The sequence below is a fragment of the Tiliqua scincoides genome, chromosome 9, assembly GCF_035046505.1.
Source record: "Tiliqua scincoides isolate rTilSci1 chromosome 9, rTilSci1.hap2, whole genome shotgun sequence".
In the NCBI taxonomy this organism is placed as follows: domain Eukaryota; kingdom Metazoa; phylum Chordata; class Lepidosauria; order Squamata; family Scincidae; genus Tiliqua; species Tiliqua scincoides.
This window is the reverse complement of record NC_089829.1, coordinates 21,822,970-22,105,879: the sequence shown is the minus strand read 5'-3', so window position 1 is coordinate 22,105,879 and position 282,910 is coordinate 21,822,970. Positions and strand designations below refer to the sequence as shown.

General features: G+C 51.7%; 2 protein-coding genes and 1 pseudogene across 3 annotated transcripts; 1 reads left to right on the top strand and 2 right to left on the bottom strand.

Annotated features, from left to right (window-relative positions):
- Positions 1-69,584: 69,584 nt before the first annotated feature.
- Positions 69,585-86,683, bottom strand: LOC136660384 (uncharacterized). Of its 2 annotated transcripts, none has more exons than XM_066637524.1 (3): positions 86,065-86,683; positions 83,814-83,895; positions 69,585-72,121 (listed from the first exon to the last, which is right to left on the bottom strand). In XM_066637524.1, the coding sequence occupies exons 1-3, from the start codon at positions 86,674-86,676 to the stop codon at positions 72,090-72,092; spliced, it is 726 nt and encodes a 241-aa protein (XP_066493621.1). In that variant the 5' UTR covers positions 86,677-86,683; the 3' UTR covers positions 69,585-72,089. The 2 variants fall into 2 exon arrangements, with proteins under 2 accessions (XP_066493621.1, XP_066493622.1); XM_066637525.1 differs by lacking the exon at positions 69,585-72,121 and adding an exon at positions 75,314-77,232.
- A 713-nt stretch (positions 86,684-87,396) lies between these two features.
- ZFHX3 (zinc finger homeobox 3) lies at positions 87,397-214,616 on the top strand. Its single transcript, XM_066636879.1, has 10 exons — positions 87,397-87,481; positions 130,761-133,531; positions 138,685-139,181; positions 155,129-155,360; positions 183,296-183,403; positions 195,908-196,038; positions 196,277-196,477; positions 201,130-201,232; positions 202,301-207,751; positions 209,511-214,616. The coding sequence occupies exons 2-10, from the start codon at positions 130,786-130,788 to the stop codon at positions 211,019-211,021; spliced, it is 10,980 nt and encodes a 3,659-aa protein (XP_066492976.1). The 5' UTR covers positions 87,397-87,481; positions 130,761-130,785; the 3' UTR covers positions 211,022-214,616.
- LOC136660968 (5S ribosomal RNA) lies at positions 117,214-117,330 on the bottom strand (annotated as a pseudogene).
- Positions 214,617-282,910: the final 68,294 nt, after the last annotated feature.

Sequence of the window (282,910 nt, the reverse complement as noted above, 5' to 3'; positions counted from 1 at the left end):
CCTTTTTAATCAACATGCTAGTGTTAGTAGTCCATGAGAGGTCCTCTGTGATGTAAATACCTAGGAATTTGAAACTAGCAACCCTTTCCACCTCCTCACCATTTATGTATAATGGTGTGTGCATGTACCTCTTTTTCCGGAAGTCAATTATGTTCTTTAGTTTTTTTGATGTTAAGTGAGAGATTATTTTCTTTGCACCACAATAACTCCTGTACCTCCTTCCTATAAGCAGACTCATCATTCTCGTTAACAAGCCCCACCACTGTAGTATTGTCTGCAAATTTTATAATTTCATTGGTGTTATGTTATGGGGTACAATCATGTGTATACAGGGAATAGAGGAAGGGGCTCGGCATACAGCCTTGGGGAGCTCCTGTATTTAATATCAGAGTGGAAGAATGATCCCATCCTAACTGACTGTGGCCTATTTGTCAAAAAGTCCTTTATCCACAGACAAATGTCTTGCTGTATGCCCAAACTAGTCATTTTTAAAAACAGCCTGCTAGGTAGAATGGTGTTAAAAGCAGAACTATAATCCACAAATAACAGCCATATATATGTACCCCGTTGTTCCAAATGACACAGGACTGTATGTAAAATAATAGAGATGGCATCATCAATCAACCTATTACTCCTGTATGCAAATTGACAAGGATCCAAGGTGGGTGAAAGACCAGACTTAATATGTTTCAACACCAGCCTCTCAAAACACTTCATAATTACCGAAGTTAGAGTCACAGGTCGATAGTCATTGAGAGAAGCAACTACTGTCTGCTTAGGAACTACACTCTTAGAATGCACTCTTCTCTTGTACTTATTTCTAAATGCTTCTTCTGCTCTGCATCACTTCCCAGAAATTATTTTCCACTTGAGAATATTGACATCTGCCACCATGCATTAGCTCTGCTTTGCAACACTGGACTTTGATCCCTTTCAAAGCCCCCCAGTTGCTAAACTGTTCCAACCTGGTGTTATCCCAATGTAAAATTCTAGTTGATGCCCACCTCCTCCAGCATAGCTCCAGTCCTCTGGCTCTCTGGACAGAGCAGTCTCTGCAGACTGAGCCAGAGGACCAGTGGACACAGATGGGAAGTCATCTCTGCTCCAGGGTGGGAGGGAAATTGAGCCAAGGCTGGCTCCCCAGCCTTGATGCTTCCTGCTCTCCCCACTCTGTGGAGTCACACATACAGCTCAGTGTGCCAGGGTTGGAAGAGCTGCATGCAACGTTGCTGCAATTAATTGATTTCTGCATTAATCTCCCTTTTAAAATGTGGCTTTTGGAAAATGGATTTTAATCAGTGTAATGATGTGGTGAGAGGACTTTTTATTTCAAAGAAGAGTTTTCAAGACAATTTTCCAAGCCCAAAACATAACTATACCAATAAGTATTGGGTTATGATAAAATGAGAAAAATCTTCAAACTCTGCTCTGAAGATCACTTGCACCTGGATTGTGCCAGAATTATTATTTGAGCATTGGAGGTGAACTGAAAGCAGCTGTAATGCGTCATGAAGGACAGTTCTCTTCTGTGTACTACTGATACACAGCTGGTGTGCTGAATTGTCCAATGCTCCCCTTTGCCCCCCTCCTTTGGGGGTGTGTGGCCCATTTCCTTGAACAACCTTTGCTCTTAGACATGCCAAACAATGTTTGTTCCATTTTCTGTTTCTCAGATAATTTTTTTTCAGCTTTATGGCAGAACTGAAGCTAATTGAAATAAATCTGCTAGAGAAAAATGTCTTCCTAAAAGGAAATCCAGGAGGAAATGGGAATACTGTACATGCCACATTTGCCTACTGACTGCCTCTGATAAATTGAGGGTCAAGTGCTACTAAAGCCAAAATGGTGGAATACAGGTGGACCCTCGTTATTTGATCCGAACACAACTGGAGCCTTCCTCCGGTTGTGTCTGGAGCTGTTCTGAGGCCTGTGGAGGCCGTGCACAGCCTTCACAGGCCTCAAAATGGCCTCCAGAGGTCCTAGAAGGGCCAGTTATGGGGCAAAAACTGGAGGTGCACTTCTAGGACCTCCGTTGCATGTGCCTCCACAGGCCTCAGAAAGGCTCCCAAAAGCACAGCTCCAGTCGCCTCTGGAGTACTCAGGTAGGGCCAAGTCTGGCTCCATGCAGGTCCTGGGGACCTGTGTTGAGCCAGATTCGCAGATAGAAATTCCACGAATAAAGAGTCTCCACCTGCATATATATATTTTTCTTGTAGCATAGGAAACAGTATAGCTTCTGGAAGGATCTTTTGAAATTTTGAGAGTCTTGACTAGCAGATAGAAGCAAGTCAGTCAACAGTAAATAATTGGACTTCCAAAAAACTGGGAACCAAGTCATCATCTCTAGGGTGGGGTGGAGGTGAGAAGTGGCACAAAGGCATGTCTGGGGTGCTGCCCATCAGTCATTGAAAACTTCTTGGGCCGCCCCTTCCCTGCAACGGTCATTCAGAGGCAGACTGCCTTGTAACCTGGAGGCTTGATCAATACTGGGTCATTGATTGCAAAGTGCTTGACACAAATGTCCTATTGCACACGTTGCTATGAAAATAACAGTGAGCAGCGATAAAGCAGTGCACATCTAGTACTTGTGCATCATACACGGGGGGTGGGACTTGGCTTGCAGTAGAGGGTTGGGCAGCAGCATAAATAAGAAACTCCACAGGCCTCTGTGCCTCTCTTGCAACGAGAGATGGCTGCTGGGCTTCATGGACTGCAGCTGCCTGGAGAAAGGTCCACCCTGGCAGGCCATGTGGCTGGCATACTGGTGCTGCAGTCCTTGCAAGCCATGTACTTTGCCCTTTTGCCACTCCTGGGTGCTGATGGCCAGTTTTCTATGCTTACTGAGGACAGCAGTGTCACCGTAGTCCATCCTCAGCTGTCTTGGCATATATATTTCTTCCCAACGCCACTGCCGAGGTCCAAGGCCGAACTGGGAGCCAGTTCTGGATGGGCCGGATGTCCCCGGCTCACACTTCTCCAAGATTATCCCATCGTTAAATATTTGTAGGATAACAGGAGAGGCCTAATTTAGTTTTTGTTTCTTTCTCTCTGTGGTTTAATCACAGATGAAAGAGACTAATAGCACTACAGAGCTTTCTGGTGATCAAAGGCCAATCAATCCTCTTTGTGGAGTAATTAACTATTTGCTAAACTTGCAGAATTGATTTCCATTTAGGGCTAAGAGAGAAGATTTTAAATGAAGACCGATTTACCAGGCGTGAGGACGGAATTCCAGCTCCGATGCCAGGAGAGATTCAGGGTGATGAATTGGAGACTGCTAATCGGGGCCTGAGAAATGTCGCAGGGATCTGGCCCTGTGAGATCAGCTCTGGGGGGGATGTCGGGTGGTAGGAAACTAGGCTCAGAGGCCACCTTCATGAAGCTGCTCTCGCCCATGACAGGGGACACACTTCTGGCAGAGTTCGCTGCTCCAGTGGTGGTGGAGGCAGGGCCCAGGGGCAGGGAGGGAGCAAGGCTGCATCTTCTCCACCCTGGATTCCAGCACCTGCCACTCTTGGAATCCTTCACCAAGAGCATGAGAGGGAGCTCTACCCCAGCCAGACCTGTCACTTAGCTGAGACTTTCTGACACTTGGGTAGCACTTGTGGCACCCACAGGCAATAAGGCTCCTCAGTGCACAGCTCTGGAAGTGGGCTGAAGCAGGCGAGATGGCACAGGCAATGCAGACCCTGCTGGCATTCTGCCTTCCTAAAGCCCTAAAGCAGTTGGCTGGCTGAGCAGAGGAGGTGGTCACTAGGGTGAGCCAGCCCATTGCTGCCTGTGGAACAAATGCTTCTCCACTTGCCTGGCTGCAGCCCCCACCCCTCCAGCAAATATCAATCACTGTTTTGCCATGCCTGATGGTCACAATGAAGTAGGTGGATGCCAAAATTGAGCGTTCTTGCCTTCCTCTGGCTCCTTGAGCAGTGACAAGGCAGCTCCCTTCAGTCTCAATGTGACTGTTAGAAAGTGTCAGAGACACAGCACTCATATCATGCCAGCAGAACAGGCACTTTCAGGGGCAACTGCACTTGCCAGCAATGGTTCGGAGTGTTGCTGAGGCTGTGAAGAGGACCCGCTTCTGCCTACAAAGAGGATCCCATTGTCCCCCATCAACCTCCTTGTGCCTTCCCCCCTGATTGGTGTCTCTTCAGGAGGGTATGGGAAGTAGGACCCTTTCAGTTGTACCACCACCACTGCTCGGGAAGTCCTCCTGGTCCGGTCCAGGTCCAGCTCATCAGGTGTTGAGCAGTGAAGGCCTGGTGAGAGCCAAGCTAGAGGCCTGGCAGTGCAGAGCCATCTTGACCAGCAGCCGTGAGTAGATATGAGCCCCCCTTTGTGAAGGTGTCCTCTCCCCTTGGACAGTGGCCGCATTCATTCCCTAAGCAGGGAACACAGCCCCGGGCTGGGGGAGAGCAATTTGGCCACTTTTGAAGCCAGCTGAGGGTGAAGAGGCAAGGCCACGGTTGCGAGAGCCCCCTCTTCTTCTGGCTGACCAGCAGCTTTGAATGCAGGGCCTGCCATGAACTGCCTCACTGCTGGATAATTACGTTAGGGACCGGTGCGGCCTGCTGGAAATCAATTCAGTTGGGCCAGCATGTTTGTTCGGAAATCCACTCAGCCAATTCTGGAGTATATTAGGCTGCAGGCCCATTGCGCTGACCTCTCCAGGATTGGGGTTGACACTTGAATGGAGGCGTTTGTCCAGTTAAAGGACAGGCCGACCAGCAGGCTCTTATCTCCCCTAAATTGGATTACTCAGATCTGCTTGTTCTCTTTAAAGATAGCTACTCCAGGGTGTTCCCCCCTCTCCTCCTATCTGTCGGAGATGGTTACCTAGTGATTACCATTTAGTGTGCTGTTTTTAGCTATTCCTAGACAGTTAGTGCTTCTTCACTCTGCCAGCGGCAATTGCCTCCCTACCCAGCGCTGTGCTGTCTTCTCCAGTCGCCTGCAGTTTGCAGGGCCATTGCTTTTCCTTCTGAGAAGCAGCTGGGTGGGCATGGGTACCACTGCATCTCTGCCAACCCAGTTCGGCAGGCAGCACCTACCCCAAAACAGGCCTTTCTGCTCACTCTCTCAGTTGTGTTGGATCAAGTTGGATTCAGTCCTAGCCCAGAAGGGGCTAGCTCAGGATGGATCCAGTGTTAAGCACAGCAGACCTTTAGGTTGGAGGAGGCCCATTCTTGCATTGCTATTGTAGCCGGTCAGGCCAGGGCTGCTTCCCGCACCACACAGGCTGGACAGCCCTGCCTCCTGAGAGAGAGGAGCGGCCTTTGAGTGGCTCCTGGCTGCTGAGCGCAGACGGCACTGCTGTGAAAGCCCCATGGAATACGAAGGCCTGTGAGTGTTCGGACTCTTAATCTACAAAGCATAATTAATCCTCTCCTAGCTGATGCATGAAGGAGCGTCCTTTGCAAATGAACTCTGGAAGGTTCCGGTGGCTGCAGCTGCAGCTCCTTCTGTCAGCCTCAACGTTCAACAAATATTCCTGCAGAACGAAGGGAAGGCGCAGAAGACAGAGGCACTGAGGAAGCCAGGCTCAGCCTGCAAATGGGGGAACCCGGCAGCCATCGCACTTAAATGCAACTGATAGCTCTGACTTCCTGCTCAGCTGCCTGCCAATATCAATGAGTTTCTCTCTCTGGGAGGCCCAGCACCTGCCTTCTCACCCTCTGAGCCTGTGTTGGATCAAGGAAGCCACGAGACCCTCTGAGCTGCCTGCGCTGCCTTCCCTCAACTGGGCAGGGGTCAGAATTACATGACACGGGCTCTTCCCAAAAACACTCCTCCAGCCAGAACAGGACCTGCTGTGCTGAGTTTAACTTACAACTGGTCTGTCTCACAGCAGTGTGCCCAGAGTGCCTGGAGTGGATCAAGACTCCACCTCCCCATGGGACACAGTCCAGCCATTTGGCAACATAAGAGGCTGTTGTGGCGCCTACTGGAAGCTCATGCCATGGGGACGCCATTCGCAAGAGGCTGGGTTGGTTCTCAGGGGCATGGCAAGAACACAAGTACCCCACCCCCCAACTACAGCCTGACCCCTGGAAGGGGCTATTCAAGGAATTCCTGCTCACAACATGTTTTACAAGCATCCCCAAAATCTGTCCAGGTGGGACAAAGGAGGCCTGGAAACTAGAACCAGGAAGGCTCCCAGAGCAGCAGGAGTTGGAGCAAACTGCATCAGAGGAGGCAGAGTTCAGCTTCAGCGGACCATCCAGTGGGGCCTCTAGAGTGCAAAGCCCCAGGCAAAAAGACTGGCTGGAAAGATGCTGGCTTACGGTCCTCTTCCTGGCAAGCCCCAAGTATGCCCCCTGACTTGCCACTCTTTTGGAGAAGGAGAGCCTGCAGAGCCCAGTGTGCCATCATGCACCATCTTCTTCCCCTGCTCCACCCTGAGGCCTGCTGGAACGCTGACACCCGTACCCCTGCCAGGGCTGCCACCTCCTGCCATGCAGGCCTCCCCCTGACCTCGGCCTTCACCACCACCACCCTTGCAGAAGAGGCCTAATCAGGAGAGCTGCCCCTGGCCCCAGAAGGGCCTGTTTCAGGTTGAATGTGGAAGGGCTGCATTGGTAATAAACAACTTGCGCACTCCAACACACTTGTGCCAAAAATTCATGCTGGCTTTTCCCACAACTTGTCACTTGTGGGTTTTCTTATTGTTCAGTATGTAAACAGGGCAAGGGAAGCCTTTGTGCCGACTTGGACGTGCCCATTAATCCCGGCACTCCCTCCCCCACCTCTTCTCCCCTTTCCCCACCAATGCGTGCAGGATTACACAAAGCAAAAGTCATTAATTTTTATCTGTGACGATCTGTAGGGTTTTTAATGTGGCCTGCTTGCTTATGCACCACCAATTACATGTCATAAGTGCTTGTAGATGCTGGAGCCGTATCCGCGGCTGATGAATCACTGCCTGCTTCCCAATTAGTATGCGAGGTTCCATCCCTCCTGGAGCAGCTGGCCTGACAGCCAGGATCTGGCTCTGCTGGCCAAGGCTCTCAGACTTGAGCGGCCTTCATTAAAGGGCGAAGTACACAAGATGCTGAGCAGTGAGTCCAGCACAGAGAGAAGCTTGACAGGCAGGGGGAAGAGTCAGCCAGCTGGCAGCAAGAGATTGCTAGGGCACCTGTAGCCCTCTCCACACATCCTGCCCATGCGCAGGGCTGCCTGGGGTGCTTAGGGGGCTTTGCTGGTGCTCGGAGCTCACTCCCAGGGCTGTTTCCACACACAATCATGAGACCTCGTTCTCACAGACCCCCCCTCCCACCTGACCACATTCCATGGTGTGCATGTGCTGAAAGGGCAGGTGAGCAGAGTGGGGAGGGGCTGAAGCCCAGAGGCAGAGCCATCCCTGCTGACCGCACAGATGGACCCAGGCTCAGGCCTTGGCAGAGAGAAACGCCTGCCTGAGCACTGGGCAGCCCGCAGCATCATTGGGCGGCTCTCTGTACCCCAGAGTGCAGCTGGCTTTGCAAGGGGACAGGCCTCTGCCTGGGCTTGAGCTGGGCTCTCAGTGTGCCCAAGAGGGAGCCACCCACTGTAACTGCCCTGAAACACAATGACGGCTCCCTCAGTCTCTCTGCCTGGATCTGTTCACCTTCCCTGCAGCCAGCATTTTGCATGTAATGCAGCTTATGCTTTTCTGAAGGGACCTGCCCTACACACTGTCCCTCCCTGCTGCTGCAATGGGTGCATGTCCTCGTGCCACAAATGCTCCTGATTCCTATCACAGAAAGCCCTGGCAAGGTGGTCTGGAAGGGGTCTCCTGTCCTGGAAGCCAGTGCAGGCCAGCGGCAGCACCCCCATGAGGGCTGGGGCCCCCCCACCCCACCTGTCCTCAGGAACACCTGAGCTGCACCTTGCAACAGCAGAATGCATGAACCTTGTCATCAAGTGTGCTCTCCCAATGTACCCTATTACACTCGCACATCATGTTAATGGCAGGCCTAAGGTATGTTGCCATGTGAGCAAGTCATCATGTCTCCATGGCAACTCGCCAGATTGCAGCGCACCAGTCTGGGAAGCGGACTCTTCCTCCCCCCCATACCCAGCCGGGTTTTTTTCTGCTCCTTTGTTAAATGTGCTGAAGGGCTCAGGAGAGGAGGACCCCAGCGGCTTTTCAAGTAGGGTTTCATTTAACCTGTAAGTTGCTGTATAAACAGAGAGGCCAACATGCCACTAGACTCACTTTCAAGGGAGACTCAATGAGGGCTTTGAACTCAGATCCTGGCGTGCCTGGCGCGATGATCAGATTGGAGTCTGCACAACGTGCTGCAGAATCATAAGACTTTCTTTCCAGATGTATAGCTCTTCTTGTGCACTTGCTTTGTGGGGCAGGAGGTGGCAGAGGACACAGCACTTTCCACCTTGGCTTTCAGCATTTGCAGCATTTTTCCTAGGGAGGGTCCTGTGCTTTGGGCTCTTCACCAGGCATTCCCACTGCCACACGTTCTATAGTTGCATGAGTGTCACAGCCCCCTATTGGCAAGTGCCTGTGCCTTCACAAGTAATGAGCAAGAGTACCCTTCCCACTTTATGTTCATGCCATCCTCAGAACTGTAAAGAAGGTTTTTTTTCTTTTTTATCATCTCATCTTTTTTATCATCTTTAGAGGCTGAGGGCTCCCCGTAGCTCCGCTACTGTAAGAGGGATCAGGTAGCTGATGCACTGGGGCAAGGGTGAGGGGCTGAGGCTCTGGCAAGCTTCATCTGAAAGTAGAATATCACTAGCAGCAAAGCAGGATTAGTTAGTAAGAGTAAAATCTGGCTTCTTTCCTAACCAGGCCCCTGGCTCTGAGGCCATTCCCAGACGGCCAGAGCACAGCCAGCAAGAGCCTGAATTGGTGGAAGGCTCCAGGATCACCCTTGGGCTTCTTGGAACACTCTTAATTTATTAGGTTGACATCCACCCTGCTGTTCAAAATGAGTTGGCTACCCAGATAGAACAAAACAGACACAGTAAAGCCACAAGTAGGCCAGCCAGCACTTTAGAACAGGGAATGAAGGATACACCTGCCAAAGGGCCTGGCCCGTGTGCACAGACTGGTCTGCAGCTTGTGATGCTGAAAAGGCAGGGCTGTGCAAGCAGCCCAGATGGGGGGAACTTCCTGTGGTGCCGAAAAGATACTGCCCTGGGTGGCTACCTCAGAGGCCATGCAGGCAGGGGCCCTGGAGGAGGGGCCTCTGATGATCCTGGCATAGGGGCAGGTGGCTGCATGTACCCAATTGGCTGCGTGTGGCTGGACTGGACAGCACATCTCAAGCCTGACTGACCTGTTGTTTTAGCAAGGGGGGCAGCAGGGGCACCAGTGGAGCCCTGATTCAAAATGCCATTGGGTATGGCTGCGGGGATCATCGCACACCCAGTGAAGAGCCTGATGCAAGGGCTCCCAGTCCCAGTGGCAGGGCAGTTAGAGCTGCCCAGAGGAGCAGGTTCAGCTGGCCTGAAACAAAGCAGCCCCATTTGGGCTTGATCGTGGCTCATATGGTGACCCTGGCAAGCACCAAGAGCAGCACGAGGTAGCCCTTGGGCTGGACTTGCCCTGCACCAGTAGTTGACTGCCATGCTGCTCCAACCCAGTCTGGCAACCAAGAGCCTCTGGGCCTCCTCTGCCCCTTCCCTCATTGATTTCTGCAGGAGCTCTGAAAGTTCCATTACCTTTTGTTTAGCTCAGGGGGCCTGACTCTGTGCGATCCATTGCTGAAACTAATTACAAGATATAATTAAACTATGACACTGAGATCTTATACCACTAGTTTACTAATGACACCGCGAAGTTGTCAAGCCAGCACAGGACAGGGATTGCATGTCGCTCATTATTTATCCTTCTGCTAAGTGACATTTTCAAATCTGACTTGGAGGCTCCTGCATTGTTGGCAACAGCAGGCACTGTCTGGAAGGAGCGCCCCCTTCTCCTTGTTCCTTAGGCAGAGCTCAGAAGCCGCTGTAGGAGGAACGTTGTAACCATCCTGCCAGGCCATCTCACAGACCCAGGCAGAAGCATCCTCCTGAGCTGGATGTCCAAGGGATCCACCTAGATCCTCAAGCATGACTTGGTGAGGCTACAAGCCGTGATGGGTATACACAACCTCCAGATTTTAGAGGGACCCTGAGTGCCAGATGCAAGGGAGTGGCAACAGGAGATGGACTCTTGTTGCCTCATGTGCTCCAGTGGCATCTGGTGGGCTGCTGTGAGCTACTGGACCTGATCCAGCAGGGCTCTTCTTATGTTCTGTTCATTTTTCTAAACTCTCCCCACAATCTCTGTACCTCTCACTTGTCTTCAACGGCATCTTGCAGTTGTTTCCTGCCATCTCAAACAGAGGCGTCACTGGGGTTTGCGTCACCCGATGCAAGACTCCCTGGGCCTGGGCCTGAGGTCTGGAAGGATCCAGCTATGTACTGTTGCACCAGCTTTGTGCACTGACCTTTCTTCATGCATCCCGTTCACAGCACAACAAACATTCATTTGCTGGTTGCCATTTGATCAGTTTTAGTATTTTATCTCTAATTTATATACATAGTTTTTTCTTTTCTTCCTTTTTTTAATCTCAATTTTTTTTAAATTTTCTCTCTTATTGTGTTTTTCCTTTTCATTTGATCAGTTTTTGAAGCTGCTCTTCTGCCCCCACCCAACCCCATCTGTTCCCTGGCTCATTGGGGTCAGAGACGCCACAAGGTGCGCACAGCCCTCTCTAGCCGCTAACCTCTCTGTAACCTCCTGGGTAATGGAACCTTCTTGTTTTCATCAGAGACGCTGCTGGACGGCTTAAGACAAGGCTTAATTTCTCTGCAGTGTAATGGCATCCCAGCAACTATAATTATGCTGTTTTCTCTCCTGTGTTGATTAAATATGATTTGCCCAGAGAACCAAGCAGTGTCGGGCAAACTTGCAAAATGGCCACAATTAATAAACTCCAAAGTGGGAACTGAGAGGGGACCCCCAGCCTGCAATGAAAAGAAACCAGTGTGAACCCCAGAACTCTTATCCTTCTCTGCAAGGCCTGGAAGAGATTTCTGTCCCTTCTTTTTCTAACACTAAAAGAGGCACTCTGAGCATCTGTCTCTGCAGTATGGGTTTTTCTGATGCCTGCTGTCTGACCCGTGTGGAGGAATAGAAACACATCAGGGCTTCTGCCAAGGCCAAAGTGCTACCCGATAGTCACCGTGCCCACCTGATCTGTGGAACTCATTGCCACTTGGTGGTGGTTTTTTTTTTTTTTTTTTTTTTTTGCTACAGTCACAAAATGAGTTCTCAAAAGGATTTGGTATGATGCAACCAGAAATGCAGCCTCTGCAACCAGAGGCAGAATGTCGACTACAGAAGATAGATGTTGCCAGTTCACACTGTACCTATTGCTGAAGACAGGAAGCTGAACTAACCAGTCCAGTCACCCGAGCCCATATTTATGTGACAACATACCCAGGCATTTGAGGGTCACTTGGAGCACAAGTGGGTGGCCAAAATGCACTTCGTATGTGAGGCAAACGGCAAGGCAGGTCTTCTGGGTGTTTTGTTGTGGATGCAGTCCCTGGAGGTTCGAGCGCACCCCTCAGCGGCCATCATTCTCTGTGAATTTCACTTCTGGTCCTTGGGCAGGGTGACCAGATACGTTGGAGGACAGAGTGCCTATACCTTTAACCATTGTATAGAAACAGGAATTTTGGCAGGTGCAGCTCAACGTGGAAGGATTTAAGAAGCTCATTGGGGTCTACACCTGCTACACCTGCCAAAATTCCTATACAATGGTTAAAGGTATAGGCATTCTGGCCTCCAGTGTATCTGGTCGCCCTGTCCTTGGGGCAGGAGAGTTCAGTGGGACCACAGAGGAGGGGAGAGGCAGGTCACAACTCCATGCCTTTTTGGATGGGGAGGTGGTGGCTGCAGCCAAGGGGTGGATGAGGAGGGCATCCGAAGAAGGGAGCTGTTCTGCCACTCGGCCTGGAGCTGCTGGGCAAGGTGTCAGGCATGCAATTCATTCCAGCTGGTGTTAGCAGGTAATGAATTTTCTCTCCACTTCCCCGCACTGGGTGTTCTGCAGAGGCCTTCCCCACCAGCCCGAGGTTTACTTGGTAGTTAAGGAAATTGCATTTCCAAGATCAGTAGTTTGGCAGGCAGGCAGGCAGGCAGGCAGGCAGGCAAGCAAGCAGATTAGTCCTCATACTGCTGGGCTAAAAGGGGTGTGATTTGCATGGCTAGAAACAAATCTGGGGAGAAGCTGTGTGGGGCTGCATGGAGAGGAGGCGGGCAGGCCCTCTGCCTACAACCTCCCGGGGCTCCTCCACAGCTCTCATTGATGACTCCTGGGTTGCAGCTATTGTTCGCAGCACTGGGCACGAGTGTGTCCCTCCCCACCCGTCCGCTTTTCACCCTCTTGCTCCCTAATGAATTCCAGTGCTCTAAATATAGGTCACCCTGGGCAATTAGGCGAGAGCTGCTGCCTCTGAAAGCGGCTCCACAGGCAGGAAGCCCAGTTTCCAAATGAGTTATCAGGTGATGCGGTGTTTGGCCCGAGCCAGTCTGATTGACAGGGGGCCTGGGTGTTCACGGATACATTATTTAAACATGTGGAGATATAAGAGATCTTCTGCACTAATTACTTCGAAGGCTGTATTAATCACAAGACACTTTAATACCCGATCAATACAGGCATTTGTCAGCGACCTTGTAAATCACCTCCACTTCCCTGCTGCTGTGGCATCAGACATGCTGTTCAGTGGGTGGGGGACGAGGGGCACCTGGAGGTGGGGGGAAGGCCACCCAGGCCCCCACTGAGCCCCAGGGTGTGAGTAACCAAGATCCAGTTCCACTTCAGTGGCTCTTGTGAGGAAGGGGGTGAGGAGAAGTTGGACCACGCAAGGCCAGGCAGCTCCCCTGGGCCTTGTCGTGCAGCCACGGACCACCCCGCCTCCCAGGTTCTACAATAGGATGTAAGCAACAGATACACAAGCTTGACTTTGCCAGTGTATGTATGAATGGGGCTGCCTCCTTCTAGGAAAGGGCTCATGTGCCAGCTGTGGAGGCCTTGCTCAGCAGAAAGCCTTCCTCATGCTGGAAGATGCAGCTGGAAAAGGGGGAGCTGAGGGCTGCCCTGCCCTGCCCTGCCCTGCTGGTGGTGGCAGTTCCACCTGCTCTTTGTGCCATACCACCTCCTTCCACTAAGCCAAGAGCATAGTCTTCAGCAGGCCCCTGGCAACCACAAACAGAGGTGTCACCTCAGCTTGCCAAACCAGCCTCTGAAATGCCCCCCTCTTCCTGCACTGGGGTCCACTGTTATCAGCAGCTGCACAACAGACAGGAAGGCATTCACAAAGTTTTTCTCCACTGCTGCCTTTGCCTGCTGGGAAAATCCACCTCTGCTTAGTTATGCTTATTGATGGCACAGGAGTACCCTTTGAATGCCTGCACTGCTTTTCCTCACTCACCTGCCTTCCATGGCGGGATTCAGTGTGCCCTGGCCATCTCCCCTACAGGCACTACCTCCAGGAGGCGCCTGCACCCCTGTGCCTCAGACCACCCCCCCAAGAATGCCAGCAGCCATGCACTTGGCCCCTGTGCCCCATCCCAAGTATGCCTGCAAGCCTATCAGGTTGACCCTTTCTTCCTGCAACTACCCTGCAGGCTGCCAACGCCACTGCCTGGGAGGCTGCAGAAGGAGAGTAGCTCTGAATCCTCTGCTGCTCTCCGGCTGGGTCTCCTAGGAGGCTTCTTTTATTATTTCATTTTATTTGTGGCTCCTGTCATTCTGCTGGGGCAAAGGGGTAAAGAGATCTGACAGTAAGTGCAGGAAAATGCTGTATCTGGAATCTGTCTTCCAGGCTGCAAAAGAAGAAAAATTCATGGCAGGACAGCCACTGCTGACACATTCACCAAGACATATTGCAGGTGACGTTATTTATTGTGGCACAGAGTTCATAGAAGTGCTCCCTCACAGCACCCAGAGACATCCTAAAAAGCCCATCTCCCATCAGGTGAGGCAGATTTATGGTGGACACTGCCGGAGGGGGTCAGGCAGTGCCCTGCAGGGAGGAAGGAGGCTGCTGGGGAGAGCCAAGCTTCGTGCTAGGCTAACACGGTTGCTCTGCGGCTCCATTGCTTCCAACCAACTGTCATGCTGCAGTGGCGGTGACTTTAAGGAGGCTAGTGAGGTGGGAGGCTGATGAGAGGAAAATTTGCAAGCAGACCTCTTGGCGTGAAGGTTTCTTTGGAGCCTGCAGGTGTGTCTCTCCTTCCAAGGAACAGAGGTGGAAACAGTGATATGAGAGTGCAAGAACAGATGAACAGCCCAGGCCCAGATCCCATCTAGTCCAGCTTCCTGTATCTCACAGGATCCCACCAGATGCCTCAGGACAACAAGAGACCCATATCCTGTGATCACTCCCTTGCATTGGGCACTCAGAAATAGTGAGTGCCTCTGAAACCCAGAGGTTGCATATACCTATCATGGCCTGTAACCTGTGATGAACCTTTCTTCCAGAAATCTTCCAAACCCCTTTTCAAGGAATCTAGGCCTTCAGGTGCCATCACCACGTCCTGTGGTAAGGAGTTCCACAGATTAATTACACACTGGGTAAATAAATATTTCCCTTTGTCTATTCTAACTCTCCCAGCACACAATTTGAGTGAATGTTCTGGTGCTGTGCGAGAAGGAAAAGAACTTCCTTCTCTTCACTCTGTTCATTCCATGCATAATTTTATAAGTCTTGATCATGTCACTACTCAGGTGCCTTTTTAGAATGAAGAGCCCCAAACACTGTAGCCCAAATAGTGTGCATTACTTTCCTTGTAAGGGAGACACCCCAGTCTACTAATCATTAAGGTCACTCTTCTGCACCTTTTCCAGTTCCTCTGTGCCCTTTTTGAGACATGGTGATCAGAACTGGGCACAACAGGTGTGTCCATACCATTGATTTGTACAGTCACATTATAATATTGGCCGTTTTCTTGTCAATCTCCTTCTTAATGATCCCAAGCACAGAACTGGCCTTCTTCACCACCACCGCACACTGGGTTGACACATTCATTGAGTTGTCCACTAGCACCCCAAGATCTCTTGCCTGATCTGTCATAGACAGCTCAGACCCCGTTAGCCCAGTGTTACTAAAACTGTGGGTCGGGACCCACTAGGTGGGTCATGAGCCAATTTCAGATGGGTCTCCACTCATTTCAATGTGTATTTATTTTTAATACGTATTAGACTTGGTGCTACAATGGTATGTGACTGCATTTGGGGAAACGTTACAGATCTATACTTTTAACAACTTTGCACATGTTTTTATCAATAATAGTCAATGTGGGGCTTTCTCCTGTGCAAGTGTGGATAGGATTGCAGCCTGTGGGATGTTTTGGGAATTTTTTTAAACAGATCAGCAACTTCTTGGGAAGGTTAGGAGGGTTTTTATTTACTTTCAATTATTTTTTAAATTTATATTTATTGTAAACTTTTAATTTACAATTTAATTTGATTTGATTTTGCCATGTTAAACATTTTCCTGCTTATGTCACTTCCAGCCATGCCATGCCATCACCTCCAGGTTAATGATATCACTTCCAGTGGGTCCCGACAGATTGTCATTCTAGAAAGTGGGTCCTGGTGCTAAAAAGTTTGAGAACCATTAGTCGATATGTGAAATATTGATTTTTTTGCCCCAACATGCATTACTTTATACTTACTTACATTGAAGTGCATCTGCCGTTTTGCTGCCCATTCTCCCAGTTCAGAGAGATCCTTCTGGAGCTCTTCATAATTCCTTCTAGGTTTCACCCCCTTGAGCATTTTTGTGTCATCTGCTAACTTGGCCACCTTGCTGCTTATCCTGGTCTCCAGGGGATGCTGCCTGGGACCTCCCATAGGCCCTCACTTTCAAGTGACTGCAAAGTCAAGAGTAAAAGTGTTTCAGACTCTTTGAACTCCTGCATGTGAGGTCAACACAGCACAGACTGCATGTCTGCAGAACCCAGTTCTTGCTTTCTTTTACTGTGGATTGGGATGCAAGGCTTCATTTCTGTGTGTGTAGCTTGTCAACAGCATGCGTTGTGGACGTCTGGGCTTCCTAAAGGTACAAAATGGTTGGTGAAGGTGGATTCATTGGAACCAAAGGCTTGACCACCAGGGTGCCCGATTGGCCTCACCAGGCTCTCTTGCCACCCATATGCTTGATAGTTCCTTCTCTTTTGCAGGCCATTCCGATGTCAGTTTAGTCACACCTCCCTGGCCAAGTGTCTGCCCTGAGAAGGCGCCCCAGAAAACACCTTTCCACTTGTGTTGCGAACACTTCCGTTCATGATATACTGCCCTCCCAACTGCTGAGGGCAGTGTGCCCTGTCTTGCGTTCCACCCACCCACCCACCCACCTACCTCCTCACAGTGTTCCTATGAGGTGGGTTCAGCAGAGAGGAAGTGTCCCAGAGAGAGCACCCTAGGGCCACCCAGTGAGCATCATGGATGGACAGGGAATGAAGCCTAGATTACCCCAGCATAGTCTCAGCCCCCTAACACCAGCTCAGGGGTCCCATGGTTACCTGAGAACACCATTGTGTAGACCAAGAAACCCACCCCTTGGCTCTGCAGCACAAGGTGTTTCCTGACTCTCCAAGCCCCAAGGAGCAGCCCCTTATGGTCCTGCCTGGGCCAGGGGCCCTTTTGAGCCAGGGCTGAAGGCACCCTTTTCACTCTTTTCCAAGAGCTGCTAGCAGCTCACCAGCTCCTTCTCAGCAAAGTGGGGGTGGGGGTTTGGTTGAGGTCCCTGGTGCCCTACATGACACACGGTCTGGTCCGAGGAGGTCTGGATTGTTGGTGTCACCACCACCCCCCTCACTCTGCACATGCAGGCTGTGACTACTGGTCTCTTTGGCCGCAGCCTCTGCTGGTGCAATGCTGTTGACCTAAGGGGTCGAGCACCCTCATGGAGGCAGAAGGGCAGGAAGCAAAGGGAATGTTTTCACAGCCGCCGGCCTGCTGGAGGCCATCAAGGCCAGAGGGCTGCTTTCGAGCTTCATAAACCTCTTAGGTTATTCGGAGTCATGATTCTCTTATTCAACTGTCGGTGCTTTTCCTTGGGACGACTAATCCCTCAGCGTGACTGGTGGAAGCCGCAGTATTGATTTCTGTGTCTCTCTAAACCTCAGTTGTGTTCGACGCTTGTTAGACATCTGAAGGAATATCCAGTGGGCTCTGGGGGCAATTTGAGAGCTGAGCTCAATAGGCGGCACTTGAGAGAAGTTCCTGCGAGGTGACTGGGCGAGCCAAGAGAAGGGATTAGAGGCAAGAGACAGGCAGGCGGGAAGGGGAGAGAAGAGACCTGGCCCCCCAGTCAGACGAGCGCTGGGCAGATTTTGGCGGGCACTCTTGCCTCCCTCCACCTCCATTCAGGAAAAGGGCACCCATCTTCATCTGGAAGGCTGGCCCAAGACCCTTTGCTGCCTGGTTCCCCCAGCCAGATTCCCTGCTGCATCCCCCTCCCATATCAAGTCGTCCCCCCTTATGTTTTTTTGGTGCAGAGTATACCCCTCCTTGAAATTTCTACGTGCTGGTTTCAAACTCTTTCTCCTCACATGGAGACGAATGACACTGTTCAATGAACAATGTGGGGGGCAGGAAAAGAAGGTGCTTTCTATGCTGAAATGTTAAGGGGTTGGAGGGAGCAGGCAGCTTTCCCCAAGGGTTACAGAATGGGAACCCTTTCCCTGTGGGAGCCAGTGCAGCACACCACCAAAGAGGCAGATGTGCTCTTCCTGAGTGAAGCCTGACACTGACAGCCCAACATTCATGGGAAAGGGGAACTTTCTCCCTCCACTCCAATCCAGCTTGCCTAGGTGAGACCCCAGGACCACATTTTTTTCCATCCAAGCAACTGACCATTCCCCTCTCAGCCAGTCGCGGCCCAGCAGGCTCTTGCTGGCTTTCCCCCCCAACCCCAGCACTGGTCTCTGAGGAGCATGCAGATAGAAAGCCCTTCTGCTCGTCCTGCTTCAGAGAGGCTGGTTGGCCAGAGGGGTGGCCCTGGCCCTGTGGAGAGTTGAGGTGTACTCAGGCAGGGAGAAGGAAGAGGAGACAGCAGCAACAGCACACTGACAGCTTGTGCCTCCTCTTTGGCTGCTGTCTGGCCCCTCCAGACCCTGGACCTGTGCAGCCTGGTCATGTGTGCTGGAGCTGGTGAAGGCACTCAGGGCCACAGCAGGGGCTGGCAGCGTGCAGCAGTAGCAGCAGCCACCTTCTGTTGGCCAGGAGTCTTGCTGGAAGTGGTAGACTAGACTGTGTTGTGGGTACAGAGGTCTTGCAGCGATGTATTTTGCTGTCCGGTTTAATCTGCCCCCAGGTGACTGCCTCTCCATGTCTCATGGATGGGCCTGCCCTACTTCTCCTGCTTATGCATGGCCCAGTCAGTATCACTGCAGCTCCCAGACATACACAGCTGTGTACCCACAGCCAAAAGATACAGAAGGGTATGAACCCTTGGCTTTTGGTGGCAACATACAATTAAGCAGACCTTCACGTCCCCTAAGCTGTGGGGGGGGGGGTGGCATTTGCAAAGCCCAGACACAGATCAATCCAGGTTATCCTCTGCATCAGGACCCATCCCTGGAGCCGATTACTGCACACTCTGTGAGTTTGTCCTTTGAAGTTGTGAATGTGTGTGTGGCGAGGGGGAGCCTGAGCCTTCAGGAGGATTTAATTCCTCCCTCCGTCCATAGAACCCAAAGAGACTTCCATGTGGGTCCCAGACAGGCCCCAGACCTGGGCAGCATGGTGGGCCCTGAGGTCACGTCCTGGGGCCAGGTCTATTAAAGCATAGGGAGCAGCTGTCCATATTCGGGCTGGTGGCATTTGGGTGGACACAGCAGCTTGGAGGGATTGACTCACAGAGCCTCAACTGGCTGGTTGACCAAGGCCTGACATGTGCTGTGCTGGAGAACAGCCCCTGGCCTTGACCCCTCCTTGGCAGCCTGTTTTGGATCCTGAGGGATGTGTGGCTCTGCTTTGGACACCCTGGCATTTAAACTGCCTTAACTGGATGCCTTTGGCTCTTTGACTACTGACACCTGCATGATTTGGATGCTGCCTATTCCCCACTGGGAGGAAACTATCCTTTCCCTGCAACTTGTCTGTTGAGAGCTGGGGGGGGGGGGGAGAACACTCTCCAACGCCACCGGGTCCTTCATCAGCATTGGTCAGGCCTGAATCTTTTGCATGGACCATGCATTTAGACCACAGGTGGCCAACCCACAGCATGCCACATGACACATTATATGTAGAAAATCTTGAACGTACCACTCCACCTTAATGCCACTTTTAGTGATTACTTCAATAGCTAAATACAGCCTCCAAGTTCAAGCGCAGTATGTTGAGTACTAGATGGTACAGAGCGAGAACACAGGAGTTCAGCTTGGGAGTTCAAACACGGGAAAACGAGAAGATGTTTCAGACCTCATTGATAAATTAAAGATCAATAAGTGGGCCCTGATGGCATCCACCCAAGAGTTATTAAGGAATTGAAGAATGAAGTTGCTGATCTCTTGACTAAAATATGCAACTTGTCCCTCAAAACGGTCACAGTGCCAGAGGATTGGAGGATAGCAAATGTCACGCTGATCTTTAAAAAGGAAAAGAGGGGGGACCAGGGAAACTATAGGCCGGGTAAGCCTATAGGCCGGGTCATCCTAACATCTATACTGGGTAAGATGGTGGAATGCCTCATCAAAGATAGAATCTCAAAACACATAGATGAACAGGCCTTGCTGAGGGAGAATCAGCATGGCTTCTGTAAGGGTAAGTCTTGCCTCACAAACCTTATAGAATTCTTTGAAAAGGTCAACAGGCATGTGGATGCGGGAGAACCCGTGGGCATTATATATCTGGACTTTCAGAAGGCGTTCGACACGGTCCCTCACCAAAGGCTACTGAAAAAACTCCACAGTCAGGGAATTAGAGGGCAGGTCCTCTCCTGGATTGAGACCTGGTTGAAGATCAGGAAACAAAGAGTGGGTGTCAATGGGCAATCTTCACAATGGAGAGAGGTGAAAAGCGATGTACCCCAAGGATCTGTCCTGGGACTGGTGCTCTTCAACCTCTTCATAAATGACCTGGACACAGGGTTGAGCAGTGAGGTGGCAAAGTTTGCAGATGACACCAAACTTTTCCGAGTGGTGAAGACCAGACGTGATTGTGAGGAGCTCCAGAAGGATCTCTCCAAACTGGGAGACTGGGAAGCAAAATGGCAGATGCATTTCAGTGTAAGTAAGTTTAAAATGCACATTGGGACAAAAAAATCAAAACTTCACATATAGGCTAATGGATTCTGAGCTATCTGTGACAGATCAGGAGAGAGATCTTGGGGTGGTGGTGGACAAATCGATGAAAGTGTCGACCCAATGTGCGGTGGCAGTAAAGAAGGCCAATTCTATGCTTGGGATCATTAGAAAAGGTATTGAGAACAAAATGGCTAATATTATAATGCCGTTGTACAAATTGATGGTAAGGCCACACCTGGAGTATTTTGTCCAGTTCTGGTCGCCACATCTCAAAAAGGATATAGTGGAAATGGAAAAGGTGCAAAAGAAGGCAACTAAGATGATTGCTGGGCTGAGGCACCTTCCTTATGAGGAAAGGGCGTTTGGGCCTCTTCAGCCTAGAAAAGAGACGCCTGAGGGGGGATATGATTGAGACATATAAAATTAGGCAGGGGATGGACAGAGTGGATAGAGAGATGCTCTTTACACTCTCACATAACACCAGAACCAGGGGACATCCACTAAAATAGAGTGTTGGGAGAGTTAAAACAGACAAAAGAAAATATTTCTTTACTCAGTGTGTGGTTGATCTGTGGAACTCCTTGCCGCAGGATGTGGTGACAGCATCTTGCCTGGATGCCATTAAAAGGGGATTGGACAAGTTTCTGGAGGAAAAATCCATTACGGGTTACAAGCCATGATGTGTATGTGCAACCTCCTGATTTTAGAAATGGGCTATGTCAGTTGCAAGGGAGGGCACCAGGATGCAGGTCTCTTGTTATCAGGTGTGCTCCCTGGGGCATTTGGTGGGGCCACTGTGAGATACAGGAAGCCGGACTAGATGGGCCTATGGCCTGATCCAGTGGGGCTGTTCTTATGAGTGCTGTTGCCTATTTGGGGCTTTCCAAAGACACCTGGCTGACTGCTGCTAAGGCCAGAAATGTGGCCTGCATGGACATTTAGTCCAACCCAGCAGGACTTGTCCCAAGGTTCATATAAGGTGCGTTCATTGCCCTTCTGCACAGCCCAGCCTCCTGCTGCCTGTCCACCTTGTCCTCAAAGATGATCCTAGCCTCTTTGCAGATGATTTTCCTGAAGATGGTATCTCTGCCAGCAGCACAGGTCTTTGCTGATCTCATTGGCCATCTCTGTGCTGCCCCATTCAGCCCCCATCAAATTCTACAGTTCACTCTTCACCTCTTTAGCACTCCATGAGTCTGGCTCTCTCAGGTAAGTGAGCAAACCGCCAATTAGCGGAATACAGCTGACAAGCATCTGCCCTATTGGCTTTCTCTCCTGTCCATTATTCTTTTCCTGCCTTTCTCCCCGTTTTCTAACTAGAGCAAATCAAGCAGGCATAGTTGCACTGAGTGTATCCATTACACTGTTAGAAACCTATAAGGGCATGCCATGTAAGGAATGGCAAAAAAATTCAAGCAAACCATAAACTGCTTTGGTGCTCTTTTTGCTATTATTTAAATGTTTTTCAAAAATATTTGGCAACTTTGTGAGTGCCATTTAGAAAGTGCAGACATGCCACTAGTGGCACTTGTGCTGCAGATTGGCCACCTCAATTTAGATATTGACAGGCTTTCTACATCCTAAGCCCCCTATGTGCTGTCTACATACGTGCCTACAATGCACGTATGGTCTGTATGAGTTTGTCCTTCTGCCTTCCCAAAGCAGATCAATGAGCATGTGTCCTGCAACTGAACACCTCTCCTGCTGCATGCACAGACCTTTAGGAAGGATGTGGCTTTTTGCACACACAGCCTGGAGGACGCTGGGGAGAGAAGCAGGAAGGTGGGGCACAAAATTCTTCTCAATATCAGAGGAGACTCAAAGGGACTTTGTTAGGCATCACCACATAAATCAATGGGATTTCCCCAATTGTGCTGCCTCAGGCTCTTCTCTTCCCACCCACTCCTGCACAGCACATCAATGAGAGCCTTGCAGGTCTCCCCAGAGTCTAATCAGCCACAAGGTGCTGGTGACACACAGACTCCAGAATACTCCTGGCGAAGGCAGCAGGGACTCCACCCTGTCTTCGGCAGCCCCCATCATGTGCCTCAGCAAGTGGGTTGTGTCATCCAGCACAATGCGTGTGTCCTCCCCCCACCATGTTCACTGTGGCTACTGTGTGTCCAAAAGGCAACTCCTGGACCTTGCTGGTAATGGGCACTAATCCTGGCTAATGTTATTTCCCTGCCCTGATTTCACCTCACTTTCTGCCATGAATAATGGATCTCTTCCTCTTCTCGCTTTACAGATGCCCGCAGGCAGGGTTTCACGCTGCCTGTCAGATGTGTATCATGTTGAACCAGGGGCTGCTCTACCGTGCCTGATCCCTTTGGCTTCGTGGGCAGGAGGGAAGGGAGGAGGCCTTGCGGGCTGAGCAGAGGGAACTGCAGGCAGCTCACGCAATTCCCAGGGGCTGGAGTTTGCCTCCCTCCTGTAGGCTCACCACCACCTCAGAGGCTGCTCTTTGCTTCCTTGGTCAGCCTCCTCTCATGGCACCATTCTGTGGACATCAGAAGGTTTCAGGAAATGGCCCTGGGGGAAGTGGTGCCCCCTTGCAGCCAGCAGTTTCCGGTCACGTGTGAAAGTCTGTGACTCCTGCCTTGGCCACCAGCAAGTTGGGGGTGGCCTTCCACCAGCACCCCACCACCCACCAAGGTGCCAGAAAGCCTTGCCTTAGGCTGGGGCACAGTCAATACAGGACAAGCCACTCATGCCACCAAAGACCCTGTTTTGTTTTGTTTTGTTCCCTGACAAAAACAGGGCACTTGGCTCCAACTCCCCCGCCCCCATTCCTTCCCCATTAGCAGCTGGGATGCAGCATGGGAGCCTAATAGGCATAACACCTGACAGCACACCCTCCAACCATACACCGGATTGGTTCACCTTGATGATGGCATATTCAGCCAGGTACAGATTCTGAGATCCAGAGCCACAGGGCTCTGTCTGTCACAATCCTGGTTTGTTCAGGAAGGAAAAAGTGGGCAAAGGAGGTGCTGCTCTCCTCTCGGCCTTATTAGGGCTCGACTTGCTGCACTCCTGTCCCTTGTTTCCTTTCTGAAGGAGTCGGGCTGATGATTCTAGACTTTGGGGACTTGGTGACATTAATGTGTCTGTTTTATGTAACTCAGAGTCATCATTATCAGAATCCGAGATCATAAAAAAGGCTTCACCAGAGGCAGGGAGGGCTTTTCTCCCCCTTGAAGATAATAGCTATCCGGCTGAAGAAGGGAAGGGCAAAGGTCAGCAAGCTGCTTCCCGATTGGCTGGCCCCACTCCGCACTGACATTTCTGCAGTTTCATCAGGAATTCTGAATAATCCGTGTGAAAACGGAGCATTATTTACAGAAAAGGGAGGTGTGTACAGGGCATAATCTCGGCTTGTGGGGCCTTCCTCTGTGTGGAGATGTCCCCCAAGGCCGAGCCAAGTAGCACTGCTGCAAGTGGAAGGGGAGCCTCTGGTTGCAGGTGGGGGGGGGCTAACACACCCCACCCACATCAGATAGCAGCGTGGGCGCCATTCTGGAGCCCCCAGTAGAGAGACGAAGTTCAGAAACAGAAAAGCAGCCCAGAGGCTCTTTCTCTGGAAAGAGAAAGCACATGAAATTTTCCCTCTCGTCATTTAGCCCCATTTATATTCCAGGAGCAGGACGGTGGTGAGGAGTGGCCAAATCCATCGCTGTACGAGGCATTTAAATCCCCTTTTATCTCTCCATTTCTCTGCAATCGTGGGGAGGGGGAGGCAGTCATCTCGCCTGCCCGTGTCAGGAAAGGAGATGGAAGGGGAGGGAGAGAGGGAGACTCTACAACCAATAAGCACTTATCCAGCTTTCTGCTTCCCCCCCAATGAATAAGAATGTATAGAGCATCAAAATAAATTTTAAGCCATTTTGTACATGAAAAACTGCTGAATAAATGAAGAATAAATTTGTTTGTTTGAACCCCCTAATATAATTTCAAAAAAATTATTTAAGAGACCTTCTGTCCCACTTTTTCAAACAAATGAAAGCTCAAAGTAGCTCACAGCCAAAATTAAAAACAAAGTAATGTCATTAATTGAAGGCAGCAGTCCTATCTACAGTTTCCTTGAATACAATATAACTTCTAAGTAGAAACACATAGGATTGCGCTATAAAAAATTACCCCCCCAAAAAAACAAAAAAAAAACAGCAAATCAATGAAATAAAGACATAAAAAAGCACCATCTGACCTAGATTTTCTATGGTGCCTCAGCAAACCACACAACAGCCTTGCAGTGGAGAAATCAGGAAGCTGAAGGGCCCCGGTTGAAGGTGGACATTGCAACCCTTGACCAACTTGCTTTCCAGGCCCATTGACCTCTTTGGGTTTCCCTTCTGCATTGTCACAGACACTCACATCCATCACACTTGTGTCCCATGCCACCTCCCAGCTGCTCAGAGCGCAGTTCCTCACATCAACAAAGAGGTCATCATGACTGTCCCACAGCGACAGCAACCTGGAACCAAACCCCAGGCCCCCCAGACCCGGCTTGTCACTCTGACCATTCAGACTCGGCTCCCATGTCCTCATGGTGTTTGGGAGGGGCGTTAAAGGGCACAAGAGGTAGTAAGGGGGACAGGGAGTGGTGCTGGTGGACAGTAGGGGTATCTGTGCCCCTACTGTTTCCTCACTGCCAAGGGTCACCAGCTCCTGAAAGGACTCTGAAAGCAAGGAGGCTCCCTCTGTGAGACATCTGCACTAGAATCCTAACAAGAACATTTTACTTTTAAGAGGGGGGAAAACATTTTTGTACTTTTATTGATTTTCAATATTGTACAAACGCAAGCCATGTAAAGCAATAACACAGAAGAAGATACAGCCATTGAAAAACAATTACAGATCAAATGCCCAGTTCCTTTAATCAGACTGCAGATCCAGCTGCTTTTGCTGGGTCAGGGAATATCGATGATAGAGCCAAACGGAAGAAGACCCAGGATCTCAAAAATTACTATCTTGTCTGGAGGAGAGAGAGAGAGAGAGAGAGAGAGAGAGAGAGAGAGTTATTCTGTAAGGCTTCCACGCCTGAGCACAAAACAAGAGTTAAATGTTGCATAGACCTCATTACAAAAAATTAAAAACCTAGCTATATGATAATACATTTACTGATACATTATGAACTATTATCATAAATAATTAACATAAAGCTGCTATTATGTAAATAAATGAGCACACTGCATGTGGCAATACGTTTATCCTGGCCGTTTGTAATTGCTGGGTCACATCCTTGGTGATCTCTTGATTCAGTCAACCAGAGCAATCATCTGAGCCTTACTCCAGGTCTCTATACTTCCTGGGCCTCCCAGAGCAGACTCAGCCTGAGCGTGGCTCTCTTGGAACAAATTGCTGCTTTCCCAGGGCAGTGCTGTGGAGACCTTTGCTCTGTCATTCGGAAAGTGTTGGGCTACGTGTGCTTGTGGGAACCATATTGTCTGCCAACCCCAACCGGTTACTACTGCATAACGTCCCTCCCTGTTCTCTAATCAGGGCCACCTTGCATGGTCTGGAGATGCTCTCTGACCATGGCCAGGCTCAGCAGGAGCTGCATGTCACTGGAGGATTCTCCTTCCCTCCAGTGGCCCCTCTTCTGCACTGAGAATCCAGGGGTGGCAGAAGCACTCTGCTTCTGGGAGTGGGATCACACCAGGGGCATACACTGCTCCCCTTGCAGCATTGGACTTTGTCTGCGTGTCTGTAGTGTGCCCTTCTTGACAGGCAGGCAGGCAGGCAGGCACACGAGCCTTGAGTCAAGCCATTGAGTGTGGGATTGTGTATATGTTTAGGAGGAGGAGGAAGTACTCCCCCCCATACAAGGCCTTAGACCAGGGGTGTCAAAGATAAGGCCTGGGGCCGGATGCAGCCCCCGGAAGCTTTTTATCCGGCCCTCAGGCTCTCAGCTGCTGAGGTGTTACAGCTGAAACAGCAACCAACATGAAAATTGGGCTTTCCCAAATCTTGAAATATGATCAAATTTTGCATATTTTCTCTTCTGTCATTTGCAGTTAATGAGTTTCTATATGAGAACAAGGTCTGATTTCTGGCCATTAGCTGCTTAATAATGTCACTTTCTGCTTAATGACACCACTTCCGGCCCTTAGCAGGAGCCCTGAATGCTAACTTCGGCCCTCTGTATGAAATGAGTTTGACACCCCTGCCTGAGACAGTTTGCAATGGTGGCACTGGCAGCTTCCAGGGATGCCATAGTAATTCCTCACAAAAATAAGACCACCAGCTCTGCCTTCGGGAACAAAAGACCAATGAGAGGCCTGTTGGCATGTCCCAGAGTCCTCTGTGATGAGCCACTGTTCCTGGCAGAGAGCGACATGTTCCTCCTCTTGAATTAACACAGGGCATTGAACAGAGTGTGGTGCTAATTGCGATCAGATGCAAACAGGCAGCCCCAGTATGTGGGCATGCAGCGAGACAAAGGCAGGTGCCATGGCTTTTCAGTGTGCCCTACGAGGCAAGCCTCTAGGCAGCCACACATGCAGGGCAGCTGGAGGGGGGAGGAGGTGGTTGCTGCATGTCAATCTTGGAAAACAATGATCCCAGGAGAAGGACAGCCCTAGAGTGCTGTTGCCACGTGCCTCCTTCCCTCTCGCCTCCCCCTCCTTCGCCATTCATATGGTGCTGGTGTTACCCATCCACTCTGCTCCTCTCTACCCAGCCTTCATTCATGCCTGCTTTGCAAGTGGACTTGTGTTTCTGCCCTTCAGTCTCCCTTCCCACTACCTACATTGTACTGGATTTTAACTGAGCATATTTTCGTAGGGTTCTCATATCATGGATCTGCACACGGCTGGGTTATTGTGAAACAGCTGGTCTGGCCTTAAGGACAAGGCTTGTCACTCTCACTGTCTTCCCTTCTGTTGATCTCTGGGGAGAACTGCTCAAAATGCAGACAGAGCAAACTGCAGACAGAACCCAGAATTCCACAATCAGTCAGTGGAGTAATTGTTCCATCCCCAATTTTTGTTTTGGTGTATATGTGGGGGGCGGGATTATCTTTGCACAGAAAATTGAATGCTCCACTAGAGAAAACAGGGATCATAAGAAATAAGATGGCCATAAGCCTTCCCATTTGAAGCTGGGGGAATGGACAGCGCTGATGGAATGAATTCCATCTGCCCTGGGCAGGGCTGGGCAGATTTTCTATCTGTGCAGCTTATTGTGGAAAAGGGTGGGTGATTGGCTGAGCTGACCACATCCAGGCATTTCAGGTTCCATGTCTTATGATAACCAAAGATGGGAGGGGCACAAATGCTAGTTATCAAGAGAGATCTGACAACCCATAGGCCTTGCAGGGGTCTGCGCCAGCATGCAGCCCCCTTCTTCTCCTCCTACCAAGTGTCACAACTGCGGCACGTGACATCACCAAACTCCCCACCACCAAGGCCTTCCTCTGTTGTGAGGAATGCATGGAGAGGGAGGAGCGGGATCATGCCCATGGTTCCATTTCCTCTATGTACTCAGCACCTGAAATCTCCGCTGCCTGCATAATGGGGAACACTGAAAATGAAACTCTGAACATGGCATCATTCTGCACCACCTGACCAGGTTAACACATGGTGGCCACTGCTTTGTTATGACTTCGCTCTTTCCTGCAGGGCAGAAGGTGATGCTAGGGGACTCCTGTGCTGGAGGTCTCCCTTGCCTGTGGTGTCCCATGTTGTCCCCCATATTCTGTAACACCTACATGAAGCCTCTGGGGCAGGTTGTCAGGAGATTTGAAGTTGGGTGTCAGCAATATGCACGCAGCACCCAGTTCTGTCTCTCATTTCAGTCTTCATCCAAGAGAACTACAGAGGGCGTGAACTGGTGCCTGGTGTCTATGCTGGATTGTAACAATGCCAAGGGGCCTAAATTAGGACATGAGAAGACAGAGGTACTGTTGACCAGGAGAACAGTGATCTGGGCAGGGGCTGTCACCTCATTCTTGACGAGCCTGTACTTCCTGGAAGTTGCAGGGTGTGCTTCAGTTTGGGGGTGTTCTTGGGCCCGAGCTTGACCTGGACTGCTGTGTGCTGGCCATGGCTTAAGCTGCACGACCTGCTGTGCCTTTGCCTGGATCAGAAGGATCTGCTGGCCATGGCAGTCCACGCTCTGGCAATGTCTAGGTTGGACTTTTGAACTGCCTTTGAAAACAGAGGATACAGTCAATCGGCTCTTTGTGGGGGGCGAGAGACAGTCACACCCCTTTTAATTTGTCTGCACTGGCTGTTTTTTCCAGGCACAGTTCAACCTACAGGTGATGACCTGTAAAGGCCCAAGCAGTTTAGGAGCCAAGTAGTTAGAGGACCATCCTGTGTGCAGGAGTCTCTGTGAGATCTCCCTAGCTGGCCTTGTGGTGGACACTGTCACCTTTTGGTGCCTGGCTACTCGTGACCCGTGCTTCTTATTGTGGCACCTAGCCTGAGCATCCTCTCCCCCTGGAACCCAGCATGACCCCCTTGCCAGATCCTTGTGGGTCTGGAGACTTTTAAAAAATTCCACCCAGCTTTTCATTAGAACTTGTGTTTTGACTTGTGCTGTGGCTGCTTTTATGGTGTGGCAGTATATTGGCCAGTTGTTTTATTGCTTTCATTGTAGCATCTGAATCCCTTGTTGTATCTATTTACCTGCAATGCTATCTTGGGCTCCTGCAAAGATGGAAAGGCAGAGTATAAGATTCTCAAATAACTAGTTAAACAGACATTCATTGTAAAGCCAAGTCATCCAATTATTGATACTAAATTCCTTTTAATATTTGTAGGTGACGAATGGCGAGGACGTCCACCGTCTTTGACTAGGAGCAAAGCGCCGGTCCTGGGCTGAGCGGTGCCATGCTGTTGCTACACCTGCGTCTCAACAGCAAGGGGAGGTAGGGCTCTAGCCTTTTGAAAATTGTGTTTTTGGTAGTGGCCTGCCTAAGTGCATCTGGTGTCAGGGGACAGGAAGGCTTGTGCAGGCAAGGTTCCTGTGTGGCCTTCCAAGAGATGTTCCTCTCACCTTTTAGCAGAGTCCAAGGGAGTCAGATTTGAGAGACTCATGAGATGGAACCTGTGCAGCTATAGCTCAGAAACAGAGCCGTCCCTGCTTGCAGGCAGAAGGTTCACTCAGCAGACTCAGCCCCTGGCAGTGTCTCCAGATAGTTCCAGGAAAGACCCTTCTTTGCCATTTAGCGTAGACCAGGGCTCTCCAGACTCCGGTCCGTGGGCCAGATCCAGCGCTCTGCCTACCCCCCCCCCCCGTGACCGGCACTTACAGTTCCGCTGTTGTACTGCTAATTTCCCCCCTCAATTACTGCACAGGAATGTTCCAGGTGGTTGTGTTTGCCTGGACATCCTGCTGCACAGCCTGCTGGGACAATAGGTAACAGACATGTTTGCCCAAAGTGTCCCTGTATAGCAATGTAGGGCAATAAGATGCAGTGCTCCAGCGGAATGGTAAGTGCTGGCCAGGATGGGGACAGTTTTTCTGGGACAGCAGTGGTCTCCAGTTTGGAGACTGCTGGTGTAAACCAGTGGTTCCTAAATGTTTTTAGCATCTGGACCCACCTAAAAAAATAGTTTCATTTTACCAGCCACTCAAGCCTTAGTGGCTATAATGGTGATTAGGAACAGTACTTCCTCCCCAAGTAGCAGGTTGTTTAACCCCGATGCACAAGGCCTAATCTGCCTTGTCAGTTTCATGACCTTCCAAAAAGTTCCAGACCCACAGTACTACCCACTGGTGTAGACAATTTTGACCTAGATGGGCTGAGTCTGACTTAGTAAAAAGTAGCTTCATCTGTTCAATCAACCAGCTGGCAACAGCTGCACCCCACAGTTCCAAGTGCAATTACAGAGTCAGAATCAACCCCAGGCTATGAAACCACCTATGATGGGTGCGAAGAACAGAGGGAGCAAACACAGGATGGATGCAGAGTATCAGCTCCTGAAAACCTGTTTGCAAAATTTGCCACAGAAACAGTACAGAGAAGGTGTAACATGGACAGAAAGGAACACAATTATTGTTTCTGAAGGGAACAAGCCACTTCCTGTTGCTTGTTAGAGAACTAAGTACAATTAGCAGGTTTTGAAAAAGCACAATATTTATTTTTAGAATATGACAAACCAGTTGTCATACTTCTGCCCCCTAAAGTCAGAAGACCTGCCAGTGTAAGCCATCGCAGCCCCAGTCTGGTTTGGAAGGAGGCGTTCCTGGAGGGGGGGCAAAGCAGGAAGATTTTTCAGGCGCCAGGATGTCCATATAAAGTGACCCCTCCACCTCGGCTTCTGAACCTTTCAGGAAGGCAAGAGCAAAGCGGACGAGATACCTCCCCTTTGCTTTCGCAGCTGTGACTGGTTTGGAAGCTGAGGGTGAGAGGCTCTTTACATGGGCATCCCGGCACCTGAAGAAATTTACTGCTTTGTCCCCCTTCCTCTGGATCAGGGTCAGGTTCCCAGTACCTGGCTTACTCTCATCTGATAATCCACTGAGACCAACACTGGGCATGTGTCGACACTGCAGGGCCCAGGTCATGTGAAAAGCAAAGGCAGTGCTGGGTGACACCTCCAAATTCCACAACCTCTGCAGAGTTTGTCCTGGAACCTTCTATGGAATAGGCTGAGGGGACCAGAGAAGGTGGGACTTCCAGGTTGTCCTTTTTGTAGAGCTCTTCCAAGGTAGGTCTCCATAATGCCACCAGCTCTTGATGTCAAATTGCAAACACCTCATGATCAGTCTGTAAAAAGGCCTAACAGGATCAAGACAGGTGATTGACGCTTTCCATTTCAAGTAAGATAAGAGACTGGAGGAGAGTGAAAAACCAGATTGGTAGGGCTACCAGGCTCAGGGTGACCAGATGTCCTCTTTCTTCAGGACATGTTTCTCTTTTTTAGCCTCATCTCCTGGAAAATAACTTAAATGTCCTCCTTTTCCCTGTGAGCAGGCCCTGCAGGCAGTATATAACCTTCTTGTAATTAATAAATTATATGTAATATAGTTTTTAATTTAATAATAAGTAATACAGTATTTAAATTAACCACATGAAATCAATATACAGGTTGAGTCTCAGTATCCATGAGGGTTCAATTCCCAGAACCCATGTGGATGCCAAAAATCGTTTTAAAACAAATCCATTTAAAAAAACAACGTCCCTTTGCTCAGCAATTTAAAAACAGCCTTGCTGACCTTTGTAATGTAGGACAGAGGCATTAGGCGAACAGTCAGTCTCCAGACACTTAGAAAGGCTTCACTCCAAGACAGCGACCCCTCCCTTCACTGGGAGCACAGCTGGGGGGGGGGAAAGAATGCAAAGAGGAGGTGATAATCATTCTTTCATGGGTCAGGCATGGTCACTTGCCTTAGACTGAAGCTGCTCTAAGCGCCTGAAGAGAGAATGATTGATGAATTGTCTGCTGGCTGCCCTCTCCCACATTAACGAGGCTATTGTTAAATGACTTCTTTCCCTTTAATTTAATTTCATTGTGTTGAGATAAAACTGTGGATGAAAAATCCATTTGGGTATAATTTGGGTATACCTGTATGAGTGTTTTTAGCTTTTATTTCGCCATGTCCTTTATTTTTCTTGGATGTCCTACATTTTGGGGTGCCTTGTCCTCTTTTGCAGTTATGACATCTGGCCAGGCTCCAGAACAAATGCGAATAGGTTTATTTTATTCACTCAGAAATATTTGAATTTGCATAACATCAAACTAAGCTGAATAACAATTCAAGCAATGAACATTTGAACTGAAGGTGCCCTAAAGCCCATGGCTCCTAGCATGATAAATGCATGTCCAACCCCACTCCCCCTGAACCCATGCAGGTGCCCTGGGCTCACTTTGAACACAACTGTAGCCCCCCCCCCGTCTTCTTGAATAAGAAGAAGATATGGGGTGTGTATGTGAACAATGTGAGAGTGGACCTGGGTGCAGGAAGCCTCAGCCCTTCCCAGGCACTTCTGGCCCCCAGCCCCTGCCCCCCCCCGCCCCAGGCCTTGCTGCATCCTGGCTTGAGCATGTGTGCCTGCACACCAGCCCTTGAGCCCCTGGCTTCCTTTTCCTCTCCCCCAGGGTGACCAGATACAATGGACGACAGAGTGCCTATACCTTTAAGCATTGTACAGAGGAGAGAATGTTGGCAGGTGCAACTTTTTAAACCCTTCCACAATGAGCTGCACCTGCCAAAACTCCCTCTTCTGTACAATGGTTAAAGGCAGAGGCACTCTGTCCTGCTTTGTATCTTGTCACCCTGCACTTCCCTGCAGCTTGTGTCTGTATCTGGACTGGGGCAGGGATCCACCTTTTCCATGTAAAGTGCAACATTCAGGGAATAAGTGATAACTGGGACATGTTGGCATGTACAGTCTGGATTGGAATCTCAGAGGGGACAATGTATATTGTCCCTAACACACCCCATGGTTCTGATCCCTTTCATGTAACCCCACATATGCTATTTTTAAAAAATAAAGGGGGGGGGCAAACATTCAAAGTAACTTGTGTTTTGCCCCCAAGTCCATGCAGTTACTTGCCCACCTGCTTAGGTTGTTTGTGGTCTAAATGGGGAAAGCCCCTCTTTGTAAAGGTCCCATGAAGGTGATTCCTCTTTGCAGATCCATGAGAAGCAGACCTATGAAGGTAGTTTGGGAAACACTTATCCTTTCAGTAGATCAAACTGTCATGAAAATTTGCTACGTGCAGACCAGGAAGGCAAAGCCTTGGCAGTGAGACCAACTGGAGCAGAGGCAGAGCTCCCTTGTACTGTTCTGGCAGACAGAGTCCACTTTCTATCCAAAAAGGAAAGCAGGTCCCAAACCCCAAGCCCCCCAAGCCCTAGGTTTTCTGTGTCCAAAAGGCGGGGGGTGGGGCGGTAATAAAAAAGGCAGGATTTTGACCTTTTCTTGTTACTGATGGGAAATCAAGATGGAAACTCACAGGCATGCAGAAGGGCTGCACTCCCACATAGTCTCTTCACTGGGTGGAGCTTCTGGATGGCCATGCTGACCTTCCAACCCTTCTAGGGTGGCATCTTTTGGGTGTAGTTGCCCTGCTTTGTGTGTACCATTTGCAGAAAGAGTTCCACTGCATTCATTGAAGCTCCTGTGAAAACAGCCTTCCCTTCCAGTCATGATTGGAAAATAAGCAGCAAAACCCCCTATGCAGAAGGGCTGAATATAGGATCCTGCTCAGGAGTGGGAAGCCTGGCTAGGCCAGCCTTGGAGGGAAGATGGTTGCCTGCCAAGTGCCTAGCCCCGGCAGGACTTGCTTTGGATGCTGCATTTAGCATTCCAGTCAGGGCTGTTCAGGCTCTCTGGAGCACGACACTCGGCAGCGAGGGTCTGGCTGAGAACAACAACACAGAAGGACTGCCTGCCTGCCTGGCTTCTGCTCTCCTCCTCACACTCCCTGCCTTCTCCCCCACATGCAGACACAGACACTCGACCATCTGAGCAACTTTTCCCAGGAAATGCTCAAGACTGACAAGTTCCAAAGGCCGCTGGAATGGCTGGTTGCTCCTGCCTCACTTCCTACCCGATTTCCTGAAGACCAACTGCTGATTGTCCAGGAAACACTGTTGCAGAGTTTCTGGGCTACACTGCAGCCCCATAGAGGCCGAGTCCCAAAGAGGTGAGGGCTCCCCTCTGCAGAAATGAAAAACCATCCCAGAGGCTGAAAGAAAGCCCAGGCTCCTTCTCCAGCTGTTGCCGTGTGCAGAATGCCTGTCACGCAGCTCCTGGCATCATGGGTGGACAGGGCATAAACAGCTCTTTAAAAAAAGGTTCAGATCCAGGGTCAACCAGCTAGTACTTTTCACCTCTGCCCCTGCAGAAAGTGGCCTGCTTGGTTTGCTGGATCATCAGGGCTAGTGCAGCTGGTCCAGCCCTCCTGCTCTGGAGATCCAGCGTGGCTTCAGCAGGTCACTTCCACAGTGCTCTGGTTGCTTCATTTGGGAGTGAAGTGGCTTGAGGTTCCAACTAGGCAGGCTGCTGCCACCCAGTCTGCAGCTGTGGGTCTCAGGATGATGCTGCCTGCCGACAGGCCCCCTAGCTTTGGAAGCAACTCCATCTACAGCAAGGAGGTGCCACAATTGTCCTGTCCAAGTCCACCTGGCAACAACCAGTGCTGGGAGCCCCAGGTTTGCTCCTTCTTGGCTCCTGTTTGGCTATGATCCAGATGGTTTCCCTGTAATTCTTTCCCCATCTTCTCTTGTAATCCCTTTGGACACATCTCCAGCAATTAGCAGTTCTGCCTCCCTTGGCCATCCTCCACTTCCCTATGTCTATCAAGTGGCATTGTGAGCTGGTTTGTCTCTCAGTCTGAACATGCTTCTCAATAGCCGGCAAGCAGACGATGAAAGGCTTGGCATTTACTCACGTTGTGAGTGGAGCTGGCCCTTCCCAGTCATGGAGAGCAGCGAAGGAGACGACAGCGATCTTCAGAAAGCAGTAGGGAGACATTCAGCACTGCTTTGGCTGCCAGGGAGTCCAGGGATCTCTTGCAGTTCCTGTGTAGCAGAGCTAGAGTCGTTCCTCACCCCTGGAGCTGGAGGTCTGCCTCATCTGCACCTGTCACTGGCACAGGGTGGACTGGAGGGGCCCTGGGACCAGCCTCTCCCTGCGACCTGGTCATCTTGCTGGCTCCTGCTCCCGTCCTTCTCCATGCTTCCGTCTGCCTTTGCCTTCTCCCTGTCCTTGTGGCAGCGGCAGCAACCGCCAGCCCGGCAAGAGCTGGGTCCCTCCAGCCTCCTGGGGTTTTCTGTGTGTGTGTTTTCCCCCTCACTGCAGCAGCTGCCTTTGGCTGCCAGGCAGGATCGCCAAAGACGCACGACTCACTCACAATGAATAATCAATACAGATATTGATCTGTGGAAAATGTTTGTAAATTCCTGAAAAGAGAGCCAGAATCGGGGGACAGGGAGGCTCGTGCAGGACGACAGATGGGTTCCTGCAGCCACTTCCAAGGGCAACCGGCCTACGTTCAGGTCCCAGGTTGTACTGGCTCCGAGGTGCTGGACCCAGGAGTGTCTGTGACTGGTAGTGAGGTGTGTAGGGTGGAGAGAGAGCAGCCAGCATTTTCGCTTCTCTGAACTGTCGGGGAGCAAGTGGCAGCGAGGCCTCAGTGGTGCCAGGCCTTGGCTGCAGGCCAGCTCTGTGTTGTTTCCAGTGTCACATGCTGCTCTGCTATTTGCATAAAGACCAGGTCAGGGCTTTTTTTCCCCATAATGCCAAAAATCAAATATAGGAAGTTTTCACCTGACAGAGGGTTTGATGCCTGAATGTCTTTGGAGGCAGTTTTCCTATCCTTTCAGGTGGTGTTCTTGCAGGTACCCAGCTTGGGGTCAGCAAAGGCATTTTTGCTGGAAGGTGTTGGGACAAAGACGGCAAAGCAACTGGAACTTTGTCCACTTCTCCCCTGGTCAGTGTCCATCAGCCCCTGCCAGGAAGCCAAAAATATTGTGTGAAAAGGAACTGAGGCCACCCCTGGGCCACATTGCCTCCACCACCACTCCAAACTCTGAAGCAGCTTTTCCATGGGTTGGAATCTTGAGGACTAGGAGCCTGTCTGAGCCTCACCTGCTTGAGATGGCTCCCCCCTTCCTCCTATTTTCGCTTTGCTTGACACACACTAGAGGGCAGGCCTGCATGTGGTGTGTGAAAGGACATCTCACTCCAATTCCTGAAGCTTCCCTGTTTGGCCTTGCCTGGAGGCCATTCTCAGTCATTGGGGAGGGGGTGAGCAGTGTGATGGAGGATCTCTGTTGGGAAACCACACCCAATGAGAAACACCTTGGAAACCTGGTTTCTACAGAGTCAGTGGCAGGGCCTTGACACATGACTGTATCCACCGATGAGGGGGTCACTGGCTTCCCAGCACTGCTTCCCACATCTCTGTGAGGTCTATTGTCTGTGCAGAGCCTCAGAGAAGCTGTTTTATCAGCTGAAACCAGCGGGAGGAAGGCTGATTATGATCATCCTCATCTTCTTCACCCTCCTCCTCCTCCCTGGCTTCTGATGAGCTCAACTAATCCAGTTAGCAGCGGCAGTTATATCACAAGGAGCCGAAGTGCACCTGCTCATCTCAATTGCTCAGGCTCCATCATCATAATTTCTGCCAACATCGACACTTCCCTGTGACACGGATTAATTACAACTCTGGGCTTCCCAAGCAGGGCTGCCAGGAAAGGTTCACGGGAATGTCACAACTCAAGATGAGGACCAACTGAGTGAGCTTCCTGTGTGCAAAGAACTGAGCAAGGCGTAGCTGCAGCTGAAGAAGAGAAGGGGCCTGCACTGGGAAGTCACATGGTGCCTGGTTGCCATTGGCAGTTCTGTTTCTGCCTGCCTTGGTGGCCCTTGGAAATTGGGAGAAGCAAAGGCCCACCCAAGGCTTTTCCCTGCTATCTTACCTGGCTGTGGGCAGCCACTGGAAGTCAGGAGGCTTTCCATGAGTGGGAATGACTCCTGATACTGTGGGTCAGGGTTGAGGACTATACAGTTCAGCACTGAGGAGGAGGAGCAGCAGGAGGTCCAGAAAGGCCATCCTGTTTCCACGGCAGACTACGCTGTGGAGAACCCCCACCCCAGCTGGTTCACATCAAATCAAGACTGAATTGTCAAAACAACCCAAAGCAGGACTTTAAAAAGCCAGAGGAGATGAATGACGAAAGAGGGAGCAGTCGCAGGGTACCAAAGGGGCAGCCTTTGGACAATACTGAAGCCCCCTCACCAGAAGAGAACATTGGACTGCCTTCCTTCAAAATGGCCACCCCTTCAGTCCCCACCTTCAGTGCCTGCCAGTCTCACCTCTGATGGCAGTGCTGGGATGCAGAGCTGATTCTCCCGTGTCTCTCCTGTGTCTGCGTCTAACATTTCTAAGGAGGAAACTCTGAGAAGGTGCTGAAATGAGTATTGCCAGGACATGGGACTGTCAGGACGCATCTACCCCATTGTTGGAGTCCTCCTTTATTCTCCCCTGGACCTTGAGACAATGGAATCCAGCCTACCTGCCAGGATTCCCTTCCTTGACTGGTGACAAAGTCTAAAGGCAAACAGAGGGTAGCACAGGGAATATTGTCAAAAGTCTCCCTCTCTTCTTTTCTCTCCCCTTACTTTATTATCCTCTCTCTTTTTGTCATTTAACTCCAATTATGGGATGCTAAGTGCTTTTGGAAATTTCATTGTTAATATCTTCTTACTGCGCTATTAACGTAAATCAACTTTAATAGTGTCCCAGCAAGTGTAAAAGCAATCAAAAATTCAGCACTCACGAATCATTCTGTAATTTCAGCATAAAATGTTAATAGAAATAATATCGAATACCATAAAATATCAGCAAATCCAACTTTAAATATAGGTGATAAATGACTTTTCTATCCTGAAAAGATAGACTTTTCTATCCTTTGGACGTCGGCAACAGGAACCCTTTCCTGGCAGAGGCACAGCAGAATCAGACCCAATCCAGGAACCCTTCCAGCCCCTCCCCTCTGCCACCTTTGCACCCATGGCTTTGAGAAGCCATTCTGTTTGTGGGAATCTTCCTACTTTCAAGCTCCTTAACCCACCAGCAGCAGCAGCAGAGCCACTTTAGTGGCCAGAAACCGCCATCGATTTCCAAGCATCTGACACCTGCCTCTACCTCGCTGCCCTTGGGTTGCCCATAAACCCGCTGACGGCACTAGGATTGGCTGAGACTGGGAAGTTCCCAGAAAAAAGGGCTTCAGTTGGACTGGAATTAAAGCTGTAAATATCTATCATCTATTAATTAAGTTTATAAAGCCCTTGTGAGAGTCCAGTGGAAGAAATACTTTTGTGTTGTTAACAATTGCAATGAGGGAAATATCCTGCCTGCAACACTGTCCAGAGGCAGCCATGAAAGGGCAAATGGGTGCTGGCCCAGGATCCTCCCCCCCACTCCTCTTGTCATGCTCTTCTAGACCCTCTGCCCTTTTGTGGGAACCAGGCAGTGAAGGGTGTCACACATAGAGCTTTTCTGCTCCGAGGCAGAGGGTGGCTGCAGCTGACCCTCACACCTGTAGCAGCAGTGAGCATGGTGTCTTACCAGTGCCATTGTTGGATAGGGCCTGCCTGGCCTCTTGCTCTGTGCTTATCCTCTTGTTCCTGACCTCGCCCTAACTGAGAGCATGGTTGCTGTGCTTGTAATAGTCAGAATAACTGCTGCTCAAAGCAGTTTGGGAATTAAGAGCAGCTTGAGAGGGAGCCAATCTACACTGGAAAATGAGGGGGAGGGAGCAAGGGTTAAGCCATCCCTTCCCCAACATTGTAGACATGATGCAATTTGGGTCCTCCTGGTTAGTTTTTCAATAAATGTGGTCAGAGCAACCCAGATGCAGATTGTCAGCATCTCACTGAGTTTGGACCCATCTCATAGTATATAGGTGGAACCATCCTTGATCTGTTTCCTGCCAGACACTTGGCTTAGGCAGGGCTAAATCTGTGAACTTTTGTCCAAACTTCCCTCAAAGAGAGAGAGGCTCTAGAAGAAATCCCACTGACTGAAGGGGCAAAAGGCTGCAGGGTTTACTTGTAGAAAGGTGTCTTGAGAAATGCTTTGTAGCAGTGCCAACTTGCACAGAAAATGGCAAAACACAAGCTCTTTGAAGAAAGGCATTCATCCAGCAGTTTAGAGAAACCATGTGGTACAGTCTTCTCAAGGTTGTACCTCTCCAGAATGCAGGTGAGAGACTGCAACCTAGATGGTCTGCAACCTAGATGATCCTCCAGTTCTTTTCATGTAGATGTTTAGCACATCAGGGAGATGGCTAGGATTCTTCTTTTTTTTTTTTTCCAGTCATTCCAGAGAGTACCCAACCATCCAGGCCTCTGCCTGCCTCAGATAGTGGTACCTTTTGTGAGCACAAATTGGCTAGTTAGAAATCATGTTCTTGGCAGGGGCTTGGTGGAGGGGGGGTTTCTGCAGTTACAGTGGTACCTCGCATAATGAATGCCCCGCACAGCGAAAAATCTGCAGAACGAAAGCATTGTGTGAAGTTTGGTAACTCGCACAACGAATTTTTATGACTTATGCTTCGCATAACGAATTTTTGTTTTGTTTTGTTTTGGTTTGTCTTAAGGGGGGGGATCTTCATGTCCGTTTATGATCCCATTCACCCTAGTAAGGGGCGGATCTTCATGTCACTTTATGATCCCATCCACCCTAGTAAGGGGCGGATCTTCATGTCACTTTATGATCCCATCCACCCTAGTAAGGGGCGGATCTTCATGTCACTTTATGATCCCATCCACCCTAGTAAGGGGAGGATCTTCATGTCAGTTTATGTAAGTAAATCCCATTGTGCTTGCTCCCAGGAAAGTGTGCACAGGATTACAGCCTTCAAACTCCCCACTCAGCATCCCCCCATTGCTCAGTCACCCTCTCACTGCCCCATTTCCTTCACATTTCCCCCCATGATCACGGCAAAAGCAAGCAATTGAGTGCAGCTGCTCTATCCTCCCCAGCTTAGAGCACAATCCTGTGTGTGTCTCCTCAGAAGTAAGTCCCATTGTGCTTACTCCCAGGAAAGTGTGCACAGGATTACAACCTTCAAGCTCCCCACTCAGCATCCCCCCCCCCGTTTTTGAAATCCTCTGTACAGTATGAATGCCTTTAAAGAGCACTTAATAAACACTTTGTAAACCAAATTTGACTTTGTTCTGACTTTTCTTGCCCATAGGAACGCATTAATTAAATTTCAATGCATTCCTATGGGAAAACACGCTTCGCAAAACGAAAAACTCGCATAACGAAAGGAGTCGTGGAACGGATTAATTTCGTTATGCGAGGCACCACTGTATTTTATTGTTTCATAGTTCAATCTTACGCTGTTTACCCCTTTGTGGTCTGCATAGGCAGGGTGACCAGAACCAATGGACAACAGAGTGTCATACCTTTAACCATTCTATAGAAGAGAGAATTTTGGCAGGTGCAGCTCAACATGGAAGGGTTTAAAAAGCTGCACCTGCCAAAATTTCTTCTTCTATGAAATGGTTAAAGATATAGGCACTCTGTCCTCCATTGTATCTGGTCATCCTGTGCATAGGCCTTTCAGAATGTTGTGATAATCACCTTTCTTCTTAGCAGAGGCTCTATAGCTAGAGACCAGAGAAAACAGTTTTATTTTTTCATGGATTTTGGCATTTTCCAAAATTGGAAGCACAAAAAGCAGTGTTATGTGTTTTTATTTTAAAAAATTTAAATTATAATTATAAATTACAATTGCTTTAAAAGTGTACTAGGTAGGTGATATGGGTGGTATAGTGTCAGCAGATGCAGCAACAGTCATTACCCATGCACTCCTCCCATTAAATAATAAATAAAAACCAAATAAAACAGGTTGTTGTTTTTTTTGCAGATTTCAGTGTTTATTTTTTTCCCTTTGCAAAAATGAGGAGTGCAAAAAGTGGTGTTATTGTTTTTATTTCATTATCATCATTTTCATCCACCACTATCTATAGCTTTAACAGCTGCATGTAAACTAGAAATTCAACAGGTGATGTTTCCCGACACTACATCACTCTGCTAGATTTCTTGAATTTTTGCCTACCATCTGACTGTTAAAGGCACAAAACCTTTACAAGGGGGTAAAGGGAGAAGCCACTGTCAATGAGGCACAACATAAATCAAAATGAATGCACAGGACATGAACCTGTAACCGGCAATAGTTATACATTCGTGGCAAATGCACTGTGGTCAAGACAGCTCTAATTAAGCTCTCGCTAAACACCAAGCCAGGAGGGGCCAAGAACTGTCTCCTTTGACTGACCTCTGGAGGTGCTATCCAGTCCTGCTCAGTCCAGATACAGCTGCCAGCCCTTATGGAAGACACTACTATCGCCTTGCCACCACTGTGTCTGTCAGGCAGTCCTCCCATGTCTGAGCCACACTTAAGGTCTTATGAGCTCTGGATGTAGAGAACAGAGGAGGAGATGCTCAAGGCTTTCTGGGGCTGCAGTGGGGAGATCTCAACGCTGATCTCCTTGTTGTCATTTAGGCCTATGGACTGTTGAAATTGGCATTTTGTGATCACCTTTAGATCAAGAGGAAGCAGTCACTGCAAGAATCCAGGGGTAACCTCTACCTCAGGAGAAAGAGTGTCCAGAAGAAGAAGAAGAGCCACCAAGCCCATACCTCAGAGCTGCTCCTGTTTAGTTGGGGACAACCAGTGGGGCGGCACTTGAAAAAAGATGTGGAAACAAGTGCACCACAATTGCCAGGGGACCTTCTGCCTAGAAGCCTTGCAGCCTTGCTCAGGTTTCCTGTTGCCTTCTGTAAACAGGGCTGGCTGAGACTGGCTGGTTCTCAGGCCGCAAAGGAAGCCATTCTTAATCCTGTCAGAGTTTGAGCAGATGATCCATGCTGACTGGGAGCCAGTGGGGTGGACACGGCAGGCCCCTTTCACTCCCAGAGCACCTGGTAACCTAGCTACCTTTGGAGAGCAGCCCGTGCAGAGAGGCTCTTGATATTTGCCCAGCTTATTGGGGTCCTTTCTACTCTCACAGCCCCAAATTTACAATAGTCTTAATTTAAAAGTTAAGCCAGGGATCAGTTCCTTAGTATGGAATTGGGGGGCGGAGAGAGAGAGAGAGAGAGAATGCCATCCCTACCCAGCTCATGTGCTTGTGTGATCTGACTTTTGTCTCCCTGACCGATTGTCAGGCCTCCCATTGTCTTATTTTCTTTAAGCATTTCTGAACCAAAATGAGATTAAAAGGACTGGGGGGGGGGTCATTGCAGGTATTGCTGAAATACGCAAGGTAGAAGCATCTGGTAATGAGCTGGTGAAAATGAAAAGGGGACATAAGTAGCTTCTTTAGCAAATCCCCTGGAAATGACCCAGAGCCCTTCAGATCGATAGGACTCATCAAGCCAAGGGTTGCTGCGCCCACTCCCACCTCCAGGGAGGAAGGCAGGCAACCACAGCATTGCCTCTGGAACAAGAGCAAAATTCAGTTTCATTATTCTCTTACTTCCCTGTGATGGAAGGCAACTCCTTTGCACACGAGGGGTCTTGCAGGAGAGGGCATCTGACTGAGATACCTGCGTAGATCCAGCACAAGACATTGGGAGCCGCTGGTGCTGTGGAACATCTGGCCCTTGAGTGTGACGTGGCCGTTGTGAGTGGAACCAGGCAAGGGAAACTGTTTATGCCTACACACTGTCTCAGAGATCATCTCCCTCCTCTGCTGCCCTCCCCCCCCAAACGCGAGATCCTTTAGGGAGACCCTCATAAGAACAGCCCTGCTGGATCAGGCTATAGGCCCATTTAGTCCAGCTTCCTGTTTCTCACAGTGGCCCACCAAATGCCCCAGGGAGCACACCAGATAACAAGAGACCAGCATCCTGGTGTCCTCCTTTGCATCTGGCATTCTGACATAGCCGGTTTCTAGCCTCCTGGGAGCACTGCCTCCCTCTGAGGTATGGTGAGTAAGACCTTGTGCGAGGGCACTCTTCACGGCAGCCCTGCCCTGTGAGGGTGACACTGTCTGGGCAGACAAGCCATCTGCACCCTGGCAAGCTTCTCAGGATCTGGTCCTCTTAAAGCTCAGACGGATCTCCCAAAGAGGATAGATGCCAATAATGTAGCCTTAGTGTTTGCTTGGGGCCTTTGCAGCTCCATGTATTCTAGGCCCTGCATTTTGAAATAGCTCAATTTGGAAACAAGTGGAGGTCAGCCACAGTTTGCTGAGCTTCTCTATTATATTGCACTTTATTAGCTCAGACTTTTGATCTGAAGAGCTGTAATTTAAATAAGACTGTATATTTCATGTGCAACTTCAATGAAATAGTTCTGAACTGTGTGACCCAAGTTGTTGAATAAGATGAGGCAGGCCAGACAAATAAGTCTGTGGTTTTTGACTGAGAACCTGTCTCCAGGTTGACAAGAGCCACAGCCTTGTTGGAAAAAAATGTGTTTTTCCTCCCATATGGTGATCTACTGAAGGTGGCAATTCTGAAGCAGACCCAGGTCTATCCTTTGCAGGGCCCTGAAATTGCCAAAGGACTGCTGAGTTTATCTGGACTCTGGGAATAGCCTGCTTTGCTCTGAGAGCACACCCTGCTGGTCAGTGTGAATGCTTCTGGTTCTGCAGTGAGGAATTCTCAAGTGGACAGCAACAATTCATTGACAGTGGAATAAAATTGTAGAAAAAACAGCGAAGCAGAAGATGGCAGAGAAGGAGCAGTATATCCTACCAACAGAGCTGTTCGAGCACCCAAATGAAGTCAAACCACCAGTTCTATTCCTAGGCCACAACATCGTGACTGAGAAAATGTGGGGCCTTCCTTCAGCTTGGTGTGGACTCTGGTCGACAGCTGTTGTGCCAGCAGGTTTGCAGTCCTGCAGCAATGAAAGTGCGCTGTGAGCTTGTCCTGAAGACTTCAGGGTAGAGGACATCTAGAGCAAGCAGGGCTATAATTCTTGGCATTTTGACAATAGTGTTGGAAAATCTCAACATTGGCTCTGAGTTGATTAAATGGTAATTAATTACTGGCTGTTTAGATGTCTGTAGCATCATCATTATGTGACCCATATCCAATATTCACAATTTCTGCTGGTAGCTCACAATCCCTCACATTGGCCTGGAGGATTCTTGCAACTCAGAAATATTTGAGCTCCTTAATTTGCACTGTGCTCTGGAGTTCTCCTTTTCTATCTTCCTTTACCTCCCCCCTCCAAAGTCTGATGGCTTTTAGAGCAAACTCTTGACATAGCTACTAAGCTGAGCTGAAGCCCTGTTCGGTATGCGACTGGTTATTAGGGTTAGCTGAAAGAATGTGCATTTATTTACTGAAGGTACTTTATAAATCAATACCTTATTTTTGAACTCAGGTCAATAGGAATAACTCAGAAACACAACAAACAACTACAGCAGCCCTAAAACAGCACTTTCAACATATTGATTTTTAGAAGAGTATCTTTTCCTGGTATTATTCACTCAAACTTGAATATCACAAATTGTAATGAATGTATACATAAATAAATATAATGAAATGAAGCAAACAAAAGCAGTCTTGCCATTGCATTTTGATGACTCAGGAAAGCCGAAAAGGTTAAGGAATGCCAGGGTCACAAAGACTGAGAAGTGGCAGCTTCGGCCTGCAGGAAGTCCATCCCAGCAGGTCCAGTCCCTGGCAGCGTCTGCAGGGAGGGCTCAGGATGACTCCAGCCCGAGACCCTGGAGAACTGTGGTGAATTGAATGAGATGCATCAAGGGTCTGACACAAATAAGATAGAGAGCTGTGTTTGACCTGAGAAACTGGCAGTTGCCCACGCTGAGCATGGAGTCAAAAGCCTCTAAGGTTCCTTCCAACTCTAGCATTTGATTATTCACGTTATGGTGTCAGGGCTGTTGTTGTTGTATTTATATACCACTTTTTAATAAAAGTAGTTCACAAAGCAATTTACATAGCAAAATAAATCTATAAGTGCTTCCCTGTCCCCCAAGAGGCTACCCTCTTGTTCTTCTGTGCAGCACAGAGGAGATGACTTGGGTTCAAGGACTTGGGTTCAAAGTGTTGCCAATGACTGAGCATGTCTGTCTGTCTGTCTGTCTGTCTGTGGCAGCAGCATCCACTTGCAACACCATCCTGCAGCACACATTTGCTCAGAAGTCAGTCCCAGGTAAGTGTGAGTCTGCTAGAAAACCTCAAAGGCAACTCCATCAATGGTCTCTTTCCTCAGTGTGACGAGGTCTGGCTGTAGTCTGACAACCTGTGATGTTCTCAACCCTACACTAGTATGTGGGCTTCATTAGTGAGTTAAACGAACGTAGGGTTGGGCTGCTCGCATCACCTGAATCTGGATTCTGTGTTTGCTTGTTCAGTAGAGAATCAGCTAGAAATGTATTCACATGTATTCAAACTCAGCTACAAACTAGTATGACAACTGTCATACTTGCAGGCTTCAGTCTTCTTTAGGTGCTGGGAGGATTGTGGTTTTGTGCAAGTGACTTAAAAGGGGGAGGAAAGAATGGCAGTGAACAAACATGCAGACTTCTGTTAGAAGGGTGGTTTTTTTGTGTTGCTTTTAGAGAAGTCCACTCAACAAGATATGCTTACCAAATTGGTGTTGGCTTCAGACTGGAGAGGAGGGGCATCAAGCTCCTTGACCCCTTCTCACTGAGATTATTTCCTAGCCATAGCTGTAAGTCCACTGGCCACCCTTCAGTAGCCACCTGACCCTTGATTCTTAGGTCCTGCTGTCACTTACACATGTCCCCAGCCTGCCCCTAAGAGCTTTGCAAGTTTCAGCCCTCTTTCTGCTTCTCAGTCCTGTCCCCCCATTCCACCCTCTCCTACTACATGGATTCACATCTGAACTATGGGGGGGGGGGATAGACTATCAAACATCTTGTGACTTCTGACAATGTAGGCTCAAGTCCATGAAAGCCTCTGCCACAATATATTTGCTTGCCTGGAAGGTGCCATAAGATTCAGGCAGGAAGTCTGTTGCTCACTTCCGCAGTTGCTTTCTTGGTCTTTTCCAGCTGCACTTGATGATAACACCAAGATACACTGTGGCTTCAGTTCATGCCTTAATGCAGTGAACATTCAGTGTGTGGCACTCCTTGGGCTCTCAGCAACTCCACTTTGGCTACCAAGTTTGCTGATTTGTCATCCTTTCTTGGAATTCTAGCTGTCTACATTTACTGTCTTAGATGAACTCCGTGATCTCACCTTGAGGTGTTAAGAATTGCTAAGGGCCATCAGAACCTGTGTAAATTACAGCCACGCAGACAGCATGTTGAAAAATCAATAAGTAATGAAATAGTACTGCAGCAGAGTAGCCAAGAGAGCAATGGGTGGAAAAATCCCGAGGACTCGGTTTCATTTTGTCAAATAGAAAGGAAGATGTTCTGGCGTAATGTTACAAAATTATCCCCACCGGTCGGGGAAGAAATTGAAATACACGCAAGGTGTGCAGCGGGCGAGTTGCTGCCTCTCTTGGGCCTGGGGAGCTCTCCGCTTCCCCCGAAGAGCCGAAGCCGCCTCCACTTAATTCTGTGCCGGCTTGTCATTTGCTTCCCTGTAATGAGGTAATGAAACGGATTTCTGTCTCCACGCATTCTGGGAGTGGGCATCTACTGCCGCCTTTCATCACACCCTAATTGCGGTGAATGATCACCAGCACTCAGATCCACCCACCTACCCTTAGTGGGCAGGTGGACAAATGAGAAAAAGTGAAGTTTCTTATGTAGATTTGGATGCCAACAGGTGTTCGTTAGCTGTGGAGGACTGGATGTGGGCTAACAAGCTGAGGTCTCATCCAGGCACGACAGAGGTGCTGTCAGTCAGTAGGAAAGCCAATTCTGGAGTGGGTGGAGCATCTGTTGTGGGTGGGATAGCACCGCCCTTGCGGGATCAGGTTCACAGAGTAGACCTGCTCCTGGGGGGTCAGGTGTTGTTTGTGTCCAGAATCATTTTTGCACAGCTTCAGCTGTGGGTCTGTCTGGCTACATGCCTTATTTTTATCTAATTTAGATTTATTTGAAAAGGTCGACTGGCATGTGGATGCTGGAGAACCTGTGGATATTATATATCTGGACTTTCAGAAGGCGTTTGACACGGTCCCTCACCAAAGGCTGCAGAGAAAACTCCACAGTCAGGGAATTAGAGGGCAGGTCCTCTCCTGGATTAGGAACTGGTTGAGGTCCAGGAAGCAGAGAGTGGGTGTCAATGGGCAGTTTTCACAATGGAGAGAGGTGGAAAGTGGAGTGCCCCAAGGATCTGTCCTGTGACCTGTATTTTTCAACCTGTTCATAAATGACCTGGAGACAGGGTTGAGCAGCGAGGTGGCCAAGTTTGCCAATGACACCAAACTTTTCAGAGTGGTGAAGACCAGAAGAGTTTGTGAAGAGCTCCAGAAGGATCTCTCCAAACTGGGAGACTAGGCAGCAAAATGGCAGGTGCATTTCAATGTAAGTAAGTGTAAAGTCATGCACATTGGGGCAAAGAATAAAAACTTCACATATAGGCTAATGGGTTCTGAGCTGTCTGAGACAGATCAGGAGGGAGATCTTGGGGTGCTGGTGGACAGCTCGATGAAAGTGTCGACCCAATGTGCAGCAGCAGTGAAAAGGGCTAATTCCATGCTTGGGATCATTAGGAAAGGCATTAAGACAGCTAATATTGTAATGCCATTGTACAAATTGATGGTAAGGCCACACCTGGAGTTTTGTGTCCAGTTCTGGTTGCTGCATCTCAAAAAGGATATAGTGGAAATGGAAAAGGTGCAAAAGAGAGCAAACAAAATGATTACTCGGCTGGGGCAGCTTCCCTATGAGGAAAGGCTACAGTGTTTGGGCCTCTTCAGTCTAGAAAAGAGGCACCTGAGGGGGGACATGATTGAGACATAGAAAACCATGCAGGGGATGGACAGAGTGGATAGAGAGACCCTCTTTTCCCTCTCACATAACACCAAAACCAGGGGACATCCACGAAAGCTGAGAGTCGGGAGAGTTAGGACAGACAGATGAAAATATTTCTTTACCCAGTATGTAATTAGTTTGTGGAACTCCTTGCCACAGGATGTAGTGATGGCATCTTGCCTGGATGCCTTTAAGAAGGGATTGGACAAATTTCTGGAGGAAAAGTTCATTACGGGTTACAAGTCATAGTAGGTATGTGTAAGCTTTTGGTTTTAGAGGCAAACTGCCTCTGATTGCCAGATGCAGGGGAGGGCACCAGGACTCAGGTTGTGTCTGTTGTCTTGTGTGCTCCCTGGGGCATTTGGTGGGCCACTGTGAGATACAGGAAGCTGGACTAGATGGGCCCTTGGTCTGATCCAGTGGGGCTCTTCTTATGTTCTTACTGCAGCTCATTGTGCTTGGGGTTGCCCTTGAAGATGTTCAGAATTTTCAACTAGTGTAGACAGTGGCAGCCGAGGTGTTTACAAGAGCACATTACACTTGTGCTTCAAGTTCTGTGTTGACTCCCAGGATACTTCCAAGCTCATGAGTGTGCTGGCTATGATCTGCAAAACACCACAGGCTTAGGTACTGGAAGAGCTGTCTCTTGCATCCTCCTTCTCTCTGAGGCTCTGCTTCATGTCCAGTTATCTTTGGAGTTATCTGGTGGGGACCCAGGATGAGGCCTTTTCAATGGTAGCTCCTGGCTGTAAAATCCCCTTCCCCAAGATGCTCAATCACCCCTTCTTTGTTCAACTTCAGGTGGGATGCAAAATCTTTTTTTCATTCTGTTTGGACTTCTTTTCAGTGTTTGGCTGAATTTTCTGCACTTAATTTATTGGTTTACTGTTTTGCTTACTTTGCCATAAGACTTGGTTGCAATTGTTTTAGGTTCTGATTTTATCTTCATAAGCTACCTTGAATGAGGCCAAAACACAGCAGAGAAAAAAATTAAAATAAATACAGTAAATACATTGAAAGAGCACAGCCAAAAGCCCAGAACTGTGCACATGTCCACCATTCATGACTCAAGGCATGCAGTCCAACTCACAGTGCAGACAGATGCTCCGCACTCAGGTGCCCAAGGAGGCTCCTCCTCCAGATTCTGCACAAGGAAACAATAAAGACGATTAAGGGCTTAGAATCCAGAAAATGCTGAAAGAGAATGAAGAGGAAGGGAAAACTAAAAGTGGAAAGGACTGCTGCTTGCAAACTGCACAAACACTCACAGGCAGACTGGTGGGAATGTCTGGGCTTCTCTGCCAAAGAGGAAAAGGGTTCAAGTGGCAACAGTGCAGATTTAGGCTGCATCGTTGGCAGAGTCTCCTACAGCCCCTGGATCTGGCTTCTGCCTTTCAGACCTGGCCAATGCAGAGTTCATATCAACAGCAGAGGAGGTGGTAAAACCGCACCTGAACTCCATCACTTTTGGGAGGAGAATCACCTGGCCAAATTCCTTCCCTGGCCAGCACAACAGGGAAGAAGGCACTGACTCCTGCTTCCTCATATTTTATGTGCAGGGACAAGTTTTTTAGGAGGATTCCATCACATGTATCTCTACACCTGCAGCCTGCAGAGGTGCAGTCCAGTAGCTGAGCCACCATCCCTCTGTGAGGTGAGGTGAGGTGAGCCTCAGCAAGCAGCAGCCCTCTCCCCCTCCCCGATTCTGCTTCTTGCCACACTCTCCTCAGGTTGCAAGGGAGGCATCATAGAGGTGCTGAGCCCAGTCCTCAGTGTGGATTCTTTGCAAGCAGTCCTGTGCAGCAGAACTCGCAAAGAGTACCTGAAGAGAAAGATGCTCTCCCTGTTCACTAGGAATGAGAAGCTGCTGCTGCTGTGCAAGTGACAGAAGCAGGAGGGTGATCCAGCTACAAAACCTCTGTGCAGTTCTTCTTGTTGGAGCTCTAAAATCTTGAAGAAGGGCCGTCAGAGCTTTTCTGAATGAGTAAATGAGGTGATTTTTTGTTTTGTTTTGTTTTGGTTGCTGCCCTCCTGGGACTCATTGGAGTAGCAGGATAAAAATTAATTAGAGGCTGTTCGGAGGGGGCTTTGGAAGACTGCCTCAGGCTACACTTCAGTCTGGTTGTTAGAAGCAATATCATCACCGCCTCCTCTGCCAATGGAGAGACCTGCCCGGGTGCGGCTGGGGGGAGCCACAGAGTGTTCAACACAGACATCAGAGCTGCACACGCTCTCCCAGAGAGAGTACTTACTGCAGAATCAGTGAATCTACCTGCTGACAGCCCCAGAAAGACGTCTTGTTTCATTTTTCTGGTGTCTTCGAAGGCTGCTTATGATGCTCACCAAGCACTGATTAAATATCCAGTGCAGAAGGTCCTTCTCTTGCTGCCTCTTTCATAAATTATGCTAATCAAGTATCAGAAGAGAAGGTTCTGGGGACTGAGCAGCCTTCCTCTCTGCACCTGGCCATCTTCTGCTGACCACTGTCTCGCAGCCCCAATGACTATTCAGACAGGCGGTTCTTCTATTCCTGGTGCTTCCTGTGCAGGCCTTCACACACATAACTGCCCCTGGATGTTCCTGGTGGGAATGACCCTTTCAGGCAGGTCTCCTTGCATATCCTTCTGTTGGCCTGAGCTGGGCAGTTGGTGTCCCTGCTCTGCCTCTGGGCTACAGAATTCCCCTGACTGATCATCTCCTTATCTTCTTCAGTGGCTCCTGGGAGCCACTCCACCCACCTTCTGCTGCCTTTTCCTTCCAGGATCTGTGGTTCACCAATATCGCAGCCTTTTCCAAAGCATGGTACCTACCTTGGAATGAACTTTCCTACCCTTAACCCTTTCATTGGTTGCCCCACCAGATGTGCACCTATTTTGTGGGAAAATGCATCCCTGAGTTTCAACTCATGTGGGACTTGTGATGACATGTTCAGTCCAGTCTGTGGCACATGCTGCACTGTGTGCAGTCAACGATCCTTCGGTAGACTTCTTGCATCTTTCTGCATCCTAGCAGTACTTGCCCTCTGAAGGGTTTTGCCCTCCTGAGGGCAAGGAATGTCCTGTTCCTGCTAGAAATGTGCCAGGGCAGAACCCATGTGCTTTGTGCAAATTGTGTGAGTTTACTGGGCAGCACATGTGGAGCGCTGGCCTAGAGCAAGTGGGCAGAGCACCACAGCCCCACACTCCACCCAACATAATTATTCACACCCACACTCAGAAAAGCAGGCAAAGAAATGCCAAATAGTAACCTTTTTATGTAACAAGAATGTCAAAAGAGCTTAAGTTGGCCACCATCCAATGCCCTGCTGTAGACTGTAAACGCTCTGGGGGCAGGGACTTTTTTAAATTGTCTATAAAGTGCAAGGTACAGTGATGGCAGAGTATAAATACACAATAATCTCATCCCCAGTGAGGGCACCAGTGAAGCTGAGAGTCACTGACAGGCAGCCTGTCAAGTTCAGCTAGTCTTTCAGGACTCAGGACAGCTCCCAGGGGTAGCAGGCGTTGATCCTGCTATGGGCTATGCAGCTTACTGCAAGGAACGTAATGGGGCAGATCCACGCACTGTGCTACTGCTGATGTTCAGATGGTTTCTTTTGCCTTCTCCAAGAGGGGGTTTGACGAGACCAAGTGACTGATTCTGATTTCATTCCTGAAAGTTCAGGGCTGTCACCAGGTTCAGAGTCTAGTAATTCAGTCCCTTCCCCTCGGGCTGATGGGGATGGTTTAAATCTACTTTTGGCAGATTCAAAGCCCATGAAACTTCCTGGCTGCTGATTCTGGCTCCCAGTCATGAATGGAGCCTTCTGAGGTCCGGGGGTCTTTATACTGGTGACCTGGATGGGAATATGGTGCCCTCTGAAGAGTTCAGAATGGGGTGTGGTCCATTTGCTTGACAGTGCCTTTGCTAAGCAGTTTCAGATATCAGACATTTGCACTTTCACCGGTTCCTGGAGAGCACCATTTTGTCAGCTTCCCAGCCTAGTCTGGCTGGCTTCCCATTTTTCACTGAGAAGAAACAGAAGTCATTATCTCAGCTCAGCATTGCAGCTTTTTAAGTTCAATGTCAATAGCTAGTTAGGAGAGGGCAAGGCAGGTCAGGGATTAGGACTCCAAACTGTCCTTGCCATTTCTCTGTAGGTTGATCTGCTGTTTCATCAGCCTAATAAAAATTCCCAGGCCACTATCTCAAGAGTGATCAGCAAAGGAAAGTGTCAGTTTTAGAACTGACAGAATTCTGATAAGGAATGAGGTAGGGGGGTGTGTGTTTGTGTGTGTGTATTTTTAATTTCATTTTTATAACCTTTCCCTAATCTTTAAAAGCCATGACTGGATCAGACTTCTTTACTGATAACTGCAACCATATCCAGCCCATCTCCCACAGAGCTATTTAGATGTCGTGAAAGAGACACCAGTCCATATGCCTTGAGATACGACAATGATTGCAATTCTCACATGTGGCCCAACTAAGGCATGAGATGAGTAGAAATGAGGAGACTTTTGGGGATCAGAAATGACAGGGAGGCCTTGGAAGGGAGAGTAAGTGCCCTCTTTTACAGAAGCTGCACAGGTCTGTTCTTCCTAACAGCATTTGTCCTTGCAGCCTACTGTATTTCTCATGGTGCCAGCCCCACAGAAGTACCCGGAAGGATTTCTGTTCACAGGAGGGGGCTCACCAAACAGTTTGGGAGTGATGGTGCTTTGTTGGTCTGAGGGACTGGGAGGCAGCAACTGATACAAAGTGATGAGTACAATTTTCTGGCAAATGCAAGGAGGCTAGAAGGGGGGAAAACTTTCAGTGTTTACAGCAGACTCCAGGTGGTTAGACTGAAGCTTAGACTACTTGGTTGCTTAGCAACCTGTTCCTTTGCAGAGGTGTCAGTCAGGGTTGCAGGCTGGAATCATGCTCATCTGTATGAGAGGAAGAATGTGATTGGGCACTGGCAAGGTCACATGGGCACTGCCGCCCCAGTAGGGAGCCAGCCAGACTTCTTGGGATTTTCTCCTGCCCTCGTGCCTGCAAGTGATGGGGAGGTAGGCGGGCAGAGATGCTTTCACTGCCATGTGTGAAGGTGTTCAGAGTCTCTCATAGAGACCCACAGGCATTCCTTCGAGGCAGCAGTTATGCATACACTTCTGAACACAAGCATGAGGAGAACCAAAGTTACCCAGGACAGTTTTTCTTATGGAAACCAATGACATAATAATAATTAAGATACTGAGAAAGTTTACCGCATCTCAGATACAATGCTGGTGCAGCAGCTGCTTTAATTGACATTTTCCCCTATATTACCTGATAAATATGAATTAAGGATAAATATTCTGTAGCCAGAGGGAGTTTGCGGCCATCTGGTGCTGGCCTCCCACCTTGACTGCAATTGAGCTTTTGCCCTTTTGAAGCCTTATTGTTTATTCAAGCTACTGCAATTGGGGTTTTGCATTCTCTGCTGTGGCAGAGTGATGGCCCAAGGAGTGAGCAGTTCTTGCCGCAGAGCCCAGCACAGGCACGGTCACCTGCGCCTGACAATCTTGGTAGTGCAGGGGCTTTCCTTGGTGGCAGCAATGTGTGAGTGTCTCCAGCAACCACAGGTGCATTCAGTCTTCTCCACAGCTGACAGACTTTTTCCACAGACGTATTCTGTGGAAAAGTACATATTCAATCATTTGAAGGGCTCCACTGCTTACCTTTGAGACACTGTTTGGCAGCAGGTGCTTCTGCAGTGGTAACTCCCCTGCTGCTGGAGGGCAGAAGCCCAGTCTAGCACATTGGAATTGGTCAGGCCTTGTGCCTGTGGCCAGAGGGGCCAGAAATGCGAGGGAAAGAGGTGGCCTCAGCAGGTGGTTTTGCTTGGTTTCATTTCTGCCTTGCAACGCAACCAGAAACCACAGACTGACCCACTCCTGGGGACAGAGCGGAGCTGGATGGGCAGGACTCAAGTGTGTGCTCATATCAGTAGGGCAGCTGCCCTCCTCCAGTAAGCAGGGCTCCCTGATCTTGCAGTGCAGTGCAGTGGCAGACTTTCATACATCAAGCCCTCATTACACCGGAGCTTGGGATGGGCAGAATGAGAAATACCCCTGTCCTCCCTGAAATTGCACCAGAAGTCTGTCGGCATTGTGGCTGTCCTGAGAGACACTGTCTGTCTTGAGTGGCTGCTGCCTGGCATGAGGTCAGGCAGCCATTCCAACCAGCCTGCTCTTTGCCCACAGTGCTCTCCTGCACATGGGGAAGGAGGCACCAGCTGGGGAGGGGTTTCCTACTCCCCACACAATGGCAAATGTCTGCATGGACAGACATCACATCTCCATCACACCATCCTTTTCTCCAGTGCTTCCTATGGGTCTGCTTTCAGTGCCACAGTGTTGGGTCAGGAGTCCAGGCAATTTTTCAATGCGGAGGCCATTATTTTCAGGCTGAAAACTATGTTGAGTAGGTTCTGCTGCTTCCTCTTGCCTGATCCTTCAAAGTTCTATGCGCTCTCAGACGTGAAAGGGAAGAGGAAGGACCTGTGTTGCCACCTGGGGTTCTTTTTCCCATATGCAAATGCTAATCTTTCTCTTCCTGTGTTTAAGAACAGGAAAATATGACCAACCTCGTGCCTTCCCTGAAACTGTTTGCCCATGAGGGAGCCCACAAAAAAGGCACAGGCGTGGCAGAGAATTCACTCCATTTCAGTGGCTGGTGAACTAGCAACCTTGGGAGGAAAGCAAAGTAATTTGCAAACAACTTCAAATTAAATCTGCACAGAGACTGTGTAAAAGTTGTTAAAAACAAATGATTAATACTGTGGAAGAAGAGTGGATGCTACAGGCTGTGGCATGCCATGGCTTTCAGGAAACACCGCTCTGTAGAAGTACAAAAGGCCTTCAGTACGAGGTAATGAGGCGCATCTAATTATATCTAAGAAAGAACAGCAAGGACGACTCAGGAACGCACAACTCAGCTTTTTCTTCCTGGGCAGGCCGGCCAGACTCCAGGCCTACTATTCAGGAAAGTGCAAGGGGTTCAGGGAGCGCTACACAAAACCTGGCTGCTATTTTCCCATAGCTGTGAAAAAATGGCAACAGCTCCCTTGCCTGTTCCCTTCCTCCCCCTGCAAACTCCCATCAGGGGAAGAGAAACAGAAGAGGCCTCTCAGGCCAAAACAAGCCTGGCCGCCCTGAGAACCGAAGGCCATCAGCCTGGCATTTGACACCAGCTTGCCACAGCTGAAGAGCAGGGGAAACGTTTTCGGGCGATCGTCACTGACCCACAGGCCCTCGCTCCTAACCTTGCCCTCCCACAGATGTTTCTCATTTCCTTGCTTATAGCTGGCCCAAGCTAATGATCTGTGTTTTGGCAGCCGTCCCGTCCTTGGCTTGCTGCCTGCCTTGTTCTTATTGTCCCAGCTACTTACAGAAACCTCTCTCTCTCTCTCTCTCTCTCTCTGAGAACACAAGCTTTAAAGAACAGCAAATATGCAAAACAATCTGTGCCTTCTCTGTGCAGCTACCATCTTGAATGCCCTCCCTGCCACCCAGACACACCCCATCAATTGCAGAGATTGCCCAAGGGTGAAGGGTGAGTTAAACACAAAAGCAGTGGAAATCCAAACAAATGGGCCCAGTGGAGTTGTGCTGCTATAAATACTGAGGAACACGGGCTATTTTGAGGGACGATGGCATGGGAAAGTTCTGTCTGGAGTCTCAGATCTATCAGAGAAGACAGACGGTTCCACTGGCCCTGGGAAGAGGGACGAACTGTTCAGACCCAAGATGGAAGAAGGCATCGGACTTGGTCGTCCTTATGCCAGATTAAAATAGCAACTCAGACTATGACACATCTAATTTCTTTCTGCATAATCAGTGAAAGGATGGCAAGTGATCGGATGTTCAGGGCAAGCCAAGCATCAAAATGGTTCCATTTTATTCTCCCACCACTGGGCAGATCTCTTTTCCTATCAGACCAATCCATTTCCCAAGTGACTGATTTGTGTGAACAGAGCCATGACTGAGAACGCTGGGTTGTTCTCAGGCAGGCACTGAACAGACCCATTCTGAACAGGATCCAGGCTTCCTACCCGATCTGTAGTCCGAAACATGATATTTGGAAGGGCAGCATCAGTCCTGGTCATGAAGTGATGCAAAGCTTCACCCTACAAATGGGACTGAGTGGTCACAGCTAAGTCCAAACCCAACCTCTCTGTTTCACAAAATGCTTTCTCAGAGGTGACTGACTGGCTGCAGATTTGCAGTCATGGACCACAGTCCTAAGCTTCCCTTTCATGGGCCATGGTGGAAAGTGCTGCTGTAGAAGAGGGGATTCTCTGGGCTCTGCATTATTATCCTCACTGCTTGTCACGGAGTTGTGTGTGCTCTGGGGGTTCAGTCTCCTGGGTGACATCAACCCAATCCAGGATCTCTATACCCACCTCATTTGCAGCCATGAAGCCCTGCACTGAGGCAAAGGGTGTGTTCACTGACCATCTGTCCTGAGTTCTAAACAGCTTCACTTTAAGAGGTCTTGGCACTCTGGAGACTAATCTTAGCTTGCCAGGGCTGAGGTTGCAGCTAGATCAGGTGTAAGGTGGTCAGTTGAACAAGAACTTAGACCAGCTATTTTCAACCACTGTGCCGTGGCACATTGGTGTGCCGCGAATGGTCTCCAGGTGTGCCATGGGAGTTTGGGGGAGGGTCCTTTATTAGCAGGGCCAATGGGGATGTGAGCCTCCCACCAGCAGTACGGTGTGCCTTGTCAATTTTAAAAAACTGGTGGTGTGCCATGAAATGAAAAAGACTGAAAATCACTGGCTTAGACTTTATAGCTCAGGCAAAAGAGCAGGATCTGGCCTTGCAGACCTCTGGGTTCTCCCGGTCACTTGAGGGCTACGTGGATGTGAGAGACACCTGCATTTTGGTTGTCCTGCCACAGAGCATGAGAGTGGAGGTGTATGCCTCCAACTCTGTCTTCTGGCCAGGCGCCTGCCTTGGTAGCACAAGGAGTAAGGTGCTGGCATGTGACTGCCAGGGCTTGACACCTGGGGTGGCGCCCCCTGTCTTTGCCTGTAATGTTGACTTGGGAGTCAATTTGTTTTAACCTTGTTGTAAGCCGCCTTGAGTCCCTCCAGGGAGAAAGGTGGGGTAGAAATAAAGTTAATAATAATAATAATAATAATAATAATAATAATAATAATAATAATAATAATAATAGGGAGTCATCAAAGCAACTTTCATTCTTGGTGCAAAAACCTTCTACAAAGCTTGGAGGAGTCACTGCTGGCTCTGAATGGTGCTGTGCTACAGGAGCAAAAAGAGAGCATAAACACCTGCTGTAGATCAAAGGACTGCGAACTCAGGTGGCTCTGCTGATTTCCCCACCATCTGATAAGGTAGAGATTCCCTGATTCATCAGTGACAAGCTCCACAAGCAAAACTTTACATTCACTGGGTACAGAAAAGAAATCCTGAGCATGTTCACATCAAGGAAGGTGCAAGAACAGGCCACTGCACAAATGTAACATGTCCTCCTATATACAGTCATCAAAAGTAGCTGCAGCACTTTGCTCTGGTAACAAGACACTGAGAAAAAGTCCCACATACTGGAGCTTCTGTTGGCTTCTATCTGAAGATCCACCTTTGCCCAATGGCTACATAAACTTGTTATGCAGGATAAGGACAGGCAGGTCCCTAACTTGCAAGGTTGGATGGAGGAGCCTCTTACCTACCCAGTATCCCTGCATTTGTCTGTGTGCTGCCTCTGCAACCAAATCAGCCCAGATGGCCAGTCCAGATCTTTGGCTGACTTGGAGTGCAGCCCTCCCCCCCCCCCCACAGCCTCTAGGAGCTCAGTTCATTGTGCAGTTTGTCAAGATGCCCTGTAAAAGGGGATGGAACCTTCTGGGGAGGTTGTAAAGATGGCTTTAATGCTCACAGGCTCAGGCTGCCACAGTAGCCTCAGGCACAAGGTCTGGTCCAAAGGTCTGGTCCACTTTTAAACTGCAACCTGACATGTAGTGATTGTGAACGTTTACTCTGCCTAATTTTTACACATATCATGCTGCTGATAGAGGCACAAGTGCAAGCCCAGTTGGGGTTGTGAAAAAGCACGTTTGCAACCCTGGGCTGGCATCTAAATGGTTAAAATATCACCACATTTCACTCTTCTTACATTTCCCATAAACATTCAGCAAAGCAATTTCACTCAATCACACGTATTAACTACTTAAGTTCTCCTCTCCAAGGATGTGGATTGTTATTTTATGCCAAATGTGCTGTAATTAAGTTTGACATAAGCACATGGATTAAATATGTGGTTTGGGGGACAAATGGCAGATTTTTTTTCCCCTTTCTTGTTCTGGCCATATGGAGTATGCAACCAGATAATGAATGGATTTCCAAATATCTCTTCCTTGTTACTTATTTTTACTTACGTTGTTGAAATAGCTCATGTTAATCCTGGGGTTGCCACTCTTTCAATACCAGCTCCTCTGGGGTGATTAAAAATGTGGACAGATAAGCCGAGGCGTTCTCATCTCACTCAGGAGCGTCCCAACAGCTGATTTATTCCCTCTAGCAGAGGAAGGTGTTCCAGGCCCTCTGATCAGTTTGGCTGTCTTCATGTGCCCCTTTTCGAGTTCTACAGTTTCCTTCTTCCAGTGATCAGAACTGTACACAACATTCCAACGGAGACTGGACCATAAACTGCATATATAGGGCATTATAACATTAGCAGCCCTAGTTTTGATCCCTTTCCCAATGACCTCCTAGCATGTAATTTGCCTTCTTCATGCAGCTGATGACCCTGGGCTGACCATCACATTGGGCTGATCATCCCACCAGTGTCCATGTCAGGGTATTTTGTGCCAGTGTGCATCCTTTTACCCATATCCACACTGAGTCACATTTGTCATTTGATCACCTGTTCTCCCAATCTGGAGAGATTGTTTTGGAGCACTTTATCACCCAAATAGTTTGATGTCAGATATGAATTTGGTCACCTTCCTCTTAGCCCTAACTCCAAACAGTTTATGAGCAAATCAAAAAGCCCTGGTCCCCACTACATGTCTTTGAGGCACTCCACCCCTTTAATTCCCTCTCCTGTGGACATGCCCATTTGTGCCTATTCTTGGATTCCTGCTTTTTAATTAGGGACCAGTCCACACAAGGATCTGTCATGTGACTGCAAAGTTTACTTGAGAACCTTTGGTGGGGGATTCTAGGAGAAGCGTTTTGAAAGTTCATGTATACGCCATCAACTGGATTGTCCCTATCCAGATATCCACTGGCACTCTCAAAGGCTTCCAGAAAGTTGTTGAGGCAAGATTTGCCTTTACAGAAGTCACACTGAGTTGCTTTCAGCAAATCTTAATATAGTTCACAGTGTTATCTTTCAATGACTGACCTGGAGTTTCCCGGATCTCCCCCCAGATTTCTTTTCTGTGTAATGTTGGCATGGAGGCGGACTTAAAATACAGACTACATGTTTTTCTCAGAATATTGGCAATTCCACCTTTGAGTTCCCTGAGAATATTTGAGTGGAGGCCATCTGGACCCAGTCAGTTGCTAATGTTCAATTTTATTTATTTACCACTTTATCTCCCTAATGGGCATTCAAAGCAGCTTACAAAAATCATAAAAACATAAACATTATAGAATATAAAATATAAAAATATAAACATTAAGATCTCCTAAAACCAGTAAACAACCTAAAAGTCTCACTAAAAGCCAAGTGCAAGAACTAGCAGAAAACCAGCAGCAAACAATAAAAAATGCAGGGCCATGAAATAATCAGCATAAAAACCCAAAATATCCATACTAAAAAGCCTGAAGACTAATGAGAAAGGAAATGTCTTTAGGCCCCACCAGAAAGCCTCTAAGGAGGGGGCAGTTTGTAAATGGAGAGGGAGGTAATTCCATAGAGTTGGTGCCACTATGGAGAAGGCTGTATTTGCCATTAGGCTGTCCCAGGACTTTCAGACCAGTGTTTGTTGCTGTATGTCAGTGAGTGAAGTCCTAATACTGAGATGCAGGCCGGTTCAGAAGAGGGTTCCTGTCCCTCACATAAGCCAGCCTGCGTTTTGTGACGAATCAGTTCCCTCTCAGCCTGCAGGCCTTGAGCTGCTCTTGTTACTGCTTCTAAAGAAAAGAAAGGGGCTCAGTCGTGTTAACTCTTTTGGGACCGTGTCTTTTCTCCCTGCCACCTTCTGTTCGATTCTAAATGTCTGTCTGTCATGACTGTTGGAACTCCCTTTTTTTTTTTTTGCATTACTCAATCAGTTAAGTTCCTCTAAAACTAGCTTGTGGAAATATTCTTGTTGTCCTTACAATGATGGTTAATTGATTGCTTTAATTTGCCTCTCTGAATGGCTGACACACACCAATGGGGCAGCGAGGGGGAGCCTAGGGGTGCCACTCAAGTATGAATGGCTGCTAATGGAAGTTTGCAATCCGAATGGTCCTAAGCAGACAAAATATTTCCCAATTTTGCTGGGTTTTAAACCATACTTCTTTGTGCAACAGAAGGTGCAAAAATTAGCAGCTGCCCTTTATCTGGGAAATGGTTTGAGATTAATCAAATGGATGGCAGAGACAGAAAAGTCAGCAGGCCATCCTGCTCTGGCCACTGGGTGACAGGAAGGGAAGTCTGTTCTGTAAGGAAAACCAGGAGTGAGCTGGAGAAAGTTCATGGCTGTCCCTGCCGTCCTGCACCACTGAAGGGATTGTCTGTCCTGAACTCAGAAACCTGCAGGCTCTTCAAAGCTGGACAGATGGAGCTGTCTTGGGAAATGCAAGGGGAAGGGAGAGATGATGCCTATGCGCCTGCCCATGATATCGGCAAGGGAAGCAGGACATGGCATCAAAGCCCTATATTGAGTCTCCACAGTGGACCAACCCTTCCATTGTGCCTCTTTGGAAACCTTCTTTCCTCCCAGCCTTGAGAGAAAGGGGAATTTACACTTTTTAAAGAATAGCAGAGCTGCAGCAGGGCTGTTCAACACACAAACAGGACAACTGAAAATGAAACTAAAACTAAAAACTAGCAACCCAGTTTCCCATCCTGGCCCAGCCTAGAGTGTGGAGCGGTGCTGGCACAGCCCCCACTGCATAAGAACAACAGAACAAAAGAAGAGCCCTGCCGGATCAGGCCAAAGGCCCATCTAGTCCAGCTTCCTGTATCTCACAGTGGCCCACCAAATGCCCCAGGGAGCACACAAGACAACAGGCACAACCTGCATCCTCGTGCCCTCCCCAGTATCTGGCAATCAGAGGCAGCTTGCCTCTAAAACAGGGGTGCCCAAACCCTGGCCCTGGGGCCACTTGCGGCCTTCAACTACTCTCAATGCAGCCCTCAGGGAGCCCCCAGTCTCCAATGAGCCTCTGGGGATTTGTTGGAGCCCGCACTGGCCCGACGCAACTGCTCTCAGCCTGAGGTCGACCGTTTGACCTCTCGCGTGAGCTATGGGATGAAGACTCCCTCCACTGCTTGCTGTTTCACATCTGTGATGCAGTAGGGGCAGCAAAGGAAAGGCCAGTCTTGCTTTGTGCAAGGCCTTTTATAGGTCTTGAGCTATTGCAAGACCTTCATTCATTCATATAAGTTCATCTTTAATATATTCATTTATGTAAACTTATGTAAATTTATTCAAATTTTAAATGTAAATTAATTCTTTTTTCCCTGGTCCCCGACATAGTGTCAGAGAGATGATGTGGCCCTCCTGCCAAAAACTTTGGACACCCCTGCTCTAAAACCAAGAGCTTGCACATACCTACTATGACTTGTAACTTGTAATGAACTTCTCCTCCAGAAATTTGTCCAATCCCCTCTTAAAAGCATCCAGGCAAGATGCCATCACTACTTCTTGTGGCAAAGAGTTCCACAAACTAATGCCGTGGGCTGGCCAACTGGGGACCAGGCAGCGACAGAGAGGTAAGTCAAAAACCACAATTGCGAACTCCATCAGCACCAGGTCCAGCTAGGATTGGGCCATCGGTTGTCCAGTACTGGTGAAGTTCAGCTCAGTTCCTGATTTTCCTTACTTGTGAACTCTGCTCCACCTGCTGCTTTCCTGGCAAGAAGGCTGGCCGGTGGGTTGGCCAGCAACGTGGATTGATAGTGAAGGGTCTGATTGTATAACTGTTGCCAGCCTGTAGGACATCTATGGAAGCAGGAGCCCTTTTCTGCAACTCTGCTGTGTTTTGTGCCCTGGCTCTCCTTCAGGTATTATGCAGGTTGATCTGTGGAGTGTGAAGGCCAGGGTCTTCTTTGTTCACAAGAGTGGGACCATCAACCCCCGTTTTGGATGGTCACACATGAAATGACAGTCAAAACGCCCTTTTCTTGTTAGTGCTTGTTCAGACATTTTTGCATTGTTGAAGTGTCACCTTACAGAGACACTCCAAAGTCTTACCTTGTCACTGCTGCTTTGTAGAACATGCTGAGTTCTCTTTGTTGAACTCAGAGCCAGACCCACATCAGATTTTGCCCCCACAGTTAAAGCGAATGTTACCAGTGCAGCTGACTGTTGATGATGCTGGTGGCAGTCATCTCCCTGTGCATGACCTGTACTTGAGGGAAGAGTGCAGTTGTGCCCTCAACTACCAGGTCCTGCTGGTGCCAAGAATGCCTGAATTGCCCATTACGTTTTTGCCTCCATTTCTTATTGTCCTTGACCTTCGTGGACTAAGGCTTGTTTCTGTTTTGCTTTTCAAGATTTTCAACTCCGTTCACACATCTATATCAAAACTTCCCTGCCTCAGACGACTATTCTTGGGCCAGTTCTAAAAGATTCTGCAAATCTACAACTTTTCTTCCAGAAGAGATTGAGGAATTTGATTCAGTTTCACAACAATGTCGGTCATCTAATATCCAGGAAAAATTCCTTTGTCCAACTTCTAGAGAAATTAGTTTTCCATGTGTTATAAAAAAACCTTGAGATGCACTATTTGCTCTTATATTTTCCTAAAATATGAATCTATGAAGCTGAATGCCTAACCCACCAGGAACATGGTGCTGTGTGCAATTCTACACGCAGACTTTTTCTCCCCTTCTTTTGCAATTTGTGCTCCTTCTGCCTGGAACCAGAAAGTGGCATTCTTATGGGATGTGGAAGAATTGCAGGGTTGTGTCCTCCAGGGATTTGCTTGCTTGTGGTGATCCAGAAAGAGCCACTATGAACTGGCTTGTCTCTGCACAACTAGTTTTTGCGTTGGTGTTTGGATCCAAACCACAGGTTTTGCGTCATTTTCTAGACAGTTGGATTGAAGCCAGACTGTCTGTTGAAGGACTTTGGAATTTTGTAGTCCAACTAAATTCTTGCAAGCCCAACTACCCAGTAATCCTCCCTGAGAACTGCTTTTGACATGACCTTCGCCACCCTGCAGCCAGGCAAGAGCTTTGAACCCCTCCCCAGCACTGCCATGATGATGAAAAGACCTTTGATTACCCAGCTCAGCTGCTCCCCAACCCCCCTCCCCAACCTCCTCCTCTTCAGCCCACCCCAGTTTGAGCTCAGGCAGCTTTTAGGGACAGAGCTGCTTCACTAAACCTCAAGATGTATTTGGGATTACTTTGGATTTATCTGCATTATTAATTCCTGTTGTGAAAACGTGCTGAAGGGCTCTGATTGGCTGTGGGGGTAAAAAAAAAGGGTTTTTTTCGTTGGAGGGAAGCACATTTTAAAAACATTTCTGTTCAACATTGAAAGGATAACTTTGTCTGGGAATTGTCCATAATAATGTTTTTTCTTGTTCAGGAAATACTCCATTGGGCTGTTTTAGGCTACAATCTCATCCACACTTTCTTGGGAGTAAGCCCAAATGACTATAATGGGACTTACTTCTGAGTAGACATGGATAGAATTGGGGTCTTATGCCTAAATCTGGGTCTAATATGAAAGCAAAAGTCATAAGACCAAAAAATGTGTAAGGCAAAATACTTGAGCATTTAGTGGCATATATCTCTGCCACTTGTTGGCATTACTATTTGTAGTAGTAGTAGTAGTAGTAGTAGTAGTAGTAGTAGTAGTAATTAAAAAAAGATGGTGTGTCCTTTTTTCTTATCTTTGTCAGTTAACTGCTGGAACTGGGTATACACGACAGCAATTCTGCATGACACTTCATAAACTCTCTGGGAGACTCATCCTTGTGGTTGAGTTCAGTTCAGCAGGTGAAAACTCTGGTCTGCTGGTCCTGGAAGTGTTTCTCTTGAAGTGGACAAAATCTGCCATGTGATGCTGATCTGTGGGTGAGAATCTTTTGATCCTCGACCTGCTCTGGATTCCCATGGAACTCCTTTGGTTGTTTCAATCTCTGATAGACTCTAGCACAGAGACTGCAGCTTTGTGCCATATAATAAGTGATAAATTATCAAGAATATGTATAGAAATATTACCACTCTTCAGTAAAACATTCATGAAGCAGTTTACATAGAAATAAGAATGAGAACATGAGAAGACACTGGCCTTGATTACTGTGTTTGTGTCCGTTCGTCCCCCAGGATAAGGGGCGGGATCTGGGTAGTGGAAGCTCCAGCTTCCGTCTCCATCAGTGGGAAACTTCTCTGCAGAGAATCAGTCAATGAACTCTTCAGTTGCTCTTCAGGTGGTTCCAGCCAGAGAATTCAGTCCTTCCACAGACATCCAGACGTCTTTTTCTGCTCTCCTGTGCATGCATCCATCACTTCTGCAACTGACAGGTTTCCAATAAAGCCAATATCCCCCGACCCCAGGACAAGGTCCTCATTGGCTTTGGCCATTTACTCCAGCCATTTGACAACAATGTTAACTTGCACTGTGTATTAGCATGGGCTGTGACACCTTGACCCCAGCACTGACCACAGTTAGCCCACTGGGCAACTTGTTGAAGGTCTGCTGGCTGGCCATATTTCTTAGGGCAGCGGTGGCAGCCCCACAACTTTGGAACACCCTTTCTGTGGGCCTGCTGGCAGGAGCCTCAGCCCTGTCTGCTTCAGCCTGCTTTCTATTTCAAAACATTGTGTTTGCTGCTTCTGTGGCTTGTCATTTTGTTGCTGTATGCTATTGTTTTAAATGGGATACAAAAATTTTAAAGCCAACAAACAAATAATTGGTGAGCTGAATCTTCTTGAAAAACCCTGTCTGTATTGCACAGCACTATAGAAAAGAGAGCAAGATTCCTCATCAAGGGATGGCCCTGGGCAATGTGTAAAAGACACAAGCAAGAGATCAGACCAGTGAGCCAAGCCGACTTTGTCTTGCTGGAATGTGGCCGGCCGTTGGGGCAACCGCAGACGTGCCTCTCTGTGAAATGGTTCAATGTGACTGAACTCATCGTGACTAGGATGGACAAGTGAGCCTGAGGGTCAGAGAGCCTGATTTGTAGGAGTGGAGAAAACGTGGTGTACAGGCTCTTCACTGCCAGGGATTTCCATTTGCTGAGGCACTTCTGTCCTTCAAACCTCTCCCTCCTGGAGCCTGATGGGCACCCCCCCCCCCATCAATAAGAGCATTAGCGCACTAAACAGTTTGATAGTTTTGCTTCCCTGGATTAACCTTTTGGGAGCTGGGATTCCTTCAGACTTGCAAAGATATTGATCATGGCTCTTGTTTGCCTTTTCAGTGCATGTGTGCCGCTGTGCGAACGGCCGTAGAGTTGCAGGCTGGAAGCACACGCAGTCCTGCTCCCTGGGCGAGGAGGGTCAGAGGGCAGTGGGAGTGCCCTGGTGGGGTTGTCACGTGGCTCTTGGTCTCTGAACTTACTTGTTGACATTTACTCAGGCAACATTTGGAGTTATCTCTGCCATAAACTGCTGCTTGTCTGACTTTTTTATTTAGCCAGACAATCTGCTTTGGGAACTTGTTTGTTGAAAAGCAGCCTAACTACATTCTTCCTGATATTCATACAGGTTGCTCTTGTGATAACAGAACATGCATTACTGAGCCTGGTGCTATGCCTGCCTGTGTACTAGTGCAAAAAAGCAATGCGACCTTCACTGTAACATAAAAGGGTAGCTGCTTCCCTTCCTGGGCAAAGAAAGCCAGGATTTGTCAGCTTGCATCATGATGGAACAGGGTGCAACATGGCCCAGGGATGGTTCTAAGGGCACTGCCAATAACAAATAGCAGGCCTTTCTGCACCCTTGAAACAGATAACTAGCCAGCATACACTCTTTGTGAGTGACAGGCTGAGCCATTTCTTGTCTGCCAGAGAGGGAGTATGTTTAAAAAAAATCTTTCAAAGGTGCATGTTTTCTTCCTGGGACATCCCTACTCAAGTGGATGGATGTTGGCAACCTTCAGTCTCGAAAGACTATGGTATCGTGCTCTGACTGGTGGTTCTGGAACAGCGTCTAGTGTGGCTGAAAAGGCCGATTCAGGAGTGACAATCCCTTCCACACTGGGAGCAAGTGCAGTCTGTCCCTGGTCTGTCTCCCTGGCTATGGGCCTTCCTTCTTTGCCTCTTTGCCTCAGTCTGTTGGCCAAGTGTCTCTTCAAACTGGAAGAGGCCATGCTGCACAACCTGCCTCCAAGTGGGCCGCTCAGAGGCCAGGGTTTCCCACCTGTTGAGGTCCACTCCTAAGGCCTTCAGATCTCTCTTGCAGATGTCCTTGTATCGCAGCTGTAGTCTACCTGTAGGGCGCTTTCCCTGCACGAGTTCCCCATAGAGGAGATCCTTTGGGATCTGGCCATCATCCATTCTCACGACATGACCGAGCCAACGCAGGCGTCTCTGTTTCAGCAGTGCATACATGCTAGGGATTCCAGGACTGTATTGTTTGGAACTTTGTCCTGCCAGGTGATGCCGAGGATGCGTCAGAGGCAGCGCATGTGGAAAGCTTTCAGTTTTCTCTCCTGTTGTGAGTGAAGAGTCCATGACTCGCTGCAGTACAGAAGTGTACTCAGGATGCAAGCTCTGTAGACCTGGATCTTGGTATGTTCCATAAGCTTCTTGTTGGACCAGACTCTCTTTGTGAGTCTGGAAAACGTGGTAGCTGCTTTACCAGTGTGTTCCACATGTGTTCCTCAAGTGGCTAGAGCTCAGGAAAGACTGGGTGGCGATATGGAATCCCCTTCCAACTGTATGAACCTGCCTGGGCAAGATGGGCTTTGGAAGGGCATTGCTCTGGACACTGCAAAGTCTATTGACTGGGCATTTGTCATGTGGTACAACTGAGCCTCGTGCTCAGCATTGGGGCTTAGAGGTGCTGACCTTTGATGAGGGCTTTTGGGGGAGGGGCCATTGCCTGGGCTTCAGAAAGAGGAGGACAGAAGGCAGGCCAAGTGTTGCCAAGCGATCAGATTGGATTTCTGTCACTTGCACTTATTCAAGTATACTGCAGAGTTCAGCAGGCAGAAAAGGTGGTGGCACAGCCAAGGCAAGAATGGTCCAGCCTTGTTCCATTCAAGACTTGAAGCCCAGAACTGTGATGCTTTGGTGTCTAGGATAGCCACCAGACTTCCTTCTGAGTCTGGTTCAAAGGCTGAGGAGAACATCTGCTGCAAGAGAAACCCAGTAAAAACTCCAAGAGAAACCTGGGTCTCACAACCCAGTACCTCTTCCCAGGACTCTGATCTTGCCAAGATGCACAATCAGAGCTTGCATTTGATGGGTGAAATGTTCTTGTAGAAATTGTCCCCTTGATGTTTTGTCTCCTGCTTCTGTGAAAGTCAACTTGCCTTACTTACCTTATTTCAGCAGCTGCTGTTTCAGAAGAACCCAGGGCTAAAACTAGCTAGGAACCAAGGCTGGCCCACCTATGAAGACAACTGAAGTTGTTGGCTCATGGAGAGGATTGGTGAAGTGCGCTCATGGCTATTCACTTATTTCCTTTCTCTGCTCCTACTCCTACTCCCTGGATAAGAAAAGAAAGAGGGGGACAGAGAGGAAGAGGAAATGTGGAGGAGAGAGGAGTACTTACCTAGACCATTGGAGAGTGGGAGGAACAGAGAAGGGCACAGCACTGGGTACAGGTGGGTGGCATTTGGCATCCTGCCTACTTGATATCTCCATTTTCATGTTGCAGTGCACAGAATAAGTATACTTCCCCACTAAGGAACAGGTACTGGAGCTTCCACCCGCTACATTATATTCCTGGGACAGAAAAGGAAGCATGTTTTCTAGTTATGATTTCATCCCTGATGTTTTGCACTAGCAACTTCCATTTTAAAATCCTGCATGTTAAAGGCAAGAATGGTGGAGCCAACTCTTTCTGGCTGAAGGAACTGTCCTCTTTTCCCAGTTCCCCTCTTTGTCTTCTGATGCGGAGCCCCCATCCCCACCTGCCTCTCTTGGTCTATGTGGACAAGTGGGGGGAGAAGGTCATCCCCTCCATCCCCTACTTGTGAGTATCCTTTTGAGGCACCCAGCAGGCTGCTGGAGCAGACAGCTCTTGCTCTGATCCAGCAAGGCAGCTAATGCCACCCTTCCTTTGCAGTTATTATCATTTTGAATTTTGATGGACTCCTTTGTCATTCATGGCCATTGTTGTGAGTCCTGGGCACCTAATCAGCTATTTGTCTTTCTCCCTTTTCTTTCTGACAGCCTTTTAAGTATTTTGAAATGTTCAGAGCCTTTTCTCTAGGTCAGAATAGATTGCATCAGGAAGGAAAGACTTTGGGCCACAAAGGAATGGGTAGACAGGTAAGGGGTGGAGCAGGGTAGAGACTGGCTGACAGCAGAGCAGGTGCCCTCTTGGCTGGTTTTTATTTTTGAGTAAATGCAAATGCTGAAGCGAGTGATCTATGAGTGAGCAGAACAGTGTGACCACCGTGCAGTGCCATCGTTCTCCTGAGCATCCTTGGGAAAATCTCTTCCTGGAAGTGTTCATTTAATATAAAAATCATTGAAACTGGATGACCCCAGGAGACAGAGGGAGGAAAACATGGATACCTTATAGGCAGAGCAGGTGCTTTCTGTATTCTCTTTTCGGTTGGCTTTCCTGCTGCTTTTTCTTAGCATTTCCCGCTCAGTATTGCTCAAGAGTTGCATTTTTCTGGAGGAGGGCTTTGCTTGTTTAGTGTGCACTTTTTTTTTAACCTGCACAGACTGGCTAGAACATACAGCTAACTGACACGTTAGGTAGACTGAAGAGAGAGGATAGGGTGAGAACCCCAATAAAAATGCGGAAGGCTGGTTCTGAACAAGAGCGGAGATGTCAAACTCGCTTCATAGAGAGGGCCAAAGTTAGCATTTATGGTGCCTGCCGAGGGCCGGAAGTGACATCATTAAGCAGAAAATGACATCATTAAGTAGACGATAGCCATAAATAAGCACTTTGTTCTGACATAGAACAAGGGTGTCAGTTTACCCAAATCTGATCAGAAATGGTATGATGTAGATAAGGGGCATTGTCATAATGTATTAGCCCACTGTTTTTCAATAAAAAACATTTAATGTTATCCATGCTGCAGCAAACATGCTGCCACTTCCCCTGAAACACTTACTAAGGGCACAATCCTAACCAGGTCTACTCAGAAGTAAGTTCTATTTTGTTCAATGGGGCTTACTGTCAGGACAGTGTGGTTAGGATTGCAGCCTAAGGGCCCAATTCTATCCAATTTTCCAGTGCCGGTGCTGCTGTGCCAATGGGGTATGCATTGCTTCCTATGTTGGGGAGGCAGTCACAAAGGCATCTTCAAGGTATGGGAACATTTGTTTCCTTACCTCGGGGCTGCATTGCAGCTGCACCGGTGCTGGAAAGTTGGATAGGATTGGGCCCTTAGTCATATACACTTGTATCATCTTGAAAGAGTAATGAGGTTTCCTATTTTGTTCCGAATAAATGTGCCCTCATTTCCTCTGCCCTAAAATGAAATGTTATTTTCTCCATTCATGCTCATTCCTGCATTAATAGAGGAATTTGAGGAACTCTTTAGGTGGGATACCAGTCAAAGTGGGAGAGAGAACATTTAACTCTTGTTTATCAGTATTGTGAATGGGAAAAAAATCATGCTGTGGTTTTTAGAACTAATTTTATTAATTAAAATTCAATAAACATTACTGCTGAATGTATAGAAATATCCATTTAAGAAAAATAGAAAAAAAATTAAAGAGGAGGGAAAAGCATACATATGTTAAAGTAAAATGTTCCAACTACATCAGCCAGCATTCTGTGATTCCAAAATCGTATAAAGAAATCCAGGCCTCAATAAACTTTATGCCTGCAAACATTTCTTTTCACACAGACATTTAAGTTATCATGTACATTAACATGGCCTGCCAGTATTTTCTAAAACAAATCTCAACTGCAGGGGCAGAGTCTTGTTGCCAAAATCTAGCAATCATTATTCTTGCTGTAATAATAAAATTAGCATCTAACGACCAGCACAAAACTCTGACATGTGCATTTGGATCGTTCAGCAGAAAAACAGATGACCAGAAGGGAATTTCATAACCTATTAGATATTGGGTAGCACCAGCAATTTCTCTCCAAAGTGTGTTTATTCTACTGCACTTCCACTGTATGGGTTTCACAGTTCCTGGTATTCAAGACATGTTGGTTATGAGTCGTCGGGACAATTTCTTGCTGCTTTACTGGAGTGTTGCATAAGACCATTTGTGTAACACCTGGAAATTATTTTCTCCAGAACGTGTGTCAGTAACTGATTATATTACTATTTTTCTCCCATTGTAATTCTGTAATATGTACTTCAGGATCTCCATTCCATTTCTCCTTACATTTCATATTAGTTGTATCTCAGATTTTACATGATAGATTTTTATGTGGTTTATTATTCTTCATTCATAAACCAAAGACAAAAATTTTAAAATATTGAAAAAGCAGTAAATTGTATTATCTTTAAAACCATTTCAGACTAAACAGTACATTGTGAGGAGACAAACTTCCCTGAGCAAATTAACGCCCAATCATATCCCTGACTGAGCCACACTGAAACATGCAATCATGTCAACAGAGCGCAGCTGCAAGCTATGGTTGGGGGTGTGTGACCAGAAGCATATTTTATTTGCCACTATGTAGATCTCCTGACTGCCCGTGGGTCTCCTTGGACCCATGCCAGCTATGTAGTTCAAGGTAAGTCCGAGGGATGGGATGGACTGGGAAAGGAGGGGATAGGATGCCAGTGTAAGTCACTGCCACTGGGATCCACCCCTCTCTGCGCATGATGCACCCCCTACTGCCCACTTACTGGGGTCGGTGCAGCTTAGGCAGCACAGCTTACGGGCAGCTGCGTGCTGTTGGTTCCATCACAACAGGAAACACAGTGTTGTGAAAGGCTCACAGGTTTGGGCCATGAAGCATTTCTACAGGAGGCTGACAAGTCTGCTCACCAAATGGGCATCAGCTTCAGTCTTTCTCATACTTGAGTATTTACTCAAGAAACAACACCAGTCACAGTGCCCCCAAAATGCAAGCATTGTAGCAGAACCAGGACAGGAAGGAAGCCTTTCCTTTATCCTCCTGTTTACCTTCAAGAGGGGCAGTCAAGCAAGCCTCCAAGCAGCAAAAGCTTTGGGTGTCATTTATTGCAAAGGAATTGAATGACCATCCAGTTCATCAGATGCAGCAAGTGAAGTCCAAAGTGGACAATGGTGGCAATCTATCTGTCCACGCATGCATGTATGGATGGGAAGAGAAAACAAATATTTCTTCTGAAAAGAGCAGAGTTCATTTGTAGGAGGAAATGTAACAAGGCCTGTCTCTTAAGGAGCTTAAAAGAACACAAGAAAAGCATTGTGCCAGTGCAATTCAAACAGTTGGTTTTCTGAAAATTTCAAAGAAGCTTTTGCTGCTTCTTTTTATTTTAAGAATAGAAAGTGGGAATGATTAACAAAAATGAGACACTGACTGAAGAATTCAGAAGCCTGAAACAACTGGAAATTGCAGATTGCTTGTAAACTGTCCTTGGCAGTTCTTTTGGCATTGATAGTAATGGTGAACTGTGTGGTTGGTCTAGTGGAAATTGGCCCCCACCACCTGTTTGGCAGAGGAAAACCCTCTCCTCCCCTGAAAGTCCACTGCTCTCACACAGGCCAGGTCCAAGGGGGCATCTGAACAGCTTTGTGGCCCTTTGTCCCAGAGGCCAGTTGCAAAGTCCCTGAACCTTTGCCTGGATGCCCTTCCTCCCCCCTCCCTTCACAGCAATGATACCAATGGTAGCAAATCTGATCCTGCTCTCTGCAGACCATTGGTCACAACAAGTGCTTCTGTGAGCTCACCTGTCGATGCCCCGTTCCTTCTTGATGTCTCACTTCTGGAAGAGACGGGAGGCTCTGTTCCCAAAATATTTAGTTAGCAGCTGTTCGCTTAAGTGGAATTGACTTTTTATCGGCTTTCCCCTGTACAGCTGCCACCAGCGAAGGCTGTTTCCTCCTTTCCTCCTCTCCGCTTGTCAGTTCCCTCTACATTCCTATCGGCAGCCTTTAGCTTGGATCAATACTAACCACTGTGTAACCGCTCACGCACGGCTGCTTTAGTTTGCATCGATCAGGCCTCTCTTCCAACAGGTAGCTGGTTCTTTGAGGCAAGGACTTGAGATGACTTCAGGCTAATTTATTGCCGTGGATTCAAAGGAGGCCCACGCCCTGTTTCAGAGAGAAGCCAACAATCAGAAACAACTTTGGAACAACTTGGCCTGGCTTCAGATTCTGTGAGGCCAGTGCTTCCTTCCCTCTCGTTTCTGAAACACAACTGGGATCCCAACGGTGTCAGAAGCCATCAGGGCAGATGATTGCCTTTGCAGTGAACTAGTGGGGGCTTTTGCCACACTGAAGTGCAAGCCAGTGGTGCTGTGGGGAGTCTCATACCTCTTGCAGTTGTTTTGCTCACCCCAGACATACAGTGCCTGCCTCTGGAGTAGCCCTGTTGTGACTGGCAGCTCAGCAAACATGCAAAAGCTGCAGCATGAAGCTGGTTGAGGCCAGTGCACAGCCATGCCATGCGAGTCTGGCCAAGTGCCACCTGTCTCCATTTCATGCCCATTTCCCCCAGGTTGTTGCAGGTCTCGCTTCCAGGGCTGAAAAGTTAGACATACAAAAAAGACAAATGTGACATCCATGCCAAGCTGCTGCCCACCTACCTCCAGAGTCCCCAGCCCAGAAGAGGAAGCAATTCTCACATGCACACATTGCCTTTTCCAGGCAAGGGCCGAGGGCTGCAGGGCAGCTGAGCTGGTTACTGAATTCTCCATGAAGGGAGTATTTATGATTGCAGCAGCGTTGGTGCAGCTCCCCAAAGAGGCTAATCAGCCAGTAATAAGACCTCCAGAGAGCAATTTGGTAACCTTAGCCCTGCCAGTCTTGTAGCTACAGCCATGAGAGTTGCAACTGCTTTGGCTTCTGGGCCCTGCAGCACACACAGTGTGGGGAGGCTGCCAAAGAGCCTTGGGGAAGCACCCCCCTACTCTGTGGCCCCTTCGAAAAAGCAGGCTGTGAAGCTGTCTTCTACCGGGCCGGGCCAGGCCAGGCCAGGCCAAGCCAGCCCAGCCTTGTCTCTCCTGAGGGCTCAAGCACAGAGAGGCTTTTCCTGGGACCCAGCCCCAGAGACCTTCACCCTGCAGGCCAGCTGGAAACAAGTTCAGCCACCTTGTGGTTGGCAGCTTGGTCCTTTCCACTCTTCATCTGAGCCTCGGTACTCCCACAGGGCAACACTACTAGCTGTGTCATGTGTGCTGCTGAGCATCAACTGGCAGCTGCTGCTTTGGGAAGGCTGCTGGGCATCAGGCCACTGCACAGGTGACATTTCTTGGGTGTGCCCCTAAGACATGTCAAATGCACCTCAAAGCATCAACTGTCTGTGTGACCCCCTCATCAGGTCCACTCAACAGTTCCCTGCTGAGCACAAAATTGGGGCAAATGTGCAGCTGTCTGTGAGAAAGGGCCCCACCTCTAGCAGCAGGCACACTTGGCCTTGTCTTGTTCCACTGTTTCCCTTGTTGGTTCCCAGTGAATATCTGCCCACATGTAAAACAAAGCACCACTGGCCTGTTCAAATAAGACTGGGGAGGGGGGGGGAGGTGGCTGGACTTTCATCTGAATGGAGCCTGGTCAGATCTCACTAAGCCTCCCCTTGAACCTTCTCAGCTGTCTGAACATGCTCCACTTGGCTTGTGGAACTGGCTGGCCGCACTACACCTACTTGCACTCCTTAGCTCACAGAAACAGGCCTGCTCCATAAGCACACCAGCCTGTTGGCAAGCATGTCATCTCTGCAGTTGCACCCAGACTTTGGCACTCCCTCCCTGAAGAGGTTCACCTGGCCCCATCCTTGATGGCAGACACTTCTGAACCAGCTAATCTGCAGTGGCTTTAACTGTGCATTTCTCCACTGCCATAATGTCCCTTTTAACTGTTGATTTCTTTTTAAATTTTTGTTGATGTTTTATATTTTGCTATATTTTGCTCACAATTGTGAGATGCTGTGGACATTGTGTCTGTATGATGAAAGGCAGGATATACAGTCACATTTTCTTGTGTTATACTTGTGCACATTCAAATATATGCATTTAGCAGCAACAACAAAGGACAGGAAAACAAGAGGTTAAATAGTGCCCAGTTATTCCATTGTGTGCTTCAGAGTAAGTGTGAGATGGGAAGATGAATCTGCTCTTCCCAGTCATCTCTCATAGTGCCATTAAAGAGATAGTACCTGTTTTTCAGATTTATGGTAGCTCTGACTATGTACAGTTTCCCCCTTATGCCCTTATTTCCCCTTACTCCCAGAGACTAACCCTCAGGTAAGAGGCAACCAACTGTAAATATTCTAAACAAACAAATAAGGGCTAGGAGGAAAAGCACAGCTGCAGGCATACCATGATCAATGAAAAAGTCTAGAATGCCCCTGAGCACAAGGGGGCATGACCTCCTTCATCCCAGAATGCTGTTCCCCCCCCTTTGCACTCCCAGTTTTTAACAAGAAGGTAACCGAGGCACCTCTTTACAGACAACCATAGCAAAATGTTTTCCACTCGTAAAAGGTTGTGAAAAGCCAAGTGGCCCACAGAGATAACTTTCCCACCAGGTGCCTCACTGCATGTGATTGTGACTGAGAAGAGTCACCCTGACTGATGACTCCAGAGGAGTCCCTTGAATGGCCAGGCCAAGGCCCTGCTGCAGCTGACAGTGAGCCAGCTCTTGCCGCGCTTCCCTCCCCTCCAGCCCCATCCCCTTTGCTTTAGATGCCCTCCAGCTTTGCAGGGCCTGGCTTTGCTCATCCTTCAAGTGTCTTGCTTGTGTCACTTCTCGAGGCTGGTGGTAGTCTGTATCGGCCGTCTCATAAACTGACAAGTCCACTAGTATCAGCAAGATGGGCCTGGAAATGCAGTCAGTCTGTGAAGGGACATGCACACAAGCACACTGCCAAAAACTATAAATATCAAGTTGTTTTTGTCAGAGATGGACAAAATGCAGGAAACATGAGAGTGGGCACCCATTCCACCCCACCCACATGCTACTAAGAGCATCAGAGTGGTGAATGGTCTAAGTAGCAAGCACAGCACTGCACTCTTCCAAAAAGCTACCCTCAGTCTTGAGATTGTGGGAATGATAACCTATATGGCTGCACTGCAGGCTTTCATGTGGGTCTTCTTCTGGAATGTTGCATTGCTCTAAGTAGCACAGGTATCCCAATCTTGTGCAAAAGAGGAATTTTCTGAACATAGCAACAAAGGAAAATGTGTTGCAGCAACTCCCACATGACCACAGTTCCTGCACACCCAGAAACTATACCAGTAATGCACAGTATTACTACAAGCACAAGGTTGGTTTTTTTTGTGCCTGGTTCCATCTTGTCTGAAGATGACAAGCAGAACAGCAGTAAAACACTGGAAAGGCAAAGTGAGCCCACAAATGGCATTTGGCCAGTGTCTATGAATCATAGCACACGATAATAAAATCATAAAAATAATCTCCAAAAGGTAAATAAATTACTCAACTTACTGCTTATTTGCATGTATAGTTTGACAAAAAGGCTATACCCATGAATGATTTATGCCTGCCTTAACAATACACTCATTTTACTGAAAGGTGGTCAGCACTAAGGATTCCGTGGCATGGTGCCATTTGTCGACAGGCTAATGTTTCAGGAGCAATACATTAAGTTATGAATATCATGAGTGCTAACATAGAAGGTTATTGGCTCAATATGCTTTATTAACCCAGCCAGAACTTTGCCCATGAACTCATAAGGACCATCCCACAGCAGAGATGGAGAGAAGCCTAGAACCCATCCCTGCTTGCATTCAGGCAAGACCTGCAGCTTAGAGCTCTCTCCAGGGAATCTCCATGGGATGGGCTCTTGTGGCTATTTGTCCAAATCAGGGCCTGCCCGAAGCAGAATTCCAAAGCACTGATGCTGAATCTGCTGCTTAGAGGACGATTGAGAATCCCAAGTCAGGAACTGGGACTCCAGACTGAGATGCTCCAGCAGATGTGTGAAGGAGACGTGCTGAAGCCAGAATAGTCAGTGCGGCAGGACAGGTGGGCTCTTGGGCAGCGCCACCTTCGATGCAGAAGGAAAAGTGGGATATAAAACAGTTCAATAAATAAATATCAAATGCTGCTATGGGCTATTTTAATCTGCTGTTTAATATACTGTTAGTTGGTTTTAATGTTAGCATTATTGTATTTTATATTTTGTTTTTAGTTATTTTAAATTATGTTTTATTATATTATACACTGCTTTGAGCTTTGGAAAAGCAGGATAAAAATCTTTTAAAGTACATACATACATACCCAGGGAGAAAATATTGATGGGGCACAACAACATAAGAACATGCAAAGAGGAACCTAAAACCAAGCAAGCATATTTTGTGCCTCACCAGTGACAGAAGGAAGCTGTTGTAGTAGATGAGAACCTCAGCAGCCGAAAGCACTGCATAATTTTTGAAGAATCAAAATATTCTCCCTGGATATTGCACGAGGGAAGCATTTGCCTTTCCAGCCCCCATTATATGATATTTCAGAGGTGGGTGTACCATGGGGACACAGTAATGCTGCCTCTCGCACTGGGGCTGTGTTCCGGGAAAACCAGGTGCTGCAGAGTAGTACGGCACGGATGACCATGTGGTGATGCAGCCCATGCCACCACCCTTCCCAGCATAGAACCTGCTGCACAACCGATCACCTCTGCCAACACTCCTCCTCCTTTTTGCCAGCAGTGGAAGGTGATGGAGGGCAAGCTAGGTGGGACGCATGGTCTGGCCTGGCCTGCCTTTTCCTTTCCTGAAGTGTTGCCTCAGAGCCAGCCACTAGTCCCGTTGCTCTTGTTGCAGCGCTCACCAGAACTTGACAAAAGCTTTCATTGGCTGAAGCAGAGTGTGGGTGGTGGGGCTTTTCTGAGCAGCATGATGGAGTTTGGCCTTTTTCCCCTTGGGGCCAGAGAATTTTGTAACAAGACAGTTCTAGGACACAGTATGGCAGTATTCCTGTACTCTTGTTTTGAGCAGTTCTTCCTTGGCTAATCAGAGGCTCAGCAGACCTATAACGTGGATATACAAGACAGGTGGAAGCAGAATGGTGCCATGGTATCATCATTCTGGGCTGAAATGCATGGACAAGAGTCACTTAGGGCAGAGGCAAATGGGTATGGTAGCACAGGCAGCCTGGGAATTGATTCTTCACACAAATGTGTCTCTCCAAGTAGTCAACTTTGCTTCTCTTCTCCTTCTAGGATGGGACGGTTCACACCAAGGACCTGCCTGGAGAGATGTGCAATCCCCCTGAGAATGTGCTTCACCTGTCAGCTGGACAATCAGATGCAGAAGCGCGTTCTTCACCTTTGATTAACTAGCCTTCACCAGAACCAAAAGATGCTTTGAAGCCACTACAGGGCTGAAAAATTCCTCCGGAGAAGATTCACCAAAGAGCCACCTTGCAGGAGCAAACCCTTCATGCCCACTTAGCAACTCTGGGCCTGTGTGCCCCCCTCCCACCTCCAAGACACATGAACAGGACAAGTCCTAAGAGGACCTGCAGGTCACTGAGGGTCACCCACAGGTAGGGACCACATTTGGCTTCGTTTTTATTACATCCTGCTGAATTTGTTATTGGCCTGTTGTATCCCCACTGCCCCAAACGCTTCTGTAGAAGGGCAGCAGGAAAAAGTCATAAGGAAACCAGTCCCTCAGTCAGTCTCTTTGAAAAAGCTTCTGACTCATATGGAGCTAGAAGGCACCACTTGGCTGACATGAATACTCCTCCTCATAGGAGTCGGCTGGAGCAGGTGCCAGAATCCAGGGGCCAGGCACAAAGCCCTGTCCTGGCTCCCAAACTTTGAAACCACCAGTCATTCAGGTGAAAGTGAACTCCCTAGTGCTCCATTCTTGACAGCCAGAGGAGCCAAGTCCAGGCTAGCACGTTCACACAAGCACAGGTTTGCTGACTAGCTCAACACAGTTCAAAGGGGAAGCCACCATCACATCTGTCCTCCCTGCCAGGGTGGATACCCTCTGCAGAGGCTTCTGCCTGTGCTCTGGTCACAAAATGGGTAGTTGAGCAGTCCCCTGCCCCCCAACTCTTGCCAGGGCATCAGAGCCAGCACGGCCTCCCCCTTCTGAGGACCTGGTACTCTCCTGGATCTGAAGTTTTCCAGCCAGGCAGTTTTGCTCCTTGTTCCAGGAAGCCCCGATCCTTTTGTTACTTTCATACCCAGGGGTCCCAGCAGCTGCAGAACTCTTCTTCCTGACACTATTCCTACCTAGCTTCCTCATTTTCCTTGGAGGCCACTGGGATGCAGCTACTCCTCTCAGCCAGGCATTTCCGCTGCCTTCCCCCGCAAAAAGCTGATGAAGAGAAGTCACCAGGCAGGCCTGTCACAGTACAACCTGATTACATTTCTGCCTCATCAATGCTGGGAGAAACAAAGCCTGACTTTGCAAATAAAGTCAAATCCTCTTCCTTCTGCCCCCTACTTGCTCAACTTGGGAGGGCAGCACTACCTGCCTGAGGCATGGAGGAAGAAGAGGACAGGGGTTGCTCCGGGCAAGTCTCAGGGATCCTTTCAGTGCCAACACCTGACCAGTGGACTCCCACCCCCTCCCAAAAGCATCAGGGCAACCAGCTCACACCTGCCTGATGGAGACTTAATGAACTTCCTAATGGGCTGATGCCTTTTCCCCCAAGAATTTATGAACCCTCCTTTGGTCCTTGTTAAGCATCCAGTAAGCTTCAATCAGCAGACTCTCCTCCCTAGCAGGCTGTTTCTCCAAGGCACCTTCCCAGAGAAAAACAAACAGCAAAAGGCTCCTGTCTTTATTCAACACCTCCTTTAAAGGACATGTTTTGGCTGTGGGCCTGAGAGAATAATGCAAGCTCAAGCTGCAAGGTCTGCCATGCAATGCACAGGATCAGGGACTCTTTGAAGCATGGGCTCCAGGTCTGTGAGGCCCCTTCCTTATTCCACACCTGCAAGAGTTTCTAGGCCTTTAGGGCTGCCGGGGTCCCCAGCTCTCCCAAGCACACTGCAGATGGAAAACAGCACAAGGCCAGAGCCTTCCCAGGCTGCATTAGGCTTTGCTCAATGCCCTGCAAGCCTGTTTGAGGATGAACAGGGTGGTGCCTGGATCTCCCAACATATATCTTAATAGATGCCAGAGAAGCCTTACCTTGGGGGGGGGGGAGGAGAGACTTGCTGCCTATGTGTGCACATGGAAGGAAAGGAAGCCAGACCACTAGTCACTATGAAGTTGAGTCTAAAACAGACCACAAACTAAATGCTGTAGGCCTAAGGAGAAGCCCTAGGAAGGACACCACCCCTCACCACTTCTCATTTCACCAAAAATGTCCATCTGGAGCCTGGTGCAAAAGGCGTTCTGCATTTTGGGGAATTGGCGTTCTGGGGAAACGCAGCAAGTCCACAGCAAGCACACAGGCAGCATGTATGACCAGGGTGCAAGAGATGGCCAGGGCCCTGTACTGGAAGGTGGCAGTGGCGGCAGCAACAGCAGCAGCAGCCCTGGGCAGGAGAACAAGTCGGTTTCCAGTTGGGGGAGCTTGGGGGGAGCAAATATTGGCTGCTGGCTAGAAGCACATTTTCCTGGCCCTCCCCCCCACCATGAAGGTTCACAATGCTGAGCCCAGAAGCCCTGAACAATAGCTTGCTCTTTAAAGTGCCCTTTGCCGCCACCACCTTCTCCTTGCCCCTTGTCAGAGTCTTTCCAGGGCCCCCTGATGCTGCTGCTGGGAGGCAGGGGGCTGTGGCTCCTGGGAGACCACCACAAGCCCCTGCCCCTTTCCAGTCTTCCTTTCTGCATGGCAGATTTCCTGTGTGGTTGGAACAAGGCGCTTTCCAGAACATACCTTGACGGAGTGCAGAGCACTGAGATCGCAGTCTTTTACTTGGTCATTTTTTGCTTCCCCTCCGTGCAAGCAAACACAACCCCCTCTCCTTTCCCCAACACACAGAGCTGAAGTGCGACACTAGATAGTGAGCACAGCCAACGTGAGCAGGAATGAGGACCATGTGAGAGCTGGCATTTCTGTACCCCCTTTCCTCCCTGCAGCAACAGCCCCAGAGAGCGATGCCTCCCTCTTGCCTGCTCCTGGACATCCTGTTGCAGGGAAGTTTGTTTTCATTCCTGGGAGGGCCAATGCCCAGCCTCTAGTGGGCCCAGACAGCCACTGGCTCCCTCCTTTGTTGCCGGAAGCCTCCAGTAGGCCCGACTCCTCACTGGAGCAAATTGCTGTGCAGGAGTGAAGCATTATGCAATTGGACGGCCTGGTCAGCAGCCCCGCCAGAACAAGCCTCTCAGCAAACCTCCCTGTGAGGCTCAGCCAATCCCCTCGCCCCGGCACATGCTTACTCATGCAGGCTCAGCAGGGTGGGGGGAAGAGAGAGAGCGAGAGAGCCAGGAGCTGCTCAACGAACTTAAGAAGCAGCTGAAGTCAGGGCTCAGAACAGACTCTCCCTCTCTGAACTCCAGGACAGGAGGGTGGCCTCCAAGGCCCCACCTCTGACAGCACAGCCATGGCTGGGAGCAGTGCCGCTGTCTAGACCAGGCCCTGCATCAGCCTTCTGGAGCAGCTGCTTTTTCTCACTGCCCTCCAGACATGCGCAAGAGGCACCCTCCAGTTCCCCTACCTGACCCAGCACCCTGATTCCACTTCATGAAGCACAAACCAAATGATGGCCTATGCAGGCCTGTGGTGGTACATTCCTCAGTGTGCTCCCCAACTCCTCCGCCCCCAGCCTGGCCTGACAGAAACTTGAACAAAATTCTATTCTCGCCTCACCCTTGCTGTGGTGCTGGCTGCCGAGTCCCTCAGTTCTTGGCCTAGAATACCTGCGCAAGGGCAGAGCCCAGTGGACAGTTTCCATCGAGCCCAGCATTGGTGCCTTCTTTTCAAGAGGGTGAGGCTGCACAAGGAGCATCAGGCCGGCATGGTGGGAGGAGATGATGCTGCCCCAGAGTGTCTCTAAGAGTGACACCAGACTCCCCTCTGAGGCTGCTTCTTCCACTAAGAAATGTAAACTGAGCTACTGACTATTTTCCCTGCAATGTTCCATAAAGGAGGTCAGACAGAGCATGTCAGTGTCGAAGACCTACAAATAGGTCCACACCTGGGCTTTTGGGTCAGGATTTCTGTTTGTGGGCTACCAAATGAAATAGCTGATCCAGCACAAACGAACTGTGCAAGATGCAGGCAGCACCCCACCTATAAGATAGTCTGTCAAATGCATGGCAGTTAAATGGCGCCTCCCTGTTCACAGTATCTCTCACTTATGGCATGCCAAGACCGCAGTCACTGCATGACCTGTCAGCAAGCACCTTGCCAGCTGTCCCAGCCTGGTCACTCTTAGCTTTCACACACCGCTTGCTCTTCTATGTCTCTCACTGCTCACCATCCTCCTCTTCCTTTCTGGGTTGTTCTTCAGCAGCCTTCTGCCCCCATCTGAGAGGCACTGCAGATCCTCCACTGGTGGGAGGGGAGGTGCAACCACGAGGCAACACTTTCCTTTGATGCTCCCTGGAAAGGGCTTTAGCCGATGAACCTGCCACAGCCTTGCAGGCAGCACCTAGAAGCTGCCAGAGTGCCTGGGAGAGGCTTCTGTAGCCTACCATTTGCATCACTTTTTACCACGTGGCATAGTAAGGTCCCCTGGAAACTTCTGATCTAAACAAGGGTGGCATAAACACAAATGTGAAGACTTCTGCTAGAATTGAACTCCTTTCAGGTCTGCTGTCCAGGTCCCTATCAGCACCTGCCTGAGAGGAGGTCTAGGCTTTGCTGGATCTGCTCTCAGGAAAATGGTTCCTCATCTTTCAGTGAAGAAATACACTCATGCACTTGCTCTTTGTGGACATCCGTGAGAGAGGTTCAAGGGACAAGCTGCAGATCTGCACACTGGCAAAGTGGTCCAGAGGGTGGGATGGAGGACTCTGCTCTGCCTCTTGCAGTCACACAAGGCCTTGGGAATTTTCCCATCACTGTTGGCAAGAAGTAAGGTGCCTCTAGAAGGGAACAGGTTAAAACCAGCCAAAGGACCCAAATACCAGGCTGACTCAGAGCCCAATCCTATGCATTTCTACTCAGAAGTAAGTCTCATTATAGTCAATGAGGCTTACTCCCAGGAAAGTGTGGACAGGATTGCAGTGTCAAACCCCTGAGCAGTCATGCCACAGAATGTACCTGTATATGCCAGTATGTGCGTGCACACATGCTTGCCTCCCCATACCCAAAAAAGCCAGCCTTGTAGCTTCTTGTGCAGGCAGCACTACACACCAAAGGCCCCCTGCATGAATTGCTAGCGAAGAGGGATGGACACAAATACAAAGCCAGCTGCTATGAGCACTTCCAGGAAGAAAGCCAGCTGAATGGTCAAGTGTTCCAGCTTAAGCATTGTCACGATGAACGACAACTTCTCCTTTCTGTGGAGAGAAGAATCTGGGCAGGTGGCAGCAGACCTCTGGCCACCTTGAGAGCACCCAAGCTAGCCCACACCCTCTCCCTTGCCCAGCAGCAGACACTGTGCTACATGCACCAGCGCAGGGGACAGCAGCAGCTCTGATCTGCTCATTGCACCTCTGTAATGCTGCAAGGGCAGGACTGAGCAGACTCGGTTGTGGGGCGGAGGTTTGATAGGAGAATTAGCCCAGATTGGTAGTCACATCCAGTTGCCAGGCTGGGCTCCTCACCTATGCTGACAGGCAGTGCCGCAGGGAAACAGCTGCTGCAAAAAGCAGTCCAAGCACAGCTCCTCACCCCTCTACAACCGGCCAGTTCATCTCGTCTTTCAGCAAATGCAACCTATACAAGAGCTGAGAACCACAGGCTAATCTCGCCCCTGCTGGAAGCAACTGCAAGATGTTCGTTTAGCACAGGCCTACTTGCCTCCCCCCATCATCTGCAAAATTACAGAAGGACAGACAGAAAGATACCCAATATGGACACAAGATTCTGTTAAAAAAAAGGGCTGTCTGGAAAGCTGGGGAGGGGGCAGGGTCAGAATCGCCCTGTTTCTGTACAGGCCTGAAAGTACTTCCTCTGATCAACTGGAATCAGAATTTGATCCTCTTCTGTAGCCCACCTCCAACATAGGGATGCCCAGAATATACATTCTTTACTCATGCAAGAGTTAACCCCATTTCTCCAAGACTGGTTTTTATTTTCTCAAGGCTGGGTGGCACATACACACATCGGTTGCAAGAAAAAAAAACTCCCCACTGTAGGACCTCTTCAACTGAGTTTTCAAAATAAGGCGCACCACAAAAGGAGACCACAAAACGTGTGGAAAAGGGAACATCTGTGTGGAAAAGCAAGTCTTGGAAAAACTGAGAAGTTCTTCCTGGCCAAAAGCTGTCTTGTCTGGTGTGATGAAGCTGGGCAGCTGCCTGTCAGGTCAGTGGTTGAGTGTCAGGGAGGCCCTACCTCCAAGGAACCAGGGCTCCACGTGAAAGAACCCCCCCCCCCCATGCCTAGAAACTTCAGAACAGAGACCAGGCGGCCTCCTGTTTAAGGTCATGAAGGAGGCTTCTTCAGCACCACCTAAATGCTCCTACTTTGGACATATCTGCGAGGAAAAGACTTCAACACCTTGAAATTATAGTCCATACGACGCTTACCTTTAAATGTCACTTTTATTTAGCTGTTAACCATTTTTCCATACAACGCAAGACATTGCACTGTTCGTTTACAAAGACTTCCTCTTGGATGCAACTGCATTTAGTAGCACAAATCCAAAGCCAACAAGAACAGTCATCAGGCAACCCCCACCCTGGACCAGTCGCAGTTGTGCAAAGCAGCCAGAACCCCCAATGTCAAAAACTTTAAAGGAATTTACCTGAGGCTTCTACTCCTAGCTCCTTGCCAGCAGCTAAAACAGACTTCCATTGTACCAACGTCCTGCAGGCTGTATTTGTACGCTGCAAGACAGTAACAAATACAAGAGCAGGCACATTAGACCTCTCCACTGCCACTGACAAAGGAGACTGGCTCCCGGCCTTCTGAACAAGGCAAGCACCTCCTTCGCTCAGGCACATCTCCTCATACCAAAGGGGAAGGTCAACTTGTGTGCCCTTTTCAAAAAGAGAATAAAATGCAAAAAGAGACACTTCAGAAAAGCCTTGCCGAGCCCAGAGAGAGCAGCGGCCTAGGCTCAGATCGGCTCCATCCCTCCTAAAGGCCTGCCGGCCGGCCTTCTACTCAGCCCCCACAAGCCCAGGAAGGCAGCCCCTCTTCAGGATCCTGCTCCCTTCAGAGACAGCCTGCCTCCTGCCAGAGCTGCTTTGCCACTCAGGGGCTCTCTGGCTTCCCATTTCAGCATCTGATCCTGGCGGCATTTCTGTCTCCCAGCCAATGGTTGCTGTTTTGACTTGCTGGCCAAGCAGGCATCAGCCATCAAAGCTTTTTGATGGTGAACTGTCAGCACTATGCCCCAGCTCTCTCTCTCTCTCTCTCTCTCTCTCTCTCTCTCTCTCTCTCTCTCTCTCTCTGCAACCATTTCTCTTTCCTCCTCAGGCTGTAAAGTTGGTTTGGTTTAGACAAGAAACTTCCGAAATCAAAATACAATCAGGACATTTGCAGATTGTGCAGCAAAATTAGCAGAAGAATTGCTGAGAAAACACCAGGAGTCAGGAGGGCTGATTGCACATTTCCATTGCAAAGGAGCTGAGGAGAGGGGGACTCTTGTTTCCATCTCCCTGCTCCACATCCCCTGTATGAACTGTACAGGCCATAGAAGTCCCAGACTGCTGGCCGGCCCTACTCCTAAGGCAACTAACATTCCTACAGCAGACCCCTGAAATCTGTAACAAGTCATGCAGCCACACATACCCCGTGCTGCCTTTCAAAGAGTCAGAACAGAAATCGAGCAAGATTTCTGAAGAAATACTGAGGCTCCACCTCATAAACCTGGAGGCAGCGGAACCCTACCATGCCCCAAGTCAGGTCCATCTTCTGGCATCAGACCCCCCTACCCCAGCTGAACAAACCAGCAAGGAGAAGGGAAATAAACCCCACTTCTCCAGACCAACAGCATCACATCTGTAGGTCTTTCTGCACAACCCATTTACAATTCGGGGGCTGCCATGGGTTCTCCCACCTCTTCAGAAGAGTGACCACAGGCCCCAAATCAGCAGAAAGCCACCCCACACAATGTCCTTTCAGTGTCACAGCACTTCTGTCAAAAAAAGGACCTCAAATATGCTGAACCCCCCAACTGATGTTCCATTTACTCTTCAGCAGAGCCAGACAGCAGCGCTGCCAGGCCCCCTAGCACAGGAGTTCCCAATTCCACCAGGAGGCTTCTTACAAGTTCCTCAAGCCTGACAGGGTGGATTTCAAGAGCTCCAGCTCTGAAACCCTTTTCCCTCCTATGTGCACCTTGGAGTCAGTGGGCCCCTTCTAGCAAGCCCCCCCAAAAAACTCATCCATTTGGCACTTACAGTACCAGCCCAACTGGGAGAAAAATTTGCTCCACCAGCCCACTGGGCATGTCGGGCACCAACAGTGATGGGGGAGCAGGTTCTGTCCTACTCCAGGGCCCTTGAAGCCCCCCTCCTTCAAGCCTGCTGAGAAGCAGGCTCCAATTCCCTTCAGCCGCCCACCTGCAAGCCCAGACCCACACCTCCTGCAGGCTCTGGGCAGACTGCCCAGCCAGCAGCCTCCCCCAGGGCCTGGCCCCAGCGCCAAGGCCGGTCTTCCGAAGGGGTGGTGGTGGAAGGAACACCCCCTCTTTGCTTACCACTTAACCCTGTCCCTGCCTGCCTATGGAGAGCCAAGCGCCAGCTCCCACCGCGGCGCGACCATGCGGGGGGGGGGGTCGGGGGTCCGGGCGTTCAGAAACGGGGTGCTCGGACTATGTCAGTTACCGGCCTCGGTAGGTGTTTGCCAGCGGCCCAGAGGGCGGAAAGACCGCAGCGGGCACACATCAGAGCAGACAGGGGGGTGACCCCCCCCCGCCGCCGCCGCCTTCCAGGGAGAACCCGGCTCCGTGGCGGCTTCTGGGGAAAAACTAGTGCGCTCTGCTTACGGTTCCGGAGGTCCGGCTGGAGTCCGAGAATGCCAGGCCGGTCCCCCGTCCCCCATCTTACCGAGAAGGCAGCGAACCCCGCGCAGAGGCGTTGCGGGGCCAGCAGGCGTCTGCGAGAGATCCGTTCAGTCGCGACCGCCGGGTCTCGATCCGGCCCAAGGAGGAGGACTTCTTGCCGCGGCCTCACGCCGGGGAGCGCCCTTGGCGGCGGGGCCAGCCCGGTCCGGGCTCGGCTTGAACGCCGACACGTTGCTGCACAAGCCGGAGCCACTGCAACCACCCGGCGGCGGAAGCCAGCAGGCAGGCAGGCAGGCAGCGAGGTCCCGAGAGCGCAGGGCCGGCCACAGGGCGAGACACAACCCCCGCCTTGGCATATCTGCTCAGACCCATCTCCATCTTGGTCAATGGGGCTCACTCCCAGCAAAGCGGGGATGGGACTGCAGCTGGAGCGGCGCCAGGCTCCTCGTCCGAGCAGAACTCCCCCCAGTCTCCCTCCGTTCGCAGGGGGCGCGCCATCGGAGCTCCGGCCGGGAAGGACGCGGAAGCGTGGAGAGGAGGGAATGCAGCCGCCACTGCTACCGCCTTGGCCGGGAGTGGACGAGGATCGGGGCCGCGGCCGCGCAGACTCCTTCCGCCGAGTCCCAACTTTTCTCGGCAACTTCCCACCGCCCATCCCGCGGGGGGAGGGGAAAGAGGCGAGGGGCGGCGGCAGCGCCCGCTGGAATGTGGCGGGGGAGGGGGGCGGGCAGCCCGGCTCCCCCTCCCCGCCCGCTTGCGTGCGCCGCCGCCGCTGCGCCCCCTCCCCTCGTACCTGCCTGTCTCCGGCTCCCCCCGTCCCCGCCTGCCCGCCCTGCCTCGCCTCGCCTCCTCCCGCTCCGCTCTCCTCCCGCTGGCTGCGCGCCCTCCCCCGCCGCCGCCTGGGCTGAATCTTATTGATCCAGAAGGTGGCTAATTAGCCCTTCCCGTCGTGCCTGGGTAATGAGGCACATGCGCACTGCACTAATCAGCCATTTTTTGCAGGAAACTAATTAGCAGAATAAAGATCCAAAGAGTTTTTTTCTCCCCAATCAGCAGATCTGAGCGCGGGCGCTTCCTGCTCCGGCCGCCCCGCCAGCCCCGCGCCCGCTCCCTCGCCCGCCGCTCCGGGGGGCGCCGCCGCCGCCGCTCCCCAACGACGATGCTGCTGCTGCCTCTGCTGCTGGGCAGCGGCGGCAGCGGCGGCGGCGCCGTAAGTGGAAGCGGCTCCCGCCCGGCTCCGGCCACCCCCTTCGTCCCCGCCTCGTCCCGCCGCCGCTGCTGCTCCAGCCGCCGCCGTCGCCGTCGCCGCCGCCCCGGGCTCCTCCTCGGAGCGCGCCGCTCCCGCAGCCTTCATGGGATCAGTAGCTCCGCCGCCGCCTCCCGGGATTAGCCGCCTCGCCGGAGCCGGAGGAGGAGGAGGAGGAGGAAGAAGAAAGAGGGAGGACGCCGCCGCCAGCCGCGTAAGTGGCAACTTTGCCGCCCCGCCCGGGCGGCTGCTGCTTTGCATGGGGCTGGCCCGGCCCGGCCCCCGCCCGGATCGGGGCCCCCGGCAAACTTTGTGTCGCTCGGTCGGCTCGCAGGTGCCTCGGAGCGAGGCAGGACAGGCGCCCCACCAGGAGGCGGAGGCGGCGCTGCCCGGGCCGGGCGCCGGATCCGCGGCGAGGCGAGGCGCGGAGGGGAGTCAGTGCAACGGGCCGGGCCGGCCGGGGAGCGCCCTCTTGGCTGCTGCGCCCGGACTGTGCTGCCTCGCCTCGCCCGCGCAGTTAGCCAGGCAGGCAGGCAGGCGTGCCTCGCTCGGCACCGGCTCGGCAAAGGGCAGATTGATCGACCTATCTGCATAATCGATAGGGCAGCGAAGAGGGTGGCCGGGAAATGGCTGCGATGCCCGCGCTCCGCCGCCTCGCCGGGCTTCCCGGGGGCCAGCACCTGCCTGCCCCCCGCTCCGGAGGCGCTGCCCGGGCACGCCGCCTGCTGACATGCCGCCCGCAGCGCCCTCGGCCCAGTCCCCCTGCCTCGGCCCTTGGAGCGGTGGTGGCGCCGGACCCCGCCATCCGCCCGGGAAGGGTTGCTCCTGGAGTCCAGCCGCCGGCCGGGGCGCCTCCTCGGAGCCGTGCTCTGCGGAGAGAGAGCGTCCCGCATGGCGGGCGGTGCCGGAGCTGCGCTTTGGGTCCTGCGAAGTGACCGCCGCCGGCTGCGGGGACTCCCTGCCCGGTCGGGGGTCGGCCGGAGTTGGAAGGCGGGGTGCGGCGCGGAAGGGGCTCGAAGGCCCCGCGCCTCGCCCGGAGGAAGGTGCCCGCTTCTGCTTTCGGTTTGCTGCAGGAAGGGGGTGCGCCCCCCCCCCCCGCGTGGAGCTTGAGCAGGGCAGGTTCGGCTCCCCGTCTTCCCACCTGGAGTGTGCGTAGAGACGGGGCGGGCAGGCTGCTCGTATCGCCGCGACCTCTCAAGCGTGCCTGTCTGCCGGTGGTGTGAGCCTCCCTCTGCCCCCAGCCCTCGCCCGCCGCGAACCTTCCCAGAGATGGCTGCGAGCAACACATTCTCTCATTTGGGTTGTGTGTCTCCGAGGAGTGTTGGCGGGCGGGCGGGCTGGCTGTGGTTTTCAGTTACACAATGTGTTATCATGTTTTTAATCGCTAAATCATTGCAGTGGTTATAGATTTACAGTCTTCGTTGTACCCGGGAGGAGCAGCGGAGGCTCCTGAGTCGTTGGCAGTCTTCATGGAGATGGGAAATTCTGCCGGCCTTCTCCTCCTCGCAGATGTGCTCTCTGTGTTTTAAATTGGTGCGTTGGCACGGGTGTACTCGCATGCCTGTCCTGCATCAACACACGTTTTCCCGGAGGTGGGTGGGCAGCTGTTCCGGGACCAGCCCTGCTTATGGCAGGAGTGGGCTTCAGTGGCCCGTAGTCCCCTTTGTCCCAAGGACCATTGTGTGAAGGAGCCGGGATTTCATGTTGCGTCCTCTTCGGGCAGGCCTGCTTGTGGGGCTTGGCTCCCGCTGGGATTGGCAGTGCCCCATTTCTGCTTGCTCCTGCCGACTGGCTGTGGCCTTCCGTGGTTGCCCGTTCCAGCTTCTCTAATTATTTGCAACCAAATATTTCAGGGCATTAAAAATTCACCACTAACCACTGGTGCCTGGTTCTCTCTGTAGTGGATCTCCGAGCTTGGGGTTTCTGTTCTGAGTGGCAGGCAGGCTGCAGGAAAGCGAGCCCATTCCACTTGGCCCACTTGCGTGCTGGTGGCGCTTGTGATTGGCGTTTGCTTAGACACTGCGTGGTGGCAGCCCATGGTCAATGGCCTTTCTCAAGGGTTTTTGTGTGTGGAAAAGCTGTCAAAGTGAGTGCTGTTTTGGTCTTTTCCAAACAGGTCCTCCAGCTTGCTGATGTCATTTCCTTTCCTCTTTGAGGACTTGTGCCTCCCCAAGTTTTCGACTGGATCCTGTGGGGGGAGGCAAGTGACCGTGCAGCAGCAGGGCATGTCCTGGTCAAAGGCTGGGCGGCTGAAGGAGGCCTTTCCCTCTCTCTGCGGACACAGGCCCCAGTTCTGCACCCGTCAGGCCGAGTCTGTTTCGCTTCTTTAGTTCCCTTCTCCATCCCTCTCCCCACACCCCCCCTCAAGTTCTAATGACAACTTCAATTCACTTGCAAATCTGGGGCCAGCATTAGTGAGGCGCCTGCTGTGAGAAGACTGAAAGTGTTTCAGGACTCCCTTCTGAAGCCCTGCTCCTTTCTGCTCCTTGTTTGCAACTGAACGTAAAGTGGGAGAGTGCTGTGTTTGCCTCTCCTGCCCTTTTGGCCAGTTGACTTTATTTGGAGAGCAGTGGGCTGGTCGACTGTTCTCGGCCGGGAAGCAGGCCTCTCTGTTGGCAAGAAAAGGCACGCGGGGAGGGGGAGCGGCTTTGCGCCTGTGCCTGAGTGGGCTGCTTTGTGTTGCTGCCTTGAAAGTGCTCCGTGTGCAAGGGAGAGCCATGAAGAAGTTTGCTCAGCCCTTCTGCAAATGAGCAGAGGGGGAAATGAAGTGGCCTTGACACCTGACTGGAGGGGAAAACCCTGGGTCGGGTCGTCACCTTCCACAGCCTAGGCCTTTTGTTCTGAGGGAACTGAGCAAAGGTGCTTTTCAGCAATGCCAAAGAAGCCTCCCCAGGGCTATTATTGGTGCACAAGGAGCAGGAAGCATCTTGGGCCAGGCAGACTTTTCTTCAGGCTTTTCAGGGGTGCCTCTGCCTCTGTGTTCTCTGAGATTTGGTGGCCTTTGAGTTGAAGGAGGCGACTGGCATGGATTCCAAGCGGCAGCCGCAGCCCCGTCTCCAGGCGGGTTCGGCCCCGTTCCCAGGCTATCTGTTTTATCAAGGCATGTGTTGGGTTGTGAAGGCATGAACTGGGACTGTGCCTTAACGTGATTTGGATGGGCTGGACAGTGTTTGCTTTGCAGCTGTAATTCTCCCCCCACCATTCGAATCCCAAGTCGGCCGGTTTGAGAGTGGCTCTGGAAATGAAACTAGGCAGCCGCACCAGCTTTAGAGAAGCATTTCTCATGCAGTAGCTAACTGCAGATTGCACCAATAACTACTTTTGTTACAAAAACAATTTGGGAGGGAAAACTCAAACCTCTGATTTAATTTTTTTTTAATGTCGCCCATGTAACTGTTGTGGAAGACAGAACAATTTGTCCGTGACGGAGGGACCTGGAGATTCCTCCTCTTTCCTCAGCAGCCTTGATTCAGCCAGAGCCTCATCGTGGATGTTTCAGGAGCCCCTCTTGCTTGCATCCTCCGGGCCTGAATGAAGCTGTTCAAGGCACCTCTTGGGCAACTGTATTGTTTTGGGTGCATTCTGAAAAAAATGCAGCATTTTGCTAATGAAACAAAACAAAGACAGACCCATCTAGCAAATGTAATGGGCTGTACTTTATCTTCCTGTTTTGTGGTATTTGGTCTCTCTTGCTCCCTGCCTGCCTTACGAGGTCTGTTTCATATTCATCCTGCACCTTTCTGTTGTGAAGGGAGAAGTGAGCCAGGTGAGTGTGCATTGTTGCGCAGCCAATTTTCAGACCCGTGTCCGTCGTCTTTGCATTTTCTCTTAGATGGTAAATCTTGGGAGCCATCAGGCCACAATAGTGCTGCTGTTAGACAGTTTGGAAGAGAGAATGGGATTGGGACATGTGCACGTAGGCCTTGGCGTGGTCCACTTGCAGGGATTTGGTGGAGCCGTGGCTGTCCATTGTCTGGAAAAACCTGCTATGCGTCTGTTTGGAAATGCCTGTTTTCCTTTAATTTAAAAATGTAATAAACAATTGCAGAAAATAACCTTTCTCTTTTGTGTAGCGCCTGAAGAGGGGAGCCCTGGTACCGCAATCTGTAAGGAGCTCTGCCTACGTCCCTTGGCCTTGGCGCAAAGGGGCTGACTGAGAAAGGGCAAAGGAGCTGAGCAAAGCCTCCTGCTCTGTGGCGACACGCCCTTGTTTGTGGACCTTAAAAACAAAAAAAGTGCTAAAGGAACCATAAGTGGTGTTGTGCTGGAGAAATAGAGCTTGAAATAAATAGCTGATGAGTAGTGCTGGTGGCGCCTGGACAAGGGGCTATGCCTGTTCTGCAAGTGAGTGAATGCATGCTGGTTCCACGCGAGAGTCCAGCTGGCCTAGGTGGAAAGGTGAATGAGTGACCAACCTTCCAGTGAGCTGTTGAGGGGGACCCCCACTCAGGCAGGAGGGAGGACTCCTGGGGCACTTGTGCTCACATTCTGGTGGATTCTTCTCTGTGGTGTGTGGAGCAGCGGGTGGGTATTGCAGGCCTCCATTGTGGGTGCGTTTCCTTGTGAGGTTCCCCAGGTCGGTTGTCTTTCAGTGAAGTGGTTATCTCCACAGCAACCACATATGAAAGAAAGAACAATGGCGATACCAGCCAGAGAAACATTCTACTGTATGTTTTCAAGGAATTCTGTGTTCTGCAGCTGGTGTGTCATCTCCCTTTAAATTCTACCATGCACCTTGGCTTTTCAGCCTGGGGATGCCTGCTTTGGAGGGGCAAAAGGATGGCAGCATGCTGGGTGTCTGAAGCAGTCTAGATCCTGGGGAACTGGCAGCTCATTCCATTCTAGGCTTGAAGGTGAAGGAAGCCATTCTGGGACTAGCACAAAGACCTGATTTTGGGGTGGGAAACTAGTTTGCCTCCGAATCCCATTTGGTAGTCTATAGTTGTGATCAGCTGTGTGTGGACAAGTGGTAAAAAATACCTTGTGACTAAACATTAAAACAGCAGAATTGTTTTTTTTAATTTTCCTTAATTACACAATTTTGATCAGGAGAGGTTGAAGAACAGAAGCCCTGGCCTTAGCCTTGAACTCTGTGGCTGAATTCAGAAGACACTTGAAGAAGCAAAGAGTGATATTCTGGTTGCTTGCTGTCCCTGGGGTGGGTGTGGCGGCAGAGCCATCCCTAGGAGAGTGCAGGCCCAGGGCAGCCTCGCCCTTATGGCCATATATGGGTCATGAAAGCATGGAGCCCAGGGCGGCTGCCCTCAATTGCTGTACTGGGGGGGGGGGGATAGTGCTGGTTGGAGGGCAGTTCCTAGCAAATGTTTCTGAACATGTGGTTGTGGCTCTTGTCTGTGCAGCCTGGGTGCTCATGAAGTGGTACCTAGCATGCCTCTGGGGAGCTGTAGCTACAACCCTGGGTGGTGGTGTTTGGCTGGCTCTGTTACCCCCTGTGCTTTCCCAAGCTGCACAAAGCCCTTGGGACTACTGCCTGGGCAGCCTGGTGCTCCTCGCTCTTGCGCTCCCAGTTGTGGTGTGTGCTGCTCCTCAAGGTGTAATGTGGTTTCTTGTTTACGTTCTAAACTGCCCCTTGCACCTGATGGGAGCCCCATCCTGTACTTTTAGTTGGAGTGTCTTGTTGGTGTTCTTGTACCTGATGGTGTGTTGGACAGAGAGCTTTGCTGTGTGCAGACAGATCTGTCTGGAGGGGACATCCCAAACTGCTGCGTGAGTGAAGCGTGAGAACGTCATGCATAAAGAGGGCAGCAGGTGACACTGGCTTGGGGAAGGGAAGGTGGGGGGGGGCTGTCCCTGTGCCCAGGAGCTTTGGCAAGACTTTGTGCTGTGTGGCTGTGAAAGAACTTCTTGGGATCTGTGCTGCATGAGACCACTGGCAAGGGAATGACGATTCCTGACCTCACCTGCCATTGTGAAGTTCTTGGCCAAGGCTCAGTCTGGACTCGTGAGGCAGACTCGTGTTAGAGGCCCAGGCAGGCTTCTGGCTGCCCACTGAGGAGGCCTGACAGAAACCCCCCCCCCACTTCCACTCGCTCACCCTTTGACAGAGCCTAGGCTGTGTGTGTGTGTGTGGAGGAGCCCCTGGTTGCTGGTATGCCTGCCGTCCTTGCCGCAAAGCCCCGACTGTGCCAGACAGGACTGTAGATGTCAGGCTTTGCACAGAAAGGGAGGCAGGAAGCCAGGAAGAGGTAGCCTTGTATCAGCCCTCTGCTTTGTTGATGTCTAGCATGATTCCTTCCTCTTCTCCCCCCCCCCCCCCGTTCCTGCATCCCTTTGCATTGCATGATGGTGATGGAGGACCTGACTTTGTGTAGTAAGTAAAGGAGAAGGTAGTGGAGCTCCGGGCTCCTGGAAGGTCCTACTTGAGCAACCGCCTCTGGAGGCAAGGTTCGGCAGGGTCTCCAAGGAGGGGAGGGTGACTAGGCACCCTGGCCTTTTCAAGGACGAGAAGGTTCCACAGTGAAGCTCCAGTGTCGTTTGGTGGAGCTGGGGAGGAGCCTTGCCTGGGTGTTCCATGGGTGGAGCCTGGCCTGTCTCTGCGGAGCTGCAACTGCAGTCCTGGGTGACCAGTGCAAGCATACCACCTCCGGGCTTCACTGCCCACTTTCAACTCTTCTGTGTTGAGTGCCTGTCAATGTTGTGCTCTGCCTTGTTCAGTTGGTTTTTTTCTTTTTGTACAGTCTGCACCTTCCTGTCTTCCTTGGCCCTGAGGGAAAGCTTCTTGGCTTTGACCCTGGCCAGGAGGTGGAGAGCCTGGCAATTTGGGACAAATTCTTGCTAGCTGGTCTGGCTCTGGTGCATCAAGTTGTACTTGAGAGAGCTGTCATTATGTCATCATGGCAGATGTGACATGTGATGCTCCTGCTGGCTCAGGTGACGTTCCCACGGATGTTTGTTCCTCCCAGCTTCCTGCATGTCAGTGTCTGTTGCCTGCTTTGTGCCCAAATACGCAGGAACAGGTGATGTAGTCGCTGCTGCTACTGCTTCATGAAATCCTTTGCGACTCTCATCGGCACAGATTAGGTTGTTGCTGGTTTTTCCAGTTGTTGCTGTTCTTTCCAGGTGTCTTCCGGGTGGGTCAGTGGCGAGGTGGACCAGTTGTCAAGCCCTTGCCCTGTCCATGCTGGCCTTAGGCGCCATTTGAGTCTGCTAGGAGTTGCTGCCAGGCAGAGAGGCAGTGCTGACCTAGAGACCTGGCCTTTGCCTGGCTCACCCAAGAGAGGTGGTCAGGGAGAGAGGAGCCTGGCAAGTGAAATAAAGTGATTCTGTCCACCAAAGGCAAGGTGTTGGCTGGCCGGCCTGAGTTGTCCTGGTAGTTTCCATTCATTCTGAAATCTTCTATACCAGCAATTCTCAAACTGTGGATCATGACGCAATTTCTGGTGGGTCCCGCATAACCCCCAATGAAAATACAAGTGATGGAAAGATCACATAACTCATTGCCTCAAGCCCTGAGGCTATTAAAAAATCAGATTACTGCTAATTGCTCTGCAGTGATTTGAGCTCCTGCATTTTCCAAGCTTGTGGAAATATAGAGAGGGAAATGTTTGAGCACGTGTTTTCTGGTGTGTTTTTTCCAAGTCCATCAGCGGCAGGTAGTGGGGACAGGTGAAAGGCTGGTCACATAACTAAGCCCCTCAAGCCTTGAGGTTATTCATTAAGGCTGTCTCATTATGATAAATTTATTGAGGGGTTTTTTTTGCAAATAAATACGTAAATAAATATAAATAAATATCATTTCTCTCTAGATCACCTTTAAAAAAAACACCGCATAAAGCTAGATGGGTCCCCATAGGGCAGCAGTCTTCAAACTCTCAGGGAGAGATTGAACCGTAGTAAGTCTTGGTGACGGCAGGGAGAAGGCAGCGACATGATCCCCAGGTTTCCATCGCTAAGGGGGCTGCAGGGACTGGGACTGGTGTGGGGAGCCCTGCACAAGCGCCTGCAGGGTTCCCCAGATTGTCAAAAGTGAAAGTGGTGGAGCACAATTGCTCCACTTTCACTTCTGACAACCTGGGGAGCCCTGCAGACACTTGTGCAGGGCTCCCCACACCCCAGGATGGCTGCTGCAGGGACTGGTGAGTGCATCCCAGTCCCTGCAGCCCCCCTTAGCGATGGGATCCTGGGGATTGTGTCGCTGCCTTCTCCCCGCTGTCCCTGCAGCCCGTTAGCGATGCAATCCTGGGGATTGCGTCGCTACTTCCTCGTTGCCCTGGCCCCTTAAGGAGGCAGAGGCCAGGACCTTCAGGCTAGGGCGTCGTGACGTCCCAATTTGCAAACCACTGCTGTGGGGTGTCATTTTAAAAAGTGCATTTCGGTGCTAAAAAGTTTGAGAACCACTGTTCCGTTTTTCCACAAATAAGTACCCAAGCTAAACCCAAGGGCAGGTGGTCAGTGCCAAACCTCTGAACTGTGCCCAGAACCCAGTTTGCACGTTTGTGTAGTTCTTGCAGCCAGGGTGTTGTCCCACAGTGTAGGGAACAGTCTGGCTGGACCAGCTGTCACTTCTGAACCCTTTCCAAAGGCAACTGTGTGTGAAGTGCATCAGTCTGGACATGGCCATGGCTCAGGCACTAGTGGCAGGATCTTGTGCCAGCTCTTATGCATGTGTACATCTGTCTGCAGAGTGAATGGCTGCTCATTAGAATGGGCATAGGATGTGGAGCATTTTCAGTGTATGTCTGTGCATGCAGCTCAGGCCGCTGCTGGATTCCTTGGGTGGCCCATCCTCCACTGCCTCCGTTGTGGGGAGAGACATGTTTTGTCCTCTAACTCTAATGCATAATTTTTTCCTCTAACAGCCAGCCTGCTATTTGCATACCTGGAAGAAAGTGAACGGGTCTGGTCTGGGATGCCATTGGGGTGGAGAAAGGCGAGACCAGGTTACAGCCAGTTTACTTTGTTATAAAGACTGCCATGGCCACCTCCAAGGACCAGGCTAGCCCCTTTCAGAATCCTTATGTGCGGTCACCCTTTTGCATGCCAGGCAGTGATGATGTGAGTGCGTGTGTTCGAGCAGGCATCAATAGTTGGGTGCCTGCCTGGCTGGGTGAGCTGGCTATGGTGGGAAGTCTCCTCAGCTCTTGAGTTCCCATGTCTGCCTCTCATTTGGAAACGTTCCTCTGGGGTTCCTGGATTTTGGAAGGAAGGAAGCCAGCCCGGGAAGACCAGCTGTGGCTTCCCAGGCAGGTTTCCTAGAGACATCTGCTTCTGGCCCTAGTAATTGAGTGAGGACTGCTTTGATTGGATCTGTTTATAGCCCACTGTCCCATGTACAACCTTGGCAGGGCAGCTCACAAGTAGTCTTCCCCAGCCATGCCTGGAGGTGCTGCCAGGGACTACAATTGGGATTCCTGTGGGCCTTCAGGCAGGGAGGCTCTGCTACTGTGTTCACCCCAGATCTCTGGACTGGACCGTGGGGGCATTGTGCTTGGTCGTCTCTGATGAGCCTCAGATAGGGCTGTCCCCCCTGAGATATCCCCAAGAGGCGTTTACTGGTCCTGTGGAGGAAGATGGCTATCTTGGGCCTAGAAATGGACTCTGGGAGAGTGGCATGGCTGCCACTTTGCCTTTCCACCTTTCTGTAGTGCAGAATTTCTTCCTCCTACTCTGGGGCTGTGTTCAGTGGACTCTCACCGGAGAGAGGCTTGAAGCGGTGCTGTAACTGGCTGCCATCTGGCCGGGAGGAGAACAGCTCCTCTCCTTGCTCAGTGCTTGAGTCCTCTTAGAGCTCTTCTGTGGTCTGAGTAGTTGCTTGTGGTGCTAAAACTTGGTGGGCTTGTCATGGTCAAGGGGTGCGTGTGTCTCAAGAGCTTTTGGCTACGAGAGTGGCAGCTGTGACGCCCACTGGGGTGTCTGTCAAAGGCCCAGGGTGCAATGCAAGGGCTGTGACGTCTCCTCCTCCTCCACTGGCATGCAGGTCTCTGCACTGCCTCCTGCTTTGGCCCTTCCTTATGTTTGACTATTGTTAAACTACTGTGCTGCTTTCAACAAAAAGTAATCCACAAAGCCACTTCCCTGTCCCCAGAGAGTTTGCAGTTCAAAAAAAGAAGCAAAAAGGCACCAGCAACAGCCAGTGGAAAAGGTGCTGCACTGGTGAGGTGCTGCAACACTGGATGTGACCCACTGGTGGGTTCTGTACTCTGCAGACTTGTCCTTTTTGGAGCAACGGTGCATTTATACAGTAAAGGCAGGGAGTTCTGTCCAGGGAAGCCTTTTGGCTTGAGACAAGTGTCCTGCCTTTACAGGGCTCCTGTGGGGTCTGTTGGTCTGAGAATGCCCGAGGGGCGTGGTGAGCCTCCATGTGGACAGCCACACTGGACATATAGTCATCTCTGTAGGGGTCTGGATGGGGTGGTGGATGCCTCCTTATAAGTCCCTTCAGCCCTACTCTGTTCCTACAAGATTGTGTTGGTTGCAGCTATGTGAATCTAGGATTCTCCTTGGTCAGGTTCACCCCAGTATGACATTATAGGTTATTGTTGATCATGGTCCATTCTTTTTTTGGGGAAAACTGCTATAGAGACTCGTCTGCTAGAGAGGGCATAAACATTTCCCTGGTGTGTAGCAGTAAGGGCCTTGGTCTCGCAAGAGGGGGACTGTTTGCCTAGGTTAGGTGTGGGGATCGTACTTTGGACACCATCTACCCCCGCAGAGAAGAGGCCCCTGGAGGCCTTTCTTCAGTGTGGTGGAACCTGTGGCTGGGTCTGGTATTGAGCATCTCTGCTACCAGACTAGGTGGTGATTGTGGTGTCACAGCAGGAAGTCTGACTTCTGGCACTTTGAGGCAGAGGGAATGGCATGGGGCAGATGGAAGTGTCTGCACTGGAGGCTGCGCAGTTCTTCTCCTTCCCCCTCTGTGAATTTGGGGGGGGGGGTACACAGGTTGAATGAAGTGCCATTGTACGAGTATGGGAATTGTACGAGTATGGGAATTTGGTGGGAATTGTGAAGTGCATAATAGCTGTCTTGTTTGCTTCAGCGCAAACTTTGTGCATGAAAGGACCTTCTGGAAGTCCCAGTGCAGGCTGTCTTGGTTCCCTAAATGTCAGCATGGAGGAGGGGCATCAGTTCACGACCATTACAGCAGTTGAGCAGGAGGGTGCCTTATGTTTGAGGAAAGAGTTGGCTGCTTGAGGACACCTGCTGGTCTGCTGCCTTCTGCCTGCCCTGTGCCTTAGTGGCTTCCACTCTTGGCAAAAGCGCCAGGAGGGGGCTGAATACAGTTGTTCCTGGGAACTCTGGCACTGCTATGCTAACGAGGCCTGGCCAGGGGATGGGGTGAGGATTGCTAGAGTGGGAGCAGCTCTGGTGTTGTTGGAGGTAGTTGCTGGAGCGATGGAATTGTCCCTTCCTGTTGACTTTGTGCTTTGTCTTCCCAGTGTGCCTGCCTCCAGTCTCTGGTCCACCATCAAGTGATTTTTTTGCTTCTATGAGGTGTTCAGACTTATCTGCTGTGGGCGAATTTCAGCTGTGTGGATGTCCAATAGACGAGCGCCTGCCTTTTGCAGCTGCCATGGAGAAAACATTGTGAAGGGCTTGGTGAGGGAGCTGCAGCTAGCGGGTGGGAGAGTCAGGGCAAGGGTTGATCCTGGCTTCTGTGGGCTGGTGGAGGCTGGCATGTGTGCAGCCCCCTTTCCCAAGAATTGAAATGCCAAAAGAGGACCCACAACTCCTGGGCTGTTCATATAAAGCAGACCTAAGGCTCTTAGAACATACTCAGAGCATTCTGGGTTCTTTTGGGCTTGTGGCCTATTTTGCTTGGAGGGTGTCAGTGTTCAATATCTTCAAGAATCTCTCTCAGGGTCTCTTCTTCTGAATTCCTGCCCCTGGTGGAAAGTGTGGCTGCAGAGCAGTGGTTTCCACTCTGAGGGTTGAGACCCCCCAGGTACTGCATTTAAAAAATCCTCCCCCCTTAAGGAGGTGGTGGCAACCAGTGGAGAAAATTTCTAGCCCCATGGATGGTGGTGACAACCCAGATGCTTGGGGTGGGGGGAGATGTTGCAAGACACTCCCCCATACAAGCAGCTGCCAGTAGACTCAGTCCTTGGCTCCTTGCTGGGGCTTTTGCCTTTTTTATTGACTGCACTTAGATGCCAACACATGTTCCGTTTTAGCACCCTTAGTAGGGCCAAATCCTGTAAATCCGACCCATGGGCTTCCTCTTGGAAGTTGGGCTCTGTGCTCTTCCAGCCCCACCAAATGAAAGCTGGCTCTGGGAGCGTTGGGGTGGGCTTGTATGCAGCCTTTAGAGACCCCCATTCCCTGCAGTGTCTCTGGGCCATTTGGGCATCCCTGTTGCAAGTTGGACAAGGAGTCAGACTGTGTCTTTAACAGGAGGTACCGTTCAATACAGAACATACTAAGCGGGGTCAAGGTATGGCCTTCCAAGGGTCCTCTGATTAATCTAAGTAAGTGTTACTGATTTACTGATTGTAGCTTTTAGTAGTGGAGACACACTACATGCATACAAGGTGTATAGTCCTATCGCAAACTCTTCTAATTAAGGGAATACATTTCTGTGTCTACTGGTTGTTTCTTTCAAATAACTCTTTAAGACCAACAATTACCATTCCTGAATACTGCAAATGTGACTCTTAAACCCTCTTACCTACTTCAGATTCTTCCATCTTTTGCAGCTTGTGAAATCAGCTGTTTTGTTTGGAAATAAACATCAAATCAAGTGACAAACTTGAAATAGCAGAGAAGCTAATCTAGGTCTATGCAAATAGTCAGTTCTCTGAAGTCCTTGAAAATAAAAAAGTTTAGAATCTGAAGTTCTGGACTTTCAGAAATGGATTCTGGTTAGAGAAAGAAAAGTGATGTGATTAGGTTTTTCTGAGAGAAACTTCATTGTATTAATGACATTGCAGAAATTTCTTATGGCTAATTTTATTCATGGCTACTGTGATGCTTGTTGTATGCGATGACTGTGCTCCAGGGAAGAATTTCAGGGGCCAAATTGCACCTTCATCTACATGGCTTTTTAAGAGATGATCTTTGGACTAGAGTGCCTCTTCCAGTTTTGGGGAGCCCCTTCCTGATTGGGACTATGGCACGTAGAGAGGGAGGAATTAGTCCTTTTTCCCCAGAGCCACTTTATCAACAAATATTGCCCCCCCCCCCCAAAAAAAAATATACCGTGCAGGAGGTGGCTGCTTCAAGGGAAAACAACTGGAGGGGAAAGTGCCCCCTCTTCACAGTCCTGATCAGGATCACCTCTCACCTGGGACAGGCATGTCAGGTTCGGCCATTAGTACCCAGATTTACTGACAGCTCTTCTTCATTCTGTGATCTGTTAGGCTGGAGGCTGATTCTATTCTATCTCTTTTTCTGGAGTTGGAAACCACTTTGATTCTTCCACTTTGAGGGAAGAATCCTCGTTTGTGGGGCACCCATTCATCCTATGGTCCTCTTGGCTCCAGCAGCATTGCAGTGTTTTTCCATGGTTTCTTCTGGTCCTTGATAATGGTGATGTGACTCAGTACCATATGGAGAAAAAGCAGTTTTAAGTCCAAATAATGAAAGCTGCCTTTTATTTGCAAGGATGTTGGGAGTGTGTTTTCAGCTTGTTTCTCCCTCTTTTTATAGTTGGCAAAACCGGGCTCCTTTGGCTGCAACAATTTGCTGTTCCATCCCTCACTGGCTATCTTTGTATTCATATTTATAATTAGATAATTTTTACAAATTTGATAATCAGACTTATGGAATTTGAAAGTATCATACAATTTTATGGACTGATTACACATAATGCATTTTATGTTCATAAAGTAATTAAGTCAGTGTAGGTCTGATAAAGAAATTAATAATGCATGTATTTCAGTGTTCTCCAAATCTGTGCCTTTCTGAAAGGAGGGGAAAACTCAATTCCCCCTTCCCAGTTTCCGGGATGTTTCTACCTCTGCTGAAGTGCCTCCACGTTTCTCCGGTGTCTCCCTGCCTCTTGACAGAGGGCCTGTTTAGTGTCCCCCTCTTTGTGTTGCTGCTTCTTGTCACTCTCTCCACCCTCCAATGTGGACAGTTCCTTTCAGTGACCCACCTAGAGCTGTCCTTCCAGGGTGGATTTGTCTCTATGCTAATGGCCTGGACTTATCCAGGCTTGTTTGTCTGTGGTGATTTGTGACTGCATTTATATGCAAATACTAACAACTGGCTGCTGAGTTAATTAGTGCTCTTCTCCCTGCTTCCTACTGCTTTGGGAAAGGGTCGATTTCTCTTTATTCCAGCCCTTTCTGGCACTTGAAAGGGGTGCACCCACTGCAGTCAGGCTAGAGGCAGAAGACTGGTAGCCAGTACCAGCTATTGCTTGCAAATGAAGGTTCTCTCCCCACAGTGGACCCTTGGTGGGCCCAACCTGCACTGACTGGTGGCAGCTGTCTGCCTAGGATTGAACATAGCATCTTCTGCAGGTCAAAGGTGTGCTCTGCCGCTGGCTTCTTGCATCGAACGGGTTCTCGCCTCATGTGCTGCCACCTCCAGCAGCTCAAGAAATGTGTGTGTGGATGGGATGGTGGCTCTGGGGCTGATTGTTTGGCTGAAGTCGTTGCCTTGTTCATGCTTCTGCCGTGAAGTGCCTGGTGGCTGTTTCCACGCCAGGGCTAGCTGTGTGTAGCTTGGGAGGCAGCAGAGCAGAAAATGGCCGCCTGCCTGCCTCCCTCCCTGGAGAGCCTTGTCATTTACATCCTCCCTTACCTTGGTAGGCATGTTTGTCTTTTCCCTTTGCTTTGGGAGTTTCTATAAACTTCACTTTCTTCCTTCCTTCTTCCCCCCTGCGCCCCCAGAGAAGAGAAGCTTGGATTCTGGGACCAACCTTCCTGGCCATTGGAGCCTCCTGGAGGGCGCTCCAAATTGGGGTGGCTTATCTGTGTTACTTGCACAACTTTGGAGACAGTGTGCCCACTTCCCTAAGAGTAATTGAACAGCACCTTGGGTGGATGGTGTTGATTGTGCTCTCCCCCACCCCAGGCTGCTTTTAGTATGTGCCATTAGATGGAAGTCCGTGGTCAAGTGAAAGGCAAACTTTTTGCCTTTTCTGACTGAAGGCTACTTGATTGGCCTCTGACTACACCTTGCAGATGTGACTTAATGTTAAGCCAAACGGTTCCCACATCAATACAAGGAAGTTTTTTCTGAGCTTCGAGTCTCACTGTCCTGGGGCAGAGACATAGGAGGGATCTGGTTTTTAGCTGGGTTGGGATCTGATTGGGAGGAGGGCATCTTCCCTGGTCCTGAGGGGTGGTGGCTCCTGTCCAGATCATGGTCACAAGTGACTTGCAGAGTTGGGAGGGCTGGGCAGGTGAAGCCCTCCTCCCCATTCTTACCCAGGCCCAAGAGCCCAGAGACTTTTGGCTGTTGTTGCAGCCCAGGCCTGGAGAACGCCGAATGTTGCCCCACACTCTTGTGCTCTGCAGTCACTGAGCCAGGGAGTTCCTTGGTTTTGTTTTTGTGTTTCTCTGGAGAAGTAGGACTGGGCTTTGGCTACACTGCTGCAGGCCAGAAGCAGGAGAGCCTGAGTGGGCTGGGGTTTCTAATCTGTATGGATGCTCCTCCTCCCTCTCCATCTGAGGGAGGGAGAGGAAAGGCCTGCTTGCTTCACAATTGGGCTCTTGGCAGACCCCTGGCTGGCCTGCCTGTTGCTGCACATGGCATCTCCGAAGTGACCTGGGCCCTCCCAGGTGAGACAGCCAGCCAGTGGAGACCTCCACCAGGCTTTCTGTTGCTCCAGAGCAAGTATGGAAGTGTTTGTGGCTAGAAGTGCCTGAATCAGTACTGGTACCCACCATCTCAGGCTGCCTTCCTGACCTTTGCAGTTGAAAGGGGTGTCTCTTCTTTTCGTTCTTTGTGTTGGCAGTGGATGGAGCCCTCAAATTGGTGGATCCCTTTTTCAGCCTTGTACCCCCCCCCTCGCTTTTGCATCCTTGGTAACAAAAGAGGCCTGGAAGTGCAGACCTGTCCTGCTGCATTCCTGAGCAACTTGCCTTTTATTATTGGTTCGCCTTACTGACTGCAGGGATCTGAGTGCCTGAGGAAGAGGTTTCCCCCTACCCACTGGCGTCACTAGGGGGGTGCGGGCCGCAGCAGGTGACGCGCCGGGGGGTGATGCACCCTGGGGGAGGACGTGCTAACTTCACGGTGTTAGGAGCTACTCCATCATGCCATACACCGTTGGATGCGAAATAGCGTGTGGAGTGCAATGCAAAAACCAGAATTGAAATCGCTCCTTTCATTCATAAGTTATGGCCAAAAGACTGGAAGGAAAAAATGCATGGAGCCCTTTGGAAAGTGAAAGTGAGTCGTATCGTGGGTTTACCCGTGAGCAGGCATACTTGCCATAGTCCGTCAGAAAGGGCAGGCTGAGAGGAATCCAGTGACACCACAATGGTCCAGATCCAATGAATGCAGCCCCCCAAAAACACCCGAGAAGCTCCCTCCTCCCAGCTGCGAGTCTGAGCCCGAAACAAAGCCACATGGTCGTGTTTCCTCACAAGTAGGCAGACTTGCCCTAGTCAAGGCAGGCTGAGAGGACTCCAAAGAGGTCAGAATGATCCTGATCCAATGAATGCAGCCCCCAAAAACACGGAGAAGGAGGTCCCCCCTCCAAGCTGCGAGTCTGTGGAGCCCTATGGAAAGTGAAGCAGCCTCATGTCGCGTTTATTCGCAAGTAGGCAGACATGCCTTGGTGGGTGGTCAGGCCAGGCAAAAGGGAATGTGAGGGCACCAGAATGGTCCCGATCTAATGGGGCTAGAGTGCAACAAATGTCCAGAGGCAGCCTACCCCCCCCCCCCACTAAAAAGAACAAAAAAGTGGCTTGAACTGGTAAGGGGAATGTTTTCTATTTTGCACTTGTAAAGCCAGGTGGGTCTTTATCTTGATATGCCTGAAATAGAAGAACTTTAAACTGGGCACTGGGGAGGGCTGGAAATCTCACTGATTCTTTTTGATGGGGGCGTTATTGCAGGCAGACTACCGAGTAAGCTCCAGTGACCACTGTGGGACTTACTTCAGGGTAGACATGCATAGGATTGGGCTCACAGGCTGCAATCCTACCCACACTTTCCTGAGAGTAAGCCCCATTGACCACAATAGAACTTACTTCAGAGTAGATTCACTTGGTGGAACAGGACTGCCTCCCCCTTATTTAATTATTTATTTTAGTTTAATTTATAATTATTTATTTTAATTTGCTTGATGATGTCACTTCTGGCCATAACATCACTTCCAATGGGTCCTGGACACATTGTCATTCTAAAAAGTGGGTCCCAGTGCTAAAAGTTTGAGAACTGCTGCAATAAGGTGTCAGTAAGTTGACACGGGGTGTGTGTGTGAGACTCTACAAGTTTTCAAAATCACTAAAATCAGAGTTTGGAGGAATATGTTATATATCAATCAATGCGTAATTTCATGCAGAATGCAATGAAACAAACCACATTGAAATATCTGTGTTCTGACAATAGGCACAGCCAAAAAACCAGTGGGGGCAGGGCAATGGTACATCACCACGCCCACCTGGGGCGTTGCCCCTCCCCACGTGCCTGGGGTTTGGCTCTTCACCCTGTTCTTCTGTCCTTCCATCCTGGCAGCCTGGGCTTGTTGGATTTTGCTGCCACATCAGTTTCTGGATTTTGTAGAAGTTTCATTCTGCCCCCCCCTTCTCTTCAAAGTGTGCTCCTTTGTTAAGCCTGTTCCTGGAAGAATGCAGATGACTCTGTCTGTTGAACCTCTGCTTCCGGGGGGAGGGATGGGGGGGACATGACCCAGCTAGGCTCCCCTCTTGGTTGGTTGTGGGGCTGTGAGGGTGCTGGGCTTTCCTGGAAAGGTGCTAGTTTTGGTGAGGCCCCTTCCTGTATTTGGGTGCTGCCCTTCTCCAGAGAGCTGATTGCCTGTGGAGAGGGGAACAGCCCTGGCGAAGGACATTGAGTTACTGGCTGATCTGCAGACAACCAGTGTGTCAATGTGATTAGTGGCATTTGGAGTCTACAAAATCGTTCCTCTCCTTCCTCTGAACTTTTTCCTCACAGCTTATCAAGAGTACACGTGTGCATGTTGGTAAAAATGTTGACATCTGTTTAGAGACTTTGGGAATAGAGAAGCAGAGTGTTTGAGCTTCTGCTGGTGGCTTCCTTGTGTTTCCTCTCTTCTTGTGTTTCAGCTGTGGGGCTAATGATACGCAGTCACCTCACAGGGTGGCATCAAAGTCCTACATGCAGAGCCCTCTGTGCACTGTTGAGATGCAAAGTTAATGCCTCCTGTGGTGACTTAGTCCATAGCACCTCTTTTGATGATGGGTCCCCCTAAGGGGCAGTTGGAGAGAAGACTCCAGCTTCCCCCTTCTCTTGAGAATCCAGTGAGATTCTGGGCAATGGCTGTCTCCTGCTGCTGCTCACGCTGCCACTGGTTTCCTGCTTTGTTGCTGAGGTGGCAGGACTTTTGTTGGCCTTTGTGCCAGCCTGGGTAGCTGCCCTTTGACCACCAAAGTCCCACATGGTGGTCTTAGCAGGGTGGCTGCTTCAGCCCACATGTTGGCGGCCTGGATCTGGAATGTTCCGTACCTGAAAAGTCAGAGCTTGTGGGGTGGCTGAGTTGGCCTGACTCTCCACTCCCCACTGATGAGCCAAGGACACTCATCAGCAGAGCTTGAGGGCACCCCTCATCCAAAACCTCTTAAAGAAGTTGCTCCACTTGGTCCAGATCAAAGGCTGAGGTGGGTGGCAGGTGAGGCGAAGGGTTGCTTGGCGTTGCTTGCTCCTGCACCTGCTTCCTCCATTGCTTTCTGGCTACACTGCTGGGACCAGGCCTTGTGTGGAGTTTCCTGCCTCTTGGCTTAAGCTGTCACTAGCTGAGTGCATGGCTGGTCTAGCTGGCAAGGGGAGCGGGGTGTTGCGGAGGGGTGGGGAGGAGCTGAAAGGGAGAAAGGCCCAGTGGCGCCTGGTCCCTGCTGGGATGAGGAGAGTAGCAGCTGGCAACCTTGGGTGAAAAGTTCACATCTGCATTTAAAAGGAGGCAGAAGGGAGGCCATTAAGGACCCTGCAGGCTGAGGTCAAGGTGAACGGGCTCCTGGGCTGCAGTAATGGGGCTGCTCCTGTCCAGGCTCAGGTTTCAGGCAGCCAGGGTGGCCCTCCAAAATGGCTTGGGCCTGTGGTTCCCGCCTGGCTGCTAGAGCACCCGGGAAGGGGAAGTGCTGGGTGGCGAAAGATCTTTGTCTGGAGGGCTCCTTTTCTCCACTCTGCTCCCAGCCAAGAAGCCGCTTCCAAGGCGGTGGCAGCAGAGTCCAGGCCTGGTCTTCAGTCACTAGGCCGGGCCTGATGAATGACTGGAACCGTTTGAGCTCCATGGTAACCCTGTGCGAGATCAGAGCCTTTCCCTCTGGAGGGGACGGATGGGGTGGAAGGGAATTCATGTGCTGAAGGCTTGCGTCTCCATGGTGAGGAGGGAGGTGGGGGAAGGCCTCATTACCTTGTGGAAGAAGCCCTTGGCTCTAGGGCAGTCCCAGGGCCAGAGCTCTGCCTGGACCTGGCCTCTTCTTGGTGTGGTTCCTGGCTGCAGGCTGCCTGTAGGCTGACCCCCCTCCCCAATAGAAATGCAGCCCTCCGGAAGTGCTGAATCCTTGACGTGAGTGGAACTCATCCACTTCTTTGCTTCAAGTGCTAACAAGGCCATGGCACACATTTCCCCTCATGTTGGCCTTTGGAGCCTACTCTCCACCCCAGATGAGCATTGGTCTCCTCGCTTGTAGTGTGGCACCAAAGGGGCGGGAGGTGTCTCTCTGAACAGGCCTGATCCGGCCTTTGGCACTTTGGGGCCTGTGCTCTGTCAGATGAATGTGGTTGGGGCTGAGATGCTGGGACATTGATGGTTTGGCCACTGTGCTTGTGATCCAGCTCCTTGTGTGAGAGAAAAGGGGGCTTGGAGGCTCCTGGCTTCTGCTCCTTTGCCTCTTTCTGGGCTTGCACCTGGAGTGGCCAGAGCTCAGTGAGAGAGCCAGCAGCCCTGCTTGGCAGGCAGAGGGGCCCGGGGCCAGTGCCCAGCAGGATCCTTCCCAGGAGAGCCCAGATCAATGTAAGGTGGCCATGTAAACATTTGTTGTTGGCATTCCAGTAGCAGCTGTTTAGGAGTCCTAAAATCCCCTGTGTTGTTCAGGGAAGGGGAGCACATAAACAAATGATCCCCTCTGGAGAGGCAGGCACCAACAATGGCCCCTCTTGGCCCCTGGAGAGGCATGTGCCAACAATGGCTCCTCTCTGCTCTTCCAATGTAAGATCTTGAGAAACCAGAAATTCATTTTCCACCTGCAGAAGAGTCTTCATGCAGAAGGGTCTTCTTCAGATCCTGGGCCTGGTCTGCTGGTGGTATAATTTCTGTTTGTGTATAGGAAGATGAGGGCTTGCTCTTTCTCTCTTGGGATGTGGGAGAGATGCCCTATTTCTGCTGTAGGGTAAGGGTGCAATTGTGACCTTGTACATGCCTCTTGGTCCACTTTCCAGATGAGAATGAAGCTCAGTGTGTTCTTGAGTGGCCTCCCTACTGTGTACATGGAACCTGAGATGGGGGGGGTGCAATTTGGGCAGCAGTGGAGTGACAAAACCAGATATTGGCTTGGTCCTGCACCAGCATTTCTGTTCCCATGCAAATTTGTAGAGGTGTGCCTTGGTGCTAGCGTGCTAAATGGTGCCATCAGTGAAAGTGGCATTTGACTTAAGAGTGGTGAAAGCAGGTCCCTGCCTTTAGATAACGAGCTAACAACAGAGGGGAGGGGTGGGGGAAATGGGAGGCAGCAGTGGTGGTTTCAGTTTCACATACTTGGACAAGGCCAGGATAGGGCTTGGCAGCTCTGCGTGAGAGAAATGAGTGAGTGGACCAGTGCAGAAAGCCAGTTGAGCATGAAAGGGTTAGGGTGGTAGTCCCCAAAAATGCTCCCAGTGTGGGAGGGGCACACGTTGAGAAGTTGATGAACCAGATTGCTACTGGTTTGTCTTTGCAGTGAAGACCTGTCCTCTAAAAAGGCTGAGTCCGGGGCTTCCAAGTGGCAGTGGAGGAAAAGCCCTGGGCTTCTGCCTGCGTTTTTCTTCAAACAATATCTTCTGGCTTCCAGATTTCTGATAAATTGATAAGAGGAATTGCGGGAGTCAATAGAGTTGTAGACACTTTGCCAATATAACCCTAGTGCTATTGATCTGCCAGTAAATTAAAGTCTTACTTAGAGGCTGCCGATATTTCTAATCTCCTGCCTCACCAATTACAATCTTCCAGCTACCTGCGAAAGAGTGAGCAGGCTGCCAGGATGCAGCGAAGGGCCGAGGTGTGTGAAGGGCTGCGGCTTCCTGTGACTTAAGGATGTACCCTCTGCACAAACTTGGGAAGCAGGAAGAAATGTGAGAAGGGTCTTCTAGCTGTGCAGCCAGGGTTTTCTTGGTCAGTGGTTGAAATCTGGTGTTGGGTTTTGTTTCTGCGTACCAGTGCCTCCAAGGCTGTTGGCAGCAGTCAGTGTTGCTGTGACTCACAAGGAAGGATTCTGTGGCAAAAGATGCTCTCCAGCCAGGGCTGGTGTCCCTGTGACCAGTCATCGCTCTTATCCTCTATGACTCTTTTTCCGATAGAGGTGCAGTTTTCGGACTGTTCTCTGTTCACACATCTAGGGCTGTTCACATGGCTGTTAACACCTGGGTACATATTTCCATGTGAATGACTGTACCTGAATTCAGTTTTGCAGATTGACTACTAGGGTACAATGGACACAGATGGTGCCTGTGTTGAATGAAATGTGTGGAGGACTGTACCTGTGAACCGCCCTCTTCTGGCAATGTGTTGCCTGAGGAGGAAAAGGTCGCCATTGGTCTGCCTTGCCAGGCGGTCAGGTACCTTGGCATGGATGTCATGCTCAGGAGCCTGCCTCCCTCTCCTTGACATGCTGCACGAAGCAGAAGGCTCAGCAAGGTACGGTGGTGTGACACACCATTGATGTAGAGTGCTGAGGGGGGTAGAGAGGGGCTGCCCTCTGCCTGCAGTTCTAGCTGCCTCCCCCTTCCCATGTCTCTCCCCCCACCCACCTTCCTGGGTTGCTTTTTTGAGGCTGGACAAAGAGGCTAGTTGCTTTCCCTGGTCCAGGGAAGAACAATGGGATCATAGAGCTCCCCGCTGGGGGTCCTATGTTCAGTGGTGATGTCTGAGCAGATTGTTCGTCTGATAAGCTCCTTTCAAGTCTCATTTACGTTTGAAAGTCCACAGTCGGCTTTGGGAAGAAATCTCCGGATAAATGCTGTGTTCTTTCTAATACCCCAGAGCAAAAATCAATGGGAGGGATAATTCCTGCCCTTGTCCTACACAGACTCTTGTGTTCCTACCTCCAGCGGCAGGCCATGGGCACAGTCCTTGGCCAGCAGGGGCTACGGCATCAATGCTCTGGAGGAAAAGGTCACTCCCAGCCAGAACTTGGCCTGCTGGTTGGCGCAGAGGCCAGGAGGCCTGCTCAATGGGGTCAGAGCAGTGGCTTGGAGAGCAGCGGATGGATCCCAGTGACAGGTTCTCAGTCAGTGTGAGGCCTCTGGTGGGCTGGCAAGTCGGCTTGCGTCATAACCCGTTGGGACTGAAGAATGCCCCAGACTGGGATGCAGTCCCTGAATGGAGTTTCTGGTGGGTTAAATCTGCCAGATGCAGGGCCTCTCCCTGCAGGTGTGACCAGGGCAGCGAGGCATTATGTCCACAGGAAGCAGTGCCTGTTGGTGAGAGATGCAAAAGCCCCACTGCGCTCCAAGTCGGTTGTTGGGACCTCGGTGGTAGCCCCAGAAGCTCCTCTGATACTTGGGCCCCTGTGCGCCTTGGTGCTTGCACGCTGTTGGTAATGTGATGGAGTGAACAGTGCAGGCCCAGGGCTGCTGCACAGAGAGTTGGGGTGGCTTCTTGGGTACAAGCTCTCTTGTCTCTTCCTCACAAGCTGTCCAGCACACCACCCTTGCATCGTGTGCACTGCACCTGTGAATAGTGGAATCCTGCTGACATTGATCTGGCAGGGGTCTGCTTGGCCCTAGGCATTCATGGCAGAGGAGGGCTCTTCCTTGTGCAGCACTTCGTTGTGGCCAGTCTGCGGGTTGGCGGTTTCCCAAAGTTCTGGTTCTGGCTGCAGCCAGTCCTGAGGCCTTGGAAGTTCCACAGTGTGTTGGTTGGGACAGGGCTAGTCAATTTGACAGCAGGCAGGATCTAGTTGTGAGAATCCTGTTTCTCCTTTCTGCCCATAGCCCTGATGTGTGATTCCAGGAGCAGAGCTGCTGAGCTCTGGGTGGCATGGAGCCCTTGTTGTCGTCCCTGCAATGGCCTTGCAGCGCCCTCCTGGTCTGAGGCTCCTTGCTCCTCACTGAAAGGCACCTTCCGTGTGTGTGTGCGTGTGTGCGCGCCAAGACTCCTGTGGAGGGAGCTTCCGGTAGACAAGTTGCCCCATTGCCATTGGCAAGTCTTTCTTTTCTCTGCTGGCCTGGCTCATACCCCTCTGCTTTCCACCTTTGGGCCTTCTCATCTCAGAGCCTTGAAAATGGGTGTTGGGATGACATTTGGAGCACTAGTGATGGTTTCTTGCTGTGCCTGCTTACCTTGATTTAGCATGAAAAAGGGGAAAGCAGCAGGCAGAAGAAAGGGGGAGATGGACGCCAAAGAGTTTGAAAACTGATGGTCAAAGTTTTTCTCCTGCAGAAACAATGGGCTTGAGCTTGGTCAGCATGCATTGCCTGTTACAGGGGCTGACACAGTTGGTGGTCCTCTGCTCTGCAGTCAGCACTAATGGAGCCTTGGAGGCCAGCATCTGTCCATCGTGCCTGCCAAAGGTGAGCAATGTTCTCTGCTTCAAGGTCCATCAAGGTTAGTGGCATCACCCCTGGGAGGTTGAGAGCTGTCTCTCAGGTGGCAACCTGGAGCAGAGGTAACTTTTTCCCAGCTACGGGCCTGTTCTGTACCTGCAGTGTGGTGATGATAGTGATGAAAGGAGGACTGCTTCCAGGACTTGTTGCTGTGCCTTTGTTTTTCCTTCACAATCTGCCTCTAGCATGCATAGCTGACCTCTGCAGACCAGAGTGCTTGTTGGACTGAACTAAAGGTTTGTCTCAAGGATCAGTCATGTGGGCAACGATTTCCTGTTGGAAACTGCAGTTAGGCTGAGGGAGCCAGGCTCTCCCTGGAGGGAGTATTCTACTCTCACAGCAGATCACTGTACTTGGGGCCTCAGTAGAACCCCCTCCCCCCGCGCACCTCTAGGCAGGAGTATGGTACATAGATGGTTTGGCCTTCCCTTGAGAAGGCAGGAGCTGCCCATGTTCTGCTCTCCACTGTGAACCAGGTTTCTGGCATAGGAGGGAATAACATGAGTAGGGGACTCGTTTTGGCATTGGGCAGTGCCCACTCTGGAGATGGGGTGATGATGATATTTGTGACTGCTGACCCAGCTGCAGTCTGTGGTGTGTGTTCAGTGTGAAAGTGTCAAGCTGATCACTGGGTGATTGTGCTGTCAATACTACCGTGCTGAGTTTGTGCGAATCTTCACAACACAGGGAATGCTTAGCTCGCTGCGCCTGCTTATTGAGAAGCCAATAGCAATTGAGTAACTGATGTCTGAAGGCCAAGCCATTCCCTGTGGCGCAGCTCCTGCCATGCGTCTAGGCTTACTGCACATGCTGTCCCTTTACTGGACACGAAGGGAGCACAAGTCGTTCATGTGCCCCTCTGTGAAATGTGGGGCAACAGGAGCTGCTGCATGTGCAGAGGGGCTTCCACAGACCAGCTGAAGAGGCTTCCTGGTGCCTGCTGGACACAGCCTCTTCTTCCCGGAGGCCCTCGTGTAGCCTGTGCTTCAGCAGTGAGGACAGGCAGAGAGCTCCGGAGAGAAGGGGGAACATGGCTGGCTCTGCCAGTCTTGATGTCTGAGCTGCTTGTTGCCTGTGGCAAGTTTCTAGGATGGCCTCTCTGTCTCTTGTCCTCTCTGTTGATAGTTTCCCACAGATTTTGGGGGCGCTTAGAGGAAGTGGTGCCTAGTGTGTTGCAGGGGCAGTTTTCTGGAGGCTGTTTCCTTGATACAAATTTGTCCTTGACATAGGCAGGAGCTGAATGGGGGCAGCTTTTCCCCCTCCTTTCTTAACCAAAGGGTTTTTCACCTCAGACTGTGGGCAAAATAACCTAGAGTCAAGTGGTTTGGGGATTTAGGTCAGAGTTTCTGAATAACACAGTGCAAAGCAGGTGGTCTTAAGGGCAGTCAGCGGAGCGTTCTGGACATGGGGAAGATAATATGCTGTTGGGTATCCTGAGCAAGAGATGGAAGAAGCAAGTTTGGGCCAACACTAAGCTTGAGTTGGAAGAAGTCAGGAGAGCGTTTCAGAAGCATGCTTGAGTTTCCAGTCCTTTCTCCCAGAGTAGTGCCTCTGGCCACAGAAATGACTTGTGGGTACTTGCAGGACACTGTGATGTAGGAGGAGCCAATTTTTTAAGTGGAAATGAGACTCCTGGAAAAGAGAACACTAAGGGGAGATATGATGGCTGCCATCAAGTTCCTGGGGGAATACTGCACAGAAGAAGGGAAGGACTTGCTTTATGTGGCTCACGAGGGCAGGGCTAGCACCAGTGAAATGAAACGGAAGAGTTTCCTAGCTGTCAGGAACTATCCAGTCTGGCTTCTGCAGCTGCAGCTTTTGCTCCTTGGAGGTTTTCATGCAGAAGCTGAATGGCTGCCTGTCAGGGATGCCCGCAAGGAGAAGGGGGCTGGACTTCGGTGACCTCCAAGGACCCTTCCCACTCTGTGTATGTGGGCATAGACATCCCACCAACCCATATTGGAAACGTTCTAGTTGCACTTCCGATCAGAGGGCCTGGAGAGCCATCTTCTTGAGGAAGAAAGAGGACTAAGAGCTTGCCTTTTGGCATAAAATGACATCAGACAGGCTATTGCATGATTCAGTGGTCCGACTTGGTATAAGGCAGTGTTTTTCCCAATCTTTTTTTACCATACCTTAGTTTTTCTGAGTTTTTTTCCTCAGTCTGGTGGCCCATGGAGTTGGTGCATGTTGTTGAAGATGCTGATAAAAAACACTCTTGAGCGCCAAGAGGGAAGCTGCGTGGGGCTTCAATTCCAGCTGTGCAGTTGCTGTTTGCTTCCCATGACCCTTGGGAACATTCATGCAGCTCCTGGTTGGGGAACCACTGATTGGTGCAGGGGGTCTCTGGACCCTTGTGCAGCATGCGGAACAGCAGTGGACAGGTTACTTTTTGCAGTCTTCTGGTCACCTTTGACTTTGGTGCGGAGAGCATGGCTGCAGTTCAGACAAGAGAGATACAGATGGAAGTCCCGCCAAAGCCTGTTTTCTGTGGAGGGCCTTGAGAAAGTGATGAGCTGGGGATGGCTCCAGTTCTGGAATACTGAGTTCTCTATACCTTCCTGCTCTGGAGGTGCGGTCTCCCAGTTTCTCACTGATTCCTGCTAGCAGCCTAAGGCAGGGGTGTCAAACATAAGGCCCATGGGCTGCTGGATGTACCCCCCCCCGAAGCTCTTTATTCAGCCCTCCGACTCTCCCAGCACCATAATCAGCTGCTGAGCTGTGCTGAGGTGTCAATGCTGAAAGGACAGCCCACGTGATAATTGGGTTCTCCGATATCTTGAAAATGTGATCAAGATCTATATATTTTCTCTTTGGCTGATTAGGTCCTAAGTGAGGGGAAAAAGTGCTTACTTCTGGTCATAACCTGCTTAATGATATCACTTCCTGCTCAATGACATCACCTCTGGCCCACAGCAGGCATCATGAATGCTATTTAGTCCACTGTATGAAATGGGTTTGATACCCCTGGCCTCTTCCATTGGTGGGAACTTTTGGGGTGGGTGAGAGGGCTGCATGTAGTTTTGATGGCCCACATGGCCTTTACGAATCACTGAGCTTCATGTGGGAATGTCACGAAGTCAGGTGGTTGAGAAAACACAGGGGAGTATTGGGATGTGGGTCCTTCTGGTGATTGAGCTTTCTCCTTTGGACAAAGGGTTTGGGGGGGGGGGCTAGTTGAGTACTTGTGCTCAGCACTAGGCTGGCCACTCCTCCTTTTTGTGCAGAATGGATGGGCGACAAATGGGACTGTAATTCAGAAGGTGTGGCTGCCCCACATTTCCTGAAGCAGTTTAGTTGAAACTTTCCATTTCCCAAAAGAGGCAAGGAGAAGCATCTTCTGAACCAATTTGCGAGAAAAGTTGCAGTCCATCTGCTGGTTGTTTTCCTCTTTGACTATCTCTTCTTCTGTTGAGGCCAGACGGCCAAGAGGCTTCAGGAATGCACAGTTCTGTTTTTTTACTGCTCTCCGTGAACTTGTTTGAGCTTTAGTTTGGCTGGGACAGGTTGCTCTGCGAGGCTATCAGGACAGGGGAGCATCTAAGTGGGAGATCTGAGAACTGTGTTGTAAATGCCAGAGTTGGATGATCGATGCCTTTGCCACTCTGGGTATGGGAAGCACCAGTCTCTGTCATTTGGAACCATGGGGAGAGCTCTGCCTCTTATTCCCTTGAATTGTGAAACCAATAAGGAAGGCTCATCTCAGAAGAATAGCAACAGGTTCCCTGTGTAGGCTCAACTGTTGGTGCCCATGTAGGTGCTCAAAACCCACCTGGGGCTGAGCGTCACATTGGTTTGGTGGCGAGGTCTTTGCTCCCCTTGTGGTGCTGTAGTTGAGCAGGATGTGCAGAACTGGACTAGCCAAGGGCACCTGCAGTGAGGAGGGGCAAAGAGATCATTTTGGCGTCTTGAGGGAGGAGAAGGAGTTTTGGGGCCAGGGTGTGGCCCATGCCTGCCTTCTGCCTGCCAAGTGCCAGCCTGGGCTCTGCTGGTTGCTTCTGCCTCTAGCACAAGAGGCTTCACAAGTCCTCTGGCTGACCCTGCCTGAACCCGAATGCCAAGCTGGGCTGCTGCACTTCCCCCAGGCATGTCTGCATGGTGTCCGTAGTGGGCAGGCTCCTAGCACCTGATAGGGACCCGCATGTTTATGGGACACAAAGGCATAATTTAAAACTGCCAGAGTTGGCTAGACAGGCAGAGTCCCAGGCCAGGTCAGGCCCGGCATAGAGGCCTCCGTGCTCCCTCTGTAGGGCTTGTGGTATTTTGCTGGCTGCCTGTCCCTGTAGGAGGAACATGGAACTTGTAATGGGTAGCAGAATGAGGAAGCAGAGTGGGGGCAGCCTCCTGGACATACTCTGTGTGAATGTTTGGAAGGGCAAAATTCTGCTGATAACCTGGGCAAATGATGTAGTCAGAAGGACCTTGCATAGGGCCTCTCCATCTGCTGGTTGACAGGGTGGGTGCAGAGCTGCTCAAGGTGCTGGTCTTGCCGTTGGAGCAGTGCTTTATGGCCATGGTGCACTGTTTTCTGCTGTGTGTTGTGATTGCCAACGCCCCCATTTCCAAGTCCTTCTTGGTGGTTTGGTGAGAGTCACTAAACCAGGAGCCCTTCAGGTCTTGGCGTTTTTGCACTCTGCCCTCACATAATGTGTGTGTGGCATCCAAGTACCCCCCCCCCATCTGTGTCTGTGGCAAGTTGTGTAGGGTGGCCAGATGTCCTCTTTTTCCAGGACATGTCCTCTTTTTTAGCCTCATGTCCTGGAAAAGAACTTAAATATTCTCCTTTTCCCTGTGAACAGGCCCCTGCAGGCAGTGCATAGGCTTCTTGTAATTAATAAATTATATGCAATACTGTATAGTTTTATAGTATTTAGCCACATGAAATCAATATGCGAGTGTTTTTAGCTTTTATCTTGTCGTGTCCTACATTTTTCTTGGATGTCCTACTTTTTGTGGTGCCTTGTCCTCTTTTGTGGTTATGACATCTGGTCACCCTAGAGCTGTGGTCTTTGTGAATGTGCCTGTACCCCTTCCTCTCCACCTCCTCAATCCTGTGCACAGTGTGACCTTTTTCATATATGTATAAATAAAGGTGTATTTTTTTTGTGGGGGTCTGGGGCCATGTTAGTAAATTGTCTTTTGCCCTCCTTGGGGCTGGTTTGCAGAAGAGCAGACTTGGATTCCAAATGTTGGCGACTGTGACCACTAGATGGCTGAGATGCTCCGTTAGAGCCCTGGCTAGTCCCCTGCTGTTCTGGACCCCTGCTGTTCTGAACCCTGGGTTGCTGCTGGGAGGTGGGGAGGCAGCTGGGCCATGATGGGGCCAACTGTGATGCTAGGAAATCAACCTCTTGAGGGCTGCTTGTGGCAATGCAGTTTCCAGCTTCCTCCTTTGAGGCAAGGGCTCTAAATCTGCCTTTGGATGGTCCCTGGGAGCCAGGCTGAATGCCTCGAGATGGCTCCAGACCACTCCAGCATCAGGCTTCTGAGGCAGGGAGCCCACCTGTCTTTGGATGGATGAGGCTTGCTGCTCACAAGCAGCTCTGGCACAGCACCGCTCCATGTCCAAGCAGGTGGCAGGCAGCAAGTGTAGAGGGTGGTTTTCCACTGTGGAACTCTGGGAGTGCTTGCTTGGGGATGTGGCTGACCAGGCATGGAAGAGTGGTACGCTGGCTGCCTTCTGACTTGGTCTCCCTGCAAGTCACCTTGCAGAGGTGTGCAAGGCATTGGGCTGGTGAAGGCCCTCTCAGCGTGGGACTGCAGCAACCTGCATTGACACAAGCAGTGCTGGTTTTGTTTTCCCTCAGTGGTGATTGAGGCATGAAAGGTCTTCCTGGAAACCTGAGATCACAGCCCTGTTAAGAAATCTGAATGGGCTGCCCGCCAGCTGCATCCTGCATTACACACTTGGAGGTGCTGCAGAGGCTGGGAGAAAGCAGATGGCCTGGGGCTGCTGCTGGAGCCTGCATTGCGCCATCACCTCTCAGGACTTGGCAGCCTGAGCAGAGAAAGGAGAGGAGCTGGAAGCACTAGCATTGGGCCCTTGTTGTTGGTTGGCAACCTTTAGTCTTGAAAGACTATGGTATAAGCCTACAGCACCCGGTATTCCCAGGCGGTCTCCCATCCAAGTACTAACCAGGCCTGACCCTGCTTAGCTTCCGAGATCAGGTGAGATCGGGCATGTGCAGGGTAACAGTTGTATTCCCTAGCCTTACCAGGGCGGGTGCTTTGGCTGTGTCCTGGCCTGATCGGCTGCTTCCGGTGATAACGTACAAACACTGGGCCGCTCAGGAACCTGCCAGTTGAAGCTCTGTCCATGATGAAGAGGCCTGGCCTGAAGTGGCTGGGCGAGACTTTGACTGCTGGAAGGGAGCCCATCAGCACAGGCTGCTTCTGCACCATGCTCAAAACCCTGCATGGCCCTAGTGGGCAATGCAGAGTTCATGTTTCTGCTGGCCAGAAAGAGTGCTCAAGTCTCGTAGCCCATGTAGAGTGGTGGAATTGGTTCCTTAGACCTGGCTTTTGTCCTGAAGTGGTCTTGATCTTAAGCTGGTGGGGCAGGAGCATGATTGTGGTTGAGAGTGGAGGGAAAAGCAAGTAGCCAAGATTGGAGTGTGCTCCTTTTCATTTTACTTCTTGTTGAATGAGCATTTGGACTGCCCGGAGGCCATTGGTTCTCCTGTGGACAAATATTGGGAAAGCAATTTGTGTCCGTTTGTGGCAAGGGGAAGGGGGTGCTCCTGGCTGGAATGCAGAGTTGGGGCTTCTGTGAGGGAATGCCCAGCCAGCCAGTTGGGCTGTCATTCCAGAGAAGCTGGCTGAATGGCTGCCATATTGGTCTCAAAGAACAAGCGCAACTGGCAGTTCAGGCCAGACCCGTTGTGTGGTTGGGACTCCAGAAGGCATGCGTGGGGGTTCCATCCCAGGTATGAGTTCCTGGAATCTAGCTGCACATCCAGGATCAATCTGTGTGGAGGAAGGGAGAAGAGCCTTGTGTTGTTGAGGCTTCTACTCCAGGGCCTTTTCTTGACTGAGCAAACCCTGCTTTGCAGTGGGAAGGGTGGCCCTGCTTGTCTTCAGCACTTCCATTTGTTTAACTTCTTTAATTAAACTCGTAGGAAGTGCTGTTCCCTTGCAGAAATGTTGCTGAGTCTCTTCTGAGTGCAGCCGGATGCCTTTGTGTGTGGGTTGGGGTCCTTAGCAGGGCCCCTGGAGAATATTTGCTGTCTTGGTCCAGCTTAGCTGGAAGCGGCAATTACTGCTCTGGAGCTAATTACCATTCCTAGCCTTGGATCACTTTACACAGAGAGCCTGAAGACTGCCAGCAAAGGTCAGCCTGGGGGCCTCTTGCCAAAATGCCGTCCAGTGATGGTGATGCAGAGGCAGGAGCTGGCAGAGAGCTTACAAAGGCAGACCAGAACTGTGGCTGCAAAAGTTATGTGGGCTGGCAGAAAATGTCCAGTGCGATCAGCATGAGCTAGCAGTGGAGGGCTAGAACATCAGAAGCCCATCTATCTTGGGGTCTCTGGAGGTGCTGCTGGACCACTTTTCTGCTTGGTACTCGACCCCTGCAGATGTGGTTGGGAGTTTTTTCAGTCTGTCCTAGAATGTGTGGGTACTGGAGTCCCCTGCAGCTGCTGCTGGTTGTAGCTCCTATCCAAGCCTTGCATCCGTTCAGGGGTCCTTGTGATCTGCATGGAGCATGCAGGCACACAAACAGCTGCTTGGGCAGGAAGCTACTGTGCCCCAAACACTTTCCTGTCCTCTTAATGAATATCATCCAAGTGGCCTAGAAGGGAGCCAGTTGGTGCTGGAGGGGAGGAGGGGAGGTTAGGTCAGACCTCTTGAGTAGTGAGAGCAAGGGAGGCCATCTAAACGGTGAAGACTGTTTTAGGCAAATAGAGGCTGAAGAGAGACAGGGGCCCAGGTAGGTCTGGTCTAAATGGAGGGGACCAGAGCCCTTTGGAGCAACCAGTGTGGCTCTTACATGGCTTGCTTGGTGACTGCTCACCCCCTGCTGCTATCCTTCACAATGTTAGTGAAAACTGATCAGACAGGCAAAGATGCCTCTGGTGCCAGGAGCTGGGGGAGGGGGATTTAGCGTGCCCCGCCTTCATTTGGGAGCTCTCCAAACCACCTTCCTGCTTTGTTTTAGTAGTCCAGCAGCTTGTGTGACTAGTGTCATTTTCTACTTTAAAGAGACATTTATTTTTACCAAGGAGGAGAGTGATGTACAGAATTGGACATAAAAACAGTAAGGCAAATTCTTGCCAACTCAACTTTGCTGTTGCCATCCATGTCAGGTGTGAAGCCAAGGCACAGGACTTGGCTGAGTCCCAGAATCCCATTGAGTTCGTGTCAAAAGTACAGCCTGCATCCAGACCAGTGCTTGAAAAACAGCGCACAAGTAGACTCTGCTCATCCCAGGAAAGGGTGTTCTCTTAAGAGGCCTATCTCAACCCTTTCCTGGGATCGTTGAGCTGCCTTTGGAGGAGAGATGGGCACATGTGCTGTAGTGTGAAGGGTGTCAGCAGACCTCATCATGGGGCTGAGACTTGAGGCCCTTGGAAGAGTTGGCAGTTGAGTTGGGCAGGGGGCTGAAAGGGCCCCCACCAGGCTTCTTACTTGAGGCGTTACTGGTGTTGCTGTTTCAGTGAAACCTGTTCTGAAGAGGAGGTTGGCTGCCTTGCGGCACAGTGGAGCCCTCCGAGTTCTGTTAGGTGCCCAGGTCGGGGAGGACACATGTGGCTTCACAGCATGTCTGTCACCTTCACATGACCTCTCACCTCTGAGAGCAGCAGATGTTGCAGTGGCTGGCTGGGCCTCTGGTCTTTTGTGGAGTTTTCCACCCATCTGGCAGGAAAGAATTGCCAGTATTTTGCATCCTGTGCAAGACTTTAGAACAGTTTCTGTTCTGTCCAGCAAAAGAAGCTGCTTGTCAGTTGATGGCTGGATGGGGGGGTCAGAGTCAAAGCCAAAGGTGATCAGTCCACATCTGGAGTGTTTTGTCCAGTTCTGGTGGCTACATCTCAAAAAGAATATGCAGTGAGGTCTCCATATCCGTGGATGCCCAGCCAAAGATGGAGGGCCCCAGAGACCTTGGCGGACATGACCAGAAGTGAATATCATGTCCGGGAAGCCTTCTGAGGTGCAGGGAGGTTGCACATGGCCTCTCTGTAAGTCCCAGAGACTTCTGAAAGGCATTTCAGAAAGACTTCTCCCAGAGACTTCTGAAAGGCATTTCCTGTTTGCCGTTACAGGGCTCCCTACCCCCACTGATTTCACTGTCTGCAGAATTTGGTATCCATGGGGGGAGGGGTTCCTAGAATGAATCTCCAGCAGATACAGAGGGCCAGCTGTAGTGGAACTAGAAGAGGTGCAAAACAGAGTGACCGCAGTGATTTGTGTGCTGGGACATCTCCCTTATGAGGAAAAGCTACAGTGTTCGGGTTCTTCAGTCTAGAACAGGGGTGTCCAAACTTTACGGCAGGAGGGCCACATCATCTCTCTGACACTGTGTTGGGGGCCGGGGAAAAAAATTCATTTACATTTCAAATTTGAATAAATTTACATAAATGAATATATTAGAGAAGGAACTTATATGAATGAATGAAGGTCTTGCAATAGCTCAAGGCCTATAAAAGGCCTTGCACAAAGCAAGGCCAACCTTTCCTTTGGTGCCACTGCTGCATAGATGTGAAACAGCAAGCAGTGGAGGGAGCCCTTGTCCCACAGTTCATGGAAGAGGTCGAACAGTTGGCTGAGAGCAGTTGCATCAGGCCAGCATGGGCTCCAGCAAGACTATGGAGGACCAGAGGCTCCTTGGAGTCTGGGGGCTCCCTGAGGGCCGCATTGAGAGTCCTCAAGGGCCGCATGTGGCCCCAGGGCTGGGGTTTGGGCACCCCTGGTCTAGAAAGAAAGCACCAAGGTGGGGGTGTGATTGAGACATATAAAATTATGTGTGGGGTGCATAGAGGGATGTTCTTTTTCCCTCTCACATAACACCAGAATCAAAGGACATATTTCTGTGACTATTTCATATTTCAGACAAAAGGACATATTTCTTTACCCAGCATGTAATTAATTTCTGGAACTCCTTGCCACAGGATGTTGTTATGGCACTCAGCCTAGATACCTTTAAAAGGGATGAGACAGATATATGGCGGAAAAGTCCATAGCAGATTACAAACCAGAATGACTCTATGCAGTCTCCGAGTTGTGGTTAGGCTATCCCTGAATGCCAGATGCAAAGGGGTGGCAGTAGGTATGTTGTCTAGAGTTCTCCCTGAGGCATCTAGGGAGGAAGCTGGGCTAGATAGGCCCTGGGCCTGATCCAGCAGTGCTCTTCTGATGTATGTTTTGTTCCAGGCTTCAGTTGACCAGTGTTTTATTGCTTTTTGTAACTGGCTGAAGGCAGCTGTAGGTTCTCTTGCAGGGGTCCTGCAATTATCATAATAAACAGTTTTATCATCTGCTTGGCAATCAATAATGCAGCTTATGCTGCTTTAGTATCTCAGTGGTATTGATTACCTTAACAGCTGTGGAACTGCGGTCAGCTTCTGTTAACCCCTGGGCTGCTGTGGAGGCTGGCTTTCCCTGGAGGGGCCTGGATAGAGAAGCACGCTATGGCCCAGGCAGTGCTGGCATTTATTGAGAAACCAACGAGGCAAGGCAGTTCTGATGCTTGCCCTGACAGTTGCTCATCAAGCTTGAGAGTGAGAGGCAAAGTGGACACTTGGTGGAGCTTGAGCCTTCTAATGGGGCTTTGAGTGGATTGAGGGCAACTGGAGCCTGCCATTTCCCTGCTCCACCTTGTTTTTGGTGCCTTGAGCTGCTTGTCCCTGGGGCTGATGCTGTTGCTTCTGGGGTCCTTCCAACAATCTCAGGTCTTCTGGATTGGCCCAAGACTGGGCTGTCAACGCACCTCCAGCCACCTGCCTGCTTGCCTGGGACTCTGCAGCCTACCAAGAACGGGTGTGGGCAGCAAGTGGCATCTGCAGTGGGAGGGCTGTTACTCATTCTATCTGACACACCTTGGGTGGAGACCAGACTCTGGCCTTGTGGCCCAGCCTTTCTTTGAATGGGACTTCCCATCATTTGCTGCCTGGCTGATTTCTGATCAATGGAAATGAAATTGCATCACCTCCTCTGAGGCTCCACGGATGGCTGCTGCTTCCAGCTGTGTCAGTTCCGGTAATATAATCGCATCAGGCGTGTGAGAGGGTAATAAGGAATGAAAAAATAGAGCCTGTCAATTAGGAGGAGACTAGGCTGCAGGGTAACCCTTTCAGTGCTGGTGGGCAGACAGGTTGGACTCCCATGGGCACAACTGGACTAGGCATATCATTCCCTGGTGACCCACACAGGAAACCAGCTTCTTTTTCTGAAGTGGGGCCTTCTGTGCTGGAGTTGCTCAGAAAAACCCTGTACGGTCGTTATAACCCGTAGATGTTATATATCTGGACTTTCAGAAGGCGTTTGACACGGTCCCTCACCAAAGGCTACTGAAAAAACTCCACAGTCAGGGAATTAGAGGACAGGTCCTCTCATGGATTGAGAACTGGTTGAAGACCAGGAAACAGAGAGTGGGTGTCAATGGGCAATTTTCACAATGGAGAGAAATGAAAAGCAGTGTGCCCCAAGGATCTGTCCTGGGACTGGTGCTTTTCAACCTCTTCATAAATGACCTGGACACAGGGTTGAGCAGTGAGGTGGCTATGTTTGCAGATGACACCAAACTTTTCCGAGTGGTGAAGACCAGAAGTGATTGTGAGGAGCTCCAGAAGGATCTCTCCAGACTGGCAGAATGGGCAGCAAAATGGCAGATGCGCTTCAATGTCAGTAAGTGTAAGGACATGCACATTGGGGCAAAAATCAAAACTTCACATATAGGCTGATGAGTTCTGAGCTGTCTGTGACAGATCAGGAGAGAGATCTTTGGGTGGTGGTGGACAGGTCGATGAAAATGTTGACCCAGTGTGCGGCGGCAGTGAAGAAGGCCAATTCTATGCTTGGGATCATTAGAAAAGGTATTGAGAACAAAACGGCTAATATTATAATGCTGTTGTACAAATCTATGGTAAGGCCACACCTGGAGTATTGTGTCCAGTTCTGGTCGCCGCATCTCAAAAAAGACATAGTGGAAATGGAAAAGGTGCAAAAGAGAGCGACTAAGATGATTACTGGGCTGGGGCACCTTCCGTATGAGGAAAGGCTACGGCGTTTGGGCCTCTTCAGCCTAGAAAAGAGACGCCTGAGGGCGGACATGATTGAGACATACAAAATTATGCAGAGGATGGACAGAGTGGATAGAGAGGTGCTCTTTACACTCTCACATAACACCAGAACCAGGGGACATCCACTAAAATAGAGTGTTAGGAGAGTTAGAACAGACAAAAGAAAATATTTCTTTTCTCAGCGCGTGGTCGGTCTGTGGAACTCCTTGCCACAGGATGTGGTCATGGCGTCTGGCTTGGATGCCTTTAAAAGGGGATTGGACAAGTTTCTGGAGGAAAAGTCCATTACGGGTTACAGGCCATGATGTATGTGCAACCTCCTGATTTTAGAAATGGGCTATGTCAGAATGCCAGATGCAAGGGAGGGCAGCAGGATGAGGTCTCTTGTTATCTGGTGTGCTCCCTGGGGCATTTGGTGGGCCGCTGTGAGATACAGGAAGCTGGACTAGATGGGCCTATGACCTGATCCAGTGGGGCTGTTCTTATGTTCTTATGGTCAGAGGTGGGAACAGCACCCACTTGGGGAGGGGCAAGGACTGGGTGCTGCTGTGGTGGGTTTTTGGAAGGGCATCATCCTCATATGCACAGTGGGTGTTTCTAGAAAAGAGAGCGATAGTCGTGCTATTGGTGCTAGTCAGTGACACCCCGCTTCACTCTTCCCCCTCCAAAGGAACACTACACAATGGAAAAGAGCAACTGAAACCAAGAGCGGCTTAGCGCATTTTTGGCTTAGAAAATGGATCAAGTGGTGCTGGACAGATGGAACATGGCAAGTGTCCTGTAGTGAGAAACGAACCTGTTTTGGATTGTGCCTGTTAGAAGAGGTTCTTTCCCCAAGAAAGAACAGAGGAATGCTTTGAGCAGTGTGTGACCAGCTTGTGGAAGTTGTGGGCAGGGGTGGCACCACAGTGGCCATGGCAGCCAAGGGGTGTGTGTCCCTGATCAGAGCAGATCAACTTTGGAGACCTGTGACTGAGGAGCTTGCACTCTGTTCACATTGGCTGTGATAAGCATGGCTTGGAGTGTGCTGTGCTGAGGTGCTTGCATCCCTGTGCCTGGCAATCACTAAGCTCAGCGACAGCCTGTTGCCTCTGCCTCCGCCCTCCCTTGCAGTCTCCTCCCTGATGTCCCCCTCTAGCTTGAAGGCCTTTCAAGGCAGGAACCCTTTTGCTTCCTCTATGGTGATGCACTCTAAATTGAGGCGCTGCTAATCATACTGGATTGTGTTCTGTCGATCAGTTAGGTCCAGTCAAAGAGCCAAAGAAAAGTGGAGAATATCCAATCCTGGAGCTCCAGGCGATGTTTGGAGATTCTGAAGTTTTGATTGGTCTTTTTGGGCCCCTTTTGCATAGGGTCCCTATAAGTTCACCTACCAGGGCCATGTCCCTTGGGCCAGAGCGGGTCAAATATAGAAAATCATATGGGCACTTTGTGCATGGCTCACAATGCAAATATTTGTGATATATTGGAGTTGCAGGGCTGTCTGTTGGTCTCTGCCCTGGGCCGTTGGGTGAGAACAACCCAGCCCAGCAGTCGCTTCCTCCAGCAAGAGCAAGGAGGTGTGTGGTGGTGGGGACAGGTTGCCCATCCTGACAGTAACTCTGGGCTCTGCAGGCTGCCTGGAACATGGTGGTAGTCCAGGCGTGGCCTGCAGCATCCTTTGGGGACTGGCCCCTGTCCAAGCAGTGGTACAAACAGGGCACTGGCAGTGGCTGTGTGAGTGGAGGGGGCCTACCTGTGCAGCTCAGGCTTCCGAGCTGCTCCTCCATCATCCATGGGTGCTTTGGAGGTGTGCTTGTTATTGCTTTATGAGGAATGTTTCTTGGCTGAAATGCACAAGGGTAGGAAAGTTAAAACACATCAAGAAGCAAATTTTCCTGCTTCAGAAGCAGGACTATTGACCGTGATGGTCTTCAGCCTGTCTTTTGACCCAAATGGTGCAGGAGATGTGCGAGAGGCCTGGCCTGGCCTTGCCATGTGCCTGCCTGGGGAAGCCATCCTCTGGCCTCTTCCTGAACCCTGGGGCCTTGGGCCTGCTGCTGTGCCCTCCTGGTTTGTCCTCTGTTTCTGGGGGCTAGGCAGATGTGCTGGAGGACTTGAGGAGCCCTGCTGTGGGTCGTGCTCACTGAGCGTGTGCGCGTGTGTGTGTGTGTGGTGTGTGGCTTGTTTGGCTATGTTGGTTTTGTCAGCTTGCCAGTTCCAGCTTCTGTGTGGTTTTGCCCCTGTGGAGAGAGAAGGCCCACTCAACCCTCCCAGGGCACCTGGAGGTGCTCACGGTCAGGCCTTGGGGTTCATTGTTGACTCTGGAGGGCAGGTGGAAAGGACTTGATCCTGGTCGCCCTGCTGGGCTCAGTTGCTCCCCCTTCATCTGGTAATGCCAGGGAGAACATGTGGCCATTGGTTGGGGGGAGGGATGGCGCCCACTTTGGTCCCTCTGCTGCTTTGCTGGCCTCCACTCTATGCACTAGGCCTAGGTTTGTGACTGCAGCACGGAGGTTGCCACACGTTCCCTGCAGGGACTGGCTGAGAGGGCAGGTTTCTGTTCCTGTCTGAGTTTGTCTGTACTGGAAATAGCACAACTGAGGAGGCAGCCACAGCTGGTAGCATTGCCTGGCTCCTGGTGCAGGGCTGACGTCTCTGGATCTGACCCCACATGGAAGTCATCTTTGTGCATACTGGCAAAGTGGGACTGGGCTTCTGTGGCAGCCTCGCCTGCTGCACTTGCCTCTTAAATCTGGCCTGTGAAAAAGGGAGTTGTGAGCCGGACCCTTCGAACACTTGGTGACTGCGAGTGTTGCCTCTTGGGAAAGGGAATAAAAGGCTTGCCTCGGAGCTGAGCTATTGCCTCCACAGATTGTGGCTCCTCCACAACAACTCTGCTGCTGGAACTGGTGAAGATGGCAGAGGGGAGCTGGGACCAGGGCTGTATGCATGACTGCCAGGAGTTTGTACGGATGGGAAGCCTGGCTTAGGCAGGGACTTCTGGGGGAGGCCCACATGACATCAGGATTCACCCACGTTCTTCTCTGTGGTCTGGGTAAAACATGGAGGGGAGAGGGAGATGGGAAACCAGAACTGGCTTGCTTTTTGTCTGAAAGTGTGTGAAGATGGGTGGGGGGGGGGGCAAGCTGAAATGATAATGGTCTATGCAGGCTAAATCAAAACTTTGCATTCAAAGTCTTGTGCAGTGAGTCTAGAAAAGAGGCATTTTTCAGTCTAGGCGCTTGAGGGGGGACATGATTGGGACATACAAAATTATTCGGGGGTTGGATAGAGGGATGTTTTTTTCCCTCTCACACAACACCAGAACTAAGGGGCATCCACTAAAATTGAGTGTTGGGGGTGTTAGAACAGACAAAAGAAAATATTTCTTTACTCAGTGTGTAATTAGTCTGTGAAATTCCTTGCTGCAGGACGTGGTGATGGCATCTGACCTTAACGCCTATAATAGAGGGTTGGACAGATTTCTGGAGGAAAACCCCATCACAGGTTGCAAGCCATGATGGGTAGTCTGAGATTAGCTGGTAGCTCATTATGAGAGCTGGATAGGAATTTTTTTCTGTCATCCGAATTGGCCATGGATTGCAGTTTTCTCACTTACCCCAGACTGGCAAGGGTGGGATGGTGTGTTCAGTAGGTTTCATGTGTTAAAAATTGGACACGTGTTTAATAAAATGGCTGAAGTTAAACCCAAGTGCAGGTTGGTGTCTTAGTTGGAGGGTGTGAGGTTTAATAGAATGCCAGATGCAGGGGAGTGGCAGCGAGATGCAAGTAACTTGTGTGCTCCCTGAGGCATCTGGTGGGCTGCTGTGAGATAGAGGAAGCTGGACTAGTGGGCCCTGAACCTGATCCAGCAGGACTCTTGTTATGATCCTGTAGGCCCAGGTCTCGCATTCACTCTACTGGTGGGGGCGGCTTTTCTCCAGGCTAAAAGCCTGGTGCTCAAAGCAGTTCATAACAAGGTTAAAAACATACATAATAAAACATAACATAAAACAAATACTTAAGATCATAGTGACCTAAAGCAGCAGATTAAAACATAAAGCCATCAGGCAAGTAGCAGATAAGAATTCAGCAGCCCCCCCATATCCTGGAGACTTTTAGTTCTGCTCTGCCCTGTTTGGTGGAAGAGATGAGAGCTCCAGGAATGCTTGGATGCTGCTGTTGATGGAGCCTTTTCAATTTGGCTTTTGCCAGGCAAAATGTTGGGGACTATTCTGGTTACCGTGTTGAGTAGTTGTTGCCAAGAGGGGGCCATGGGCACATGTCCAGCTCCTCTACATCTGCTGTTGTCTTCTGCTGAGGTCCGTTGCGTTGTCTTTCTGCATCACCTCATTCAGGTGAAACTGGGGAAAGGGGGTGCTGTCTCACCTTGCTTCTGTTCCTCCTTGGAGGATGGATCTTGGAACATGGTTCAGAGAGACTACGGCTACACACTGTAGCCCTTGTCTTAAAGGGTGTCCCAAAGGTGCATTTTGTCTTCATAACTGTTCCACAGCTGCACGACACTGGGGGCTTCTACTGCGGAGCCTGCTGCCTGTAATTCTGTGGAGAGCTGTCTGGCCTGGGGCCTTCCTGTCAGTGACACTCAAACTGTGCAACTCCCCCCATCTTCACTGGCTAGGTTTTTCCGGGGGATTGGGAGCCCTCTCAGCTGAGGAGGGCTTCTCTGCTTGGCCTGGTCTTGCTAACTACTGCTGTTTCTTGTCCTCTGCCCTGCCCTGCCCTGCTCAACTGTGAGCTGCTTTGGGGGTCATTTTCATTCCTGTGGTGGAATATAAGGGTTTTACCAAGTAGTTTGTGGGAGTCATGAGTCTCAGTTAAAAGTTAAGCAAGTTACAGGTGTGGGGGGGGGGGGGCGGGAACAAGTAGCTGGACTGTAGTGGAGCTGAGCACAGCAGGAGCCCGGGGGTCCTATGGGGCAGGTGGGATGAGAGAAGGAGGGAGGGCTTGGTTTTTCTAACTGAAGATCATTGATTTTACGGGAAGCACTGGCTGTGCAGGCAGTGTGCTGATCGACCTGACTGGTTGGCTTCTGCCTCCTTCAGCGAGAGCCCCCTTTCCTTAATGACTGGCTGATGGAGAGAGTGCTGGCCAGGCAGAGAGCTGGGCTGGTCTCTGTATCTTTCATGTGGCTGGACTGAGGTGTGAAGTGGCACCTGTTCTGGACTTGCTGTGGGTCCAATGAAGCCCATCCACCATGAGGTCAGCCTGTGGCCTCTCAAAGGCAGGGGCAAATTGCAGTTTGCAAGCTAAAGGGTCAGTGAAGGGAGCTCTTGCTGCTTACGCTGGGGGAAGACTGAGCTGGTGGGCAGAGCCCTGCTCCTGGGAGTTGTGCTGGCAACCATTCCAGAGATGGGGAGGCAGGGGAGCCCAGGCGTGCTTCTTTCATTGGTTAACTTGTTGGAGGGGGAAGGGCAGCCAGAACAGTTGGGAGGCCAAAGAGCCCACCAATTAATTGGGAAGCATTTGCCAGTTACTCTGGCCTGGCCTGCAGAGGAGATTGGCTTTCCTGTCGATAAACAAGTCCCTGGTGCAGCATCAAAGCCGCAGTCCTTTATCCATCGCGGCCGCCTCTTCCCGCTTGTTCCTGTAACTTACCAAGCATTTACAACATTGATTTTGCAATCAGGCTGTTAACCCTCCCGCCCCATCAGCCTTGCCAGCCCTGTTGGCCCAAACAGTCAGTCAGGTTGCTGGCAGCTGGTTGAGGGTCCGTGCCACAGGAGCTCTGTTGAGCATGCCAGGCAGGTCCTTGGGCAGCCTGTCACTGCCTGTCTATCAGAAGTGTCTGCCTGAGGTGTTGGTGTGTACTTCCTCACCTCAAGCGGCCTGTGGACTTGCTGCTGAATGTCCTGGGCTAGTGAGGTTTGTGATGGCCCTGTGGCCCCTTGAGAGTCTGCAGAGAAGCAGTGTGTGGCCTGAACAGCAAGAGGGTGCATGTTTGAGGGGGCACCGCTGTGGGAGAGGTGGCAAGCCATCTTGGAGAGGTGGCCATTGCCTGTAGCACCAGGGACAGGCCGCATGGCTGTGTGCTGTATGACTTCAGAGCAGGTCTTTGGGGAGGGCCTTGGAGCACATGGGGGAGTGGAGCTGGCTTGGGCCTAGGAAGGCTGGTGGCTTGCCCCTTCCAAGCTTAGTCGGATGAAGAGGGGCCTTGGAGCAGCCTTGGGACTAGTTTGTATACCTAGACCTTGGTACTTGGTGAGTGGTTTAAAGAGAACTGGGCCAGAAATATTTCATGGCCTTGAGACGTGTCTCTGGCCACTGTGATGGTGCTGGTGAGAATACTGGGCCTTGTAGTAGGAGCTGCTTTGGGGAATGGCTCTGCACCATTGTCCAGTCTTAAGTGCAACCTCGCCCAAGGCCCCTGGGTCTTCTCTGCTTTCTGTGGCTCCTGTCTCTAAGCATTCCCTCAAGGTGAAGCAGGCAGCACTGCCTGCTGGCCGGTCAGCGGCTCCTGCACTGCCTTGGGTTGCCCTTCCCTTCTCGTGCCTGGTTGGGATGCTGCCAACTGCACCCTGTCTCCTCTTGGCCCCCCTCTCTCCCAGTTGTCGCCAGAGGGAACCTGGTGACCTCTCGGAGGCTGCCTGTGCTGGGAGTCCAAGTGCAACCCGTCAGCCTCTAGGTGTCATTGGACCTGGCAGGTATTGGGTAGAGTGAAAATGATCTTGGAGCATTTGAGACTGTGAAGTGACAGCAGAAAAGCTGGAGTGGTGCCCCATGGTGTTGAGGCCTCAGTTTGCGAATGCTGCCCTCTGGCCCCGTGCCTGCCCCACAGCGAGAGAAGTGGAGCTTGGCCCTTCAGCACTGCAGGAGAACAAGGGTTGGAGTCTGTGGAACCTCTCAGATGGTTGGGGAGGGGCTTTTCCTTGTCATGGACACCTCCCCAGTTTACAGCCCTCACTAGTTTAGCAGCATCTGTAGAGGTGCAGTTAACCTCTCACGGAAGCAGGTATGCTATTTCTGCCCAGCCTTTTGCTTTTGGTTGGTTGGGTTTTTTGAGGGATGAAGAGGGATGAGCTTGAGCCCCCTTTTGCAGATCCAGGGATGGCTCTGAAACATCATCACAAGCGCCCCCCCCCGCCCGTTTTCACCACCTACTCCTGTGAGCAAGTGACAAGCTTTGGGGGGGAATGGCAGCTTTTCCCTCCTTAAGGGAGGGGCTTTCCTGGAGCTTATGCCCTCCCCCCACTATTTGATCTGCTGTGGCATTGAGCCTTGTGACTCCTGCCCACCCACCTACCTCCACTCTCTAGACTTGGCAACAGAAGGTAGCCCTTCCTCCGGGTGAGACAGGGTATGCATGTCATGGCTGTGGTGTGTGGAGTCCTGGCCTGTGCCTCCCCCTAACGGCTCTGCCTTTCTCTCTTTCTCTTTCCCTTCCCCCTGCCTCAGGTCCGCGCCATACTGGGTACAATGAATGCTCCATGCAGAGCCCGCCATGGAAGGCTGTGACTCGCCTGTCATCTTGGGGACGGACCATGGGTGCACTCTCCCTCAGCGCCAACAATGGACTGAACCTGGCAGCACCCACCTCCCCAGCAGCAGCAAGCCTGGTAGCATGGAGTCATCTGCCACAGAGAACCACCGAGCCCTGGACGACCTGCGGGCTCCCTCTCTGAGCGAGTGCTTTCCGGGCAGTGCCCCTGCTTCAGGCCCCAGCACTGAGGTGGCCGGCAAGGAGGTCCACTGTGACGAGTGCTCCGCCTCCTTCGCCAGCTTGCAGACCTACATGGAGCACCACTGCCCCAGTGCCCGACCACTCCTCCCGCTGTCAGAGGACTGTGGGAGCGACACCGGTGAGGAGGGGGATGAGGAGAGTGATGTGGAGAATCTGGCAGGGGAGATCGTCTACCAGCCAGATGGCTCTGCATACATTGTGGAAAGCCTCAGCCAGCTGATCCAAAGTGGAGGGGTCTGCGGGGCTGCTGGCACTGGCACTGGCAGTGGGGCGCCCCCTTCACTCTTTATGAACTCTCTCCCCAGTGCTGGGGCCAAGTCAGGCGAGGCTTCTGCAGCCACACCTGTCTACCCACAGATCATCAACACTTTCCACATAGCCTCATCCCTTGGGAAGTGGTTTGAGGGCTCGGACCAAGCCTTCCCGAATACCTCAGCCCTGACGGGGGTCAGTCCCGTCTTGCACAGCTTCCGCGTGTTTGACGTGCGCCACAAAAGCAACAAGGATTACCTGAACAGCGACGGTTCTGCCAAAAGCTCCTGCGTATCCAAAGATGTTCCCCACAATGTGGACCTGTCCAAATTTGATGGCTTTGTGCTTTATGGAAAGCGGAAGCCCATCCTGATGTGTTTCTTGTGCAAGCTCTCCTTTGGCTATGTCCGCTCATTTGTGACCCACGCGGTGCACGACCATCGGATGACTCTGAGCGAGGAGGAGCGGAAAATTCTTAGCAATAAGAACATCTCCGCTATCATCCAAGGGATTGGAAAAGACAAGGAACCCCTTGTAAGCTTTTTGGAACCAAAAAACAAAAACTGTCCATACCCTTTAGTTTCCACAGCTAACCTCATAGGCCCTGGACACAGTTTCTATGGCAAATTCAGTGGGATTCGAATGGAAGGGGAAGAGGGTTCCCAGGTTGGGTCTGCCGCTGGAACAGAACAGCCCCCGACGGGCCTCTTGGCACCTGGGGCCCTCTTGAACCTTGGAGGGCTAACAAGCTCAGCTTTGAAGACCCCAATTACCTCAGTCCCCCTGGGCCCCCTGGCTTCCAGTCCTACCAAATCCTCTGAGGGGAAGGACCCTGGGGGAGTGGAGCATGAGAAGCAAGAACTGCCTGAGCAGGACAGACTGTTGGAGAAACCAGAGCCAGCTGGGGAGGAGGAGATGGATGGGGAGGAGGAGGAGGAGGAGGAGGAGGAGGAAGAGGATGATGAAGAGGAGGAGGACGAGGAGGAGGAGGGGTGCAAAGGGCTGTTTCCGAGTGAGGCGGAGGACGACTTGGAGGAAAGGCCTTCCGAAGAGTCTGGGGCTGTGGTAGGCAATGGCGGCGGCAGCAAAAAGGACCTTGGTCTCTCAAACCAAAGCATTTCTCCCTTAATGCCTAACGTGCTCCAGGTGCTGGCCAGGGGCACGGCTTCTTCTAGTTCAAATTCTGCTTCTTCCTTTGTCTTTGATGGTGCAAACAGGAGGAGTTGTTTAAGCTTTAACAGTGAAGGCAGCGAGGGCAGTCGGAGGCTGGACTTCAGCGATGAAAGTGCCAATAAGGACCAGGCCGCAGTCCCAGAACCAAATGAGAGTGTCGAGGGTGAGGACGGGGGCTACCTCTCCCATCACCAGCACGCTGGCCCCCTCTGTGAGTTTGGGGGTGGGGAGTGCCCCTCAGGGAGTGGTGTGGAGTGCCCCAAGTGTGACACCATCCTGGGTTCCTCACGCTCGCTCGGCGGCCACATGACCATGATGCATTCACGCAACTCGTGCAAGACACTCAAGTGCCCCAAGTGTAATTGGCACTACAAGTACCAGCAGACGCTCGAGGCGCACATGAAGGAAAAGCACCCGGAGCCGGGGGGCTCATGTGCCTACTGCAGGAGTGGGCAGCCCCACCCACGGCTGGCCCGGGGCGAGAGCTACACCTGTGGTTACAAGCCTTTTCGCTGCGAGGTTTGTAACTACTCCACGACTACCAAAGGCAACCTCAGTATTCATATGCAGTCCGACAAGCATCTCAACAACATGCAGAACCTGCAGAATGGAGGCGGGGAGCAAGTTTTCAGCCACACTGCTGGAGCAGCCGCTGCAGCCGCTGCTGCTGCTGCAGCCGCCGCAGCAGCCGCAGCAAACATAGGTAGCAGCTGCGGGGCCCCCTCCCCCAGCAAGCCCAAAAGCAAGCCGACCTGGCGGTGCGAGGTGTGCGACTATGAGACCAATGTTGCCAGGAACCTGCGCATTCACATGACCAGTGAAAAGCACATGCACAACATGATGCTGCTGCAGCAGAACGTGAGCCAAATGCAGCACAGCCGCCACTTGGGCCTGGGCAGCCTGCCTGCTGAGGCTGAGCTGTACCAGTACTACCTGGCACAGAATATGGCCCTGCCCAGCTTGAAGACGGACAGTGCTGGGGCTGCCGATGCTCAGTTCATGATGGGCGGCTTCCAGCTGGACCCCACCAGCCCAGTAGTCTCTGTGGCCCCATCACTAGGTGAGGCAATTTGAGTGTCCTGTTGCAATTCTCTCACTGGGTGGAATGGTGCAGGCAGGCGTGTGGGTGGGTGAGTGCCCCCCCCCCAGAAAGGGTGGTGTGCAGCTGATGTGTGGCTGCTCATGGGGAGAGCTCCAGACGCAGCATAATTGGAATGGCTTTGTAGATGGCAAGTTTCTTGAGGTGATGAGAATGAGCTGCTGCGGGGCACTTTCTGACCTGTGGATGTAGGTGGGGGCTTTTTTCAGACTCTCCTGTCTTTGGGAAAGGGCAGCAGACATCCAGGCCTGAGGGCAAAGGTCGCTTTGAAGGAAGGGGAGAGTGGTAGACATGGAAGAGGCGGTCTGCTTTGTCACCACTCGCAGCCTCTCTCTGTGTTCTAGGCAAGAGGCAGATGCCTACTTCAGCCATGAGGGCCAGGAAGGAGAGGCAAGAGGCAGTGTCACCGTTTTGCCATGTACAGTGCCACGGCCCTAGTGGTGAGTTTGGCATGGTGGGCCTGAACCCACGAGGCAGCTTCTCTGGGCTGGCTGCTCACCTGCAAAACTAAAGGGGGAATTGATTCCTGCCCCTCCCCTTCCTTCTTGTTCAGAAAGCCATGTGACAAGCCACATCGAATGTTTGCGCAAGGCAGCGATTGATCGAGTCATGCTTGTTGGATTGAGCAATGCCTCTCCTTTCTGTCAGGGTTGGTGTCCGTCCTCTCAGGAAAGCAGGAGAGGTGCAATGGCTCTGTCTAGGGAGAGCCCAGGTTGCCTTGTCCTTCAGGTGTATGACTGGCAGCATGTCTGCCCTCTGCGGGGATGTTCCAGGCAGGGTGGCAAATGGCACCTGCCAGGAGGGCTGCTGGGAGCAAGTTCCCTTGCTAAAAGTGTCCAGTAAGCCCGCAGCCACGTAGTGTGCGGTTAGTGGTTGAGGTGATTTTCTGTGTCGAGTTTCAGATGTACTTGCCAGTCAAGTGTCTCCAGAAAGTCTGAGTGAAAGGGTGCTGCTGGGGAAAATGTGGATTTGAGGGTCCTGGGAAGGGCTTAATTGAAAGGTGGGCATTGAAGACTATGCTGCTGCTGGAGGCCAGACTGAATTCTCTGCTTTGTTGAAGAATTCCCATGGTGCATGCATGGAGGCTGCGCTCCTGTGCCAATCAAGTGCTGTGGTCCTCGCCGCTTAGCCAGGAGCTCTTGCACAGTGTCATTGTTGAGCAGCCAGCTGCCCTTGAGACTGGAACAGCTGCCCTGCAGAGAAGGCCCTTTTCTCAGGACCGCCTCCCTCCATGACAGAGCTGTGACTCAGTCCACACATTCTCCAGGGTGAGGCAGGCTTTTCCACCAGTTTGTGTGGGGGTGGGATGGCGGGTGGGTCCTGCGCTTCCCCATGCAAAAAACAAAACTAACCCCTCTCTGGCTATTTGTAGTAAATTAATCATGTTGGAAGGAAGGCTTAGCTCAGACTTCACCCTTGATCTGGCTGCTTCCTGCCACATGGGTGGCTTCATGTGGGGCAGCAGTCCAGAACATTTCTCTATCTGCAATCCAGACTTCCGCCATCTTCTTCTGTGCAAGGTGTGCACCTTGAGTTTGCAAGGGAGACTGGCCTGGGGGTGCCACTTTGGGGCACTGAGGCAGAGTCAAGGTCCAGGGAAGGAGGAAGAAGTGGTCATGGTCAAGCGGATTGGCTTTGGCTCTGGAGAAGGTGGGGCCTGAGATGGCCTGAAAGGGTTATGTGGTGCTTCTCGAACTGTGGGTTGTGGGTCACGTATCACCTACCTCAGCTGCTGTTGAAAATATGGGAAGATAGGGTGCTGGAAAGGGGGAAGGCTGTGTGGTTATATTGCTTGTGTCAAGGTTGTAAATAGGCTTTTTTCTTTCTGATTCACTCTGCTACTGGAAAATGGTTGAAAAATAACCCAACTTATTGCTACATTCTCAGGAAAGCAGCAGGGTCTGGTGTCTTGCAGACCCTTGCAGACCCTGGTGTCTTGCAGAATGACTGCACTTCCAGTTTCATGATATCACTTCCAGGTTAATGACATCAATTCCGGTGGGTCCCAAACAGATTCTAAAAAGTGGGTCCCGGCGCTAAAATGTTTGAGAACCACTGGGTTAGCAGCACAATATTCTCTCTCGTGTTCTCTGCCTTGCTCATGCAGATAGTACCACTCACCCTGGTGGTTCTACAGGGGTTAAGGAACAGGGAAAATAGGGACTATGAGTAGGACATGCTCTGAAAATGGGGAGGAGTAAAAGGTACATCATTTGCCTGTGATTGTTTCCACAACAGTAAGCATCAAATACTGGCCAAAGAGACTCTCTGTCTTTGTTTCATTGTGTCTTGAAATTCTGAGCAACTCTTCCTTTTGTGGAGCTACAGGTTTTTCAGAAAGCAGTATTTGTGGTTTTTGATATCTGTTCATTCTGCAGATTCTTTATAGTGTGCCATTTTTATGAGGCATCTTGTCAAATGTTTCAAAGCATTGCAAAGGCTGTTGTTCAGTGACAACACCCAAGCTTGCTGTGGCTCTAGTCTAGAGACCATCCTTGCTGTAGACAGGGCTGCTACCGAAATGGGGCACTGTTGCCAGAAGAAGTGTGTGGCTAGAAAGGAGCCTGAGTGGGCATGGAGGGCTCTGCATGGGGGAAGAGAGGCTGGAGAGGGTGCCTGGAGGGCAGCCCAGTCCCCATGTCCAGCATGGGTGTGCATCAAGCACAGGTGTGGGTGGACCTTGAATGGAAGCATGTGCCAAGTGACACCTGGGGTGAGTGTGTGGCAGAGAAGGGGGAAGACCAGTATCTTTGAAGGTGGGCGCTTTTGCTGGCTGACTGGGGGTGGGGAGTGTTGGCCACCCTGCTTGCCAGATGCAGATCTTCTCAAGCTTCTGCTTTGAACAGTGGGCCAGGAGGGCCTATTGCCGGCATGGCAAATGATGGTTTATACTGACCGTACTTTCCGACTTGAAGCGTGGCTTGAGCTTCCAAATGTGGAGTCCGTGATTGACAGTGTGGCATTGGCTGGCCTACTTTCCTGTTTCCTTCTCCCCACCCTTCTGGAGTTCACTGCTATCTCTGGGGCAGTGGCTGTCGCCCTGGCTTGTTGATTCAGACCAGGGGTGCTCAATAGGTGGATCGCGATCTACCGGTAGATTGCGAGGCAAAATGAGTAGATCGTGGAGTGCCGACTCCCCCCCCTTCAGGTGCCTCTGGGAGGAAACGCCGGGAGTAAGGCCCATTGTACTCAATGGGGCTTACTTCTAGGTAAGTGTGGCTAGGATTGCAGCCTCACAGCCTAATCTTAGGCACGTCTATTCAGGAGTAAGTCCTGTTATACTCAGTGGGGCTCAAGGTACACCAACATACATTGTACACATAAATGTTATATGTTATGATGGCACGAACATTGTAAAAAAAACTCTGGTAGATCTCCGGGCCTTGCTGGGTTTCATAGTAGCTTTCGAGCCAAAAAAGTGTGAGCACCCCTGATTCAGACCATGTGTTGAACAGTGATGCAGACCAAACCCATCACTACTTCATGGTGGCATGGTGTGGTGTGGTGTGCTGTACTGTGACTTCTATGTCCAGTTTGGAGCAGGCAAACAAAGAGGTGGTTGGGTGGAAGGATCAGCTTAGAGATGTTCCGTTGCTGGAAGCTTGTACTCCATGGAAGAAAATTGGATGCTTCCCAGGTTTTAAAGGGGGAAAATCAAATTTGGGGGGACAGTTACCCTGTCTGCAAGGCTTGCTTTCTCAGCAAAACATGAAGGGTTCTTTTCTTTGAGAACATTGTGCTCTACATAACTCAGCACAGAGATTAGTAGTTTTGTGTGGTTAGGACTTTTGGAAGTATAAATGCCTTCATTTGCTTTGAGTCATAAGGAGAAATATACTCCAGGTTTAGAGATGAAGAGAGATGGAACCACAACCTACTTCATCCCAATACATTTAAATATACTTCATTGTGCATGAGGTAAGAAAATAGAAATGGAAGAAAAGTTGAGAATAGAAATAATCAGTGCCCGAGTCAGTCAAAGGGCAGGTTGTCTTATCTCTTAGAAACGGTGCACAGGCCCTGCAGAAGAGGCCCTGCAGAATATAAGAGAGGCCTATTATTGTGGGGGGGGGGAGAACTCTGAAAAGAGTAGGCCTTGAAACATAGGCCCAAAGTGGTAATGCAGTTGGGTATAAAATCTGAGTTGGCTAATCTTTAGAATCGCACTGAGATCTGCAGACGTATCAGTGGGGAGGCTGCCATCTTGTGTACCCTTCTCAGTGCCATTGTAGTCAGTGGGACTTGCTTCCGAGTACACAAGGCTAGGCAGAAAGTCCCCCAGTTACCCCAGACAAAATTAGGTGTTCTGACTGTATGTATGTATGTATGTCCTATTCCACCCCATTTTGTATATCCTTGAAAACACTGGTATAACTCATTTGTTTTAATGGGATTGGTGTCTGAAAGATCCATAGCTTCTCAACTTTTGCTTTTGCATTTTAACATATGCATTCTTTGAAATCCATGAAACAACCTTCTCCCATAATGATTGGTGCTTCAATATTGTGCGGGAACAGTGATCAGATAGATAGATAGATCTATCTAGATGTAGATAGTTAGATCTAGATAGATAGGAGGGAAGGAAAGAAGGAGCGGCGAGCAGTTGGAGATCATGTTGCACAATGGTCTTGCATGCCTTGGTGTTGCAGGTCCAGCATGCCTGGTAGACCAAGTACTGGGTGATGCTCAGTGCTTGAAAGTATTTTCCAGATATCATTTCCTAAGACTGTTACTTGTTCCACTGGATTAACTGGAACACAGTAGCTTTGCTTGCCAGTAGTAGAGCTCCTGATCTAAGAGCAATGCAGCAGTGGCACTTGGCTGTGGCTTTTTAAAGTTGTGTTTTAAAATACGTACAATTTATGTAGTCATTCTGAAAACATTTTGTGAGTGTGTTTGCAATTTTCCCACTATTTCCATTTCAGGTCCCGGGAGGGGGGGAACGTGGGGCATGTCTGAATGGTTCTGGGGTTCCCTGTGCCTGCCCTTGGAGCCTTCCTTGGCCCGGGCCCTGCTAGACACCCAGCTGGTTGTGGAGTGGGAGTGAGTCGTTGCTCTCCACTCTGCATTGTTTGTACAGCATTTCTTACTGCCTGTCTCCTTTCTCTGTGCAGTGGGTGGAGAGATCCCCTTGGACATGCGGATTGGGGGTGGGCAGCTGGTGTCTGAGGAGCTCATGACTCTGGGGGAGACCTTCACGCAGACCAACGACCCCTCGCTGAAGCTCTTCCAGTGTGCCGTGTGCAACAAGTTCACCACGGACAACTTGGATCTGCTGGGGCTACACATGAACATGGAGCGTGGCCTGCCGGAGGAGGAATGGAAGGCCGTCCTGGGGGACTCATACCAGTGTAAGTTGTGCCGCTACAACACGCAGCTCAAGGCCAACTTCCAGCTCCACTGCAAGACAGACAAGCACATCCAGAAGTACCAGCTGGTGGCACATATCAAGGAGGGGGGCAAGGCCAATGAGTGGAGGCTCAAGTGCGTGGCCATTGGGAACCCTGTGCATTTGAAGTGCAACGCCTGTGACTACTACACCAACAGCCTGGAGAAGCTGCGTCTGCACACAGTGAACTCCCGACATGAGGCCAGCCTGAAGCTCTACAAGGTAAGGTCCTCTTTACCCATTGCTTTGGTGCATGCATATGCATGAATGGGGGGGAGGGGACTCTGCTAGCTGGATTCCCATGAGACCAGGACAAACTCCCAAGATTGGGTGCTAGTGTGAGACTGGCAGCAGCTAATAAAAAATGTGAGCCCACAGAGAACCCTTCCCTTTTATCAGCCCACCACTCATAGTGTGGGTCTTGCTCTACTTCCTGGTGGTGGTGGTTGATTGTGGCGCTGCTTATTGTACCATGACTGTCAGCACTGTCCCCAGTGCTTGATGCAGAGTGCAAAGAGAGCGCTGTGCCCTGAGTTGCTTACAGTCTAGGCCAGTGGTTTTCACCCTTTTTCATCTTGTGGCACACTGACGAGGCACTGAAATTGTCAAGCACGCCATCAGGTTTTTGACAATTGACAAGGCACACCATGCTGCCAGTGGGGGCTAACATCCCCATTGGCCCTACTAATAAGTGATCTTCCCCCAAATTCCTGTGGCACACCTGCGGATCATTCGTGGAACACTAGTGTGCCACGACACAGTGGTTGAAAATGGCTGGTCTAGGCATTGACACAAGTGAGACCACTAAGAAAAGGAAGTGGGTGGAGTCTGGAGGAACCGTAAGCTGTTCTCTACTCCAACGATTTCGGCTTAATGTTCAGTAGGGTGTCATGCTGGATATCTTGAGGGGCTTTGTTCGTGGAAGCAAGGAACTGAGCAGTGGCATCCCTTTATCCTGCAGGGAAGGGGATGCACTATTAGTACTGTAAGTGCTGGTCAGGTGGGGAAGGGGGTGGGCTCTGCCAGAGGCATGCTGGGACTGCGCGTTGCGTGCAGCTGACGTGTTTTCTGCAGATGCCATGATGTTCCCTATGGTGTGAATGACACGCGTGTTCCTGAGCACTCCTCCTTAACACCGGACTCTGAGATACATGGGTGACCCAATGGGTACATCAGTTGCATAGGGCCCGAAGCACCAGTGGAAAGCAGTTGTGCCTGGAGCAAAGGAGCAGGCAAGAGCGAGTGATGAGATGATCTGGGCGCCCTCCATGGGTGCTGCTACCTGGCAGGCACGTCGTCCTGCTCTTATGGACTTCTAGCACTTGCCTCTTTGTCCACTTTGCCTGGCTGCAGTCTCTGTTCTCCCACCCCACCCCCAGCTGTGTTGGCTGGAAATTGAGCAGTTCTGCATACAGTAAATAGTCCTTTCACTTGTGCAGCAGAATTGCTCCAGACATTTCTATTGATTTTCACTGGACTTAAAGCTTCACCTTTTTCTCTAATCATCCCATAATGGCTTTAGTATGAACAATCAGGTACAAATTGCCATAAATCTCAGCAGCTTCCCTACGTGTTCCTTCAACTCCCTTCCACATGCCGCCCATCTTGCTTCCACCCTTTGTGTTCCTCAGGTCTCTTCAGTTCACCCTGTGTTGCCTCTCCTCTGCCCTTCCTCCATTCCTGAGAGGGAGTGGTCTGCCTCTTGGCAGTGGTTCCAGGCACCATTGTGGAGGACAGCTCTGTCCTTGCCTTGCCTCTCCCGCCACAGAGAGCCCTTCCTTGGGTGTCTCCTGCCTGTGGGTCCCAAATGAGCTGCTGCTGCAGCACACACTTTGGAAGAGCAGGTGGCCTCTTGCCCACCATCTAGCGGAAGGTCCTAGGGAGACTGCAGGGGGTCCCAGTTGGGGAGAGCCTGTCCTGGTCTTGAACCAGGAAACTTGGGAGGCTTCTTGGAGGGTAAAAGTTCCCCACGGAGTGATTCCTGGAGAAGACGTGCTTGACAGACTTGTTGCATGCAGACTGGAACTGTATGCAAATAGAAATGGCCTGCAGAGGTACCAGGGGGCAGCAGGTTCCAGGGGGTCCCCCCTAAAAAGGGGAAAGGCTGGGGAATTAGGGACAAGCTGGGCCGGTTTGACGATTCCTCTGAGAGCTGCTGCTCTGGGGTTGTTGGGAAGCAACTCCTTCCCTGCTGGTGGGCCTGCCTGTTGGGGACACTGCAGGGGCCACCGAAGACCCACTTGGAGCCCTCCACAGGTGCAGCTCCAGTGCTCAGTGGTTCTCCCTTGAGTGCACAGGAGGAGGATTCAAAAGCAGTCTCTGTGGTTCACAGAAGAGGCAGGTTTGGTTCCTCCCAGCTTGCTGCAGCCTTGGAAGGAGGCCTAATGTGATGAGGTGTTGGTTGTAGTGCCAGCAGTGTGGCATGAGTCGACTCGAGAGGAGCGGAGTTTGGGGTCAGATCCAAGGATGCAGGCCCTTGTCCCAAGGCTGAGTGGCCACTTTGTGTTTTTCTTGGGGAGTAGGCCAGGTGCTAGCCGGTTTCGCGTCTCTCAGGACCTTGCTTGGTGTGTTGCAAAATGGAGATTGGTGGGCTGTTATTTTTTCTCTTGCTAATGTAATCCATTAGCCTGGCACATGCATAATCAGTTTAGAGTGCAGTTAACTGGATGTAATCGAGTTCTTGCCTCTCTGCTGGAGAAAATCCTCCTCTCCAGATGCTGCCCAGGCGAGAGAGCGCCAAGCTTATCGTGCTCGCAATCCTCCTTGCTCGGCCCTTTTGCCATTTTCTTCTCTAGTTGCTGCTACTCTTTGGCTCCTTCTCTGGCACAAACGATGGCAGCTACTGGAAACGTACATGGCTGTCGGGCAAAAGGAATGCTCAGCGCCTGCCTAGTACTGCCTGAGTGCCCTGAACTCTTCCTGCTACTGCTGTCCTTCCCACCACCTTACAGGGGAGTGTCAAGACTATCTGTATTGCAGCTTGCCTAAGGCCACCTCTTGGGTTCACAAGAAAGTCAGTCCCCATTCGGCCATGGAGAGCTGCTTGCAGAATCTGAAAGCCTCCCTCCTGGAGCAGTGGCCTGTTGGGGTTGAGTGTGGTTGAGAACTCTCCTCTGGAGCTGACCCACTCAGACACAAAATTGGAGGGCGCATGTGCTTCAGCAGAGAGTAGGCCAGTTCCTCACACTGTTAAACAATGGAGTGCCACATTTAAGGGTCACAAATAAACTGTGCTTGGTTTCGATTTTGCCTCCGCACCCTGTCAGTTGCATGAATTCAGTTAACATCAGCATATCTTGCCACGTTGTTTGGGTACAGGTGCTCTCCATATTGCAGTGGAAGGTTCCAGGGCAGGTTTCAGGGCAGGTTTGGAGAGCAGAGTGCTTGGTTGCAGTCTGAGTTTTGGCCTTTACCTGTTCCTGCATGCGCTTGAATTCTTCATCAATGAATGGGCCTTCATCCCCCAAAGTGCCTTGAGCATGTGACCCCACAGTAAGAGGACACACGGAAGATGTGTCAAGGATCCCATCAGAGCTTGAATGAGTGATTTGAAAACCCTCTTGGTGCTGAGCAATGCTCAAGAGGCACTGACTCTAGAACAGTGCGTGGGAGTTGCACTCCCTTTTAAGGTGCAGCAGGTGTCCATCTTTTCCAGGTGGATGGTTGATTGGGTCAGCATGAGCAAGGGGGGGGCAGTAGCATGTTGAGTCCTTCTGCCTGCCATTTGTTGTCTAAATGCAGTGGTGCCTTGTTCGCACAGCACTTCTCAGCAGTGAGAGTGGAGCAACATGAGCGGTCCTGTGTCCCTTTCTCACTTCTGCTGAGGTGAGTTTCAGTTTGTGATTGCTGTAAAACTGGTTTTCTAGTTTGTGAAGTTGCTGGCTGTGCTTACTGTGTTTTGTTTTTTTAAGAGAGAGAGCAACGATCTCTTGACTTTTTTTCTCTCCAGGAAAGCTGGGTCAAGAGCTGCACTGGCTCCTCCCTGCAGCCTTGGCCTGCCTGACTGTGTATGTGGCTGAGTGTGGCTGCTTTCCTGACCCAGGTGGGTGGGGCCTTGTTTGGGGTGGTTGGGCTGGCTGACGGTTGGGTGTCTCCACCGCCGTAGGCCAGAACTGGAAGGTGTAGAGTTCTGTGGCCAGCCTCAGTCTGGATTCTGTGCGGTTTGTCGTGCCTCGGCCATGGGTATTGTCTTGGAGTATGTTATTGTTTTCCCTGCCTGCCCCTTCTCTCTTTACTTGCTCTGGCTCTTCACTTTCCAAGTGGGGTTGGGGTGAGGCTCACTGTGAGCCTCCGGCCTGGCTGGTTCTGGACCACTAAGAAGAAATATTCTGTGACCCATTTGGTTGTATAGGGAATAGGATGATGCTCGGAAGATGCGCCTGCTTTGTCAGGTGTGCGGAATAAAGATGATAAAAGTGCCTGGGAATGAATCCCTGCAATGTGGGGGCTGCTAATTACACAGCTAATTAATCCAGCAGACGTTGCTCTTTGCTGGTACAGATTGTGCCAGTTCAGCAGGCTGGCTGCCTGGGCCCTGTTTGGAGGGCCTTAAAGTAATACTTGGTGTTTCTTGCTTGAAGGGTTAACATGTCTGGGACCCCATAGCAGTCTCTGGCTTCAGAGGCTGAGGCAAGAGGTGTTGTGGGCCTTGAAGATCTCCGGGAAGGCTCCACTCCCAACCTGCGTCTTCTCCATCATAACAGAGGGGAAAGGCTGCTGGCTCTGGGCCAACATGTCCACCAGCGCAGCGTCTAAGAGATGGTATTGCTGGCTGCTGCCATCCAGTGAAATGCTTCTCCCTGTGAATTTGCAGCTTGACTCTTGAGGTACCATCACAAGGGGGGGGGGGAGTTCATCTCATGCCTCTTTGAAGAGATGGCAAGCAGCTTTTCTTCACCAGGAACTTTATGAACTAGTGGTGCCACACGTCGTCCTCAGCTCTGGCTGCCTGCTGCTGCTGCCACGGCCGCCTCCGTGCTGGTGGCAGGGCTCCCCCACCCCTCCCATCGCCTCCTGAGGGTGATTCTGGTGTGTCTATAAATAGCTGAGCTGCCTGTTATCTAAGCCCTGGCCGGGTGCCAGGTCTTGGCACCAGCTGGCTGCCAGCACAGTCCCCACGGCCTACCCACTGCAGTGTTTCTGAATTCAAAGCTGTTGGTGGGAGCAGGGGCGCAGCCCGGGCTCTCCCCGCCTTCCCTTCTGTGGGCGGTTGCTGCTGCCACTATCAGTTGTCGGCCTGCTGACATTTAATGTTGGTGATGTCATCCGGGATCCCCTTTGATTCTGACATGTCTTGGTTTGTAGCTACATGAGCCTCTCAAAGGAGTGTGGTTAGCCTCGGGGGGGGGGGCTGGCTGAGGAGTGAGAGCCAGTCAGCAGAGTGCCTGGCATGGGGAAGTGCTCTTCACTGTTGTTTGGCAGGTAAAGGAAGCCCTCAAGGACCCCCCCCCCCGGCAGTGAGGCTCCTGGCATGCAGCTTCAGCCTGGGCGTCCCTAGTGAAGTTCCTTGATTCTTCCAGATGGGGTGCACTGCAGTGCTGCAGGTCTCCAAACAAACATTTGGTTGGGCAGTTCCCCATCGGTGTCAGCTGGGGTCGGAGGTGCTGCTGGGGGAAAGCCATGATGCCTTGCCAGAAAGGGAAGAGGCTCTCTTCGGTACAGTGTTCTGTGCAGAGTTTTGTGTCATAAGGAGGAGGAAGGTTTTTGCTTTTCGTGGTCAATATCTCGCTTCCTCTGATCTGTGGCAGGAAGACCACCCAGTGGTGCTAAATTGGACATGAGCCAATCCACAGGCATGGCCAAGTGCCCGGTTCCAGCATGTGCTTCTGGGAAGGGCTATGGAAGCAAAGAATGTCTTAGGCAGGGTTTAGGGCAGGTGCACATCCATTTCAAGGATGCTTCAGGGTGGCCTCCTGCATCTGTTTCAGAAAACAGACACAGGCCCTTGGCACATGGTCCTGTGGGGGCCAGCACACCCAGGAACAGCTGTAGAGTCAAAAGAAGGTGCAACCAATCATATTCCTATTGGGGTTATGATAAGAAATTGTGTGGTTCCCCACCCCCCCACGCACGCAAGACTGGCTAGTGACTATGAAGAGTCTTTTCCTGCCTGAGCCTTTTGTTCTTGAACACAAGAGCCTGGCTGAGTCAGACCAAAGATTCCTCAGCTCCAGCTTCCCAGGAAGTCTGCATTGAGGGCCAGTAGCTCTCCATCACTTAATCACTCCTCCCATCAGGTGGCATTTGGTGGTTCTGTTCTACTCACATGTCGATAGCTGTTGACAGACCCCTTCCTTCATGAACTTCTCTAAATCCTTTGTGAAGCCATTTACACCAGTGACCACCACGGCGTGACAGGGAATTCCATGAGTTAATGTACTGTGTGAAGATGTGCACCTGTCCTGAATCTGTTGCGCATCAATTGTATTCAGTCGGTCTGAGCTGCAGTACGTGGCTCTGTATGTCATGCATAATTTTATAGCCACCCCCCCTGCACTGGCACTCTCCTAAAACAAATCTCTGCAAATGCTTCAGCCTTTCCTCATGGAGATGGTGCTCTGCTGCCAGTTCTACACCTTTTCCCGGGCTTCTGTACCCTTGTTTGACAGGGCAACCAGAACTGTGCACTTAGTCCCAGATTTGCTGAGAGGCATTCAAGGGCCAGCCGTTCCACCCTCAGTCCTTGTTCTAGTAATCCCTAGTGTGATGTTTGGCTTTTTGTCAGCATATGCTGCGTCCACTCACTGAAAGTATTGCTCCTGCCATTCACTGAGTGAGGCAGGAGCAATACTGAAAATGGGTATAGTGCCTTTGGAGTGTGAAGGGTGCATCACATGTGGCGCCTTGATGGCATCCTTTCCGCAGACCCTGGACAGTGAGTAAGTAGCCCGATCCCCTGCTGCAGCCAGGGCTGGGAGGAGGTGGCTGGCCTGAGCTTGTCTAGTGAACTTGCAACAGAAGCAAGGTTTGAACAGGGGGAGTCCTGCCACTGAGCCACTTGTGTTGCGCTGCCTCTCTGCAACCCCAAGATCTCCTCATTGAGCGGCCAGGTTCACCACGAAGCCTGTCAGTCTGTTTTGCCTCACTGTGTGCAAGTTGCACTGAGTAGTTTTCAGCAGCATGCTTTTGCTCTGTTTGTGGCACACTCTGGCCTGAACTTGCTTGGTGGGGGGTGGGGGACTGGCAGTTGGCCTTTGGGCCCATCCAGTCAGAAAGTTGGGGCTGGGTCCAGTAGCTGTTCCTGGGGTCACGAGGTCTGCCAGTGGTCAGATGCTTCAGTGAAAGGTGGGCCCAACTTTGGGGGCTCCCCCAAGTGAAAGAAGTGTTGTCGCTCAGTGGTGTTCAAGGACGCTGCTCTCAAAGGCCCTGGGTTTGAATCCCTGGTAGTATCTCCAGGTGGGACTGTCAAAGACTCCTGCCTGAAACCCTGGAGAGTCACTGTCAGTGTGTAGGTGGAGGAATGCTGGGTTTCCACCAGAGTCAGAGATTAGCCTTCAAACAAGAGATTAGCCCAGTGGTTCTTGAACTTTTCCGGCCCGTGGCTCCGCTGATCCTTGTGGCCATTGGTCACTGCTCCTTATTACATCACCTCAGTTACCCCCAAAATGGGGGTGAAGGTGTTATAATTATACACTAGAAACAAAAAAACAGCTGCCAGCATTCTGAAGCTGCAATCCTAACCACACTTATCTGAGAGTAAGCCCCATTGAACAAAATAGGACTTACTTCTGAGTAGACCTGGTTAGGATTGTGCCCTGAGTTTGTTAGCAGCACACCTGGAGGGTTTTGGAAAGGGGGTGGGGTAGAAGTGATGAATTTGCTAGGGGAGGGGAAGATTTTGTTTTGTGTGTATCTGCTAATTGCAAACTGATGTGAAACTGAGACCCAGAGACTGTTTGGCTGCAATCTTAACCTCACTTTCCCGGGAGTAAGTTCCATTAAACACAATAGGACTTACTTTTGAGTAGACCTAACTAGGATTGTGCCTTTTGTCTTATAATAGCAACCAACATGGGAAGTACCCCCCCCCCAAAAAAAGGAGGCGGGAGGAAAAAGGGGGATGGCTGAAAAGGAATGGGTATTTTTATTTTTTAGTCAATTTTTGGAGACAAAGCTTGTCTGATCAAGAGCGACCTTTTTTTCTTTTTTGAAGGGGGAGGAAAAAGAGAAAGGTGAAGATCCTTGGTTAAGCTGACACAGACCCGAAGCCTATGTAGGTCTACTCAGAAGTAAGTTCCATTTGAGTCAATGGGCTTACTCCCAGGAAAGTGTGGATAGGATTGCAGCCACACAGAGTAAGATTACAACTCACCCCCAAAGTGGATGGGGGCATGCTCACACACATACACCCAACATGCAGATGCCACCCCTATTCCCCCCAGGCAAGATGAAGGAATGCAGGCTGTGACATTTGGACACCCCACCCCCCACTAAGAGCGGGCTGGGCTCCCTCCTTCCCAAGCAGAGGAAAGCAGGAAAGTGCTGCGCTGCTCTCTCTAGGTCAGGCTATCTTCCCAGTTTGAAGCCTGCCAGGAGCGCACCCTGTGCTGAAGAGATGCAGCACCTCTGCCGCTGCCCAGCCAGCCTTCTCTCCCACCTCCCCCCACCATGTTTAACTCTCCCTCCCCACCTCACACGGCCCCACTCATCTCATTCACAGCTGCAGAAAAGCAGCAAGTAGGGAGGCAGCATCTGCAGCTGAGCTGAGCAGCTACGGCCACCTCTCTCCCCAAGATGCCTCATGATGCCCCTGGGGGCTATTCACGCCTCTCTAGGGAGCCCTGACACACAGATTGAATACCTCAGGATTAGCCTATTGTGCAGAAAGAATTCTCTCTCTCTCTCTCTCTCAGGCTTCATGCAGTAGCTGTTGTCTCTTTTCTTGCCAAGTACTAAAACAGCCATTTTCAAGCACTGTGCCGTGGCGCATCGGTATGTCACAAATGGTCTGCAGGTTTGCTACAGGAATTTGTGAGAGGGTCTTTTATTAGTAGGGCCATTGAGGGTTGTGAGCCCCCAACCAGCACTGCTTGTGGCTTGTCATTTGTCAAAAAATTGATGGTGTGTCTTGACAATTTTAGCTCCTTGTCAGTGTGCCATGAGATGAAAAAGTTTGCAAATCACTGTGCAAGAACCTGCAGACCTCCCTTTCTCCACCCACAGGCAGTATGGTAACAAAGGGCTACTCTGTCCCTTAAATGAGTAACTTGGAATCCTTTAAAAACCAATAACCCAGGCCTGCCCCACCTTTGTGTGGCAAAGCATTTAATGTAGACCTGCTCACCACAAATAAATGACAAGGAAATCGGGTCTCCTGAAAGCCAAACTGACCACAGCCCAGCTGACTGTGCAGCATCAAGACTTGCCTGAGCTTGCACGATTGAGTGCCTTGCAAATGCTCATCAACAAGAAGGGACTCCTGATTGACTGGGGCTTATGCCACAGGATGTCTGATAACACCTTCTGGTTGGCTGTGCCTGGGGAGTCTGTGGCTCTGTGGACTACTTAGAACTCTACCTGTGTCCAGGGGACTGTCCTTTTAACCAATTTTTGCCCACCCCACATGTGTATACATTTGGTCCCTGTTGTGTATATGCAACATTGGGCAGAAATGGCTTTTAAGCCTGTGGCCACCTCTGGCTCCTTTCTGGAGTGCCTCTGCTTTGTGGTTTCCTAGCTGAAGGCTTCCTTGGAGCAGGCCAAGTGATCCTGGGCTCTTCAGAGAGGCCAGGGCATTTTCTGCAGGTTGCAGGCCACAGGGCTGGGGAAAGCACAATCAGCACCCCACTCTGCACCTTCGCACAGCTTCCAATTTGCTAAACAGACACACTTGGTTTTCATAATACATCATAAACCAATGCAACACTGTCAGGTGTCTAGATGAGGAACTCCATGGGATTCTAGCTGGGTGCTATGTGCCTGCATTTGAACAGGCCCATTTGCTTTTTCAGAAGCAGAGGAAGTATGAAGCAATGTTGCTCATTGGGCAGCTAGCTGTGCCAAGGCAGAGCAGACAGGAGAACTACACAGGGTTGCCAAGAGACTGGTTTGATCCTTTCTGTCAAGCCTAGGCGCAAGTCTGAGGCTTCCGCACACTTTCTGATCATTTCTCTTTTTGCAAGGTGCGTAATACAAAGGTTCAAGGAAGGACTTGGAGACTTTTAAAATAAATGAGCAGAATAAATATAAAGCCAAGCATAGCACTGTTTTCAGTAATATATAAAGAAGCCTCGTATCCAGATGCAGTCTGCCATCTTTTCCTCAAAAACTGTCCAAGGAAGGGGAGATTCCATAGGGTGTGTCTGTGTTTTAAAACTGCTTGCAAGTTAGAAGCTGTTGTTCACAGTTTGGAGTTCGTTTTTCTTATGGCACTTGATATTTGTGTGTGTTGCTGTGTACTGTTCAAGCTGTATTGTTACTAGAAGTACAAGATCTCACCGTTCTCAGAGGTGTTCAGGTAGGCATTGTCCATGACAGGTGAAGTGTGTTACCCACCCACCACTTGTCCAGGTTATTCACAGACGTGAGTAAGTGGCGAACTTCCAGGTTCCTGACTGAACCTTGTGCAGCAGGCACCTGTGGTGGACCCTGTTGAGCCCCTTTTGAGTATGTGTTTCAGCCAGCAACTTGCTACTTCTTTTAGGCCACATTTTCCCACCTACCCTGCCACTGGTGGCCCTCAGCGACCGGGGGGGGGGGAATGGGGACGGAACACACAAGGTTAGTTCTGAATAGTTGGGTGCTTGGCTCAACAAGGTCATAGTTGGCCTGATACACAGTCAAAGCCGCCTTCCATCGAGGCAGACCCATCATCCATTGGGCTCAGCACTGTCCATGCCAACTGACAGCTGTTCTCCATGGTTTCCAACAGAATTTCTTCTTGGCCTTCTTGGAGGTGCCACTGGGGAGGGACTCTGGGCTTTTTTGTGTGCCAAGGAGATGTTCTTGTGCTGTGTTTGTGGGGAGATGGTCCCCTCCCAGGGCTGGATTGCCGCAGGCTCTTGCACTCTCTGGATGTCATGCTATTGTTGCTACAGTTCTGTCTCCCCTGGCTTAATCTAGGCCAGCCTTCTGGAGACCCAGGCTTGATGGCCCTTCTAGGGTGTGTCTGATGCTGGGATGTGTGTTGCATGGAGGTTAGAGGGAAGCAGCTTTCTTTCCCCAGCCCGCTCCCGTCCTGGGCAGAGCTTGCTGCTGCCTGCACATAGGGGACTTCAGGAGGCTGGTGCTGCAGGCATTTGCTCGGCCTCCACCAAAAGGCCATCACCCAGGAGCATTACAGTTGTCTGCATCCAGATCCTGTGCAGAACTGGGGCACAGCAGCAACAGCTGATTAAATGCACCAAGTGTCCGCAGCAGGGTTCCCTTGAAATGCCCAAATCACTAGGGTACAGCTAAGAGGCCAATAGAGTAATACCATCCCAGGGATGTGCCTTTTCATACACCCTGAAAACAACTTTGTGTAGCAGAAAGTGGGAGGCAGCCAGAGAAAAGACAGGCCTGATGGATTTGGTCTTACTGGCAGCATGTGAAGTTGGAGCCATGCCAGGGTGTCAGATGTCCAGGTAAGACCAACAGTTGTGACAGGGAACTGCCTGAAGGAATAGCGGCTTCTGATGGAATCCTGAGCGGTGCCCTGGGTGAGTGCATGATACATTTAGTGTTGAACAGGTTGGAAACTGTGCCCAGAATGCAGCCATGTAAAGGCAGAAGTGCCCAAAATGTCTGGTGCCCATTTTATGTTTGGAGGAGGAAATTTCTCCAAAATGCCTAGTTCAAGGGGTAAGGAAGTTGGAAAAGGGATAAATGGGAGGAATGCTGGATAACTCCAGGACACCTGGAGGTTCATTGGTCTGCCTTTTGCAAGATTTGGAGTCTTGGCAGGTGTTCAGCTTTGGAGAAGAGGGAGGTCGTGAAGCCTCCTGTCTGGGCCAGCTCCAGTGCAGCTGGGGCAAGGCAAAGATTATCCCTGGGCAGTGAGCGCAGCTTGGTCTGGATACACACAGTGGCTCCTGGTTCCTCTACTCAGGCTGGCTACTGTTCTCTACACGTTTTCTCAGCCCTGCTGGCTGGGGGCTCACGGGATGAACGTGGAGACCTGTCTGCCAGGGAGGTGCCATTGATGCCCAAAACAGCCTAGACTGCAGGGACCTGCTCTTGGGCCCAAATGCAGAGCTGCTTTTCCAGACCGCCTGGAGAATTGCCAGAATTGTGGGGAGAGGGGGGTCAGCAAAACGTCTCACTTGTGTTTGTGGTTCAGAAAGAGGAAGTGCTAAGACCGCCCATAAAAAAAGGGGACCCTGGATGTTTGATCCCTTGGTAAGACTTGAGAATGAGGAGGGTCTCCAAACTGCCCCCCACCTGTGCCTGAATAGAGCGATCTCCATCCTTGCTGACCCTTATGTCTGACTGCACAATCTTAGTCAGGTCTACTCAGAGGTAAGTTCGGAGGCTTACTCCCAGGAAATTCTGTACAGCACTGCAGCCCAACTCACCCTCCCCGATCAGCTGCAGGGTGCCCACTCTCATCCTTCCTCCAAGCCCCTCTTTCCCAAGACTCCTTGGTCACAGCAACCCTTTACCTGGCTGCCACTGAGCCCCCATTCATGTCTGGGCAATGGTTGTGCCACTGCATTCTTTTACTTTGACCCTGCTGCCTGGTGTGGATGTCACACTCCCCACCCCCTGGGCTGTCTTCCCTTCCTCCTCTTGTGAAGCACCATGCCCTCCCTGGGGCTACCTTCCTTTCCTCCTCTTGTGAAGTGCCATGCATGCTAACTGAGTGTAAGGAAGAATTTGTGAGCGGGTGGGTCCATGCAGGGTCTGGTGCGCTGCGCTTGGTGCACAGGAGTTGAAGGGAGCTCCAAAAGTCTGTTTTCTGCCTTCTCCCTGTGTCCTGATTGTTGCAGCAGCTGCTGGCACTGAGTGTCCCAGAGAAATGCCCAAGTGAACAGTGTCCGGAGGGCCTGGCAGTCCTGGTGGTTTTTCCCCCTGTGTTGTGAAAGGAGGCCTGATTGCCATCCAGTCCATCTGCTGCTTCCAGCAGGCTGAGATGGCCGCCTCTTAGGGCTCCCTGGGGGTGTGGCATTAGGTTTTGCAAGGGCCTGGTGTATGCTTGGCCCCCCATCAGGGCCTTGCCTGAGTTTCTGCCACTTGGAATGTTGGTGGCAAATGATTAATTGGTCCACACTAGGAGCCCTGCCTGGTCCCGGGAAGGGATCAGGCTGGCCACCAAGGCCCGCCTGCAAAGCAACCTTGTTAGGCACTGATCCGTTTAGTTGGCCTGTGGAAGCCGGGCTCTGGCCTCCCTCTGGGTTTTGGCCCCTCCTCATTAGGCTGGTCAGGGCTATTGATTGGGCGTTTGTGTTTGGAAGAGTCTTACTTACTCCATGCATTATCTTGACAGATTGATCAGACCTGATTGAGAACCTCTTAAAGGAACGAACAGCTGTAATGGGAAAGTTGGACTCTGTCATCCGTTAGGGTGATTCTGGGAGCGAGAGGAACAAGGCTGACATCGCGGAGCAATTGTATTTACAATTAACATGGCTGAAAACGATTGCCTCTATTGATCCCCCCTTCCTGCAATTACAGCCCCATTGTTTACATTCCAGCACTTCAGTTATAAAAAGGAAATTCAATAATTATTGCATTATTTAAAGTTAAAGTGCCACAGAGTTTGCTGGCTGTGCTTGCTGGTTGATTTAGCGTTCAGTAAAATCTATGCAGAGCTCTCTGTCTTGAGGCCGGGCAGTAGTCTAGGCTTCTAATGAGGCTTCCAGGGTGGAGCAAGAGCCACCTACCACCCGCTCCACATGGAAGTGCTGGAAGAGGTCCAGAGCAGTCCTCTGCGCAGGCCTGGAGGTCCCGCTGCACGTGGGCAGTAGAGGTTGAGGCTCCGCTGGCGCAAGGAAGGGGTGGGAGAGCTTCAAAGGGGACAGGACCTTGGTTTTTCTTAGCCTTCTAGGATTCCCGTGGAGGCTGGGTCAATGGTTGGCTTCAGCAGGAGGAGCTGTTTTGTGCTTGCCCGGGAGGAGCCTGAACCTTTGTGCATCTGGTCAGAGGGCTTCCTGAGCAGGGAGGCCTAGCTTTATGCTGACCAAGAGCCAGGAAACGGACATTCGCTGCAAGGTCAATGACACACCATGACTATATACTACTTGATGTGTGGTTTTCGGTCAAGGAGCAGTTCAGGACCGTGGCGTGCTGGATGCCTCTGTTGCTTTGGGGTTCCTCACCCTGCCTTGGCCGAGCCGTTTCCTTGGAAGGCAGCTTTACGCCACATGGCATTGATGGTGCCGCCTTGCAGGCTAGACAAAAGGGCTCCTGCAGCAGTCCCACAGCAGGAAAGACATTTCTTGCCTATGGGCCCAGAGACAGCTGGAATGCTGGACAACATGCCTGGTGCAACTTCTTGCTAGCCAGGGGGAGAATTTCTCTCTCTGGTATTTTTTTGCCCTCTCTCCTGCTTTCATTTGCTCTGCCTCTAAACCTGAGATGAAGAAGTAGGTGCCTGGGAACTGCAGGTGCCCAGAAATCTCGGGCAGGACACAGTAATGTGCCTGGGGTTGGTGTACTGACCAGAGGCCACAGGTGGCCATCTCCCCCCCCCCCCCAGGCTTCTGAACAACTTCCAAGTGCCTCTCTTGTGACAGTTGTGAAGACCAGGTGTTCCCCTACCCTTGTGCCAGTGCTTAAGCGGGACCTCCACCTGTCAACTTGTCCTTCACTTGACTTCCACCACAAATGGACTTTTCTTTCCACATCACCCTGACATGTTGGCAAACTGGAGGCATGTCATGAAATGAGACTCCTGGGGCATGACTGTACTGTGGGTTGAGCCTGCAGCCTGCAGATTGCCACTGGCCTTGTACTTCCTTGCAGAGAACTCGGCCAACTCGAGGCTTCTGGTGCCAGAGGGGACTGATCAGTGGACAGCAGTGCTGTGGGTGGCAATCACCCCTCTCCCCAATTTGGCCCTTAATTCACAGGGTAGAATTTCACTATTCAAGCAACCCAGCATGACATGTGCAGGCCTTGCATGTGCAGCTGGAAAGGAGGGCCATTGGAGGGACCTCATCACAGGTCTCTGTGCTGAGGAGGCTTGTCCACTGGGCCTGCTGCCAGTGCTGGTATGTGTGTTTGCACGGCTCTACCCACAGTAGCAGGTCCTAATCCTCGAGGAGACTTTGCTCCTGGAGAATGTGCCTCTGCGTGTTTCTGCTCTATGAGTGAAATGGATCAATATTTTGCATTCCATGTGAAGAATCAGATGTTAGAAGCTTCCTATTGTTGAGCTGGGAAGCAGCTGCTGTGCCCCTCTAGGGTTACGGGACAGGTCGGTGTGGCTATCAGAAGCTGGTTGACTTTTCTTGGAGCCTAGTGAAAAGGTGCTGTTTTAGGAAGGATTCCCTCTCCCCCCCCCCCCCAAGACCTTCACCTGTCTGGGTGAGCTGGATGGCCCCATCTTCATAGCGGTTGAACCAAGGAGTCTTTCTTACCCACTTACCGCAGGCTTGCTCTGTCATAGAGCCTGGGATTTCTCACGCACCCCCTCCCCACCTCTCGTACTGCAGGAGTCCCACAGAGCCTGTGCTGCTGGGTGGGCTGGTGGTTTCTACATTAGAACTCAAATGGTTGCCCGCGTCATGAAAGGTGTCAACCCACAGGTCTCCAGACTGTGCAGGGAGCAGCTAGCTTGCCTGGCTACGTCTGGGAGGGGGTGTTGAGTGTGGCTGTGGCAAAACAGAGTTCTGTTCAGTTTGTGTCTTAAACTCTTGTGCTTTAAAAAGTGAACTTCCACATGACTGAGATGTGTGTCTCTGTTAAAAGATAAGAAATCAGGCTTTACTCTGATGGAAGACAGGTGGTCTCACAGTACCTGAAAGACAAACCCGTTTGTTTCAGCGGCTGCTTTGGTGGACTCCACCAGGGCCACTTCATCAGGCTCCTGAAGCCAAGTCCTTGGTGGGTGGGTGGAAAATTGCGAGAGACATCCTTTGGATGAACCCAGTGCAAACCTGGAAGGAACCTTTCCCATCTTCCCAGCCGGCCTGCCTGCAGCCTTTCCTGGCAGATAGCACCCACTCTAAGGCAGGTGACGCTGACAGTCCAGCCATGGCTGTGTGGCCTCTTGTTTCTCACCTTCTGCCCTGCTTTGTTCCCTGCAGCACCTTCAGCACCACGAGAGCGGCGTGGAGGGAGAGAGCTGCTACTACCACTGCGTCCTTTGCAGCTACTCCACCAAAGCCAAGCTGAACCTGATCCAGCATGTCAGATCCATGAAGCACCAGCGGAGTGAGAGCCTGCGCAAGCTGCAGCGTCTGCAGAAGGGCCTCCCTGAGGAAGAGGAGGACCTGGGCCAGATCTTCACCATTCAGAAGTGCCCAGTGCCCGATGCTGGTGAGTAGTGCTTCTCCCTTGGAACGCAGGCTGGTCTGGTCTGGTCCAGTTCGGGTTGGGGAGGGGGTCCTCAAGGTTATGGGAGAGTGAGAGGCACAACAGGGGGGGCTCCCTCACCCACTGCCTATGCGTGGTGCCGCTATCCAGCTTTTGGGAGCATTGTGCAGTGGAAGTGTCTCCAGTTGCTGATGCTGCACGCAGACCACCCAGCCACGCTGGCAGGAGGCAACTTTGTGGGCCCCATGATAGCCTGGGCTTTATGGAGCAGAGGTGTATGGTTGGCAAGCATTGGGCAGACCTCCCCTTCTGTGCTGGAGGCAAGCTTTGGCCATCTCCCCCCCCCCCACCATCCTGTCGGAAGGACAGAAGTTGGGGCATCTCACCTGGAAAAGATGGTGGCGGTTCTGTGCTGGGCCTCTACTGGAGTGGGGGGCGGGGGGGCGGGGGGGCGGGTGAAGACGATGTTCTGGGTCCAGTCTCACCCCCCTGCACTTAAGAACCCCACGCCCTGGTTTTGTGTGGAAGCCAGGCAGGGGCTTCGGTGCAAGACATGAATCGGAGTGGAGCCCTGCACTGCTGCAAAAACTGCTAGGTAGGCCCTCCTTATGGCTTCTTGGGCAGAGTCTGCATGCAGCCCAGAGGCCATGACCCCTTCTTGATCATTGCCCAAACCAGACGTGATGTCTTCAATTATTTTGACCCCCTCTTGCACAAGAGGAATTCTCAAATGGAAGCTTTTAAGGAGCTCAGTCCAACTGAGGGGCAAGAGAGCTGTCCAAGTGGCTGTGGGGAATGTCCTTGGGGGCAGGGTTCAGGGCACCGCTGGCTAGAATCAAACCTGAATAACTTGCTGTGCACCATCCAGGCCTCCGCTGTTTCCTTGTATTTATAGGGGTGTTTTCCTTTATTTTGCTCCTTGATTGGCCTGAAGATTTCCCTGGAGGCAATTGGTGTGCTTGGGCAGTGGAAGGAATGATTTCACAGGAGAGGAAAGGAGTTCGAGCTCTGACAGGGGGAACCCCATAACAGTGACTCCCAAACTACCCTTCTCAGTTGATGTTCTATGTAATGTGCTTCTGTGTTTGGAAGGTCCCTTTCTGTGTCCTCACCAGTGTGGGCAGTCTCCCCCCTTGGAGGGAGGGCTTCACCCCCTACTTGTTCACCCCTACATATTGCTGCTAAGACCTGGTCCCTTGCGTGGAGGTGGCCTTTCAGTAGCAATGCTAGCCTACATGAAAGCTGAGTGTGTTCCAAGTAGGCTCCAAGTGCCTGCACTCAGCTCAGTATGCTTTGTCCTGGAGAGGAATGTCCTGCAGCCAGTGTGGGCAGGGGGCTCTTGCTTGGCTGCAGTTCCCATTAGCCCTTAAGAGGGGTAGGAGAAGTGTGCTGCTGCCATGCGATGTTTAGCCGGGCTGTTTCGAGGGAATGAGGTGGGCAAGTGGTCAGGCTTACTGGCTGAAAGCCAGCCTCAAGGAGTCCAGCAACCAGTTCACCCACTAAAGGGACTGGGAGACCACCCCTTTTTGTCTGCCACCTGGTGCAGTGCATCCCCCCCCCCCAATTGAAAAGGGCCTAAATTCAGGCTCTGTCCTTTTCCCAAGAGCCTGTCATGTTCTGAAGCAACCCTACAGTCAGTCAGACACTTGGCCCATCAAGCACAGGGCTGTCCTCACCAGCCCTGCCTGCAGGTGTAGAGCCTACACTTGGCTGTTGTGCTTGGGCCCTTCCCCATGCTGGTCTGTACAGACCCTTGTGGACCACTGCACCTGAAGGGTGGCGGCAGGCACATGGGAGTCCCCCCAGGGAGGAATGCCACAAGTCTGATGGCTGCAGAACTGCCAGTCTTTTCCGAGTCCTGGGTTCTGAAGAGCCTGGGACAAGGGAGGACACTTGGGGCCCACATTTTTCCTGCAGGAACCACCTGCCAGAGGCATCTTTGCAGGGCATGGGGGGGGGAGTTTGGGTGGCTTAAGGACTGGAGCATTTTCCTTATCCTGAGGTCTCCTCCAGGAAAAGCAAGGAGGACATGTCATAAGCACCCTGACCCACTCCTGCGCAGGAGGAGAAGGTGAGAAGGGGGGTGAGAAGGAGGGCTGTGAAGACCAGGGCAGGCCAAATAGGGGCTGGCTGAAGCCTCTCTGAGACGTGGCAGGCGCCTCCGCAGCCTGGCTGGCTCATGCTCCAGCAGACACTTGTCATCGGCGCTCATGGCTTTCATTAGGCAGCAAGAGAGGAAGCTCCGGCTGCTGACTCGTTCCAGAATGTTTTCCTTGTTCAGCTGCATCCCAAACCCACGAAGATCAGCCAGCTGCCAGACTGCAGAGTGGGAGGCTTGGCAGGGACTGGGGGTCCCTCTGCTGGCTGGTTCTCTGTATGGAAGCTGCTGCTGCTGCTGCTGGCCAGGTGGACTCTGAGGCCTAGCCCTGGTGGTCAGCTTTCCCCACTGAGCTGCTGCTGCGGCCAGCTGGGTCCCTGGTGCCCCCTTTCTCTCGACTGTGAGCCCCATGAGGAAGAGAGGTGAAGCCCTTCCTGTCCTCCAGAAAGCTTGCCTTCTCCCCGCCTCCCCATGACTGACTGGCCCACAGAGCTGCCAGAAAGGTCAGCTAGCCTGGCAGGAGCCATGAGAGGCACCTCTGAGCACAGTGTCCAGCAAGCTTTACATGGCTTCCATCATCCTCTCCGGCTTTCCTCTTGGTTGCAGGAAGTTGGGGCAGCAGCAGTGAGTTCCATGGGCTCCTTTGTGCTCAGTGACCTGGCAGGACTGGACCTCAGGTGAGGTGACCTCAACGTTGCCTCAGGGGACCAAGGTCAGGGCTGCAAGTTCTGCCAGGGTATCAGAGAGGTATGGGGTGTGCTTCTTGCAGTGTGAGGCATGCTTCTTGCCAGCATCCCAAACACTGAACCGCTTCCTGGTGCTAGGCCAGTCCCCTGCTCTGTTACACTGACCCTTTTGGCCTGCTCAGGCACAACAGACAACCCCCACCGGGGCCTGGCCTGCACTTCTGGTCGCCTCCTGCTCCTGCCGCTGGTGTGCGCATGACGGTCACCCTTCCAGGTGGCATCAGGCCAGAAGCCTTCTGGCAGCAACCAGAGAGCAGGGGAAGTGTGTCTGGCTACCTCCTGCACTTCCGGATGGGGGGCAGTGCCTTCTGCAGTGATGTAGTCAGAACACCCCTGCCTGGGAGAGCCAGCTCTGGTTTCTTGGTACTCTGCTTGGCTAACTGCCTGGCTGGCTGTGAGGACAGTGTCCTTTGCTACTGCCTTTGTGGCAGGACAATGGCATTGATTCCAGTCTATGTGAGAAGGCAGAGCTTGTCTGTTCCACTTCACTGGTGCGGCTGTCTCACAGGCCCCCTCCACTGGCCCAAGAACTCTGGGGAAGGGGAAAAGTTAGTGTTCAGGTATCCCATCTAGAAAGGAGGAGGTTTGTTAGTCCACAAAAGCTGGCATGGACCCTTGGGCTCCCAGAGTGATCTGTGGGTGCCTAGGAGCAAGGGGTGGGGTCTTCTTTGTTGTCTTGGAATGAAGGGAGTGGAGCTGTCCTGCAAGAGAGGTGGGGGAAACTCTGGGGAAGGGTGTGCTGTGGTTGAGATAGAGGGCTCGCTGCCTTGCTCCATGGGGACAGGAGTGCTGTGTCCTGAAGTTGCGTGACAGTAGCTGCACTAGGAGGGCCAGGTGTGGTGGCCACCTCTGAGCTCCCCCTTTGCTTGCAGCCTCCAGCTGTGGCTCGGTCATGCCTAGGCACTGAACTGTTGGAGGCCAGCATCCCTGAGGAGTGCTCAAAGCTTTGCCATGCCTCTCACGTGGGCAGTTTGGTGAGACTGCAGGGGGTTCCTGGTAGCCTCTCATGTGCGAGTCTGGATGTGAGGCCACACAGGAGTGGAGGACATTTGGGGGAGGGGGGGCTCTGGAGAGAGAATCAGCTGCTGAGCAGTTCTGGCCTTCACTGGTCACAGAGACACAGAACCTGCTTCCCTGGTAGCTGAGCTTGCCCCGGATGTGGTTACCAGAGCTGACCGGAGCAGCCTGTATGTAGTGATCCTTGATGGTGGGCTAAGAGGTTGCTGTGGCCACTTTTGGAGAGGGGCAGAGCTGTCTGGGGGAATCCTCCTTCAGGCTCCCCACCACCTAAAGGGAGGCGACAGAGAGCTGTCCAGGGCATGGCAACAGAGATGGTGTGGTAATGTCATTCTGGCACAAGAGGCAGGCCGCTTTCTTTGCCAGAGGCATTCCGGTCGCTCCCATCAGCTGGTTCTGCTTTTTAGCTGCTCTGCTGCAAGTCAGCTTTGTTCTGGTTCACAGTGAGTGGGATAGTTAAATGTAGTTGTGTGTTCTTTGTTGTGTCACTGTTTTGAATGCGGACCTCAAAACATTTCAGTTAATAAAATGAAGTGAGACCCTCCCTCCCCCAGCCAGTCCCTCCTGGCTGTATTGGCACTCAGCAATGGGGAATCATAAAATGATGTTGGAAACATCATTCCCTTGTGCTGTATTTTTACAAAAAAACAAAAATGTGTGAGAAATGGTTTCTTTAAAATCATGGGAGATGTTTCCAAACTGTTTTCTTTTATCAAATCTAATGGTGTAGTGTTTACCTTATTTATTATTTAAGACATTTACACCCTGCTTTCCCCCTCATGGGGCACCCAAGACGGCTAACAACACAATTATAATATAAAAATAGACTAATACTATGCAAAAAATCTCCAGAAAAAACAAGGGCAAATAAAACCAATTGTAAAAGTAGCATCAGTATATCACAAGCAGCTGAATAAAATTCACTGTCAAATCATTGAAAAGATGTTAGGTAGCAGCATGAAATCAGCAGTGAAGCACAGCAAGCAGTGTCCCTAATAAAATGAAATAGCCCCATCCCTCGTACTGCATTTATGTGGACTTTCCTCTTTTTTTCTATTCGGTGTGGAGTCGACTCTGGCAGCGGTCTCTTGGAGCCATGTGCAATCTTTTCTGCTGATTTGAATTGAACACATGTTTGAACACAGACTGCCCATATGCAGGGGCAGTATGGTGTACTTTTGTGGTGGGATAGACTTCAGTGTAGACCAGCTTCTAATGGAGGACTCCAAACAGAATTTGGCTCAGTACAGGCTGAAGATGAGAGCTTTTTGTGTCGAATGGTGTATTGCTCAAGTTGCCTGATTTGGGAAACCCTTCGCCAGATCTCTCGTAGCCCCTACTAAGCAGTGGCTGATGGGTCAGATGGAGCTCGGCTGCTTCCTTCTGAGTGTCCGCCTGGTCAGTGGGACCAGAGGTCCGCCTTGGAGTCTGGCAGCCAGCGTCCACAAGCCAGTGAACAGCCAGGTGTGAGTCCAACTGTGCCATGCCCCAATCTGTGCATGTGGGCAAGTTCTAATCTTGTCCTCTTCAGTGTGCTGCTATCTGGCACCTGCCTCTGCAGGGTAATCATGCAGGCATAAATTCAGAAAGTTGCACGGCTCTGAGCATTGAAAGTGTCCTCTCTGCCAGAAAGGTCGTTCATAACTTGGCTGCACTGCTGATGTACAGTCAGTGATATTGATTGATTAATGTATAAAAAGCACCAAATGCATTTGCTTCTGTAAAGTGCAGGCGAGTCTCTTTATTTTCACCTCATCCTTTTGTTTGAAGGACATTCCCCCCCTTTTTTTGTTTTGCAGGCTTTGTTTGAGGAGGCTTCAAAAAGCCAGTTTCTGCCAAGTAATGCATTCCCAAAAGGAACATTGATCCACATCAGTGTCGCTTGAATGGCCCTTGCAAAGGAGTAGGTCTGGCATGCCCCCTTCTCGTGATCCGAGCTGAACTAAGACACACCATGAGTTCTGGAGAGCTGCCTGTGTGCTGCAAAAAGGGGTTCTCTCCACTAGTGTTGCCCTTCATCTACCATGCCCTACACCAAATTCTTACCTCCTGATTGCTTTGCTTCCTTTCTCACTGCAGAGTTTGGGGTGCTCTCTGGAACTCCCTGTTGAAGGACATGATTCTTTTTTTCCTGAGCCCTCCCAGTGCCTTGTGACGTTTTGCTTTCCAAAGAGGGTATTGTCGTGAATGACTGGTTTCTTTTTGCAATGTGCTGCTGTCTCCCAGTTTTCCCATGGGGGCTTGATGGTAGTTGAAGAGGGCAGGGACTCCCCAGGGGCTTTCAAGAGCCACTGAGGGTCCAGAATTGCTGGTGAGCCCTGGGCCAGACGGAGCTCCCTGCTGGCAAACCCTTTCCATGTGCCTGACTCCAACAGGACAGGGCTCCTCCTCTGCCAAGCTTCCCTTCTCCTTGGCAGAGGCTTCTCTTGCTGGGCAGGATGCTTCCCTGGGTGAGGCACCGGAGCCTGCAGCTTTCTGGGAGTGTTTCTGGTCGTGGCAATATCTGCCACCCCTCCATATTGAAGCTCAACGTCTACCTGGCCATGCAATGTGTCTGTCTGTGTCTCAGCTGCATTTCCCACTTTGTCTAGCTTTGTGGGGCAAAGATCATGAATCCCTTAAGGTGTCCTGCTGATTTGCCAGTTTTCCCACATAGGGTGACCAGTGGTGGGCAGAAGGGGCAACTAGGTCACTTTTCCATTGACTTCTATAAGGTTGGGCTTGCGAGCAGTGCAAACCAAAGATGTGCCTGAAACGCTTTCTGTTTTCTCGAGATCTTCTGCTTCAGAAAGAGCTGGATGTTTCCATGGCTGCCAAAAGCCACTGTGGACCTATTTGAAAACGTACTGGATCTCTGTTGGCTCCATGGCCTTTCTCAGGTTATTGGGTGATACAGACATTTTCTTGTCCTCCTGTCTGCAGAATAGTTAGGAATTTGCCTGCTCTAACAAAATGTCTTCATTGTCCTACCATCCTCCCCTTCTCAATAGCAGACAGACTCTGTTCCTCCTAGCTCCAGGGTTCTGCACCAAAGCCTCCTCAGATTTGAACAACTGGCTTGACTCTGCTCATGGCACCTGAGGTGCAGTACTGCAAATTGGTGGGCAGGAAATTTTGTCATCCTTGGTAGCTTATAGCTGATGTGGCAGCCATTCTCCTTGAGAGTGGGGTGTGGATGTGTGTGGAGCCCAACATGGAAGCACTGGCATGGGTGAATGTGGGAGAGAGGAGGCTGAGGCCGGCCGACAGGGCATTGCTTCCGCCTTGTCCTATGCCTCATTTTCCCGTTGGTGAGGCAGGGCTGAGCTCACTTCCACTGGAATCTCCACAATTTGGGATGTTGCTTTCTTTCCCCCCTCACTTTGCGGGTATGTTGGGAGTTGTCCTTGCTCCTGAGAAGGGCCCAGCGAAGTGTGGAGAGGGTTTTAAAGCAGGAGGAGCTCTTTCACATCAGTACACATCAGAGTGTACTGTCCTGCATGCAGCTTCCTTTGGTGGTTCCTGGGCTTGTGTGGCCCTTCTTTGCTGTTTGTCTTTCAGCTGGAACTGTGCAGCTCTTCTGGCTCATCAGAACAGTGTGGCCTTTTCCTCCCTGCCCATTGGTGGACACTGCTGCCCAGGGCTGAGCACCAGAGCAATGTCGGAAAGGACACTTGGTGGAAGTGGCCTGTGTTGTATGGGTGCATGTGTCAAATTGAGGGCTCATTATGCCACTTTTCTGCAGCATTTCTGATTGTGTATCTTTTGAACTTTGCAAAGAGTCTATCTTTCACGGATTACTGCTGCAGGGCAAAATGCTGCACTTGGGAGGCAAGGATTGTTATAGGTACACTTGTGTGTAGCCTCGCCTGGTTGGAGTCGGTAGCACTGCCACATTTGGACTTTGGCACCAGAACAGAATACTTTCTGCCGAGGAAGATTCTGGTTCTGTGTCCAGCATAAAGCAAGTCAGTGCAGTGGGTGCTGCTGGGCCTTACCTACTGCTCTGTGCAAGAGCACAGCAGCAGATGAAAGGGAGGCAGGGAAGGGCCTGTGCTTTTGAAGGAGAGCAGGCAGGGACAGAGGCATTTCACTTACTGACCATGCCTGGCCTGTGCTCTGAAACCTTTCCAGAACCCTTAGATTTGAAGAGCTGAGCCTCCTTTTGTGGGGAAACCAAGACTCTCCGCATGCTGGGGTACCTGTGGGGAAGTTGCAGGCTTTTCTTGGGTGCAGCATGTCTGGTGCCACCTTGTACTGTTGCTTTGTGAAGAACTGCTTGCCAAAGGCTTCTCAGAGTGCTGACTAATGCCAGGGGGAGCTGGAGCAAGGGGCACAGCTCTGCTACTTCCTGTCCAGATGAAGAGCAGGAGGATTCCCGGTGGAGTAGACAGGCAGGAGAGGCTGCAGTCTTGATGCTCTTACTTTTATGGCAGAGACAAAAATGCTTGGAGCAATCAGCATGGAATCCTTAATTGCTTTGCTTGCTTCTGTTCCGCTTGTGGGATGGATTGTGCAAATGCAGGAACTGCTGGCCTGCGTGTCCCTGCCCTCTATGCTATTTTTAACCAATGTTTTGTTTTGCAAAGATGTGGGGAGCATCCTTGTCCATATGCTGCTAAAGAGCAGGCGGGCAGGAGAAACTTGCAGAGTTTCTTAACTGGACTTCGACTGCAGCTCCTACTCCTGCCAGGTATTTGCATCTGCTCTGGTTGTCTCGACTGCCTCTCCTTCTCTCTTGTAGCTGTTTTCAGCGCTACTGCATTATTTTTTTCCCCTCCCAGTCTCAACATGGCCCACGTCCCTCTTTCCACCCCCTCCCTTGGATGTGTCTCTTCCTTTTTGAGTTTCCAGCACGTGTCTCATGAGGATGTGAAATCCAAGAACCAGATCTCTGAGATTTCCGAATAAAATAAAAGTAAACTCTGCTTGAAAACACTTTAGCAGGAAAGTCAGGCTAATTGTAAATCAATGAGTCTTAAAATGCAGCATTGATCTCCAGTTAGAAGTTTGAAAGGGAAAGCGGTAATTACTGTGCTCCAAAGGTAGCCTTTTTTTCTCATAAGTTCTGGGCAGCAAGAAGACTCATTAAGAACAGCCATTTGGAATCTGGGTAATTAGTTTAAAAAGTACTTTTGTGATGTTATTCCATGGACTGGAAATGATTGGAGCCTTCCCAGATTTATGGTGTGGCCCAGATAAGGTTTGATTTATTGTTCGATTTGAGGGCAGTAGAGCCTGGTTGTGCTGAACCTCACCCAGGCCAGTGTACAGCCAGGAAACTGAGCATGTGTTGAGCAAGGTAGAGAGGAGGAGAGGGGGAGCTAGTAGAACTGGTGGCCTGTTGGGGGGGGGGATGCAGACCAAACACTTTCCAAGCCCTGTTCACTGCAAAGTGGGACACACCCTTTCCTTGAGGATGTGGCCAGTGTGAGGAAAGCAGAAGAGTGCTGGGGGCATTGGCCTCTGTGTCAAGACCTCGAAGCTGAGTGGGCCCTTGGCTATCTGCATGCCAGCCGGCTAGTCAGCCATGTTGAATGGCAAACTTGCATCACCCACCGCATGCTGTCCTTGCTCATGAGCTTTTGCAAAGAGCAGGACCCCAAATGTATGCAAGAAATGCATGGACTGCCCAGGCTGGAGGACTCTGTGGGGCTGCAACGTATGTGTGTTGCCTGTCATTCCCCAAAATGTAGAATGGTGGAACCGAGGAAGGTGATCACTAGATAAAGCAAAGCACACTGACATCAAATAATGTGTCAGAAACCCTCCCCACATACCATAAAGAGCCCTATTTATTAAAACTCTCTGCTGAAGGACTTCCAAAAGAGAAATTTTTGCAGGCTTTCAGAAGAAAATGAAAGGCTTAGGCTGTAGGAACTTCTCTGTGGGGGGTGGAATGTCCACTCCAGATGAAGTCCCAGTAGCCACAGACACCTGGAGGGCAGGCAGGTAGTATTCCAGAGGATCACTCCAGAGAGTTCTGCCCTATAGAATACAAGCAGCAAAAATGGCCCCTCCTGGGATTTGCCCACCAGACGTAAGCAGAGCAGACACAGGCAACATGGGCTGCTGGTAGAATTCAGCAGGGTCCTTCAAGATGGTCTGGTTCGTCCCTTGTGCTGGAGGGCTCCACTGCAGAGGCCCTCCGCGTGGACTGGGGATGGTGGGGTTGGTAGATCCAAATGAGTGGAGGCTTTTAGTAGCCCAGGTGCCAGAGGTGCAGGCAGCTGACTATGATGCGGCCCATTTTGCTATCTTGCGCTGCTTCTTCTGAATGGAAAGGGTGACGTGTTCCAAGGCGGCCCAAAGCCCTCTTCTGTGCAAGGGAGTGATGGTGGAAGCCCAAGTTTGACTTGTCCTCTTCCTTCCCCAGCTATGTGTGCCACTGCAGAGAGAGTCTGGCAGTCTTGCTGCAAGTGTGGGCTCCCAGGTGCATAAGCCAAAGGCGACTCCCACCAGGGTACTGGAGGAGTCCGGAGCCACTTAAAGACTCTGTGCAAGACTGTACTGCAGGCAAGACAAACTGGAGTCCTAAGGATTGAGTTTTAATTGATTTGTGACACTTTCATAAAGAAGAGAAGTGAGTTCCTTGTCCCAAAGGTGGCATTGGAAAGCTCCCGAGGTGCCAGCAACTGGCCTGAGTGACCCCTTTGAAAGAAGCTTCTGTGACCTAGCTAGTAGGGTGCCTTGGGTGTTCTGGGCTTGGTCCTCTCCCCTGGGATCCCTCCCTGAGAAATCCTAGCTCCTGTTGGCTTGGCTTGCTGTGTGCTCGCCCTCTTTCTGCCTCTGGTCATGGCTATCTCCATCAGTGCTACTTGTGGGCTGCCTGACACGTCATCAGTAGGTTGCCCCAGCAAGGGAGTCTAAGGTGGTCCCCAGCAGCCTGAGAGGTGCGCATGCCCAGGCACACTCTTCTGGGAGTTTTCAAGCCATGGCAGAACTGATAAATGTCTTCACAGGCTGGTTCATTCTGTGGTGGCAGAGGTAGGGAAGACGGGCTTTTGGACCAGCAGCCTGGCCCGGGACAGAAGAGGGCTGGTCAGCAAACTGTCTCAAGAAGCATGAGAAACCCTCCCAATAAACGTCCCTTTGCCATGACTCTCGGTTCCCACCTTCTGACAAGCAGGGAAGAGAATGGCAGCCGCTGGCCAGACATTGATTGCATTAATTGATATGCCAATAAGAGAGCTTGTTACATCTGCCATTGGTTAGGCTAGCTAACAAGTCCTGCTGATCAATGCAACCAATAAAGATTTCATCCATTAATGAGCAACATGGTAATTAATGTTATCTATAAACCAATTAGCTTGGGTAGCTAATGTGCTGGTGAGGGCAATGAGTGGCAGATTGTGGCCCATGTGGAGAGGAGGGGGGTGTCTGCTGCAGGGGTGAGGCAACGCTTGACAGGCCTTCGGGCCAGACCTGTTCCCATGAAGGGCTGTCTTCTTCAAAGTGGGGAAAGGGAGCTTTGGGAGAGTGTGGAGAAATGCCCCCCCCCAGTGTGGCATGTGGAAAGTCCTGGGATCAGTCTCTGGCAGCTTCTCTGGGAAGGGGTGAGAAACTTCCTGTGTCAGCAGCCTGGAGAGCTGCACAGCTGATGCTGAGCGAGATGGACCCAGTGTGGCCAGATCAGGCAGTGCCCTGCATTCCAGAGATGCCCACTTTCTGTGGAGGGCTTTGCGCTTCCTTCTTTTTCTGCCTGCCACATAAAAATGGGTTGCCCATCATGAAAAGCAGCATTGGATATTTTTGGAGCCCTGGTCAGGATCCAGCTTGAGTGGGTGTCTGGGGGGGATGCTACTCCCCTCATGCAGCTACTGAGGTGGCCTGCAAAAGCCACAGGGGAGCTGCAGCAACAGGAAGGCTGTGTTTGGAGCCCATCCACTTGGGGAGCCATTGCACAGTGTTGCACAGGAGGTTTTGGTCTAGAGCAGTGGTGGCAAACCTATGGCATGCGTGCCAGAGTGGGCACTCAGAGCCCTCTCTATGGGCACGCGCGGCCACTGGTGGACCTGGGCATGGGGCAGATGGGTCAAAAGCCCCAGGCGCTGAGCCAGGCAGCCTGGAGAGGGGCGCTGAAGCTGCAATCCCTCCCAGCGCATCACTTTAAATAAAATGGAGAGTTTTTTCCGAGCCTCCATGTGTTGGGGAGGGCAGGCTGCTTCCCTCTGCCCGCTGAGCTCACTGCCCTCCTCTCCCGTTGCTCCATTGCCGCCCCACCTGCTCCATGTTTTCTTTTCCTTTTGAATTTTGCCCACTCTGCTCGGCTAAGGTCCGTGTTTTGCTCCCGAATGGCTCAAGGCAGTTCACTGGCTGACCACCAGCCAATCGTGAGTGCCCTCCTGCAGCCTCAACCATTTTGGCAAAAGGGCCACATCATCTCTCTGACACTGTGTCAGGGGCCCGGGGGGGGGGAATAATTAATTTACATTTCAAATTTGAATAAATTTACATAAATGAATATATTAGGGGTGGAACTTATATGAATGAATGAAGGTCTTGCAATAACTCAAGGCCTGTAAAAGGCCTTGCACAAAGCAAGACTGGCCTTTCCTTCTCTGCCGCTGCTGCATCACAGGCATAAACAGCAAGTAGTGGAGGGAGCCCTCGTCCCACAGCTCACATAAGAGGCTGAACAGTTGGCCATCATGCTGAGAGCAGTTGTGTCAGGCCAGTGTGGGCTCCAGCAAGTCTCTGGAGGGTCAGAGGCTTATTGGAGACTGGGGGGCCCCTGCGGGCCGTATTGGGAGTCCTTGAGGGCCGCAGGTGGCCCCAGGACTGGGGTTTGGGCACCCCTGTTCTAGAGGAAAAGTTCATTACAAGTTACAAGTAATAGTAGGTAAAAGATGTTAATGTATGAGTTGTTTTTTTTTAAAACTAAAATCTCAGTATTCAGGTTAAATTGCCGGGTTGGCACTTTGCGATAAATAAGTGGGTTTTGGGTTGCAGTTTGGGCACTCGGTCTCTAAAAGGTTCGCCATCACTGGTCTAGAGGTATAGCCGTCGTTAAGCCCAAAGATAACATCTGACGGCCACCAGTTCAAGATCACTGGAAGCTTCCCTGAGCCGTGAGACCTTGAGAAGGACTGACAGGCTGACCTGAGCTGCTGTTGGGTGAGAGACAAAGAAGCCAGCTCTGCTGTCCTTCTGTGAAAGGGAAGGAGCTATCTGTCATGTGGGAGGCAACTGAGGCCAGAATGGTTACCAGACTGTGAAAAGATCCATTTGGAATGTTGTTTATTCTTGAAAGACAGAACTTTTTTGTTATTGTAAACCCCCCCCCCCCGGGGAGGGGGTTTAGACAGAGCCTGTCTTTGTGAACCACCTTGGATTAAAGTCAAAGGAGCAGTCCAATGACTAAGAAGGGGGATATATAAATACTTGTTGTTACTGTTATTATCGCAGCACGAAAGAGCATCTCCCACAACGAGGGAGATACCTAGCTTCTGCACCTGCTTGAAGCTTCTGGATAGCCTTCAAGGAATCAAGCACATGGCAGTAGTCTAACCTTGGTACTTGGAAGGCCTGGGTTGCTGTCACCCAATCCTGTTTAGGCTCCTGCCATTTCTTGGGCTTCCAGGTTCAGCTGTGGTGCCTTCAAGGAGCGCTTCAAGACTGTGAACGTGAGAGTCCCAGGGGGGATCACCTTCCCCTTGCCCCCTGGCATACCAGACTTATGTGGCCGCTTCATTTCATTTATCTCATCCACTTTCTGACCTCAGAGATCCCCCAGAACTGACAAGGAGCAAAGTACCCCTGGTGTGCTGCTGATACTGAACTCCAGACTACCATATGATTGGATTGGGCAGTCTTGAGGTCACACTGAACGTGAATCTGCTGCTCTTGCTGGAAATGAGCAGGGCCTTTCCAGCAGTGGCCCCACAATTGATTCAGGCTATGCAGGCCATGTGCTCTGGGCTGCGCAGGCTTATACCATCCACTAGGGGTTCTCTGGAATAAGGAAGGAGAAGAGGTTCCTTATTAATGCCACCTCCTACACTGGGGCTGTGTTCCTGGAAAACCGGGTGCTGCATAGAGCAGCATGATAGAAGGCTATGATGGCTATGTGGTGATGTAGCGTGTGCTGCCATCCTTCACAGTGCACCAGGCAGAACCCGATGTGCAGCTGATTGCCTCTGCCAGCACTCTTCCTTTTCCATGCCAGTGGTGGAAGATGATAGAACCAGGTGGGATCCACAGCCTGGCTTGCCTTTTCCTCTCCTGAAGCATTGCCCAGTAGCCAACCACTAGTCCTGCTGTTCTTGCTGTAGCAGTTGCCAGCACTTGACAAAAAGGCTTCCAACTTCCACTGGGTGGAAGCTTCTGCAGAGTGTGGGCAGCAGTGTGGTGGAGTTTGACCTTTTCCTCTCTGGGGGCAGAGAATACTGGAATGAAGCTGTTCTGGAAAGCAGCGTAGCAGGAGGCATTTCTGGTGCCCAGAGAAGGGGCGGCAGCTGTGGGCAACTTCCCAAATAAGGAACCAGCAACTCTTCATGGGGTACCCAATCCACATTGTGGAAGGGAGCCTTTGCCACAGCTGCTTGGTAGGAGGTGTGTGTGTCTGGAGCCCCAGGATGATGGATAGAGCTGGAAGAGGCTGTGCGGCAAGCCCCCAAGGGGTCTCGGAACGCCGGGCCTGCCGCCTCCCTGCAGCCTGTCCTTTGCATTGTTGGGTATTGACCCTGGGAGACCCCTTGTGGATTCCCTAATTGAAAATTAATACTGGATCAATGCCATGAGCAATTTGCATATTGATCATAAACAACTTTGAAGGCATCAAGTGTGTGTCAGATCAATAGGGCTCTCTGCAGGCTGCTGCGGAAGTGCCTCCCGTCATCTTAGTCTGCGCTCCGTGCACAGTTAATGATTGGGGAAGGTCCATAAGTGTGGGGGGCTGGGGAGCCAGCTGGACATGATGTGGGGGGGGGGTGGCAGCAAGACCTGCAGCAGCTCCAGGCTTGGCTGCCCTGGCAAGCCCAGAAGGGGAGCTGAGCTACTCCAGGCTTGAGGAGTTCCAGAGGTCTTCCTCACCCTGGCTTCTGGCCAGGAGCCATGTCCGGCAAGCCTTGGGGTCCTCTTGTAGCTGAAAAGAACAGCAGAGGCCTTTACACAGACCTAGTCTCTGCAGAAGGTACCCAGCACCACCTGCGCCCCCCCCCCCACAATCCCCTGTGCATCCAAGTGCCTCATTAAAGGGCGTTTCATGAAGTGGGCTGGGATGTGCTGATGAACTGCAGCAGCTGCAAGACCTAATAATTGAGAGTCTGGGATTTGTCTTACAGGTCCTCCTAGAGCCCATGGCTAGTTGGGCAGTTGGGGCAGCTGTGCAGCACACTCAGTGCCACAATAGGGGTCAAAGAAGAGCTGGGGCTCCGCTTTTCTGCGCTGGTTCTTGGGGGCTTTGGAAGGCTCCCAGGGCTGTTTTGACGAAGTAAGAAGCCTGGGTTAGGGCCAGGAGAAGCCATGGGCCTGGCTTTCTTCACAGCTACTATCTTCTTTCCTGGGAGTAAGCTTTCTGGCTTTCCTGCCCACCAATCTGTTGGGGCCCCCTGTACAATTGCTTTTTGCTTCACGGGGAAGGAAGAGAAGTCTCTCCCTGTGGGGAAGTTGGGCCTGGACTTGCTCCTGCAGGTTGCTTTGGAATCTGACAAAGTCTTCTGGAAACTGAATTCTGCTTCTGCCAAAGCTAGGCCTGTTGATAGATGGGGGATGAGCTGCTTGTCCCTCTGCTGGTGACCCCGCCTGCTCCTTCCATGTCCCCTCGTGGTGGTGGTGGTGGGGGAACAAGTGTTTCTGCTGGGATTGCCTGTTGGGGGCTTTGGGTAGCTACCTCCATGGCAAAGGAGAAGGGGGCAGTGCGGCCTGCCTATGCATAGGGAAGCACGAGCAGCTGGGTGCATAGGGGCTTGTGCACACTGAGGGTGTCCTGGCTCCTGCAAGCAACTGGATCCCTGCTGGGGTGACTTGGTGCAGTACTGGGCCACTGACAGTCTCCCTGACACCTCACCTTTGCCCCTTCCACAGAGGCTTCGGCCAGAGCACAGGCCGGCCTGTCCCTGCTGGCCCCTACAGAGTTCCCCTCCCCTGCTAGTGCTGCCTCTTATCCTTGTTTTGATTTCCCGCACTCCTCCCTTGTTGGGCATGTGTTTATTTCCAGCAAGATCCAGTTTGGAACAAAGTGGAACTGTGCAAATTATGTTGAAGAGAAGAATGAGAAAGGAGCCCAGCCAAATGTGTTTGTAGTGCCCACTTAACTGGCTGGCTGACTGGGAGGGGTCTGGGTTGCCTTTGGTGTCCATGGAAAAGCAGTCCTTGTCGCCCCCCACCAAAGAGCATGCTGTGTTTCCTTCCTGATGCGGAAGCTCCTCCTCTCATGGCTTCTTTGAAGTAGATAGAACAAGGGCTTAGAATGAGGGTGTATGATTGTTTCCCACATTTTGCCCAGGGGATCTGCTCCTTACATTTCCTGGGGGAAAGCAGCGGGAAGTAAAGGGCAAGTTTCCTTCTCACCTGGGTTTTCGTGAAGGTGTACACTCTCAGAAGACCTGGGCAGCTTCGTCAACCCAGTTCTCCTGGGACTTCTAGATGATAACTTGGTGTATGCGGCAAAGGATCTTGAGAAGAGACAACAAGGAGCATGGCTTGGAATCTGTGCACTATGGGCTTCCAGAGTATCTTCTTTTGGTCTGTCCAGTAAGGCCCCGCCCCCACCTGGCTTTGTCAGCACCTTCAGTGCCCTGCATGGTGCAGCCACCAAACCACTTGGGAACTGCCTGCTTCAAGGTGTGAGTCAAGACAGAGAGTTCATCTTGCTCAGAGCAGGTCCAAACAGATCAGCAACTGGCATAGAAGGGTTAGGAGGGTTCTTCTTTATTTTAAATAAATTTTAAAACTTGTACTTATTGTAAACTTTCAGTTTGCTTACATGATTTGATTTTGTCTTATGTAGGATATTAAAAATTTCCTGCTTGATGATGTCACTTCCAGCAATGACATTGCTTCCAGGTTAATGACATAACGTCTGGTGGGTCCCAATAGATTGTCATTCTAAAAAGTGAGTCCCGGTGCTAAAATGTTTGAGAACCACTGCTCTAAGGGTCGGAAGAGTAGGAGGGACTTCTGGCCTCTAGAAGAGCTTCCAGCCCCCTTGCCTCAGGTGCTGCCCCCACACTCTGTCTGCTTTGTACCCCTGATGGCTGGGAACTACTTGAGCAATGGATGTGGCTGGTTTGGACCTCTCAGGCAGCTGCCCTGGTGTGGCAGGATTCCAAAGGGGTGTGGGAAGGCTGCCTCCCTTGCAATGTTTGCCTGGCGGCCCGAGGTCTTTGCTGGCTCCCTCTTCCTTGCTGTTTGTGATATGCCAGGGGGGTGAGGCAGGACATACGAGTGGCAGTTTGATTCAGCTTCCAGAGGGGCAGCTGTGCTGGGCAGTGGCTGCAAAAATGCCCAAGTCTTGTGACAGATTTGTTTCAGCAGTCACTTTTGTGGGCCTCATGCATACCTACAGGAAGTGCATTAAATGCCCTGTTTGGAGAGTTGCAGGCCTTCACTGGGCTGTTCTTTGTAACTGCTGAGTCAAGCTCCTGAAGCTCTGGCTTCTGCGAAGCTTCAGCCCTTTCCCTCCCAAAGCAGGTGGCCAGCTGTACCCTTATTTTCTCCAATCGAGGGCTGCCCAGTTCCCGCTTGTGGCTGCCAGAATCTTATTGAGAGATGCAGGAAGTCCCTTGGCCATCAGCATGAAGGGTGGAGGATTTGGTTGGTCTGTTTTCCATTATCTCTCAGAGTTTATATATTTTCAATGTGTTTCTGATTCAGTGGTTAGTCTTCAGTTTTTATAAGGTGATTACCCTTGTTGAGTCTCTGTGGTGAGGGGAGGGCATGCATTTTTAGCTGTGAGCAGACCTGTTTTGTGTGGGGCCTCACAAGGGGTCAGGGGTTTGGCCTCTTCTGGCCACAAGTGAGAAGAAGCCATGCTCCTTGCCCTCAGTGAAAAGGCCAGAGTGGCTTTCTGCATAAGGACCTGCTGCCATCCCAAGCATAAGAAAAGCCCAGCTGGATCAGGCCAAAAGCCCATCTAGTCCAGTTTCCTGTATCTCACAGTGGCCCAAGCAGCGGCCCAACCTTGTGTGGTCCCGTGCAGTAAATGCTTCCAGGCCGCTGCTGGGGCAGTCTGCTATGGGGGGACCTTGTGCACCTCACCCCCTTGCACTACAGGACCTTGTTATTGGCTCTTTCCATGGGCTGGTGTGGAGGCCACCTCAGAGGAATGGGGGCCTTGTGTGGCATCCTGCCTTCACAGCTGACTTTAGCTCCATGCTGGCTGTTCAGGATTCCCTCCTTGGGGTCCTGCATGGATTGGCTACAGATGCTACTTTCTGCAGTAGCTGCTTCCCTCCCTTTGTGCTGACATTCTGAGCTTGGTCCAAGCCCTCCAGCCAGTCATGTCCTCCAGCCAGCAGCAAGTCCTGGTGGGCCCCAGGGGTGCTGTCCTTCTGCCGCATGCCTGCTCCATGTTGCAACCTGGGACACACAAGGGTGAGCTTCGGAGCTTCAGCAGCAGCAGTGGCAGAGCTGCCTTCACCTTTGTGGGGCATGACTGGAGGAGGGTCATGTGAGTGGGGCAAGTGAAAAGCAGAGGGGTCCCCACAACAAAGGTGTTTTCCTGGTGCTGAGTAGGGGAGAGCGACTGCCCCCTTTGGTGGTGGGGCCTTCCTAGTGTCTCTTTTTGGATGGGGAGTTCCCTTGGGGCAAGGAACTGCCTTCGCAGTCCTCTTGCTCAACCTTTTTTTTTTTTTTTTTGAAAACCAAATCAGGACTGTCCTTGGGCATTGCATGCCGGAGCCTTGATATACCGCTCTGCATTGGGGGGGGGGGAGTCCAGGTGTGCAGCAGCTGGGCAGGGCTGGGCTCTAATGGGTCTTGCATGCCCATGGAGATCTTGTGACGCATCAAGACTAACTGGTGTACCTGGCATAGATGTTGTCGTGAACGTGGAAAAAAACCCCACTTGGAAGCAACATGCCTGTGGGAGATCCCACTAGGAAGCAGGGAGTCTCACTGATATTTTGCCTTATGCTTCCTGACTTCCTGTGTAGCTTGAGGAGTGAGGTGGTACCGCTTGTGCCAGGAATCACCAGCGCCCTTCCTCCTCCTCTCTCTGACTCAGGGGGTTGTTTTCAGCGCTGCTGGTCCAGCACCTGGCACCCTGCTGTCAATTTAGGAGGTGGTAGAGCAGGCAGCCTGTCAAACTAGCATGCTTGTCTCCGCTGCCAGCATTCACAGAGAAGGTGCGAGTCGCATCTGCCTTGGCAGAGTGTGTGCAGGGGGGGTGGAGGAACCCAACTTGGGAGAGCACCATCCTCTGTGGCCCCAGTTCTGCCCTGGCCCTTTTCAAGAGCACCAGGTGGCTGTTTTCAGAGGGAGCTATCAGTTGGCCACATACTGAGCTGACCGCCACCCTCTTTCTTGCAACAAGCTGTAGACTGGGGACTGCCCCCCCTGATGGGGTTCTGTGGTAGGACGTTGCTCAGGGACAACTGGTTATCCAGGCAGGGCACAGGGTGGCCACAGCTCAGCCTCTGTGTGTGGTCCACCAACGGGTGCAAAAGCCTCCTCACTGGTTTTGGGAATTCAGGGGTGGCCAGCTGAGCCGGGCCTCTGTGCTAGCCACAGCCCACTGCATAGTATTGTGGTGTGCTCACAGCCTCCCACTGGCATTTGGGAGCAGGTGTGCTTGCTGCTGGCTCTCCCTCAGACCCGTGGCCTGCTTGGTTGCGAGGCTTCCCACTGAAGGCAGTGGTCTTGGGAGGGCTGCTTCTCAGGGTCTTGTCTGGCTCTTTGGGGATGGGGGGATCCCTTTGTGCTCCAAAGAAGCAGTGCTGTGTGCAATTAAAACTTGTTTCTGGTAAACCTCATTCCAGGAAGATGAGCTTTTAACAAAAGGCTTTTGACAGCTGCAGGGTATTTCAGTGTTTTTAATGCCGAATGAAAAATCAATACATTTTTCTGGGTTATACATATTCAGAACAGGCTGGATATTTCCATTATAATGGAAAATGGGTGTCTGTGCCCATCTCGCCTGTCAGAGCTGCACCATCGCATTTTCCAAGCCACTGCTAAATATTTCAAACCCAATTTGATTGTGGTTCGTGACAGCTAATGCTTCTCGGCTTCCGAGCCTCGTGGGGGTGGGGGAGGCTGCCGTGCTTGCCTCCCTCCTTTCTCCTGGTCTCCTCACCCCCAGCCCTTGCAAACCCTCCTCATCTTTGGACAAGTGTTGTCAGTTTAAGGAACGGCAGTGGCGGAGGGGAGGCCTTGCCTGGCTGTTTTTCCAGCGGGTGGGGCCACCTTGTGCATGCAGGCTTAACGGCTGCCTGTCTGGGTGTGTGGGGTCTTTTGTCTCATGATGTAGGGGCCCGCTTGCTGAGCCAGGCTTTGATTTGGAAGTGCCATGAGTGTCACTGAGGGCTGGGGGGTGTGGCCTCGGGATGTGGGGCATGCCTGGGATTGGACAAGTTTCTGGAGGAAAAATCCATTACGGGTTACAAGCCATGATGTGTATGTGCAACCTCCTAATTTTAGAAATGGGCTATGTCAGATGCAAGGGAGGGCACCAGGATGCAGGTCTCTTGTTATCAGGTGTGCTCCCTGGGGCATTTGGTGGGCCGCTGTGAGATACAGGAAGCTGGACTAGATGGGCCTATGGCCTGATCCAGCGGGGCTGTTCTTATGTTCTTATGCTTGGTTCATCAGGGCTGCTGCAGTGCTCTCTGTCTCTGGCGACTTTGCCTGCAGTGAGTTAAGCATGAGGCTGCCTGTCTTTCACGTAGCTGAGGAGTGCCCAAGGCTATGGGTGACCAGCAGTTGCAAGGGGGGTGCTGAGAGGAGCAGGGCTTTGGAAGAGGCTGTTCTGGCCTCAGCTCTCCTGGGTGAGTCACAGCCTCTACTGGCCTGTCCACAGCACCAAGCGCTGTTTGTCCTTGGAGTTGCAAAGTGGGGGCTCAGGCCTTTGGTGCAGGCGTCAGCAGAGCTCAGCCCAAATTGGCCCCTCTGCAAAATGTCACAAAGCTTTGCACAATGTGGAGTAGCCAGTGGCAGAGGATTTGAGGGCAGGCAGCAGCTATTGAACTATTGAAGCTGAAGGGGTAGAGGGCTCAGGTGCACAGTGTGCCGCAGCCTACTCGTGGAGATACAAGCAGACTTTCTGGATGGTGTTGGGAGCTTCCTTCAGCAGCATGCCAGAATGGTGACTTTGATACCTGTGTTGGTGCTGGGTCACCCACAGTGACATGGGCGCCCTGGATGCTCAGGCATGCTTCTAGCCATGTGTAGGTCTGTCTGGCATGCCCCAACCTGCACAGTGCCAGCAAAAGAAGTCCCGAACCTAGGGGGCCATTGCTGTCTGCTCAAAAGGTGGCGGCGGCGGCAGCAGCAAAGCTCCCCCCTGGGTGATTTTTCTGAAGAAACGGCAGTGGAGCCTTTACTTGGAGAAAGGGCATCTCTTTTGCTCTTTGCACCCATGTGTGCAGAGAGGGGGTAAGCCCTAGAGCCAAGGCTGTTCTGCCTTTCCAAGATGGGGTCCTTTTGGCCCCTGGGCCCTCAGACTGCCTGTATGCAGTGGGCTTTATTCCTGAGAGATGTCACAGCTCTCCAGGAAAACCAGGCTGCAGAGCTGAGGAGTGAAGTGAGCAGTATGCATCCTTGTTTTTAAATCATTTTTCTACCTTTATTGGTATTCGTAGCTCACATTTTCCTGGTTACTGTCAGCCTGGGCTTTCATCCATTTTAAAGAGCTATTTTTCCCCCTGTTGTTGATGATGATGGTATAAAGACAGATGGTGTAACTGCTTATGAATGTCCTATTTTATTTCCTATGAACCAGACAGTTTGCTGGGAGACATATATTGCTTCCACATGCTTCGGAGCGGAGCCCAGACGGTCCACTTGCGCTTGGCAGCCAGCAAGGCACTTGCTTGCCATGCAGAGAGTGACACCTTTAGGCGGCTGCTGGCACTGCAGGGAGCCCAAGAAGAGTTTTGCTAGTGTCATCCCCCCCCCACCGCATCACCTTGAGTTTGTGTGTCTTCTCCTTCCCCATGCCCTTTGTCCATGTAACATGGCTTTTCCAACCATTTTGAGCTGTTCCAAATGCCCCTCTTTCTCAATTTGCAAACTTGTTTTGTTTAAAAATATTTTCCTGCATGGGACATCTTGTGGGCAAAGTGGCAGCGAAGCTGCTCAATGGAGGCCTCACCACAGTAGACCTGCTCCCTTCAAGCCCCACCACTGAATCATGTTCAGCAACCTCCAAAGGGGAGAGGAAGCTCTTGGGGGTGAGTATCCTCCATACGAATACATGCCCTGCTGGATCAGGTCCAAGGGGGCCCACCTAGTCCTGTTTCCACGCTGGTCCACTGCCTGCCTCTGGGAAGCCCACAAGTCAGAGAGGAAGGCAGACCTCTCCTCCGGCCACTGCTTCTGCATATCTCAGTCATGTCCCTCTTCACTGCCTTTTTTGCAGGCTAAAAGTTGTCAACATTGTCGCTTTTCCTCACAAGGAAGGAAAAGACCTGAAAGACTAGAGATACTAGTAACTAGATACTAGGAAACTAGATTATGCTCTGTGCCCAGCTCTACAGCATCCTTCTTGAGGTGTGGCGACCAGAATTGCAGTTTTGATCACACCGTGGATCTGTGTAAGACTCAATAATCTTGGCAGCCTTACTCACAATCCCTTTCCTCATGACCCCTAACATGGAGTGTTCTGACTTCATCACTGCCAGACATTGAGTCGACAGCTTCCTTAAGCTCTCCCCCATGGTCTTTCTTGGTCCGTCCCCAGTAGCTCAGTCCCCCTCCGTATGTCCTTTGGGATTCTGTACCCCACTGTGTGCATCATTTCACACATATGTACGTTACCTGCCTTTGTCATTTGGTTACCCAATGTAGAAAGGTCCTTTTGAAGTCCCTCACTTAACTGCACTGAGCAGGTTGGTCTTATATGCAGACTTGACCACCTCCCTGATTTGCCAACTGGTTAGCTCCAGATCAGTGATGAACCAGCCAGAAAGGTCCCCATGCGCATCCCACTTCGGGGGACCTTTGTTAGAAGGTCAGCAAACTGAGGTGCCATCTGGACTCGGTGAAGTACCTTTAAGCAGTAAACATGCTCTAAAACCTTGTCTCTTGTTCCATCGATTTGACTCAGATTTTCAATCTTCCTCCCTGAGGTCAGTCCCTGTTTTGGGTATCTGCCCTCCATTGTCTTTAGCAGAGGGATGCAATGAATTCCTGCCACTGCTCTGCAGCGCCAAGGTTCATTTTGCTCCCTTGCTATCCAACGGTCCAGCCACCTCCTGACAGGTTTCCTCTTTTGGATGTCCTGGAAGCAGTTTTGTTGTCTCCCTGGGTGTCTGTAGCACCATGCTCCTAACATTCTTCCCTGTTTCACCTCCCTCTTTGCCTACCTATGTTTCTTTGGTGCGTGTGAGTGTATTCCTCTTTCCTCATTTGGGAAGGACTTGCAGGTTCTCCGAAGGAGTACTCGTTGCTTGCAGTGGCTTTCTGGGCTCCATTCATGAGCTGTGCCAGCCTCCATCTGCACCTCACGTTGCCTGGCCTGCTTTGTGGGACCCATTCTGGTTGGGCTTCCGCAGTTGTGGTCTTAAGTGCGCTCTGTGCACTCTGGAGAGAGCCGAGCCTCCTGTTGGTCCCATTCGGCTCCCTTTTCTCAAGGACCCTCAGTTTTTAGAAGTCTTTCCTTTTGCAGGCAAATGTGTCCTTGGCAACTTTCCAGTGAAGGGACAATACTGTGTTGTGCTCGCTGTTCCCTGTCTGGTCAATTCTTTTCTCTCGCTGTAGATCCCAAGTACTGTGCTGGTTAAGTCCAGGGTAGTTCCAGTCCCAGCTCTTACTAGGGTAGGGTTGTTGAGTGTTTCTGGGCATTTTCGGCCATTGTCTTGGCTTGAACTGGAATGCGTCCTGCTCTGTGGGTGGGTAATCAGAACCGCCTGTGACAGCCATCCGTTCTGTGTTTAGATGCCTCCTGTTTAGGTGTCTTGTACCAAGTCTTGTTCCTGGGTATTTTGGGCAGAAAGGCAGTGGCAGGTCTCTAGCAGTACATTTTTGTTTGGGGCTGGAATTTACACTCTAATTCCGTGGAGGGAATTCTGCAGCTTCTCATTTGTTGGACACTATCCTCTTCGCCGACAGACAGAACCATACCACCCCAGCATGCTCCTCCCTGTTGTTTCCCAAGAGCCTGTATAAGTACATTCCCTCCCTCCCACCCTGGTTCTCTCCATTCCAGCAGGTGGAATTCCACTCTGCCCCCCACGTCTCAGGTTTTCCTCTGCCTCCTCGGCTTGGAGGTTGCTGGCACTTGCACACTGTGTCCTCTTTCCAGCCTTCCCCCTGCAGCCTTTTGCTCTTTTTGACCAGCCAACCCATCCTGCTGTGTGCTTATTTTCAAGTCATGCCCCTTCTCTTTCTGTAGGACCCTGGCTCCATCTCCACACATTCTGCTTGAGGGCTGATGAGGCCCAAGCTGAACATTGCCCAGTTCTTGCTGGCTTGCCTGCTGAGCTCTGTGCGTAAGCTGCTATTCCACCTTTCTGGGGTCCAATGCCAGCAGCCTGTGTCCATTTTGGTTCAAATTGAGCCCATCCTGTTTGCATAGACATCAGTAGGTCACTGTTGTGTTCTGTCCTGAGTGTGGGACCAGGACTGCAGAGTCCCAGCTTCTAGGGCCCACTGCAGCATTTTGAGCAGCAGCACACCATGCTCTCTGCCTGGCCATTTCTAGTCCTGCTAAACTGCCACAAGTCTCAGGATCCTGGCAATAAGTGGCATCAAGTGAGAAGAGCCACTGCCTCTCCTTCCCCTTGACAGATGAGAAGCTTAGCTGCTTATGCCAGGAGGTGGGTGGGTGGGTGGGAAGACAGGAATGGGTTCTGACAGTTTTTCCCCACTCCCACAAGGGCTACTCTATTGGTTCATCACTGCCTGGTCCCCAGCTGGCTGTGCTGTATGGGCGGCATGTCCCCAGGAGGAGGGATCTCTCTGGTGGCTGCCTCGCACCAAGGAATGTGGGCCTTCCTTTCTTGCTCCATGTGCACGTGCAGCATCATTCTCTCCCTGTGCTCAAGCAGAATTCCTGAGTCCTGGATCCAGCAGTGGACCCATCCAGGATGCGAGGCAACACGGGTTGTATCAGAGGCGGATCCAGAGGGCCCTTCGCCCCAAGTCTGTCGCCCCTTCCTTCCAGCCCACCCTAGATCTGAGGCTCGTTGATCCGCTTTGCACCCACTTAAAAAGTGAGCAGGAAACTGATCATATTCCCCCCTGTGCAGCCTCTCCAGATATGGAACAGGGCGGGGGGGGGGGCTTCTGGTTTTGTTGTCAGGGGCCATCAGTAGGTGAAGGAGTTCTCTACTTTCACATTTGAAGAAACTGCGCAAGGGGCATGGTAGCAAGTGGAGGGGTGGCGGCGGCAGCATCAGGTTGCATTCCAGGTTGCGACACCCTGTCATGATCCATTGGTGGGGTTTGTGTGTGATCTCAAGGCAGGTTTGTGTAGTGACATTCCTCTCTTTACACATTGTGTACTCGGTGGGGCTGTATTAGAAGCATGGAGGAGGAAGGACAGAGCTCCCCCCACAGTGGCTGTCCTGGCCCCTGTGCTGCCCCAGGGTAGCCTGGAAGTGCCACCCCCCTAATCAATCACATCCAGAGGACTTTTGAGGGCTGGAAAGGCCATGCACAGTCTCTCCAGCTCTCGAAAGCTACTTCTTTTGGGGGGGGGGGAATCGGAAGTACAGTAGAACCTCCAAAGTTGACCACCTCTCTATATTTACCACCTCCTTAAGTTGACCTAATTTTCACAGTATGGACAGACACTGCATATACACTATGGAAGACCAACCTCTCTATATTGACCACCTCCGTAAGTTGTATCTTGACTACTTCGACCATTGCACAGAGTATTAATTTACCCTCCATAATTTGCCCACTGAACAGTAACAAGGAAGCAAGACCATAGTTAGCAACATCAAAAAACGTAAAGATGAGTACTTTGATAGATACAGTAAGGAAAACGGAGACCTATAGCGGAAAAGAAAGAAAACTTCGCTTGATGAAGTAAATGAAGCTACTTTATGCTGGTTCAAACAAATGAGGGCAGTGAATGCCAGAATCTCAGGGTCAATGATTCAAGAAATTGCTAAGAAGTTTGCGCAGGAATTTGGGGTAGAAGATTTCCAAGCGTCAAGTGGTTGGCTCAAAAAATTTAAACTGCGACACGAGATCTCCCAGAAAGTCTTGTGTGGTGAGTCAAATGAAGTTCTGGCAGAAGCTGTTGAAGAATTCATTACTAAGTTCCCGGACTTTGCAAGAGGCTTCAAAGATGATGACCTTTTTAATGCTGATGAGTGCAGACTCTTTTTTCAAAGCAATGCCTGCTAGAAGCCTCATCATGAAAGATGTCAAATGTAAGAGCGGAACCTGCAACGAACCTGATTCGGAAACAATATCCAAGCAATATTGTCCGAAGTACAGCCCAGCAGAGAAGTGAAGGACGCACCCAGGGAAGAAGAAAGTGAAGACAACACGGACGCAGTGTTTCCAAAGGAAGAGGATGTTGGGCATCTGATAAAACAGTTGAAGTCATATGCCGTGAATAAATGTCCAGGCATGTTGAATGGGATAGCCAGCATTGATAGTGCATTCTCTTCTTATCTTTACACAAAAAAGAAGCAGCAAACCAGGATTGACTCTTTTTTTAAAAAAGAATAATAATTAACATACAGTATATGTACTGTATGTATGTAATTCTGAATGCATTTTTTCTATATCTTCACTGTATATATTTAGGTACGATATCTGTAATAAAGTCTCTAATAATATTATAAGTACAGTATTACATATTTTTCCGTATGTTGACCACCTCCCTATGTTGACCAATTCCTCCAGTCCCTTGGGTAGTCAACTTAAAGAGGTTCTACTGTATCTCTCTAAGGTTTTCTGGGGGCGGTATATGGCCTTTCCAGCCCTCAGAGGACCTCCAACCCTCAGAAGACCTCTGGACAGGACCAGTGGTGGGGGCAGCATTTCCCTCAGAGTGGCTTGGAACCAGGTGGCACAGCTAGGGGGACAGTGCTGCCATCCGAGAGCACTTGCACCTGCTTACCCACCCAGGTATGCCAGTGGCCCCCCATCATGAACTAGGGCTGGGTTGCTGGAATTGGCTCGGCTCTGGGCTCCATGCCTCCTGATCTCGGGCTCCAGTTTGTCCTCCAAGCCTTGGCCATTTTACTCCTTTTCTATCCACTGTAAAACTAGTTGCAATAAACCCAGATCTGTTGTGGTAGTTCCTGGAAGGGGAATCACGTGTCCCCTGCCCCATGTTTCTATTGGGTATTATGTGTGCTGTGCCTTGGTCTTATATGCTGATAATGTGTTGGAATAAGAGGAGGGTCGGCCTCTCAAGGCGATCTATTGCCTGTAGTGACAAGCCCATTTCTGGGCATCTTGCGACCTGTCAGTGGGCTGGGTTTGCTGTTGTCTGGAGTGGCTGCACCCACCCCCAGGCAAATGGGCTTCATCTGTCCATGGTGTCCAACTGGTGAGTGCACAGACGGATTCTTAGTGACCCAACCACACTGCAGAATGACCTCGACAGATTCCAGTCCTGCGGGTGGGTCATGTGCCCCCCTCCTGTGGTCACATCAACTGGGTGCCATGCATCTCCCACGGCACCAGAGCTACCTTTGGACTCTCTTCTGGCAACTCAGCTGTGCTGGCAACTGGAGACCTGAGTAGCACATCTTTTCTCCTCCCAAGGATGTCCAGAGAGCCTCAGGTCCATGGTCCAAGAGCAGATCTCAGGCAGTGTTTGAGGTCCTAAGCAGTGCTCTTTTTGGACTGTCCTAAGCACAGTGTTATCAGGTGGCTGCAGCTAGTGTTCCTTCTGTATCTTTTTGGGTCATAAGCCCTTTTGGGACAGGGAGCCATTCAGGTATTTGATTTTCTTTTAACCATGTTTGTGAACTATTTTGGTTGAAAAGCAGTATATAAGAGTTGTTAATAATAATTTTCAGAGGAGCTGGTTGAAGACTCAGAAGGACCCAGTGAAGCAGCTGCTGACCCTGAAGACTCTCCCAAAGACCCTGAGAGTGCAGCAGAGAAGGATAGGAGCAAATGGACTGGTGAGTGGAAGGAGGTCCGTCCCCCCCACAGCCCCAGTGCATGTAAGTTGCTTTGTTAAAACTTTTCCTTAAGGAGTTTGGAGACTGTCCTTGAAGCACCATGCTTGTTGCCTTGGTCCAGGGGGGCTCGTCTGCCCCCTCTTTCCTCATCAGGTGCAATTTTGGGCCCAGTAATGAAAATTTCTGTTGGGAAGCTGGTGGCATATAAAGCAAATGACCACTGTATTAGAAATGGAGTGACTGGCCCAATGTGAAAGGGTGCAGAGCCGGGGGAGGGGGGGAATTTTGAAATGTCACGTGCTGAGGTTTGGTGGCAGCTCTGTGTGTTGCAGCTGTGGAGTGGAAGCAGCACTGCGGCGACTGCATCTTTAGGGAGCGTGGAGTGAGGGTGGCTCCCACATTTAGACTTTGCCTCTAGCCAAGACCAGGAAGTGAAATGGTTTACCAGCTGAGGTCTGGATGTTGCTGACACCCAGAAATTGTTTGGAGTCCGTCTGTATGCAGAGTCCTGGCCACTGTTTTTGGATTGACCTTGGAATGAGACTTAGGGTGCAATTCTGACCCTCACTTGGGCCAACCTAGGAGTGTTGCTAAAGCACTTCTGGGTCACTCGTCGGGGAGATAACCCACCACGGGCCCTGAGGAGAGGGTGAGTTGTGTCGGCCGAGCTCAGCTGACACAGGAGTCTGGAGGGGGCATGGGGAAGGCAGGGAGGAGGCAGGAGGGAGGCAATTCAGGGTGGGCAGGGAGCAGGAGGTGTTGTTATGTTCTTATGAGGTGGGGCAGGACCTGGCAGTTATGCCAAAACCTGACCCTATTCCCAGGCAGCCCAGGGTAGTCTCAGGCTGCTCAGATTTGCACCACCTTCTCAGGTGGTGCAGATCTGAGTAGACCCATTGGGGCTGCTTCAGTACGACACAGGTAAAGGGAAACGTTGCCCCTTGCCTTGGGCTGCACTGCTTTTGGTCCCAAACTTGTGCTGGTTGTAGCGCAGGCCCACTGGCCTGTCTGCTCCAGCACCAGTTAGGATTAGGCTGTTACTTGCTTAACAAAGTCTGTATCACAAACACACACACATGAATAAGAAGCTTGCATGGTGGTGGTGGTGGTGGTGATATTATTATTATTATTATTATTATTATTATTATTATTATTATTAACAACAACAACTAGGTATTTGTATACCGCCTTTCTGGGCATCGGATTACTCCTCTGTCTTTATTCAAGGCATTTACGTAGGCAGGCATTTCTAAATCCCACAAGGGGATTTTTACAATCATAGAGGTTCTCTCTTTCAAGAACCAACAAGATTTCAGAATGGATCTTCCTGGTTTGGTCTCCCTTCTGGCCTCCAGTTCTCCCACGCAGGCTGACAAGCAGCTCCATCTCTCACATGGAGGGCAGCCAAGACACTTCTTGCTCACACCAAGAGCAGGTGGAATCACTCAGCTCGGCTTGTCAGCTGCTTCAAGGTCTCGCCATTCTCAGCCGTTCAAGGAACTGGTGACCTTCTGATGTTATCTTCGGGCTAACGGAGGCTCTACCCTCTAGACCTCCTGCCCAAGTGATCCCCCCCATTAGGAGAATGAATCTCAGCTTGATTTTCTGGGGGGGGGGGGTGGACGATTGTGTGAGAGGTGTGTGTGTGTGTGGTGTGTCTATCCAGCACTCTTGTTGCACAATGTGTTGTGGTCCTTGAGCAGCTTGGACCATGCCCTGAGCCCTTGCAACTGAAGAAGCTGCAGTTGCCGCAGACGAGCCCAGCGAGCTTTGGAGCACTCCCCATTTTGAAAGATCCGCAGAGCTCACCTCTTGGAGCAATCAGAGCATCCGTAATTTGCACCCGTGGCAGACTGCTATTAAGGGAGGTATTAATGGGCTGCCGAGGGCTGGGAAATTGTGGCGGAAAAATGTATTTATGGAGTGCAGAGCTGGCAGGCATGATTGCAATTGGGTTTGACGTGTTTAACATAAATGGCTACTGCACTGCTTCTCCATTGATGAATAATTCCTACAGGCCCCCACTGCCTTTCTAATGACAAAAATGGGGGGGGGGAGGAGAGAGGGGGAAATCCAGTCAGGCCCCTCACCATCTACTTTAGAGGCCGTAATGCTGGAAACTGGTGCTGGGGAACAGCGGACAGGATTCTACCAGAGAGACCATTGGGTGTGAGACCTGGGGCTTTTCAGGAGTTCACATCTTCCTTGGTGCCCAAGGTGCAGGATCCTGACTCATCCACCGTGACCCCCTTTTCTGATCTGGTGTCTTGGAAAGACTGGTGGACTCTGCACAGCCTATTCGTGCTTTAAAGAAACATCCTCTTTCCCCTTAGGATACCCTGTGACCTTTGTGAGACTCCTCAAGCACCAGACAGTGGCTGTCTGAATGAGGCTCAAGGCCCATTTAGTCTGGTTTCAGGGTAATCCAGAAGAGGGACTGTCAGCCCATTGCCACTGCCCACTGTTGCTTCCTAGCAATTGGTGTATTGAGTCAGGCAGTCTTGACTAGGGAGAGAGTTGTGGATTTGGTTTACCTGGCATCTACCTTCGTAAAGCCATCTTGGGTAGTGGCCATCACTGCCCTTTGCGTGCATTATTATACATTAAAATGATGCACTGTGTGAAGGTTTCCCCCTTTCCTACCCCAACTCTTCTGTCCATCACTTGCATTGACCAGCCTCAAGTGCCAGTGTTGTGTCAAAGGAAATGAGGTTCTCTCTTGTCTGTCTTCTCCATGCCATGCGTGACGGTGGTATACGTGTCAAGCGTATCCCGCCCCCCACCCTTTAGTTGCCTTTTTCCTAAGTTTAAAAAGTCTCAAATATTGCAACTTACTCTTGCCAGGGCTTCAGCCTGCCAATATTTTTGGCTACCACCTTTGCTATAGTGTCCTCTTGACTCAGAGGAGGAAGGACAGTGGCTGTGGTGCTAGTCCAGCCCCCAAGCATGAGGCCAGGTTGCCCAGCCCTGTAAGCAAGAGGCATCCAGGGCACCTTTTCTGGCATCTGTCCAGATGCTTGAAAAGTGGGAGCCTTCTTACAGCCTCTTTCTGCTGCCGACACATTCCCAGCACCCTTGTGGCCCTTCCTTATGTGGTTTGCTCCGGTTCTGCTTCATCCAGGCTTCGATGGGACATTCCTGCAGGCGTGTCTTTGTCATTGCTAAAAATGCAGTGGCTTCAAATTGTCCAGTGCAAGCTGATCAAGATCACCCGAATGTCCAGCCTGTTCTCTGAAACGTTGCATTCTGCGTCAGTGATGCAGATGCCAAGCAGTGCCGTATGCAGTCCTCTGTCCCACTAGAACTCACTTCTGAGCTGGCTCTTCTTCTCTGTAAAAAATCTGGGCAGCAGGCAAATGCAGTGGTAATTCTCTTAGAGCCATTTTCCCCCCTCTTTTTTTGCTCTCTGGGCACAAAACCCAAAAGCAGCCTGCCTCTACCCCTCCTGGCTGACTCTTTGTCTGTGTTGGGGACTGTCCTGTTCCTTTGTGGGATAAAGTCATCTTGATCTGGCCTCTTCCACCTGGATTGGTCCACAGAGCAGCTGATAGTCTCTCAAATGTGACATGGCCACTCCTGACTCTCACAAACATGCCCAGGAGCAACAGATTATCTTGGTTGCTGCCTGCTCACTCTTGCTCTCCTGAGGCCGTGTTGTGTGTGTGCCCTTTGGGTCAGCCTCTTTTGATCAGCTGCCCTGATCTGCTTTCAGCCATGATCTTTGTGGGCCCATCTTGCCCCACACGTGCAAGGGTATTGATCAGTTCAATGCAAAGGACCTTGGAGGTCCACTGCTCTGAGGTGACTTTCACCCTCACTGTTCATTACAAGGTTTCTGAGCAGAGTGACCAAATACTGCACCTGAGCATCTCGTGACTCTCTGGCCTCCTCTGCAGGAGGGTCTCTCCAGGAGGCCCCACAAGTCCAGCCCCACAGGTCTCAGGGCTGGAGGATGTCATCCTAGAGAGGAGGGAAACAATCCCCTAGGGGGGGACCCCTTCTCCAGGGGACGGGCCCGTATCTGAATGCACTCAGGATACTCCTCGGCGGGAGGAGGGTCAGGGGCTTCTTGTAGTGGGGGATTCGATTATTAGAAACATAGAGAGGGGGGTTTGCGATGGATGTGAGGACCGCATGGCGACTTGCCTGCCTGGTACGAAGGTTGCGGACATCACTTCTCGTCTAGACAGGCTGGTAGGCAGTGCTGGGGAGGAGGTAGTGGTTGTGGTGCATGTCGGCACCAACAACATGGGCAAGTGTAGCCGGGAGGTCCTGGAGGCCAAATTTAGGCTATTAGGTAGGAAACTGAAAGCCAGGACCTCAAAGGTAGCGTTCTCTGAAGTGCTATGTGTTCCATGCGCAGGGCCAGCTAGACAGGCGGAGATCAGGGGTCTCAATGCGTTGATGAGACGGTGTGTAGGGAGGAGGGGTTTAGATTCGTTAGGCACTGGGGAACGTTTTGGGACAAGCGGGGCCTGTACAAGAGGGACGGGCTTCACTTGAACCAGAATGGAACCAGACTGCTGGCGCATAATATTAAAAAGATGGTAGAGCAGCTTTTAAACTGATCCCTGGGGGAAGGCTGACAGGAGCCGAGGGGCATCCGGTTCGGGACTCCTCATCCCTATGGGACGAGGATGGGGAGGTTAGAGAACAACAAGACAAAGGCAGAATAGGAGAAGAAATTGGGAATGGTAGCGTGATGGGATGTGATAGACGGTTTGGCACAGTGAGAGGATGCAGAGACAAAGGAGCTAATAAGCAGCCCATCCTGGGGCATTCCATGTACAAATGCTTTTATGCAAATGCCCGAAGTCTCCGAGCAAAGATGGGATAACTGGAATGTCTGGACACAAGGGAAAACATTGACATAGTGGGCACAACGGAAACCTGGTGGAATGTGGAGAATCAGTGGGATACCGCAATCCCGGCTATAAACTTTACAGGAAGGACAGAGAGGGGCGTGTTGGAGGTGGGGTGGCCGTTTATGTTAAGGAAGGGATAGAATCCAGCAAAGTAGACATTGAAGGTGGGTCCGACTCCACCGTAGAATCTCTGTGGGTTCAATTACCAGGCCTCAGGAGCGATGTAATACTGGGGGCGTACTATTGTCCTCCAGACCAGAAATCGGAAGGGGACCTTGAAATGAGGAAACAGATCAGGGAGGTGACAAGGAGGGACAGGGTTGTAATCATGGGGGACTTATATTGACTGGGTCAATTTGTGTTCTGGTCACGAAAAGGAGACTGGATTCCTTGACATGCTAAATGACTGTGCCTTAGAGTAGCTAGTCTTGGAGCCCACCAGAGGACAGGTGACTCTGGATTTAATATTGTGTGGTACTCAGGAACTGGTTAGAGATATCAGTGTTACGGAGCTGTTGGGGAACAGTGATCATGCTGCGATCTGTTTCGACATGCACATCGGGGGAAGAATACAGGGCAAATCTCTCACAAAAACCCTTGACTTCCGACGGGCGGACTTCCCTCAAATGAGGAGGCTGGTTAGAAGGAGGTTGAAAGGGAAGGTAAAAAGAGTCCAATCTCTCCAGAGTGCCTGGAGGCTGCTTAAAACAACAGTAATAGAGGCCCAGCAGAGGTGTATACCGCAAAGAAAGAAGGGCTCCACTAAATCTAGGAGAGGAGGGCACCATGAGGTGCCCGCATGGCTAACCAGCCAAGTTAGAGAGGCTGTGAAGGGCAAGGAAGCTTCCTTCCGTAAATGGAAGTCTTGCCCTAATGAGGAGAATAAAAAGGAACATAAACTGTGGCAAAAGAAATGTATGAAGGTGATACTGGAGGCCAAGCAAGACTTTGAGGAACGCATGGCCAGCAACATTAAGGGGAATAATAAAAGCTTCTTCAAATATGTTAGAAGCAGGAAACCCGCCAGAGAAGCGGTTGGCCCTCTGGACAGTGAGGGAGGGAAAGGGGAGATAAAAGGAGACTTAGAGATGGCAGAGAAATTAAATGAGTTCTTTGCATCTGTCTTCACGGCAGAAGACCTCGGGCAAATACCGCTGCCCGAACGGCCCCTCCTGACCAAGGAATTAAGTCAGATAGAGGTTAAAAGAGAAGATGTTTCAGACCTCATTGATAAATTAAAGATCAATAAGTCACCGGGCCCTGATGGCATGCACCCAAGAGTTATTAAGGAATTGAAGAATGAAGTTGCAGATCTCTTGACTAAAATATGCAACTTGTCCCTCAAAACGGCCATGGTGCCAGAAGATTGGAGGATAGCAAATGCCATACCAATCTTTAAAAAGGGAAAGAGAGGGGACCCGGGAAACTATAGATCGGTCAGCCTAACATCTATACCGGGTAAGATGATGGAATGCCTCATCAAAGATAAAATCTCAAAACACATAGATGAAAAGGCCTTGCTGAGGGAGAATCAGCATGGCTTCTGTAAGGGTAAGTCTTGCCTCACAAACCTTTTAGAATTCTTTGAAAAGGTCAACAGGCATGTGGATGCGGGAGAACCCATAGACATTATATATCTGGACTTTCAGAAGGCATTCGACACGGTCCCTCACCAAAGGCTATTGAAAAATCTCCACAGGGAATTAGAAGACAGGTCCTCTCATGGATTGAGAACTGGTTGAAGACCAGGAAACAGAGAGTGGGTGTTAATGGGCAATGGGTGGTTTTCACAATGCAGACAGGTGAAAAGCGGTGTGCACCAAGGATCTGTCCTGGGACCAGTACTTTTCAACCTCTTCATAAATGACCTGGAGACAGGGGTGAGCAGTCAGGTGGCTAAGTTTGCAGACAACACCAAACTTTTCCAAGTGGTGAAGACCAGAAGTGATTGTGAGGAGCTCCGGAAGGATCTTTCCAGACTGGCAGAATGAGCAGCAAAATGGCAGATGCGTTTCAATGTAAGTAAGTGTAAGGCAAAAAATCAAAACTTCACATATAGGCTGATGGGTTCTGAGCTGTCTGTGACAGATCAGGAGAGAGATCTTGGAGTGGTGGTGGACAGGTCGATGAAAGTGTCGATCCAATGTGCAGTGGCAGTAAAGAAGGCCAATTCTATGCTTGGGATAATTAGAAAAGGTATTGAGAACAAAATGGCTAATATTATAATGTTGTTGTACAAATCTATGGTAAGGCCACACCTGGAGTATTGTGTCCAGTTCTGGTCGCCACATCTCAGAAAGGATATAGCGGAAAAGGTGCAAAAGAGAGCGACTAAGATGATTACGGGGCTGGGTCACCTTCCTTATGAGGAAAGGCTGCGGCATTTGGGCCTCTTCAGCCTAGAAAAGAGGCACCTCAGGGGGGACATGATTGAGACATACAAAATTATGCAGGGGATGGACAGAGTGGATAGGGAGATGCTGTTTACACTATCACATAACACCAGAACCAGGGGACGTCCACTAAAATAGAGTGTTGGGAGAGTTAGAACAGACAAAAGAAAATGTTTCTTTACTCAGCGTGTGGTTGGTCTGTGGAACTCCTTGCCACAGGGTGTGGTGATGGCGTCTGGCCTGGGCGCCTTTAAAAGGGGATTAGACAAGTTTCTGGAGGAAAAATCCATTATGGGTTACAAGCCATGATGTGTATGTGCAACCTCCTGATTTTAGAAATGGGCTATGTCAGAATGCCAGATGCAAGGGAGGGCAGCAGGATGAGGTCTCTTGTTATATGGTGTGCTCCCTGGGGCATTTGGTGGGCCACTATGAGATACAGGAAGCTGGACTAGATGGGCCTATGGCCTGATCCAGTGGGGCTGTTCTTATGTAAGAGCTCCTCTTACCCTCCCCCAACAAAGAACCAGGAGTGCAGCACTGCCTGCCATTCCAGAGTTGCTGAAGTCCTGGTCAGCTGTGCTACTGTTAGGGGATTGGTGGAGAAAGCAAACTTTGGGGGGCCCTCTTGTACATTTCTGGGGCAGGTGGCAAGTTGGTTTGCGGAATGCGGCAGGAGGAGAACCCCTGGCTTACGGAAAGTGGCATGAATTAATAATCACGTAATTGGCTCCTCCATTATGTTGTTGGGTTGGGGGGGAGGATGAAGGGGCTGTCAATGGTGCTTTAGTGAAGGGCAGCGGATGGCTGGGGGGGAAAGCCTTGGTCTCTGGCTGAGAGGAGGCTGCTTTTCCTCCAAGGTTGAACCATGCACCTCCTTCTGCAGCAAGCAGGTAGGCGAGGTGTGCAGTGGACAGAGTGCTGAGGTGAACTATCTCCTGTGAGAGGCCCCCCGAAAAGAAGTTCCCAGTTTCGTAGTAGCCCATGTAGGCATGGGGCTGGCGTACCCAGAAGCCAGGAACCACTTTCAGGGCTATTTGTCTTTTTGGGAGGGAGGTCCTTTTTTCCCAGGGAAAGCAGCTGCTCTTTCCCAGTGATTGGCCCTGCACTGGGGTCTTCCGAGTAATCATCCAGCTCTTGTGTTTTCTGGGCCCATGGAGCATTCCCTGACAGGAATGGCACACAATGACTTTTCCCTATCTATGTGTGCCAGTGGTTGGTCTGCAGAGGTGCCAGGAAAGCCTGGTCAGAAGAAAGCTGCTGTTCAGTGTTATGAAAAATCCATCTCCTCCTCACCCTGCTGTAGTGCCACTGTGGGCCTTGACTGGTGGGGGTCATCAGGGCAGCAGAATGGCAAGCCCCAGCTAGGATTGCCTGGACGAACAGGTGTGCATCGCTTGCACAGAGACACCCGGTATGTTTGGTCAGGCTGCAGCTTTCTCCATGTGCCCACCTGAGTCTGCAGCATGTGTGTGTCATAGGCCAGCATTGCCGCTTTTTCTTGAAAGCGGCGCATTGTGCAACCTAGGGGATGCCATACATGTCCGAGCAGCCATAGCAACGGCTACTCCATCCTCTTCTAGGTGCTGAGGAGCTGATTTTTGCATGAGAACAGAGGTTGGCGGGACCCCTGGAGGCCATTCTGTTGGGCAGAGAGGCACTTCTGGTGTCAGATAACTGCCTGTCTCCCTGGCCACTTGTTCCAGGAGACTCAAGGGTTTCTTCAGCGAGTTACCTTCCTGCTTGTGGTATCAGTTTGACAAAAGTTTCATTTGCAACCTTGTGTGAGCTGCTTCATACACCATGGACTTGTTGAGGGGGACTTTAGCAGCACATCGGTGCAGTTCTTCCTCCCAGATCTTAGCCTCCCTTTTGCTACACCCACTTGTCGGTGTGCCATCTCTTGTTTCTGTGCCTTGCTTGTGCGCCTTGCTTGTGCAGCTTTCTCCTAAATGTGCCCCCTTTCTTCTGCCCAGTCTTCAGACTTTGCAGTTTACACCTGGCCTCCGCTCATGACCCAAATGCCCCGCTCTCCCAGCCAGTTGCTCACTTCTGTGCTTGTGTGTCTGAATACCTGTGCAGACCAAAGACATTGGCTGATTTGTGTGGGGTGCATGGGCTGAGGGCAGAGCAGGCCCCATGCCTTGTACTGGGGAACAATCCTCCTTTGATGAAGGCTTCTGCAGCAGAGCATCACAGCCACATTTTTAGGATGCCAAGAAGTCACAGAAGCCCGGGGGGGGGGGAATGGGTGAGAAGCACCCAAGAGTTAGGGGAGGATGGTCAAGGGCCCAGGGACCTTCGCCGCTCGTGTCTGCTATAGATTTGCATTCTCATTGCCCACCACTACCACTTCCCTTCTGGCTAAGCACTACTGCTAGGCTGGCCTACCCTGCTTCTGGGAGCCCACATCAGGCCAGGCCCTCTCTTCTGTGCACCTGACGCTCGCCATGTTCCTCCTTGCTCCCCCCATTCAGGTCTCTGATTCTTTAATTTTTTCTTTCCCAGCTCTGTCCCCACTGCATGCAGCCCTGCTGCAATGCCCCCCCCCCATCTGGCAGTCTCTCCGGCTGCTTCCTACTTGCCCTCCTGACCTCAGTCACCCAGCTCCAGAAGCCTGCCTCATGTTTCACTACCTGGACTCTCCCTCCTCCAGCCCCTTCCTGGCACCTTCCTGCCACTAGAGCTCCCCTTCCCAGAATCCCCACCATTTCCCTAGCAAGTCCAAAGAGGTCCACTGTCCCAATCCTCTCAGCTGCCTGTGATATGGCCAATGGCTCTTGCAATCCCTTTATATCTGCCCTTGGTGCCTGTGATTCCACCCTTGTTGCTCATGTGCCTGGTCACTCAACATTTACATGAGGAGTGGCTCACTCTCTGTTTTCCTCAGGGGTCTGTGCTTGGCCCTCTGCTGTCCTCACTCACACCATCCTTGCACCACCTCCTCAAATCCTGCCACTTTCAGGACCACCTCTGTGCCTGCAATGGTCAACCGTCCTGGATTCCTGGAACTGCTCTGCTGCCACATCGGATGTGGCATGTCCAGGGCCAAACATCTCCTACTTCATCCCGAGCCCTCCTCTCTGCATGCACTTGTCATATTCCTCAACAGTGTCACTGCCTGCCCCTTTGATTAGGCGTGAAGCTTCAAGGTCATTGCTTTTGACTCTTCCCCTTGCTTTGCTTCCTGGATGGGGTTCCATTGCCAAACATTGTTGCTTCTTATTGCACAATGTTGTGTTAATGCACCTCTTCCTCTTGCTGGAAGCCTCCCTGGCCTGCTGTTTGCTTCTGGCCCAAAAGGCTGCCACCCCAGCAGGGGCTGCCTTCAGGTCCACTGTCCTGTCTTTGACCGTCTTATCACATTTGGCTCCTGTCCCCACCACCTGGAGGTCTCCTCTCACTTCAGCTTACCCTGCCCTGTCTCACTTGCTGCCTCTTGAAACTTGCCCCCACCCCTGGGGTGCTGCTGCATATCCTTCTCCTCCTTTTCCCTGTAATGCAGCCCCCCGGTCCTCCTCCCCTGCCTGAACAGGGAGTTCAGCTTCTTCCCTCCTTCCGTCTGGCTGCCTTTGCCCTCCCCTCCCTGCGTGGCCTCCACATATGTCAGGTCTTTGGGCCAGGGACCTTTTGCTTCTGTTGTGTGGGAGAGTGTGGTCTTTTGTGAAGCAGGTAGGCTGTCCATGAAGGCAGAGTGCCACGGCAGCAGAGGGCAAGCCGTAGATCGCCTGCCTTGAAGAAGGGCAAGGTGGTGGCTGCAATAGCCCAGCTTGGGCCTCCGCCTGAAGCACTCTGCTTTCCGGCTGGGCACAGGGCCCTCTTCCCACTTTTGAGCAGACTCCTCTGCCTGCCTGTCCCCTCGATGTATCTCGGAGGGGGGTGGGGAGCAAGCTGGGACCGTTAAACCGCCTAGTTAATCGGCAGCCAATCCATCATGTTAAATATCCAGCTGTCATATATTACCTTTCAAGTGAAAATGAATAACTCCCATTAAGGATAAAATGGGTTTGAAGTCGATTGGAGACAGATTAAGGGACTGTTCTGAATATGTGCGCTTGGTGGGGGGGGGGGCTGTGCATAATATGCTTGTCCTTGTCGTTTCTAAATAATAGATGCCCTGCAAATATGAGTGTTGGAGAGCACAGAGTTGAGAGGTCGCACTGTGGGGGGGAGGTGTTCTGGGAAGAGCACATCCGCTTCCTGGCAGGTCCTCTGCAGGCAGTCCAGCCTGTGTGGGGCTTCCTGGCTTGGTTGGTGGGATAGGTGTCTGTCTGTGGGATTAGAGTGCACCCTGATTGCTGCAAGCAGCACCCTTACCTCTCCACTGCGGGTGGACATATGATGCAGTCTGAGTTGGCTGGACAGCTGTGGGAGGGAGTTGGTGGCCGGAAAGCTCAAAGCCTCCCAGTTGCAAGAAGGAACCCACTACATTCTTTCCCTTATTGGCCTTCAGTGTGTCTTCAGGCTGTGCTTGCTGCTCCCGGGCAGCTGTGCAGTAACTGTGATGTCCTCCAAACAGAGCCTGCTGCCCACCACACAGCCATTCCCAAGACAGGGTCACCTCCATGTGGGCCCCATGGTGGTTCACTCCAGGTGCCAGTGTGCCTAGGTACAGTTCCCAGGGTGGGACACAGGTGCAAGGGGGCACACAGAACTAGAGAGCTAGGTCCAACTTCCATTTCTGCCATGTACCCCCTTTGTGCTCCCTCACGGGTAATTTGAGAATCACTGCTGGATCTCAGACCCAGAGAGGGCTTATTTGAATGAGCTAGATGGAGACTCTTCTAGGTTGGCCCCAATGAAACATGTGCTCATTTGTCCAAAGGCTGGGTGCATTCATTGGAGGACTGGGCTGAAATTGTGAGGGGAGAGGTCGTTTTATATCACTGCCCCCCTTCCCTTTAGGTCGCAGGGCACTTGTTGTTCACAGGAAGTAGCACCCCATCCTCCTCCTCCTTTGCATCCCTGGCCAGCTGCAGCTCCAGCATCCGTTTCTGACCATGGCCCATCACCCACAAACGATTATGTCACAGGGCCAGTCAGATTTGGCTGACACCCCTGAAAGAGAACCCACAGCTTATTGTGCACAAGGGTTCCATGTGTGTTTGTGCATGGCTATGGTAGTGGTGAAGTCACCTTAGTCCGGCATGGCGTGGTGCCAGAGAGGCCCCCTCCTGCCCCCAAGCCTCTCAGGAGTGGGCTTTGCTTGCTTGTTCATGCAGTTGCCCCTTTCTCTCTCTTTGCAGCACAAGCTACCCAGGCTGAGAAGGAGCTGGCCGAGTCCCCACCGTCCTCCAAACGCACGTCCTTTCCCAGCCGCTCAGAGTCGCCCATTCCTAAATGGCCAAAAACGTCAGATGAGACCAAGCTGGAGCAGGTATGGGGCTGTGGCATTGAGGTGCGCTTTGACCTGTACTGGCTGCAACACCCTCTCCTGCTTCCTGGGGCTTCCTCAAGGCAGCCCCAGGTGGTGCTGCTTCCTGAAGACTGAGTCGCATTCCAGGAGGGGCAGGCTGAGCTGGGGGTGGCGGTGGAAAGAGCCTCTTCCAATGTCTGGCCCAGGTGGGGAACTCTCCACAGCAGCCGCAGTGTCTGACCTTTTCTTGCCTGCACAGGTGTACCAGTGCCCCTATTGCAAGTACAGCAACGTGGATGTCAACCGCCTGCGGGTTCATGCCATGACCCAGCACTCGGTCCAGCCCATGCTGCGATGCCCCCTCTGCCAGGACATGCTCAGCAACAAGATTCACCTGCAGCTACACCTCACCCACCTGCACAGCGTGTCCCCTGACTGTGTCGAGAAGCTGGTCTTGACAGTGAGTTCCTTGGTGGGATGTGGAGGGAGGAGTGGGGGCGTATCTCAGCAACCATGCCTGCAGCATCTGAGCCGTCGTCCCTCAGAGCAGGTGGGCTCCCTCCATAGAGGCCGCAGCTCTTGCCAGAGCAAGCAAGAGGGGGTCTTCCAACCATGGGAGCCCTCTCAGGGTAAGCAGTGAATGGAGGTGGAGGCAGCCCCGGGAGCACTACTCTTGGGGCCAGGAAGACTGCTGTGGTGGATAACCAGAAGTCCCCTCTTTCATCATCTCAGGCACTGGCCAGTTGGGCTCCAGGTGTCCAGCTAGGCGGCGAAGGTGGTAGCCTTCCTGAGGCAGCCCCAGACCTGGCCCCCCCAATGCTTCTCCCTCTGGACATGCACGTTTTGCTTTGTTGTCATGGCTTGTACAGGTCATTGGCCCCCTTTCCCTGCTCTTGCCTAAAAGCATCTGGCTAGTGGCACCCTCTTCTCTCCTTGGGGGATGACATGTTGCAAGAAGCTCTGTCTTTGGTCCCCTGTTAACCTGCTGCAGATGAGCTGCTCCATAGGCACCCTCTTACTGCAGAGCTTTGCTCTGCCCACTAGTGTCCCTGGTTTTGGTGCTTGCACTAACCCCCCCCCCCACACCCCTCAGGGCTGGAATTCCTTCCCAGAAGAGAGATGGAGAGGCATCTCCTTTCTCCACCCTCTTCCCCCTCCCCCCCATCTCTCCTGAAAAGTCTTCACCCTGATCCCATCTCTCCCTGTTCCCTTTGCTTTTTCCTCCCCCCCCCCCCCAATTTAAAATCTCACTTGTAGGCTTCTCTGGGCAAGGGCCTACCTTTCTTCTCCTGGCGCTGTGTAAAGCATCATGATGACTACACTTAAATAAATGGGGGTGGTGCAAAAGGCTCAGTGAGTCATCATACTTCTCAGCAGAGGCTTGAAGTCAGTGCCATCCTGTGCTTCATAGATTCTCTGTTTTCGTGACTGCTCTATTCCTACATTTTCTGCAGGACTGCTTGAGACCACCTTCCGGTCTTTGGCCGCCGCTGCTGAGCAGAGAATGTGCCAGCTGGCCTTGGAGGGCCTGCTCTTTAGAGACAGCAAGGGGCCGTTCTGATGGAGTGTCTGGGTGCTGGGTTCGTCTGTGCCTTTTGGAAATAGGCCTGTTGCCATGGTCACAGCCTTGCCTGTCGTGGACCTTCCCAGGGCGCCCTCCTAGTGCTGGCCTCCCCACACTCCCTGTGAGAGCTGCAGTCTTGGGGTGCTGCCTGCAAGCTGCATGGTAGACCAGGACAGGCTGGGAAAAGAAGGAAGAGGGTTTTGCCCTTGGGTGGGAGGTCCAACCCCTCCTGCTGCAGCTCTTGCGCTCTGTACATCTGCACCAGCTGAGCAGCAGGTGGGGCACTGTTGACCGAACCCCGCCCACTGTTGCGCTCTCATGGGTTCCTGGCTGCAGCATTCTCAGCTACCTTCTGGCCCCAGTGCCCAGCCCCCCTCCCTGCACCCCCCTTGCATCATCCCCTCCCCTGCCCACTGCCTTTCAGCCATTCTTCTCCTCACCCCCACCCCTATCTTATTCCTCATCTCAGATGAAGGTAATGAAAATAATCGGCCTTCATTAATTCTGAGCCCTGTGAGATGATGGCCATTTGGAGCCCTGTTTGCCAATTAGATAGTCTAAATTTGAAGTGACCTTGGTGGGCTGCCATTGTGGGGCCTCCTTCCACATTGGCGCATGCGCCCAGGTGCAGGCAGGCAGGCTTCTGCCCCCTCCTTCCGCTCCTTTGTCATGGAAATGGCCTCCTTTGTCTGGCATGGGAGCCTCCTTGTTGTCAGCTTGGGTGGATGCCTCCTTTCCCCCCCCCCTTGCACAGACCAGGGAGGGTCCATGCGCCTCCTGTTCAGGCTCTTGCTGGAGATTTTGTTTTGGACCAATGAGGTCTTGGCCATCTGGTGGGGGGGGGGCAGTGAATGTCTGACAGAGAGGGCCTGGGGCAGAAAGGTGGCAGAATGGACTTGCTGAGGGGGGCTGAATTTCAGCCTGGGTGCAGCAGCTCTTTCAGAGAGAGTACAAGGGACACCCTGCCAGAGTGCTGAGGGCGGGAGGGGGGGCGGTCTCTGACTGATGTCCGCGTAGGCGGCCCTTCCATGCCCAACCTGGCGTTCCCTACAGCTGCGGCTGGCTGGCTGACTGGCTGGCAGGTCCCTAAGGGAACAAAAAGGGCTGCTGATTTGGGTCCCTTCCTGGAACACGCTTCTTGACCTATCAGAAGAGCAGGGCCCTGCAAAGAGCAGTCTGCTAGCTCCGGGAGAGGACTCCATGGTCTCCGGCCTCCTCTGTCTCCTGCCTGGAAGTGTGAGGAGAGTGAGGAAGGGAGTCACACACATCCAGGGAAGGCAGAGAGGGGCACTTTGGCGCAGAAGTGGATTGATATGCAGAGAAGCACGTGAGGGTGATGATTATATTTCGGGGTGAGTTAATTGACAGAAGGTGAGGACAGACAAAGCATCGCGGCTTCCTGCTGCCTGGAATCCCAATCAGGAATTATGATGAGAGGCGCAGCAAGACAACAGGCGCCTGGCAAAGTGCCGGGGTCCCTCGCGATAGCTTTGCCGTCATTCACACTTGATTGACTCCAACCTTTCAAGTGCAGAAACCACTCTCTTCATTATTATTCTCAGCCATCTGAGTTTTTCTAATTAAAGTGTATGAAAACAATTACAGATCCCTCATCTGGACTCTGTTGGGGGGTGGCCTCCTTGTGGGGTTTCTGGAAAGGAACTGAGTGCTGCAGGGGACATATAGCTTGGGGCCACCATACTCTCACCCCCTACTCCATCATGTTCTCTGGTCTTTCCCAGCATTCTTGTGACTTGTGTCCAGAATGGCTGCAGAGGTAGAGGAAGTGCTCATCCTGTCGCAATGGGGCCAGGAATGGTGCTTCTCGGCTCCTCTGTCGTCTTCTGCATCCAGTGTCCTTCACCTCCTCACCCGAGGCCCCCCCCCCACAACAGAAGCAGCCTAGAGGGGGCTAAGGAGGCCCCCTTATTGCAACTCCGCCCAGAGACTGGATTTTCTCGTTCCTGAATGGCCTCTGCACTGTGTGCAACCAAAGCCACATTGTGGAAATCCTGTGACTTTTAAGGCCCTCTGGCACCTCCTTGGGAGTTGGCCAGGCTACCCTTCAATGCCTTTGGCCAGTAAGCCCCTTTGGGCAGAAACTAGGGAGAGAGCGCCTGCCCCTCCTTCCCTTGCAAGGTCTTCCTGTGGAACAGGAAAATGCAGAGGGGGAGGACTGAAAGTGGTTGTGTTGATCTTGGAGCAGCAGGGTGCCGGTGCCAGGCCAATCATACACCCTGGAAGTGCTTCCTCAGGTGTCGCCTCCATCTGCTTCCCTGTGGTTTCAGTATGTGACTTCTGGGCCTGCCCTCAGGTGGGAGTGCCCAAGAACAAGCCCCCTCTGCCCTGCTTCTGGGCAGCAGCCCTTCAGGGACTGAAAGGGAGCCGTCATCTCTCCCTGTGGTCCTCTTTTCTCTAGGGTAATCACGCCTGGCTCCTTTTAAACAGTCTTCCCCCCAGGCCTTTTTGGTTTCCAGCTCCTCACAACCTTTGTAATTCTCCTCTGACCCCAGGCACAGTCACCCTGTGGTGCTCAGAGTGAGGTGCTGCATTCCAGGTGTGGACTGAGGAGGGGGCTCTTGTTCTGCCTCTCCTAATGCAGTCCCATGCTGGTGACTCATGCTCCACCTGTTGTGGTTCGTTCTGGTATGTACCAGCCAGGCCTTCCCCTTCCTGAACTTGGTGCTGCTGGCTTTTTCTCCCTGTGTGCAGAATGTGGCGTTTGTTGCTGCTGCTGCTGAATGTGGTGGTGTTGGGTGGGCCCATTGGTGGAGTCTGGCAGAATCCTGCCTCAGGCTTCCAGGGTGTTGGCTGTCCTCCACAGCCTTGCCTAACCTGTCCCCTCATCCAGGTCCTTTATAAAGAGGTGGGGCAGCATGGGGTCCAGGTTTTTGCCTGGGAACTGCTGCACCTCTTTGTGTCTCATGGCTGGGAATCTAGAAGCATCTGAAAGCCCCAGGAGGCCTGCCCTGCGCAGCAGCCCCCTGCTGCCCATAGTGGCCATCAGCCACTGCCTCCCATTCAGGAGGGGAAGGTGGCCCTCTCCTGGCACCACTGGCCCCCCATGCTGCAGCTTATCCCTCAGAGGAAGGGGGGGAGGGCCTCCCTGGGCTTGCCCTGGACTCTGCTGACTCCTTCTAAGGCCAGCTGTTTCCAGAGCAGTTGGCAATCTTTGCTCTCCTGGGTGTGGGTCAACATTGAACTCTGACCTGGACTGCCTCCTATCAGAAGGTGGGCAGAACCCCAGTGGGGGGAGGGGAGGAATGTTTTCTTGCCTGTTGGTGTGATTGATGTGGTTGATGTCTGAAGGCAGATCTGAGCATAGAGGAAAATGCTGATGCTCTTACTATCTGAGAGTGCGCACCTAACCGTGCCCCAGATGCGACAGCAGAAACATTCTTGGCCAACTGGAACTTTGCCTGCAAATTGCCAGTACTCAGCAGGGGTGAAGAGGGGCACCCCTGCACTCTGCTGAGGCTGATGCAGCCTGCTCCCTGGTGGAAGCCTTGACGAGTGCCTCCCCCCTTTTCTCTCTTGGACACCTGCAGGTGACGACGCCAGAGGTGATGATGCCCAGCAGCATGTTCCTCCCAGCTGCGACACCAGACCGGGATGGGACTGCCAGCAGCGACGAGCCAGCCAGGCAGCCGGGTCAGTCTCTCCTAGGTCTGGTTTGGGGGCAGGCGTTTGGCCATCCTTGGGTTTCTTGAGAAGGGAGCCTTGGCCTACCTGGGCTATTGCACCACTCCTCAAAAGTCTCCAGATGGGAATGGAGAAGAAAATAAGCTAGCAACAGCCTTTGCCTGTGTTTGCTTGGACCAGTGTCCAGCGGTTGCCCAGGGAACCCCAGAATCTGCTTCATGCCACTGGGCTGGGGGTGGTCTGAGGGCATTGGGTGCCACCCATTGCTCTCCTTGGGGCTCTGAAGGGAGCTGCTCAGCAGTTGTAGGACGTGTGGGCTTGAACCAGGATGGGGGAAGGGCAGGCCAAGAGTTGTATCTACTCATTACCTCGTTGCAGCAGGGCAGGGCAGCTATCCCACAGGTTGGTGTACCGCAGAGCTCATGTGGAAGCTCCAACAGCCCACCCGGGCTCCTCTGGCAGCACCCCATGGGAACCACATCAAGCAGTAGAGGGCTTCTTGCAGGCCTCTGTACCACTTGTGCCATTGAGGTGAGGGTGAGGGAGCAAGACAGGCATTTCAGGGCTCTAATTCAGTCTTTGTGTGGGGACCCTGAGAGCCAAAAAGCTCCAAAAGTGGTCAGGGAAAATTAGGAGCAAAGACTCCATTCCAGAGTCAAGGACCCATAGCTTGGAGGGCACAGCATGTCCCCGAAGGCCTTTGAAGTCAGAGGCCTGCACTTCTAGTAGGAGAAGAGGTGCAGGTGGGAGTCGGGACTGAAGAGGAAGCAAGCACTGTGGAGAGTGTCTTCCCTGCTCTTGGGATGCCAGCTTCTCGGCATTCAGTTGGAGCCTGTGTGGGGCCAGAGACGGCAAGAGTCCAGTGCAGCTTGGAGTGCCAAGTTCAAATATTACTGTTTTACATTTGTTTGCATGAAAGCCTTTGTCAGCCGCCTTAGGCATTTGCCTCAGCAAGGGAGATGCAGGGTGTGAATGTTTTGAGTTAACTGGCAAGGAGATGCTTCACTCCTCAGTCCAGAAACCATGGACTGACTGACAGAGGGCCTCACTCTCTCCTCTCTGGTTCTCTCCCCACAGAAGCCTCAGAGGGCTTGAGCAAAAGCCTGCTGCCTGCTGAGAACACGGAGCGGGGTGGAGAACCGAAGCCTGTTCCACCTGACCCAGCCTCTGCTCGTGACGATGCTGGATTTCTCTGCTGGAAGAAAGGCTGCAGCCAGGTGTTCAAGAGCTCCAGTGCCCTCCAGGCGCACTTCAGTGAGGTGCACTCCAAGCGGCCCCAGCTGCCTGTGTCTGACCGGCATGTCTACAAATACCGCTGCAACCAGTGTAGTTTGGCCTTCAAGACCATTGAGAAGCTCCAGCTGCATTCTCAGTACCACGTCATCCGTGCAGCTACCATGTGCTGCCTTTGTCAGCGCAGCTTCCGCACGTTCCAGGCCCTGAAGAAGCACCTGGAGAGTAGCCACCTGGAGCTGAGTGAGGCTGATATCCAGCAGCTGTACGGGGGACTGCTGGCCAACGGAGACTTCTTGGCACTGGGCGATCCTTCACTAGCAGAAGACCACACCATCCTGGTCGAGGAGGACAAGGAGGAGGACAGCGACCTGGAGGAAAAGCAGAGCCCCAGTGGGAGCGACTCTGGCTCTGTGCAGGAGGACTCGGGCACAGAACCGAAGCGGGCACTCCCCTTCCGGAAGGGCCCCAACTTCACCATGGAGAAGTTCCTGGACCCATCCCGCCCCTACAAGTGCACCGTCTGCAAAGAGTCCTTCACGCAGAAAAACATCCTCTTGGTGCACTACAACTCCGTCTCACACCTGCACAAGCTGAAGCGGGCCCTGCAGGAGTCCTCCACGGGGCAGCCGGAGCCCACCAGCAGTCCTGATAGCAAGCCCTTCAAGTGTGGCACCTGCAGCGTGGCCTACAGCCAGAGTTCCACCCTGGAGATCCACATGCGCTCCGTCCTGCACCAGACAAAAGCACGAGCAGCCAAGCTGGAGGCTGCAGGTGGCAGTGGGGTCCCCCTCAGCTCCTCCACCCCCAGCCCAGTTAGCAGCAGCAGTACCCCCAGTGCCACCATGACCAACACGAGCACTGCCAGCACGGCCCCAGTCCCTGGCCTGCTTGGCCAGGCCCCCTGTGAGAGTGCAGGGCTTCCTTCTCTGGGCACCAATGTCAGCACCTGTGCCACCTCCGCAGCTGCCTCGAGCCCTTCGGAGCCCAAAGAGGTCAACCGAAAGAAGCTGGCTGACATGATTGCCTCCCGGCAGCAGCAGCAACAGCAACAGCAGGCGGCACACAGCTTGGCCCAGGCCCAGCTGCAGGCCCAGCTGCAACAGGAGCTACAGCAGCAAGCTGCTCTCCTGCAGTCACAGCTCTTCAGCCCCACCCTCCTACCACACTTCCCAATGACAACAGAGACCATTCTGCAGCTGCAGCAGCAGCAGCAGCAGCAACAGCACCTTCTCTTCCCCTTCTACATCCCCAGTGCCGAGTTCCAGCTGAACTCCGAAGTGAGCCTTCCTGTGACCAGTGGCACCCTGACCTTGACAGGCACCGGACCTGGCCTCTTGGACGACCTGAAGGCACAGCTCCCTCCACCCAGCCACTCGCAGATCCAGCAGCAGCAGCCCCCAGGCCAGTTGCCCCAGCCTCCCTGCGTCCTCCTCCAGCAGAGCCAGCATCCAGACAAGAAGACCAAGTGCTTGGCCAAGGAGAAGGAGAGGGACATGCAGAGAGAGCATGAGAACCTGGAGAAGGAGAGGGATGGCAACTTCACCTCAAAAGAGGCCCTGCCTGACAGCCTGAAGTCCAAAGAGAAGCAGGACCTCGTAGGGGCGGCAGCAGAACCTTCCCTTCCTCCTCCCCGCATCGCATCAGATGCCCGGGGGAATGCCACCAAAGCCCTGCTGGAGAACTTTGGGTTTGAGCTGGTCATTCAGTACAATGAGAACAAGCAGAAGGGGCAGAAACGGGCCGGGAAGACTGCTGAGCAGGGGGATGATCCAGAGAAACTGGAATGTGACACGTGCGGCAAATTCTTCTCCAACGTCCTCATCCTGAAGAGTCACCAGGAGCACGTCCACCAGCAGTATTTCCCCTTCCAGCGGCTGGAAAGGTTTGCCAAACAGTACCGCGAGCACTATGACAAGCTGTACCCCCTGCGGCCTCAGACGCCAGAGCCACCACCCCCTCCACCACCCCCACCGCCACCCCCTGTGGCCCCACCTCAGCAGCCTTCCACCCCTGCTGTCGTCCCTACTCCGGCACCCCCCATCGCTTCACCTACCCTGGTGCCTACCCAGCCAGCCCTGCCCCTTACCCAGCTGTCCATGCCCATGGAGCTGCCTCTCTTCTCCCCCCTCATGATGCAGAGCATGCCCCTGCAGAGCCTGCCCGCGCAGCTGCCGCCCCAGCTGGGGCCCGTCGACCCTTTGCCTTCAGACCTGGCTCAGCTGTACCAGCACCAGCTCACCCCAGGCCTCCTGCAGCAGCAGCAGCAGCAGAACAAGAGGCCGCGCACGAGGATCACTGATGACCAGCTCCGTGTCCTGAGGCAGTACTTCGACATCAACAACTCTCCAAGTGAGGAGCAAATCAAGGAGATGGCAGACAAGTCAGGCCTGCCGCAGAAGGTGATCAAGCACTGGTTCCGCAACACGCTCTTCAAGGAGCGCCAGCGCAACAAAGACTCGCCGTACAATTTCAGCAACCCTCCGATCACCAGCCTGGAGGACCTGAAAGTGGACTCACGGCCCCCTTCCCCAGAGCCTCAGAAGCAGGAGTACTGGGGGAGCAAGAGGTCCTCTCGGACGCGCTTCACAGATTACCAGCTGCGGGTGCTGCAGGACTTCTTTGATGCCAACGCCTACCCCAAGGACGACGAGTTTGAGCAGCTCTCCACCCTGCTCAGCCTCCCCACTCGCGTGATAGTGGTATGGTTTCAGAACGCCCGCCAGAAGGCACGCAAGAACTACGAGAATCAGGGGGAAGGCAAGGAAGGCGGTGAGCGGCGTGAGCTGACTAATGACCGGTACATCCGCACAAGCAACCTGAACTACCAGTGCAAGAAATGCAGTCTCGTCTTCCAGCGCATCTTTGACCTGATCAAGCACCAGAAGAAGCTGTGCTACAAGGATGAGGATGAGGATGGGCAGGATGACAGCCAGAACGAGGACTCCATGGATGCTGCAGAGCTCCTGACCCCGACCAGCTCCTCCTGCAGCACCCCCATGCCTCACCAGGCCTACAGCACCCCCGCACCTTCTGCCACCACCTCTTCAGCTTTTCTGCCACAGGTCGCCACCGATGCTGTCGACGACGACGACTCTGCCACCACCATCACCTATCCTTCTAAAGTAGAAACGCCAGACGATAAACCAAAGCAGCAACCTGAGCCTCCAAGCACACAGCAGCAGAACCAAACTCCCGAGAAGCAGATGCATCCAAAGCAGGAGGTGGTGCAGCCACCACAGCAGCAAGAGCCTGGAGAGCAGAAGACCAGCTCAGCACCCCCAAAGGCTTCCCCACCCACCCTGCAGCTGCAGCCAGCCCCACCTCTGCAGTGTGTCCTGCCCCAGTCGAGCCCTGGTCCCTCCCAGCTCCCCCACTTGCCCCTCAAGCCCCTTCACACCTCCACTCCCCAGCCACTGGCCAGCCTGCCGCCTCAGCTAATTCCCTACCAGTGCGACCAGTGCAAACTGGCCTTCCCCTCCTTTGAGCATTGGCAGGAGCACCAGCAACTTCACTTCCTGAGCGCCCAGAACCAGTTTCTCCACCCTCAGTTCCTGGACCGGACGCTAGATGTGCCCTTCATGCTCTTTGACCCCAGCAACCCACTGCTGGCCAGTCAGCTGCTGTCGGGGACCCTCCCTCAGCTGCCAGTGAGCACAGCCACCTCACCCTCCGCCCCAGCCTCCTCTGCCATGAGCACACTGAAGAGGAAGTTGGAGGAGAAGGCCAGTGTTAGTCCTGGGGAGAATGACAGTGGCACGGGTGGGGAGGAGCCCCAGCGGGACAAGCGGCTCCGGACAACCATCACGCCGGAGCAGCTGGAGGTCCTGTACCAGAAGTACCTGCTGGACTCCAATCCCACCCGCAAGATGCTGGATCACATTGCGCATGAGGTGGGCCTGAAGAAGCGAGTGGTGCAGGTGTGGTTCCAGAACACACGGGCCCGGGAGCGGAAGGGGCAGTTCCGGGCAGTGGGGCCTGCCCAGGCCCACCGGCGGTGCCCCTTCTGCCGGGCTCTCTTCAAAGCCAAGACAGCCCTGGAGGCCCACATCCGCTCCCGGCACTGGCACGAGGCTAAGCGTGCAGGCTACAACCTAACCTTATCAGCTATGCTGCTGGAGTGTGACGGGGGGCTCCCGGTGAAGGGGGACCTCTTTGATGGATCCAGCTTTGCCCATTTGCCCCCCACCAGCAGTGACAGCCAATGCCTCCCCCTCTCCCCTGTGAGCAAGTCTCTGGAGCTCTCTCCTCGGACACTGCTGAGCCCGTCCTCCATCAAAGTCGAGGGAATCGAGGACTTTGAGGGCCCCTCGATGGCCTCTGTCAGTCTCAGCTTTGACCAGGCCAAGCTGGACAATGACGACTGCTCCTCTGTCAACACGGCCATCACAGACACGACCACGGGTGATGAGGGCAATGCAGACAACGACAGTGCCACGGGGATTGCCACCGATGGCAAGTCCACATCAGGGCCAGGCGAGGGGCTGACCAAAGCAGCCATGATGGCAATGTCAGAATATGAGGACAGGCTGTCTTCTGGCCTGGTCAGCCCAGCTCCCAGCTTCTACAGCAGGGAGTACGACAATGAGGGCACGGTGGACTACAGCGAGACCTCCAGCCTGGCAGACCCTTGCTCACCCAGCCCAGGCACAAGTGGCTCAGCAGGCAAGTCCGGAGACAGCGATCGGCCAGGTCAGAAGCGTTTCCGCACCCAGATGACAAACCTCCAGCTGAAGGTCCTGAAGTCCTGCTTCAACGACTACCGGACCCCGACCATGCTGGAGTGCGAGGTCCTGGGCAACGACATTGGGCTACCCAAGAGGGTTGTCCAGGTCTGGTTCCAGAATGCTCGGGCCAAGGAGAAGAAGTCCAAGCTGAGCATGGCCAAACATTTTGGCATCAGCCAGGCAAGCTACGAGGGGCCCAAAACAGAGTGCGCCTTGTGTGGCATCAAGTACAGTGCCCGCCTGTCTGTGCGTGACCACATCTTCTCACAGCAGCACATCTCCAAAGTGAAGGACACTATCGGCAGCCAGCTGGACAAGGAGAAGGAGTACTTCGACCCTGCGACTGTCCGCCAGCTGATGGCGCAGCAGGAGCTGGACCGGATCAAGAAGGCCAACGAGGTCCTGGGCCTCACGGCACAGCAGCAACCGCCAAGTGTGTTCGACAGCCCCCCCCTGCAGGCGCTCAACCTTCCTGCCACCTACCCAGCCACCCTGCAGGGCATCCCTCCCGTCTTGTTGCCAGGCCTCAATAGCCCGTCCCTGCCCAGCTTCACCCCTTCAAACACAGGTGAGCTGCTCTTGCTGCCTGCCTCGTGGGCCCCCACGTGGAGCAGAGACTGCAGTCACTGGGGCAGTTCCAGGCTTCAAGGAACAGGCATTCCCTGGCCTCCTGCTCCCTCCCCCTGCTCCCTGCATTGCAGGCAGTCGTCCCAGGGGATGGGGGTTCAGAGTCTGAGCCTGACCATTCCTCCCATGCCATGGACGTCACCTCATCGACTTCCTTTGCCCAGCATTGGTGCTAGTTTCTGGCAGCCTCCTGGCTGGGAAGCCTTTGTTGCCTAACTGGCCTTCTGCAAGTTGCCTGGGGGGCTGGGGGGAGGGTGTGCCACCAGTCAACTCCATGTCCTAGGATGCCCAGCCAGCCTGCCTACCTTTTGCTCGCCAACTGACTTCTTCTGGGGTTCCAGGGCAGGATTGTGCCAAGGTGTGGTGGCGTGCAAGCCGCCCCTTGAAGAGCCCTTGAAAGCACATTGCTGGTGCTCTGTCTGCTCTGTCTGTGCAAGCAAGTGTGGTGGGAGGGAGGGAGAAGCCTGCTCAACTGCAGCTTCGCAGCATGTGGATCTAATAACATTCCCTTAAGCCAGGCCAGGCTGCTGGTCTACCCAGCTCAGGGCCGTCTCTGGGGTTCTGTCCCACCCACTCACCTGAGGGCTTCTCAGTGCCAGGTGCTTCTGGAGGGTACAGCAGAGTCTATAGGCATGCAGAGCCAGAGCAGGGCTATTTGGCTGTTCCCCCCCCCCTGCTTTGGAGAGCAGGTCTGGACTGGGAATCACCTCTGAGCATCCAAGAAGCGGTGTGGGTGACTTTTGGGGGGCTGGTCATGGAAAGGGCTCCTTCTGGGGGCAGCCTGTGGCTGACCTCCCCCTCCCTCCCTCGGTCTTGCCCATGGAGGGCATCCTGTTCTTCCCACCACCATTGCCTGCAACTCTTCCAACAGTGATGACTCCAAGCCAGCCTGTTGGGGGATGCGTTTCACCCTCCCTGCTGCTGCTTCGCCCTGGCTGAACTGGGAGCCTCTGGGAGCCATCTCTCCCCATCTGAAAAGAGTGCCCCTTCTCCATGAGGCAACTTCCTGCCCCACTGCCCTCCAGCACTTGTTGTGTGAGGAGTGCGCTGCACAGGCTGGGCAGGGCATGGCTATTGTATTCTGGACTATGTTACATGTTGGTCAGCCAGGTGGGCATATAACTCTAGAATCCTTATTGAAAAGGACAGTGTCCTTGCAGGAAGCTCTGCTCCACCTGCTGCTGTGGGCTGAGGTCCAGGTGCATGCCGGCAAGTGTACCGGAAAGGGTCTCATCTGTGGTGGCCTCTGGCTTTACCAATCCTTCTGGAGGCTGGGGGTGATCATGGTGCCCCTACTGTCCTAGTTCTAAATAGCCATTCCTGTTACCCAGGTTTTGTCGGGGGTGGGGCACTGAGTGAAGGTCCATCTGCTGACTCTCCAGGAGATTTCACTGCCTGACTGCTCTGGTTTTGACACGGTTGTTTCATTGCCTTGTCCTTTCACTGCTTTTATGTTTTTTGTGAGCTGCCTTGAGACCTTCAGGTGAAAGGTGGGGAATGAATGAAAAACCAATAAAGACCCTCACGCTGGTTTTAATTAGAAGAGAGTGCAAAGCCGAGCGCAGCTCTCCAGAGGGAAGGGGGCTGTGCTGCCCCTGCCTCCTCTCTGCCGGAGACCGGAAACTGGGCTGTGCTGTGCCAGGCCAAGAGTCCACCAGACCCAGAGTATAACTCACCGTTTTTCCGCCTTTGTTTTCCAGCTTTAACTTCTCCAAAGCCCAGCCTGATGGGTCTCCCTGGCGCAAGCGTCCCCTCGCCCGGCCTCCCCACCTCTGGATTACCAAATAAGCAGCCCTCGGCCTCCCTGAACTCTCCCACCCCAGCACAAGCCACAGCAGCCGTCCCCCAACCTGCACCTCGGAAGGACAGCGAGAAGATGAAGGAGAAGGACAAGGTCCCCAAGGGGAAGGGGGAGGCGGCCCTGCTGGCCCCCAAGAAGGACAAAGCGGACACACCGGCCCCAGCCCTGCCGACCCCCCTGCCTACCCTGGAGTGCTCCATGGAGCCAGCGCAGCTCCAGGCTCTGCAGGCAGCCCTGAGTGCAGACCCCACGGCCTTGCTGACGAGCCAGTTCCTCCCCTACTTTGTCCCTGGCTTCTCCCCCTATTATGCCCCTCAGATCCCAGGGGCTCTGCAGAGCGGGTACCTGCAGCCCATGTATGGCATGGAAGGGCTGTTCCCATACAGCCCCGCTCTGTCACAAGCCCTGCTTGGCTTGTCTCCCAGCTCCCTGCTGCAGCAGTACCAGCAATACCAGCAGAGCTTGCAGGAAGCGTTGCTGCAGCAGCAGCGGCAACAGCAGCAAAAACTGCTCCAGCAGCAGTCCAAAGGAAGCCAAACCCCAGTCCCCTCGGGGGCTGCTAGCCCAGAAAAAGACCCTGCCAAAGAATCCCCCCAGCAAGAAGAGCAGAAAAATGCACCTCATGAGGTGCCCCCCCACCCGCCTACCCCCCAAGAAGAGCCCAGAGCAGAGAGCAGCAGCGCAGTGGACCCCCTCTGCGACCCCTTCATTGTTCCAAAGGTGCAGTACAGGTTGGTCTGTCGGAAGTGCCAGGCGGGCTTCAGCAGCCAGGAGGCAGCCAGCGACCACCTGAAGTCCCTCTGCTTCTTCGGCCAACCTGTGGTGAATCTGCAAGAGATGGTGCTTCACGTGCCCACTGGCAGTGGCGGTGGCAAGGGCAGCAGCTCGTACCAGTGCGTGGCATGCGAGAGCACGGTGTACGGGGACGAGGCCCTCCGGCAGCATCTCGAGTCTGCCCCGCACAAACACCGAACAATCTCACGAGCAGCAAGAAACGCCAAAGAGCACCCCAGTCTATTACCTCACTCTGCCTGCCTCCCCGACCCGAGCACCGCATCTACCTCGCAGCCCGCCGCGCCCTCCAGCGACAGTCCCTCGGCCCCCTCTTCCTCAGCCTCCCCCCACACTTCCAGAAAGTCTTGGCCTCCTGTGGCCCCTCGGGCTCCCCTGGGGAAGCCACCGCCGCTGCCGCCGCCTCCTCTCTCCTCATCTTCAACGGTTACCTCAAGTTCCTGCAGCACCTCAGGGGTTCAGCCCTCGATGCCAACAGAGGACTGTTTGGAGGAGTCTGACTCGGACCTCAGCCAAAAGTCCAGTGGGCCAGCGAGCCCAGGGGAGGGGCCCGAGGCGCCCAGCTGCCCCCAGGACAGTGGTCTTGCTAGTGTGAAAGTGGACACCTTTAGATTGTAAGCTTTGAAGAGGAACAGTGGGAAAAGATGGATTTTGAAAAAAAGAGTAACAAACCAATTTCAAAAATAGACTAACTGCAATTCCAAAGCTTCTAACCAAAAAAGAAAAAGGAAAAAAAGAAGAGAAACACGTGGGCTGTTTTCCCAGGTCCCGATATGCTGGCAGCTCACTGGCACCCCCTTGACCTGGCAGCACAGCTGTGTGGTCCAGAGGCCCCCCCCTCCAGTTCCCGGCAGGGGCCGGCATAGCCGCCTGGGAAAGCAGCCGCCTGGTCACAGTTTTAAATTCCTTGCTGTCTTAGCATTCAGATACCAATGGCTTGCTAAAAGAAAAAAAGAAATGTACGTCTTTTTATTCTCAGGTCAATTGCTCACACTTTGTTCGGTTTTCAGAATCATTGTTTTATATAAATATATATATAATTTCTTTTTTTGGGTTTGATTTTTTTCCAAGAAAAGGAATTTTTTGTTAATTTAAAAATGGGCAGAAAGTATTCAAGAGACAAACAATGTGAACTGAGTTAGCTTTCTGGGGATTTTAAGGGTAGCGTTTCTGCTGAAGCCAATTTCAAGGGGAAAAGTTCAGCATTCCCACTTTTCAGAAAAACAAAAACGAAAATAAAAACACCCAACAAGACGCCAAGAGTGTTAAGGACTTGGAGCTTAAAAATAAGTTTTAAAACAACTGACTTTCTGTATTTATGATAGATATGACCATTTTTGGTGTTGAGTAGATTGTTGCATTGGAAATGAACTGAAGCAGTGCGGTAGATTTAAGAAAAAAAACCCTTTTGTGTACATTTAGCTTTTGTATGGTCCAGCTGACGGCTTCTCATTTGATGTTGTCTTGTTCATTCCTAGCCAGATAGATTCCGACCCATCGATTTGCCGAAGCTTCTCCCCCTTTGTACCTTGACTCCTGTCTCCATCCTGTAATCTTCCACTTACGGTTGCTGCCTTCATTTCTTCGAGGGCAGTCACAGAATTATTTTATAAAAACGAAAGAGAAAATTCAAAAGGGTTTCAAAGGGGGTCAGTAGGATCCCTTGCAGAATATTTTTGTTGGGGGTTTGAAACTTTTTAAGGTGTATACATGTCTGTTACCCTCGTGCACTTAACTCTGTTTTCTTCTTCTTTTTCCTTCTTCTTTTGGCTCTCTTTCCTCATTTTGTAAATGCTTCAATTACTCCAAAGTTTTGGACCTGTCGGCCTTTGTTTCTGTGTGTATGTGTGTGCGTGTGTACGTGCATGCGTGCACATGCATGTGTGTGTAACTGGGGCACACGTGTTCCTTTTCCAATGACTCTTTTTGTTGCGTGTGTGTGGGTTTGTTTGGTTTTTTCCTGTTTGTTTCTTGTTTTTCTTTCCTCAAAAAAAAAAATTCATGCTTTAAACAAAGCCCAAAGACAAACCTTTTCACCACTGGTGCAGAATGAGCAAAAAGGATTCTTTTGACTGGAAGCTTTTCTTTCTGATCTCAGCCACAAGACTCAGTTTAAATAAAGGAACTCATAAAACAAAACAAGCATGTAGGTGGTTCTCTGTGCTTCTTCTGCCAGCAGAGGAGCAGCTCTCTGTCCTGCTGACTCCACAAACCCAAAGATGCGTTTCCACGTCTCACAGGCATGTCTTGTGCTGTGTGGCACCCCCCCCCCCATGCAGGAAGCAGGGCAGGGTGTGTGTGGTGGATCTCTCTGCCCCGACCCCCTGTTGTGGCATCTTCTCTGGTCCAGGTGTTGAAAGGAAAACGTTGTGCTGCTGTGGTAAGCTGGAGTCATGCTTGGAGATGGGCAGGGGTTGTGCTGTGGCTCACAAGCCAAATGTCAGTGATCCCCCCTCCCTCCTCACCACAGCCTCTGGTGTTTCCAAAGTGAGCACAGACTGTGAATGCAGGTGGTGCTTCTCTCATCTTCTGCCCCCACCCCTGAGAAGGCAGAAGCCACCTCTGACTTTGGAAGAGGCTAGTGTGTGTGGTGAGGGAGGAGTGGCGGACTGGTGGTCCCCCTCTGGCCTGCCTCCCTCCCTGTTCTAGGAATGCCTTTTTGTCTTTAGTTTAATGGAAGACTCCATCTCAAATGGCTGTACATAATTCTAGCTAGATGGATGCACAAGGCAGGCTTAGTTTTTTGGGGTTTTTTTGCTGTCTTGTAGGCAGTCCTAGAAAGAGCACCACTGGCTATCCTGCCAGGACTTGGCTGTAGCATAATGTCCAAAGCAGATGCAAGCAGGCCACGTGTGGCTGTTCCGCCCCTCCCCAAACCAAAGTCCTTGTATTTTTCCCTGTGCTTGAGATGAACATTTTTTAAATTTTAAAGTTGTACAGTTTGTTTCAATTTATTTTATCTTATTTGTAATTCAGTGAATATATATATCTATATGCAGATTGTATAGATATAGATATTTGCCATTTAACTGTTGTATATTACTCTGTACCCTGCAGAAGGGTTTTTGTTTGTTTTTGGTTCTCTGTGTGGTATAAGTTGCCAGTTGAACACTAGCTTTACCTGCCAGGTCTGCTTGTGTCTTTGTGCCCCCCTGTTGCTGATCACAGGGTGCAGTCTTTCTTCTCTGCTCCCCCCCCCAGTTCCATGCCTCCAGGCCACATTCCAGTGCACTTCCTTCTGTCCCTTCTGTCCCAAAGATCTGCTTTGGCCCCAGAAGGGTGGTGCTGCAGGAGCAGTGGCAGGTCAGAAGTATCCCCTTCCCACCCATCCCGTTTGTTGAGCTCATGAGGATGTGCTCTCAAGCCAGTCTCTGGCCCTGATCTGCTAAGCTAGACCTCTCAGTTCAGCAGCTGGGCACCAGAGAAACTTGGGAGAGGGCTGGTGGCTACAGACACAGCTCTAAGCATTGCAGTGGGGCTCTGTCTCTGTGTCCTGCACCTCCTGCTGCTGCCCCCTGGGCTTCAGAGTCTTCCCAGCTGTTCCCCGCTCCTCACTAGCCATCTGCCTGAGCCTCCACCTATGCATGGAGGTGCGGTTTTTGTTTGAGCAGTTCTCCTTGGATGCTGAAAGCCGAGCAAGAGACCAGAAGAGATTTTAAATGGCATTAATGAGCACAGTGTTGTCCATGGGATTGAGAGCATCAGGCAGGTGGGAGATTGCAGAGCACCAGAAAGGCACCACCCCAGCCAACGCAATGGACGGTGGCTTGGAGCTGTCTTAAGCAGAAGCAGAATTTGGGGTATGTGGTTGGTTTGGCACTGAAAATCCTGCCCACTGTGAAACACAAAACGTTTTGACTATTTTTTGTTTGTTTAATTTGGGAGGGGGGCACATGTTTGAATAAAACAGAGAGCATAAATGAGGTGAAGAGGTATATGAACAGCCTTTGCAATGTACAAAAAATAGAGCAAGTGAAACCAAAAATGATGTTCTTGGTGTTTTTCTATAATGTAGTCTTGTTAGCTTTTTTGTTACTGTAACAATGCTGATCTCGAACTGTACCAAAATACATGGAGACTGACAAAAACAGAAACCACACGGAACTTAAAAAAAAAAAGATTTGTCACAAAAACACTTTGTTGTCATAGTTAAGTTGATTGTAGATGGTAATTGAATATACTCCTTTGAAAATATTTCATCCAGTATGTTTCCTGCTCATTGTGATACATTAAAAAAATGAGCAAAAGCTCTTGTCTCTGCTGTCCCCAGGTGTGTGTGAGCAGGTGTGAGTGTGGCACCCATGGAGCACCTATAGAGGACAGCACATGTCTGCCTGCCACAGCAAAGCCACTGATTGCTAGGGGGAGCACTGATGTGTACCTCTGGTGTGATGTGGGTGTCCTCAGACTTCAGCGTCTTGGTGTCCTCCCAGGAAAGCTGATCAGGGTGTTCTCTGCAGAGAGCTTCAGTGCTCAGCTGGGGAGGGGGGTGTTGTCTCAATTTGTGTTGCCTTTGAGATGTGTTGGCAAAAAATGGAACATTTGAAAATCTGAAGGTGCCAAATGCCTGAGCAATGACTGCAGATCACTCCGAGATGTAGAAGACTGTTCAAAGGGTGGCGCTGGCATGCTTCCTTCTCAAACGAGAAACACAAAGGTAAGTGGCTCTTTGACCATTGCCTTTTGGAAAAGAAAAGGCTGGATGACTTGCACATTGACAGCTGGTTGAATTTTTGTGAGTCCTTCAGGATGGGGAATATTTTACAAAAGGGGTCCCAGATTTTCTCTTATTCCAAACCCGTGTGTTACTTACTGATCATGATCTTATGACGTCAGTAGTCCTGCAGCCATATCAAACCATGTCAAGTAAGAGGAAATATATGAAAATAGCAGGATGCAGTGTGCTTATAATATTTATTTATTAGATTTATATTCCGCCTTTCTCCTCGAAGGGCACGCAAGGCAGCTAACAATCAATACATTAAAATACAGAATAAAATACAGATAAACATTAAAAATAAAAACAATTAAAAACAAGATAAAATACACAGCAGTCAACAGGAAAATGCAGAGTTAAAAAGATTCATTTGTAAAAGCAGCCCTTACAAGGTCTCTAAGGCTTTCCTAAATAATAAAAAGTCTTCAGGCCCCACTGGAAAGTTAATAATGAGGAAGCTGTCCTCAATTCAATTCAGTTCAAATGTGTGTTTATACACATATGCATCTGTGTGGGAGCTGCAAATAAAATCAAGATACTTAACCTCAGAAGGTCCTGGTAGGCCCAGACTTGGCCAGTCTTCCAGGTAGTAGGAGAAGATTCCATCCAGTGGCTCTGGTGCTTTCAAAAACCAGCACCCAACCTGAGGTCCCTCTGGCTGGGAAGTGCACTCCCTGATTCCCACTGGAAAGGCTGCAGAAGCTGAACTGAACAGCAGACCAGGACTTTTGAGCTGGCTGGCTGCAGGCAAACTGGCCTAGCTGGCTCCCGTCTCAGGAGAAGCAGAGAAATGGTTAACTCGGAGGACAGACTTTGGAGGCTGTTGAAGGATTGCAGCAGAATCTCTGGGTATATTTAAGCCTGGGAGGGGTTGCGGCTTCAGATTCTCTCCCTCCCACAATAGCCTCTTTCTGGGTTTGTGTTGCCACTCAAGCATTTTTGTGCATGTCTTTCTAACATGAGCAGTTTCCTTTTAAAGCAGCATTTGAAAATGCACAGAAATGTCATGGAAACTGGAAGCAGCCACCTGTCAGGAATGATGTTTGGTTTGGGGGGGAGGGGCTGGTTATGAGGATTGATTGGCTTGAACAAGGTGGCAGGCAGGGTGGGGGGGCATGCCATGAATTAACCCATTTCTGCCTGGCCCACAGGTATACACTTTGGTCCCTGTTGCATATATGCAACATTGGGTAGAAATGGTTTGAATGAAAGTGGGAGGCACAGTGTATCTCACACATCCAATGGTGGTACTACTTTTATCTCTGTAAGCCGCCGTGGGGGAAGGGTGGGATATAATTTTTAAAATAAATAAATAAATACAAAGGCCAAGCAGTTGTCATCTTTCCCCTTCCAGATGGTGCTGGGATTAGAAGTGGCAGGGTTAGAAAATTCTTGGCAGTTTTCTCTCTGTTCTCTAAATGTCACAGGTGAACAGAGGACCCAAGTCCCTGCTAGAGACCTGAGGACAATGCATGGCCTCACTCCAGAGTGACCAGATGTCCTCTTTTTTAGCCTCATAGCCTGGAAACGAATTTAAATGTCCTCCTTTTCCCTGTGAGCAGCCCCTGCAGGCAGCGCAGAGTCTTCTTGTAATTAATAAATTATATGTAAAATAGTTTTAATTTAATAAATACATAATATAGTGTTAAATTAACCACATTCAATCAATATACGAGTGTTTTTAGCTTTTATTTTGTTATGTCCTACACTTTCCTTGGATGTCCTACATTTTGGGGTGCCTTGTCTTCTTTTGCAGTTATGACATCTGGTCACCCTGCCTCACTTGCACCCCCCTCAGTGTAGCCTTTCTGAAGGCCAAGACCCATGGGCTTCTCAGGATAGTGTAGGTAAGTCCCACTGTCATACTCTGTCAGGGTGGTGAGGTCCAGTGACTTTCTTCCACCTCTCCCTTCCATGTTGTCCCAGAGTGGGTTATGTTGCTGACCGTCATGTGTAAGTCCCAGGACAGTTAGATACCATCCACAGAGAAATGGGGGTTTTCAGCCTCAGGGAAGCAAGCAGGGCTCTGCCTGAATGGCTTCCCTGATCCTGACTTGGTCTGCTGGAGTTCTGCTGTGGCCTTTGCCTTTCTGAGGTTGGCCCACCAGTGCATCCCTTCCCTGTAGGAATCTCGGGAGATGCTTGTCCTGTTTGGTAGTGGGCTCAAAGGCCTGGCACAGCAGGGAGGGTGAAGTGGCCTTTGCAGCAGACTCTGGAGATTCAGGGCCTTTCTGGGGCCCAGCCAGCCCTCAGAGTGGGGGTGCCACTGTGGGAACATGCTGTGACCGTGGGAGAACGGAAGCAGGCACTGGGGGTGCCAGCCCACAGGCTGCTTGCAGCTTTCAGGCCCCTGCCCAAAACTTTTGGCCTCTGTGCTCAATCCAAGTTGGACTGTGTTTCTTCCTTGGCTAAGTGGTTAAAGTGAGATGCTGTGTGCAAAAAATGGAAAGTGACAGGATATGACCAAGGCATTGGAAATCAATCCAAACTAAATGCGCTTCTTAACTATAAGTGAACAGTTGAAAACAATCCTCTTTTATAGCCATGGAGATAAATACTCTGTTTTTATTAGGAAAAAAATGGCTTTGGACTGAATGAAGTCGTTTGATTAACTAGTCAAAGCAGATGGTTTATTGATGTTTCAGAAGAGAGTTTACAAGGTCTGCTGAAAAAAGAGACCTACCTCTGAATTAACAAATTGCCCCACACTGGGGGATGGTGACAGTTCACTAGAATAGATTTATGTGCTGCAACTTGGCGTCTCATCCACACCTGGGTTATTATGATAAAATGCTGAGCCCAGGCTAACCCATCCCCTTCTTGCAGTCAGCTCCATTGACCCTTGAACTCTGCAGCAGCACTGCAGAGTTTGAATTTGCCTGGGGCTGGGTCAGTGTCACCCTTTCTTTCCAGGGGGAGGGGGTGCAGAGTGCGCTTGCCTGGCTCCTTTATCTTGCCCTGCACATAGTTTACCAGTTACCTGACAAGGCCTCTGCCAAACTCCTGTGGCATAGCCCTCTTGCCAAGGCCACTGTTACTGCTGCCTTCCTAGCAATACTGCTGGCAAGAGCCCACACCAGGCTGGGCCTCAGGCGGTGACACTCCAGGCTTGCCTCCCTCCCCCCAGGGTTGGCACAGCCCCAGGTCCCCCCACTGCAACCTCAGGGTGCTCTGGACTCTGCTGCCTGCTCTCTCCAGCTTTCTGAGTGCTGTGGAGCAATGTGGGGGAGGGGCAGCAGATGAGAGGTCCCAGCAGGCATTGGTGGCTATATGAGTTGCCCCCTTGAAGTACTTCTGGAGACAAGAGGAAATCAGGCTGAATCCCCTTCTGGCAGGATTGTGGGAGGGCCCAATCCTATCCAAATTTCCAGCACTGGCGCATCAGTGACAATAGGGCATGCACTGCATCCTATGGAGGGGGGGCAGTCATGGAGGCCTCCAGGCAAGGTAGTGGTTCCCAACCTTTTTCTACTGGTGGCTCCCTTAACCTACTGGGCCACTGGCTGCAGTTCCCCATTAGGGCTACAATCCCATGCATTGTATGGGGCAGTGGTTTTTTTTGCAAGAATTCTACAGCTCCCCGGCTGGTTTCTATGGCTCCCTGGGGAGCCACGGCTCACAAATTGGGAACAACTGAGGTAAGGGAATGCATGTTCTCTTTCCTCAGGGCTTCATCATGGCTAGTATCGAATACTTGTCGCACACCCCCAGGGTTTTGGGTGCTCAGAGTTCTTGGTTCTCGAACCCAGAGCCTTCAAGGTCCCCTGTTCAGTAGTACTGCCACCACCCTGTGTGTGCCAGTGTGTCAGTCCAGGGACACTGAGACCCTCTAGGCTTAACTATATCCCTTATAGGCACTGAGCACTTTCTTTACTTAAAGTCTCAGTCCTCAAGTTACTAGTCCACAATGAGGATTTGGTAGCTTGCTGAACGGCTAGGCAGGATTCTGAACCTTTGTCCCCATCAGACAATGAACCAACATGGTAAAAGGATTTTTACTTTATTAAGTACATAGGGTTACAAAAGGCAGCAAATGCTTGAGGCATAAAAACTTTTAGGAAACATATCAGCATAAAATAACAAAGCTAACTGGCTATCTCTATTATTCTCTAACTCTCACCTGGGTCAGCTTCTGTTGTGGATCTTTAGCCCCAGTTACCTATGGGGCCACATGGTCCTGGCAGGGCAGGATGTGCACCCACCACCTTTCCCACCAAGAGGCAAAAGACAAAAGATACCAGACACCCTTTTGGGCTTTTCTTCTCCTTCTCATGCTACAGGATGATGTGACTCTGTACTTTTTTGAACTGACCAGTCAGAACTCTTGGGGACAGAATCTTCTCGAAGTGGGGCTGGATGCTAGCCCTCTTAGTTCTCCCCCTCCCCACTGGGGATTCTTGGGCGCCTCTCGGTCTGCTGAGGTGCTACATTATCACCTTTCATGGAGTTGTAAATTCCTTGCTGCTAGGATGCAAGCCACTTCTATGTTACTGGGTTACTTTGGTTCAGGCTTTGCAATGCTACTAGGCCTAAACTGCACATATTCATGACACACCAGCACTGGAGAGTTGGATAGGATTGGACCCTTAGGCTGGTGGAGGGGGGGGCGATGGATAATGCTCCCTTGGCCCCCCTCCGTGGGAGGGGGGGAGGTCCCATTTCTTTGGCTGCAGGGGTGAGGGCTGAGCAATGGACGCTTCCCCTCGCTGCTGCTGCCGCCAGACCCTCCTGGGCTTGTCCTGCCCAGCCCAGCCGCCCTGCAGCTCTGCCCCTCACAGGCTGTGCAGTGCTGCTCCCAAATGATGGAGACGAGGCGGGGGAAGCTGGGCAGCTCCCGCCAGTGCCACCTTGGAGTGCATCCATCTCTTCCAAATTGGAGGGTGGCACTCGCCCCCTTTGGGGGTCCTAGTGGCTTTGCACCTTCCTTCTCTTGGCCTTCCAGAGCCCTGTGTGGGTGCTTTGCTGGGATAATGCCTATATCTGAGGTAAAAGGGTTAGCAAAGAATGGTTGCAGCGGATCCCCCTTTGTATGTGATTTTACCTCAAGGAAACTCCTTCACCCCAAACTGAAAAGAACAGACATGAGGCAGAGACTTCTCAAGCATTTCAACAGAATTTATTTAAAGTTTCATTTTATGTACAGCTTCTGATTATGAGAGGTTCATCTAAACTTGATTTGATGGTAAGCCCCTAGAGCTGGTTCACTCTACAGGCTGTATGCAGAGGCGTACCAAGGGCTTCTGCCGTCCATGTCAACACCACAATGTCATGATGTCCTTAGGGCATATGCGCTCCAACTGCTTCCCCAGTCAGGAAATAGTTGGAGCGCATGCTCTTGAGCCCAATCTCCAGTTTGGACCCAGGATTGACAAACTGGGGCCTTATCCATCCTGATCACATACAGCCAGATGCATACCGCCCATGCGGCAAAACGTAGCTCATGCCATGTGTGTGAACTGGAGCACAGGCACAAACACATGCGCTCCAGCTGCTTCCCCACTGGGGAAGCAGTTGGAGCGCATGCACTTGCGCCTTAACCTCCAGTTTGCACGCCAGGATTGGTAAGCTGGGGCCTCAGGTGCCTCAGCCATCCCCATCACATACATACAGCCAGGGAGGGGTGTACCACCCATGCAGCAAAACGTAGCTCGTGCCATGGGTGCGAACTGGAGAGTGGGCGCGAGCACATGCACATTAGAACGCATGTGCCCCAGTGAAGTCATGCGGCTGCGTCAGTTGCTGAGACGGCACATGCACTCCGATCACTTCCCCTGTGCGGAAGTGATGGGAGCACCTGCACTTGCGCCCATGGCACGAGTGATGTTTTGCCACAAGGGCTGTACCATCCTGTGGCCAGGATAGCTGAGGCCTTGGCTTGCCAATGCTGTCAGGACTCTGGTCTGAGGAGAAAAGGCGGGAAAACATGGCCACGCCCCCATAAGCTACAGAGGGAACTTGAACAGAGAATGCCGCCCCCTGTGGACAGCAGGCGGAGGTGCGCCTACTCCAACCCTGGGCGCTTCCTTGCCCCTCTGGGCGGAGCAGGCCTGTGGCGCTGCTGCTGCTTCAGAGGCCTCCTGAAGGGGGGGCCCTGCAGCTGGAGCGCCCCTACCCGCCCAGGAGGGGGCAGGAGGCACAGCCTCCCCCCCGGCTGCGGCCCAAATGGAGCCTCCATGGCCAAAGGAGGCCTACAGGCCCCCGGCTGATGCGGTCGCCATGGAGACCGAGGCGTCCTCGACCAAGGTAGTGTGACGCGGGGCGCCTCGCCTCCTGATTGGGCGCCGGAGCCGCGTGGGAGCGCCGCCTGACCAATCGGCCAGAAGCTCATCGCGGTCCTGCCCACCTCCCCAGGCACTAGCATGTTCGATGGAGAGGCCGCGCGTGTGCTGCCGTTGGGCCGGCTCTCTGAGCAGATTGGGAGGGGGCGGGCGCTGGGACGCGAGGGCCCTCCGGGTTGGACGAGAAGCGCGTCGCTCACGCAGGAGGCGGGGCGGGCGGCTGGTGGCGGCCTCGTTTGAACCGTGAGAGGACAGCTGCGGCAGAACGAGGTGAGCGGCGCCGGGCGGGCTCGTGGACGCGGGGCGCCTCCACCCCTGCAGAGTGCCAGGCTGCTCCCATCTCTCCTTCAGGCGACCACGCGCTCCCGTGCCGGCTAGGCGGAGGCTGTCGGGGAAGCCCGGCCTCCGCGGTAGAAGGAGGCGCCGGCTCGTCCCGCGGTCCGCTTCGGTGGGTCCCTCCAGCTGGACCCCCGGGGGGTATTCCCGCTGCGTGCTTGGCGCTCCCAGGCCTGAGGACCGACCCCCGGTGCACACCCCGCCGGGCCTCCTTCCAAAGGGGGGTGGTACTTGGGCTGCAGTCCTATCAACACTTTCCTGGGAGTAAATCCCGTGGACTATAATGAGACTTTCTTCTGAGTAGACATGCATAGGATGGGGCTCTCAGGCTGCAGTCCTATCCACACTTACCTGGGAGTAAGCCTCGTTGACTATAATGGGACTGACTTCTGAGTAGACATGCATAGGTTTGGGCCCTTAGTCTCTGTAGACTGGCAGCAGTTCAACAGGGATTTTATTCTGCCAAAGAGGGCCTTTCCCAGCCCTCCTTGGGGGTCCTGCCAGGCATCAAATCTGGGCCACCTTTGGGCAGAGCAGCTGCTCTGCCACTCCTTCCCCCTCCAGTCCTTGTGTGGGGACTGATGAACTGACATTTGCCTGCCACTCCCAGCCTCTAGTGCCAAGAATGTGCAGTGGATGGGTAGGCAAGTGAGGCAGAGCCTCCCTCCCATTTTCCTTCAAAAAGCGCTGCCTTGTGGGGTGCCCAAGCACCCACACCCGAAGCACAGAATGAGGAGAGCACCGAGTGTGTGGGTTGTGGGTGCTTGGGCACCTTACATGTTGATGGCGCTTTTCAAAGGACTGTAGTGGGGAGGCTCTGCCTCCCCGTGTCACACATCCCTGCCTATTTTCCCTTTGGGTCGCAAAATTGACTTGCTGTGGTGGCTATCCCTGTCTCAGGCAGCCCTTACCCTCCTCTCCAAAAACCTATGGCAGTAACTGATGTGAGGAAAGTAGCTCCCCATCATTGCAAAGTCTTGACTACCACATGCTGCTGTGTGTGGCCTCCTCACAGAAGGCTGCTGGGCCAGTTCTGGGACTTTCCTGGGAGCCTGAGGAGAACTCTCCTTCCCACAAAGGCAACTTGGGCTTTTTCCTTTCAAGCCTGCATTGCACTATCAAACCCTCTCAAACCCACTCCCTGGGCATGCTGGCCTGTGGAGGCAGGGGAGTTTGCTTGCTGGCACTTGGCTGCAATTGCTTTGGGTGACCAGAAGGTGTTCTGCAATGGGGTCCTAGTAGTTGTTTGAGTGTTCTTAGAAGTGTGTGTTGACCTGTTCATGGAGGCGCCCCCACCCTCTCTGCTAACTGTTAGTTCTGCTAACCCCAAAGGTGGCCTTTCCCGTTCGGAGTCATCATTATCAAGCAGTGACATAGTGTGTTTCTCCGTGTTTTTTTGGTGTGATCTGGTTTGTGGCAATCTCCTCTGCTGGGACAGCGTCTTTCTCCTGTGCACCACTGCCTTTATACTCCCTGCTTGTCTGGACCTCCTACATGAATGGGAAGGCCGAGTCTGCCCTGTGTCCACTGTGGTCTGAAAAGACGCCTTTATTGGAATGGAAGTGCTGCTGGCCAGCTCGCAGTTTGGAAGAATGACCACCAGCTTCACTTGCACATTCTCAGCATTGGAAGGTGCAGCATAAGGACTTCAGGGACACTTATCAGAGGGCTTGAGTTCTGACCTGGGGGAACCTGAAGACGGAGCCCAGCTGAAGTGATTGCAGGAGGCGCAGCCTCTGTGCTCCTGGGGCTGGGCCTCCAGGGCCTCGGTCACAGTCCTGCATGTCTGACTGAAGGGGTTGGAGGACTGGAGGCTGGCTGGAATGACCCCGTTCTTACTATATGGCTGTCCACAGACCTTGTGCTCAATGCTCAGAAGAGGCATGGGATCTGACGTGGGGTGGTTCTTTAGCTTGGTTCTGAAACACACAGTCACCTTGATTCGACTTGATAGATAAATATTTCATAGTGTTTTCTATAACAAAAGTTTTTGAACTCGTATATCAATTAGAAGTGAAAGATGATAAAGCAACTTGGGCTGCAATGCTGCACACTCGTACCTGGCGTGAGCCCCCCTGAATTTGATAGGGCTCACTTCTGCATGAATGTGCCCGGGACTGCACTGTAAACAATGTGACATTCAGGTAGAACTCCAAGTTCACTTTCCATTTTTATTGGAAAACTTGTACATACAGTAGAACCTCTTTAAGTTGACCGCCCAAGGGACTGGAGGAAATTGGTCAACATATGGGAGAAAAAGGCATTTAAATATTATCATGTTTAGCACCCAGGACAACAAATGCAAGGCCAAGTTATTATTTAGATTGGATTTTTTTTTAAAGTTTTATTGCAAATATCAATGAAAATTGATCCTCTTGTGATGCTTACTATTTATATCATCTGTGTGTTGGCAACCTTCAGTCTCGAAAGACTATGGTATCACGCTCTGAATGGTAGTTCTGGAGCAGCGTCTAGTGTGGCTGAAAAGGCCGATTCGGGAGTGACAATCCCTTCCACACTGGGAGCAAGTGCAGTCTGTCCCTGGGCTGTCTCCCTGGCTATGGGCCTTCCTTCTTTGCCTCTTTGCCTCAGTCTGTTGGCCAAGTGTCTCTTCACACTGGGAAAGGCCATGCTGCACAGCCTGCCTCCAAGCGGGCAGCTCAGAGGCCAAAGTTTCCCACCTGTTGAGGTCCACTCCTAAGGCCTTCAGATCCCTCTTGCAGATGTCCTTGTATCGCAGCTGTGGTCTACCTGTAGGGCGCTTTCCTTGCACGAGTTCTCCATAGAGAAGATCCTTTGGGATCCGGCCATCATCCATTCTCACGACATGGCCGAGCCAACGCAGGCATCTCTGTTTCAGCAGTGCATACATGCTAGGGATTTCAGCACGTTCCAGGACTGTGTTGTTTGGAACTTTGTCCTGCCAGGTGATGCCAAGGATGCGTCGGAGGCATCGCATGTGGAAAGCGTTCAGTTTCCTCTCCTGTTGTGAGCGAAGAGTCCATGACTCGCTGCAGTACAGAAGTGTACTCAGGACGCAAGCTCTGTAGACCTGGATCTTGGTATGTTCCGTCAGCTTCTTGTTGGACCAGACTCTCTTTGTGAGTCTGGAAAACGTGGTAGCTGCTTTACCGATGCGTTTGTTTAGCTCAGTATCGAGAGAAAGAGTGTCAGAGATCGTTGAGCCAAGGTACACAGAGTCATGGACAACCTCCAGTTCATGTGCAGAGATTGTAATGCAGGGAGGTGAGTCCACATCCTGAACCATGACCTGTGTTTTCTTCAGGCTGATCGTCAGTCCAAAATCTTGGCAGGCCTTGCTAAAACTATCCATGAGCTGCTGGAGATCTTTGGCACAGTGGGTAGTGACAGCTGCATCGTTGGCAAAGAGGAAGTCACGCAGACATTTCAGCTGGACTTTGGACTTTGCTCTCAGTCTGCAGAGGTTGAAGAGCTTTCTGCCTGATCTGGTCCAGAGATAGATGCCTTCTGTTGCAGTTCCAAAGGCATGCTTCAGCAGGACAGCGAAGAAAATCCCAAACAAGGTTGGCGCAAGAACACAGCCCTGCTTCACACCGCTTCGGATGTCAAAGGGGTCTGATGTGGAGCCATCAAAGACAACAGTGCCCTTCATGTCCTTGTGGAAAGATCTGATGATGCTGAGGAGCCTGGGTGGACATCTGATCTTGGGGAGAATCTTGAAGAGGCCGTCCCTGCTGACCAGGTGGAAAGCCTTCGTGAGATCTATGAAGGCTATAAAGAGTGGCTGTTGTTGTTCCCTGCATTTCTCCTGCAGTTGTCTAAGGGAGAATACCATATCAGTGGTGGACCTGTTTGCTCGGAATCTGCACTGCGATTCTGGATAAACGCTCTCTGCAAGTACCTGGAGCCTCTTTAGTGCAACTTGGGCAAACAGCTTTCCTACAACGCTAAGGAGAGAGATGCCATGGTAGTTGTTGCAGTCACCCCTGTCACCTTTGTTCTTGTACAGCGTGATGATGTTTGCATCCCTCATGTCTTGAGGTACTCCATCTTCTCTCCAGCAGAGACAGAGGATTTCATGCAGCTCAGTGACGATGATCTATTTGCAGCACTTTAGGACTTCAGCAGGGATGCTGTCTTTTCCAGGTGCCTTGCCAAAGGCAAGGGAGTCCATGGCCACGTGAAGTTCTTCTAGGGTTGGTTCACTGTCAAGCTCCTCCAGCACAGGCAGGCACTCAGTGTTGTTCAGCGCTTCTTCGGTGACTACATTTTCTCTGGAATATAGCTCAATTATATCATCTATATCTATATCAAGAGACAGAGAATAAACAGCCCATAATCAGTGTTTAAAAAAACCCCTGAAAATTCATAAGCTTAAAAAAAATTGTAAGTTAAAAAAAATTATTTGGTTTCATAGCAGACAGGCAGACCAATGCTATCCCTTGCCAGCCCATAGCATGTAGCATGTTACATAGCCCCAACAGCTAAAAAAAAAATAACACTTTTTTACTTGGGCTGCCTGGCCTCCACTGGGTCTCCTCAGATTCGCTAAATGCCAGAAGGTGTTTGATACGGTCCCTCACTAAAAGCTGTTGAGAAAACTCCACAGTCAGGGGATAAGAGAACAGGTCCTCTCATGGATTGGGAACTGGTTGAAGACCAGGAAACAGAGAGTGGGTGTCAATGGGCAATTGACCAGAAAAAGTAGAGAGTTGGAAAGTGGAGTGCCTCAAGGATCTGTCCTGGGACTAGTGCTTTTCAACATCTTCATAAATGACCTGGAAACAGGGATAAGCAGGGAGGTGGACAAGTTTGTAGATGACACTAAATTTTTCTGAGTGGTGAAGGCCAGAAGGGATTGTGAAGTGCTCCAGGAGGATCTCCCCAAACCGGGAGAATAGGCAGCAAAATAGCAGTTGTGTTTCAATATAAGTGTAAAGTACTGGTGAAGGGAACCAAAGTGAAAGGACAGTGGCTTCACTATGCACAAGCAAACTCATGTCCCTCACAACTTGGTACATGTCCAGGTACAATCGGCAGCCGGTGCAGGTCTGTCAGCTATGTGCAGTGTGCCCACCTATAAAAATCCTTTCGCACATGCGCCAGCAGGCTTAGGGGAGGGATTGTCGCATGGCTTCTTGCTTTTCCAAGATGGGACAAACCAGACAAAACACAGGCCCACAGTATCGCGTTCAGTGGGCAACTTACGGAGGGTAAATTAATACTCTTTGCAATGGTCGAAGTGGTCAAGATACAATTTACGGAGGTGGTCAGTATAGAGAGCTTGGTCTCCCATAGTATATATGCAGTGTCTGTACTGTGAAAATTAGGTCAACTTGAGGAGGTGGTCGTTATAGAGAAGTGGTCAACTTTGGAGGTTCTATTGTATTTTAAGACATGATCATTCCAATCATATTTGCTACCCTTTCATCGTTTGCATTCTAAAGAAAAACTGAGAGTCCTGAGAGCTAGTTCCTATCCCCTTCTGCAACTAAATTAATTGATTTTGGGACCCAATCCAACTTTCCAGCACTGATGCAGGCATGCCAATGGGTTGTGTGCTGCATCCTGTGGTGGTGGGGATCAGTCACTGAGGCCTCCTCCTCACGAGGCCTCGGAGCTGCACCAGCACTGGAAAACTGGATAGGATTGAACCTTGTGTCTGTAAACAGCTTAGTGAACTTTTGTTGAACAGCGGTATATAAATATTCTTAACTCATTTCTGCCCAGCCCACAGGTGTGCACATTTGATCTCTGTTGCATATACGCAGCATTGGGTATAAATGGCTTAATAACAAATATGCACAAATGGAATAATCTCTGTTCTTCCCCCATTTACTCTGCCCTCCTTTCCTTCCCTATTGCCTCTGTTTCCAACCTGTAAGCTCTCTGGGCCGGGGCCGAGAGCATGTATGCCTCTTTAAGCCTTGCATGCATAGATGATAGTATGTTAAGCAATACAACTCTTTTGCCATACCCATAGAGCTCTGCACTGAGACTTTCCCAGAGATAAGTCTCTTCCCTCAGTGCTCCACCTGCACTTTTGGCTAGTGTGGTGTGCCATCTGCCGAACACATGGGAGGGGAGGCAGCGGCCACAGCCTGACTCCCTGTCCAAGTTTGTCCTAAATGTTGTATATGGGTAGAATGTGAGAAGAGGCTGCAGGCATCAGAAGAGAGTGGATTGATGATGCTTGGAGACCATCAACTTTGCCAGGTGTGTCATCTAAAAGCAATGCTGCTGATTAGTTTTATGAAATGGGAAGGGGCTGTTCTGTCTCATTGGTCTGCTAAGGATCATGGCAGACAGTGCCGCCTTCAGAAGAGGAACATTGTGATAGGCATCAGCAGTCCAGTTGCTGGCCTCGCTTGCATGGTTTCTGGTCAACCTTTTTCCACTGCTGTGCCAGTGGAGGTGGGCAGAGCATCCATGTGTGGTGGGGGAAATAGCAGTCGACATAACAAACCACTTTGGGGGAGTAGTTGAAATCAGTGTTGGTGCACTTAGCTGTGATGATAACCAGGAAACTATGCAGTTGGAGCGATGATCTGGCTGAGTCAGAAGACACACCTGCCAGGCAGGTGATGCTATGCTGCAAGTGCGCAATGTGGACTAGCCAGCCCTTGTTAGGTGGGTTCACTCACCTTCCACCACGCCAGTCACTTGGGTTCTGAAGGGAAACACTGGTGCTCTTGCACGTCGGCCCAGCCTGCCTCGGGTCCCCATCTGGAACTTGCATGACTGACCCCAGCCGCAGTGATGGTCTGTCCTGTTCCAGTGCTGTCATCAGAAGCTCCTTGAAATAAGCCATCCTCATTTTTCAACACTATTGACAAGCAGCTGTCACGGTCTATGGCGGGCCTAATGAGCTGCAGATGCACGGTTGGAAAATGTTGCTTTTGGAGAGTGAGAGTGAGCAAGCATGGAATTTGTCTCTTTAGAGGGCCTGGGGCTGCTGCCTTGTATATCGCAGCAGCTGTGCTGGGGTCTGTTGGTGAGTTTTTTCCCCAATCTGAGGAACCGCAGACCTGCTGAGTGCCGTCTTTTCTTTCTTGCTGGTTTGAATGGCTGGGTGTTGACTCATAGCTCTCCTGGCACTTGCAGGCTGTGGCCTATTCCCCACAGGTAACACCTGAGTCTTGAGAAAGGTGGGTGCCGCATTCCTGCTATAATACCCTATGAGGCAGTTCACAAGAGCAACAAAAACACCATCACAAAATATTCATACCCTAAAACAAATAAAATAATCACAGTGGAAATGGAAGCGAAAGGAATGTTAAAGGGCATCCAGCCCAACTGCAGTTGGCAGTTTGGGCAAAAGGGATGGAAAGCAGCTTGAGCCTGGTAAGCCCCTGGTGGGTATGGGAAGCCACTGGGAGAATTGTGTTTCTCTTCTTCCCCTGATGAGTCCCAGCTTCTGCCATAACCTGCAACATTTGAGGGTTCTGAATGCTTGTCGGAGGTGGTCAGGTGCCAAGCGCCTGACAAGTCAAGTTTCAATGTCACCAACAGATAAGATGACTATAGTAAGGTCATCACTTTCTGAGAGGGGATGCAACTGGTGCACCAAATCACAGAAACCACTTGCACAAACTCCAGGAAAGTTAGCCCCTCTGCCTGCAGGGTCTCTCCGCTTTGAGCAATGAGAGAAAGCCTTTTTCCTCTAGGGCACTAAGGTGCCATAGTGGTAAGGAGGGCAAGTTACCCAGCTGTTTCTTTGGGCTTCCTGGAGGGATGGAGTTGTGGTCGCTTCTTGTGGCATCAGAGGCTTGGATTTGCAGGGTGGCTGCTGTTTGAAGACCCCAGTCAGTCGTTCTCAGAATGGCTGCTTTGCTTTGGCTTTCAGGTGCTTCCTGGTGCTCCAGCACCGCTGGCTTCAGTTGCATCTTTCTGGTTAGTGTGTTGAACATATTGGCTCATGCTGTTCAGTTATGTAGGAGGGGGCACTCTGCATTCCTGGGGAATATGCAGTGCTGTGGAAGCTCAGTTGGGATTCTCCTTGGCATTCTCCCTTCCTCAGGGCCATCAATTTTCTCACAGCAATGGTTCAAGCGTGAGGAGGGGGCCCATGTGCACCTTGTTGGGTTGGCAGGAGCTGTTCTAGTGAGGAAGCAAGTGCTGGGGTGAAGGGGCCCTATTTTGGCACAGGCAGCCTGTTGGCTTTCCAGGTGTTTCCAGGGAACACTGCTGCTGTTCACTGTCAAGGTTTTCATCCACAATTTTCCAGTAGCTCCACAGCTTTTGAACAATTGGACTCTTCTCACCCTCCCAGCTCTAGAGCTGGTGGCAGCACAAAGCCCACCTTGGAAAGCAGCCTCTGGGAGCCAGCATGCCACTCCTGGCTCATCCTTTGAGCTGGAGCCTCTCTACCTCAGCCTTGCTGGCATCACCTTGATGGTGTCAGCTGCTGTGGGCACCAAGAGTAGCTTTACTTTGCAGGAATAATTAGTTGGATCTTGTGATATATATATATATAATCTGGCCTGCTGTGCTTTGACCATATATAAAATCTGATATATCAGATAATATATACTGTAGATACTCGCCTATAAGGCAAAAAATTTCTTCCCAGAAAAGCAGCCTGAATCATTGCCCTGCCTTATCTCTGGGGCAGGCAAGCAGCGAGGGTTGGGGGGAGGCGAGTGAGCCAGCCAATCACTATTGTGGGAGGGAGGGAGAGAGCGAGGAAGCAAGTGATCTTCTGAGAGGAGGCTGTGCAGGCTGGGGTTGCTGCTTAGCGTTTGCGGTGCGTGTGTGCTCCACATGCTCCTTCAGGCTGTTGCCCAGCTGCAGAAGCTCCAAGCGCAGGGCAGGGCAATTGCCACCGCAGCCATCAGCAGCCCCCCTCGCTCAGCACCAGCACCCATGGAGGCATCTCTGGAGGGGCACCCAGGACAGAGCAGGAGACAATGAGCTGTGTGGGAAGGGGCATCTGAGCAAGGGAGAAGCAGTCATTTGAAACAGCTGAGTCCATCTCCTCTTTCCTTCTTGTTCCCCCTTCCTACTGTATTTAAACTTCAAGCACTCCATTGGAAAGCCCAACTTGCTAACTCCCTTCCCATCTCCCCACAGATGAAGTTGGACAGGGTGGGGAAGGGGGGGAGAGTGATCTTTTTAAAGAGAGAGAGAGAGAGAGAGAGAGAGAGAGAGAGAGAGAGGCAGCCTGCAGAAGGCTGTACCTTTGTTTCTCAAGCCATTGAAAGGGTTAAGCCCATCTCCTCTTTCCTTCTTGTTTTTGCCCCCTCCCCCTTATTGAATCCAAGCTTTAAACTCTGTTGCGAAGCTGAGGCTTGCTAGCCCCTCTCCCCATAATCATTCACCACTGATGAAGTTGTACTGAGGGGGAGAGGAAGAGTTAACTTTTATAAAAGGAAAAGTTTGTGTGTGTGTGTGAGAGAGAGAGAGCACTTAAAACAGTTAAGGCTACAATCCTAGCCTCACTTTCATGGGAGTAACCCGCTAACTATTAAGGGAGTTGCTTCTGAGTAGGCATGCCTAGGATTGGGTTCCCAGTCTATTCCCTCCTCTTGCTTTCCTCTCCACCTCTCCCCTTACTGTATACAGTCACATTTCAGTCTCTCCTTTGCAAAACGTTTTGCAAACCTCCTTGCTAACCTCATTTCCCCCTATCCTCACCAATAAAGTTGGACTGGAGGGGAAAAGTCCCTGCATTTGTGTATGGGGGGGGGGGAGCATTTGTGAGAAAGAGAGAAGCAATCTCCCTGTGTGTGTGTATCCTTTTCACTGGAAGAGTCCTGGAGACCTTGCAAAGATGCAAAACACAGGAAAAGCAGAGAGTAGAATTTAAAGTAGAATTATTCTGCAGCAACAGGTATTTTAGCCAGAGATCTTAGCTGCATGCTGGCAGGAGCTAGGAAGCACTTGCAACAGCTGCTTATGTAGTAAGCTTTTAGGAGAGCATGCTTGCCTCTGCAGTATCCCCCTGCCAGGACCTCCACAGGAGGCCCGGAGGCGCCGCTGCCCTTCCTCCACAGAGGGTCTACTTCCAAGTAAATCAGGTGCAACTATGTGCAGCTGCACTTGCTCAGTCACTCCTTGTTGCTTGTCTCTCTACTGTGAACGGAATTGCACACTCCCAGTTGTGTGTTCTACAGAGAGCCTTTGGCTTAAGGCACCAGGCACTTTAAAGGAGGATTTCATTAATGGTTCTACTGGTATGCTGTTTCCAGTGTACTTAGAGCCCAATCCTAGGCTTGTCTACTCAGAAGTAAGTCCCATTAAAGTCAATGAGGCTTACTCCCAGGAAAGTGTGGATTGTGGCCTTACTCTGATAGTGTTTACAAATGGTTGTTGAGAGAACAATTAAAAAAATTAGTGAATAAAAATGTATCTTATGATCTATGAGAGATCACAGTTTTTAATAAATTAGAGACTATTTTTAATACTGTTTTTGCTATACTATGTATACTATATTATGTATACTATGTATATACACTGTTTTTAATAAATTAATGACTGTACAGTTCTTAGGTAACAATTACTGGGAGGTTATTTTTCAGGATCTGGCCTCGGATAAAATCAGACAAAATTATAGTCAGACACCACCCTAAATTAAACCCCTGACTTATCTGAGGGTCATAGCAAATTCCATGATTTTGGGCTCAAAACCTGCCCTCATCTTATCTGTGAGATCGGCGTATAGGCAAGTATCTGCGGTATATCTGATATATATATATATCTGAAAATATATAAAATCTGACCTGGCCTGCTGTGTTTTGACCATAGTTGGAGAGGCTTTCTGCCACACAAAGTTAAAATAATGGCAAAAGGGCATGTGAGACTAGGAAGCAGACAGCCTACTGTCCTGCTCCCTGGGCATGTCATACCTTTAGCACAAGTTTGATGTGAGTTTTGTCTTAAGCCCCACTGTCCCACATTCCTGGGAAAAAAAACAAGCCTGCATGCTCTTCATTGTTTGGCTGCTTTGTACACTCCCCTTTGGCTTTTATGCCCCTTGCAGGTATAAAAGAGAGGTTTCTGTCACAAGCAATGGCTCATAGGGATGATCTAGGATTTGCTGCCGTTTGTTGGCAGATATTTGTGGCCTGAAATGTGAAGACCATGTTGATCCATTAGCAAAAATCCAAAAGCCGCTGCAGGGCAATGTCTTGCGTAGGAGTGGCAAATGTCACAAAATTGTGACTTTTGGGTTCTTCAAAGTTCAGGCTGGATGTAACATCCAGCCAAATGCAATGTGGAGAAGGGGTGGTTGTGGGGGAGACATGAGAGAAAGGTGGGAGGAGTGGAAACTCCAGAGCCTAGCTGTGACCATTCTCTGGTGGAGATGAATGGAGTTGGCCTTTGCCCAGCCAACAGATTCCAGAAAACAAATCCCAGGTGGCACCCAGGACTGCTGCGGCAGAGTTTCAGGAAGGAATAGTCTCTTTTTAAAATATCACTTGGCTCTTTGTCCTTGCATGGTACATCCAAAATATTGCATTTCCTTAGCACAGAGGTGCTGCTGCTGGGACTCATCTCCCACAGTGGTTTGCACTGAGATGCAGCTTTGAGGAAGATCTGTGCTGAAGAGCTGAGCAGGAGTGGGTGTGGCCAGGACAAAGGCAAGAGAGTTGGGGTGAGGCCTGGAATGTCAATGGGGAGCTGGGAGCAAAGGCTTCAGGGCAGAAAACCAGCAGCCACAAACTCACCTCACTTTGACACAGGACTGGTGAAAGGTCTGCCAGCCATTCCCAAAGATGCCTCTCTGGGCTCCTGGCCAGGAAGATAGTGTGATCCTGTGGTTTATGATAGCCCCCTGCTCCAGCTGCACAGTGAGGAGGATACCATGAGATAAAGTGCCATCATTGCCCCTCCCTCCACTGGTGCATTTCAGCCTGAACAGAGCCCCTTGTTTTCTGCACTCCACCCCGCCAAGACCCTAGAACTGCCTGTGAGGAAGGGAGAAGAAGCCAGCAGGGCATTTCTTTTCCCCCAGCCCCTTTTCTGCCTATTGCTAATTTGTCAGGTTACTGCTCAAAGAGGGCGGTGAATTATTGTCTCATGACAGAGAGAAGGTGGAACTAAACCCCTCTTCTCCCAAAGGAGGATGGAGGATTGTGCAAACTGCTGTGATGGCTCATTGGCTAACAAGGGGAAATGTGTGCAGCCCCACAAGAATAGTATGTATAGGAAGGGATCAGGGCTGCAGATCAAGTTGAATGGAGCCCTTAATCTGCAGACCTGTCTCCTTCCCGTGAACTCATTCATTCATTTGTGTAAAGCAGGATTTCTCAAGCTGTGGGCTGTGACCCTCTTGGTGGGGCACGACCTGACTATTGGTGGGTCATGAAGCTTTAGCTGATAGTTGAGAAGGGAAATGCATGGAACCCCATGGAAAGGCAAACTGAGCCATATCGCTTGTTTACTTGCAGGTAGGCAAACTTGCCTTAGTCCATTGGAAAGGGCAGGCTGAGAGGAATCAAATGACATCAGAATTGTCCCGATCCAATAAATGCAGCCCCAAAATACATCCAAGAAGGAAGGCCCTCCCTCCAAGCTGACAAACGTATTGAGCCCTATGGAAAACTAAACTAAGCTATATGGTCACGTTTAGTTGCAAGTAAGCAAACATGCCTTGGCTCGTGGTCGGGGCAGGCAAAGAGGAATGCAAGACCATCAGAATGGTCCCAATCTGATGAAAGTGGAGCTCAACAAATGCTCCAGAAGGCAGCCCCCCCTCCATAAAAAGAATGAAACAGAGGCTTGAGCTGGTAAGGTGGATTTTTATCTTTTTTAGACTTGTAAAGCTAGTTGGGTCCTAATAGTGATCTGATTTAAATAAAGAACTTAACTTGAACTGGGACTTAACTTGATAGGACTGAAAATATACTGATTTGTTTGTGTGTGGGGGGGGGAAAGTGTTATTGCAGGTAGACGACAGAGAATTCACTTGGTGAAACAGGGCTGGCTTCCCCTTATTTATTTGTTTTACTTTAATTATTTATAATTATTTTAACTTGCTTTACGATGTCACTTCCGGCCATGACATCACTTTCTGTAGGTCCTGGACAGATTGTCGTTCTAAAAAGTAGGTCCCAGTGCTAAAAGTTTGAGAACCACTGGTGTAAAGAACCACTGTTCTGCAGAGGTGCTGTTGTAAAGTAAGACACACTACAAAAAGCAGAGGTGGAGGTGCTGCTTGTGCTTTTGAGGGCAGGGGTTGCTTCTGACACCCAGTCCTGCCACTTCCTCTTCCCCCTGCTGGCACATCACCTTCCTCCTTCCGTGGAGCACCTCCAGTAAGTCTGGGCCACTGAAGCCTGTTGGGAGTGGGGGGACTAGCCAATGGCTGGTAACTGAGAGTGTTGCTATGAGCCGCAGACTGGTGGTTCTACCCCAGTGTAGCCACCTCCATCAGAGGTGGCAGGCTTGTAGCTTCTACCTACACTGGGGCAGAATCACCAGCCATGTCCCATAGCAACATTCTCAGCTGTCCTTGGACTGGCCTATTCCCCAGGCAGCTGGAGCCCCATGCCAGCCACAAAAAATGTGCCTGGCTCCTCTGTGCTTTGTGGGTTGAGCTCTTTTTTGTAACCCTGGTGCTCCATGCAAGTCTCTGAAAGAACCAGTTCATGTTGATGAGACCCTCCACCCTACTTCTTCAAATGGAAAGTGAGACCCTCATCCTATCCCAGAGACACAAGTGTGTCAGCCATTGATTGGTTGGCTCCCTGGGATGGCTGAGTTCAAGACAGGCCAAGTGCTGTGCACCCAAGAGAAACCCCCACTGCATCTGGAAAAGGAGAGGGGGGCGGGCTGCCCTTGATGACAAGAGGCTTTTGGTGTCTGTGAACAGAGCGGCACTTCAGGCCTGCTTCCCCCCCCTTTTAGAATTGGCCCCTGTGCTCAGTGTGGGCAAATACTGGTTGAAGTGCCAACCCCAGCTCCATGTGGCCTGCTTCCCTGAGCTGCTGTATCTCTTCCCTGCTTGTGGGCTCAGCTGCTTTCTAAGCTGAACTGCTTTGCGGGGTGTCCTCTGGCTAGAAGCTTGATAGTGCTAGTCAGGGGTGTCTGCTGCAGGCAGGCCAGCTGAGGCTGTCCATTCTTTTGTAGATGAAGGCGAGGCTTCTTCAAGCCTTCGAGACATAGATCTCAGCAACCAGAAGGAAGAGCTGGAAAGTCCTGGAGAAGTCCGATGGCACCACCATGGTTGCGGAGGTAGAACTGCAGGTAAGGAGGGGCACACGTGTCTGGGTGCTTGGGTGGAGACTCGGGAGGATGGGACACTTTTCATTACCTCAGTGGGCTACAACACTGTGTGGACCTCAGGAAACCCTGAAGGGCCGCGTCTGAACTCCTCTCTCTCTCTCAACCCCCTCTGACTTGATACGATCACAGGAATCTGTTGCCCCTTGGCCATGGGGCACTCTCTTGAAATGGCATCATTCTGCCAGAAGGCCACTGCCCTGTCCCTGAGCTTGCCAGTGTGACCCTAATTTTAACAGAAGGGGAGTGACCAGGGGAGCCAGGAACAAGCCGGTTCCATAGCCCAATGCCTGTGCCTGAGAACTGCCTGCTTCCCCTACATGCCCCCATCTTGGCCGCTTGAAGTGACTTGTGGGGTGTCCTCGTGGTGCACCTTCACCCGCTGCATGCGAGTCTCTTCGCAGCTGAGCCTTTTCCTTCCCGTGTCCACAGGTGAGTCCCCTAGACTTAAGAGAGAGCCCTGCACATGTCTAAACGCCACCACTTGGTTTACTCAGAGCCAGGCTCATTTCTCATTTGGACCAGCACAGCAGAATATCCACTGCTTGGTGAATCCTAGTGGGGCTGGATGGGTCATCATCTCCTTTGAGTCCTGTCTGGGGGGCTCAGTAGAAGCTGCTATCATGTCAGGCAAGGGCCTTTCCCCACCTTTAAATTGTTTGTTCCCTATTGACCCTGCTGGGGCAATTAAAAGTTACTGTGTTGGGCAGGGGACAGGCTGCGCCGACCCAGTCTGTGTGTGGAAATTGCCTTCAACCTCTGTTCTTCTGGCCCTGGCTCTGGGGTTGACTCACTCCTTTTGGCACTTGGGTGGCTGCACCATGGATCCTGGTGCCCCCTTGGTGTGTCTGCTTGGAGGTGAACCTGGCAGTCTTTTGCCCCCTCCTTCTCCCCAGCATCAGCCATTCCTTCCATCCTCACCCTCCCCTGCTGCTATGTGCCTAGAATGTGGCCCCTCCTTCCCTTTGCCCAGTGTAGGAGTTTTAATTGGTTCGCTTCCTAGATTCCCACAGCTGGTGGAACTGTGGAGACCCCTGCTGGGCGCTGCTAGCAGTGGTGGCAGGCCGCTAGAGCTCTGCGATTCCTGGGTTCCTGGCTGGCCCTGCCCTTCCCAGCAAATGCCTGCTGTATAAGGTGGGAGCCTTTTTTCTCCTGGACAAAGTCCAGGAAGCAGCAGGCCTTACCTGGCAGCCAGGCCATGAGTTAACTGCTCTGTCCCTTGGACTCCTGAGGAAGCTGTGGGTCTTACGAGCAGTAGGGTCATGTCGGGCCTGAGCCTTTTGGCCTGCATTGTGGAGAAGGGGTAGGGTGGAGGAATGACCTTGCAGGGATACCTGGTTGCCTGCAGTTCTCGGGGGCTGATGGCAGCTATGGTGGCTCTGGAAGGCATGGGTGTGGGCACGGGTGCCTCCCCTCCATGGCCCTCTGTATGGTGCTGGAAGGAAGCCAAGACTCTGCATTCTCTCCCTCTCTCCCCCTGGACCCCATCCTGCAATCGCAGCCAGGAGAGGCTATTGTGGGATCCTCTCTGCTGAAGCCACCTGATGGGGGAGCTGGGCCTCCTTCCATATGTGAGGGCAGGCTGTCTGGGGAGGGCACAACTCGAAAGGATTGATCATGAGGCAGTTGCTGTGACAGCTGTGGAGCCTGTATCCCGATTGGGGGGTGATGGTTGGGCTCGAATTGAATTTCTCTGATAAGGAATTTGGCAGCCACTGATGCCATGTTCACTCAGCAGCCAAATAATCTTTATTGTACAGGAGTGTGTTGCTAGGGTGACGAGATGTGCACAGCAGAACCGCCCCTTGCTGCTCCTGGAGGCAGAGATTCTCCGGTGTGGTGTGCTGATTTCACTGTTGCCTGGGAAGGAGAAGGAGGGCCCCTTTCCTCCTTCCTTTCACTTAGGCCTGAGGACAGGCCGTGGTGGCTGCTGAGAAGGGCAGAGGCTGGTTGAAGCCCATCTTTTCTGCAGTGACCCTCCTGGTAAGGGCTAGCTGTCCACCTGCCGGTCCCCTTCCCTTTGACCCAGGGCAGGGAAGAACCAGACACCAGTTGGGGGGACCAGGAATAAGGGTACCTGGGAGGGGGAAAGGGGCATCCCCATTGGGAGGAGCAGGAGGCCCCAAGCTGTACAAAGGACAGCCCCCTTTCTGCCAGAGCGCTCCTTGTAACAGACCCTACTGTCCTGCCGGAAAGGGGGGCTGCCCTTTCTGCCATCCCCTGGGGAGCTGTCTTACTTGTGCCCTGTGAAAAACCGAGGTGCCTGGAGCTGGCCAGAGGGCTGCTGCGGCAATTGAGGAGCTGACTGCAGTGCCATCCGAGGACATAAGACTGCAAAATGTTGCCCCCACCTGAAAAACTGCACTTTTGGTTTTCTATGAAAACCAGAAGTGCTGTTTTTTGGCATTTTGAAGTTGTTCTGGGGGACAGGGAGGCCACGGGCAGCCTCTCTGGCCCTTAAGCTATTTCTGTCCAACATTTACATCTACGCAACAGGTACCAAATGTGTACACCTGTGGGCCGGGCAAAAATAGGTTAAAAGACCTTCTAAGGCCTCAAAATGGGCCTGTTTCGAAGAAGAAAAATGGCAGCAGGGGAAGGGTCGCGGTGCCATCCCCCACAGTATGCCAATGTGCTGTGGTGTCTCTGCTGCTTAGCCCTGGCATGTCAAGGGCTTCACTTATTGGGAAGGAGCTAATAGAATTGCTGTTGGCAGACCCTTCCACTCTACCCGGCTGCATTGGAAGGGAGTCTGAGCATAGTAGGCACTTCTTGTTCACAGACCTGCAGTTTGTTTCGAAAGAGACCTCTTCCTTTCTCCTTGGCTGAGCCAACCATCACTGTGATCACCTGGCTCTGCTGGGCGTGGCAGGTCGTGGTTGGGGCCTTGCCATTGAAGAAAGGTGCTGAAAAGCCATCATGGGCTGGAAGCTGAGCTCAGCTGCCTAAGGAGAGCCAAGGGAGGGCTGGGAATGAGCTGAGCCCCTCTTGGATCTTCAGGTGCCATAGCATGTCCTCTGCACAAGTGGGGAGACCCCCAAGGAGCCAAACCCTGGGGATCAGTGGAACAAAGGGCCCCTCTTGTGCAGTCCCTGTACTGTGACTCAGCTAGGCTGCAGGGGTAGGGTGGGGTAGGGGGTGTTGCTCTGACCCAGCACCTTCTGCATCCTCCTCTTTGCTCCAGCTCAGCCCCCTGTTTCCTCAAGTGTTACAGAGAATGGTGGAGCTTTTCTGGGGTGGCTTCCCCCAAGGCAAGGCCCTCCACTGGGGAAGGCTCCTCATGCATTCGATGGGGGAGGGCTCTGAATCGCCAGAAGGAGACTTCCATGGAGTGCAAAAAGTGCTGCACCTGTCATAGGTGCAATGTGTGGGTCAAGCTCTGGTTTTGCTACTGTTGCTGGGGTGTGTAGCATGCCACAGCAGCTGTCTAGGCCCCACCCCTTGAGCAGTGTCTAGCCAGGTTGGGAAGGAGGCTTCTCCCTCCTTAACTCTCAAAGCCCAAACTACCCAGATCTTGTTTGGCTGTGCACCTTGCGGTTCCTTATGACTGTGGAAACACAGCAAAGGGTTTGAGAGTGCGAATCTGGAGCACCTTTGTCACCTAAGAGGAGGGGCTCACAATGGCTGGCATATGGAAGCCCTGCCTGGAAGGAGGGGGTAGCTGTCTGATGGTCACTTGAAAGTCTATTGAGATTTAGAAGGTGCACAATAGATATGGGAGCTCCTGCTCCTGCTGTTCACTACGCTTGGCCTCGAAAGATGTTGTCTCTAGGGCAATGTCACATTAAGATTGGAAGTGGCTTGGTTTGGGGGAATAGGAGAGACAAACTAAATCAAAGTGACTGTCTTGGTGGTTTGCTTTGAACAGGCCCTTCCTGAATCATTGTGAAGCGGTGGGTGGGGTGGGAGAGTTGACTTGCCCCTGAGCCTTCCAGGTGCAGCCAAGTCCGCACGAAGCTGAACCTGCTGCTTAGGTTCTGCCCACAGGCATTTATCTCTCCTTCAGACTACTCCAGAACTTGACCCCAGCCAGGTCCCCAGTGTTAGTCCAGCCCACCTTCCAATGTTCAGGTCCATACGTGTGCTGGGGCTGGTGGTAATGATGGCATTTGGGCATTATTAATGGGGTTTCATTTTAAAAGGAGGAAAAAATGCCAAACTTCCCCCCATTCCTCTGCCTCTCTCCCCCCCCCCCCATTCTCCATCCCCACAGAGGAGTTTAATTTTAAATGATAAATGTGGAAATTAGAGACCATCGAGAAAATCCAATTTGGTGAGGAGTTTTAAAAATCCCATAATAAACGCTGAGTGAAATGTATGATTTAATGCAGGGCACCAATGGCTGCTATTATGTGCTATTAGCCGAGTGGGGCTGAGCGCAAGTCTTTATCGCTGGCTGGTGTGGGTGCCCCGCCTTCCCCTTGCTATTGATTTGTAGCCGCTTGTCATAATGACATCGGGAAGCAATGAATGGAAGATGTGATTTTGATAGGATTGCGGGTGGGGGCACCCATGGGGGGGAGAGCAAAAATTCAGCAAGTTTTCTATCTCTTCTGCCTGATTAGATTTTTTTCTTCCTTTCCTTTTAAGAGCTTTCACATTCCAATAAAAATGCTAAACCAGCTCTGAAGCAGAATGGTGGGGGAGTAAACAGCTCCTTACTACTCAAGGGGGAGGTGCCTCCCACCTCAGCCTGCTGGCCAGGGGCTCCTTTAGCAGGGTCAGCAAGGGACAGGGCTCTCTAGTGCATATAGGACTGTTTCGGCGCCTATACCCTTCATTTCTGCTCTTGAAGGGATCCTCATGGGGGTGAACCACAACATGAAAAAACACCAGTATAAAAGTAAAGAATCAGGAATGAAGCGAGACACTGCAAACAACCAGAACCATCAGCTGCCGGCAATAGATGGTCTGAGACATCAACTCAACTGAAGTGCCTGAACAAAGTTTTTGTCAGAGGGTGTTATCTAGCCATGAGGGGGCCATGAGTAGTGAGGTCCTGCCATGTGTTTGCCCTCCTTTGCAGCTTTTAGGGCAGGGGAGAGCAGGAAGTGGGCAAGGGCCTTCCCCAGCAAGGAGAGGAGATCATGGCAACACTCCTGAAGGCCTTGTGGCAAGGAATTTGGCTGCATGGGTAGAGGGGCAAGAGCTGCCCCTTCAGGGGTGCTGTTGCCCCTGTCTTTGGTGGGTGCTGCTCTCAGATTTCAGCTGGTGCCAGTTGATTAATATAAGAATACTGTTGCATGAGTGTAACTTGGCTCAGTGTGTCCCTGCAGCCTTAAGGCAGCCTTGCAAACCTGTCAAGAGATCGGAGAGGTCCCCAACCACTCCTTGGCCAACCAGCTGGCACAGGCAAGGTCTCCAGGCCCGTTTTGGTCCTGCAGGCAACTCTTCCTAGTGGTGCCCTGGCCCTGTGAGGCACCCTGTGCTCCTGCAGTGTCTTCCTACAAGGTGAAGCACACTGAGTTAGAACCAGCTGTGAGCAAGCAAACAAGGATAGCCTTGCTGCATGGGGGGGGGGGGCTCCTTGCAAGAGGAGCTGCATTGGGGCTTCTCTGCTCCACCCTCCCCAGCCTTCTGAGTCTTGCTTGCAGGGCCACTGCCCCCCCCCCCCCTGCTTCCCTTGGGGAGTGGAATGGCAGATGAGAAATCAATATGCTGAGTCTGAGTGTTACCTTCATCACTCAGGGACAAGAAATACAGTGTTTCTACTCCTGGCCCGGCTCTCATTAAAATCAAATCCTTTACAAACCCTTGTAAATTAAAACACTCCTAACTCAAGATAGGGGCAGGAATGGCAGAGGCAGCCTGAAGCCAGATGAGTGGAGGTGGAGGAGGGCCATCAGGAAAGGTGGAAAGGAGGGTCTTGGAACAGAGAAGATCCTGTCCCAAAGAACTGACGTTTCAAGTTAGGCCTAGCGGGTAGCTTTGAGTGAGGACAAGAGTCACTTTCGAGAGCCCCCAATTCTAGCATGGAGCAAATGGGACCCTGAGCACAGCCCCCCCCCCCGTGATTTGAGGTGTGAAAAGTGTGGCAGGAGGAGAGGGGCCCTGGGAGACATATCAAGTAGGCTTTTGGTGAATGTGGCGAGAAGGGTGGGGTGGGCAGGCAAGCTTGCCAGCTAAGCCTTGGCCCCACCAAACTGAGTCCCAGACGGAACAGAGCTGCTTGGCTGTTGAGGGAAGAGTGGGTGCCAGAGGAGCAGTCTGGTTCAGCCACTTTTAAGGCCCAAGCCTGCCAAACTTTCCAGCACTGATGCAGCCACAGTGCGGCCTCAAGGCAAGGGAACAAACATACCTTGAGGAGGCCTCTGTGCCTGCCCCCTCACTGTAGGTGCAGCGCATGCTCCATTGGCATGGCTGCATCAGTGCTGAAAAGTTGGACAGGATTGGGTGCTTAGTGACAATGCTGCAGGCAGGGCGTTTGCACCCAGCAAGCAACCCCGAGAGCTGTGCTTAGGGGTCCCTGTGCCTCTATGCCACAACTGCCAAATGGAGTCTTCTCTGGACTTTGGTACCCTTGCTGGCTGGTGAGGCTCAGCCGAGAAGCTAGTGTGGAGGTACCCCATGGAGAAGACCCTGTGCCAGCCTGAGGTACTACCAAGGGCTGAGCAGCCAGCCTCCTCTCCAGCCCCCCCTTCCAGCAAAGGGAACTCACAGAAGTGTGGGTGGCTTTCTTGCTCTTGCTGCCACAAACACAAGTTTGTGTTCTCCAAACTTGATCAATCCCCAACAGCCTCACTCTTCTCAAGTACCCCTCTCAGCTCATCATTTGCCTCCCATCACCTTACTGGCTTTATAGGCTATAAATATTAAATTTCTGGATAAACATCTTGCATGTAATGCCACACGACTGCTGCGCACCTGTCCTCTCCTCTGTAGCGTGTCTGTTTGTGGAGCTATTTAGCTCTCTTTTGGCAGAGCAGCTGAATTGTGTGGCTCCGTCATAGAAGCCTCCAGTCAGGTGGCCTTGGAGCCACTTGGGCCGCTCCAGAAGTGTGTGCTGTACTTCTGGGGGGGGGGGCAGTGCTTGGCTGCTGAGGGAGGGTCTCCACTGCCTACTCTGTTCTTTCGTGGGGATGAGCCATGCCCTCCTTTAACCCTGGCTGTGCCACTGCCCTGGTGTGTCTTCTCCAGTGCCTCCTTTGTGGCTGCCCTTCCCTTGGAACCCCAGCGGGGGTCACCACACCTATCAGGCAGGTTGGGAGGAAGAGTATCACCAGTGGTCTGTCTGTCTGTCTCCCTGGGAAGCTTCCTGGGTTGAGCATGCCTGTCTTAGGGACTGAAGGAAGCAGTGCCCACTCTGGCCTTTCTCAGGTTCCCTCCCCAGCTGACCACGGGCAGAGTAGCAGGCCCTGCACCAGCCGCCCCTTCAGCTCCAAACCTGAAGAATTGCTTCCTTCCCCTTGCTGGGGCTATGCATGCCTCCCCAGGGCACCCATCCCCTTCTGCAGCAATGACCCCCAATGATCTCTCTGGTGTGGCCACTGCCTTTGGGGGACAGGTGTGGTCTCCGAACCTCACCCAGGAGGCTGCTGAACCAGAAGAGGTGTCAGACAGATAGCTGCAGCCACCAGGCACCTTTGTGCCTTCCAGTGAGCACAGGCCAAAATGCCTGTGGAGAAAGCATGGTGATGGAGTGAGGGAATTGGGATGTTAGAATTACTCGTGGTATGAACAGTTTGAACTCCTCATCACTCAGCAAGGAGGAGGGGAGGGAACATTTCCTAATGTCGCACATAATTAGTTTAGGCTGGGAGTTGTGTAGCTTTGGTGCCTTGACAAAGGGAATTAGACAAATTAGGGTGGGGGGATCTGTGAAAGGCTGCTGGGCACTGTGGTTGGATTAGTGGAATCTGCTTGAGCACAAAGGGGTGAGCTTCCGAGGGTGACTTTTGGATACTGAACAGTGGGCGGGATGTTCTGATCCACTGAGGGCAGCCTTAGGACTTCTCTTGAGTTGCTCTGCTTGGGGACAGCATACACCCAATAGTTCTTCTAAGCCAATGTTTCTCAAACTGTGGGTCGGGACCCACTTGGTGGGTTGCGAGCCTATTTCAGGTGGGTCCCCATTCATTTCAGTATTTTATTTTTAAAATATTAGACTTCATGCTCCCATGGTATGTGATATGTGCATTTGGGGAAATGTTACAGATCTGTACTTTTAACAGGCTACTATGTATATTCTTTTGACAATGACAGTCAATGGGACTTACTCCTGGATAAGTGTGGGTAGGATTGCAGCCTAGGATTGTTAATAATTTTCCTGCTTGATGATGTCAGTTCCGGTCCTGACATCACTTCCCGTGGGTCCTGACAGATTCTCTTTCTAAAAAGTGGGTCTCGATGCTAAATGTGTGAGAACCACTGTTCTAAGCCTTCAAAGGCACCAGACTTTGACCCCGTCTTCCCCATCCATGTAGGGTGCAGCTCTATGCCAGAACCCCTGCTTGCATGCCTGTACTGCCTCCTGGGCCATCAAGGGCCGATTTCTCATGTGGTCATGCTGGTCATGTGGTGGCTGAAACACTGCTGGTGGAGCCTCCCTGGGCTCCGCTCTCCTCCCTGCCACCAAGTCATGAGTTGGCCTCGGCCAAGCCTCTCCTTCTCAGCTGCAATATGGGGATAACAGTCATCTTGCAGGGTTGTAGTAAGGACATGTGAGGTGCTTTGCACTCTCTAGAAGCACCAGAAAAATATGCAGTAGTTTCACCATCCTAGAGCAGGGGTGCCCAAACCCTGGCCCTGGGGCCACTTGCGGCCCTCGAGGCCTCTTAATGCAGCCCTCAGGGAGTCCCCAGTCTCCAATGAGTCTCTGGCCCTCCAGAGATTTGTTGGAGCCCACACTGGCCCAACGCAACTGCTCTCAGCATGAGAGCAACTGTTTGACCACTTGCGTGAGCTGTGGGATGAGGGCTCCCCTCCACTGCTTGCTGTTTCACATCTGTGATGCAGTAGCAGCATTAAAGGAAAGGCCAACCTTGCTATATGCATAGCCTTTTATAGGCCTTGAGCTATTGCAAGAACTTCATTCATTCATATAAGTTCATCTTTAATATATTCATATATATAAACATGTAAATTTATTCAAATTTTAAATGTAAATTAATTCTTTTTTTCCCCAGCCCCCGACACAGTGTCAGAGAGATGATGTGGCCCTGCCAAAAACTTTGGACACCCGTGTCCTAGAGGATCTCAGTCTTGATTAAAAAAATAATAATAGTAAGGTGACATAACGGTGTTGAGATTGAGCTGCAAATTGGGTCTTTCCTGGCTTGACTTCTGCCTGTGCTGTGGATTCTTGCCAGTGGCCTCAGGTGAGCCATTCCTTCTCAGCCTCAGCTGCAACTTGGGACACTACTCCCATTCACTCTCACCCCCTTGGTGCAGATGGCCCCCTCAGGAAGGACCATTCTTGCTAGGATAGCAGACTGTGCATGTGCCTCTCAGCCACCCTGTCCTGCCCAGATGCCATGGGAGTGCAGGGACCTGCCTTACTCCTCTCCCAGCCCCACCACCCTCAAACAAAGTGGCCCTGCCACTTACCCAGCCTCTGCTCACCTCCCTGGCATCCCTCCCATGGGACTTGCTGGCACCCTTGCTGACAGGTGACGTGACTTCACTGGTCCTGAAGGGCCTGAATCTTGTGGCTCTGCACACTTGACCTTCACCCTCAGTCATCATCCTCCCTTGCCATGACATGTCCAGCATCACTCTTTGCTCCCTGCTGGGCTTCAGCCCCCCTTCCTGGCACCTTGGAATACCGTGGGGGGTGCCTCCCTTTGCCTCTTGCCATGTGGCCTGCCTCCTCCCCTGGCCCTGGACATTGTTTCATCCTGTGCGGCTGCCAGCAACGCTCCCTGAGATTCCCTCTTTCTTAAGACTATTATTTTCTTGCTGGTTTGTGCTCCAATGCAGTCTTTAGGCTCTTCATATTGTCAGTGCTTTGTAAAGTACAACAGCGACATCTGCATGTGCTGCAGCGCCACAGACATGCGGAGGGGGAAACAGCAAACGCTTCCCGGAGAAGGGTGGCATCTTCGCTGCCACTGCCACCCTGGCCGCCCTCACTGAACACACCAGCTCATCTGCATATTCCCAGTCACCCAAGATCTCCTGCGGAAGGGAGGGGCAAGGAGAGCAACTGCTGCACAAAACACCCCCTCTGGGAGGGCTCTGAACACAGTTTGGGGAGCAGAAGAGGGCAAACCAGCAGCTACTGCCTTGGGCTACCACGGTAGTGTAAGATGTAGGGCATACCTAAGACCCCTTCCCCCCTGCTCTGCACCAGTTGCACCTGCCACCTTTCTTTCCTGGTCAGTGTGCCAAGGAGGAAAGGTCTCAGCTGACAAACAGTGGGAGAAGAACTACTATGAGAAAAACCAGGTGACCATTGGGAGGTCAATGAGGGCAAACCAACAGCTGTTGGCTGTTGTGCAAGAAGGGGAGGGGTGGGTGAGAGTGCCTGCTTGCCTGCCTGCCTGTCCCTGTGTCTTTGCTAGCTCCTGTCCCTTGGCTTGCGGGTGCCTGCTGTTGTAGCTGTGAGTCCTGAGGGCTCATGGTGGTACCTGTAGGGGTGGGGTGCAGGAAGCAGCTGTGCCAGGGTGCTCCCCCAGGAACCAGTCCCCTGTGCCATTCCAAGTGCTGCTCTGGCTTGGCCCCAGCCAGCCTCCTTCCGGCATGGCTAGAGCTGGAGGTGTCCAAGGCGGTCTCCTGCTGCAGAGGTCTGGCTTGTGCAGGGAGGGGGCAAGGCAGGCACAGTGCTACCTCCAGCCCCCCTGCAGTGTTACACTTCTCTTGGCTTTCAGAAGCACAGCTTAATGGCATGCAAATGCAAGAAGCACAAAATCATTCCACTGGAGGGTGCTTAAGCACAGCCACGCCAGGCTCTCTAACAGTGGTTGTCTTCCCTGAACATCCACTTGGACTACGGAGTTTGGAAATCCCCAGAGGTTGGCAGGAGGCTCTGGCAAGGCAGGGAACCCAGCTCAGCACTGCACTTGCCCGCCCCGCTTTTGTCCTGCGTTTCTCCTGCTGTTGTCCTTTGTAATCCAGCCACTCGGCAGCACCCAGGCAATTAACAGAACACCCCGCTTTTCTCTTAATGTTTCCAAGCTCATTAGTGAAGCGATTATTCCTCATTAGTAGTGAAAGCAGATTCATTAGGAAAAAAAATGCCCAAAAGATGCCCATGCCGTTAATCCTCTGTTCTGCTGCTTGGCAATAAATCCCGTGTCAGTATTTTCCACACGAAAGAGACATGCGCCAATCCCCGCAGTTTTCTTCTGTGGGTTTTTAGGATGAAGCAGGAAAACACGCGTACCAGTGTGCATGCTTTGTAAATTCCCATTAAGCAAGAAGCCAATTAATATTCCCATGGTAAGACTCTATGTTTGGTCTGCCTTTTGTCTCCAGCACCCATCCTTGGCTTGGTGCCTAATGCCATCTGCACGCCTTTCAGAATCTGCAGCAGCCCAGACCGTGTGAGTCCGCAGCCATGTTTCTCTGCAAAGAAGACCCAGAAAGCTTCCAGCGCCACCAAGCAAGCAAGTGCGTGTGCAAGTGGGGCCCTGGAACCACCCCTCCTGGCTGGCCTCTCTGGCATGCCCCCTGGGTGGGTGTCATGAGTAGCCTCTTGCAGCAGCTTGCTGTGCCTGCAAGTGGGTGCAGGGCTGCGTGCCATCTCCCCTTCCCCCCACCACGCATTCTGTCTCTCTGGCAAAGGGTTTCTCGTTGTGCCCCATCCAGTCTCCCTGATGATGGCAGCGCGTGGAGGCAGCCCTGCTACCGAGGCTTTTCCATTCCCTCCTGGGCCAGAAGTGGCAGGGGAGCCTGCACAGGCATTCTTGCTTGTTTACTCTTGCTGGCACTCCTGTGCTGCCCTTTTGGTGTGCACGTATGCATGCTCTTGGTCTTATGTATCCACACGCATGTGCAGGCATGCACACACAGGATAGCATCCATGCCTCCCACCTGAGTGGGTATGCAGCATACACTCCTCGTACATACCCGTCTCTGGGGGTGCCAGCATGCTGCCCTCGCACGTTGCACTTCCACAAGGAATCCTCTGGTGATGTTCCCTCCCCAGCTAGCTCCAAATATTCAGAGCACCCTTTCTGCCAGCCTGCAGAGGTTTAGCGGGAGACCTGGCTTGCGCCTCTCACTTGCGTGCTCTCATTGCAGGCGTGGCATCACTCCTTTGGTCTGCAATGGGCACCAGCCAGATTTTCCTGCATTGGGGCACCTTCTTGGAGCATCTCTTCCTCGATGTTGTCAGCTACCGTCCCCGGCTGTGCATTGTGGTCTGGGCTGGAATCTTCTTTTCTTCCTTTCTGTATTTGGCGCTATCTCTAAATGAGACTGAATGGCAAACAAGCCAGCAGCTGTGGGGGGGGGAGCCCGTGGGTGTGCCTTCTGCTGCGACAGATGCCCAGTTGCCCCTGGCACAGAAAGTGAGCGGGGTGTTGCGTGCGGTTGTTCTTGTTCTGGGCACCTCTTCCTCCTCCTCCTCCCTCTCTGGAGGCTCTGGAGTGCCAGCCTGGGCTTGGGAGTGGCATCATGGCGGAGGAGATGGCGGCCTTTGTCTTCTCTTGCACTTGCTTCGCTGCAGTAGAATAGCGCTGAACTGGCAGGACCACTTTGGGGGTCCAGTTGGTGCCTTGCCTGTGGGGGAGAGCCCTGGAGCCCTCCTGTTTTCCTGGCACCCATGCCCTCTGCTCTCCCTGCCTGCCTGTCTTCTTTCTCCTGGGCTGCGGCTAAGCTCCCTTCGCTCTTCTGTGCCGTCTGGCCCACGTACAGGACCCCCCGAACATCTACCCGCTGCTGTAAGCACACGAAACAGTGGCGTTGCCACTGAATGGATGGCACTGTGCCAAGGAGTCTGCCAGCCGCCCTTGCAGCTTTTTTCCTTTCTTCCCTCCCACCCAGCCTCCTTCCCTCCCACCCTTTCTCACTTACTCTCCCCTCCTCCTTCTGTCGGCTTGACGTTAATTAACACGCGGATTAATTGATTTTAAAGGCTGAAGCATTGCAGTCAACTTTTCCCACAGGGCACAGACGCCAGCCTCCTGGCACTCTTCTGCCTTTCATGGGGAAGCAGGGAGGCACCCACAGCAGAGCCAAGCCAACCCCTGCAGGAGAAGCCCTGGTGGCAGCGGCTGCTGGAGAGCGACGTCCTCCCGCCTTGTGCTCCCCAGCAATACGTTGCTGTTACGTTTGGTTATAAATAATCAGAGTCACCCCTGCTGCCAAGGCGAGCTGCACTGAGCATCCGAGAGGCGAGAAGCGGGTTTCCCACTTTCCCACCTCCAACTTGGCTTATTATCAACCCCTCCAAAAAATTACCAGTTTCTCTGCTGCATTTAATGAGGAACGGAGGAATCTCCCACCCTCAGCCACACTAGGAATGCCGGGGAGGGGGGCTGCGGCATTTCTGCCCCTCCCTCCTGGGTTGGTCTCACATCCCTGTGTCTTTCTCGCTAATTGGCTCAAATGTGTTGCTTGTGACAGAGCATCTCCACCAGGTCTGTGGGGTTCTAGGGCTCGGTGGGTGTTTCCATGCCAGGGCCCAGGGTGGCTGCTCCCCCGACTGGCCTTCCTGGCAGGCAGGGGGCAGAAGTCGCCAGCTGGGGTGCACCCTCTCCTTCCTTGTCTTTGCTGCATTTCATTCTTGTTTCTTAAAAAATACAAAGTGACTGAAGTGAGGAATAGAATCCATTATGCAAATCAAGGGATATTTGCATAATGCCTCCTGACTAGAATATGCAAACGAGCTGTATAATTTATGAGTGCCAGTGTCTGCCTGTGAATGTGTCCTGTGCAGCAGCTCCCTCCACAAACACTAGGGGAAGAAGGGCTGAGCAAAGGTGCGCCCCCCCACTTCTCCCAGTCCAGTGTGCTCTTCCCAGCCCAGTATGGGGTACTCCTGTCGACAGGGCTTGCAGAATTGCCTATGGGGGGGAGTTCACTCCGGGTGTCCTTAAGTGAGAGAGGGGCTGCCCACCCACCCACTCCCTGGCTTCCAGGGCATCTCTCTGGCACAAAGAACAGGGCAGTGCAGGAGAGGGAGTCTCTTTGGCAGAGTGCAGCATCAGATGTTGCCCCGTAGCTGTTTCTGAAAACTTACCACGCAGAGGCTAAAGCAGGTTCAAGGCCAGGTTTGTACTTTCAGTTTACCATGTTCTGTCTGTTGAGTCTGGTCCTGCTATCCTCTGAATGGGAGCACCCTCCTCCTACTTGGTTTCCAGCTGCTTGTTCCAGAAGGCTCTGAGCAAGAAGGGCTGACCAAGCAGTGCTCGGCCGAGTGGGAGGCTCCAGGGCACTCAGACACACACAACCCGGCAAAGCAGCAGTCTCTGTGGCCCAGAAGATGGCCCCTTGGCTCTACACAGCTGCTGATTGCCCTTGGCAAGCAGCATGTGTGACAGCTTTATTCCCTGCTAAATAGGTGAGCCCCCCTCCGTGTGCCTCGAAGAGGGGGCTGGGCACCTCCAATCCAGACAGGCGTCCTGGGGCAGCAGCACTGATGGCAGGCTGGCAGGTGTCCAAGACCTGAGAAGCCCCTGGAGCAGATGGGCTTGTGGTGAGAGCAGCAAGAGCCCATGGTCACCTCTGCATTGGCAGGGCCAGGAAGCCTTGAGGATATGAGGCCAGCAGGGCCCGTCACACAAGCCAGCCTCTGGCATGCTTTGCCTGCGATTGTGCAGAGGCTGCCATTGTGGCTGGCAAAGACTTTTGCGTGTGTGTCTCTAGTGTGCATTTATTGAGGTCTGCATCTGTGTCTTGCAGCTGCAAATATCTTCAAAACAGCAGGACTTGCTGTTGCTGCCTCAGAGTCCAATGTGAGGCAGCCCAGTCTTCGAACACTGGTGATGGACTGAGCAGTTCTGAGGTGACAAGCAGGTCCTTGCCTGGAGCCAAAGACTATGAGGAGGCAGTGTTGGAGGCCTTGGAGGAGCTGAGGGGGCCCACTCAGGGAGTCCTCGTGTCCAGCAGGGAGCTTCTGTGGAGCTCTGGCTAGGAGCCCTGTGAACAAAGCCCAGAACAGAGGCCATGTCTCGTGACAGAGCTGGGATTAGAGAGGACTGGGAGGGACACCTACTTTTTGTCTGTCAAAGCAGAGGGACATGAAAGCACTCCAAGACACTGCTCATCCATGTGATGGGGAGAAACGTACTTATGCTGCACAGAGGCTCCTAGTATCTCCACTCAGCATTCAATGGATGGCTGAGTTTGAACAGGCCTTTGGGATGTGTGATGTAGTGTTTGCAAGGGCTGTGAGCGTGCACAGGAGTGGACAGAGGCCATGAGGGAGGGGCTCAAAGGACTGGGAGGCATGGAACTTCTCTCTGCCCCAGCGCACTGGATTCTGGCCTCTTGGGGTGGGGAGACCTCTTCGGTCGGAAGTGGGGCTTCTTGGGAGGTAGCAGCAGAATCACTGGGTTCTGCTCTGGTGGCTTCATGGCACATAACCAACTCAGGCCCCCCTTCACACTTCCCAGTCAGCCTAACCTTCCTGAGCTACCACACAGCCCCTCTTCCTTCCTGGCCAGGTCTTTCACCATCAACCCTTCCTTCCCTCCACAGTGGTTTGCTTTGCAACAACGCCAGTCCTCAGAGCTTACTGCCTTCTTATGCTGTCAACCACTTCTGAAACCTAATTCTCGCCCACAGTCCCAGTGCAGAGGATTCCTTGATCCAGAGCCCCCCTCCCCCAAGTTGGAGAAGGGGAATTCCTTCATCCAGTGACTCATGAACTGTGTGTGGCTGCCTTCAGCTGCACCTTCCCATGTGTAGACACGCTGGCAAACCTTTCAGCCCCCCTAGGCCCTTATCTCTAAGGTGGGGGGGGCTGCTAGTGCCCTCTTATGAGGACAGATAGAACAGTGCTTCCAGTTGTGAATTTCAACATTGCTCGTTCTTTAACCCACTATGATCCTTTGGCTGCAGAGTTTTTCCTCATGCAAGGCAGGGGTCTAGCCTCAAAGGGCTGCCTGAGGAGTGGACGGGGCTCCTATTCAGTCTCACCTGTCAGACCTGTTGGCAGAGATAAAGTACCAAGAGGTGGGAAGCTCTTCAGAGGATGGGCACAAGAAGGAAGTAAGTCCTGGAATTGCACTCTGGATAACCAAAGAGTTGGTCACCTGAGGCTAGAAGAGAGGAGGGAGAATACAGTGCCTTGTTCCCCGCCAGTGTCTCCCTTGCCTTACCCTTACCCTTTGCTGGTATAGGTTCACTGGTGTCACATTGACACGTACTCTGACAAGACCAATGTGCCCCTGGCAAGACTGGGGTTTGTTGTCACCCCCCCTTGTTGGCTGGCTGGAGTCTCTGGGATCCCCACCATCAGCTACCTCTGCCCCCCCCCCCCCGACAGAAACAGACTCCTAACATCTGACTGAGTACCAGTAGGTGTACTGGTGCCGAAGTGTACAGAAGTCTTTTGCATGGGGAGGGTTCACATTCAGGCTCCCTAAATCTCCTCCCGCTAGTTGGCTCCCACCCCTTTCTGACCTGCCAGCTTCTCTCTTGTGGTTGCTTGCAGAGAGAGAGAGAGAGAGTGAGAAGAGTTGCTGTTCTGGAAGGATCAAGTGTGCACTTGAGCAGGGCCACTCAGAAAGGCAACCTGGCTGGCCTGCTGGCTTCAGTTGCCAGGCTGGTCTCCCTCAGGTGCTTGCAGGATAATGTGGGGGGGGGGGGCTGAGCGCTGCTCACCCTCCCCCAGATGTAGCCCTTCCTAGCCCTACACACTGCCTACGGGTGTGATAAGTAGGTTAATACTTGCCTTGGGGGTGGCCTGAGGGCTTTCTGCTTGGCGTGTTTGTGCGTGTGCATGAGGTGTGGGTGAAGCAGCACCTTCCTTCACTCCAGTGCTCCTGCCCCAGGATATGCTGCTTCCTTTGGCAGAGAGGCCTTGTCTGCCAGCTCTGCTCACATTGCTCTGCAGCTGGTGTGTGGTCTGTCATTCCTTGGAGGAAGGAGAATGTACTGTGTGCTGGGAGCTCTCTTGCCCATCTTCTCCAAGACTAAGGCTGCAATCCTGGGCACACTTTCCTGGGAGTAAGCCTTGCTGAACGCAATGGTATCTGAGTTGATGTGCATAGGATTGTGCTGTCAGCATCCAAGCCTGTTTGCATCCTACCCAGATGTTTAGAGGCAGGGCTTGAGCTACTCAAACAGCCTGCCTTTTGTTCAGCAGGGTGGGGGTAGTCCATCAAGTATTGATGGTATTATTCATACATATCAGGATTTTCACAATTTTGGTCACTAGTGCCAAGCTCAGCTTGTTGCCCCCCTAAAGCTTGATATCTGGTGCAAGTGCTACCCCCTGCACTCCCTTAGCTATGCCACTGACTGCAATGTGCATCTGCTTTTCTTCCCAGTGCCCTCTGGCCCACCTCTGGGAAAATGCTTGAAGCTGCAGAAGTGCCTTGGTTTGGCGGAGCCTCTTTTGGGCAGACTGGTCTCCTTCCATGTCTAGCCTTTCTCATTGCTGAAACAACAGAGGACTCTGAATTTTGCATGATTGTCCTGTGTTGTGCAGCACCCTTCTGGCTAATGAGCCTGGCCCTGCCTCTCCCCCCCCCCACTCCGGCAGCAGTTTTCCTGGTTATTAGCCTGCAAGTTGGCATCAAGAAGGGGCAAGGGAGTGTCTGGCTGCAACAAGAAATGGCTTGTCTCCTTGCAAGACCTCAGAACCCATGGCCTGTCATGCAGGCTAGCAGTTGTGGTTCTCCCAGCCTGGAGTCACTCCCTCCCTTTGCTGGCCGTTTGATGGCTCAGTGTCTGATGGGCACCAGGCATGCATTGCAGCAACCAAGAGCAATTCCATGTCTTCTACACTCTGCCAACCATGGGGGTGCAGGGCAAGCACCACCCAGAGCAGCAGGTCAACCGTGATGCTGCCACTATAGAGTTTGCAGGCAATGCAAAGGGGCTTACTCAAGGCGCAGGGAGTCACGGTTGGCCTTGCTATCGCTCAGGAAGGGCCCTGCTGCAAGGCCTCTCAGTGCCTGGCTGGCCGAGCACAAGTAGCACCAGGAGGTGAGGGCAGGCCCTCCTGCTGCTGAGGGCAGGGGCAAGGCTTGGCTGCAGGGTGGGGAGATGGACCTGACGGGAGGGGATGCCCCCTTCGAAGACCCAGGCAGCAGCACCCCCTTGAGAACTCCAGGCCTATTGGCCAGGCTGGCTGGCCAGTGGGGTCTGAGAAAGACCAACAAAGGCCTCGATCTTGCCAGCCCCAGCACTGAGCTCAGGCACCACTGAGAGAGGTGCACTTGGCCGCCATTCCAGTCTGAGCGTGTTTTGGGGGAGTGGAGTCTGTTGTCCCTGTCGTGTCAGGAATTGATTTGCCAGTATTTATTGGGTGTTAGTTAAAGGGGCAGTCTAAAATGGTAAAAACAAAATAACACTGCTATAGCGTGAAATTGGGTTTATAAAATGATAATACATTATATTCTGCTCAATTAACAAAATAACACCAACATGTATCTATTAAAGTGGCTGCAGAGCATCTATGGATTGTCCCAAGTGCTTGACTGTGCTGCTAAGTCCCTAACTCCCTCAGAGCTCTGTTGCTTTAACTGACTGTAGAGTCTTCTGAGCATACTCAGAAGCTGCCAAGGAAAATGCATGGAGCCCTATGGGTAGTGAAACTCAGCTGCAGAGTGTGTTTACTCATGAGTCAGCAACTGTGCTTTGGTCCATTAGAAAGGGCAGGCCAAGAGGAATCCAATGTCATCAGAATTTTCCCAATCTGATGAACACTTGAGAAGGAAGTTCCTCCCTCCAGGCTGCTAAATGTTTTGAAACCTATGGAAAACAAAACTGAGCTACACGTTTGTGTTTACTCATGCGTAAGCAAATATTTAATAGTTCCTTGCTATGTTGGTGTGTTTTTTTCCCTGCACTTTAATACCAGTTTGTTTCCATAGCAATTTGTTTGTGTTTGGCAGCATTAAGTTCACTGTAGTTGTTCATGCAAGCAGCACAACATAAGAAGAACCCCACTGGATCAGGCCAATCTAGTCCAGCTTCCTGTATCTCACAGTGGCCCACCAAGGGCTTCAGGGAGCACACAAGACAACAGACACAACCTACGTCCTGGTGCCCTGCCCTGGATCTGGCATTCTGAGGTAACCTAAAATTAGGAGGCTGCACATAACCCGTGTTGGACTTTTCTTTCAGAAATTTGTCCAATCCCCTCTTAAAGGCATCTTGGTGAGATGCCATCACCACTTGCTATGGCAAGGAGTTCCACAGACTAATTACACACTAGAAATATTTTCTTTTGTCTGTTCAAACTCTCCCAACACTCAATTTTAGTGAATATCCCCTGATTCTGGTGTTATATGAGAGGGAAAAGAGCATTTCTCTATCCATTCCCTGCATAATTTTGTATATCTCATTCTTGCCCCCCCCCATAAATCTTAAATGGCTCCTGTAAGTTTAATTCAAGTAGTTAACTATTTAGTTCTGTGTGAGTGATGTGTTTTGTGTCTGTTTTATTCCTGTGGCTATGTCTGCTGATAGCCACAGGCATAAAGCACCTATATTCCACCTATATGACCATGATTACACTTGATAAATGCTTTAAAATTGATTAAAATACTAATTTGGAATAAAAACTCATAATACCACTTTCAGCCCTTTTTATTTTTTTTATTTTTAAAGGATAACACCACCATTCAAGAGAAAAAAAAATTTTAGACTGCCTCTAGTTACTGAATAGATGTTTGCCCCACAGTGGAGTGACCAAGGCAGGTTACAATAATAGCAAAACAATAATAAATGCAATAAAATCCTATGACTGTCATAGAAAAGATACAAATTTACAAATTCAATCTATATAATTTATAAATTGCAAAAACAAATTTAGCAACACAAGTGATCAAATTAAGAAACGGGATAAGCTGAAGTCGGTTCCCCAACGCAGTAAGAGGAACCATGTAAAAATCACCATCAAGCCCTCCACAGAAAACCCCTCCCCCACTAAACTCCATTTGAAGCAAACTCCATCTGAAGCAAGAAAAAACAGGAACACCCACCCACCTTCACTCCAATGGAGCTTTTTCACTCCAATGGAGAAGCTACCTGAAACCTGTCCCCCACTCTTTGGAAGGTGCTTCATAGAAAAAGTGGAAGGTGCCACTATAGAGAAAGCCCCTGCCCCCTTGTCCTCCCCTTGCCTCCCTTTCCTCTGTCAAGGGCGGCACACAAAGGGAGACCTCCTAGGGATGTCCTAAGTCCTAAAGGGCTTTGAATTGTGAACCTTGAATTGTGCACAGAAATGAGCAGGCAGCGCTCTAGCCCTCTTCCCTTGGCTGCCTGTGCAGGGAACACTTCTCTTGCCACTGAGTGCAGCGTATGCCGCTGGACCTTTGGAGGGGACACTTTTTCTGCCTGCAGCTCATATGTAAGAGCCAGACAGCTGGTTTGGCAGGCTGCAGAACAGTCGGTGCCACTGAGCAAAGAAGAGCATCCTGGCTCTGGGGAGGACGCGGAGGGCTGCTGAGGATTCAAAAAGAAGTAGTCTCCCACCCACAGTGAGGCCTGCTTGCCAATTCATTACTAGTGGGGAGAGGGGCATGAAAAGCAGTCTGGCTTTTCTTTCAAGTTATCTGGCTTTGATATCTCAAAGGGGAGGGTGACAGTCCCTTTCCGTGGAGGGCATGGGGCTGCCGGTGGCCTGTGCAGGGCCTGGCGATGTGCCTGGCTCCTGCTGCAGGGTGCCACAGGACTGGTTCGTGCTGGCAGAGGTGTGCCCTAGGGGTGCACCCTGTGGCCTAATTTCTGCCCCATGCCCTGATGCAGCGAGCCCCATTCTGGGCTCTCCCAATCACTGTCATTCCAAGGAAGGCCATGTTGTATACAAAGGGGGGTTTGGGTGCTTAAGGTTCTTGGTTCTCGAACCCTAAAGCCCTCAAGGCCTCTTGCCCAGTAGTACTGCCACTACCCTGTACGTGCCAGTGCCTCAGTCCAGGGACACTGAGACCCTCTAGGCTTAATTCTATCCCTTGCAGGCACTGAGCTCTTTCTCCAATTAAAGCCTCAGTCCTCAAGTTACTAGACCTCAATGAGCACTTGGTAGCTTGCTGAATGGCTAGGCGGGATTCCGGAACTTTGTCCCCAACAGACAATGAAACAACCTAGTAAAAGATATTTTAGTTTATTAAGTACATAAGGTTACACACTACAATAAGGCAGCAAATGCTAGAGGCATAAACATCTAGGAAACATATCAGCAATAAAATAATAAAGCTAGCTGGCTATCTCTGTTAATACCTTTCTCTCACCTGGGTCAGTTACTCTGGTAGATCTCTTAGTTCCAGGGCTACCTATGAGGCCAGGTGTCCATGATGGACAATGGAGCTCACATGTGTGCAGGATCTTGCACCCAAAACTCTGTTCAAGAAGGATGCCCCACACACCCCCTGGGCACTCATTATTATACTCCTTATGCTAATAGTACTGAGGTGACTTCATACTTATTAGACTGTCCAATCAGAACCCTTGAGGAACAGAAGTTGGCCTGGTTGCTAACCCCTCATAGTTCTTACCCCTCCCAACTGAAGATCCACAGCTGCACTTAATCACCCTTGATAAGGTGCTTCTCTGTCTGCTAAGGTGCTAAACATTCCAATTGGTTGTAATTCTTGTTATCTGTCCTTGAAGGACAGGTGAGAAGGAGCGACAACAAATCCTTTTATTTACTCACGTTCCTACAGCTGGGAACTACTAGCAACTTCTCAGTTACACTATCTTAGTTTGGTTCAGGCTTCACATGCCAACCTAGGCCTAACATATACTTATTCATGACAGGCCAGGACACTTCAGGCGGCCTTGCTGTCCTGCACCATTTCAGCTGCCCAGGACCAGGGTGGTGCTCACTGGGGGCTGCTGCCTCCTCCCTGGGTGGCAACCTCACCAGCTGCTCTGCCTCTCCTCTGGGGGACAACGCTTCTGCAGTGGGCAAAGTACTTCCCAAGCCTGCCTGCAGGGCCACCCATGGCCTCCCCTGAGCCTGGCCTGCTCACACCCGCCTGAAGACTGTTTTAGAGCTGCCCCCTGCTCACCGGCTGATGCAGTCTCTGTGGTTTAGGCTGCAGCCCAGAGCCAGCTTCTGAGAGACTTGTCCCTACTTGGCAGCCCTTGTCTGTTGTTCTGACCCAAGGAGGCATGGCACCTCAGCCAGTCCTGACTGCAGGCATTGGTGGCTTCTCAGCAGTCTGGCCAGGGTACTGGGAGATCTCTCAAGCAGCCCAAACCCCTTCAGTGCTGGAAGACAGGTTGGGTTGGGTCAGGAGGTCCTGTTGGGCCCCTGCCCATCTGGGAGAGCAAGGTGGACCTGACCCTGCCCCCTCCCATGCAAACCAGGTGAGCCCTGGTTGTTTGTGGCCCCTGGGAGTCCCAGCAGCAGGAAGGTAGGGCCACTCTCTGTGTTCAGCCTGGCAGCTGCAGGCCCCAGACGCCGCTGCTCCTTGGTGACTGCCGTATCTTCTCCACCCCCCTCCTAACCATGCTTTGAGCACTTGCTCTGCTCACAGGTCAAGGGCTTTCTCTTCTCCAAGAAGAAGCTCAGCTGAAAATTGAGAGGCTTGATAAGCGCTTCGGCAGGCAGCCCAAACAATCAACCAGGAGGGAACTGGACACAATGAAAGGCTATTCTGGGAGAAGGTGCCAGGGCTGCGCTGCTCTCTGAACAAAGAGCTTGAGGCTGAGCACGTCTCCTCCAGCGACGCAGGCGGTGGGGGAGGGGGCCAACATGCAGCACAGCTTCCTTGTGCAGACCTTGCACCAGCCATGTTTCTCCTGCAAACCAGACTGGGAGGGAGCAGGCAAAGCCTCTGGGCACTACTGCAGCTGCCACTGCCACCACTGTGCCTTCCTCCCTCTGCAGGAGCCAATGTTCAGGGCTGGTGGTTCCCTTGTCAGTGCAGACAAAAGCACTGCTTGAGAGACAGCCGGTGGGGAGTGGGGCCTGGGCCTCTCCTCTTGGGGGTGGGTGAAATACAAGGGTCTGCCTGGTTCCTGAAAGTGCTGCCATGGCAGGAAGAACTTGGTCACCTCATGGCTGACCCCACTGCCGAGCTCCGCCTGCCTCCATTGAACTCAGTGGGAGGTGTGGTCAGTTCCACATGCCTTCTGTGTGTGCAGGTGATGGGGGGGGCTGAGGGAGTTTGGGGCAAGGGTTCTGCTCCCAGCTGCAGCACTGGAGCAGTGAGGGTGGCTACAAAAGAGTTGGTGCCCTGCCAGGATACGCTGAGGCCTCCCCACCAGATTCTGCATGTGACACTCAGGCACAGGAACACCTCCACACTCACCGCAGGGCTACCTGTGGGCCAGGGTGATGAAGCAAAATGCCTCTCCTGTTCTCTGTCTGGCATTGGGTCTTGTGTGGCTCCCCTATCTGGAAACACTTCCTGCAAACCGAGCAGGAATCTGGCCTGCCCTTCTGTGCCCCGGGCCTATTACACAGAGGGTCTGTTTTTGCTTTTTGTGCACCATTGAGAATCTGGCCCACCATGTGGCTGTGGGACTCTGGACCCCCTCCGGTCACAACTGCAGTCAGAGGGCGGGTGACTCAGAGGCTGAAGGGAAGTGGGGAAGCATAGAGCCGGCAGCAGGACTGGATCCTTGAGGAGCTGGGAGTATGGCACAATGCTTGGTCTCTTAGGAGCAGGAATCCACATGTGATTCTCCCAGTGCAGGGAAGGAAGGTGTGGAAAGCTCTGAGGAGCTGTCTTGGGGCTGATGATTTTTCACCTGTTCACAGAGTTAGGGGTAAACCGGTGAGGTGGCCACAACTGCATAGGACACCAACTATTCAGGGCCATTAGAACCAAAGTAAGTGGTGAAGAGTTCCAGAGGGTCTCTTGCCTGGCAAGTGCAGTTTGGGGTCAGCAAGCGCAGGGAGGAATCACACTGGGGCAAAATGTCCAACTTCACATGTCACTGGTGGGGGGAGGTCTGGGCGGTTGGTGACACACCAGGAAAGAGACTTTGGGGTCATGGGGGTAACTACTCCAAGACAGTGTTGACCTGTCGTGTGGCAGGCTGTGAAGAGAGCAAAGAAAAAGGTATTTCTTTACCCACCATGCGATTAATCTGTAGAACTTGCTGCGGGATATGGTGTTGGCATCTGGCCTAGATGCCTTTAAAAGGAAATTGGACAGATTTCTGGAGGAAAAGTCCATCAAAGTTACAAGCCATGAGAAGCAGGCTGCCTCTGAATGCCCAATGCCAGGAAGTTGCAACAGGATATAGGTCTCTTGTTGTCTTGTGTGCTCCCTGACTCATCTGGTGGGTCACTGTGGGATACAGGAAACTAGACTAGGTGGGCCCTGGGCCAGATCCAGCCGGGCTCTTCTTACGTTCTAAAGTCCAAGCTAAGGTCATCAGGAAAGGACCTGAACAGAAAGCCACTCACCTCACATTGCCTATACACAAATCTGTACTGCGGCCCCATATGGGCGTGTCCATTTCTGGTCACCATACCTCAGGAGAAGACTGCAAGGCTGGAACCCTCTCTGGAGGAAAAGTTACAGCATTTGGGGCTATTTAGCTTGAGAAAGAAGCAAGAAGTGCAGGGCCATGACTGAGACCTAGAAAACCATGCCTGGCATGGTGAGCCTCAAAGAAGCTGGCAAGACCACAGAACATTTCTCAGACAGAGAAGTTCTTCTCCTGCCTTCCAATGACTAGAACCAGGCTGGGTCATCCCAGGAAACTGCCTGGAGCATGGTGGGGGGTGGGAGACTAAAGTGAGAGGAAGGTGACACTTCACTGGCCTGTGGAACCTATGGCCACAAGATGTGTGATGGCCACGAGCTTGGATGGCTTGAACATTCACAGTGGGAGGGCGGAAGTGCCTTCCTCTTCTGCCTGGGGACTTCTCCACTGGAGCCACTGGAGGGCTCTCCTCAGCTAGACCACCAGCAGGGGTGATCTGATATTTGGAAGCACACAGGCTATGCAATTTCCCATTAAAACCAGTTTCCTCACCAGAGGCCTGGATGGTAGCCAAGGCCACACCATTAAAAAAAGCAGAAAGGACCCAGGAGCACACAGGCCTCTCAGCCACTTGCTAGCTCCTGAGGAAGAGGTCAGAAGTGGAGGAGGCCGGATCATGTGCACAGAAGAGCCAGTCTCACTCAGTAGGAGCCAGCCAGTCTTCTGCAGAATATCCCCTTGCATCACAAATGCTCTGAGTTAACCAGCAGATGATGCACACACACTGCAATAGAAGCCTCATCTCTGAACTTTGAGGGTGTCTCAAACTATCCACAGGGCTGGGGGGGGGGGGGGTTTCCTTCCTTGTGAAGAAGGCTCTGTTCCCGAATGGGCGGAGAGGAGACTGGTTTCTAACATATTGAAAATACAATGGAACCAAGTAAATACTTTTGTCTTGTTGCTGTATTAAAATAACAATAGCTCCAATTAATACGAAAAGAGATTTAAGCCAACCAAAATCAACAAGCCAGTCTAGCCAGTTGGGAGAAACACTATGGGTGACATGTTTGATTACTGAGTCTATTTTCTATTGGGCTGAATAAAAAATACATTAACACACACCCTACTTTGGTAGGAATCATAAATCAGGACCACTTTTGAGGTATATCATGGTGGTGGAGTTTCAGTTCACTTTCTATACATTTTTCTTGCAGAACAAGGAACTGAGCAATGTCCAGATGGTCTTAGAGAGGCAAACAAACTTTAAATGTTAGTCCTGGGTCTCCCACTCTTGGGGGGGGGGCTTATCCAAGGGTTTCTAGCCACTGGGGCTACATGCCAGCACAAAAGATGAAGCCAGAGTGCTCTGTTGGGGAGGGGAGGTCAGTCAGTCTCAGTCTTTGTTTGCTTGTTTGTTTGTTTTTAGTGAGCACATTCAAGCAAGCATATTTCAGTGCTAAACTGGCATTATGCACCAGTCACTTCATTTTTGAACATGTTCATCCAGCAATAGCAATTGTTTTTCAAAAGAGGTGACAGCACAAGTTGCATTAGCACAACCAGGCAGATGAGTGAAGCTTGCTGGCACAATCATTCTTCAGAATGCAAGCAGGAGCACAAGTCTGGAGAGAGGGCTTTAGGCAACGACAACCCCATGAAGCCAAACTACACAAGGGAAGCGTATCACCAATTACGGCTGCCAGAATTAGTGTTCATCATACAGCTTCTTATAGAATATTCCTGCTGATACTCCTCCTTTGTTATGGTCATAGTCCTTCAGGTCACATCTGATACTGGTGGTTTCACTGGCACAGGAAGTGCAGTTGTTGTCTGAACAACTTTTTATCTTGGGGCTGTTTCTCATGGTTAGCCATATCTTGATTCTTTATAGATCAACATCTTTGCGGGGTTGTTCAGGAGGATCTTCTCTTAGCATACATTGCTGAGCAAAAATTTTCCAGTATGGCACTTCTCACTCATTACTTTGGAACCGAGGTGTACACTTATCCTGTAGTTTGGAAACACAAACTGCACAGCTGCAAAGGTATAACTTCTGTTAATTCATTTGTCCTTTTTTTTTTTTTTTTTACCTTTAGTGGACACAGACACAATGCTGGACATTTTGTTGGAATGTAGTACAGATTAGTGACAGGCTTATTTAGTTGTGTTTCTTAGATTGTGCCCCTACATTCAAACAGTTAAACACAAACAGCATAGCCATTAGCACTTGGAATAAATTAAAGGTTAAAGTTATTTTTAATTCTTGTTACCAAAACTTAACTTGATCTTAGAGATGTTCAGGTCCTTTCCTTGTTTTCTCACCCTCCTTTGTCTCACTTAGACGGTAATCAACAAGACACTTCTGTTGTTATCAAATGTTCAGATACTGCATATACTTCAGACTCTTTAGCTGCTTTGGTTTCGAATAAAGATAAGATGTAACAATTTACTAAATATAGGAAATTTAAAACATTGTAAGAATAGCAATTCAAGGAGTGCAATATTGGAATGGAGGCAATTTGCTGGCTTTAAACTTGCACGCAGACACTGATTTTCAACAGACAATAAACAACAATAATACATATTTTAGGGGTAGGGGTCTTCCTGTATTCTTATCTTACCTCCTTGAAATACAGTTGCTGTGCGCGATTTGGTCCCTCCCACTATTTCTCAAGACCTTGCTGTTCCCATTCTCCCTAACTATTCTAAAAGTTCTAACTCTACCTAAAGGGTAGAAGTAAAATTGATTGCTTTTTATGTGTGACTTCTGCCAAAACTTTATGAAGACACTCTGTATATGTATCGTTCTTCTTGAGAAGGTAACAGGCCAAGCTTTGTCTCATAGCATATTACTGTAGGAGTCCTCTTTAGATTTTTAGAAAATACAATGGTTTTGAGAGAGATATGCCACTTGCTTGGCCATATCTGGTACTCTTAGTCAGTCAGTTCCTCTTAGCTCAAAGTTCCTTTGGTCAGGCCATGTGGCTCTTAATTCCATTTTCTCTCTCTCCCTCTCTCTTTTTCTTGGACTGTCCAACCTTAAAGGGCTGGTGTTGTTACAGAACTCTGTACATGGCTTGCTTGTCAGTTGGTTTGCTGTAACAATTAGAGAAGAGGCAATAACATTTAATACAGTAGCAGAAAGACACTGTGCTGGCTTTGCTTACATTCTTATTGAGCACAAAAGATTAGGTGTTTTAAAACATTCTTCACAGAGAAAGTAAACAGGTTGTGCAGAGCTAACTCTGATTGAGTGCAATTTCTTACAATAAAGGCAGAAGAAAACCAGAACAAATCATGAACTTTACACACTACAGTCAACCAAACCAGTTTTTTTTCTTGCTTCAACTTTTGCTTCTGTTTCTTTTCTTATTCATAACTCTTTTGATTCCCCCTTTACACACTACAGTCAGCCAAACCTGATTTTTTTTTTCTTGCTTCAACTTTTGCTTCTGTTTCTTTTCTTATTCACAACTCTTTTGATTCCCTGGGAGTGGGAGAGAACCTGGGTTTTTCCTTCAAGGAGGACACAAGTTGGTCCTGCTAATACTCGTACAGCTCATTCTTTTTTCCTAACATGTAAGTAGAATTAAGAGAATGCAAAATATTAATTGCACCACAATAGTTATTACAATGGGGTGAAATTCTAACATTAAAAGATTATTTGCTGAGGGACTGTAACCTTTGAAAATATCCATCATTGATGGAACAAAAAGTTTTGTCCAGTTACCTTAGGGTTATTCTTCATGTTCCCTCCATCTTTGGTGATGGGTGTGTGTGTGTGTGTGAAAAGAAAACACATTGGATAAGAGTACTCTTACATATTTAAAAACAGGAAATAAAGAACCATGGTACCAAAAATGATAATGAGCTCAATATACAAAAATAATAATTAAAAAAATGTTGCAACAAATATCAGGCCTGTCACAAAAAGAAAGTCTACAACCATGTGGGCTTTAGTTAGCTTGGTATAGACTTCACTATAAGTCAAAAACAAACAAGAACAAAGACAGCGCTTCTTTCTTACACACACATAGAACAAACATATAGAGCATTGTAGTATTTATATGTATACAAGCAAAGAACATAGATAAAACTAAATAAATTTGTCATGACAATCCTTCCATTATAAAAAGAAATACTTCATTATTATTAAAACAAACTAAAATGTATACAGTTAGAGGGTCTTGACTTAGCTCCTGTAAAGGAAATGAGATTAAGTAAATTTGTCCTCTGGAGGGCAAATGCTTTTTTCTTTGTCTTTACTTGTTGCTGAAACAAAATCAAAAGATAGCCATAGCCAAGTTAGGCATTAGAGGCTTTTCTTTGTTTGCTACTATTTTGCACTCTGTGCATGCCTTGAGGCAAAAAGGTTAGGAGGGTTTCTCCTTTCTTTCTCTTGGGGGACACACACAGACTTCCTGCATTGCATACCTGTGAAATCCAAAAGTTATTAAGAATGATTAAAGGCTGTATTTAAAGAGAAACATACTTTTGACAATTATCTAGGTTGTTTGTAGCTGCAATTATTCTTTTCCTAGTTACCTAAATAGGTAGGAAGTAAATCATGGTCATTACTGTAGCTGGAGACTGGATACTTTAGGGTCCTCTTAAATAATCCTAAGCGTTTTAGCTTGTATTCTGGCCTCTAGGGCTTCACTGACTCAGTTTTGCTGATCTATGTAATGGGCACATACATTGTCTTGCAGGCTGTGTTTCTAAGAAAACAAGCAGTGTAGTTTGCTCTTAAGTAAATGCATTTAAAAAACACTAAGTTCAAATGAGCCTGATCCTGAGCACACATAAATAAGATAGCATATGACAAATTGTATCTTGTCTCCCAGACAAGGGAAGGCATAACACATCATATAAAATTGCCAAGCAGATAGAAGGGATGGATGGCAGGGACACTGATGGGAAGGGGTGGGCAAGTAGAACACTGAGTACATTGGAGGAGGGAAGGAAGGGTGCCTTGTTGAAGGGAAGGGGGATGCAGGATAGGTATGAGGGGGTGCGGTTGGAGCCTCAGCCACCAAAGTCTGCACAGGGCTTACAGGTTCTACATCTAAACATTCAATCTTACATTTCCTTAAGAGCTCAGGTCTATTTCTTAGGGAAAAAAACAATTGCAAATATTCAATGTCCAATGCCTTCCCCGCTTCCTGGAACCACTGAGACAGGATTAACAACATATGGAAATTAAGAGTACCTTCCCGGCCATTGAAATTCTGAATGGGTAATGTGCCCATTCAGAAACACACCTCCTAATCAGACCCTTCTTAGTGGTGGGGTTTCCCCCTCCCAAATCCACAAAGTTGTCCAAAATACACTTCAAAGGGTTTCTTTGAAACCTTAGACTCAGCTTGTTCCATCTTAATTGTCACATGCTCCTCTCCTGCCTGGGAGTCTGGTCTCACCAGACCCAAAACAGTGACTCACTCACAGCCAGTGCTTCAAAACCTAGGGGTTTGCTGCCTTAACACACACACACTCGTGTTCTCATTTGTGTCTTAGTCACACAACACTCAGGCAGAGACCCACGTGGCCTTGCTCTGAAACCACGGAGATGGGCACACTCACACACAACACAACAATGTGCACAACACTATGTACACACAATCACCCCCCACACTAGGACCTCCCTTCACTCAGGGCCCCACACTAGGACCCTGTTGAGAATTCTCACCTTAAGCATGCTATACTTCCTGCGTGTGATGCCCCGTCCTCCTGGGCTCCTTTGGCGCAGAAGGAGACAGTCAGATCCAGGGACAACCCATCACCAGGACACAACAAAGGGTGTGGGAGCTGGCCTGCTTTACCTTCTGGCGATGTGCTGTCCCCTGCAGTGCCTTCGTCTCGGTTCTCACAGAGCCTTACCTTCCAATCTGAGTCACAGCACCAAAAACAGTTCCCGAATGGGCGGAGAGGCAAACAGCAGGACCGGAGGATTCAAAGGACTTCTGAAAAGCTTTTATTCGTTTTGCAAAATGGGACCACCACAAAGAGGTGATGGACCCCAACGGGTTACAATGATGCAGGTTTTATAGAGCATTCTGAATAGAGGAGGGGCACAAAAGAGCACAGAGAAAGAGGGGTAAACATCCTTGGAAAATTACTAACTAGTCAGGCAGAGCATGGTCAGCATCCTTATCAGTTTGGAACGTTCTGTAGAAAGCACAGTGCAAGGTGTATGGACAGGGTGTCCACATACAAGATATCCATTATCGAGGGTTGGGTAATCAAATACACCCCCCTTATCCTAACTGTCCTGCCTCACACCCTTTCACACCTGTCCTTCCTTGGAGGCCCATATCAGCTTATCTGGTTTGGCCAGATCTTTCTGAGGAGGATGGTTGGTGCTGAGTAGCAGCATTCCTGAGCAGAGGGCAGAGAAGGGCCTAAACCAGAGAGGCCTGATCTTTGAAGCCAGGCATTGTGGGTATCTTGGTGTTGTGAGTTGGGCATTTTGGGGACAGCTCTGCGGGGCTCCTGCTGTCCCTGCCTTTCAGAACTTGCAGAGGGCAGCAGTGGTCTCCCAGGTCTTTGGGATACCCAGGGGCTCCCTTCCCTTTTCCAGGCCTCAAAGGCTGCTGCATCTTCGTGGAGTGGCAGCCTTGTCCTCTCCGGAGCACATGGGCACAGCCAGCCTAGAAGGGGGGAGGCTTGGCTTTCTTGGGAACTGTCCTTCAAGGTCTGGCATGGAGAGGCAGCCTGAGCCCAGTGCCAACCCCAATTGTGATGTGAGCCAAGATGCCCATCTAGGAGGTGGTGCTCCTGGGCAGAGGCTCTGCGGGCTGCCAGGGGCACTTTTTTTGGATTGGGAGGCCGCACCTGGATGTGAGAGCAACTGGGAACAGATCTGCCACTGCTGCTTCTGGCTGCTGAATGGATGGGGGGCCTCCCAATCCAAAGCACCTGGGGTATTGATGGTAGAGCCTGTTTTCCACAAGGGGGGGGAGATCCAGAATTGCCCTGGGTGTGCACATGTGTCTCATTTCCTCCTTTCAGAGGACCCCAACTAGCACATGGCAGGCTGGCAGAACAAAGGCATTTTGGAGGGCCCGGTAAAAGGTGCTGTGCCTGCATCCCATCCCTCATTGTCTGCTGTCTGATTCCTTCCCTCTGCCAGACAGTCACTGCAGGATGAGTCACTTCTAATGTCTGATAATCAAGGCGAATTTTCAAAAAGCTGCCATTTTGGAATTATGCAGTAGGTTGGGGGGGGGGGCAAGAGCACTTGGCAAAGGCTGAGGGAGACCCCTGCTGCCTTTTGCTGGAATTGCAGGCCAGAGCACGCACTGCCGAAGCTCCAGAGGATGGAGAGAAATTGTGATGCAGCGGCTGCTTCCCTGGGTGGTCGAAGCCATTGTGCTGCATGTGCAACATGCACCATATCTCAGCTAGTAGGGAAGGCAGGACCAGTGCCCTGCATCTTCTGCCAGCAAAAGGGGGGGGGGTGGTTGGGGCCAGTTTGACCTGCAGCTCACCCCAGGCACTCAGTCTTGGCTGCAGCTGTACCCTGCAAGAGTGATTCAGGCCAGGGCCTTCTCATGTGTGGTGGCTTCTCTGGGCTCACAGTCTTGAAAGCTTCTGCCACTCACCCACTCTGTGGCTGGAGTCTCTCACAGCCCAAGCCTGTTTTGCTGCATTTGGACTTGGTGGTGCTGAGCCGCTGGTTGGGCCCAGAACTGGCACTGGGTCACTTTACAGCTGCAGCCCTGAGAACACTGGAGGGAGGTTTTGCTCTGCTGCAGTCTTCCACCTCTCCTTGTCCATCGCGGTGCCCCACTGCCCTAAAGGAAGGGAGAACAGGAGCTTCGCAGAGCCTTCACAAAGAAGGCCACCTCCCCAACCTGACTCTCCCTGTGTATCTGGGACAGGTGGCAGGTACAGAACCTTTTCTCCAACACATTCTTCTTTGGTTTCGGAAAACGGTGGTACAACTCTTGGCCGCCTTCTGGTGTTTCTGGCCTTTCTGATCTTTCGGCCTGACTTATGTTGTTTTAATTGACCCCTCACTCATCTTCCTCTGTGGATACCCCCTTTGCGGCAGTTCTCCAGGTGCTCCCCCCCAAAACCGGCTCGGGCTTCTCCTTCCCTCTTGGCATCCACAGCCAGCCCTCTTTTTGCCCCTCTCTCCTCAAATGTGCTGGAGCTGTCTGGCTAGCTTATGATGGGGTGAAGCACTTTTGTGATATCTCTCTCTTTTTCTCTTTGTGTGTAAGAATCCAAGGGGAGCCCAGTAGCTGCTGGATCAGGTTCAGGGCCCACCTGCCTGGCCCAGCCACCTGTTTCCCACAGGGGCCTCCAGGAAGCCCCTTTCCTGCACCAGCTCCTGGTCTTCAGAGGCAGCCACTGGACAAGGAGCCTTGCCCTTTGCTAAGGGCTTGGACACTTATAGGTCCTGTCTGGGTGCTCAGAAATGGCTGCTACTTGGAGAAAGGCTGTTCCTGCTGTCCTTAATGCTAAGCTATATCTGCTCGGGGTGGGGTAGGGGGGCCTGGAAGTAGACAAACCAGCCTACAGTGGTGTCCTTCCTTCCTTCCTTGTGGTGCTGCACTTGGGGCTCCCAGGCTGCTTCCTTCTGAGCCCTTGGCTTTGGGACCCTGCTGGAGCCCCTTGGTGGTGATGCCAAGGCCTGCTCCAGAGCAGGAGGCAGTGCTTGCCCCTTCTCCAGGTGCTGTCTGCATCTTTGAGCCAGGTAGCTGGGGACATGTGTTGGGAAAGGCCATTGCCACCAGGTGCTCCTTGGCAGGCCTGCCAGGACAGCAGTGGCTGCTGCTTCTCTGTCGGAGTCCTTTGGTTTAGGACTCACAGAGAGAAGGTCCAGAGGCAGCTGAGGGAGGCCCTTGAGACTATTCCCAGATCTGCACATAATGTACTGGCCGGGGGGGGGGGGAGTTGTGGGGGGAGAGCTCTGCACCTCAAGGCCAGTGCTGTTGGAGGGCAGACTGGTGAGACAGGTGCTGGGGCCCAGGAGTGCTGCCCCCCTGGACCCAAGGACCTGCTTTCCCCTGCAGTAGACCACTGCGGGCAGCTCTGTGCTCAGGCCCAAGTACAGACCCCCTCCAGCTCTGGAGGAGCTGCAACTCTTGCCTGAGTGGGGGGTTCCAATGGCTGAGGCTCCTCTCTTGCAGCCCCCCCCCACTGAAATCTCCTTGGCCTTTGTTGTCCTAATTTCCATTTTGTGTCTTAAAATATGCACTCCGAGTTCCACTCGACAGACGCCCCTAATCTAATCTCCACGTCTGCTTTCTAATTTTCACAGTCAGGATAAAACAAATTGGCCGGCGTTAATTGTCTCCACAGTGGCCTGGAGCTTGGTGCTGTGATTTACGAGCTCAGAGCAAGCGCTCTGCAACACATTTTTCTTAATTTATTTTTAATGAGTCTCTCAATTAATTTTCTTGGAAACATCTTAATGATGTTGGAGGTGGGTGTTAATGAGGTCTGCGCTCCTGCCTCACTTTGCATGTTTTCAAGTGCTGAAGAGCATCACATGCACAGCCTCTGCTTGGCAATGGGGTCCCATTTGCAGAGTGATGGGGGGGAGAAGCACCATCTCCTGAAGCAAGGCTCCTCTCCCTTCCCTCCCAGCTGATGCTGAAGCAAAGGCTGTTGGGAGAGACAAGGCAGCAGAGGCCCAGCAGCTGAGCTGTGTCTCGCCCCTTGCAGGCTGTCAAGAGCTGAGTCTTGCCTCTTGGCAGGACGAGTCTCCAGGCCTCTGACTGATGGGACCCCTTGTGCTGACCCAGGCCAACCAACTGCCTTTCCTCAATGCAAACCAGCACGGCTCTGAGGGATGGCTGGTGGGGTCCCCAGAAGCCCCTCTGCAGGCAGCATGGTCTCTTTCTGTCTGGCAGGCATCTGCACCAGCCCTGAGTGGCGAAGCGGCAAGGCTGAAAGCCCTGGTACACATGGTGAACCACAAGGTGGGGACCCACTCCACCTCCAGGTTCACAGGCTGCACTTGGCCTGATCCAAGCAGCTGGGAAGCTTGATGGGCAAGGCAGCAGGCTCCCCCCCCCAACAGGGAAGTAGCCTACCTCTTGCTTGGATGGACTGCCCAACCTCATTGCTTCTTGTGGGAGGAACCAGCAAATCAGCTGGACTTCTGTGAGGCCCCCAGGCAGGCCCTGCAAAGCAAGGGGGCCAGCAGAGCTGTGCCTGAAGGCCTTCAGGAGAGCGGGCAGGGTGAGGCATGGGTTTGTGGCCAGGCAGGTCAAGCTGGCACCAACTGCAGTGCACCACCACCCTTCACCTTCTTGGCTGCCAGTCTAGTGCCAGGAGCTGTGCCAAACTGAAGGCAGCAGAGTCCCTGCCCCAGGGTGCTTGCAGGATGCCACAGATGTTGCATAGTTTTGTTGGGGCAGATGGCAGTGGAAGGGCCTCTTGTCTTCACTGGGTCATCAAGAGCAGGGGAGGAACAGCCTTTGTCCCACCTGGGATGTGGCAGCTGCTTAATTTCAATTAGCACAGCCTTGGAACGAGCCGTGGGGAGGGAGGTTGGGGGGTTCGTCCTTGCTGCTTCTTCATGGTGCCTGATAAGGGGGAGCCAAGTCACTTCGTGGTTGGGGGTCAGGAGTACCTGACTGCATGGCCATTAGTGCCATCTCCTTCTGCTTTCTTGCAGGCCTCCTGGCTCTCTGGCTGTACACTTCCTCACACGGAGAGAGGGTGGCATTACTATTGATCGATCAGCGCTACGGAAGGGAAAGGGATCTCCTTGGTCATCTAAGCACTATTGATCCATCACTAGGCTAGCCTGCCATTGGCAAGGAGGGAGGGATGGAAACCTTGCCGGTGACAACTTGTTCTGTGGAAGTGGGCAGGTGGGCGAAAGCGCAAGGTCCAGAACTGATCACTTGACCCAGGCAGAGCAGCTTTGTCTTCCTGAGCCTGGTAGTGGTGGTTGCCTCAGAGGACCTTGGACTGCCACCCAGAGAGGCTTTCTTCCTTGCCTTTTCCTGGCCTTGCTTTCAGTCACCTTCCTCATAGGCTGCCTGGTACTACCCAGTGGTGCTGAAGCAGACTGGCTCCATTGCTTACGTTCGAAGAAGGGATTCCCAGCCTCTGTGCAGGTGGCTGTCACCCTTGTCCTTCTCCCATCCACCCCCTGTGTGCTCTGGTTCCCTGAGCCTGCTGCTGAAGATGTGCTGCCTACTTGGCGCAGCATGCACTGTCACCAGGACCACTCTCAGCTTGCTGAATGCCTTGCGCCCAGATGACGACAAGCTCAGGCAGCAGGGAATAGATACAGGCCAGCCAGCCTCCCTGCTTATGCCGGGGCTCCTCGCAAGTCCCAAGCTGGCAGGGCTTCCTAGTGATACTGCCTCAGTTCTGGGGTTGGATTGTGTGCAGTGGGCAGCATGGGGCTCCTCACTTCCCTCAGTCCCTCCCCCCCATGCTTGGGGCTGAAGTGTGTCCTGGGCCAGCAGGCAGTGCGGCTCCCCCAGTCACAGCTGTCTTCTGTGTGTGCATCTTGGCACAAACCTGAGCTGTTCCTGTCCCAGAGGAAACATCTGGATGGGACAAGGTCATGAGAAGTGACCTAGCATTGGAGGGGGCATGTCAGCTGGGAAGAAGCGTGGTGGACTCAGTGGTACTTGATGGGACCCCAGGCGAAGCACTTCCAGGCTTGGTTTTTACAGCCAGCATGTGTGCCCCTCCTAGCCATCAGTGAGCTGCTGTGAAGCTGCTCCATGGCATTTGGCTCTTGGTCTGAACCAAGCCTCACACCCCTAGGGGCACATGCTGGGCAAGAGGAGGGCGAGGTGGTTTTGTGTTTGCAATGCTGGCCGGTGCAGCTTCTCACTGTGTTCCGTTTGTCTGGGGGGTGGGGTGGGGTGAGGAGAGGCGTTAGACTGGGCAAGAGAGCCTACAGTCATGCTGGGACTTGGACAGGCCTCCTGGAGGCCTTCATGCTGCCGTGTTGCCTTCCAGGCTGAGGGGTAGCCCAAGGTGCTGCATGGATTCTGGGAGAGCTATGACTTCCTGCAGCAGAAAGTGGTGGAGCAGGACAACCTCCCCTGCCAGCTGGAGTGCCATACACAGGAACAGCTGGGTCTGCAGAGAGCACAGGAGCAGGTGTGGAAGGAGACAGGGCTCAGAGTCATGGTACCTCCAGTGCTGTTCCTGGCTAGCAGAGGGGTCAGGGGCGTGGCAGGATGGGGCAATGGGAATCCCAGAGTGGGGCAGTGGCTGTTTCAAGGGCAGGTGCCATGAGCTGTTCTCCAACTCACCTCACCCCACCCCCACTGGCTGACCCTTGCTATGCTGGCCCTTTGACTGAGCCAGTGCTTCTTGTCCTGGGTGACAGACCATAGCCAGGTTCTGCAGGATTTGGAAGCTGAAGGAGCCCAGCTGGAGGCAGAGGCAGGCCTGGCACAGGTGAGCAGTGGGCAGCAGGAGAGGCCCTTGGAGGACCAGGCTGCCCTGGGTGACAAGGGCAAAGAGGAGTGATCCTCCACCCTTATGCACATGAAAGATTCCCCTTTGGGTGTCACCCTGGGCTGCTGCAGAACCCTTGAGGACTCCCTGAGGCCCAGCCCTTTGAGCAAGGCTGCCTCCTGGTTCTTCCTCCGGGGAGGCTCCAAAGGCAGCAGGAAGCAGAACCTGTCCTCCAGGCAGCTGAGCAGCAGGCTCTGCTTGGCCCTCACTGAATGCTACTGATGGACAAAGGGAGGTTTCCGCCCCCCCCCCCCAGTCCTGAGGAAGCCAGTGCAGGAGAGCCTCTTCCCTGGGCAACTCTGGCGGCCTGGAGCTCCTTGGAGAATAGTTCTGCCCCAGCAAGTGTGAGGATGCACACCCCAGGAGGCCCTGGCAGTGCCCCAGCTCTTCTAGGAAGCTGCTGAGCACAGCCAGCTTCCCCCCCCACACACACACACCCGCACAGAGGAAGGGAGAGCCAAGAGCTGCAGAGGCAGAAGCATCTCCTGTGGCAAGGTGTGGGTGGAAGCTGCCCCTGTTGGGGGAGAAACTGCACTCAGGACAAGGGGGGAACCCTCTGCATGTCCACATGGGGAGCATCCGTGGAGGAGCCTGGGCAGCACCAGAGAGGCCTACTCAGTCCTGAGCACCAAGCATTTTCTGCAGTGCCCTCACCCCAGAGCCTGGCATTGGGTTCCCCTGCAGCAGTTTGTCTAGCAGGCCTCCAGGGTCCCGTCCCCCCATTCTCCCTTTCTGTGACACAAGGGCTGCCTCCTTCCCTTCCATCTTCACCTACCTCCTTCTACAGTCTCTCACGCTTGTCTCTTGTGGATGCAGCTGTGGCACAGTGGTGGGCCCTGCTAGGGTTGGAAAGAGCTGTTGGAAGCCTGCACTGAGCATCAGCAGTGGGAGAAGCAGGGGTCCCTCCAGTGGGAGGTAGGCTGTCCATGGGCTCCCAGGAGAACAGAGGCAGCCTGGAGGGGCTGCCAGTGAGAGAATGTAGGGGCCAGGGGGGTTCCAAGTTCCAGGCATTATCTCTGGAATCCCTACTGATGCCAGACCACTATTCAGGCAGGACGCCTGTGATGGGACTGTTGCGGAACTCCAGGGACGTCTGGAGGCTGTGGAGAGGAGGAGCAAGTGCGTGATGAGGTGACTGGCGGGTGCCAGGCATCCACCTGAAGAGCTCTTGCAGAGGGGGGCCTTTTACCACCAGCCAGGGCTTTTCCTGCCTTGTGGCTCTTGGATACTGCTGGTCACCAGGTGGGCCTCCTCTGGAGTGCAGAGCTCAGGGACAGAGCCATCAGGTGTCACTCCCCAACCCGCCTGGCTTTTGCTTGGGCCCCGGAGGCTTCTCCATGAAGTGACTGTCCACGTTTCCCTCCTCAGCTGCTCTCTCACTTCTTCCCCATCGAGCTGGCTTGGCGGAGGGGGGAGAAAAGCTAGTGGGACTCTTGGGCCCATCCAGTCTCAAATCTGCTTGGAGCATATCCTGGAGGCCCCTCCCAGTGCAGGGAAGAAAGCACAAAGGGCTGGGTGTGTTCCTGCCTCCACAAAGACACCATCTTTCCCTGCTGCTCCCCACAGCTTGTTGGGAACGAGGCCAAGGTGAGCAGCCTTCAGGGAGAGCAGAAGGGCCTACCAGAGCCCACTCGCAAGCAAGAGAAGACCATGGTGGAGCAGACGCGCCTCGTCTATCAGCTCCGACAGGAAAAGGAGGCCTCCCTCGGCCAGGTCAGAGCACCCCTGGGGGGCAGATCAAAGCAACTGCCTCTGCCTGCCCACTGCATCCCCCTCCCCACCTCGCAAAGCTTCTGCTTTCCTTTCCCCAGTGCAGTCTGCTTGTGTTGAGGGGGCATGAAACCTCTGGGGGAGGGGAGTCCTTTGCACCCTCAGTGCCTGGCCAGCAGTATGGTGGGCTGCACCTCTCCAGGCACATGGTGTTGCTTGGAGCATACAGGAGGTGCCTTGAGGCTCACCCTATTTTGATACCTGGCTCTACTGCTTGCAGAATCGGACCAGAGCTGCTCTGCTGGAGCAGCTACAGGCAGAGCTCAGCTGCAGTCAGCAAGCCCACCAGGCCCAGATGGAGCAGCTGCAAGGCCGGCTCCAGTGCTTGCAGCAGGAGCTGGAGGTGTGCAGGGGGCACCACCAGGACAGCCTCAGCCAGCTGCAGGCCTGCGAGGGCACCCCAGATGAGCAGAGCCTAGACCTTGAGCTGCTGCTGCAGCAATGCCAGCTCCTCAAGGACCAGGTAGGCCTGCTGGCTTCTTGGGCCCCGGGGAAGCCACAGGGCTCCTCTTTCTCCAGCTGACCCCTCTATGTTCCCTCTTTCTCACCCCTTGCAGCTCTTCTACTATGAGGAGGTGACCCAGAAGCAGGAGCTGGCACTCTCCCAGCAGCATGAGCAGAAGGTGCACCTGCAGGAGCAGCTAGTCCAGGCCGAGAACAGCTTGGATCTCTACCGGCAGAAGTTCCAGGCCTCGCTATGCAGAGCCGGGGAGCTGGAAAGCCAATTACAAAGGCTGCAGGTGGAGGCTGCCAGCCAGGTGGGTGTGTGGTGCTTGACAGGGGGCGGAGTCAGCAGCAGCAGCATCCCACCTCCTTCCTGGATCTTAGCTACCCCTACCCCACCACAGGCCACAGAGAGGGACGACGCCCTCTTCCAACTGCAGGCCGAGCAGCTGGTCCTGCAGGAGGAGCTGCAGGACAAGTGCTGCCAAGTGAGCCAAGCAGAGGACTCCCTCAACCAGCTGGCACAGAACCTGCAGGATACCCGGGCAGAATTAGCCCAGGGCAGGCAGCTCAGCCACCAGCGCGAGGAGACCATCCAGGAGCTGCAGGAGCAGCTGGTGGCTGCACGCATCAAGGTGAGCTAGAAGCCACAGGCACTGCAGGAACAAATACTGAGCCCTCCCCGCCCCTGCTGAGTGGAGAGCAGCAGACAGATGGATGAACTGACGGCTTTGTGCTCCGCAGCTCCTGGACCATGAGAAGGGCCTGGCTGTCCTGCACAGGGACTTTGCTTCCTACAAGGCGACTCACAGCTGCTCCAACAGCACATACGAAGCACAGCTTGTCAGTGCAGAGGCCCTCAGGCAGGTAGGCCGTGTCCGTGTCCCCCATGCCACTGCCTAGTGAGCGAGGCCTGGGCTCACAGTCAGGGTTCTGTTCAATTTCCCTAGAAGCTCCTGCAAGCAGAAGCAGAGAGTGCTCAGCATGAGCAGCGGGCAGAAGAGTACCGGTGCCTGGTGCAGGACTTGAAGCTGGAGCTGGGGAGGCTAGCTGAGCAGAAAAGCAGCACTCTGAAAGGTATGGGCTCGAGGCAGCAGCCCAGGCTCTCCCCAGGCCTAGGCCAGAGCAAGGGCCGCATTCACACCACCCCTGCTCCGTCAGGGAGCTTTGCAAAGCCTGCAGACGCAGACACAGGGGCAGGCCCACACCCTCCCTCGCTCTCACCCCCCCAAACTGGTGCTGAGCGGGCCTTGTTTCAGACCTTGCCCAACTGGAGCGGACCGTGCAGTGTCTGCGGCAGGAGGCAGTGGCCCAGCGGGAGCTCCAGCAGCGGGACCTGGCCGAGCGGCAACAGCGACTCCAGCATCTGGAAGAGGAGCTCAGGCAGAGCCGCCAGCTTTGCATTCTGAAGGAGCAGGTAGGTGCCTCTGCCAGACCTCCAGGAGTGGGTGGGAGGGTGATGGGTGTGTGTGTTCATCCAGCCACCTGGGCACATCCCTGCACTCTCCCCTTCCTCAGGCTGTGCAGAAGCGGGATGAGCTCCTGCGCAAGTCCCGCGCAGAGATGGTGCGTGCCCGCAATGCCCTACAGGAGAAGGGACAGGAGGTCGAGCAGCAGCGGGCCATGGCCCGGACCCTGGAGACCAGCGTGCAAGAGGTCCAGCATGAGTTGGAGCATGCCAGGCTGGAGTGCACCTCTCTGAAGGGGGAGGTGCAGGACCTGCGGCAGGACCTGCATGAGAGCCAGGAGCAGCACCAGCACGCGGGTGAGTGGGGGGGCAAGCTGGGCCCCTCTGGGTAGCAGCAAGCATGACCTCTGGCGCAGCCCACTGAGCCTTCCCCAAGGCTGTGACCTGCACAGCAACAGGATATCCAGGGTTGTGCCAGGCCTTGAACAACTGTTTATTTGCAGCACCAAGCGGCTGCAGAGCGATTGTGTATGTGTCACGTGCACACAAGGCGTTGGAAGGCATGAGTGCTGGCCGGTCTGCCACATGCTCCTACCCTAGGGCCTGCATGGGGATATTTGCTGTGCAGTGGGAGGCATCCCGGCGGGGCGCTGCTGCGCACCTTCTGCTACCTGCCCCTGTTCTGGCATCTGAATCTGGCTTTCTCCAGCCTTATTCGTTGGAACTGCCAAGGATGGCTGATGCGTATGCTGGGCACTGCCTTCTGTGTATGAAGCCAGCTTTGTTGCCTGCTCCCCTCTCCCCAGCGCTGCAGCCTGGGAAGCATCGGCTTCAGCCCTGAAGCCACAGGCCAGGCAGGGTCTTCTCAGCCCTCCTCCTCCATCTGCCTCCAGCACAGCAACTCGCACAGCAGGAGGAGCAGGTGCTGCTAGCCCAGAGCAGCCTCCGCAGCGTACAGGAGCAACTGAGCGAGCAGGCAGCAGCGGTCTTGCACCACGTGCAGGCCAGGCAGCAACTGGAGGCAGAGCTCCAAGCTCTCAATGACCAGCTGACCAGAGCAGGAGCAGACCTGGAACAGAAGAGGTGCTTGAGTGTGGGGTGTGGGTGACCTCCCTTTCTCCCTCTAAGGTTGACCAGTTGCCCTGGTGAGCCCACTCTGCCAGTGAGGGGCCAGGGACACCACCCAGTGCCCATGCAGGGCTGGGTGAACAGCAGAGGTCCATCCAGAGCCCTTCCCCACTTCTGGCTGGCTTGGCTCCTGGCGCCTTCTTACTGCTCCTGCCTTTCCCAGAGACCTGTTGGAGCAGCTGGCCAAGGAGCTGCACCAGGCCAAGCAACAGAGCCAGGCAGCTGCCCAGGAGGCCCAGCAGCACCTGCAGGCAGAGGCCGAGCTGACACTGAAGCTGGAAAGCAGCCAGGAGACGCTGAAAGGCCTGCAGCAGCAGGTAGGGCCCATGGGAGGTCAGAGAAGGCAGGGACAGCCCCCTCTGAGGAAGACACTACTCCTGGTGACCTTGTGTGCCTCTCCAGGCCCAGGGGCAGGGTGCAGTGCTAGAGATGCTGCGTGCAGAGCTCAGCCAGCAAAAGTGCCAAGAGGAGGACCTGCAGCGACAGCTTCGGAGGGCCATGGAGAGGGAGCAGCAGCTGGCCCAGGAGCACCAGGACCTGCACCACCGGCTCCAGAGCGCTGAGCTGCAGGTGAGCTGCCAGGCAGACAGGGAGCAGCAAAGAGGGGAGCCTGGAAGGCACAGGGGCTGACAGCTCTGTGCTCCTCCAGCTGCAGGAGGAGGAGCACAAAGGCCGAAGCCTGCAGGCCAGCAGGGTGCAGCAGGAGGCAGAGAAGCGGGCCCTGCAGGAGCGGCTGCAGCAGCATACCACGCAACTGGAGGGGACCCTCCACAGCCTCGAGCAGGCCCAGCTGCAGCTCCAGCAGCAGACAGCAGAGGTGAGACTCTGGCAGAGGCTGCTTTCCTGGGCCCATGCAGTTGCGCTGCCTGCTGACTGAACTTGTGGTCCCTTCCATAGCTGCTGCGGCAGGAGGCAGCCCTGGCCCAGCTGCACACAGAGCTGCATGCATCACAGGAGCGGGAGCAACAGAGTAGCCACGCCCTGGGAGCCGCTACAAGCCTTGCCCACGACCTCAAGCTGCAGGCCACCTCCTGCCAGGCCAGCCAGAGAGAGGCAGAGGAGCGGGTAAGGCAAGACCCAACTGGGCATCACTGGGGTCCTGAGTGAGCTGATGAAGAGCCACCTGGCTCACTCAGTCTCCCTCTTCCCTTGGCAGCTGAAAGAGAGCATGCAGCAGGCATCCTGCCTCCAGACAGAGCTCCAGTTCACCCAGCACAAGGCAGCCCGCCTGGAGAAGGCACTCGCGGATGGCCAAGAACTGACCGCACAGCTGCGGAGCCAGCTGAAGGCCCTGCAGAGGGTGCAGGACGAGGAGGTGAGCATTGAGTCCAGGGAGGGTCCCCCCCTCCCAGCCTGCATGAAGCTTTGCTCCCACTCAAGAGGCCCCTTTTTCTGCAGGCCTGTACCTCTCAGGAGAGGCTGAATGACTTGGGTAGGCAAGTGCAGCACTGGCAGGAGCAGCACTGGGCAGCCGCACGGGCCCTGGCTGAGAGGGAGGAGGAGCTGGTGGTGGCCAAGGTGGAGGTGGCCTCGCTGGAGGAGAAGGTGCACAGCGCCACCGAGGAGGTGAGAAGACTTCCAAAGGCAGCAAGTAGTGGACCCTGCCTACTTTGCAGCCATCTTGCACTACCCAGGATGGTGCACATCAGCACAGACCCCTCCCACGAAGTGAACAGTGTGTCATGGGGGGGGCGGCCAGCCTCTGGGGGGGCAGAGAGCCTCACTGGTGCCTCAGGCTGATGCTCTTCCTTTCCCTCTTCCGGGATGTGGCTGGCAGAGAGAAGGACTGCAGAGTGAAGTCAACCTCCTGCGGCAGAAGTTTGTGCTCACCAGCCGGGAGGTAAGTGTGGCTTCCCAGCAGCACTGAGCTCGCCCACCCAGAGGGTCATTCTGCAGCCACAGCACAGCAGCCATAGCACACCAGCCAGGCTGCAACGCTGGATTGACTACTCTCTGGCTGAGTACAACTGCTCCAAGTGCCCCCTGCCTGACACCCCCTCAAGGCTGGTACCTAGGACTCTGCATAACCCCCCCCCCGTCTCACCTTCAGTACACCACTGGTAGGAAGTAGACAGTTTTTCTGTGCAGTCAAGCACGGGGTGCTCGAGGGGCCTCCTGCAAGCATAGTGGTAACTCAAGAAGCCAGTTACCGCTCTGCTGGCCACAAAGGGGCCTTCCATTCTCCTCCACCCTGCAGTTCCAAGCATGCCAGTTGTTCACCCACCAGCTTTCAGCCTTGCTTGTCCTTTCAGCCTGCTGGGCTTTCTGCATGGTTTCCTTCCTCCTGACCTTGGGCCCTCCTGGCTGCTCAGCTTTGCACCAGGCTCAACACCTCTGCAGTCTCTCCCCTCTGGTGCTCATTGGACAGTCACAGGCCACAGCTACAGCCTGACACAGGCCATGATATTGTAGCTGCCTTGACGACCCTGCCCAGGTGAGAGCAGTCCTCCAGCAGCGCAGTACTGTCATGCAGCATCTGCTGCCTCCAAGTGATGAGGGCTGTAGCCTGAGGAGTGAGCCCACTGTCAGGCATGGAGGAGGAGAGGCTCCCTGTAAACCATGTCAGCAACAGCCCCCCCCTCCCCACACACACAGCAGACACAAGCCACCTCTGCCAATTGAATAGTGAGCGGCTGGAGCTTCAGCAAGGTTTGTGGGTTCCCTGGGAAATGCCTGCATGGCCACTATGGGCAGCAAGGGCCAGTGCCCCCCCCCCCAAGCTGGCACCAGGCCAGCTGCCCAAGGGCTGCTCTGCATCAAATGACTGCGTTGTTGGGGTCCTTCCTGGCCCAGAGGGGGAAGGAGTGGAGTGAGGCTGCTTCCCTCTCCACACCAAGGTTGTACCTGAATAGGGGGTTCAGGAAGACAGCCCACCTCTGTTGCTTCTCTGACAGGTGGAGTCTCTGCAGTGCTCCCTGGAGGCAGCTCGACTAGACAGCCATCGCCTGCACCATGAGAGCGAAGGGGTGGTGGCTAATGTCAGCCAGTGGGTGAAGGAGCAGAAGTGAGTGTGTGGTGCTGCCCTTGTCCACCCCTCTTGTTCCTGGAAACTGCTTGGAACTGGGGGGTGAGGGCACATTGCAGAGGTCGCTGCCCAACTAGTACCACCCCTCTTTTGTAGGCAGGTGAACGAAAAGTTGGGCCACAAAATCCGTGATCAGATCAAGCAAATCGCTCAGCTGACAGGCGAGAGGGAGTAAGTGGGGCAGTCTGACGTGGGGGGGGGGAGAGAGACCCCTTCATAGAGAAGTCTGTGCTCCATCTTCTACCTGGCTGGCCCACCCAGTCTCTTGCATGTACCCTTTCTCTGTGCTGCCGCCACCACCCTGCCCCATCAACTTCTCCAAACCTCTTCTGCCCCTCCTTCCTGGGGCAGCTAGGAGGCTGGCCTGGGGTGAAGAGGGGAAGCAGTATCTGGGCCCTTGGCTTGTAAGGAGGAAAGGCAGTCAGACCATGCCATGGCAGGCCAGAAAACATCCCTGCAAAGGCTTGGTCTGTAGCACAAGGCCTCCTCCCCAGCCCATTGGGAAACTGGGCAGTCTGCTTGACCCTGCCCACCCAGAGCCAAGTGGCAGAGCAGCCATGCCCAGGAGCTCACCTCCACTATGAAAAGGAGTGCAGAGTAAACACTCCCCTGGGTGCATAGATTCAGAACCCAGTTGCCCCTCCCTCACTAGCACTTGGACACATGCACTGTTGGGGTCACGCACCAGGCCTGTCTCCCATTTCTCATGCCCATGCTTTGAGGCTCAGTGAGTACACCCATTGGCCTTCCTAAGTGAGGCGGCTGCTGGGAAGATACCCCCCCAGTGGGGCCAGAAAAACTTCTCAGAGCACTACCCTGGGAGGCACTGTCCTCTCTGCCCCCCCTCCCTCTTCAGGCAGCTTCTCTCTACAGACACCTCCATGGACTCCAGGAGAGGCTCCAGCAAGAGAATAAGTGCTTGAGAAACGAGGTGGATGAGCTGCGGATTGAGTGCGAGCGCCTCAAGGTAGGCAGGGCAGAAGTGTGGTATTCAGGGCTGCACAATCCCATTGGCTGCAGGCCACCCTCCTGCTGCTTGACCACAGTCCCTGAGCAAGGCATGCCCCAGCAACTGGCCAGGACTGGAAGCCATGGTTCTTCCATGGGGACAGTTTCCAGCCTGCCTAGGGCATGTAGCAACCTCTGTTTGTACTAATAGGCAGGGGGGTACAGAAGAGGGGCTGTGTTGATGGACAGACGCATGTGCCTTGTGTCAGTGGATGAGCTCCAAATTGAGTGCAAGCAATTCAAGGTGGGCAGAGCAGAGAGGCCTGGTGACACAGATGCACATGCAAAACACAAAAGGATGCATTTTAGTGACACAGAAAATGACCCTTGCATCAGCGCCTGTCTTGAAGGGCTCACGGCCACCAGCAGCTGCGCCAGGCAATATCAAAAGAGGCTGGGTGTGGGCAGGTCTTGCATTTTAGTTGGCTGCAAACATGACAAAGTGCAATGTGCACAAACTGCGTAGTCAACAGCAGCAGATTTAAAGGAGGGCACCAGGAAACAGTGGAGGCAGGCAAGGCTTTGAGCAGGGGGCCCACGGTGGCTCACTGGCTATGCTGCTGCAGCGACCAAGTAGCTTGCTGCCCTGGTGCCTGGGCCATATGCAAACCCACTCCCCCCCCACTGCAGGCTCTCCACGGCAGTGACTTCTGGAACCCAGGTGCTATCCTGCAACGGCCTTGGCCCACGCTCCCTGAGGAAGAGTAAGTGCTCTCACCCCTGCCCCCTGGGCAAGACTCAACAACCACAAATGCAGATAGCAGAAGCTGCTGGGTCTGAGCCTGTCTGGGCTGCCTGCCTGGATCTAGCATTTCCACACACAGGTCAACTGGCTCACACCTATGCTGAGGGCTGAAGGCACTGGCCTAAGGCTGCTGGTAGAGGGCAGGGCAGAAATTCCTCTAGGCTCCCTAGGGGGTGGCTTTTTCTGCAGAGGCAGGCTCCCTTGTGCATTTGCTTGCGCAAGGGCCGCTCTTGGGTCACTATCAGTCCAGTGGGAGGAGGGACAGCTGGACGAAGGGCACAGCTTGGTCTGTGGGCACCTGCTGGGGATCAGTTCCCTTGTGCTGCCCTCTGTGAAAGGCCCTGGGGCTGGGAGAATAATTCCAACCCTCTCCTTGTTATTTGTAGCTCTCATTACTCCACACGGAGACGAAGCAAAGTGCTGGATGCAAAGTGGAACCTTTCCTAGCCTATGCCTGGCCACTGGCAAGCCGTCCTTCTCCCCCTTGGGCCTGAGCGCTGGCCATAGATGGGGCACATACTGGCGGCTATCATGCCTCGC

Bases quoted from the DNA above. Each gene is read 5' to 3' on its own strand.
- ZFHX3 (XM_066636879.1), top strand. From the start codon at position 130,786: ATGCTCCATGCAGAGCCCGCCATGGAAGGCTGTGACTCGCCTGTCATC. The intron at 139,182-155,128 runs GTAAGGTCCTCT...TGTTCCCTGCAG, and splicing joins CCAGCCTGAAGCTCTACAAG to CACCTTCAGCACCACGAGAG. The intron at 196,039-196,276 runs GTATGGGGCTGT...TTGCCTGCACAG, and splicing joins ATGAGACCAAGCTGGAGCAG to GTGTACCAGTGCCCCTATTG.
- LOC136660384 (XM_066637524.1), bottom strand. From the start codon at position 86,676: ATGGGCGGTGGGAAGTTGCCGAGAAAAGTTGGGACTCGGCGGAAGGAG. The intron at 83,896-86,064 runs GTAAGATGGGGG...ACTGTCTTGCAG, and splicing joins CGGGGTTCGCTGCCTTCTCG to CGTACAAATACAGCCTGCAG. The intron at 72,122-83,813 runs GTAAATTCCTTT...TCTCTGAAACAG, and splicing joins GCTAGGAGTAGAAGCCTCAG to GGCGTGGGCCTCCTTTGAAT.